The following is a 282,220-nucleotide window of genomic DNA, read 5'->3' as shown; positions in this document are numbered from 1 at the left end:
TCAAAGCCATAGAGTTTGCTCTGCAGCAAGGTTTGATTTTTACCCATGTGGAAAACCGTGGCCATTGGTATTGCGGTGGACAGAAACCCTACTGCAGGCCAGCCCTAAGCTTGTGGTCCTCCCACTTGTCTCGGTGCTGGGATTACAGGCACTTATCACCATGGTCAGCTACACACGTATTTATCAAAGATCTAGATTGTAGAGTCCTGGTGGTACATACCGCTAATCCCAGTACTCTTGTGGCAAACACCAGCCTGGGCTACATTGCAAGATGGCCAGCCAATCTTCAGTTTATTCATGCCCATACCTAAAATGAAATGTTGAAGTGACCGGTCTATAAGAGCCCTACATGTTAAGTTTCTTTTGGTTTGTTTGGCTCTTAAAGACAAAGCCTTACAGTAGCCCTGGCTGACTTGGAACTCATTATGTAGATGAGTTTGATCTTGAATTTGTGGCCATCCTTCAGCCTTTGGCTCCCAGGTGCTTGTACCATGACATCTGATGCTCTGGTAAGTTTCTTGAGAGGCTTAAAGTGCTTTTGAGGCCTCTTAATACTTCTTGCTCATACTAACATTTGGAATTTGTTCCTTTGTGGCTCTTCTTAATAGTTAACTTTTATATTTATTTTATGTGCATGAATGTTTTGCCTGCCTGAATGTCTTGTATCACATGCATGCAGTGTCCAAAGAGACCAAAAAAGGTGTTTGATCTTCTGGAACTGGAGTTAACAGTAGATGGTTGTGAGCTACCATGTGGATGCTGGGAACAAAACCTGGTTGCCGTGGAAGAGCAACCAGTGCTCTTAACTGCTGCACCTCTTAGTACTTTTTAAGACATATTTTTCATACATATATGTTTGTGTATGTGTGTGTCTGTATGAGTGTATGCTAGTTGTGTGGGTGCCCTAGGGAGCCAGAGGGGGTACCAGATCCCCTCAGAGCTAGAATCACAGGCATTTGTGAGCTGCTAGCTTTGGTCATTTGGAATGAAACTTGAGTCTTCTGGACACAAAACAAATGCTCTTAACTATTAAACTATCTCTCTGTCCCCCTTAGTACTGTTTTAGCATTGTAGAATCGGTAGATCTAGTTTTGCAGCTGTAAGCAAGTACATGAGAATTACCTGGCCTGTTGGTTGGAAATGTAGATTCCAGAACTGACTGTGGCGAAATATAACCTCTAATTCTAGCGCTTGGGAAGCTGAAGCATGCCTACTACAAGTTTGAGGCCGTCCTGGGCTATCTTGCCAGATTCTTACCTCAGAAAATAAAACAGGCCCCCTTTCCCACTTACACCCAGGCTTGCCGAGGGATGGGCCTATAGCTCTGAGCTAGAGTGCCTCAGGCACAAGGACCATGGGTACTATGCCAACACCATGACAAATTCCCACGTTTCACTTTGGAAATTGATTCATAGGTTGATCTCGGAAATCTGAACCTTGTAAAGAGACCTAGGTTATGTGAGAGATGTGGTTGTTTACCTTGAAACCCTGGATTTAGGGCATTTGCTTATTTTCCATGGAAACCTGGGATGACGGACTCATTCTTGGCAATAGTAGTGAGTATGGACAGTGTGGTGATGACCACAGGAAGCGTTTGTTCCCAAGGACGTGCAGAGGCTGAGTCCTAGTACGTCTCCGTCCTGCAAATCATCCAGGTAATAATTCCCAGACTGCCCAGGGCAGGCTGGCCCTGAATACGGTGCCCTTTAAGGCAGAAAGAGTGTCCTGGATTATAAATTAAGGAACTACTGTCTACAGAAGGGTACTTCAACTAGAGAGCAGTGGCCACAGAGGTCAGGTCTGAAAAGGAACCATTCCAGAGATAGGGCCTAGTTCAAGAAAACAAACATGAAAGAAATAAGATACTGCCTGGAGCAAACTTCTTTTCATAGAACAGGCTTCTTAACTTTCCTGCCATGTAACTCTTCCTTAAAACAGCTCTTCAGCTATTCCAACAAGGATTTCTGACAGACAGAAAGAAAGCTGGAGAAACAAGGTAGATAATTGCCATTGAGAACTACTGGGGTCTGTTTGCATTGTGACAGTTTTGAGTTTTTATTTTGTGTAGTGTACAGTGCCCAGGGCCAGCGAGCCACAGTGAACTTTGCCGAGGGCTTCACCCTTGCAGCTGTGACTGTAGAAATCTCAAGCATTTTTATGAGCCTGTGACAAGTGGTCTCTTTCTAGTTCTTGAGAGTACTCTGCTTGTCTGTATTTCTGGTTTGGATGCAGCCAAGGCCAGCCACTTGCACCTTTGAAGACACAAAAGCTCTGTCTTGCTGCCATTCCTGGGTATCTCTAGTGCTACTGGACAAGAGTCCAAATGCTGTGATGTGCCTGAGGGAAAGGGGGGAGGGAAGGTAGGACCCTCACCATGTTCCAGTCACTGCCTGTGCACTTCCTTTCTTCATCTTTTGTTGTTGTTATAACATTTTCAAACAAAAATTGTTTTGTTGATGGTCTCACCTATCTTTGCTGTCCCTTTGACCCTCCTTGTCTTCATCTTAATCCTTTTAGGATTGCTGTTGCTCTTTTTTTTGCTATTCAGGCGTTTGAAGTATGGTGAATTAGATTCCCTGAGACTCCTTTGAGCAGAGGGAAGTAGCATGCTAGATAAACATTAAAAAAAAAAAATACTCACCCCTGACTTGTTAGGATTGAATTCTGGGCTTCACATGTTAAGCAAACACTCTTAACACCGAGCTACATCTAGCTGTGTATTTAAAAAACAAAACTTTTAACACATTGCTGAAGAGGCACAAAAGAAAGCTGATCTTCAAAACAAAGCTAAGACTGGGATCCTTGCAAATATCTGATAAAACCATCTTTACTCAGTTATTGCCAAGCACAGCATACTTTAAACTTCTAAGGAATGTGGGAAAGTGGATAAGAAGGATTCCACTAAAGCTGAATACCCTTAGCACAGAGATGAATAAATACTCATGATCATATGGTTTGCTATGCAAACCTTGTAACCTGAATTCAATGTCTGGAACCCATATAAATGTGGAAGGAGAAAACTGACCCCACAAAGTATATGCACACCTATTACACAGCAGCAAATAACCCATGAGGGAGACAACAAATAGTGTGTCCTGATCTTGATAATAGGACGGTTTGCAGTCCAAAGTTAGGCTACCTCTATGACTTTCAAGTGGTACCTCATTGACCATAATTCTAAATGGTTTCCAGAAGTCTGTATGTTTCCTTCAGGTTCAGAAACAACTTTCACAGACTTCAGCCAGGTGCTCAAAAGCTACATATAGCAGTAAAGAGCAGTGGAAATGGGGAAGCAAGATGAATAAGCCAGCCCTCCAATACTTACAGGCTTCTCTGGCACTGCCATGGGCTATAACAAGGCATGGATTAGGGCCCATGAGTTCTGGTGCAATGCAGATCCAAGAGGATACAGTGTTTAAAACCCTGGAAAATGATGTAAATGTAAGCTTTACATAAAGGTGGCATGTAATTAGGAACCGGACAGAATGATAGCAGTGCTGGGCAATGCCATATATGTTGAAGAAGGGCTAGAGCAGAATTCTCGGATTCTTGTATTTGGGAGAAAAGTAAAGATACTGATCGAAACTTTTATGAAACTAAGTGTCCATATAAGCTTTAGTTGTTGAAAGAATAGAGATAGAACATATAACTTCCAAAGAAAAGCAAAAGGGCTGAGACAGTTAAAGTTGGTACCTCAGCTGATGGGATGAGCTAGGCTGAAAAGCAAAGCTGCAGCAATAGGGGAAATATATGTGTGTCATCCCATGCTGGGGTTGCCATGCAACAGGTGAGTAGATATGTGCCATGCAACAGGTGAGTAGGGTGGAGAGCAAGTGTGGAGACAGGGAAGACGTCTGAACATTTCCAGAAAGGCAAAGTTACCTGAAGTTTCAATAGCTGCCATGTGAGTTGATCATATAAACTCAAAGACAAGAGCAGGACAAAAGACTTCATTCAAGTCTTGCTGCCTCATTTTTCTAAACTGCTGACAGTACAATAATCTAGCTTTCCAAATTCTAAGAGGGCTCAGCTTAACTAAGACTGTAGGCTGCCTTTGACAGCATGAAGTTGTACTTCTTAAAACTTTGCTTGTGCTTATGTGTGTGCTATATGTGCACACAAGGAGGCCAGAGGTCAACTCCTGGTGGTTTCTTCTATTGCTCTCTACCTTTTTGGGGGGACAGTCTCTCACTGGCTGGCAGATGAGCTCCTGGGATGTACCCACCAACATTCCCTTTTGCTGGGGAGATACATAACTGGATGTCACATGGGTGTGAGAGTCTGGACTCCTGTCCTTATGTTTGCATAGCCAGCACTTTCCCTCGGCCATGCGATGTATCTTCTCTCAGAGACTACTGGCTTTTAGGCAGGAGAACCAATGAAGAGATTTTGTTCATCATTTCCTAGACTCCATGGTCTTTCTTGGGCCATTAGTTTAAATTTTGGAATACTGGTGCTCCATCATGAGACACATTTGTAATAGACACCATCCCTCTTAGAACCTATCCGCAGTGCTTAGCTTAGGTTCTACTTGGCTCAAGTTGTGCCTATTCAAATGCTGGTTGTTTAATCCTCTTTCTTTTGTCTTTGTTGAGGCTAGTGTCTTGAGATCTAGCTCATGGACTTTAGAGATCATCCAGAGTGATAAAGTATATAGAACTACTCAGCACCTGAGGCTTCCTGAGTTCAAATTCTCACTGTCATAGCTGTACAATCTCTTGTGTGTTTCTTTGTTTCTTATACTTAGTCCTAGGAATTGAACCCAGAGCCTTGCATGTGCCAGGCAGTCACACTTACCAAGCAGCCACATGCCCAACCCCCTTCGGTAGATTTCTTAATCTCTTGTGCCTCTCATCATGGAGCTGAATAGTATGTATGATGAAAATAAAATGAGATTATGAGTGAAATTGCACTTGGTACAGACCAAGAATGCTATTATTATTACTATTGTGATACAGTCTCTCTAGCCTAGTCTGGTCTTGAACTCACAATAATTCTCTTATCTCAGCGTCTTTACTGCTGTGACCACCATACCTGGCATATCACTTTATTATACCTCTTACTAGATCGTTTGCATTTACATATATCTGTACTTGCATATGTATTTGTTTATATTAGTTAGATGATTATTTTGCTAAGTTATGTCCAGCTACGCAAATGATGATTTCACGAGTAACCCACAATGACAAGTAGTGTACATGTTCAGCCCCTGGTTTAGGATAATATGACAATTATTTGATGGATAGTTTTACTCCTTTTTAAAATTAGATTTTTATATTATTTTTTTTAAGCAATCTTATTTTGCATGCCAATCCCAGTTCCTCCTCCTGCTTCCCCCATCTCTTTCCCACCTCACTTCCCTCCACTCCTTGGAGAGAGTAAGGCATTTCATGGGGGAGTCAACAAAGTCTGTCACATCACTTGAGGCAGGACCAAGGCCCCCCCCTCTATATCTAGGTGGAGCAAGGTATCTCTCCATAAGGAATGGACTCCAAAAAGCCAGTTCATGCATTAGGAATAAATACTGGTTCTACTGCCAGTGGTCTCACAAACTGCCCAAGCCACACAACTGTCACCCACATTCAGAGGGCCTAGTTTGGTCTTGTTTAGGTTCCCCAGCCGTCAGTCTGGAGTCCATGAGGTCCCACTAGCTCTTTCTGTGCATTTCCCCATCATGGTCTTGACCCTTTTGTTCATATTATCGCTTCTCCCTCTCTACGGCTGGACTCCAAGAGCTTAGCCCAGTGTTTGGCTGTGGATCTCTGCATCTGCTTCCATCAGTTACTAGATGAAGGCTCTATGATGACAATTAAGGTATAGTCATCAAACTGATTGCAGGGGAAGAGCAGTTAAGGCACCCTCTCCACTACTGCTTAGATTCTTAGCTGGGGTCATGCTTGTGGACTCCAGGTTTCTCACTAACCCCATAATGACTCTCTCTGTCAAGATATCTCTTTCCTTGCTCTCCCTCTTTGACCTTCCCCCAACTTGACCTTCCTGATCTCTCATGTTCTCCTCCCCCTCCCCTTCTCTCCCCACTTCCCCACTGTCCTTACACCCTCCACTCCACCCTCCACGCTCCCAATTTACTCAGAGATCATGTCTGTTTCCCCTTCCCAGGGTGATCCATGAGTTATCCTCCTTCCATTCAGGTCCCATTCTAAATATTCATTAGAAATAATCTGTGCAGAAATTAAAGTTAAGGTTTAGAGATTACTTTGTGGCAAGGCATCTTGCCACAGGTGGAAGCATCTATTAAGTTGTAGTACTTTTGATAATAAGTTTTTTGAACAGGCTAGAAAAAGATGTGTTTCTTTCTTCTTCTTTTTTTAAGAGACCAAAGATTTTTTGGATGTCTGAATCCTTAGGAGGTAACCCGAATGCAGAGCCCATGAGTGCTATGAAAAGATTTAGTTGCATGAAGTCACATAAAATGCTGCATATATTTGTGAAGTACATTGCTATATGCTAAAACTCATTCAAGTTATTTATTGTTATTTATAACAATAAAGGTTGACATGAACACAGACCCTCTTCCTTAAAACACCTTGAAGAAGAATTTGAGACAGTAATGCTTCTCTGATCACTGTTACAGAGAAGAGTAGTGTGGGAAAGCTTGTGTGATCAACTACAGGAAGCTGTATAATTTGGTCAAGAAGTAATGATAGGTTAGACCACTGGGGCATATCATTACAAAAAGATTACCAATTCAAGGTGTATGCAATAATGATAGTAATAGCTAATGTTCCCCCACTTTTCTCCTTCCCTCTCTGTCTCTGTCTGCCTCTCCTTTCCTCTCTCCCTCTGGACTTGAATTTGAGGCTTTTGAGTGATCTAGACAACCTCCGGACCCCTGAGTTGTATCCATTTTTACTTTTGAGATGAAGTATCACTAAGTTGCAGGCTGGCCTTGCAGCTGTGATCTTCCTACTGAGTCCTGCCCCGTATCTGGGCTACAGACCTGCACCCACACACCTTGCTGGTTCTTTCTGCGTAAGACACTGTTTGAAATCCTTTGTATATAGAAGGCAATGACATGAACATGCAATACGAAATACTCCTAAGTCTAGGCTTTGTATTACAGGCTTTGTTCCTGCTCAGTATTCACTGCTGCTTGATTATCCGTGTTTTAGAGATAAGTGAGATTTGAAGTGGTTAGCTCACTTGCGTGAGGTCACATTTTCACTGGGCCTCATGTGCCCCAGACATTCCTTGGACTTACCATGTACCTGAAGCTGAGTCATCACCTCTGAGAAATGGGATTATAAGTGTGCACTATCATGACTGACTTGGGGTGCTAGGAATTGGATAAGAGGGCTTCATGCCTGCTAGGCAAGTGCCCTACCAACAGAGCCACATCTTAGTACCATGCTTGGTCTCTTTTGAGTGAGGATCTTGCTGCCCTGCATCTTGGTTTAGACCTTGAATTTGAGGTGTGTAGTAAGGAGCTGCGGGCAGGCCTGCTTTTCGCCTCACCCGGCTCCCGCACGGCTAGCTTAGTCCCAGAAATAACAACACACAAATTGTATTCATTTAAGCACTGCCTGGCCCATTATCTCTAGAGAGTTAGTTACTGACTAACTCTCATATCTTGATATTAACCCATTTCTAATAATCTGTAGCACCACGAGGTGGTGGCTTACTGGAAAAGATTCAGCATGTCTGACCTGGTGGCTGGCTCCATGGCTTCTGGCTCATAGCCCTCTTCCCAGCATTTTGTTCTGTTTACTCCGCCTACCTAATTTTCTGTCCTATCAAGGGGCCAAGGCAGTCTCTTTATTGACCAATGAAAATAACACAATAGACAGATAACCCTCCTCCATCAGAGGTGTAGTTCTCATTCTTCTATCTAACGAATTCTAGGAACCACCATGTCTCGTACTAAATCCTTTGTTTTTTTAAAACTACCATTGCTTGAGATCTTTAAAAGGCAAATTAATGGAACACAAGGCAAGACACTGAGGATGCGTTAAGGATGGTGTTCACCATGAACTGAAATTGGAAATGGTGTTGTGTACAGGTGACTAGAAAAGGTTTGCGTGCAAGTGGAGTGTGACGCTTAGTGTGTACATCTCTTTTGAGGCCAGCCTGTGCTACCTAGCAAAATCTCATCACCAACCAACCAATAAATAAATAAATAAATAAATAAATAAATAAATAAATAGTTGGAGGTGTCCAAGACACTGAGGTGAGAGTGTGCAGTTAGTTGGGTATGTGTAGCGTCTGAGAAGGCTGGATCTAGACAGATTTGCCGGGCAGCCTTTTGTGGTGCTATAAGAGTTCCCTAAGAGCAGAGAGTTTAGATTTAAACTCTGGTTCTGTCTATATTCAAGTGGATGATATCCTGAAAATGGGAGCTAGTCTTCAACCTGCAGAACAGTGAGGTTCAAGCTTCGGAATGATGATCTGGTTCACCGTCATCTGAATGTGATGCCTTCGCCTAGTCTTGTTCTACTATATTGGTCCTGGTCTGTGGTCTAAAATCCCAGAGGGAATGATTTCAATCTCTGTTTAAGTCTCTTTCCCTTGGGTATAAACTGGGGTTTAGAATTCTGAAAGACGAAAATGGGGACAGCCATCGTACCATGAGATCCAGTGTCCTGGACGGTCCTGTCTCTTCCTGTTCTCTCTCGCTTCTCTATGATCCCCACCTATCTTTGCATTTCTCTCCCACTTTCTCGCCAGTGGAAGGCTGGTGGAGACTCTGACCTCTGCTTCATCTGAATCCCAGCAGACTTACTGCCACAGTTCAAACGTACAGGGCTCAAATGGGACCAATGTAACTGTAGCTGTGCCCTAACCATGTAGCTCTCCACTGCAACACCTCACACAACATGGGATAGCTCTAAACATGGCAGCACCTGGTAACCACCAGTGATGGCTGAGACAACATAAGGGTGTCCTCTGAGACACCATCTGAGCTCAGTCCTGGCCTCCTGCTGAAAGGCATGTATCTTCAGAACTGTCATTCCAAGTCCACACTACATATATCGATTATTTTTGCAGAATTTTGGCTTAGGAGCTAATGCAGTTTTGTGTTATAGAGCAAAAGCCTCTCTATCACACATAGTCTCTTGAGTCTAAACTCCAGGTCAGACACAAACTCTTTCTTGTAAGGATTTACAGAAGTTAACATGGCAGATGGTAGAGTTAAATTTTTCCTTCTGTGCCATTCTTGTCCTTTTGCTGTCTGCTTTCAGGCACCTCTCTCAGTGTTCTCACGGCGTAGACCTGCTTAGAGCAGGGGCTGCACATACTCTACACATCCCGTAGTCTGTTGTTCTCATAAAATATACCGTGGACATCTGCACGTGTGATCGCATGTGCTCTCCATATTCCGTTAGTCTGTGTCACACTTATGTAAGCCTGTTATCCTCCTGCTTCTGAAGCACCTTTTGTGGAGCCTATGGAAACTATAGGCTGCACCCTCAGGAGACTGTTCTCCATCAGTCTGGGACCCATGCTCCTCTGGCTAGGATGAGCTGGTTGTGACCATTCTTGCTCATCTCTTTACGGTCCACCTTGTTAGCCCTTTTCCTTCCCCGCCCAGAAGATTGGAGAGGAAACCTACTTCTGATCTTCGTCCCCAGCCAGAGATATTAAGCATCCTTCCTTCCCTTCTTTCAGAACATACCAAAGGGAAATTTTTTCTTTTAAATGTTTATTTTTATGTGTATGGGTGTTTTATTTGCATGTATATGTCTGTACCACAGAATCCAGAAGAGACTTTGGATCAGTTAAAACTGTAGTTATCCCTTTTAAGCTGCCACATGGGAATCGAACTCAGGTTCCCTCAAGAGTGGCATAACCGCTGAGCCATCTTTCCAGTCCTGAGAGGTGATTTAGTTGTTTTAAGCCCTAGTTTCATTGAAAATGAACATCCTCAGCCGTAACATGTCTGGCACTGTATGAGCACAAAGATAAATGAATGTCATCATTGTGGAGTCCCCAATAGCTGGATCTTTAGGCATTGAACATCAATGGTCTGTATCACAAAATGAGATACCACCCATGAAGTTTAAAAAAATCAGAGGATGTGGCTTGGTGGTGGAGTTCTTGCATCACATATATGGGGTCCTTTGTTCAATACCCAAGCACAGCAAAGAAAAACTCTCTCCTGAGTCTGATCAAGCCTCTAGGTCTATTTAACCAGAGATAAGATAAGGAAAATACTAAACTCTGTTGTCAAGATGACCCAATTTCTTTATTTAATTACAATAAGAAAAGAGTGTAAGGAGATCAAAGATTGTCAGATTGCTGTCTCAATGAATGCTTATAAACCCAGCACTTGGGAGAAAGGGACGAGGGTCAGGAATTCACAGGTATTCTCAGCAACAAATCAAGTTCAAGGCCATTTTAGGCTACACGACACCTTATTTTAACCATGCCCTCCCATCAAAAGAGGACAATTTATGAGATAACCGAACATTTACACATAAAGTGCTTGTTTCAAAGGGGTGATTGTTATTCTTTAAGTGTGAATTTGTAGATTATAATCCCCCCCCTTGGTATTTTCTGCTTTTTGAGACAGTATTGTTTGCTGTTTTGGTTTTTTGTTTGTTTGTTTTTTATTTCTTTTCTCTTCTATTCTTGTTTGTTCTTTGAGACAGTGTTTCTCTGTGTAACAGTCCTACCTGTCCTGGAACTAGCTCTGTAGACCAAGCTGGCCTCGAAAAAGAGAGATCTGTCTGCCTCTGCTTCCTGTGTGCTGGAATTAAATACAACTTTTTAAATGATTTATTTTTATTTTATTTTATGCGCATTGGCATTTTCCTGGCATGTGCATCTGTGAGGTTGTCAGGTCCCCTGGAGCTAAAGTTGCAGACAGGTGTGAGCTCCCACGTGGGTGCTGGGAATTGAACCTGGCTCCTCTGGAAGAGTAGCCAGTGCTCTTGTTTTTAACCACTAAAGCCACCTCTCCAGCCCCTGTCTTATTGATTTTGAGATACAGGATTATAAAACTTCAAAACAAAAACAACCCATACTGATCTTGCTCTTGCTCTGTAGCTGAGGATAACTTTGAACTCTTGATGCTCTTGCCTCTAAACATAAGAATTGGGATTATAGGCATAAGCCACTATTGAGATGAAGTCCCAGGCTGGCCCTGAACTCAAGAACCTCCTGTCTCTGCCCGTCAAGTGCTGGGATTAGATATGTGTGCCACCACACCTGTCTAATTGCATCTTTGCAGTTCCATGGGTGAAAAGCCATGATGGGGAAATTCGTTTGTAAGTACAGTGGTGGAGGAGTGGATGGGGTAGAAATGAAGTGTGACTGACTATGAGCTCATCATTAAAGCTGTTGTACATATGTGGAAGTGGGTTTTTAAAGAATATATATAATATTTCATTTGCTCTGTATGTGGATTTGACTGCTAGGGTCTCCATGCAAACATGAAACAGGGTCAAAACAGGCAGCAACAGCAAAAGTGGGTTTTGTTTCTTTTCCTGCCAACTGCAGGCAGAGGGTAGGTTTCAGATTTCCATGGGATTGAAGGTCTGGGGTCAGAAATTCTGAACGCTGTAAGAATGGAGGAGAGGCAGAACCAAGGAGACTCCCTGTCACATTTGAACAAGAACAGCCCTGCTTCTAAGTTTTGTTAAATTTGGCTTGTTGGTAACATTTCATTTATAAGCATGACTGTAGAAGACTTAAAAAATGTCTTTATGGCTGTTGATGGATCATTTGAATATTTTAAAGACTGTTGCTTGAGCTATATACTGCTGAAAATTATAATACAGAATAGACAAAGTAGGAAAACTGGTCACAAGACTATTACAGTCTAACAAATGAATGAGAAGTTTGTCTTGAGGGAGAATTTAGCTAGTCAAGGCTTGGCCCAGGAGGTAAATTTGTACCTAGTAATTTGTTTCTGGAAGGGTGAGGGAGGTGTGAAAATGTGCTGAAGTCTCCAAACACCACACTCTGAGCAGCCCCCTCCTGCTGTTGATAGAGCTCGTGGACTCAGACCGTTTTCTGTGTCTCAGAGTCTGAGTCAGTAATCTTGAAGATGGATTTCAGGTTGGAAGGTAGGGAATGATGCCTGGTGAGCAGGCTCGCAGCAACTTCCTCCACCATAATTGCTCCTCTTCCAGCCGTGACTGCTCATCCACACCACACCTTCTTAATAGCACTGTACCTTTAAAAAAAAGTAATCCTCTGCCGATTTCCGTACACAGTACAGTGCATCTTGTAACATTCACCTCCACACCTCCCCAAACCCACTATGTATTATAGTTGCTTACATTCCAGACTCTAAGACTCCAGCAGGTGACCATCTTTTCCTTTTCTTCAAACTTGAAATCTTTCCATCTTGGAAAAGCCATGGTCTTGTTAATCTTCCCTGTCACAAAAGTCTCTTTGATCTCTGTGCCTTTTTTAAAGTGCATGGGTACACACTCATGTGACATGCTGCCCGCGTCTAGTGAGAATAAGCTGTCAGCATTGTAGGCTAGGCTCTATTCCACTCTGTCCCGTAACTGTGTGTATATTTTAATCTTTCCTTTCCCTCCAACTCGATCATTGAGGAAGGGTCCCTCAGTTCTGAACTTCTGAGCTCGTTAAGACAGTTCTTATCATTCTCGAGTTATGGAACACCTTGAGAATCTGATGGTAGTTCTGCAACTTCTCTAGAAAAATGTAGACACAGTGTTTTACCTACAATTTGAGGTTTAAATCTGTGTTTCATGCATCAGGAAAACCTGGGGGCTTTGGGGTTTCTTGGTTAAAATACAGTATTCCCTTTTAAATATATTTTTATTTGTTCTTTGAGAATTTCTTAATTTATACAATATATTTTGATTGTATCTTGTCTTCCCCTCCCAGCTACTTAACCCTAGCTGCAGAAGTTTAGTGTCTGAAGTCTTGGTCCTTTTCTGAAGGGAATATTTCCTTTAAGGCTAGAGTATGAAGTGTCTTCTTGAGGAAGCCTTTGAGTCTGACAGTGGTTCTGCAGCTACACAGTTTTAAATCTGGGAGCTGAGCCCTGTCCTGGATTGCTTCACTCAGTCTGCTACTTATCGTGGACTCTGTACAGGCATCTTTTCCCCATCCCTACTGGTTCCTGCCCAAGCAGGATGTCTTGTGCTTCTGCACTTTTGACGCAGTTGTATTTTTCTTGTGTGATAACCAATTAGAGGACCTGGTAAATGGGATTAGAAGGGTGCAATAAAAGATTTTGCAGAAGCTGGGTATAGCATCATACCCCTGTAATCCCAGCACTTGGGAAGTGGAGGCATGAGGATTACCATCCTTGGATCCATGGTGAGTTGGACACCAAACTAGGTCACATGAAACCTGATCTCAAAACAAGCTTTTTTTTTTTTTGCAGTTTGCCTAATCTTTTTTTACATTAATTTCTTAAAAACAATCTTTTCTCATTTTACATACCTATCCCAGTTCCCAATCCTTCCTTTCCTCCTCGCCTCCCCGCTTCCATCGACTCCTCAAAGAGAGTAAGACTTCCCATGGGGAGTCAGCAAAGTCTAGCACATGACTTGAGGCAGGACCAAGTCCCGGCCCCCAATATTTAGGCTGAGTAAGGTTTCCCTTCAAAAAGGCTAGGCTCCAAGAAGCCAGTCAAGCACTAGGGATAAATCCTGGTCCCACTGCCGGTGACCCCAAGACTGCCCAAGCCACCAACAGTCACCCACATTCAGAGGGCTACTTTGGTCCCATACAGGTTCCCTTGCTCTCAGTCCATAGTCAGTGAGCTCCCGCTAGTTCAGGGCAGCTGTTCCTGTGGGTTTCCCCATCATGGTCTTGACCCCTTTGCTCATATCGTTGCCTCTCGTTCTCTTGGTCTTCGGAAGCTCAGCCCAGTGCTTAGCTATGGATCTCGGCATCTGCTTCCATCAGTTGCTGGATGAAGGTTCTATGATGACAAGGTGAAAGTCTGATTACAGGAGAAGGGCAATTAAGGCACCCTCTCCTCTATTGCTTAGGATTTTAGCTAAGGGGTCATCCTTGTGGATTCCTCGGAATTTCCCTGGTGCCAGGTTTCACGTTAGCCCCATAATGAGTTTGCCTAAATCTTAACAGATCATGCTTCTTCTGAGATTTGGAACTGAAAACAGCAGAGAAAGTTGCACTGGTTCACTGTCTCCTAGTGGTTTTACTGGATGTCCAATTTGAAAATCGTAATTGGAGGTAGTTTACAGAGTATCCAAGGGTGCGGGGTTTTTAAATCTTCATTTTTGTTTTTTTCCTCCTTAGCACAGGATAGGTACTTATATTCTTGGATCTCTGAATCCAAGAAGCAACTGCTACTAACATTCTGATGTTCTTTCATTTGGTTTTTTTCCCATTTAAAAGTAATAAAGATTATGCAATACAGGTGATACAATTACCTGCTTTTCCTGTCCAGTATTGTTTTAGACACTGTTTATAAATTAATTTTTCAGAACCCATTATTTTCATGACTGCATGAATATACCATTTTTATTTAATTTTTGTTCAGTTGTTGGATCCTTAAGTATTATAACTATGTATAATGTTATAAATATGCTACAATAAACTTATTTCTGTCTCGATCTTTGTTTTCCGGATTATTGTCTTAAAAGAGAAATTACTAGGTCAAAAATTGTAGACTATTTTAAAAGCTCTGCTTATGTATTACCAAGCTGTTTTCCAGAAAGCTTACCTCAGTGGAAATGTCCATCTTGCCAAGGTTTGGAAGCTGAACTACATATGAGAAATGCCCTACAGGGGGCTGCATAGGTAAGGCCTCAGGAGGAGGGGTGGAGGTTGGGTAGAAAGCTTTCGCTTTGAAGAGGACGTCTGATTCGTTTGTGTTGGCAGCCCAGCGCTGTCCTGGGCCGTGTTCCCTCAGAGGCCACTCAGGCTGGAGGGATTAGACAGGATTCTGGACTCCTCACCCAAAGTCAACTTGTCATCCATGTTCCAAATTCTCTGAGATCTGCTCCCTTGTCCGTGACTGCTTTGGTTATTTTCTCATTGCTGTTATCTTTTCCCTTCCCCCCAACTCCTCCCAGATTCTCTCCAACACCTCATCCACCCAATCCCAAGCGCCCTCTCTCTTTAAAAAACAAATAACAATGAAAAGGAGAAGTACACAAACTCCACATAACACAAAAATGGAAACCAAACTAGACAAGCAAAAGACTGGAAAGACAAAAAATGATCAAACAGTGTGATATGACACAAAAAGTGTACAGAAATGCCATGGGGTTTGTTTTGTGGTGGCTGGCTACTCCTGGGTGTGGTGCCTACCTGAATTGTGATTAATACTCTCAGTGAGACGCCATTGGAGAAAATAAATTTCCCCATCGCAAGCAAGTATCAGTGCAGATAGTTTGTTGGTTAGGGTTGAGAGCCCATGCCCACTTTCTCCTCTCAGTGTTGGGTGCCCATCTGGTTTGAACCTGCGCAGGCCTGGGGGTTGGGTGCTACCACAGTCTCGGTGAGTTCATGTGTGCATCAATCTTACTGTGTTGGGAAGACATTGTTTCCTTGGAGTCATGCATCCCACCTGACTCTTAGACTCTTTCTACCTCCTCTTCCCCATAGTTCCCTGAGGGGAGGGCTTTGATAATGACATCCATTTAGGAATGGGTGCTTCAAAGTCTCATACTCTGCACATTGTCTAGTTGCGGGTAACTCTGTTTGTCCCTATTTACTGCAAGAAGATGCTTCTCTAATGATGACCGAGTCAGGCTCTCATCTATGGGTATCACAGAATGTCATTAGGAGTCATTTTATTGCTATGTTCTTTTAGCAGGACAATAGTGTTGGTTTTCCCCTAGGCCCATGACCTATCCAGTCTTTCTTAGGTTCTTGGCCACCTAAACAATGTCAGACATAGGTTCTATCTAGTAGACTAAGCCTTAAATCCAATCAGATAGTGTTTGGTTCCTTCCACCGCGTTTATGCCACTATCACACCAGCGTGTCTTGCAGGCAGATCACTGCTGTATGTTGAGGGTTTGTAGCAGGATTGGTGGTTACCTTTCTCCTCAGGTGGTGTGTGAAGTGCCTTCCAGTACAATGAATGCTAGCTAGTTAGTCGAAGCCTCTGTTTAAGCACCAGTTTGACTTCTCTGTGTTCAGTGAGATATGTAAATGTTGTCTTCAGCAACAGGGTGTTAGTATCAGTTTGTGGAGAACAACCAGCCTTGGTAATAGATAATAGATGTTTGGGGCTTCCCGTGGGGCTCCTTTGGCCAACATTAACTCAACTAGATGTGACTTTTTGCAGCTTTGTCTCCCCCATTATTTGGTAATTCCATTTAAATTTCTTTCATATATGTATAAATTTGGAAGCTATTACTGTAGTAGATTTCCATATGATCTTCAAATGGTGTTAGCTGTCCCTTCCCTCATTCATTTCTTTATCCCCCTCTTTCATTGTCCTCTCTATTTAGTCTGCTCCAGTCTCTCCCCATCTCTCCATAACTGTATATTCTATTTTTTTGGAGGACTTCCCCTCAGTTCCTTACTCTATAAGTAGTAATCTCTGTGGTTATATGAATTCTTAAATGCCTATCAAAGTCTTGAAAGCTAATATTCACAAATGAGAGAAAGCATACAATATTTGCCTTTTGGGGTCTAGGTTACCTCACTCAGGATGATTTTATTTTTCTAGTTCTATCCATTTACCTGCAAATTTCGTGATTTCTTTCTTGTTTAATTTCTTAAAATTAATTTATTTTTTAAGATTTATTTTTATTTTATGTGCCCTGGTGTTGGTGTCTCACCTGCATGTGTGTCTAAGCGAGTGTGTCAAATCTGTAACTAGAGTTATCGACAGTTGCAAACAGCCACATGGGTGCTGGGAACCAAACGCAGATCCTCTGGAAGAGCAGCCAGTGCTCTAAACTGCTGAGCCACCTCCTTTTCTTTTCTCTTCTTTTCTTTTCTTTTCTTTTCTTTTCTTTCCTTTTCTTTCCTTTTCTTTTCTCTTCTTTTCTTTTCTTTCCTTTCCTTTTCTGTTTTTCTTTTTTTGAGACATGGTTTCTCTGTGTAGTTCTGATTGTCTTGAAACTTGTTCTGTAGACCAGGCTGGTGTGGATCCCCCCCCCCTTTACTCTTTGGGGGCCTGCCACTCAGCTCCCAAATAAATACACAGAAACTTATTCTTACTTTGAATACCCAGCCTTAGCTTGACTTAGTTCTAGCCAGCTTATCTTAACTTAAGTTGTTCTCTCTACCTTTCGCCTCTGGGCTTGTACCTTTGTCTGTTCTATATACCTTTCTTTCCTTCTTGCTCTGTGGCTGGCTGTGTGGCTGTGTGCCTGGCCACTGGGGTCCTCTCTTTTCTCTCCTCTCTCTTCTCCTATTTATTCTCTCTTTCTGCCAGCCCCACCTATCCGCTCTCTCCTGCCTAGCTATTGGCCATTAAGCTCTTTATTAGACCAATCAGGTGTCTTAGGCAAATTAACACAGTTTTATAGAGTCAAACAAATGCAACATAAAATAATGCACCAAATCATTGCATCATTGAGCAAATATTCCACAACATAAACAAATGTAACACGTCTTAAATATGTTCCACAATAAGCTGGCCCCCAACCCAAAGAGTTACGACTGCTTCTGCTTTCTGAATGCTGGGATTAAAGGGGTGCACCACCACTACTTGGCATGATTTCATCTTTTTAACAACTGAATAATATTTTATTGTGTATGTGTACCACTTTTTCAGTTCCCATTTATCAGTGGATGGATATCTAGGCTGTTTCCAATTCTGGTTATTATGAATAGAGCAGCAATGAACGTGGTTGAGCAATTACCTCTGTAGTAGGATGCAGTCTTTTGGGTATATGCCCAAGAGTAGTTATAGATCTTTAGGCAGATCTATTCTCAGCTTCCTGGGGACCAGTCACAGTGGTTGTACAAGTTTGCAGTCCCCTCAGCAATGGATGAGTGTTCCCCTCCCCGCATCCTCGTCAGTGTGCGCTGTCATTTGCTTTGTTGATTCTGGCAATTCTTACTGGTATAAGATGGAATCTTAAAGTAGGAGCCTCGAGAGATGGCACAGCAGTTAAAAGCACAGAGGACCCGATTCAATTCCCAGAACCCACATGGCCGCTCACAACTGTCTATAACTCCAGTTCCAGGGGATCTGACAATGTCACATAGACATACATGCAGGCAAAATGCCAATGCATAGAAAAATAAGTGAAGATTTAAAAGAAAAAAGAAATCTCAAAGTAGTTTTAATTTCTAAGCCATTTGTGTTTGTCATTTGAGAACTCTTTGCTTAGTTCTGTACCTCATTTTCAAATTGAGTTATTTTCTTGATGTCCACTTTTGGTTTTTAGTCCTTTCTATATTTTAGATATTAACCCTCCATCTAATTGGCAAAGATATTTTCCCAATATCTGCCTGATGATCCATCACACGGCCTTATCAATCCATGCCCTGGTGATTTTAGACAGTCCAGACTACTCCTGAACTCATAACCCTTCTGTATCAGCCTCCAGAGTTTGGAATTAAGGAGTGTGTCATCGGCACAGCTAGCCCCACAGTTTTCTTAATTTCTGCTTCAGGCTGATCATGGCAAATGTGGAGAAATACAGTTGATTTCCAGACCCTTTAAGATGCAGCGCACATTTCCAGTAAGATCAGGAACAAGACAAGGTTGTCCATTGTCCATACCTATCCAATACAGTCTGAGCTAGAGCAATGAGATAACAGGTGGATAGCAAGGGAATATAAATTGCAAAAGAAGAAGTCAAAGTATCTCTATTTGCAGGTGATATGATTTTATATATAAATGAGCCTAAAACTCTACCAGGAAATGTCTCCAGCTGATAAATATATTCAGCATAGCAGCAGGGTGCAAAATTAATACACAAACATCAATACCCTTCCAATATCCAAATGAAAAATGGACAGAGAAACAAAGCCTTTCACAAGAGCCTCAAAAAATACCTGATAACTCTAACCAAGTGAGCGAAAGACCTATATAATAAAAACTTTCAGACACTGAGGAAAGATGGAAGAAGGTATCAGAAGGCAGAAAGACCTCCCTCACTCATGGATCAGGAGATTAATATTGTGAAAATGTCCATTGTATTACAAAGGAATCTAGATTCAATGCAATCCCCATCAGTTCTTCACAGGAATTAGAAAAGACAATTTTCAGCGTCATATGGAAACACACACACACACATACAAACTAGGAAAGCTAAAACAGTCCTGAATAACAAAAGAACTGCAGGAGGCACCACCATCTCAGATTTCAAGTTGTGCTAAATTGTCATGGTAATAAAAACAGCATGGTATTGGCACACACACACACACACACACACACACACACACACACACACGGTTGCAGTGATCAATAGGATTAAACTGAAGGCCCAGACACAAGTACACACACCTATGAAACCTGATTTTTGACAAAGAAGCTAAAAATACACACTGGAAAAACATAAGGTCTTTAACAAATGGTGCTGAGAAAACTGGAAACCTGTATGCAGAAGAATGCAAATAGACCCATACTTACCCTGTACAAAACTCAGTGCAAAAAAGACCTCAGCACTGAGACCAGAGACACTGAACCTGATAGAAGAGAACATGGGGAATAATCTTGAGCTCACTGGCACAGGAAAAGACTTTCTGAACAGAATACCAACAATGCTGGCACTAAGAAAAGCAATCAGTAAATGGGACTTCACTAAGCTAAAAAGCTTAGTGAGTATAAAAGTATAGCAAAGAACACTATCATTCAGGCCAAGGAAGCAGGCTACACTTGCTATGCAGGCCTGTGGGCTAGAGTTGATTCCTAGAACTCATGTAAAGATGCAAGGAGATAACTGACTCCACAAAGTTATCCTCTGACCTCCGCAAATGTTCCATGGCACATATGTGCATGCACATGTGGGCACACACACACACACACACACACAGCAATAGTAAATTACCTATGTGTGTGAATGCAATTCCCTTTATAGCAGCATTAAAAATAATAAAGTAGGTTGGGCAGTGGTGGCACACTCCTTTAATCCCAGCACTCAGGAGGCAGAGGCAGGCGGATCTCTGAGTTTGAGGTCAGCCTGGTCTGCATAATAAGCTCTTGGACAGTTAGGACTACATAAAGAAACCTTGTCTCAAATAAAATAAAATAGGAATAAAATTAACAAAGTATGCAAAATGTAGTCACTGAAAGTTATTCAGCATTTGAAATAAGAGGAGCTACGTAAATCATTCCTAAGTCAATATGCTTGTTTTGAAGGGGCAAGTTGATCTCTATTCAGCACGTTCCTTATCAAAATCCAGTCTGGCAGAAGTTGAGAAAGTGGTCTTAAAATTCATAGGGACATTCAAAGAAACCTGCATGATCTCGAAAAACAATAGCAAGGTTGAAGTGGTTTTCATCTTAAAACTTTCTACAAAGCCACAATGACAAACATAGAATGGAGCTGACGTATACATAAACGTAGAGATAAATGAAGTAGAATCGAGAGCCTGAAGTTATACTCATCTGCAGTTAGCTGACCTTTCTACTCCCAATGCCCCCACCCTGTGACCTCATCTAAGACCAATGCTCTTCCAAAGGTTCCATATGGTTTTCTGCAGCAGGAAGAGAATAAACATTTAGTCCACAACAATCAATAAATCAGATTTCCCCAAAATTAAAGTGTTTGGGGGCTGGACTAGTGATTCAATGGCTACCCATGCTTGCTGCTTTCCCAGACAACCTAAGTTTAGTTCCCTCACCCATATGGTGACTCACAATTATCTTTAACTCCTGTTTCAGGGGATCTGAAGCCCTCTTCTGGCCTCTGTGGAATCTGCATGCATGTGGTACACATACACACCTGCAGGCAAACACTCATACACATACAAATAAACTTCAAAAAAATTGTTACATTATATTTAAGGATTATTAGGATGAGTGAGAGGTGAACAAAATACAGAGAATCATTAACATCTCCGTAACTAGTGTTTTCAGTTACGCACCAGACACAAGCCTCTCCCTTTGGAGACAGGGCCTTCTGTGATCCATGCTGATGTTGAGCTGACTCTATTCATAGCTAGGATATCCCTGACCATCCTCGTTCTCCTCCCTTCGCCTCCCGAGTGCTGGATCTACAGGCGTGCACCATGTTTGCATCAAACCCTTCTAAGCCTCTGTATTGAATTTTGACTTTCCCCGTTGTAAACCAACAGCTGTATCAAGTTCCCTCGTGATGTGCCACCTGCCAACCCTTGGCTTTCTTCAAGCAGCTTTGCCATCTAAATATGGCAATGTTTTGCAATTGCTTGGCATTTTGTAACATAGTTGCCCTTAGTTATAAAAGTTCGTGGAAGATGGAAAAATAAAGTGCTGATGTCAATGATCTTACAACTGATGTGTTTACTCTGCCAAGACAGTGAATTTGATCCTTTCTGAATTTAAGTGAGCCTAACAACTGCTTTCAATTACAGAGGGAAACAACCCAACCTGAAGCACATGTACAAAATGTTGTCAGAGCTGGTGGCCTGTAAGGAAGGTGTGACGGTAGCGCAAGTGTGTGGATCTTGACAGTCCACTTTACTGGGCAGTGGCATACTGTAAGGCCCTGATTTTATCCCTGAAAAAAATATGTGTCTTCTCGATGTTCCTTCCTCATTCAAACCTGACCTCCTGGAGACAGGCCCTAGGGTGCAGTTGTAGCATAGTGCAGATACCAAGAAAGTCAATCTCTGGCCTTTGAGGTTTCAACTATGTTTTGGAAACTAAAGGCAGAGATAAAACCTTTGTGATTAAGGGCTTTTGAACTTCAAATGCTCGAACTATCAATAACCCAGGGCAGAAAGTCATGGGTTAACCACAAGTATATAAGAATATATGATCAGTCAGGGCCAGTTCCCCAGTGCCTGTCTTTGTCTCAGAGCCTTACTGAAAAACTTCTCTAAGATTGGAAAGCAAAGAAAGTCAAAGAAGCGAGCTTCACTTCTGGCAAATCTCCAGGAAAAACCTGGACAAGAAATGGCTGTGGGGTAGGGTCAGACAGATAGATACAGCCTGAGACAGCCCCTGAGAACCAGAGTAGCACCATGGAGTAGTGAGTGGACACATCCAAATTCTCTGTGTGGGACCAAGGAGTAGCTGAGCACCTCCAGAGGTTTTGTTTGGAATGAGAAGCAGTTTTTGTTTGTGTGTGTGTGTGTGTTTATAGTTGTAGCTTTGAGTGGTCTTGAACTTATATATAGGTGAGGACGACTTTGAACTCTTGATCTTTCTGTCTCTACCTCCCAAACACTGAGATTACCGTTGTATGCTGATCTGACGCCGATGTGGTGCTATGACTATGATCTTTATCATTTGTCCAGTGGGGACCAAACAGGAAGAAGGCTGTTGTGACGGATGCCAACAGAGGCTGGCAACCAAGCAGGATTCCAGTGTTCCAGTCTTATGCCTTGGCATTGCACAAAGGGAGACAGATTCAGAAAAGGTTGGGGTTTTGTTTGTTTGTTTGTTTGCTTTTGTTGTTGTTTTTTATTGGTTTTCTGAGACAGGGTTTCTCTGTAGCTTTGAAGCCTAGAACTCACTCTGTAGACCAGACTGGTCTTGAACTCACAGAGATCCTCCTGTCTCTGCCTCCTGAGTGCTGGGGTTAAATGCATGTGCCACCACCATCCTCAGAATAGGTTCTTAAAGCAATTCTTCAGGGTCTTGGCTATTTTGACATTGGAGGCCACAGGCTGAGATAGTAGCATTGCAAGGTGAAAGGAGTCAAACACCACCATGGTGACCAGAAGTTTCCCTGGAGAGATATCTGATGTATCTCAAATTACCTTTAGTCGTGGTTTAAATGAGAATGGCTTATATGTTTGAATGTTGCCCCCTCGTTAGCAGAACTGGTTGGAGAGGATTAGGAGGTGTGACACTGGGGGTACACTCAAAGGTTTCAAAGACATGTGCCATTCCCAGTTTCTCTCTCTGTCTCTCTGATTTATACCTTCAGATCAGGATTTGGGCTTTCAGGCCACTACGTCTTTGCTCTGCCAACATGGACTCTAACCCTCTGAAACTGTAGGCTGATTAAACCCTTTCTTTTATAAGTTTCCTTGTACGTGGTGTTTTATCGCATCAACAGAACAAGAAGACGCCACTGGGGAAAATTTTCCTGGTAGATTACTGACATGTGAGGGTCACTACTATAGTTCAGATGGTCTACCTAAAGCATCTGACCGCTGGTCCACATAGCACTGACACATTGTCTCTCACCCAATCAACACGTGCATATTTTTCTAGAACCATGAATATGACTAACTTTACTAAATCTCTTCATTACAATGTTCCCGTCCTGACTCCTGCTGCAGGTACATAATAAAATATGTAGTTCTATCAAATCACCGATACCACCTTTTCTAAGGCTCAGGCAACATTGCAGAAGAGGGAGCAGAAAGTATCCGAGAGCTGGAGGATGGGGTGAAGTGATGTGGAGTGCGGTCCTTAGGCTTGCCTCCACCGCGGTGCAGGAGTGCGGTCCTTAGGCTTGCCTCCACTATCGAAGCCATTAGCTCCTGTCAACTGAGGCTACTTCTGATCTATCGACTCTTGATAGACTCTAGGAGAGAAGGAATCACTGTTTTTGACTCTCTGCCCCACCAGGCTCAAGCAGATAGCTTTAAATCCATGGCTCGGCAGATGGCCCTGGGTAATCTTGGTGGGTCACAGAATAAAACTATTTGACGTGAACAGGAGTGATTTGTGGGGAGGGAGCTGGGTGGTAGGGAAGGAGAGAGGGGGAGAGTGGTCTGTATGTAAGGCACACATGCACATGTAAAACTGTCTCTTAAAAACACAGTTTATAAGTTAAAGGAATGTGAAACATACCAGGAACTGATTGTTTGCTGATGAGAAAAGATAAAAAAGAGAACTGTGGGGTCAGTGGTTAAATGTGCTGATTGTTCTTCTATAGGACCTGGGTACAGTTCCTCGTACTGACATGGCACCTAAAATCAGCTGTAACTCCAGTTCTAGGGAATCTGATGCCTCTTCTGGTCTCCACAGGCTTCTGTGTGCCTAGAGCCCCCTCTATTTAGAATAATTTCTATTAGATCTGGAAAGACGATTAACAATAATCCAAACCTGCAGACTGTAGCTATCTCAGTTCAAGTTAGACTTTGGGCAGACTTGGGAACCTGTCTCTGTTGTTTTGCTTCTTGAGACAGCCTCTCGCTATATAGCCCTGGCTGTCCTGAAACTCACTCTGTAGACCAGGCTGGCCTCATACACAGAGAGATGCACCTGCTTCTGCCTCCCGGGTCCTGGGATGATTAAAGCCGTGTGTCACTAGGAGCGTGCCTTTTATCCCGTGCTCAGCACCCAGCTAGATCTTTGAATTCAACTTGAGTGATTCTCTAAAACACAAATGCTTACCCATTATTTATATAAAACGCTGACACCAAATATTTAAAAAGGCTTTGAGTCATCTTCCAAAGCCCAGTATCTTACATAATGCTGTCACTGCCCAAGCACACTATTCACACACCACCTACGCAAGCCCCACATCCCACACCCCTGGCAACTGTGAGACACGTACAGACATCTCGCCAGAAAAGAGAAATGCAAGATAAAGTCTCTTAATACTGAAGTTTATTTATTTATTTATTGTGGTGTTAGAAGTTGAACGGAGAGCTTCTTCTGTGCTCTAGGCAGGCAACGCCACTGAGCCACACCCTGGGTGAAGTCCTTTAGTTCTCTAGGGAAACAAACCCAGCGATGCAGGAACCTGAGGATGATGTGGCTTGGGTGGGTCAGGTTCTCACCCCGACTGCTTTTTTGTTATTTGTATCAATTTCCAGTCATCCCAAAAAATGCTCCTTGGGACTTACTGCTCAGTCCCAGTGAGAGATGACTGCACCCACTTGTGATGCCATTCACCTGACTGCACCCATTTGTGGTAACGCCAGTTCTGGTGGGAGCCAGCTGGCAAGACGAATCCAGGAGCACCTTGGTTTCTGCAACCGGATGGCCCCCAGGTTCTAGTAAGATTTTTCAACAGAATACAGCTGCAACAAGATGTAAAAATACCTTTCTCCTGCCATTCTTCTGAGCGGCCCGTTGCTCCCTCCTCCTTCCCTAAGATGGTGGTGAATTAGCAATGAAGGTAGTAGGGTCCCCTGTCTGAAGTTTCCTGGGAGTTATGATGGAAAGGCAATAAGGACTTAAAATGAGATAGGACAACTCAAGCTAGAAGGACACTTTGGTCTCCAAAACAAAGCAAGACGAAACAGTATCAACACATGACTCAATGTAGTTGTGGTGTAACTGAAAACCCCTTGCTTGGCCGTGGAATGCATGATGCTGAGCACACACCCTTTAGCATATAAATATGCATCTTGCTCCTATATTATTTTTATTTATGAGCTTGTACGCAGGGCATGGCACATGAATGATCAAAAGACAACTTTCCATAGTTGGTTCTCCCCTTCACCCATGTGGGACCCAGAGATTAAATTTAGGTCGTAACGTTTAGCAGCAAGTACCTGAACTCCCTAAGTCATCTTGCCAGTCCAAATACCCTCTTAATGAATTTAACTAATTTACTTATTTTCCCAGTTATGTATTTTTTATTTGTAAAATGTGATTATTGTAGCAATAGCTGCTAGTTAATACGGTGGCCACAGTTCAATATGATACTGGGTAAGAACATGCTTCATGAATTAAATATGTGGTGTTTGCTGTCCTCCTTACTGCCAAATGCATGGGAAGCAGCCACCAGCTGGAGACAGGTCTCTTTAGTCATGATAGAATCATGACAAAGGGGCCAACAAATGGCAGAGAAATGGTCACGGGCCATGGAGGGCCTCAGGAAGCCCTCAGCAGTCACATGCCCCACAAAGATGGTGAGCTAGACCACATGGGCCTCAAAGACATGCACTTGTGCAAGGCCAGGGGGCTCACCAAGAACTTGGATGTCACCACAGCAGAGTAACAAATATCAAGAAAATGGAGGACTCCGAGGGAGAAAGACATGGGGCTGTGGAGTCGGTGAAGATGCGTGTCATCATCCCTAAATCGCCAGCCACTGTGTGACGTAAGTACACAGACAGATCCCAAAGAGGAGCTCCTGGAGAGCTGGGTAAGTGGGGAACCCCAGCAAGATGAGCTTGGTAACTGGGGTGTGGTTACCACTGTAAGACCTAGTTCTTCATGGGTCATCTGCGGAGGTGACAATTGATGACCACACGGATATGATTTTTAAATTGTTTATCTTTGAGTTTATGTGTGCTGTGTGTGTGTACTTGTTTGTGTCCCGTATGCCTACAGTGCTTGAGGAGGCCAAGGAGTGCTCCAGATGTGCCTGGGATTGAAGCTTCAGACAGTTATGAGGCGTCTAATGTGAGTGCTGGGAACTGTAAGAACAGCATGGGGTGTGGTTACCACCGCCACTGCTGGGCCATCAGATGGCTTTTTTCTGAGTGTTTTCACTGCTGTGGACGGCACAGTGAGGGAGAACGCCCAAAAAGTACTCAATTTTGTTCATGCGAAGCTAATGGAAACCATCATGCTGGGGTGGAAAATACAAGGCCTGTGAAGCCAAAGAGTCTTGGCCCTGTGTCTATATATAGACCCACGATCTCAGAACTAGATATGCAACTTAGCTATTAATGTGCTTGCTTAGAAGGCACAACACACTGGATCTGAGCCCGAATACACAAGACCCTGTCTCTAAAAGCAGAACAAAACCAAAAACCATGTGTCCCAGGCTGGTCCGGAAGTCATTAGGTTGCTGAGGCTGGCATCTATCTGTGATCCTCCTGCCTCAGCCTTCCAGGTACTAGGATTAAAGGCATGTGTCCCCATGCACGGGAGACTCGGTTTCTAATTGTGCTGTGGCATTAACTAGTTATGTACTCTCGGCTAAACTATACCCTTAAGCCTTGGTTTCTTCTCTGTGAAATGAAGAGAATATGCCTAGTTCTTAGGGTTGCTCTGTACCCTGGGTAAGAAAAGAAGATGTGAAAGAATCACATGTCTAGGGTACGGCAGGAAAGCAAGAAATATCAGGTGTCTTCCCCAGTTTCCCGCCCCTGTGTACACACATTCAGAGATCATTTTGACAACTATTCCATCCCATTTTTAATAAAGATATAATTCATATACCGCTAAATTCATGATTTTAAAGTATTTAATTCAGTGGTTGTTAATATATTCACAAAGTCTGGCGAACATCCTATTTCATTCCAAAACTGTTTTCTCACCCTCCCCACCGCAAAATAAAATCCACCCCTGTTAGCCGTCATTCACTCTGCCCTTTCTTCGATTCCCTATTAGCCATTAATCTGTTTTTGTCTTTATGGACTTGTCTATTCTGGAAATATCACACCAATGGATTCATATAACACGCGATCTTTTGTGTCTGGCTTCTTTCCGTTTACGGCAATGTCTTCAGGTCTCCTCTGTGTTGTCATGTACACCAGAAGGCCGTCTGTCGTATGTTCAGACATTCTCCAGGTAACATCATTTCCCCCTTGTCCTTCAACAGAAACTTGCTTGACACGAAGGAGCAGACTTGTAAGGGTTTCCTGTGACAATTCAAGGGTACGGCCACAATCGTTCAAGAGGAAGTTGTGAAGGGTGAGCAGAGGGTGGAAAGGGTGGGGAGAAGGGTCGTGAGTTAGCACCAGGCAAGCCCTGAAGGACATTTCCAAAGGAATGGCCTCACGGAGGATGCGCAGATGAGGAGGGCATGCCCTGGAGAATGTCTGAACATACGACAGAAGTTCTTCTTTTACGTGTTGCCGTGACCTGGTAGTTAATGTCTATCATTCAGATGCACTTCATACATACAGGGCTTGGTCAATATTTCTTAAGTCTTCCTTTTTTTTCCCACCACTGTGTTTTATACTTCCTTTTCACAGCACAACTTTTAAAGAGGTTGTTTCAAGTTTTATACCAAGCACTCAGCAAGTTATTGAACAACTATTGTTACTCAAAAGAATTTGAACAGTGTCAGACGTTGTAAGGTATTTAAACAACCACCATCCAAAATAGCCTAAGACACAGCTGTGATGACTTGGTATATTGAAAGTTTTGTGGGGAGATAAACTTGTTCCCATAAATCAAGTGGAGTGGTACCCACTCTGCAGTGGGGACCCATAGATGAGGGATGATGGAGGCTAGGAGTGATCTGGGAAAGTTCGGAACTAGGAAGCATGTGGACTGGAATTAGAAGATTGAACATCTGAGAAGGTGGTGAAGAAGAAAAGGGCCATTACCTTGAAGTGGGAGTTGATCACCTTAGTAAACATCGACAGGCAGAGAATTCTTTGAGGGCTAGCAATGTAGTTCAATGCTTCCCTAGCACATACAAAGCTCTAGGTTTGATCCACGGCACCACAGAGAATGTGTATGGTGAACACACCTGTAATCCCAGTGCCAGTAGACGCAGAACTTTCCTGCCCTCATTGCCCAGTCCCAAATAATCACACTAAAGCTTATATTAATTACAAATTGGTTGGCCTATAGCTCAGGCTTATTACTAACTAGCTCTTATAACTTAAATTAGCCCATTTCTATTTTTCTACATTTTGCCACATGGCTTCTTGGCTTTACCTGTTCTCTAGCATCTTGCTTCTCTAGCAACTGGGTCTCATCTCCCTCGACTCCACCCTTCTCCTCTCTGTATTTTTAGTTTGACTTTCCTGCCTAGCCTTATTTTGCCTTGCTATAGGCCAAAGTAGCTTCTTTATTAACCAATGAGAGAAATGTATATTCACAGCATATGGAAGAATTATCCCACAGCATCCCAGTTCGTGGGAGGTGGAGGCAAGAGGATCAGAAATTCAAGATCACTCTTGGCTACTAAATGAGTTGCTGACCAGTCTGGATTATGTAAGACCCTATCTTAAAAATAAAACAAACAAACAAACAAACAAAAAACAAAAAAAGGTGCATCAGAAAGTCATGGATCTTTGTGATATTATTCAACTTCTCTGAGCCTCAGTTTCCTCGGCTTCTGCAAAAACTGAAAGAATGTGTTAAAATAATGAACCCATTTCTGGATGTGAGAAGACCCTTGATATATATTAACTTCTATTTTGCTGAACACATAGTGAGTGGTGAGCTGGAAAGGATGTTGATCCCTGAATGAATGCCACAAGATCCCAGGAAAGACTGATAAGAGGGTAGGATTAGGTGGAGCAGGTGTGGACTTCTTGGAAAGAGAAGAGAAAAAGAACAGGCAACCTGGGATTTGACTTCCTTCTCTCTCTCTCTCTCTCTCTCTCTCTCTCTCTCTCTCTCTCTCGTTTTTGTTTTTGTTTTGTTTTGTTTTTCGAGACAGTTTCTCTGTAGCTTTGAAGCCTGTCCTGGAACTCTCTCTGTAGACCAGGCTGACCTCAAACTCACAGAGATCTGCCTGCCTCTGCCTCCTGAGTGCTGGGATTAAAGGCATGTGCCACCACTGCCCAGTGGATTTGATTTCTTCCAGGGGACCTGGGTTCAATTCCCAGCACTCACATGGCAGTTCATCACCACCTGTAACCTGTAATTCAGGGGATCTGACTCTTTCACACAGAATACATACAGGCAAAATATAAATGCAATATGAAATAAAAATAAGTAAATTATATATATATATGTATATATTCATGAGATATATTTATTTTTATTTTATGTGTGTAAATGTTTTGCCTGCGTGTGTGTTTGTGCACCGTGAGTACCTGGTGCCTGTGGAGGTCAGAAAAGGATGTTGGACCCACTGACACTGGAGTTACAGATGGTATGTGACTCTAACTTGTGGGGATAGGGTCCTGAATGGTGAGTTGTCAAGGGGAAGGGCCAGAGATGAGGACCAAGGAAGACTCCTTTGAGGCACAGGCTCTGCCCTCCCCACAGCAGTCCCCTGGACAAGGACACAGAAGTAGCATTCCTACTGTCTGTCCAACAGGGTCTCTGAGGGGCTCACATCTCTGCAGGACAGAAGCTCTGTTCAGTTGGCTTTCTACTTTTTGCCTCTAATTCCGCCAGAGGTGCCATCCTGTAGAATGCCACCACACACACGTAGGGTAGGTCGTCTCCTCTCAACTAACCCTCTCTGGAAACACTCATACACATACACATAAAGGTATGCTTAACTAATGGTCTATTCATTAAAAACTATATTCAAGTTGTTGGAGACAGTGTGAAGCTTTGAATGGATTCAATAATGTCTGTGACTCCTAGAATCTGTAAAGTTGGGTTGGAAAATCTTTATAGGAAATGTTTGTTGAGCCATTTGTGATGTAGTACTTAGAATATGCACATTAGTAGAATGTTTGTTATCTAGTGAGATCCCAAAGGGCAACACCTCATATGGACTGTGGATTGTAACTTAAGTTGACTAAAATTGCAGGATCTAGCTTTGTTCTTTGAAGCAAAGACAAAAGAGAAGTTGATTTGAACAGTACATTATTGTTGGGTTGCTGAAAGCCAATATCTCCAGGGAGGATTTGAGCAGCCGGTGAAGATTGGCAGATGGATGTAGAGATGGCAAGAAGGGAAAGGGATGAGTCTGAGCAACAGCTGGAACATTCTATAGCCTGCAGATTCAGAGGGGCCAAAGGATAGAGAGACCCTCAAGGGAATGCTGTCCACAGAAGGCAGTGCTGAATGCCACAAAAGTCGTAGGCGTCCAGTCGCTACTGATTCTGTCCACCGGTTCTGTCTCTGGTCGATTCTGCCTCAGGCCCACCTCTCCTTCTCCTTGATGCTTGAATCTGTCACTTCAGCCTTCCACTTACATCTGCCTTTCTCACTCGAGCCTCCACACCCTACCTCATCTCTCCTCCAGCTGCCCGACTCTCTGACCTTAGCCAATGATGGTGCTGAGCAGCGGAGTACAAGACTTTGGGGTCTGATGACGTCATATCATATTTCCCTTTAGTCATAAATATACCCAGCCTCTAAGACTGAAGATGCAGAAGTTTTTAAAAGATTTACTTATTTGTGCTCTGCCTGCATGTGTGCCTGGAGCACCAGATCTCATTACAGATGGTTGTGCGCTACCATATGGTTTCTGGGAATTGAACTCAGGACCTTCGGAAGAGCAGCCAGTGTTCTTAACCTCTGAGCCATCTCTTCAGCCCTCAGAAACTTTTTTAAAAATTGTGTTTGAAATCCTTCAGCTGGATCTTCACGGACTGGGCATGGATTGTCCCTGGGCTCATGACAGGCAGACTCTTGCATGGCAGAATCTCTTTTGGTTTCTGTTTTTATTCCTCAAACCCACAATTTTTTTACAATCATCCTTTATTATTACCAGATTTAAATTTTTGACTAAAATTCCCCTCCTCCTGTCTACCCCAACTGAAAGGGTTATTTCTTTCTTCTAAAATACTACAAGACTTTATCTTAGGTATGCCACTTAATTCTTGGTTAAAAACACACTTTGAAAACAATCCAATGGCAATTGCAAGGTTAGGAGTGGGTAAGTTTTTGGAAATACTGCCCATCTAAACATCTAAACATCTAAAGTATAGCCTGATGCAGTAATTTTCAAAAGTTGGTCATGATTTTTGCCAAATTTACAGGCTACTAGTAATATTTAGTGTTAAGAACCCATTTAAGGCTGGGCATGGTGGCACATGCCTTTAATCCCAGCAGAGTCAGGACTATCTCTGAGAATTTAAGGCTAACCTGGTCTACATAGTGAGTTCCAGGACAGCCAGGGCTCTGTAGGGGACCTGCCTCAAAAACTAAACCAAACCAAACAACAACAACAACAACAAAAACCCAACAAACAAAAACAAAAAGAACTCATCTAAAGGTAAAATAAATCTAGTTTCACCTTTCGAAGTGCTGTTCCTAAAGTGAATGGATTCAGCACAAGAGCTGTGTTTTCAACGCATGTTGAAAGAAACCTGTAACTTTTAAAATGAACTTGACTCCTTGGGATCCTCCCAGGATCCTGTGGTTGATCATGTTAGTGATCAGCCAAACTGTAGGCACCTTGAAGGAGGGACCAGAGTGTTTTCATGATCTGTGTTTGATATATTTCCAAACAGAGAGTGGGAAGCTAATGGTTTTCCAAATGTATTTATTGATTGAATACCACAAGGAAATGACTTTGGGGAAATGGAGCGGCCAAAAAGCAAACTGAAAATTGCTCAAAGGTATCTCAGGGCAGACCCCAGAACAAAGACTTTAACGAACCTTTTCTACTTTAGGCACAAAAGTATCTTTGAGAATCTGAGATAGGAAGAACGACCTAACGGATTGGAGCTGGTACAGAATAGGAAGCAAGATGACCTCAAATACAGACTAATGTGAGAAAGTCTAAAACCCGAGTTTCAGGGAATTCAATTCAATTTCATTTAATTAAGCTTTCATGGGCCTGGAAAGAATATTGAAAGTCACCCCCAAAAGGCATTTTTTTTTTTTCCTGGATCTGGGCACAGTGAGTAATCCCAGAATTTGGAAGGCTAAGGCAGGAGGGTTCTGACTTTGAGGTCAGCCTGGACTATGTAATGAGACCCCATCTCAAACAACTCCACTACCACAAAATTAAAATAAAAACAAAGATTTCTTCTGGGATGCCTGTGGTACTAGCCGCTTCACTGGGTAGAAAAGAGTTCAGATGGAAAAGTTTCCCTTCGTCAGCTAAACGTCTTGTAGTCTGATACATACGTGGCACCAGGTAAGACGTCAGGGAGACTCAGGCGATATACAATTCTCTATCTCTGGGGTTTAGGAGGCTGTGGGGGAGTCCCCAGCAACCTTGTGGAGGTGTCTGCTTTTCTACTCTCATCTTTCCACTATGAATATTATCTGTAATTTTATTTTTTCTTTATCATTGCATGTTGTCGCCATGATTTGGTTTTCCTAAGTGTTCCCCTTCTGAGGTTCATTTCTTGAAGATACTAGTGGCAACGGAAATTATCGCTCTCTGCACCAGAAATGTATGCGGAACCTAGGAGAGCCCTCCAAGTCGGTCTCCAGTTCCACCGTGTGTTGGGAAATACAAGGGACCGCAGCAGGGAGCTGCCTCACCCGTGAGCAAAGGGAGAGGGTAGCAAGAGTGACTCACTTCTCAGCTCCAGGAGGTGTTCCCGATGACCCGCACCTAAGTATGCAAACCAAAAGAACTGTATAATTTGAGTCGGTGTGGATGGAATTTACATCCCATTTACATACACCCACGCCACCCGACCCCCAGCGGCGTCTTCACAGTTTCGGCTCAAGTGAGAATATACCATTGCTCCTCCTGCTGTCATTTTTAGTTTTCCATTTTCTCTCCCTTTTCACCCACTCACAGTCCTTGGCCCAGATCTTCTGCAGCCCGAGAGGGGGAAAAGTATTCTCAGAATGTTAAAATTAAGCTCCAGACAACTGTGTCTCTGATCATATGCTTCCTGCTAAACCCGTCACTCCTCAAAGACAGGACCTCTTCGCTTCCATACGGCAGGCATCTAGTGCCTGGAAAAGCAGGCAGCCCCGCAGGAAAGCGAGGCTCTGGTTGGAGAGGCAGATGGGGACAGGCAGAACTACCATTAATTCGAGAAAACAACAACAAAATTACGTCTTGGGACAATCAGTGTTGATGCAAGACTGTACATTTCTCGAGGGCTGGGGCTTTCTTATTCACCATGCTGCTTCTGGAATACCAGGTGCCTAGCAGGTTCTTCTCCAAGCCTTCTTGCTGAATGATCCGTCTATGCAGTTACAAGGAAGCTTTAGCTTCACTTAAGCGTAGAAAATCAAATCCTCAGTATCTGCTGAACGCCAATCTTCTCAAGGGCAAACCCTGGGATTCCACACACATGCAAACTGGTAACTGCCCTCACAGTTTGCCTCCACAGCAGCTTCTGGAGCAAGTATACAATGGGAAGCTGCTGAATAGCGTACAAGGGAAATGAGCTGCTAATTCAGACACTTAATGACCCTCCCTCCCTCTCTTCGTTCCTTCTTCCTTTTTCCTTTTCTCCCTCCTTTCTTTCTTCTCTCTCTCTCTCTCTCTCTCTCTCTCTCTCTCTCTCTCTCTCTCTCTCTCTTTATTGATTTGAGACAGGGTCTTGTGCTAAACTGCTAATTTTATAAGTGCACCATGTCCAGATTGAATGAATCATTTCTTGTTTTTTTTTTGTTTGTTTGTTTTGTTTTGTTTTTCAAGACAGGATTTCTCTGTAACTTTGGAGCCTGTCCTGGAACTAACTCTTGTAGACCAGGCTAGTTTTGAGACAGGGTTTTCCTATGTAGCTTTGGCTGAAACTCACTATGTAGACCAGGATAACCCTGAACTGACAGAGAACTGGAGTGTGCAACCACATCTGGCTTGAACGAATGGTTTCTTAAACTAACATTGCCAGTCCTATAAAACATTCCTGGCAGGAAGAGTCTCCCCACCATTCTCACACACACACATACGTACACACACACACAGTTGTTTTTGTTTGTTCTGAGACAGGGTCTCATGTAGCTCAGGTTGTCCAGGAACTCACTGTATAGCTAAGGCTGGTCTTGAACACCTGATTCTCCTACTTTTACCTCCCAGATGCTGGGATTACAGGCATGTGCCACAAGGTTCATCTTAAATATATTTTAAATAAAAATCTTTGGGCACAAAACTCAGGAGTCAAGTTGAAAACAGCTTAAACAGAGGAGAATTCATTGTAAACTTTCAGAGGGAACTCTGGCTCTGGTGGTGCTCTTAAACCACGGCCACAAATTCTCTCATGCTCTCCCTTTCAAGAGATGGCTCCTCACTCTCTCTCTTTCCTTGAGCATGGGTGGATTTAATGACTTACTGCAGTATACAAGGGTGTGATGCTGTGGTACTTTGGGGACTCGGTTGCTATGGCTCCTGTCGAGCCTCTGCCTGGGCAGCTCAGTCACAGTGGGTACTCTTCTCCAACGCTGGGGCTGGAGATGTGAGGCCAGGGGTCTGCAAGCTTGGTTTCCTCCGAGGGAAGAAAGAGAATCCGTGCTGTGCCGCTTCCTTGACTTGGACCTTTTCCGGGCAGCTGTGGGTCTTCTTTGAAGAGGCATCACTTAGAGCTCTGCCTTCATCTTTGTACAGTGTCCCTGTGTGTCTGTGTCCCGATTCCCCTTTGCAGGAGGATGTAAGTCTAAGATTAGAATCAACCAACCTAGTCCTATCACCAGGAAGCTTGCACACCAGGCTGTGTTCTTTAGACACTAAACTGAGGCAAATGGGAACTCACTGATGGACTTGGAACAGAGACCTGGTTATGAATTCACTAATTCATTAATTTTTGAGACTAGGTTTTGCTCTCTTGCCCAGGGTGGTCTTGAACTCCTGGATTCCAGTGATCCTCCTGCCTCAGTTTCCTAAGTGCTGGGACTACAGAAGAACACCGTGATACCTGACTAGGAGCAAGGCATTTAGATCAGTAAATTTATATTAGCACGTCAGTCTGACAATTTCAGTCAGTGGAAGACGTAGCAGAAATAGGGACTCATTCCGGCCTCAAACTCAGAAGTGCAGGAAAAGGTTAAGAAAATATTTTGAAAGACATGACTGACTCCAACGCTAAATAAAGAAATCCCCAAGATCTAGACCAGAAGAAAATTCTAAAAGCTGTCAAATTAAGTGGATCCTGAGGCAGCGCTTCCAACAGGAAGGGACCCAGGCTGTATTTCTTCCTTCATAGTCAGGTTTTAGTAGCTGTTCCGGGAGGGGAGACCTCACTACAGGAATGGGCACAGGCAGAAGGCTGGGGCTAACTTCCTGGGCCATAAATCTGGCTGTCCAAACAGCTCTCGGTGGACCCAAGGTTAGGGCCTGGGGAGCTGCGGATAAAAGGTCCATTCTTCCCCAACTTCAAACGTGGAGACCTTTCAAAGACTTCCTCCCACCCCATGTCTAGTCTGTCTTTGCCATTACCAACCAACTCACACACATGTTTATTGGGTTATTATTGTGTGTCAGGCATCATGGACTGGGTGTAAGGATTTAATTATGTGTATGTAGTGTGTGTGTGTTTCTGTGTGTCTGCGCATGAAGATGCGGAGGGCAAAGGACAACCTCAGGTAATCCAGGCTGGCTGGCCAAGAGCCCCTGTCTCCACCTACCCAGCTCCGAGATTACAAGTATGCTCTCCCTAACGCCCGGAGATTCTGGGGATCAAACCCAAGTCCCTGTGCTTGAGAGACCTTGCCTCAGAAGGGAAGGGGAAAAAAGGTATTTAACTCAACTCAAGTGAGCACCTTAGTTGTCAGTCAGAGATGGGCGAAAGGTTGGGGGAACTGATGCTGGCGCAGGAGTCGGGGACCCCAGGGCTAGGTGGATCCACCACCTTGTGTTAGACAGGCTGTTAGCAAGGCTGACTTCAGGGAATGGAGCAGGGTGTGAAGGGCTGGCCCGAGGCACGAGGCAAGTCACTCCCAGGAGACAGGTGTTAACATAGGTAGGGCTAGAAGCTTCCTTCCTGGGGATTTGAAGCTACCTCCTTGAAAGGGATCAGAGAAGAGAACCTGCAGGTGATCTCGTTATTCTGCTCAGTAGAGGACTCTGCTTTGAACGGGACAGAAGTCTCTTGAAATGGATTGTTTTCTGAGTTATAAATACAACCAGCTTTTTGGACCCATGGGTTTTACTACCACAGATTTAACCAATTGTGACCGGAAAATACTGAGACGAAAAATTGCCTGTGTCCTGAGAGTGGTCAGGGACACTTTCCCCTGTCCTTATTCCCTAAGCAGTAGAGTAGTGACAGCTCTTTCCACGGCATTTGCAGCATTTGCATGGGAGGCTGTGGGTAGGTCCTATGCAAATACTAAGCCGCTGCATAGAAGAAAAGCAGATTTTGTGATTCATGTGGGTCCTGGAACCAATACCCTGGAATATGAAGGGACAGATTGGATGCAGTTGACAGCATAGCTTCACTGGGTGGCTTCGCTCTGGAAGCCCCTGGTGTTGGGTGGGGGCAGGGGTGACCTTCAGTCTGAGAGGAGATTTTCATCCTTATATTGTCCGTCTTTATTAGTTACCGGCTCCATGAGGCTGCAGAGCACAGGAAGCGTGTCTAGCCTAAATTGCCATAAATTGTAAATAAAAGGTGCATTAGAGCTGAAGGCTTGGTACTGATTTTAAAAAAAAGAAGAAGAAAGAAAGAAAAGAACGCAACAGTTTAAGAAAAGAGGCCATAAGTTTTAGAGAGAGTAAAGGGGGTTGAAGTGTGGGGGGGTGTTGAAGGACGGACAAGGAAGGGAGAATGATGTAATTATGCTATAATTTCAAAAACTAAAATGCATATATATATATGCATTATATATATAATATAAATATATATATAAATACTGGATTACTGAATTTAAGCTGTTGATTATATGCTATAATGGTTAGCCTCTACTGCCAACTTCATTGGATTTATTATCACCATAGAAACATGCCCCTGGATGTTCCCAGAAAGGCTTAGTGAGGTGGGAAGATCGATTCTGAATGTAGGTGGCCATCTCCTGGGCTAGGACCTTGGCCTGAAGAAAGAGGCACAGCTCCGCAGAAGAATGTCGCCTCTTTTCTCCCTTCCCCTCCTCCTTCTTCTCCCAAGGGCTTCTGTGGCATCGCTTGGCCTTGAATGCCGAGCGTCTTGCTTCTGGCTCCAGAGAACAGAGAAGACCTGTACATACGCCACCATGTTTGGCTCCTTTTTAATTTTTAAGAATGTAACCACGAGGGTCTGGAAATGTAGCTTAGTTGGTAAAATGCTTTCCTGGTGTGCAGGAAGTCCCTAGAACCGCATAAACCAGACGGTGCCTGCCTGGATTCCCTGCACCTCCCCTGGAGGCGGAGGCGAGAGGATCAAACATGTGAAGTCTTCTGGCTACACCGCAAGCTTGATTCTAGCCTGGGATGTGAGACAAAAAGGAGGTACTAGAAAAAGAAGCGAACATATGTGGCCTGTGCGAGAAGCATCTTTAGCCACCCCAACTGAGTGGGGGTTCCATCAGAATCTTAAGTAGAGCCTTGTGTGTTGTCCAGCATCCTGCAGCATACAGAAAGGCTTCCATAGCACGGAGGTGCTCAGTCCTTGATGCCAGCCTGTCAATGCTGTCCCAAGCCTACAAAGGACCTCGGGAGGGAGGCTCAGGATGCTGACACCTATTCCCCTCTTCTACCCAGGATTTATCATCAGTGACTCACGGCCCTTCCCCTAGACTCCGTCTGTTTGTTTGAATGCATCACAGTGGAGAAAATAAAAGCCCATCATCCCCAGCTGTGAGTCACACACCTGTTACCCCGGGTGTGGCCCTGTGTCTGCTGGAGATAGACCTTCGTCTGGGGAAGTCTTCGGTGGAGACTGATGGGTAGTCGTTCTCTTCCACTTTTACCTTGACCAGCTACTTTTTTCTGGCTCTGGTACTATGTGAAACTGTCTGCGTTCTTCTGAGGCTGCTGATCTCACCCACCCCGCCAGAACGGCTCCCTGCAGGAGGAGGCGGGTGGAAGGAAGCTGGTAGGCTTTTCCCAGAGAGAATAACAGCTAAGCCCTCACTTCTGAATTTCATGCAAAGCTCCAGGTCACTAGTGAGTAGCATAAAGGATGTCTGTGCAGATTTGTTAAGTCCCCCAAGTGGCTTTCACTAACAGCTAATTATAAACTCCATCTCTGGAAGGCAAACTCCCCACAGAATCCTTGCACTTAAACCCATTATGGATAGGCTTTAAGAAGGACTTGGTGGTGGCACAGACTTTAAAAAGCAGACAGTCAGGACTCAGAGGATGACCAGGGGGTCTCCAGAGCAGGAGAAAGAACCCATGCCCTCAGTCCCATGGCCTTTGTCCTTATCCAAATGTCTCTGTAGCACAGCTGCTCAGACTTCCGCTAAATGAACGCAACAATTGTTGACAGAGGATTCTCTCCCACCTGCTCTGCAGCTGTTAGTCCCAAAGAAACACACAGAGGCCTACATTAATTATAAACTGGTTGGCCTATTATCTCAGGCTTCTTATTAACTAACTCTTACATCTTATATTAACCCGTAATTCTTGTCCATGTTTAGCCACATGGCTTGGTACCTTTTATCAGTGGGGCATTCTCATCTTGCTTTCTCTGTGTCTGGGTGACTGCAGACTGAGTCTTTCCTCTTCCCAGAATTCTCCTATTCTGGTCGCCTGCCTATACTTCCTTCCTGGCTACTGGCCAATCAGTGTTTTATTAAATCAATATAAGTGGCAAATCTTTACAGGGTACAAGACTATTGTCCCACAGTAAACGATAAAATGCACAACCAGTGATACTCAGAACTGCTGTCCACTCCCTCTGAGGGGATGTGGTTGTATGGAGCCAGTCCCAAGGACTGATGGGTACGAAAGGGTGGGTGTTTCCAGATGGCTGGCTGCATGGGAAAAAAGGCTTATGAGTACAACGTGGTGGTTAGGAGGTGTATCAGTTCCTTATGGAATCCTTTTCAGTCCTGTAACTTTGTGGCAGTTTATTGGGCTTTATCTAGAAGCAGCCTCCTTGTTCCCAAGAGAAAAATTCCAGCCTACTAGGTGGATGGATGCTTTGTTCTTGTGCTGGGGACCAAACCTAGGGCCTTTCCTGCCTAGGCCAGCATCCTACTGAGCTAGCCCTAGAACTTCACTATTTGGTTGTAATTTGCCTAGCCTCTATTCTGTGACAAATTCTCCAGTAGGCACTTTGTAATATTATTTCATTTAAGTCACATGGCTTACACTAGTCTCAGTTGTCCATACTGGGGCCAGCGGTGGAGAGACCGAGATAGATCAGTGAAAACACACACACACACACACACACACACACACACACACACACACGCACGCGCGCGCGCACACACACACACAGCCACATGGGAAACCAGAACGCTGGTTCTGTGTGGCTGGTGCTGGTCTGTGGAGTGAGGAAGTAGCCTGCCTCGCCTCCTGGTCTGCTCTCCGGGGGCACACTGAAGATGAGCTGACTCCATGCTGACTTTATGGTGCCCACAGGACCTTGAGCCAGGAACACATGGAAGACCACCCAAATCTACGGGAAATTTGATTAAAACACAATGCTGGCAGCCAGGAGCACCCAGGGATGTTGCCGTCCTAACTCAGGAAGGAGACAGTTTACCAGCTGCTGCTTTAGAAAACAAACTCATTTCTCCTCCTGCTTCCTTAGATCCAAAGCTTTCCTAGACTCTGTGGGGCTCCCTGCCTAGAAGTGACAAAAAAGATGCACCCCCATCTTTGATTTCTGATCATTTTTCTTTCCTTCCTCCCTCCCTCCCTTCCTTCTTCCTACCCTTCTCCCCCCCTTCCCTTCCTCCCTCCCTTCCAGGCTTCCTGAGTCCCAGGCTAGCCTCAGATTTTCTGTGTAGCTGAGGACGACCTGTTCTTTTGATCCTCCAGCCATTACCTCCCAAGTACTGGGAGTACAGTCACATGCCACCATGTCCTGTTTTTACGGCGTTGGGGACAGAAGCCAGGCAAGCATTCTACCAACCTAAACAATCCCAGTCCTACATTATTTTCTTTAACAGGGGAAAACAAGAGCCCAGTGGAAGGAGAGTTTCTATCTGTGGAGTTAGAAATCTCCCACAAGAGGTGATATTTATGCTGGGGTTAGAATGAGCACACAGCTTGTCAGCTGACTGAGAGATGGGAGAAACACATTCCAGCCCCGGGGAGGGATGACTAACTTCCTGACTACGTGAGAATGCTCATCAGTCCACCTCACCGCTCCGGGGACACACTGACTGCCCTAAGGGCAGACGACGGTTGGAAGTGTGCAGGGGTCCTTGGAAAGCTAGATTAGGACGTCTCTCGTAAAATAATGTTAAAAAGTCTAGAATCTTCTCCCCAGGGCCCAAAAGCTCACAAAGTAAAATCGCACAAAAATCACTCCTGTACTTTAATTGTTATACATTTGGGGAGGCGGTGGCCAAGGGTACAGTCATTGCAAAGAGGTCCTGAGAGCCATTCTGTGAGGCTGTCCAAGTGAAGCCCAAGTCGCAGTGGAGGCGCCGGGACCGTGGGAATGGTCACCAAGGAAAGCTGTGGATTGCGGTCTGCGGGTGCCAGGGATGGAGGACTCGGATGGCCCGAGTCGTTTGGAGCCCAGTTGATTACGAGCGCCAGTTCCCAACAGGCAGCTGCAGGATGCTGTCCTCTGCTGGACGTTTGTTTTGGGGTTGATCACTCCTGGCTATGCCCCGAAATATTCCACTTTGAGATGGGAGGTGTCTATTCTTTGTCACTGTGTGGTGGAACTTCTTGATTTTTATGGAAGCTCACAGTTAAGAGACTTTGAACTCACCTGGGCAGTGGCGGCGCACGCCTTTAATCCCAGCACTCTGGAGGCAGAGGCAGGCCGATTTTAGAGATTGAGGCCAGCCTGAAACAAAACTAAACGGTTTTATCGAAACTTTGTTTTATCAAAGAGAGAGAGAGAGAGACAGAGAGAGAGACAGAGACTTTTATTATTATTTATTGGGTTTTGTTTTTGTTTTTTATGAGACAGGATTTTTCTGTAGCTTTGGAGCTTGTCCTGGAACCTACTTTGTAGACCAGGCTGGCCTCAAACTCACTAAGATTTGTCTAATTCTGCCGTTCAAGGCGTGTGCCACCACTGCCTGGCCTATTTATCATGTTTTGTTTTGTTTTGTTTTTGAGACAGAGATTCTCTGTGTAGTCCTGGATGTCCTGGAACTGATCTGTAGACCAGATTGGCCTCTAACTCAGAGATCCATCTGCCTCTGCCTCCCAGGTGTTGGGATAAAAGGTGTGTGCCTGAGGTTTTGGACTTTTAAAGTGATGGAATTTTTAAAGATGTTGGTAATATTCCTTAAAAAAGTGCTGCTGGTGTGCCCAGCCGCACGGCCTGTCCAAGGTACCCAGGCAGCGGACTCACAGAGCAGCGGTGAGTCAGGCAGAGGCTGCCAGAGCAGTGCGGATTCCCTGTGGCCAGCGGCAGAGCTGGCTGTGGGCAGGCAGGCAGGAGACAGAGACATGGACATGTAAAATGAGATTAAAATATTTATTCGGGGTTATGGAGGAAAAGGGGAGGGGGCAGAGACAGAAAGGGATAGGGAGAAGGAGAAGGAGAGAAAGAAAGACAGAAACAGAGAAAAGGAGAGAGAGAAAAGACAGAAAACACTTGTGTACACGCCAAGAGAGAGAGAAAGAGGCCAAGATGGCGACTAGAAGTCAAAAGTCGCTGGGAGTGGGTGTGACTTGCCACTTAAAGGGACCAGAGATCAGAAGGAATAACAGTTGGGAACTTTAAAAACTGGATTACACTTTACATTATCAACTAAACAGGAGACTTTAGGACAAAGGGCAGGAAGTAATGGCTTAAAAGTGGTATGTTCGTGTGTCAGGTGGTTGTGGTGGTGTTGTGGTGGTTAGCTTTAATTTTCAAAAGAAAAGTAAATGAACAAAAATATAGCAAACAAACAAGACAACAGCAAAACTACATCAGCAGTTCTTTGGGGGAGCTGTGACCCGTTCTTTGGGGAGCTGTGACCCAGTTGTTTGAGGGAGCTGTGACCCAGTTCTTTGGGGAGCTGTGACCTGGATTGGGTTTTGGAGGCATGTCATATGACAGAACCCTTGTCTGTTGGCCTAGAGAGAAAATTAGGTAAAGGATAAATTTGGACCACATTTAGGAGCAAAAAGTCCAACACTGAGTGTCCCTGAGGTCAGGGACACCGGAAGCCAGACGCCTCATGCCAACAGAACACAAGATGACTCAACAGAGCCATCACTTTCTCACTGCTGTGAACGTGTTTCCCTGAGGCACCTATGACAGTGAGCTTATCTGCAAACAGGGTCTGTGCCGGCAGAATCGAGCAAAGATGATAGTATTTGCAGTGAAGATGGAGGCTATTCCACTATGGTTGATGTTCTTATAGGAAAATAAACAGATCTAGGGAGGAGACTTCCAGTTAAAACCACGGATTCGGAAAGAAGACACAGACTCGGGAGGAAGATGGGTAAATAAACATGGAGACAGAGACAGGAGCCTGGGGCTTCCAGAAGTTAGAGGAATTCAGGAAGGGCTCACCACAGGAAGCTGAGGAGTGGAGAAGGCCCAGCCAGCATATTGACATTATATTTTCAGCCTCAGGAGCTGTCAGACAATAATTTTCTCTTATTTTAAGTCAACAGTTTGTGGTGCTTTATTACGTAGCCATAGGGAATGAGGATATACAATTATAACTCTGCTATTGTGGTACATAAACAGAGGTTTCTCTGTTCCACAGTTATTTCTAAATAATCATTCAGAGGCTTAATATGAATTACAGAATGTTTGGCCTATAGTTTAGACTTATTACTAACTAGCTCTTACATTTAAAGTTACTCATTTCTTTTCTGTCTTTCTTTTTTTTTTTTTTTTTTTTGGTTTTTCAAGATAGAGTTTCTCTGTAACTTTGGAGCCTGTCCTGGAACTACCGCCTGGCTTAAATTAACCCATTTCTATTAATCTATATATTGCCACATGGCCTGTCTGCTGGCATCTTGCTTCTTGGGTGGTTGACTGTGTCTCAACTCCAACCCTCCTCGTATGAGTTCTCAGATTGATTGTTCCATCTAACCTTATCTTGCCTGGCTATTGGTCAAACAGCTTTTTATTATTAATCAATGAGAGAATACATAGTCACAGCGTATAGAAAGATCATTCCACAGTCACGGTAGCCTCCTGAGCAGTCCCAGGAACTATCTGGAGGATGAGTGTGAGCGTTCATGGGAGCCCAGAATTTTGAGGGTAGCTTGGGAAACATAGAATGATACCAATTAATCACTTATTGGATTCAGCTGGTTAAAAATAAACAATCAGCCATAAAGTTGGGAGAGGAGATTGTGGTGGGGTGGGCAGGAAGGTGTTGGAGAAGGGAAAGGGGTGGGTATAACAATCAAAAGACACTGAATACATGGTGTAGGAGGTCCTTCTGTTTGTGTGTTGCTTTCATTGGTTAATGAATAAAGAAACTGCCTTGGCCTAGTTGATAGGGTAGAACTTAGGCAGGTAGAGAAGACGGAACTGAATGCTGGGAGGAAGAAAGGCGGAGTAGGGGAGAGACTCTATGGAGCCGCTGCCAGAATCAGACATGCTGGAACTTTAGCTGGTAAGCCACTGCTATGTGGCAATACACAGATTAATAGAAATGGGTTAAACTAATATGTAAGAATTAGCCAATAAGAAGCTAGAAGTAATGGGACCAGCAGTGATTTAATTAATACAGTTTCTGTGTGGTTATTTCAGGGCTAAGCTAGCCGGGCAGCCAGGACGAATAAGCAGTCCCTCCCTGCAACAGATACATGTATGAAATTCTCAAAAAATAAATTAAAAAATAGTGATAAGGAGCCAATGACGTGGCTCAGCGGCAAGGATGCCAGCAAGCCTGGTGACTTGAGGTCAAGCCCTGGGACCCATGTGGAAGAAGGGGAGAACTGACTCCTTCCTGTAAGCTGTCCTCTGCCTCCCACATGCACACAGTGGCCCTCTCCTCCGGGCACACATGTGTGAGTGCACACGCAGAACATGGTATACAGCAAATAGGGAAATGCAAAGAGGAAGATGATTTTTAGAGCTCTGTCTTTTAAAATATCTCTCTGGGATGCTAGGCACTTCAGCAAATATGATGGCCTCGGTGTGACAAAGAGCTAGAGGCTTGTTCAGCTATCAACATAGGAAGTAATATCATGTGCCAGTCTGGGGTCTTGGGGTCCAGTGAAGTACCTCAGTCTCTAGACAGGACTGGAGATAAATTCTGACCAGAGAACAGAAGCTGAAGAATCAACATGGTTACCTTCAGAGTCTCTGTACGAGGGCTTTCAAATCCATGACTTTTTTTTTTTTCACATGTATCATTATCCCGACACTTCAGTTCCCAGTACCCTCATCATCTAGGTTTGCAGACAATCAAGGAGAGGGTAAAGTTTTTCAGAGCACAGCTGCCAGGATCTGTTCAGACCGGTCAAGCATTTGTTTAGATCGTTCAGGCTTCCGCTGTGATGAGCTGGTGACCGTGGCATACCAACGGTTAAATGTTTGGGATTCCATATGCTTTGAACAAGGCAGAGCCTATTCAGAGCCCCTCAATGTGCTAGACATAAATAGTGTCCTAACCTCAGGGTCTTAGAGACAACTTCTGGCCTCTTGAAATAGAGTGTGCGGAATTCCTGGCCGTGGAGCTCTCTGTGATGTTTCCCTCCCTGTGGAGGGGTATTTATGGTGTGACTCCCTGTCCCTCTTCTCTTGGAGGAAGACTGATTTCTGTGACCAGCGGATGCAGGATAAAGGGTTGGATGTGTTTAGTTCCGCCTTTACTCACTGGGTGTGTGGGCTCTGCTAGACTCTGTTTCTCTGTAGTGTGGACCTTAAAATTGGGTTGTTAAGTCTGTCTAATTCTGGGGCTCAGTTTAACTTTTTTACATTTATTTATTTATTGTGGGTGTGTCTATGTGTGTGCACTTGTGCGTTCTCCAGTGCTCAAACTGATATTTAGGGTGTGTGTATGGAGAGGTCAGAGGACAAGAAGGAGCTCTCTTCTACAGGGGGAGTCCTGGGATTGAATTTAGGTTTTCAGACTTGGCCGCTGGTACCTTCACCTACCGAGTAGTCTCACTGCCCTCTGGTGTTCAGTTTTAAGACCACTTACCCGCAGGTCTGAAGCACGGGCAGCATTTCCAGGTATTGCCAGTGATGCAGGCCATATTGCCATCCCTCTCTCCCTTGCTTTGACATCTTCTCTCTTAAGTAGTTCAGAATTTGTGTTGTGAAGAAGGATACAATTTGTTGTGGTCCTTCAAGACCTCAACAGAAAGAAGAAAGGCACTGGTAAGGCACTGGTAATTATTGGCCTTTTGTTTGTTTGGTTTTTAGTTTTTTGTTTTTCCAGATAGAGTTTCTCTGTGTAGCCTTGGCTGTCTTGGAACTTGCTCTATAGATCAGGCTGGCCTCAAACTCACAGAGATCTGACCACCTCTACCCCCCCCCCCCAGCTTTATTTGGTCTTTTCTTCTGTGACTGTGAGCTGGGATTACAGTTTTCTAGCAAACTGATATATCTGGGTCAGGGATGAGGTGACTGAACACAACCGTTGGAATGGTGTAGACTTGGAGAACACTGAGTTGAGAAGAGAAGGGTTTCCCCTGGTTCCCAGGCTGCCAGAACGGTGAAAATGTGCTTGAATTGAATGTTAAAGTTCACAAGATTTTTGCTCTCAGAGAGCAGACGCATGGAGAGATGAAAGAAGTACGTAGGAAATAGGTCTGCCAGGTGTTTACCAAGCGGGCTTGTGGGCAAAGTCATCAGGAATGGCTTCCCGACGACTGTTTGGACAGGAGAGTGGCAATGTCAGACTCCAGTGCTGCCCTCTCTCACGCATGGGGGGTGGGGACGAGGGCCAGAAGACAGGAGGTTCACAAAGTGGAGGCCTGTCGGAGAAGGGAAAGTCCTAAGATTCTCCAAAGACACCCCACCCGCCCTGTTTGTTTCCTGGCTGCCCAGACTCCGGAAATAACCACACAGAAATTGTATTAATTAAATCACTGCTTGGCCTATTAGCTCTAACTTCTTATTGGCTAGCTTTTGAATCTTAATTTAACCCATTTCCAGTATTTTATTTTTTACTATGAGGCCTGTGGCTTACTGGATAAAGTTCTGGCATCTGTCTCCAGTGGGGCTCCATGACTTCTCTCTGACTCTGCCTCCTTTCTCCCAGCATTCAGTTTAGTTTTCCCCACCTAGCTCTCCTCTACCCTATCACAGGCTCGAGACAGTTTCTTTATTCATTAATGGTAATCACAGCATACAGAGGGGAATCCCACATCACCCTTCTGTATGCTTTAGGTCACCTCCAGATAACTTATAAGACCCGGTACAGTATAATTATTATAGAAATAGTTGTCATGGTATATTGTTTAGGGAAAAATGACAAAAAATGTCTGCACATTATTCAGAACAGGCGCATCTTTCCCCCTAACATTTCTGATTCTCGGTTACTAGAATATATGGATGTGGGACACACAGATACACAGTGCTGAGCGTACACACACACACGCACACACATACCACACACACACACACAATCGCCTAACACTATTTGAAAATACATCTTTGGTTCTCAAAAAAGCAATATTTCTATCTTTTCTCAAGTGTCTTTATTATCTTTATAAAAACAGCACAGGCTGGCTGGAATTAAGCAACACAGGATTAAAAAAAAAACCCACAAAGAAAATATGCCATCTGAAGTCCCTACTGCAGAGATGGGAGTTGACGGTGACTGTTCTGTTTTATATAAATCTCTCCGTGTGATCGTGACTGCAAACTTCCATAGTCCTACCACACAAGTGATTCTGTTGCTTACATTCTTGCTCAAAGAATGTGACATTTTCCAAAACTATTAGTCTGTATCGTATTTAATGTCTCTGCATATGGTAATGATGGTGGTACTGGTGGCACGGTGTGCATGTGTGCATGTGTGTGCACATGTTCATGTGTGTGCTTGTGTGCTGTCATCTACTTAACCCAACTTTATTGATCGACGCTAAGGTATTTCTGCCTTCCTTTTCACTTTTATGAACAACTCGCTGACCGAGAGGTGAGGCATGGGCCTGGAGCCCTGAGGAAGTGGTGTTGACAGCCTGTTTCCCCCAGGCAGACAGGAAGGACTTGCTCCCTCCTTGGGGTGTCTGGCTGGCTACTGCCTTGAGTTTTCACCATTTTAAGGAAATCACCATCTACAACTAAGAACCTTATTAGGCGTGTGACTTGTTTGTGTAAAAGAATTTCAGTCTGGAAGCTACCCAACCTGAAGGAAGTTTCACTACAAGAGGGACTGCATTGCTCAGGTTTCCTGGGGGTGGGACTGCCAAAGCGTGTATTTTGGGAAGGCCCCCAGGTAATCTAACTACAGAGAGAAAACCGGGTATGACTTTCCCCATTGCATTCCAACCTGCACAGGTAGCCTGGTGCATCACTCTGGAAATATGTCCCTTCAGTGTGTCACTGTGTTTGTAGTGACGATCTGCAGCTTCTTTTGTCAAACCTTTCGTCAAACCAGATTGTTAGGTGATCTGCTACGGTGAAGAAAGTCTTGGGTCCAATTCTCCCCACCTTTCAAGTCCTGCCTAGTGAACTTTCCTCTTAGCAAGTAAGCAGAGGCGTGGACACATTCGTCTGTATCACGGTGTCGTTCTCACAATCAGCCATGCATGCCCTTTATCATTGTTACATTTACATAGTAATGGTACCATGTCAAAGAAGCCAGGCAGCGCTAATTGGCCTCAGTGAGTTATTAAACACATTTAAAATGTGGGGTTGGGAGGAGATGTGTTGTACATGGGGCAGCAGAGTTGGGGGCAGATGGGGTGGATATAATCAAAATAGGTTACATACATGTATAAAATTCTCAAAGAATGAATAAATACATTAAAAACGAATCTCACAGAGTTTCGGTCAAAGACTCTTGGGGAATATCTAACTCGAAAGATTTGAGAGGAGGTAGGGGCCCAAAGAAAGGAGGCTGTTTAGTGAATGGACCATACAGCTAGGGAAATGGAGGGCCAGAGGATTGATCTTTCTCAAAACCCTAAAATTACCTATGCTGCACAGCTTTCATTGGCTGTTTCTGGTTCTCCTGGATGTTCTGAGTCCCCTTGGGAGACTGTTGATGACACATTAACCATCCAGGATGGAGACAGTCCCTGCATAGGCAGAGAATGCTTCTTCTCTCAGGGAGATGGTCTCCCAGCTGTCTCCAAGATGGAGACAGTCTGCATAGGCAGAGAACTCTCCTTCTCTCACGGAAATGATTTCCCAGCTGTCTCCTTACAGAGGTGGGAGGAAAAAAGTACAGTTTGATAGCCCAAGCATAGTGTCATTGGTGGGAGGAAGTGAAGTTCTGTTTCCATGGGAACAGTATAGAGTCCTCGAGTGGATTTAAAAAAATAGTAAATCGAATGTGAGAACTGAGACCATTGGTATCCTCATGGCTTAAGCCCTGGGGGTTAATCTGGTTTCACTAATCATTGCAGGAAATTCAGGCCAAGTGAGAGGGCTGTAAAACTAGAAGCAGGTTCAGGATTACTTCATGGACCCTATGCAAGCTACTTCCCTGAGCAAACTGTTGTCTCCTCTGGGCCTGCAGGCCCGTCCCTCCCTGTGCCAGTGCTGAATCTCAGACTTTGTATGACCCTGCCTGACTGTGTCCTACCTTAAAAACAATCTACCATAAGCCTCTGAGTCTAGACCTCCAAATCCTGGGATGCCTGTCATCGACTGCCTCCTTTTGAGACGCTGAAAAGGCTATTAAGGTAGTATTCTTGAAGAACTTACAGAATAAAAATTTATTACTGTTGTTATTACTACTGCTATTATTGTTGTTACTGTTGTTGTTGTGTGTGCGAGGAGGCACACATTCTTGTCATAGTGCACATACGGACATTGGAGGATGACTTCAGGGAGCCAGATTTTCTTCCACTGTGGACTCCATGGCTGAGCACAGGTTCGCAGCTTATATCCCAAGTACTTTTATCCATTAACATTAAGCCCTCTCTCTCTCTCTCTCTCTCTCTCTCTCTCTCTCTCTCTCTCTCTCTCTTTGCTAGAGTAGGCTAGATAAGTTCAGCATGATTTGAACTTTTTGAAGTATTTATTGATAATAGTTATTGGAAGATATTTTGTGTTGCCCTTCTCTCTGTCTCTCTCTGTCTCTCTCTCTCTCTCTCTCTCTCTCTGTGTGTGTCTGTCTGTCTGTCTTTGTGTACATGTGGCTTTTTTTTTTTTCCGAGACAGGGATTCTCTGTAGCTTTGGAGCCTGTTCTGGAACTAGCTCTTGTAGACCAGGCTGGCCTCAAACTCACAGAGATCAACCTGTCCCTCCTTCCTGAGTGCTGGGATTAAAGGCATGCGCCACCACCACCCAGCTTTATTTTTCCTCTTATTGAAAAAATATTTTTTTTCTCACATAATACTTCTTTATTACGGCTTCCCCTTCGCACTAGTCCCCCAGTTCCTCCCCTCCCATCTGGATCCACTCCACTTCCTTCTGTCATTAGAAAACAAACAGGCTTCTAAGCGATAATAATAAAATAACAAGATAAAACAAAAAGGGCTGGAGAGATGGATCAGCAGTTAAGAGCACTGGCTGCTCTTCCAGGGGACCCAGGTTCAATTCCCAGCACCCACATGGCAGCTCACAACTGCCTGTAACTCCATTTCCAGGGGATCTGACACCTGACAAGCACTAATGCACTTTAAATAAGAATAAATTATTTAAAAAATATAAAACAAAAACTAACGTACTTAAATCGGACAAAACAAACCAACAGAAGGAAAAGCGCCTAAGAGAAGGCATAAGGAATAGAGACCCACTTGTTCGAACACTCACGAATCCCATACAAACGCTAAACTGGAAGCCATAATAGATACCCAGAGGACCTGGTGCAGACCATGAAGGCCATGTAACACTGTTTCGGTGTCTGTGAGTTCATATGAGCTTTGATGATGTTGATTTACAGGGCCTTGTTTTCTTGAAGTCCTCCATCTCCATCCCCTCTGGTTTTTATACTGTTTCTGCCCCCCCCCCCCCCCCGAGTTCTGAAGAGAGGGATTTGATGGATACATCTCTTTTAGGGCTGATTGTTTATAGGGTGGATTACACCAATCAATTTACATAGCCATTCCTGCAAATTTGGGATGAAGTCTACTTGATCATGGTGAGTGAGCTTTCTGATGTTTCTTGGACTCAGTTGGCAAGTATGTGGCTTGGGTATCAGCATATCTGTGACCTCATCAAACTAACTAGGCAATGTTCATTTTGTTTCTACTTTGTGAAATAATTTGAGGAGTATTGAGGTTGACATTTTTTTTTTCACAGAGAAGGAATTTTTATTGAAAGAATTTCATCCAGTAGAGAATTTCAATTATGAATCATGTTATTAAACTTATGTTACCTCTTTTCTCCCTTCTATTGAAAATAGATTTTCCCCCGTCACATAATATGCCTCGATGACAGTTTCCTCTGCTTTTGTTTGTCTCAGTTCCTTCCCACTTCCCCTGCATTAAGTCTTCTGAAGGGACTTTATTTTCTGGTCCAGTCTATCTGGTTTCTTGTGCCTTGACAGATAGCTCCTTCTTTAGGTTAGGAAATTTTCTTTTTGACTGTTTTGAAACTATTTTCTGTGCCTTTGATCTGGTGGTCCCCCGCCCCCATCTTCTCTTCCTGTTATTTTTAGATTTGGTCTTTTCGTAGTGTCCCAGATTTCCTGAATGTTTTTCTGTGTCAGGATTTTTTTAGACTTAGTATTTTCTTTGACTGAAGAATCCATTTCTTCTTCTCTGGTGTCTTCAAAGCTTGAGGTTCTTTCTTCCATCGCTTGGATTCTATGGGTGAGGGCTGCTTCTGGGGTTCCTGTTTGAGTTCCTAAATTTTTTATTTCCAGATTTCCCTCAGTTTGGGTTTTCTTTACTGATTCCATTTCCACTTTCTAGTCTTGAACTGTTCAATTCATTCCCTTCCATCGTGTGCTCATTTCTTTAAGGGCTTTATTCATTTCCCCTTTATCATATCTCTATGACCTCTATCATACCTCTAGCATATCTGTAAGGCCTATTTAAATTTTCTTTTCTTCAGCTTTGTTGCAGTACCCAGGGTCGGTTGTGGTAGGGTTATGAGCGCTACGGGAAATTTTTTTTATCCTGGCTGTTATAGATGATGTTTTTTATGTGGGGTCTAGGCATCTGGGTTTGGGAAGATTGTAATTTTAGGTGCTGATCGCTGGTCTTGTCTTTGTTGGGTGGGTGTTTTTTCCTTTGGTTTCTGTGGCCCTCTCTGGATCTTAGGAGCATGTGGGGGCTCTTTGTTGCCTGGTAGGAAATCCTTCTGGGATCTTGCAGGTGTGGTTACGGGGTGGGGGAGGGGTGTTTGCCAGTCAAACGTGTTTCTAGGTGCTGGACGCTCTGACACTTAGGATTGCAGATGAGCAAGGACCCTGGAGGGAGGTCCACAGAAGGGGAAGGCGGGGTGCATCACTGGATCTGCTTAGTTCCCTGAGAATAGGGCGGAGAGTGAGGAGGGCCACAGCAGAGGGTCTACTGAAGAGCTGGGGCTGGCACTGGAGGACTGATTGGCAGGGCAGGAGTGGGAGGTGATCTGCAGTTAGGTTACTTGCGTCTCTGGCTGGCGTGTCCTGTAGGTTCCCAGGGAATGCCTGCTGGGGTTAGGAGCTGGGATAAAGCAATGAGTAGTGGGAAGGAAGTTTGGAGGGGAAGGATCCGTGGGCTCCAGGGGAGATGGTGTGGGGGCGAGACGGGGACCGGTGGAGAGGCCACAGCAGCTGGTTGGTCTTCTTTAGAGCTTGGAATGAGACTGGGGGATCTGGTCTGGAAAGAACTGAGTATTGTTTTAATTTCGGCAGTGACTGCGCCTTAATCTACTGCTCTCTCAGCCAGCAATTGCAACTCTGCAGTTACCAGCCTGCTTCTCTAGCAGCGAGTTGGCCCCTTGGGCTGCAGCCTGGTGGGAATTCTGCTCCCTCAGTCACCAGCCCTGTTGTTGGCACTAAAGGTACCTTCAACTAAATCTCTATCATTCTAATTATAAATAAGACTTGAGATTCAAAGGCTGCGGTGAAAACCTGGGAGTTCCGCGAGGTTGAAGAGCAACTAACTTTCTCTCCTTGCTGGCGTCCATGGAAGACCCAGGCTTCTACTTTGCCAAACCACAAAACGCTTGTGACATTCCAGACTGCACCCTACCACTTCCTGTTTCTCTCTATTTCTTCCAATGCCCTCTGGTGCTCTATGATTACGTTCTCCCAATTAGCGGCTATTGCAGCCTCCTGACCCAAGGTTAGTTTTATTTAATTAATGCAAAAGCAAACCCAAGTTCATAGCATGATCGAATATTCCCCCACAGCCTAGAGACAGGTGAAGATCTGCAGGTACTCTACCTGCTCCCCTGACTGGAGTGGTTTTTGTCCAGGACCAGCCTTGGCAAAAATACCACTTGCAAGGGTAAGGGCATGGGGATCAGAAATATAAGGAAAGAGTACAAGACGTTAATAAACTAATAAAACAAAAAAACATAGAATATTATTGGGAGGGAGTTCTAGTGAATACTGAACTCGCCCACGTTTAATTTCCAATTGCTTAGAATACCCTGACTCCAAGATAAAAGATATCACTCTGAGACATCAAGTCCTTAGCATTCTGTAGTCTAGGTAACTGAGGTGCCCTAAGTCACACACTCGTAGGTATGCGAAGACCGCCCTCCCTAGGTGACCTCATAGTTAAAAGAAAGGAGCAGAAGTACATTTGCATATCCTGACCACCCATCAGGATGGTGTTGGGCTATCTTAATTTCAAAAGAACCAAGCAATCGCCTCCTGAGTTCGGATGTGCAACTATGCTTGTCAAATCTCCAAACTCTCTGACCATCAGACAAGGTGGAAATGGGCCTGCATTTTTTAGCCTCCACACAGTGGCCGTCAAGAATCCTGAAAATGAATCAATTGTTACATGAACATATCTTAATTTGCCAAACTCTGCAATAGAAATAACATTCACTTGCCATAAATGATTAGGAAGTAGTCCTTGGGGATTTACCCCCAGAAGAGGTACAGGTAAATATTGGGGGCATATATCACATTGCTTAACAATTTGGTGAGCTGCATCTCTTGTTAATTTAAATTACTTTCTTAAACATATTCTATTTTGATGATGAAGAACATGTGATCACTGAGCAAGCTCAATGTGAGACAAAACAATTATTTTTGTGATCTTATCAGCTAAAGCATTACCTTCAACTAAAGGACTGGCAAGGTGTGCCCTAAAAGCACGGCAACCTTCTTTGTTGTAAGACATTTTTGAAGATTTATTTATTATTTATTTATTATGTATATATGTACAACATTTTGCCTCCATGTATGCCCGCACGCCAGAAGAGGGTGCCAGATCTCATTACAGATGATTGTGAGCCACCATGTGGTGTTTGGGAATTGAACTCAGGACTTCTGGAAAAGCAGTCAGTGCTCTTAACCGCTGAGTCATCTCTCCAGCCCCCTGTAAGGCATTTTGCATTTGCTGGACAGCATCTTAACTTGCTTATTGCTAGCCCCAATACATGAGATGGTTTCTAGGACTTGAAGAGCATTAAATATATATTGACGGTCAGTATGTAGATTAAACGGCTTATTTGCAAAAAGCTGAAACACTGTTGTAATGGTTTAAGTAAAATGCTGCAGGCAGTAGGCAGCAGGTCCTGAGACCATGGCAGGCCACCAAAGGCAGTCCTAGGCAGGAAGCCGTGTGGCGGGTGAGAGACCAAGATGGACAGGCATGCCATACAGAGTGAAGTTGGATATTTATTTAGTGGGTTATGGAAGGGAAGGAGAGAAGAGGGAAGAACAGAGAGAGAGAGAGGGGTGGGAAGGGGAGAAGTGGGGAGAAGGGAGAGACAGAAGCTGCCCCTTTGAGAGAGACAGAAAGGAAAGGACTCAGGCTGGAAGCTGAAGATGAGCTTGCCTCAGAGAATAGGGGAGGGAGTGGGTGTGGCTTGTCTCTTAAAGGGACAGGACTGACCATTACAACTATAGCAATAGCTCACAGCTCAACTACTTGAGCTGAAGATGGTTCTGTTTGCACAACATGTCCTTCACCACTAACCACATAGGCTGCTCTTCCATTGGAAGAATCATCTGTAAAAATTAGCATAGCATCTTTTAAGGGATCTTTTGCAACAGCTTTAAGAAAAATAAAGGAATATAGTTATACCAATTGTAGCAATGATTAACTGGGAAAAATTATTAATCTGGCCTTCAAATTGAGCAAATGCAATTGCCTAAGAATGATGATGAATCAATCTGTTGCTCAGTATAAGCAACATTGATCACAGCCGGTTTTCTGACAAAATATCTCCTAGATTTCGTCCTGTTCTTCTGTGCTAAGCAAGCTACTGCTTCAAAATAAGGATTTAACATCTTAACTGGTGAAATGGGAAGGTGTAGCCAAAAAGTGGGCCGTTTTGCTGTAAAACTGCTGTAGGAGTAAGTTTAATACACATGCTTGCCAAGACTGATCATAATTAATATAATGTACTTGCTGTTTCTGTATTGCATCCTCTACCTGGGTGAGTTCCTGTCTGGCAGCTTCTGTAAGTTGTCTGGTGGAACTCAGATCACAGCTCCCTTTAAGAATTTCACTTAGAGGCACAAAGCCTCCTATAGGATATCGTTTTATTAAAAGTTTGTAAGATATATTTCTAATCCTAGTTTCAAGTCTGCCGAGCTGACAAGCTTGTCTTGTTCATTTACATTTTCCACAGATCCCTGGCTAGGCTTGGAGCTGCAGTTCCCTGAGGCTAGTTTTTACAGTGTGGCCGCCAGGCTGGAAGCTAGAATCTGGGCTTGAAGCTGGACCGTGCGGCGGGGTGCAGACCATGCTCCCTCCACCACTAGGCCGCTCTACCTGGGTACTTGGTACCAGGCAGCCGGACCCTCATTGCCTGCTCTGCCAGGGCAGGGCACAGGCCACGTTCAGCAGTCCTGCCATAGACCAGCATTAGAGATGGCTGACAAATTTAGCTCAGGTTCTCAGGTGTCTGCCATTGCAGCGGCTTTGAGACTGCTGTGTCCACAATCTTAGGCAGGTATAGCCACACCGATTCTTACTATCCTTGTATTTTTATTTTAAATCTGTAATCATAAAATTAGGAGAATTCCTGGATCTTCTCTTCTGTTTAAAAAGCCATAGATTTATCCATATAGGCTCCCTGGCTCATGGGTCAATTAGTCTCTAGGCATTTCCGTTGACTGACTCAGGACACTGACTGTGGGGGGTATGGCCCTTTAAATGGTTTTGTCTCCTGCCTTTCCTGGCTCCACAGCTCAGCAGAAGTCAGACTCAGCAGGCTATGCCACAGTCTCAGCGGTAACCCAGGCCGTTGCTGGGCGGTGCACCATACTCCCATCATCCTTCCCACCCACTCAGCAGCCACAGAGGCTGCGACTAGGTGACCATGGCACTGTTGCTTGCAGAGGTGAAGGCGAGGCCACACTTCAGCCTCTCCAGGTCCCGGAGCAGCCCGAAGGCGGTGGCATATATGGCATCAGCGTGAGAGGAGGAATATATTTACAGACTCTAAAGGTTTCTGTATTAACAGCCGGGCGGTGGTGGCGCACGCCTTTAATCCCAGCACTCGGGAGGCAGAGGCAGGTGAATCCTTGTGAGTTCGAGGCCAGCCTGGCCTACAAGAGCTAGTTCCAGGACAGGCACCAAAAACAACAGAGAAACCCTGTCTCGAAAAATAAAAAAAAAAAAACCAAAAAAGCAAAAATAAAGGTTTCTGTATTAGTTTCTGCTGCACTTCAGCTCCCCTTAAGTATTAAAATATATTCAAGCAACTGTACTAGTTGGATACTATTTCCTTGTCCCATATTTAAAGATATTTACAGTTTTACTCCTGATTTTTTGCCCCACTTTTTTTCCTTTTATCTATTATTTATTTCCAAGTGCTCATTACTCACCTCTACACCCGTGGTGTAGTTTTCTTTATGTGGGGTCCCCTCGCGTATTCCCTTGTACACCTGACCACACTTCTGTAGATTTTGGGGTTCACTGGTCAGACCCACATTGTGGCACCATGTGATGGGGACCAGCCTTGACAAAAATACTACTCGCCAGGGTAGGGGCATGGGGACTAGAAGAGTAAGAGTGGAAGACACGAAAATAATAAAACAGAAAATATAGAATAGCACTGGGAGGGAGTTCCTGTGAATACTGAAATCACTCATGTTTAATTTCCAATTGCTTAAAATATCCTGACCCCCAAGGAAAAAAACTGCATTAACATGATACAAGGAAGTGAACAGACTAGTTGAAGGTCAAAGGCTACCATAGTTAAATATTCTGTTGGTAGAACAAAATAAGTCATGATCACACCCTAAACCAAAACATTCTGTAGGCAAACCACTCCCTGGGTGGAATCCAATGTTATCTTCTTAAGGGAACTGGAACCTTAGTTGGCTCCTTAGCCTTTTGTTTGAAGTAGGAACAGATCTACTTTTCTATTCCTGAAATACAAGGTCTAGATATTGGCCACACCTGTTGACAATAACCTTGAGAGAGCAGAACTCTCTGAGCTAAATTTAGGTGGTACCTTTGTTTGAGGTGGAAACACAATAACCTTGAAGGCATAGAGGTAAGTTACAATTCTCTGCCCTTTGGTCATGGTGGGTGGAAATAGGATCACATTTTGGGGCCTCCACAGGTTATGGGCGTTTCCTAAATAGGATCCTGCTGTGTGTGTGTGTGTGTGTGTGTGTGTGTGTTTGTGATATTAATATTGCTAACTTGGCAGCATCTAGAATCACCAAGAAGGCAAAACTCTGGGCAAGTATGTATGCCTATTTCTGGATTGAGTAAAGTGATGTTGGGACCTTAAATGCGCGAACACCATCCCATGGCTTGAGTGAGAAAGTGGAGCACTTCACCCTAGCAACAGCTGCATTGCCATCAACAGATGTACCGCCATCAACAGCTGCACTGCCATCACAGCTGCACTGCCATCACAGCTGCACCGCCATCAACAGCTGCACTGCCATCACAGCTGCACCACCATCACAGCTGCTCTGCCATCACAGCTGCACCACCATCAACAGCTGCACTGCCATCACAGCTGCACCACCATCAACAGCTGCACTGCCATCACAGCTGCACTGCCATCACAGCTGCACCGCCATCAACAGCTGCACTGCCATCACAGCTGCACCACCATCAACAGCTGCACTGCCATCACAGCTGCACCGCCATCAACAGCTGCACTGCCATCACAGCTGCACCACCATCACAGCTGCACTGCCATCACAGCTGCACCACTATCAACAGCTGCACTGCCATCACAGCTGCACCACCATCAACAGCTGCACTGCCATCACAGCTGCACCACCATCAACAGCTGCACCGCCATCAACAGCTGCACCTCCATCACAGCTGCACTGCCAATGGCTCCACTTTCCCTGCTGGGAGCTGTATCTCCTTGAGCTGTGAGCCAAAACCAGTCCTCTGTCCTTAAGTTGCTTTTGGTCTCTAGTTGATCACAGCCATGAAAAAAGTAGCTAATATACCATCTAACCCAGGCTGACCTCAGACTTAATATGCAACTTAGGTGCCCAGAAGACCTTTAACTTACGGTCTGATTGCCTCTGCCTCTGAAAGGAGGGCACAGTAGGCATCCGACACCAAGCTTCCTCCTCAGCGTCCTGTTTGAATCACCATTATTTCTCTGATCATTAAATAGAGAAGTAGGGATGACACAAGCCTGGAGAGAAGGAGTTTACCTCATCGGTAGGCAGGGGCTACTTAGGTACAGCCAAGGGTTCTTGTCAAGGTGAGTGTCAGGAAGACCCTGATATATAGATTTTTGTTTGTTTGTTAGTTTTTTTTTTTAAATAAATATCCTCCTTGCTAGGCTGTGGTAGTGTATGCCTCGGGAGGCAGAGACAGTTGGATCTCTGTGAGTTCAAGGACATCCTGGTCTATAGAGTGAGTTCCAGGACAAGCTTCAAAGGTACACAGAGAAACCCTGTCTCCAAAACCAAACCAAACCAAACCAAACCAAACCAAACCAAAACAACAACAAAAAACCCTCCTTTTAAGGACAATTTGAGGTTTTAAGAGAATAGATCATTTTGTGATTTGGGGGAGAGACACTAAATTTGTCTTCTTTGAGGAATATCACCTTTCCTTGCCCTGAATTTTTTTTAATTTAGTCAACAACCACTGTTTGTCTGAAACATCTTTTCTTTTGAGTCAGGGTCGTTTTTCCTCTCTTGATCAGAGCTGAAAGGACAAGGCTTTTCCCATGCACTGGATTGAGGCAGGATCTTGCTATCTACCCTAGGCTGACTTCAAATTGCAAATCCTCTGGCTACAGCTTCCTGAGAGCTGGGATTACAGTTGCATGTCTTGAAGCCTGACTTTATTTCTCTTGGAAGGAGAAACGTCTCATTATTTGTTGCTGTTCATGAAGAAAATTCCACGTTAGTACAAGGGATGTAACTCAGTTTGCTAGGCATGCAGAAAAACCTGGGTTTGATTCCCTGCCTATGGCATCCCATGCTTGTGATCCTAGCATTTGGGAGATAGAGGAAGGAGGGTAAGAAGGTCAAAGACATCATCTGCCACAGCCTGACTCTAAGGTCGTTTGGGCTACACGAAACCTTGTCTCAAAAGGTAAAACAAATAAAAAAATGCCTAACCCCCCACAAAAAACCCTCAAAACTCCACAAACAAGTGAACAAATAAACCTGAAGCCTCCCCACCCCAGGCTAACATGGAGAATCCAGGAAGATGTTAACAGAGAGGTACGTGGCTTAGGGAATTGAAACTTATTTGCTGGCAGGAGAGCTGGGATAAGGCAGTGGCCCCAGGATCCCTTTCATTTTCTGACTTTTTCAGATTTTTCTCTCCTGATTCCTTTTTCTTGTTCCAAGTTGTCCATCAGATGCTCTGCAGAAACTGGAAAATTCCCGGAGGGAGTTAATGCTTTTTGGTGTTAGCAGAAATCTGAACCACAGGGAAAACAAGCTCTTTGGATGTTTTTGGAGACAGTTCTAAAACTAAACTTGTTACATAATTCTCTAGATGGTTTTAGGCCCCTTGGTACAGCCTAGGCCGTGTCATGAGCTGAAATTCTGGCTTGATCAGTTATGCACCATGTAAGATCTCAGATAAGCTAATTTCTTACCTTCTCATCTGTGCAACAGGCATTGTGTACTCAAAGAACTGTGTGCACACTAGGATTCACAGGATACCCAGCAAATAACATATTCGGTAACATTAGCCAGTAGTTGTTGTTACTCCTTTCCTTGGGGAGCAGCCATGTTTAAATCCTAAGTCTTGCAGAAGCAACACACACAGTTGGTATTCCTTTTATCAGCTGCTACCTGCAGTCTGAAATTGAAGGAAGCAGTGAACTTTGTGTAAACAAACATTCCTGAATCCTTCCCTGGAAAACTCAGCACTAGGCAAGGTCTAGCTGAGGTTTGATTCCTGCCTACAGGCTTGTTGGGAAATGAGATACACCTCCCCAGTAACAGGGATGGGCAGAGCCTAAAGAATGTGACCCCGAAGGAACAGTTCAGCGCTTCCCAGGGACTAGTATGCTGGCTGGAGACTATCTGAGTTCCTCAGAGAGGAGGACTCATAAAAACCAGCATGGGGTGAGGGAGCAGTGTTGGGCAATAGTGTATGCTTCACTCTCAGAAGTGAAGCCCTGTCTCTTATTGGGTGTCCCAATAATACAGATGTGGCTCCCTGGGCAGTGTGAGGCACTAGAATGTGAACGTGATGATCAGAAGAATGGCTGTGTGCACAAGTAGAGCACGGAAGGCCCCGCTTGCCTCCCTTGCATTCCTCACCCGCCAGCTTGGAGCTGAGGTCTTGGGGGGAAATAGCGCACCATCTGTGCGGCTTCCCGGCACCTCCCCTTGGTCTCATTTTATGCTTGATCCCAACTTCAGTAGCAGCTCCTTTTAAATACAACCAATTTAAATAATATATTTATTAAATTTTATGTGTGTGTGTCTGTGCCTAAGAGTATGTAGGCGTAGCATGTGTGTGTAGGAGCCTGAGGAGGTCAGAGAGAGGGGTCAGATCCTAACTTTGGAATTGAAGTTACGGATGATTGTGAGTGCCTTGGGGGTGCTGGGAACTGAGCCCGGCGGGGCCTCTGCAAGAACAGTGGGTTCTCTTAATTGTTGCAGCTAATTTTACTGTCTTAAGTTTTAGAGTAGTCTGTCTTTTCTGGGTATTTGACCCTTGGCTCGTCTTTGGTTTAAGGTTATGGTCTGCGTCCTAGGATATGAGAACATGTTCCTTTCTCTTCTCTGACGCAGACCCCAGTGTCTGTCCAGCCCCTCAAGACCAGAAGAGCACAACAGTGCCATGGAAGAGGGAAATGGCAGTAAGACGAGGCATGGCCTTGGTGGAAGGACCTTTGTCGAGACTTGCGTGACAGAACTGATCCACCAGGGAGTGTCTGGAAGACACGGATGATCAAATAGAGCAAAGGTGGCTTGCTCATGCTAACAGAGACATGTTGCGTCATGGAGAGAGGGCAGAAGGTCACAGGAGTTGTGACTAATGATGCTGGGGACACAGGAAGACCAAAGTGCAGATGAAACCAATAGAACTCTGTCACTGATTCTGGGAGCTACCTCAACACACTTTACATTTTTTATTTTTTAGGCTAATCTATTAAGTAACGGTTCTACCATGGGATCCTCATAAGTACTTGATATTTGTTAAGCCTTTCCCCACTTTCTGTGTCTCCAGATCCTCTGCCCACCCTTTGCTTGTTCCCCCTACCACCAGCTTCTCTTCCACGCCCTGGTGGTTTTCGTTAGCATGCCCCCTCCTTTTCCTTTCAATAGCATCTTCCCTCAAGCACGTGACGTAGCTTAGGATGACTTTGAACTTTTGATGCTCCTGCTTCAGGTTCCATGTGTTAGGATTACAGGCCAGGTGGCCAAGCCTGATTTATGCGGTGCTGATGATCAAACTCAGGGCTTTGTGCAGGTGAGGCAGGCATTCTGCTACCAGGACTATATCCCCAGCCCTTAGTTTCTTTAAGACATTTTTCCCTTCTTATGGTCCCCTTCCTAGTTTCATGGCCTTCACACAGACAGACAGACAGACACACACACACACATACACATACACACACACTAAAATAAAGGGTCCACATGAGGAAAAAAAAGATGTGGTATTTGTCTTCCTGGGTCTCTGATTCTTGTGTAAGGTAAGAATTTCTGTTTCCATACATTACCTATACATTCTCTCTCTTTCATTTATCTCTGTGTGTGCACTCATTTGTCATGGTGTGAATACATGTGTGTGTGTGCACTCATTGTACAGTGTGAATACATGTGTGTGAGAACTCATTTGTCATGGTGTGAATACATGTGTGTGTGTGCCCTCATTGTCATGATGTGAATACATGTGTGTGTGTGTGTACTCATTGTCATGGTGTGAATACATATGTGTGTGTGCGCGCTCATTTGTCATGGTGTGAATACATGTGTGTGTGTGCACTCATTGTCACAGTATGGATACAGAGGTTAGAGGACCTGGTTTTCTTCTTCTACCCTGTCAGTCCCAGGGGTGGAACTCAGACCACCAGTCTGGATAGCAAGGCTTTTACCCACTAAACCCTCTCACCAGCCCTGGTTTCATTTTTCTTTATGGCTGAATAAAATTCCACCTTGTTTCATTTTCAGCATACAGTCATCTGCTGATGTGTAACTCTGCTGGTTCTGTTTCCCGGTTTCCTAGCTATTGGGAACAGTATAGCAACAAACAGGGTGTGCAATTATCTTTCAGTAGGACCTGGAGTCCTTTAGTTGAATTGCCAAGAATGGCCTAGCTAGGTCAAATGATACTTCTAATTTTAGTTTTTTGAGAATAGCCGTACTAATTCCTTGTGGCTGTATAGATTTGCAATTACATCAGAAATTAATAAAACCTTTTCTCTTTTCCTGTGTCCTGGCCAGCATTCATTATTATTTATTTTCTTGATGGGCATTCTGACTGGGGTGTGATGGAATCTTAAAACAGTATTAATTTACATTTTCCCGATGGCTAAGGATGTTGGACGCTTTTTCAAGTATGCCCTACCCATTATAATTCTTTCTTTTGAGAACTGCTTGCTCATTCATGGGCCCATTTATTGATTGGAAAAATTTTGCAGCGTATGCATTATAGATACTAACCCATCGCCTGAGGTATAGCTGGCAACGATTCTTTTCTGTAGCCTGCCCATTCACTCTGCTGATGGCTTCCCTTAATACCCAGCATCTTTTTTTGTCCGCGAATGGCTAACATTTGGGAAGTGGGAGTCTGGTATAAAATGAACATCTGGTGTGAATCAGGCTATATCCCACAGACTGGTTTTGTTGTTGTTTAGTTAAAAAAAAGTCTCTTTTGATCCCTGTGATGGTGAAATATACCTTTAATCCAGACACTTGGGAAGCAGAGGCAGGTAGATCTGTAAGTTCCAGGCCAACCTGATCTACAGAGCGAGTTCCAGGATAGCCTGGGTTATACAAAGAAACCTTGCCCCCCACCCCGAAAAAAGACCTAACTAAATAACTAACTAAATAAAAATCTGTGTGTATGGGTATTTTTGACTGTGTGTATGTCTGAATGTCTGTGTACCACATGTGTGCCTATTGTCAGAAGAAGGTGTCAGATCCCCTGTAAATGGAGTTTATAGTAGATTGTGAACCACCAAGTAGGGACTGGGAATTGAACCCTGGTCCTCTTGAAGAGCAGCCAGTGTTCTGCTGAGCCATCTCTCCAGCACTACCAAATAAGTTTTAGCCATAGAAGGGCTTAATCTTTCTGACATTTTCCTGTTTTCAAATTATGCCAAGTTTATATGTTAATCTAAAACCACATTTAGATTCCGGGGACTGTCTGATTCCATAGCCAACATAATTTCTGATTTGTGTCTTTTTTTTTTTTTCTGTCCCAGCATTCTGAAAGAGAAATAGAAGCTTGGGGAGCGTAAAGAGGGGCCTGTGCAGATGGTGTGGTTGCACAGTGGCCCGGACTGCGTTCAGACACGTGTGATCTCTCAGGGACTGCTGGGCGTTAGAGGTAAAAGCAAGACAGAGCCTGGGACGGAAGTCAAGATACCTCCGCATTTCTCCAGGCTTGCAAATCTTTCCCCATGGAGAACATCAGTTCTTTGAGACTTTACCCATCTTTGCTATCACGGCTTCGCAGACACTTCTCTGCTGGATAAAATAATTATACACGTTGGAAAAATCCTCAGTGTGGGCTGAGCACTCAGTAAAGTCCTGTGACAAGTACGCTGTTAAGTCCTTGTTGACATTAAACCTCTAATCCCCACACGCTTCCCCAGAAGATAAGTAATACCGACTTTCGTTTACAGATAAGGAGACCAAGCTTGTTCAGCTGCACGCGGCAGAGCAGAGCGAGCCCTGATCTAAGCCTGGCTGTCTCCAAATCCCACGTTCTGAACTGCAAAGTTATAGTGCCTCCTTAAGGACAAATGAACCCACTGACACCGGACAGCCTGACCAGATCACAGCAGCCATGTTCCTCGGAGACACCACTGAGGACCTTGCAAAGTTTAGAGCCTAAACCCAAGACGACCACTTACTGGTTATTTTGGTTGTCTCTTGGTACATGAGAAATCTCCCTACATGTTATTTAAAGACTACAGTAATTGTTTCTCACAGTTCTGTGGACTGAGAATTTATGCAGGGCTGAGGTTGTTCCATTTTACGTGGTGTAGAGCTTGGTAGTCCTTGGTGTTGCTGCGTGTTGCCCATGCCAAGGTTGTCCTGTTACTTAGTGGTTCTCTGTGGTCCTTTCACGTGGTTGGTGGGTGCTCTTCACAGTTTGGTGGTTGATTCCCGGATGGAGATGGAAGTTGACCACATACACCTCTGAGGATTGAAACTAGGGCTTTATGCATGCTGTTGACCGTTTTGCAACTGATATGGTATTGTTTCTTTAAGTTAGAAGTGGAGTTACCCAATAAAACACACGATGACTAGTCACGTTTGCATTTTATATGAGCAGTAAGTAAGTTAGGGTATAAGTGGGTCTCATATTTGGGGTGTATTTATGATAAATATGTTACTTTAAGAAATGAAACTGAAAATGACCAGGATATTCTGTAAATTCCCTTGCTATCTCTAGTCACAAGAACAATCTGGCCTTGGGACAAAGGAAACAGACTTCCTCTGGTAGGCAGGAGCAGCGTGTGTCAGAGAGGCCCTCTCTGGTATTCCACCTTGCCATAAAGAAGAATGAAATGTTCAAAATGCACGATATGCGTATATGAAAGGTGACAACGAGCCTCCTGCTTTGGCTAACTAAAAGATAATAAATATGAAAAAGATCCGTTGTTCTTTACGCAGAAATGCTAGCGAAGATCAGGTTCTGGTCTTACCTGGCCAGAGAGCAGAGAAAAAAGAGCCCCTTGTTCCCACCCTTGCAGGCCCCTCGGGAGACCACAGCCAAGGTGGGACCATTTTAAAACATTGCCCCTGTTTGGCAGAGTGGGCCAGTTGTACGTTGGCATTTTCTTCAGTGTGACCTTGGAGACAAGGCGAACGCACGTATTTGATGTATTTTCATTTGGAAATCCCCTCTCAAGAAGCAAACTGTGAGCTCAGCTTTATTACGTTCACAAGGTCATAATCATCCCGGGACCTGGTATCTGAGATTAATATAGCACAGAGACCAGGGCTTCAGGAAGGAAGAGGAGGCAAGAATGCAAAGTTCTCCATGGAGTAAATACTGGGCTGAAGTTGAGGCAGAGAATTCCAGGCCTGAGGGACAACGGCTTGTGAGTCCTCCTGGCCTGAGCTTGCTGTGCAGTGCCCTGCTCTTTAGGGTTCTTCACCAGAGGGATTTGCTTCCTGTTTTTATGTTTGCTGGTCTTCTGTGTCTCCATGGCCTTTGGGGGAGTTTATTATCTTAAGGAAGGGTCTTTGTTAAGGAAACTGCCTCCTTTTAGTGAAAAAATTCCTACATCTGGGCAAAGGGTCGAGGTGGTGATGGCCCGATTGCTAAATCCCTACGTCTGCGTAGCGTGTCGAGGTGGTGATGGCAGTAGAGGTTTTCTGGAACCTGGGGTGATTGTTGAGAAAGATTACCCCAAACCTATAAGTCAGGAGATAATTCCTGGGTCACCCTGAGGCATTGATCGGCATGTTTTCCTGGTTCATTTTGTCACGTATCTGTGGTGAAGCAGTTAGACTCTGACGTCAATAATCCTGTGGAGGTGGAAGTTTTGTCTGAAAGACGTCCAAGTTCAGCCAAACCATTCAACCCACCCTGCCCCATCCTCCCTTTTAAACTGGCACCACAATTCACGACGGTAGAGTTTTGCTTTTCCTCCCTTTTCTGTTTGTATTGTCTGCGTTCTTAGCCCTGGGCTTCTCTTCTTGACGAGGGATTCATAATCTGATCAGCTCAGGTCAGGGTCTCTGGAAACCGGAATTGTAGCTACTCAGGTAAAGCACAAGCAGTGTCTACTCCTCCACCCGCTGTGGCTCTGTCCACTTTCGGTTGCTGAAACCGAGTGCCGGAGACCGGGCACCTTATAAGGAAAGAGGCTTATGTCTGTGCAGCTCCATCAGTCCAGTCTCTGGTGCGGGCTCCCTCGACTACAGGATAATATGGCGGGTGACATGTGAAAGCAAGATCGCAAGGCAAGACAAGAGTCTAGAAACGAGGGGGGGGCTGGTCTTCACCTTTATCACAGCCTGCTCTGTGGCAACCAAGCAGATTTTCAGGAAAGCTGCACTAATCTCTTGAACCACTGTGTAAAGATGAGGCTTCCAGCTACTGTAGACCACGGTATAGTCCCTGGTTATTTTTCATAGTGATTTCAGTGCTGAGATTTCATTCTCTTCTACAAAATTCACTCCCACTCTCCCTCCCTCCCTCTCTTTTTCCTTCATCCCTTCCTCCTTCCCTTCTTCCCTCCCCCCTCCCTTCCTCCCTCCCTCTCTCCCTATTTCTCTCCCTTCCTTCCCTTTCACTCTGTCTCTCTTTTTCTTTCTTTCTCACACCCACTTCTGATTGTGACAAATGCTCCCTTCATGTGACCCTAGCTGTGAGCTCTGAGCCAGTATGAGTCACTCACTGGGGGCACCTGCTTGACCTTGTAGGCTCCCAGACTTGTGAGCTAAGCAAACCTCACTTCTTTACGGCTAATCCCGTTTCTGGTATTCTGTTCTAACAACACAGGTGCAGAAACCCCTGGCAGGAGCAGTAATAGAATTGGTCTATTTGGAAACAGTTGGCAAGGGTGTTCCCTTGGTTTATGTTAATATCAACCTCTGAGGTCTGCCGAGAAAACTCATGGTCTCTATATTGTGGAGGGGAGACCGTGAGTGTCAAGGTGGTGACATCATTATTCTGACATCATGTCTGGTCAGTGGCACAGTTTGGATAAAATCAAGAGCATCTAACTTTGATGCTTGCTCTTCTGGCTTACAGCACACGGACACTCACCATTCTATTCTGTGCTGTGGAATCTTGAAGTGATCTCATTTAGACTCCTGCTCTGCCGTTTAGCAGCTGAATCTGACCACATGGTACCTAGTCCTGGAGGAATGGGATCCTGCCTTCAAAATGACTCCAGCCTTCTGTTGAATCTCAAATGAACCCGTACCCGATTCTCCCTCTTTTGTTCTTCTGTCTCTGTGTTTGTTTGTTTTTCATCTATCTGTAGCCCAGCACATTCCACAACTTCAGAGGACCCCAGATGAGCTGCTTGCCTGGCTGGTGCCACCTCTTGGGACACACTGCTGATACAACCGGGACGTACCGCTATGACAGGCTTTGAATGCTTTTCTGTGTGGCAATCTCTTTCCCCAAAGTGGCTGCTCCCACCTCTATGCCCTGGCATCTACAATGTCTTCTTCCTTTCAGTGAATCACTCTGGCTTAGGTCCATAACTTTCTATTTGGTCACAGGCATCCGAGTCAGGCCAACGTGTTCCTGAAATGTGGTAGAGCTTTTTGCGTCTTAAGAATCAGGACGAAAGCCTTTCTGTCAGAAAGACTTACAGTTATTTGCGTTCTGTAAGAATAATGCTCCCATCCAGGCATAGAGGCGCATGCGTTGCAAAGGTAGAGGAATCCAGAGTTCCATTCTTCACGAGACGGAGCCTCAGTCAAACAAGCCGCCAACAAAACTTCCTAGAAAACAGGCATAGAAACTAAGTGCACAGTCAAAGAGCTTAGGACAAAGAATTAGAGAGCACGGGACAAATATTTATAGGAAGTTCAGAAGTGACACAAAAGTACCATGTATCTATGAGGCACACAACACGCTATGTCCACATCAGTACTTGGTATCCATGGCATCTCACACAGACTAAGGTTCTTGGGTCCATGTGTCACTGTCTAAGCTGGTCATATAAAGCTTGTGACTGCTCACAACTCTCTGGTAAGCAGGCGATATTGGTCAGGCATGCTTGTACACGTGTTCCCGCGACTCTCTGATGGAGCATCTGTTGGTTCCAGGCACCTTCCGTTAACACTTCATTATCTTCAGCTCAAGGTTCTCATGTTATCAGACAAGCCGAGGGGGAGGGGGGTTTAGTGCGGGCTTGAGACTGTGCTTTTCTCATGTGCACTGCTGTCTAGATTTGTCTCTTTCCCTCACCTCTCTGCTTCTCTTTCTGTTATCACCTTGGCAAGCATTTGATTTATGCATCTGAACTTGATTCACAATCCTTCTTGATCAGTAACCTCCTTGAAGTCAAACAGGGAGCCTATTTCGTACCCCGTTGTCCATCCGATATACGTAGCATCAGGTCTTACCCCAGCTGTGTTTTTGGGGGTGCTTGAATGAGACATCTGGGTTCCTGAGTCACTGGGAGCCGCTCACCCCCTCTTCCACCATGTTCCCTGAGCCTTAGCACACGAGTTGTCTGTACCATTTTTAATGTCACCATTTTGTCGTGGGTGCCCAGGTGTTTGGGGTGCTCTCTGGCTGGATTCCACTTCACTATTTCCACCTACTTCTGGCCTAGTGCCAGCTTCCCACACTTGTCTTTCTCTGCCTCCTGGGTTCTTGGGTTCCTTAGGGAAAGATGTGAAGAGGGGCCGATAGAACAAGAAACTTGGGGCTAAAGAATTGCCTCAGCTGGGGCTGGAGAGATGGCTCAGTGGTTAAGAGTACTGACTGCTCTTGCAGAGGACCCGGGTTCAATTCCCAGCACCCACATGGCAGCTCACAACTGTCTGAAGATCCAGTTTCAGGGGATCTGACACCTTCACACCAATGCACATAAAATAAAGTTAAATAAACCATAAAAAATATTAAAAAAAAAAGAATTGCCTCAGCTATTAAGAGCCCTTGAGGCTCTCTCAAGAGGTCGCAGAGATTCAGTTCTCAGCATCCACATGGTAGCTCACAATTGTCTGTAGGGACAGTTCCATAGCAGCCAGCCTCCTCTTCTGGTCTTTGTAGGCACTAGACAAATGCATAGTAAGCATGCATACATGCAAGGAACATACGCACATACACTAAAAACAGAGAGAGAGAGAAGAACTGACGGCTTCAGGAAGAAAAGGGAGGAGGCTGGCTCCTCTTTAGCCTTCTAACCCGTGAGAAATTATGGTGTGAAAACCAAAGACTAACCCTTTGGTAAGAAGGGAGACCTATCTGAGGAAACACCCTCTTTAGACTTCTGACTCTGGGGTGGATCTCTGGTATGGAGAGATCTGTAGAGCGTTTCGAGAGGACAGAGGACACACCATGGTCAGATCCACCTGCTGGTTCTGAAGGGCTGACCAGTCCACCTAGATTCTGACGCCATATTTCTCTTTCTCAGTGACCCCATTAACTGCACATTATAAGGCCCAGCGGTGTACTGGGTGTGAGTGTTTATCGTCAACCTGACTGGCCTTGGCACCCCTTCACTCTCCCTCCACACATACCAAGATGTCAACCAAAGGTTATCCTGGCCCGGTGAACTAGGGTAAGGCTTTCCCTTTCATCCTTGTTTTGTGTGAATAAACTCTTTTCAGTGGTCATGCATGTACTCTGCCAAGTTTCCACTCTGCTCTCAGCGCCCAAGAGTCCACAATGACCCACCTGCCTCAGGGGAGGGACGCACGGTGACTGCCGAACCACGGAGCAAATGCCGGCAAGGACTGGCCCGGCCCAGACAGATCCCAGAAGCAGGGGCCGACTGAAGCAAAGACTGCCGAATGCAGGCCTAGAGGGAGAAAGCAAACGTCTGTATTTACGGTGGGGGCAGTCTCTAAGGGGAAGGCGCGTCTGTACTTTTCACTTTCCCGGAGTTCAAATCAGTAACTGAGTTGGTATAAACACAACGTTGCTCATGGGGAAAGCGGCAAAGAGATGCTGCTGCGGCCGCTGGGGCTGCCGGGAAAGCAGGGACCTGCAGATGATTAAAGCAGGACTCTCCAAATGGGGTTCTTTTAAGATTCTAAGTGGCGGATTTGAGAGCCTTAACTTTTATGTTTTCTTCCTGAAGGTGAAGCTAATCAGGTAGAGCGTCTGGAGAGCGAACAGCAGTGAGTCACTGCGAAACACAGGCAGGTTTCAGGGACAATTAGACCTTTCAAGGGAAGGAACGAGACACATTGTGCCAAACAGAGAGTTATTTTCAATGGGTGTGTGAGTTCTGAACTAGTTTTCGTATTCAAGCTTGGTTATTTGTACAAAGGATGAATTTACCTTTCAATGGGCTGTTGTCTTCCTTTGGTCTCCACTCGCCAACTGGGAATTCATTTATTTCTAAAGCAGTACAGGGCCTTTTGGTTTCAACTACAAGAAGTGAATGGGCCTCTGTCTTTCAAGGTTGCACATTTTTCTGTGTCGTTTAGGAGAGATAAGGACTCCAGTGCTGCCAAATACAATAGGCTATTCTGGTCCCTCGGAGGTAGCTGAGCACCGTGAGGAATCTCTGGTCTTGACCCTACACCCACCTTGAAGCAGAACCTTTGTTATCACAGCCCCCAAACAAATCCACTGCACAAAGGATTAATGAATAATGACAATGTTACTGACCGTTTCTTGGGGAGACAGAAAAGATCTATGTATCCTCTAGAGGTAGTTTTGATTTGTAGAAAAGCCTAAAAAAAATTTCATGAGATACATGTGCTTCCCCCACTCAAAGGGGAAAGGGTCACACTCTTTGGGTCTCTCTTTTTATTTTGGCATTCTTAAGCAAAAATAATCTAATCCTCTCAGCTATCCCTCCGCCTGACCAGTGAAGAAGGACTTTGCTTTAGGAGGACCAGAGGGTCTAGGATTTGGGGGAAGGATCAAGAAATTGCTAATTAACCTGAAATCTGCCAATAATTCATGATAAGCAGAGACGAGGAATGACCCCCCACCTTGTGGCATCCTCTGATCTTGCCAATATTGGGTTTCCTTTGGGCATGGGAGCCTTTTCTTATTCAATATTTTAAATTTATTCTTTGGCAATTTCATAAGGGTATGCAATTTATTTTTTATCATATTGATCCCCCACTTTCCCCTCCATCTATGGATCCCCCCACCCACTCATCCCTCCCTCCTTCCCTCCCTCCCTTCCCTCCCTCCCTCCCTCCCTCCCTCCCTCCCTCCCTCCCTCCCTCCCTCTATTCATCCCTCCATCCAATGTTGTAGATCAACCACTATAATCAAGGGAATGTTAAAAACAGAGATGAGCAAAACTGACAAGATTTACATGCTCTTGTAACAAGAGAGCTGAGTGGCTATCACTGACTACATAAGAGTATCTGTGGGCGACAAATTCTTTGAAAGCAATTCTGATATCAGGTGAATAACAAAGGTCTTATTAATGACATATGCTGACCTAAACTTTTAGGGCTTACAAAGCAAAACTATAATCGACCTTTCCCCCACCTCTCAAAATTGAACTTTTGGGGTCAGTGTACTGAAGTATGTTGTTCAACTCCTACAGGATAAACAGGAATCTAATGCAAAAGGGCAAAATTTCTTCTACAAAGGGACAGACAATACTGATTGTGGGCTTTGTAGGTTATATGGGCTCTGTCATACTACAGACCTCTGCTGTTTATCACAGAGGGGTCTCTGTGTTCATATATGTCTTTACAGAACGAGGACAGCTTGCGTTGGACCTGTTAGCTGCAGTTTGCTACCTCTGAACTAGGTTGCACTTTCTCAAAATTTCTTCCAAGTGATACCAACAGTCAATGGACAGAGCCTCCTTCTGTATATAATCTTTTGTTTTATTATCTTTTTTTTTTTTAAAGACAATTCAAATTGCAGTCTTCTAATCTGGAAAGTTTTATATAGTCCATATGATGAGTAGGGTTTTAAAAAAATATTTATTTATTTATTTATTTATTATGTATACAATATTCTTTTTGTGTGTATGCCTGCAGGCCAGAAGAGGGCACCAGATCTCATTACAGATAGCTGTGAGCCACCATGTGGTTGCTGGGAATTGAACTCAGGACTTTTGGAAGAGCAGGCAATTCTTTTAACCACTGAGCCATCTCTCCAGCCCCCGATGGGTAGTTTTGATTGTCAGATTGACCCCACATAGAATAACCTGGGAAGAAAGTGTCCATGAGGGACTGTTTAGACTGGCTTGCCTTTGAGGGCAAGTCTGTGGGGGGTTGTCTTGATTGCATTGATTGAGGTGGGAGGCTCTGCCCACTGGGGATGGCATCATTCCTTGGGCAAGGGATCCTGGGCTTTATGGGAGTAGAGGGGGTAAGCTGAGCATATGCATGCAAGTCTTATTTTCTCTTGTTCCTGACTAGGAAGGTGATGTGGTTGGCTGTCTCAAGCTCCTACCTACCACTCTGACTTTCCCTAAGGATTGTAACTTAGAATCCTGAAGTAGAACTAACCTTTGGCTCCCTAAGTTGCCTTTGGTAGGGTGTTTCACCATGGCAACGGGAAGCGAGACTGTGGTGGTTTGAATGAGAATAGTTTCCGGAGGCTCATGCATTTGAACACTTGGTCCTCAGTGGTGAAACTGTTTGGGAAGGATTAAGAGAGAAGGCCTTCTTAGAGAAGGTGTGTCACGGAGAGTGGGCTTTGACAGTTCAGAAGCCTGTGCATTCCCAGAAAGTGCTCTCTCTCTCTCTCTCTCTGATGGAGGAAGGTCTTCTGTTTATTTGTTACTTTCATTGGTTAATTAATAAAGAAACTGCCTGGCCTGATAGGTCAGAACATAGGTAGGTGGGGAAGACAGAACTGAATGCTAGGAGGAAGAAGGCAGTGAGGCAGACGCCATAGCTCTCCTCTCTGAGATGGATGCCGGTTAGATTCGTCCTGGAAAGCCACAGCCAAGTGGCAATATACATTAATAGAAATGGGTTGAATCAATATGTAAGAGCTAGCCAATAAGAGGTTATAACTAATGGGCCAGGCAGTATTTAAATGAATACAGTTTCCATGTAATTATTTTGGGTAAAGCTAACCGGGCGGGCAGCGAGAAGTGGCCCGCCATTCCTACTACATCTCTCTCTCTCTCTCTCTCTCTCTCTCTCTCTCTCTCTCTCTCTCTCCTTAGAGATAAGGATGTAAGCTCTCAGCTACTTCTCCAGTGCCGTGCCTGTCTGCTGCCATGCTTCCCACCATGCTGGTCATGGACTCACCCTCTGAATCTAAGTAAGTCCATTGTAAGCCCCAAGGAACTCTTTCTTCTGTGAGTTAGTTGCCTTGGTTGTGGTGTTCTGTATAGCAATAGAAAAGTAACTAAGACAGAAATCACGACAGGAATTGGTTCTCTATTCCTTTGCTGTAGCAAACTTGTGGCTTTAAACCTTGTGGCTTTTTAAAGCGTTGGAACGGCTTTGGGACTGGAAGGCAGAAGGGTTTGGAACTCTAGTTAGGGACCCTTGGATTCTGGAAGCCAAGCTTAATTGGGTCATGCCAGTGTGAACTTGGAAGAGAAAACTGCACAGAGAAATGCAGGCAGTGTGGGGTGGAGGCAGCTTATGTGATTTCAGAGGAAAACATGGTACTTTACCAGGGTCTGAACTATTTATGTAATGCTTTGGTAAAGTGTCTGGATTCATTCTGTGCATGTCCTGAGATCCTTAGTGAACTTGAATTGGAAGACAATGGACTCATTCGTTTGGCCTAGGACGTTTTGGGATGAGAGGGCATTCGGGCTGCTGCTGAAGAAGCTGCTGGAATGGGCAGAGAGCATCATGGTAGAGGAGCTTCCTGTAGAGCATCGAGACAAGAGGAGAATGTTTCCACAGGGTCAGCACACAGCTGATACAGCTGCTGTCGGTAAGATTGAACTCACTTGCAACTGGCAGCAGGGACGAGTGTTGTAAGCATTGTTCACATGGTACTGACTAAGTGGGTCATAGAGACCAGCTGAACCTAGGTACTGTGTGTCAAGCTCCTGAGAGAACCGCTCGTGAAGTCGTCCGTGAAGTTGCAGTGGGGACTCCAGGACATTGGAGATTCCACCAAGGAGAGCTTCAGATATGGAATGGAGCAAGTCTAACCCAGAGAGAAGCTGCGTAGGCCACAGATGGTGAAACTGGAGGCGGGCTCCCCAAGCCCTCCGGAGAGTGGTTGGTTACTTTATGAATCTCAATGCTGGACTCAGGATTGCTGGACTTTGGTTTTCTTTGGTGTGGTTGTTTTGTTCCTTGTTTTTCCTATTTTAGGGTAAGAATGCTTACTCTGTGCCACTATTTGTTGGAATTATATAACTTTTCTTTATTTTCACACCAGCTGGGCGGTGGTGGCACATGCCTTTGATCCCAGCACTTGGGAGACAGAGGCAGGAGGATCCTTGTGAGTTTGAGGCCAGCCTCGTCTATAGAGTGAGTTCTAGGATAGGCAAGGCTACACAGAAAAACCCTGTCTCAAAAATCCAAACAAATAAAAAAAGCAAGCAAACAAATAAATAAGAGACTTTGCACCTTTTTTTTGGTTTGTTTGTGTTTTGTTCTTATTTTGTTTTTCTTTTCTGTTGCTTGTTTGTTTGCTTTTCTTTGTTTACTGAGACAGGATTTCTTTGTGTGGCCCTGGTTATCCTGGAACTAAAAGATTGGCTTTGAACTTAAAGATCCGCCTGCCTCTGCCTCCCCAGTACTGGGATTAAAGATGTGCTCCACCACTGCCCACCCAAGACTTTGCACTTTTAAAGCATTGGGATTTTAAAAGCCTAAAGGGACTTTTAAAGTTAGCCTGTGTCTTACATTATGAGGTAAACATAAGGCTTTGGGGGCAAGGAGTGAGAAGGTGTGGCTTAAAGTTCTGTGTGTCAAGTTGACAAGGGGTGGGTTTGTGGTCATGTCTGTCAGTTTGTCACAGTGGAATCACTGGGAAGGGAGACTCAATGAAGGATTATGTAGATTAGGCGGCCTGTGAGAGTTTCTTTACTGGGTGAATTGAACTGGTAAGACACACCTTGGATGTGGGCAATGCTATTGCATGGACTGAACCCTGGACTGAATGAGAAAGAGATGAGGAATGATGCCTTTGCAAGTTAGTATATATCATTTCTTCTGCTCTTGACTGTAAACAGAGGTTGTTCTTTTGTTTCCCAACCACCCAGACCCAAATAATTACACAGAAACAATATTAATTACAACACTGCTTGGCCAATAGCTTAAGCATATTCCTAGCTAGCTCTTACTTCTTAAATCAACCCATTTCTATTAATCTATGTATCACCACAAGGCTGTGGCCTACTGGTAAGGTTCCGGCATCTTTCTCCTTTGGCAGCTATGTGGTGTCTCCTTGACTCTGCCTACTCTCTGTTTGTATTTCCAGCCTTGCTATAGTCTGCCCTGCCATAGGCCAAAGCAGTTTCTTTATTAACCAATGGTGATGAAACATATTCACAGGACTTCCAGAGGGAAGTCCTGCATTACTTGCCTGTGAGCGTGACTTGCTGCTTCAAGTTCTTGGCTTAATGTCCTCTCAGGGATGGACTCTGTCCCTCCTGGAACTGAAAGTCAAAAGAACCCTTTCTCCCTTAAGTTCCTTTTATTATTATTATTATTATTTAACCACCACAACAGGGAATGAAATTAATGTAGTCTATAAGAAAACAACATGAAAAGATGTGAATCTTATCCCATTCCCTTAATTATTCTCTGAGAGCTGGACATCGTGGTACATACCTGTAACACTGCATGAGAAGGGCTGAGGCAGGGGACATTCTATGAGTTGAAAGTCAGCAAATCCCTGCCTAAAATAAATTAAACAACCTCCCCAATGTCCTTCAAGATTAATCACTATTTACAATTTGAGATTTATCTATTTTGTGTGTATATGACTGTGATAAAATTTATTTTATTATCTCTCTCTCTCTCTCTCTCTCTCTCTCTCTCTCTCTCTCTCTCTCTCTGTTCAGGAGAGAAGTGTTCATTTCCTTTCTTAACTTTCTTTTCTTCTCTTCCCCCATCTTCTCTCCTGCTTCTGTCTCTCTCTTTATCCCTCCCTTCCTCCCCTCCTCTCTCTCTCTCTCTCTCTCTCTCTCTCTCTCTCTTTCTCTCTCTCTCTGTGTGTGTGTGTGTTCGGGGGAGAAGTGTTCATTTCCTTTCCTAACTTTTCTCTTCCCCCATTTTCTCTCCTGCTTCTGTCTCTCCCTTAATCCCTTCTTCCCTTCCTCCTCCTCCTTCTCTCTCTCTCTCTTAGGAAGACCATTTCACAGTGTTCACTTCCACCTTCAGTTACGCCATCATACCCCTCTTTGATCTGAGAGGCCCGCCTTCCACAGTTGGTGTACTGTTGCTGCCAGCTGACGTGACGTCAATTGGTTTAATCACATCCACCCACTACTTCCCCTCCTCCAATTTTCCCCAAACCACCCCCACATGTCTTCCTCCTTATGTCATAGACCATTCTTTTCCTTTTTAGTTCACCCACCGAGTCTAATCAGCGCACCTCTATGCCCACGCATTGGGAACCTACCAGAGGCCACACTCCAAAGAATGACTCACCAACTGCTGATGGTCCTCAGGGAGGGTGGGGCCTCCTGAGGTGCTGGCCTGTTCCTGCGGGAGTTTTCAGTGCTTGGTCTTATGCAGGTAACCACAGCTGGTGTGTTACTGAGTGTAACGACCGTGTCATATGTGTAAGATGTTATCTCATGACATTCTACCCATCTTCCGGCTCTTACATTCTTTCTTTTGTTCTTCCATGATCCCTGAGCCTTGGGGGATGGAGGTGGGGATTTGATATAGATGTTTCATTTATGAGCGAGAATTCATAGTCAGTCACTTGTTCTCAGCCTTTTGAACCGTTGTGAGCCTGTGCTGACTGCTATCTATTGCAAAAGGAAGATCCTTGGACTAAGGTTGAGAGTGGTACCAATTTATGTATATAAATATAATTAAAAAAATACACTCTGACAACATGACCACATAACAAAGCAATAGTGATAAGTCCCCCTAGGGACCTGATCTCTCAGGCATAGACTTTAAGCCCAGGTTTACAGTACCAGGCATGAATCCTCTACTGCGGAGCAGCTCTCAAGTCAAACCATCTGTAAAGTGGTTGAGTATCCCATAATAATCATGCCATCGTTGTACTCATGGACACATTTTGCCCGGAAAGTTGATATATCAGATTTTGAAATCTGCATATCTGTAGATAGATGTTGGAGTCTTTGTGTTTGTATTTTGTTCCAAAGTAAGCTGAAGCCTTAGAAAGCCTTACTGCTAAATACTGATGAATAAGACATTCTTTTACATTGCCATAGCTATACAATCAGTCCCAAGAAATTTAACTTTGAAATATTGTCATTGATATATTGTCTATATTAACATGAAACTCACCCAATAATGCCCTTTATACGCATTAATTTAACATCTATGGCCTTTCCTCCTCCCGCTCCTCTTCCTTCTCCACGTTTCTGTGCTGGGGATCAGATTTGAGGGTCCCACAAATAGGGAGTTAAATCTCTAATCATGATCTCTATTGCAGCCTTATACGGCTCTGTATTTGCTCTACTTTAATTAAATTTTTTTATTGATTTGTTTTTATTTTATGTGCATTGGTGTCTCACCTGCGTGTATGTCTGTGTTAGGGTGTCTAATTCTTCAGCACTGGAGATGCAAACAGTTGTGAGCGACCATGTGCATGCTGGGAGTTGAACCCAGGTCCTTTGGAAGAGCAGCCAGTGCTCTAACTGTGGAGCCAGCTCTCCAGCCCCATACTCTACTTTAATTTTTCAAAAAAATATTTCTTTTTTCCTTTTAGACAAAGAAAGTTTTAAATAATCCAGATCAGTGGATTTACATAATGCATGATTTATGTTTTTCTAGTTATGTATATATGTATTTATCTAATTATGATTAGGTCCAGGAAAAATATTTTTTGGCAAAAATTCCAAATAATTATCTTTCTCACCCATGAGACCCCAAATGTCAGTTTGCCCCATTCCCGGTTCTATTTGTTAGGTTGGTGTCTGTCAGTTTCATCATTATTAGCTATTTATTTCTCTTTGCAATTAAATAAGCAATCATGGATGATATTCTGAGCCTGGATCCCTGTTACCTACACCTTTCACTCAGGGACCTCGCCCTCATCACCGGTTATCCCAGACTGGATCAGTCACTACCACGGCAGCTCTCATAAATCACATCTTTTAAACACTAGCATCTCCAAATAAAGCTGTTTCTAATTTTTCTTACGTAATTACAGTCTTAAGGGAATAAAAAAGTTGGTTTATTCACACATACTACACTCCTTATCCCAATGGAGGTCTTGGTAAATCCATGGGAATAAAATTTAGAATCTAGTTGACCTATTTACTGGGTGATCTGAGAGCCGTCAGGCTTGACTAGTGCTGGGCTGGAAGGAAAGCTCCCCAGGGGCAGAGGCTTCACAGCCTGCTAGTCTAGGATCTTTAGAACTCAGTAGGTGTCTTAAAAGACCTGAGGCAGTTTGGTTTGCAACAATTTTGGAAGAAAATCTTGTCTCTTTCAACAGAAACTTTTATGATGTTTAAATGAAGTACCCTGACTTGCATTTAGACGGTTACAGTCTGAATGTCTGTGCCTCTGTCTCCCCCTGTTTATATGATGAAGTCCTAAACCCCAAGGTCAAGGTGGTACCTTTCTGAGCTGGATAAGTAATAAGGACTGATTCCTCACAAATAAGGTTATTGCCCTTATAAAAGAGACCCCAGAGAGCTGGCTTGTCCCTTCTATCATGAAGGACCCAATGACAAATGAATATTCTGTTACCCAAAGGGGGACCTTGCATGCTTGCATGTGATCCTTAATTTTCTAGTTTAAATGCATTCTATTGTAATAGTCCAAATGGACTAACACAGGCTCTGATAGCCATGGAAGATAAAAAATAAATTGGAGAGGAGGCTTGAAATAATAACACTCACTTTTACTTAGCAACTAAGACTGACTTGCTGAGTGGGTTGTCACCAGTGGTGACCAAGTAGCCATGAGTTTGGAAAGTTCAGATAACTGATCAGTTACCCAGAGGCAAGTTATTTGTATTAGATTCTTTCATCATGGAGGAGGTAATTAGTTTCTTTTCCCCCAAATTAATTGTTCCAGATTTGAGTTGGGTTTCTCAACTCAAATTGCATAGCATATACCTCATATATTGCATAGCATATACCTCAACCATATAATTTCTCAACCAAGGGAAAAAATTTTATCTTAGGTTATTGTCTTAGTTAGGTTTTCTATTGCTGTGAAGAGACAGCATGACCACAACTTTTAAAAAGAAAAAAGCATTTAGTTGGGGTGGCCCACGGTTCAGAGGTTTAGTCCATCATCCTTTTGGAGGTTTCTGGTATGTGATTCTGGGCTTGAGTCTGAAGCAGGTAATTAGGAATTAAGCTTGTGTAGCCCAGTTGTATTAGATTATGTAATACATGTAATAGATTATGGTCCTATAACATCTCTGAGATCTGCTGCATATGACGTTTAAATTTTTTTTCTGCAGTGAACCATGGCCATTTCTTATGGTGATCTGTGAAGTCTCCAAAAGGATGATGAGACCCCACAGTGATGAATTTACCTGGATTGTGGTAACACCACTAAACTAACAAACACCATCAGCTTTGGACTACAAACTACTCAGAACAACTTCAAAACATTTAACCAAGAGGATCCTACTGTGAAATATTAGTTGAAGATGTCCTATGTTTGTTTATGCTATGGAACATTTGTTTAATGATGCAAAGATGTGTTGCCTTCTTTTATGTTGCATTTGTTTAACTCTGTGAAACTGTTACCTTGCCTGCCTAAAACACCTGATTGGTCTACCTAATGAAGAGCTGAATGGCTAATAGCTAGGTAGGAGAGAGATAAGTGAGGTTGGCAGGCAGAGAGAATAAATAGAAGGAAAAATCTGAGAAGAAAAGATTGAGGAGCGAGAAAAGGAGAAGAGGAGGACATCAGGGGCCAGCCACCCAACTACAAGACAGTCATGGAGTAAGAAGTAAAGAAAGGTATAGAGAAAGAGAAAGATAAAGGCCCAGAGGCAAGAAGTAGTTGGGGAAATTAAGGAAAACTGACTAAAACGTAAGCCAAACTAAGACCAGACATTTGTAAGTAAGAATAAGACTCTGTGATTATTTGGGTGGCAGGTCTCCTAAAGAGCAAAGAGCCAAAAGAGAAAAAAAACCCCAAAACCAACCAAACAAACAAACAAAAAACCCCAACAACAACAACAAAAACCCAAAACCCATCCCCCCAAAACATGGTTCAGTTTCAGAGACTGCTCAAGTTAGGACATCAGATAAATACTGAACTTTGGACATCAGATAGTTCTTCCAGGACTTGATCTTTATCTCAATTTTTTTCAGGGTTCCTTAGAGATGCCATCATCCCCAGATAACAGGAAATAATTTTAAGAACATGATGCCTACATTCTCAAGAGTTTTGGTGGGTGGTTATCTTGGTCATTCCGTGGATGTTTGTCATTATTTAGTGTGATCAGTTATAAGTTGTTATTGGTCATGGTCAGAAGGAAACTAAGCAAAGGAAATTAGATTCAGGAATCTTGTTTTGTTCAGGAGGCAGAGGCAGGTGGATCTCAGTGAGTTCGAGGCCTGCCTGGTCTACAGAGGGAGTTCCAGGACAGCCAAGGTTACGCTGAGAAACTCTGTCTTGAAAAAAAAAGGGAAAAAGGTAGCTTATGAATCTACTCTCAAACTAAAAAAAAAAAAAAAAAAAAAGCAACCACCAGTCTCAAATTTTTTACATTGGTATAGATTTTCTTATAGTTGATATAAATTTAAGGCTATTTTGTTATACTGTATTATATTTCTCTATTTATTGTTTACAGTATTGTACTTACGCAGCTAATTTTAAAAATGTAATGTTAAATTTTAGTCCTTGTAAGCTATTTAGGGATAATAAAGAAGGACAGGTGATTAGTTAGTCATCTATAGCAATCAAATTTAGAGTCATGCTAGGTATGTTTTCATGGTTAAATAGGGATAATTTTAGATAGATGGTCTTCAAATACTTCAGAGACCTACTTCAGAATGCATATAAAATGTTTTACTAATGTAAGGCTTTTCATGACGGTGAGATACATCTGCTCCTGGAAGTATCAAGTTACTTCAAAAAGGTATGATGGGCACTGAAGAACCTCAATATGGAGTTTGCTTTCATTGTGGCAAAGCTAGCCACTGGGCAAGAAATTGTCCTTGCCTTGAGTGCTGACAGTATGCTGTCCAAATTGGACAGACAGGACACAAAATAAGGTGACTGACAAACTTGGCCAAGACAAGAACAGCCCTTCACCATTTCCTGTTGCACAAAAACTTCTGTCAGATATTCTAGACCTGTAGGTCAAAGATAGATGCCCCAACATTGCAGAAGAATCTTGGGTGACTGTCCAGGCAGCCAACTGTTTCTGTTGATTCTATAGTTTTGGAAGTTGCTTGCTTGGCACTTCCTGTTTTTTTTTTTTTATATCTCTCTCAGGTCTCTGATGGGGTTGAGGACTGGATAGTTATAGATACAGTTTTCCGTAGTTATGATAGAAAGTAAATTAGGTACAAAACTTTGGACACATCAAGAGAGAATAAATAATGGAGTTTTTTTCTCTGAATTTGTCAAATATAAATGGACTGGTCATTACGAATGTAATTTTTACCTGATAATTGTTCTTATTTTATATAGTTTCATTTTGTTAAAGTTAATATCTTTCCTTTTTATTTATACAATACCTGATAATTGTTCTTATTGTATATAGTTTTGCTATGTTAGAGTTAAAAACCCTTCCTTTTTATTTGGACAAAAGGAGGGAAATGTTGCAAGAGATTTATGTTGCTGCGCTGAGACTGCCAATAAAATTGGATCTTAGTTCGGAGGGTGGAGTCCACACTAAACTGTCCAGAGTGGACTGTAGAGTTTTCTGGTGAACTCAGAGGAAGCTAGAGGGATACAGAGGGGGATTAAGGAAAGGCCTAAGGAGATGGGCAGCTGTTTTGATTGGGAAGGTGGAGAAGAGAGCAGGTGATTGTTTCTCAATTGCTTTGTGGATCTCTTAGGTTTATTCCCTAATGAGTTTTATGTTTTAATAAGACAATAAAAGAAGTTGCAATAATTTGCATAATCTTTTCAGGCGTGAACAGAGGTTAAAGAATTTCTTCCAGATCTCGTCAAGTTGACAATTAAAAGAAAACATAACAATTTAGAATGTTTGGACACAAACTTTTTTATTTTATGGTGTAGATAGTGCTCTGGAATCTTTCTGAAGACACATCAGAGTAGGTTAATATTGTCTTCTCAAATCTTGCTCTCTGAGACTATAAAATAGAAATAATAACACCAGTTTGCTGGCCAAGTAGTCTAGCTGAATCAGAGAGGGGAGTGACATGTTCAGTGAGAATCTGGTCTTAAGAAAAAGGTGAACGAAGACACCTGACATTGATCACTAGCCTATATGCATGTGTGCACACGTGTGCATGAACATTGGCGTGTACCCATATACATATGTACAACACACACATGCTCACAAGAAAGAGAGAGAGAGAGAGAGAGAGAGAGAGAGAGAGAAAGAGGGAAAGAGAGGAAGAGAGAGAAAAAGAGAGAGGGAAAGAGAGAGGAAGAGAGAGACAGAGAGAGGGAGAGAGAGGGAGAGAGAGGGAGAGAGTTGGGGGGGAGCCGTGAGGGCTTGGACTTTATGAAGGGTTTGGAGCATGCTCAGAGTGGTGACAGTGGAAACTGGTTCACACTGGCCTGTAGAGGACTGGAAGACGGGCTGGGGGATGGGGAGCACCTAGTTCTGGAATGTGGGCAGTCCTAACACACTGAGTGGAGACACAAGTGACCACAGAATCATCCATCACAAGGCACTTGGTGGTAATGTTTCAGATGACAAGGGATAATAACCAGTAGAACAGCCGTAGGGGAGACGAAACCACAACAAGATGACTGTGAATGACCTTGTACTTCTCACTATTAGCACTGGCAGTGAGCATGCAATAGAGCACGCTCTCTATGCGCAGCAGAACTACGAAACTCATGTGGCTTAAATATAATGGTTGAGAGGAATGATGCCACCTGTCTGGACAGGGCCGCTGCACCCATGAACCTGCACAGGATTAAGTCAGTCAAAATTCCAGCATGGAACATGGAGAGGTGTGTGAGCCCCACCCTTAGCTGAGGTGCTAGCCGCAATTGATGGTTTCTGGGGAAGGAGAGTCAGATTTCTTTAAGGGTGTGGCCCCTGGTAGGTCTTCCATGTTCTGGTGGATGGCCCCATGCTGTGGTCTGTAGTAAACACAAATTAGACCCTGTAGGTCTCTCTCTCTCTTTCTCTCTCTCTAGCTCTCTCTTTCTCTGGATATTAAGTTGGTATGTGAGTAGGGGTAGATCTGAGAGGAATTAGGAGTTGGAGACTGAATATAAGTAAAATATACTGCATGCATACATGAACTTCCCAAAAATTAATAAAAATATGGCATTAAAGGAGAATGTTGTGAAAGTACTTGGTCCCTTTTGGACATTCTGTCTCAGAACACTGCAGAGAAAGTGGAAACAGTCAAGAAGTAAAGTATGAAAGAGAAAGATCTTAGCTATAACAGCGGGGATTCAAAGTGGAGGAAGGAAAAGGAATTCTCCTCCTGAGAGCCAGGGAGAGAGCCCAATCCCGAGGGAGAAGAGTAGTGGACCCAGTGGGTGTGCAGCTGACAGATAACACTGAGTGAGGGGCAACTTGTGTGAAGATTGTTGTCTCTGTTTTGTTTGCTTGTTTGTTTGAGGCAGGGTTTCTCTGTGTAACAGCTCTGACTGTCCTGGCACTTGCTTTGTAGACCGGGCTGTTCTCAAACTCACAGATATCTGCCTGCCTTTGCCTCCGAATGCTGGGGTTAAAAGTGTGCACCACCACTGGGCAAAGAGGGAATTTTTAATTCTGTTTGGAGATAGTTTATGCACTAATTGCAGGTACATACAGAGCTAAGCAAATGTGAACCAAGGCAATTGAGTAAAAAATTCAAAATAGATATATGATTATAACATACCATGCTGTAAATCACATTTTTATAGCTAGCAATATGGCATTAAATATTAACCAATATTTTGGCTATGACTTTGTTGAGAGGCTAGAGAGGGATCCATTGATAATGGTCTCATTTGTGAATTAATACAGATTAATACAGCCGGATCTTTGTTCTTCTGAAGTCAAGAGTTAAAGTCTTGAGAAACTGCTTAGAAAGCCTGTGAGCATATGACCTAGAAATAGGGCAAGCAAGCAAGAGGAGAAACCAATGGCAGATCTGAAAGTGACTGAGGTTTCCTCAGTGTTTGAGGTGTTTGAGGGAGGGGTGCTCGGGAGAGGCTGCTTGCTTTAAACCTCATGGCGCTGTTAAGCTCTTCAAACTGCATAATGAAGTCTTTGACAATAAAAATGAACTAAATATAAACCAGTATGGTAATGAGGTGGTGATCAGTGGGTCTCATGGTACAGTGTTCGCAGGGAATGGCTTAGAGGCTGCAGGCAGCATTTGCGGTTTGGTCTTTGAAGTAGTCACAAGCTTATCATGTTCTTTCTGACGGAACAGAAGGTCTGGGAACCAAGAGTCTCTCCCTGCTCATTTGGGTGTCAACAAATATGCGAACACTGCACACATATTGGGTATTTCTCTCACTGGAAACACACACACACACACACACACACACACACACACACACACACAGAGACAATGTCTGAAATGGGGGAAAAGAATAAAAGATGTTGTGTGTGCACAAGGAGATCAGAAGACAAACTTTTAGTATTGTTATTCAGGTGCTGTACACCTTTTTATATTCTATTTATGCCGTGTGTGTGTGTGTGTGTGTATGTGTGTGTGTGTGTGTGTAGAATCACATACACACGCATATGCATGCCCCATGGTATGCAACTGTTCTTCCACTATGTGGGTCCTAGGGTTTGAACTTAGGTTGTCTTTGCAGCAAGTCTCGAACTCAGGTCCTCGCGCTTGCGACAGAGCCACTCACATTTACTTGTAGTCACACCTCTCTGGGGCTGTGTGCGCTCTCTGTTCCTGGTTCTTTCCCTTCCAGTCTCTCTGGACCTACTCCAATAAGCTTCCGGTCCTACCACCCTATCAAACCCACATCTTTCCACTGTGCATCCAAGAGCACATTTTCCTACTTTTCCCCTTAAATTCACTGCTCCTTCTGTCTCCCTTGTGAACTTCTTCTGATCTCTCATCTCAACGCAGAAGGGATCAGAGGGCAGTTATTGTCCAGGATTGCTTTTCCGTCTGATTTCTCATCCCAGGCACCCATAGATCATCTTGCAGCCTTAAATATAATCAATAAACTGACTCTGAGAGAAACTAAGCTTCTCTCTTCATTTTAGAGTTTTCTGAGAACTTCAGGTCCATGGATCTTGATCTTCTACTTAGATGTGTCCCAAAGGAAATTTCAGATCTATAATTAAACTGTTGCTTTGCCTGACAAAACAGCTCTTCTGGAGACTTTTCCCATATGAGTGTCTGGCTATTCCATCCCCTTAATGGTTCAGGTCAGAGTTAGATATTTTTCTCATCTCTCTTCTTTCTGGACCCTCACATTCCGTAGTCAGTTAAGAAATTCTGTCGTCTGTCCTCTGTGATGGTAGGACCCTGTCGCGAAGACGTCGATCGCACATTGTGCACACGGCACAGAAAAACCAAGCTGTAACTGAACTGGAGACCTCCTCCCAGCTGGAGAGCTTTCCTAGCGCTGCAAACGGCTGTTCTGGTTATGAGGGTAACGAATGACTTTCTGTCCAATCTGAGGCCTGCTCCGTCAGCGGGAATCTACGGCTTCTTCCGCCAACCTGGTTAACAGCCTGGTGCTGTCAGCCTGGTTAAGGCTGGGAGGTCATGTGCCCTAGACGGGATCTAACTACTAGTCTTTGTTACCCAAACATATTAGACAGCCCTTCGAATATTCGTGTTCGCAACAGTAGATTAGTGTTTCTCCTAACCATCATCAGAGAGCTTCTTAGAGCTACAGGCAGAGGCTGACGCAGAGGCTCATAACCGGTCAAAGTGCCAAGAATAAGTATGGTGCCATGATTGACTCTAAATGGGACATCTACATCGCCCTCACCCAGGCTCCAGGAACACACACAAAGAGGGATGGGAACAATGCAAGAGCCAGAGGAAACGGTGCTGTGCTGCAGAATGCTGTCTCCGGGCATGAAATGGCCATTGCGTTCAGGGACTCACTGCGGCTGCGCATTGGAGTACATTGCTGGCTGGCTAGAAGCCATAGTCTTCCATAGCCTGGCGGGGTTCTCTAGAAACTCCCTCTCTCCCAGCCAGGCTTCCTGCTCTCTACCTGGCCTCATCTGGAGGATGTCTCTGGGCCTGGAGGACTGATCTTATCGGAAAGCTGTCCCTAAACCAGATGCCTGACTTATCTTTAGCTTGAACCCCGACATAGATTCCTGCTAGAAGGCTCCCTTGCTGCCCATACGGTAACTGACTTGTGCTAGGAGCCTTATGGTAGGAGTGTGCTATCTAATTGAAATTAGGGTTTGTCCTCAGGCTCCCCAATTCTATATATTCCTTATGCTCTGGAATAAAATTGAGTTGGTTCACTGAAATCTGTCTCCCAGGGTGCTGTCTCTGTGCTCATGGGCTGCGTACAAAGCTTCCTGTTGCCCCTTCTGCCTCTTCCTCTCTCGAACTGATGGCCGTCAGAACCCCTACGGCTGTGCAACCCTGCATAAGATCTGCCTGTGGTTGGGCCTGTCAATATTTCAGCATGGTTGGGGAGAAGCTCATGAGGCCCTGTCTGTTCCAGAGGAAGTTAGTCCTGTGGTTGATAAGAAGAAACGGGTGACATTTTCTTAGTGGTGTACCCATTGAAAAGTAGCCCGGTTCCAGGAAATATCATCTTGCCATGCTTATGTAGACAGATATCACGAAATCCAGGGGTGTCACACATACATTAAAAGACATAGAGGTTAAAGGGGGCCTCTTGTGAGGAAGGGCTCCAGCTGAAGAGGGAGGGGGTGTGAGAGAGGGTAATGGAAGCGAAAATGAGTAAAAAAATACTATATAGATGAAAGACACTTTCAAAGAGTAAATAAAAAATATAAAAGAAATTTATATGTTTTCATTTTTCTGCTCAAACTCTTTGACTTCCCGTGTGGTTGTTGATTTTTCCTTATCTTTTCTTGCGTGTGTATGTACATGTGTGTGCATGGGTGGATGGATGGATGTGCAAGCAAGCATGTGGAAGCCACACTCAACCTTTGGTGGTATTCTTCAATTTTTTTTTGAGACAGAATCTCTCTCTGGCCTGGGGCTTACCAAGTACACTAGGTGGTCTGAGCAGCGAGCCCCAGGGAGCTTCCTGTCTTTACCTCTGCAGTACTGGGATTTCAAGCCGGGGCTACCATGTTTGAATTTTTTTAAACATGTTTTCCCAGCATTGAACTCAGCTCTGCATGCTGATGTGGCTGGCGTTTTGCTGACGGAGTCATCTCTCTTATTTCTTTAACAGATTTTCTTTATGAAATTTCGAATCCATTGGTTTAAATTCATAAGATGTCTCGATGCCTCATTTTGACGGAGTGGACCTTTAGTGAGCATAAAATGATACTGTAAAATTTAATATCCTCTTTGGGCTATAAATCCTATCACATTAGATTATCATCATCAAACGTGCTTTCTTTTTCATTTCTTTCCTGTATTGAGATAGTTTCTGCTGTGCTGTAATAACACAGGGACCTTTGATCTCTCTTCACACAGCAAAGTTCTATTTCTTTTTATTCATGCACCCATGGAGGGATTTGGACTAACAAACGTTCTGCAGAGGACAAGGGCAGAAGCTGAAGGATCACCTAGGCCCTAGGTGGTTCTCAACCTTTCTAATTGTCTACCCTTTAACACGGTTCCTCAGGTTGTGGTGACCCCAACCATAACATTACTTTGTTGCTACTTCCTAACTGTAATTTTGCTCCTGTTAGGAATTGTAATGTGAATATCTGACGTGCAGGGCGTCTGATAGATGACCCCAAGGGGTTACATGGCTCACAGATGGAGAGCCATTGGCCTAGGGATCTTTTTCAGAGCTTCAGGCTGGAGAGACATCTGTCTCTCACACTCTGAGAGTTAGTTAGCCTTCCCTGTACAGAAGAAACAGAAAATGAACAGGATCTAACGAATAAATGCCTGGGCCTGGACCCATGTTTCAGGTTGCACTGTTTGAAGTCAAAGAGAGAGAAAAAACCACACCATCACAAAATCGTATCCTTATTTTGGTCCTAAGAGATGGTTTATTATTTAAACCAATCTTATTTGTGTAACTCCCCAATCATCTCTCCTGTCTTCCTGCTTCGGAGTAAGGGTTTATTTGGTTTTCACTTCTGCCCTTAGGTAACACTGCTGCAGAACTCAGCAATTCTTCTAATTGAAAAAAAATTACATCTTTACAACAGACTTGCGAGCTAGGTTTGAGCATCCTCATTCTGGAGACTGGGGACCAGAGACTAGAGAGGTGAGGTGTCTTGTCTAGGTCACAAAGCAAACAAGTAGGAGGCCAGGGCTGGTCTCCTGGGGACACTGATCCTAAGTTGGTTTTAGATACCCCCGTTCAGCGTTCTAAAGGATGAAGACTTTTCTTTTCCATGATCTCTAGAGTCCCTTTCTCCCCAAAGCTCTTTGCTGCCCTCTCTCTACTGCTTTCTGGAGTTGCGACCATGAGAAAAGTCAACTCACACTTTCTGCTTTAAGGGTTTAAAACTCTATGTTTTAAGATTCAAAGTGAGTCCACACTTGTTGGTGTTTTACAGACTCACTGGGCACATAGTGGGAACTAGAAAACATTCCTGTGGATTAACATGTGTGAGTAACAGCTCTGATGGGAACCTTTTAGTCTAAGCGACCGCTGAAGCAGGCCCCTCCGCCCCTCTGTGTGTCTCTGGAATCCCACAGAGGCCCAGAACAGCTCCTGGGAAAATGCTGCCACAACTCTCTCACTGTTAGGAGACTTGAAGCGCAGACGCTTTCCTGATCCACATTCTGTGAAGACTCATTCCAGGCAAACACTATGCTAGATGCTGAGGCGGAGTTCACTAAGGTCTACATTTAACAGGAGGATGAGTCTCCGAGCTTGTCATTATTTTTTCTTTAAAAAATTTTCATAACATTTAAGAAAATTTGGGTGCATTTGAGTTCGTGTGTGTGTGTGTGTGTGTGTGTGTGAGAGAGAGAGAGAGAGAGAGAGAGAGAGAGAGAGAACGTGAAGGGCAGAGAACAGCTTACAGGAGCTGGCTCTCTCCTATCACCTTGGCTTTTAAGAAAACCACATTGCACAGTGCTTGCCTTCCTCTGACATTCCGGTCACTGCTTTGCTGAAGAAGTTCTTCCTGGTTCTGCCTTCCTCCCTCCCCTTTCAGACATTAAAGAACAATCAAAGTCTTGGTTTCTGGAAGCCTCTACAGTTACAACAGCAAAATTGGGTGCTCTGGCTTGTGATAGTTTCCTGCGAGACTACCCTTCCCGATTTTGCCTGTGGACTGCAGAAATCACTTCCTCCTGGGGTCTCTGCAAACATCATGGCTGGCAGGAAAACTGTAGGATTAAAAGCCAGTTCAGTACTATTTAGCAGGTGCTACATAAAATGACTTTGTGATTTATTTCTCTTACACATTTAAACATAGTCAAACTTTAGAAAAAAGTCTCTGTGTGGCAGTTATCACAATGGAGTTCTGGGGACGGCTACTCCAAAACTCCCTTGCAAAGCACATTTTTATAGCAAAGCACCTACGACTTTACAAAAAGAATGAGCTCTGTTTCTGGGTGTGCTGGCACATGTTCTTAATTCTCAGCATTTGAGAGGCAGAGGCAGGCAGAGCTCTGTGAGTTCGAGACCTGCCTAGTCTATAGAGCAGGTTCTAGGACACTTAGGACTACACAGAGAAACCCTGTCTTGAAAAACCGAAAAGTAAAAATAAAAAAGTAAAAATAAAAAAGAACTCTATTGATTGATGAACAGTGCTCAAGGTAAGAGTCAAGGGAGGAAGGATTTGTAATAAACTTAGGGTTCTATTGATAGAAGAGGAAAATACATGGGCCCTCTTTTGTAATGATGAGTCCTAGTCACTGAAAGACAAAACTCAGGATAAGGACCTAAGCAATGCTCATAATTTTGGGGGATTCAGGTAAAGGCTGACTCCATAGAATAGCAAAACATCGCCAGGTTGTTAGACAAAATCCACTCCAGCCTGCCGGGCAACATGCATCAATCATTTCTTTCCTTTGAAAAAATCTCAACTCTGGAATTCTCTAATGCTTTCTGTAAGCTGTGCCTTCTACAGTTTCCTCCCTGTAAGATGCTGCATCTCATCTTCTGCAGGCATTTTGGCCATCAGCACAGAGCAGAAGGGTGACAAAAAGCACCCCCATCACCCCCGTCTCCCCCCTCTTCCCATCCCTACTCCCACCCCTGCGCCATGAATAAACATGAATAAACATGGTTCCCCTAAGGTCAGATCAATCTTTTCTTTCTTTCTTTCTTTCTTTCTTTCTTTCTTTCTTTCTTTCTTTCTTGCTTGCTTGCTTGCTTGCTTGCTTGCTTGCCTGCCTGCCTGCCTGCCTGCCTGCCTGCCTGCCTTCCTTCCTTCCTTCTTTCCTTCCTTCCTTCCTTCCTTCCATCTCTCCACAACTGTCTCAGATGGTCTAACAATAATGATGTCAAAACACGGAATGGGAAATCTGAGCCCACTAGAGGCTCACACTCACCCGTGGACAGACCTCTCTGCGTCTCTTATAGCCCTCTTGTCTCTCTCAGGACCACCCGTTCTCTCAGGCAACCTTTTATTTTCACTCCATTTCTGTCCTTTCTCTCTCACCGTACTGTCCCACCCTGACGCGGTCAGATCTAGGCGGGAGACCAGGCAGCGACGGAACATACGAGCAACATAGCAAGGTGCCGGGACAAGGTAACCATGCACCTACTCAGAGGGTCCAAGATCTGCAGCATCAAAGGCTGCAAACTTTTCCCACTGGTAGCGAGAAAGTTTGACTGAGAATTCTAATTCTGTGAATTCTCTATTACCCTACCTTTTGATCAGCTGAAAGCCCTGAGAACCTTCCTCTAGTTCCGTGGTTTCTTAGCCCTGGAATTGTAGAGGCTGCGGGATGCTCCCTTACTTTCTGGGTGCATTTGGTTGATTCAAGATTTAGAGGATGTCTAAGCAGCTCTACATTGACTCCCGTTTCACCTTGATCCTGGACCCTGCTATGGGTTCTGAAATCTCAATTCCAAGGAACACACACCCTCAGTCTTGCTACAGGCTCATCTACAAAGGTCTGTTAGTTACACCTCATACCTAGTTAATTTCTTCAACTCTTAATTCAAACGTGGTCTCACGATACATGGGATAAATGACCATTGTTGGCCTAGAGTCTCTTAATTTCTAATACCTGAAACAATTTAAATAATTCCACAAGACAGAATGCTATCATGGTTCAAGGCCCCTCCCCCGATATAACACACAGTTCTCTGTAAGCTTTCTCAGGCCCTGGCTTACAATCACACTCAAGGCCAGAATGTCCTCCACCTTGGCTGATGACCTAGGCTCACCTTGGAGTAAATAACCACCATCTGGCTTGTGGCCACCTTGGCTGGTGATCTAGCAACTATGTGGCTTGCTGCCATGTTGGCTGTTGAAGGTAACTGTTAAAGATAACTAAGATATATAAGTTAATCATCAGCCATGCTGAGTACAAATGCAATTCATATGAAAGGAAGCTTGGAGGCACACATTAGAGCAACACCGTCCAGGAAATTGTTGACAACTAAGATTATACTTGATCAACAAATAGTCCACGGTAGCTCTATTTTGTAAAATAAACTGTGGCTCTCACTTGACCATCTCTTGACTAATTTCTGCTGCAATAATAGTGGTTTTAGTAAACAGAGGAGCCATTTTTGAGACCTCTCTCTGTAGTTCAGTAATCATTCCTGGAACTGGTAATATGAAAGCATAAAAAACAGTCTTCAGCATGGCAAGGATTGTCTTTATGGCGATGTCTCCTACTCCAGGTGTGTCTTGTATACCTGCTCCACCTCCAACCAAAGGCATTTGGATTCCGCATTAGTGAGCTGAGGATTAACATGTAATGCAGTCAGTAAGCTTAGTATCATTTTGGGTCAGCAAGCTAGGACCTTGCTGCCTCCTCAAGTCACTGACTTTTTCTTCCTTGGACATCTGCTCTTGATTGGCTTGTCAGCTATCTTCAGACGCTTTAGTTGACCAGAGGTCTCCAGGATGCTGTCCTGGTCAGATGTGTCAGAGTGGGAGCCATCTGGGACGTTGTTCATATCCTGGGAAGACACAGAACACCTGGCACTCTCCATTGGTTAATTTCTAGATTTTTCCATTCAACATATACTTTAGGCTGTGACTCCATAGGGCAACAGAAAAAGCATTATCTTTTATTTATTTATTTTTTATTTTTCCATTCAATTATTTACACTTCCTCCCCTCCTCCCAATCCCCTCCCACTCCCCCCCATACCCTCCTCCTTCTCCCACCCTGTGTGAGAGAGCAGGGAACCCTGCCCTGTGGGAAGTCCAAGGCCTCCCCCCCCCCACATCCAGGCCTAGGGAGCTGTGCATCCAAATAGACTAGGTTACCAAAAAGCCAGAATATGCCGTAAAAACAAGTCCCAGTGCCTTTATCATTGGCTTCTCAGTCAGCCCCCATTGTCAGCCACAGAGAATCCGGTTTGATCACAAAAGCATTATCTTTTATAGGCAGAAAGCTTAAGATTAGAATAACTAAATAGCATAGTATGTGGGGATTTAGGTAGGTGTGTATGTCCCCTTTCTATTTAAAAAATTGCCATTTAAATGTTTGATGGTGTTGTTCCATGATAGCATGGCCCTGTAGATCGTAAGGGGTTCCTGTGACATGACTGGTATTTTCTGTGTTGTAAAATTCCTTAAAGCGTTTGCTAGTATACGCAGGACCCCTATCAGATTTTAGTTGTAATGAGCGTCCTAGAAAGAAGGAGGTACATGATAAATGATTCATGACATCCGAGGGTGATTCACCCCTGCGAACAGAAGCAACAAATGGTCAGAAAAAGCACCAACCATTACATGGACATATTTGAATAGCCAAACTCTGAGCGATACCCATTTGCCAAATGGCGATAGACTTTAACGCGCAAGAATTAATTAAGGAATTCCACCAGCAGGTGGCAGTGGTGTAAAAGGAGAGCTAGCTGGCGAGGCGTGTTGAGATCTTAGAGTAGCCCCAAAAGAGAGCATGAGGAGCAAGAAGGAGGCCAGCTCATCTCTTCGGCTTGATCACTGGCTGATAGGAATGATCACGAATATGGGCTATACAGAAAGATCGGGCTCATTGTCGGACAGACGTCACTAGCCATGAAATGACGTCAGTAGTGGGGTTTAAGTCTTGCGGTTTCTAAAAGAGGAGCAGTTTGAACACAACTTGCAGAGTCAGTTGAAATATTCGGTGGCTGAGAGACATCTGATAAGCGCTGATTGATCACGAGGAGTTCAGACTGTTGCGTGGACAACCGGTGGTGGGTACAATCTTTTTTTGTGGCTGAGGTGGCATTTGTATATAAGACATACGTTCCTAGTTCTTTGAAGAACGATCTGTAAAAGCACTAATAAGCATTGTCTATGGGATTTTTAGATGTATGACTCCTGGTAATGTGCATGGGATATCTCCAAAAAAATCTTCAGAAGTAATCTTTGGGATAATGATTATCTATAGGTCCCGAGTAACATGCTCATGCGAACTGACAATTATTATCAGTGTGAAACAAATAATAAACCTGCATCTTATTTAACAGCACAATAATTTCTATAGGCTCTTTACCAGCAAGTTATTTAAGATGTGTCCATCGTTATCAGTTTCTTATAAATAAGGAGTTACGGACCGATGTGGAGAATTAAGACATCAATAAATTTCTATACTGTTGATGTGTAATCCCAGTGGGTGGTGAGGAGGAGGAAGGAAGGCCGAGTCACCGATCAGGAAGTAAGGGGTTAGTTCTCCATGCTACTGCGTTAGCAGCGGCACTGTTTAATAGACTAATAATTGCTCTGTTTCAGGTGTTAGTTACATTAGCTGACTTCTGTTACAGGGCTCCCAGGTGTTTGCCTCCCTGGGCAGGAGTCTGATGTAACAAATGACTGATTAGGGTTACCTTACCCTTCCACGATCTGGCGCATGGTCCATCCACTTGTACCATTGCATTTAACCAGATGTCAACGTTGTTTTTAACCTTGCATCAATTCGTGTTAATCTTGATGTAAAAGTTCTCCTTGTGTAACTAACTTTGTCTAAATGTTCCCCATAAACTTGCGCCATTGTTACTTCCTGGATGTTCTGGGTCTTTGCTAATGGTTAACTTTTAGTATAACCGCTGGGATGGACCCTCTTCTGAGACATACTAACTGCTGTGGCCCTCTTCACCCTCCTGTCAACCTAGAAGCAGTTACTGAGATGCAGATGCCCCAAACCCTAAAAACAGGCTAAGGGACCAGGGGTCATCCAACTCATCCCTCCTCTTGCCACACTGAACATTGTTTTGGGGACTCAGAACTAAAGCAGCTGAAGTGAAGCCTATTTTGCATGCATCAGCTAATCCCTGTCTCAGATTTGGTTAGCGTCCCTCAGGACCAGCTCAGCTCCTTGACTGCTGCCGTACTCCACAATTACAAAGGACCTGATCTGACCGCTGGGATGGGATCTGTGCTCTCTGTGAGCAGGCTGCTTCCAGGCTAACACATCCTAACTGGTTGGAGACGGGGCCTAGAGACAGGGACAATTCAACCACAAGCCTCTTGTGTATGGCTTCTGGTTCGCTCTGCTCTGGCTCTCCCCTGGATAACTGCTTCCCTCTTCATTATCCTCACACTTACATTTGCACCCTGCCTTTACAATGTTTTGCTCACTGAACTTTACCCTCTACTTAAACAGAACGTCCCATCTAGCTCCCCCAGGACCCTCACCCTGTACACAGAACAGTTTCATTTATTCCCGATACATCTGCAAAGAGACCCTGTAAATGCTGTGTAGAAACTCTGGCTAAAAGTGAATCTTTATCCCTGTCCTCCCATGTCAGATACAATTCTTTACATCAGTCTTCTATTTTCTCCTCTTCTCCTCCTTGGATGCTCTGTAGCTCCCTGCTAGTTCTGCTAGCTCATTCGGGTGCAACAGTGCTGGCAATAGGACCAGTCACTGTTACCCCGAGTCAACCGTCCATCACTTTCTCTCACTGGCCCACTCTGTTTCTCCTTGCTCTGCTCCCTCCTCAACCTCCCCAGAAAACCTCTCAGTTTTACTCTGTAAACAAAACAAACTGTTTACAACCTTCTAATAATAATTAATAATACCTTTTCAAGTCTCTTCAGTAATGCAGGATGACAGTTTCACGGTCCATTGCAGCTGATCAAATTAAGGCTCTCCCCTTGCCGTGTGACCAGAAGACACCCCCTTTTCAGTGGACCTGGAACCACCCACTCCAACAAAGACCTTCCTCAGCAGACACCCCTGCTCTACACTTTTAAACATCCTCTCAGAGTTAGGAATGATAGTTTCCTGCTCAAAGACTACACTTCCCAGCTTCCCTTGTGGACTACGGAAGTCATTTCCGCCCCTATAAGGGGCCCGCATCCCATCTTCTTCTGGTCATTTTGGTCATCTGCACACGTGAGTGATAAAGAGCTTCCTCGCTGTGAATAAACATGGTCCCACCTAAGGTCAGACTGAACCTCTCTTTCTTTCCTCCGCCTGTCTCTCTACAGCTGCCTTCCACAATCTAACACCATCTAACAGCTTGCATGCGCTTTGAGCATTGAGTTCTGAGCATGTTTTCAAAGGTACATGGCTTTAATTCTCGTATACGAGGGGATGCAGTGGAGCAACTGCTGGCGGGATGGCTCCGTGATACGGTTAAGCTTTTTTATCGTAGACAATGAGAGTGAGAACAGCTAGAGACCTCTGGAGGAGTCCAGAGCACAGAGAAAAAGATGTAGACCGACCATGGCCAGCAGACTGGATGTGGCCAGGGTCAGGGAAGCGGGAGAGGAGGAGAGAAGAGTGGAGATAGTGAGAGAGAGAGAGAGAGAGAGAGAGAGAGAGAGAGAGAGAGAGCAAGCGAGCGAGCATAGTGGGGGTATAGGAATAAGAGCTAGTCAGCAGATAACCAGAAAGAGAATAGTAAGGAGGGTGGGTAGCTGGGAAGGGAGGCCAGGAGACTGGTGTGGGGCCTTTGAAATGTATAACAAGTACTTATGAGCAGGGATTGAGAAAGCCCAGCGGCTGGCATGGCTTTGATATGCAGCCACGTATGGCTCAATGGAGCCATATGTCCCTTCTGCCAGAGGAAAGGGAAAAGACAGCTTCTGGCAGATGGGAACTGGTTTCCCAAGTTCCTGAGAAACGCTGTCTTTTATCTAGTCTCCAGAAATCCTCCTCAAGTCCAGCTTGAGCTCATTTCTGTCTATTTGGACAGCTGTGAGAACTCGTGGTCCAGCCTTTTGTTGATGATAAGGGGTGATGTAGTGTCTCTCTTCTGTAGCTGCTTCTTAGCTGGGGAGGGTTGCCGTGGCAGTCCAGGAAGGCCGGAATTTGAGTCAAAGGCCAGGATGGGGTGGGGGTGGGGTGGCGGCAGGATCTGGTTGAGCTGAGGGAGCCTGAAGAGAGAGATACAGGGAGCAATCACATTGGTTTAACAATGAATGGCAAGGGATCCCAGAGTACGGTGACCTATCACAGACGACCCTCTGAAGGTTACGTGAATTGTTCTAAGCTTACAAAGAGATAAGAGCTTTAGCTATTAGCAGGACCACTCTCTGTAATCTACGGTGAAGTGCTGCACTGTGGGGAAAGCAGTTAACGGACATAGTGGTGGGAATAGACGCACATCTCTGGACCATGGCAAAACAAACTTGAAAAGTGACCAGCATAATGGAAGCATGAACATTTATTTATTTGTAATAAGACAGATAGTTCTTGGCAGGGAATGAGAAGCACTTTTAAGACTATGTTTAGGAAACAACCACAGGAAATTTAAAATTTAGGGATGAGAGAGCGTTACCTGCTACCAGGACACTGGCTTTGTTGGTTGTCAGTGCTTGGCAGCCACACAGGGCAGTGTTAAGTCTTTAGTTGCCACCCAGGGAAATGTCACAGCAGCCTTCAGCCACCAGATCCAGAAGGTCAAAGAGATTTTCCCCGTGGAGGAGTGACTTGGAAAAACTACCTTGTCGAGGCAGAGAGGGCAGTCAACCCAACAGCTGCCATAGTTTAGGCAGGGCCTTGGCGGCAGGGGAGGCAGGGGGCAAGTCTTTGCTACACTTGCAGCAACCTCTAGGTGCAGGGTGTTGCTGCCTTTCTCCACTCCTTAACCAGAAGCTGGTACTTTTGTCTGTCAGGGTGAGAGATCAGGAATTAACTTCCCGGTAGGAAGACAGATTGGGAGAAGAGCCACGATCAGGTCAGAAAGGTGGCCAGCTTCTTTCTCAGCCTCCTAGCTGGAGCCTCAAACCTCAAGCTGCGAATCCCTGCCTAGGAACTGGACCAACAAGTTCAAGGCCTGAGGAGGACAGGCCACACATATTTTCAGACCAATCAGCCACCTATCTGTCTTCAAACTCACCAGCCCTGAGGTGCGGGAGGAAGTCTCTTCTGAGCCTTTAAAACCCCGGGCCTTCAGAGGAGATCGGGTTTTCCGCTGCCGCGGGTTTCCGGCAGCCGGAGTGGTCCCTCTGCTTAGCAGAGGCTCTTTTTCTCGGCGTGGCTGCTGCGTGTGTGTTTCCTCAGCCTCACAGACGCCTTCCTTCAACTGCCGAGTCTGTCAAAAAAAACCCCAATCTGTTGCATTTCAGATTTTTTTTTTTCTGCCTTTTATTTCTTTAACTGGCAGGAAAACTGAACCCAATCAAGACCCCCTAAGCCGTGTTATTTCTAGACTGTGTCATTTTGGGGGCTGACCTCCGGATTTCTTCTGAAGACGGTATAATTTTGAAACCTCATCCCTGGCTCTCTTTTGAGGATCATCGACTCACCAAGGTAAGGAATCCAGGAGGGGGATGCGCGCTGGTCAAGCGTCCAGGTGCCTTTCATAGTCTCTGCGTCGTCGCGCTCTCTAACGCCCCTAGGCAACGCTCGCTGGTTTCAGAGACCACGGAAACAGGAACCAGTCCTCTGCTTTGGCATTCCTGGCCTCTAGCAAGCACGTTCTCAGAACAGCCGATTTACCGGCCCAGCCTCACTGGTTCCTAGACCTTGTTCTCAGCGCAACCGCAGAGAGAGAAGAAAGGCCAGACGCGGTGGTACACCTCTGATTCTAGTCCCCGAGAAACAGACCGGAAGATCGCTGCCAGGTGATAACAGCAGCAGTTAGGAACTGATGCTGTGACTCAGAGAGCTGCCCGCCCCCCACATTGTTTCCAAGTTTTCGTTTATTTATAAAATAGGCCGACTATTTCAGATAACTTATGAGTTCTTTCCTCTCTGGCAGCACGTATTGAATAACCTTACCTTCATTGAAGTTTTTAATCTTCTTAATGATCTTCGTTTGTCCATGCTATTTTGTCATAACATTAGAATATTCTTTTCCTGCCTGCTATTGTTATTCCTTTCCCATGAGATTATTTCTAGTTTTCCTTATTTTGGGGCAGGGGTTGAGACAGGGTTTCTCTGTGTAGACCTGAATGTCCTGGAACTCAACTCTGTAGACCAGGCTGTCCACAAACTCAGAGATCTGCCTGCCTCTGCCTCTTGAGTGCTGGGATTAAAGGTGTGCGCCACCACCGACTGGGTCATTTTTGCTCTTAATATTATGAAAAAGAAGTTAGAGTCATACAGTCTAAAGATTTTAGCATCTTTATTTCAAGAGAAATTTTTGTTTTATGCAACCATTTGTGTCAACTACTTTTGTACTTAAAAGAAAAGCATATAAATGTCAGTGAAGTGATCACAGTTTCAAATATGGATCTATTACATCATTAGGAGGTTTTATATTGAGCAATTTCCCGGAAAATTACAGCTCCCTGTAACTAGAGTCAAATCCAAAAGGAGTTGCGCTATTGGATTGGCCAATCTTTCAGTAAATTGATTACTCAGAGCCAGGAACTACCTTGGGAGGGTTGTGTGTGTGTGTGTGTGTGTGTGTGTGTGTGTGTATTCGTGTGTTCTCATTTCTGTTTGTTTTAAATCACTCCATCTTCTAACATTCACTCTTCAGGTCCAAAATGGTTTGTTTCATTACGCCCCATATTTAATTTTTGGTCTGGGGAATCTTTAAAAATGTGATCGACTTATGGCGTTAGTGTCTCCTCCCACCTTTGCATAAGTGCAGAGATAGAACTAGATCGCAATGGCTGCGCGACAAGAGCCTGTACCTTCTGTGCCACCTCCCTGGCTCGAACACAGCAAAAGGAAACAGGATGCTCTCCGGGCTTTGAGAACTATATGGTATTAATTGTCTCCTCACCTTAAATATCTTCCGACTAAAATAGCTCGTTCGTGACACACAAGCAGCGGTGGCCAGGTTATATTGTGTTCCCCAAAGGAAAACAACTGTACTAGACATGAGCTGAAGTTCGTGAGGCTAGCGATTAGCCCTTACTTAGTGCCTCAAACACAGAGGTGGGGTATTTCAGGAGCGGCCACCTCTGGAAGGAATTCAGGCTCCTTCCAGAGCATTCCCACCATTCACAGCAAATCAGTATAGGTAGAGCCCTCTTCATCTCTTAGGACAGCTGTGGAGTCACATGTGCGCCATCTGTGGAACAAGGCAAAGGTGACTTCGGCTGGACCTTCCCAGACAGTGCACTTAGAGGACGAGTAATTTTAAAAAAGCACCCAAGTCCTCAACCCAACAAGATAAAACACATACTCATAGATCCCACCCCCAACCAGGGGTTCTCAGCCTGTGTGGGTCGAGACCCCTTGGGGGGGTCGCAGATCAGATTTTTACATTACGATTTATAACAGGAACAAAATTACAGTTATGAAGTAGCAATGAAATAGTTTTCTGGTTGGAGGTCACTGAAGCAGGAGGAGCTGCATTAAAGGGTGGCAGCGTCAGGTAGGTTGAGGAGCCCCGCCCTAGACAGAGAGTATCGTGGGCTGACATCTAAATCCATCACAGATTACCATGATGAGTCCAGATTAAAGATTTGCTCTTTAGTTAGACATAAGCTAGCTATCTGTTGGGTGATCTTCATAGGATGTAGCATTTAGTGAGTAGAAGGGGTCGCTGTATTTAATAATGGTTACAGTCTTGAAAATCAACATGGCTTAATTACATGAATGTATATTTAGATGTTTTTGTAACATTTAGTTTTTTGTATAATTTTGGTATTTTGAAGAGTTGTAGGTATTTCTGAACAATAAACCTTCACGTGTAGGATAATGTATGATTTGGTAATTACGTCATAAGCCATCTATGTGTTTTCTCCTACCCAACACTTCCCAAAGGCCTGCCTCTTTTTGTCTTGAATCTCTACTCAGTTGAAAAATTCAGCTGTGAGTCTAATTCAAGTGGCCAATGGGAAGGATGACTGAAATTTAAAGGTGAACATTACCACGAACTGTTTGGCTGGGTTCACAACAGCCCAGAAACCATTTAAAGAGGAGTTGTTAAAGCCTTATCTTAAGAAGAGAAAACATCAGACCTTCACAGTTTTAAAAGTTCAGGACTACTTACTCGCCAGTTTGAAAAGTCAACTCTCATCTCCTCCACCCTTCCTCTTTCTTTTCTAGAGACAAAATGGTAACACAAATTTTTGTAGTTTCATACAAGTATATAATGTTTTTTCCTTTCCTTTCCTTTCCTTTCCTTTCCTTTCCTTTCCTTTCCTTTCCTTTCCTTTCCTTTCCTTTCCTTTTCTCTCTGTCTCCCTCTCTCTCTTTTATCAAATCGATTCCCCCTCTCTTCTATAAACCTTCGCATAAATCACTGAGTCTAGTTAGGGTTGCCAGTATGCACAAGGATGTTCCTCTACTAGAAGTTGGGCATCCTACTGTGGGTCTATCACAGTCTGACTCAAGTTTTTTTTTTGTGTGTGTGTGTGTTTTTTTTTTTATTGTAAAAAGATACTGGTTAAGACCAAACCAAAGAGAGTTCTCTAGGTAAGGCCCCAACTAAGGAGTATAAGAATTATAAAGGCAAAACCCACAAAGTTATAATTTTGGGGAGCCAAATTAACTCAGATCCTGCCTGGTGCAGGCAAGTCCAGCAGGCACCTCAGTCATTCCAGTAAACAAGGGTTTCAAACAAAACCAGAACGTAGCAGTCAGTCTGTCTCATCATGTGACCCATTACCTTGTAGGAACAGCTGAGGCAGTGAGATATTTCACAATAATCAGCAATTTTTTAAGAATAGCCCAACTACAACAGGAAGTGACCCATCTTGGGCCAGCTGATGGTACATTCAAGGTAAAAGCAACTTCCTTATGGCTTATACAAGCTAAAAACGATTTTCTGTTTACAAACTGAGCACAGGAAATTTATCCTCTAAACATAAAGGTCACCACCACGCTACCATGAGCCATACTCAACAAAAGAGATTTTTCCCATCTCCAGCAACCGTCAGTTATCAATACCTTTCAAGTGGGGCCTCCTGAGTCCCGTTCTCACCCAGGCCAGAATGTCGACTTGCTTGGTCTTGTACAGGTCTTGTGCGCGCAGTCACAGTGGCTCTCAGTTTTGAGAGCCAAGGCCAGAAGACAGTATTTTCCAGCACTCTTCCTCTGGTTTTACTATCTTTCCACCCCACCTTGTTTAGTACTGTCTGAGCGTGGGGGAACGTTGTGATATAGACGTCTCATCTAAGGATGAATACTCCATAGTCAATTATTTCCTGTACTTTACCAGTTGGGGCTCTTCCTAATAGCAGCACAAAGAAACTGCTCTGTTAGGTTTGGGGGTGAAAGCTGCAAGGATAATCTGTGTTTGTAAGAATAAGTATTAAAAGGTGGCTTGATACTTAGCAAAACAATAGTAGTGGGTTCTCCCCAGAGCCTATGACCTCCTCAGCCATGTGTTCTGGGAAAGAATTATAGTACCAGGCCTGAGTTTCTTCTTGTGGAGTGAGCCTTAAAACATCCAATTAGAAAGCTGTTGATCACTCCCATAACTCGTGCCTCTGTTTGTACAAATAGGCACACATTGCCCAGCTGGTCACTGTTGCGTCTCACAAAGCAGCTGGGTAAGGACAGAAGTGCTAGTTCAGCAGGCAGAGCACTTGCCACATAAGCAAAAAGAAGTTCGAATCTCCTATACCCTTCTAAAAGCTGGGTGGTCATGGAGCTCTTCCTGTCATAAAACCCTGTAGGAGGGATCAGGAAATCGGCAAGCTGGTGAGGCAAACCAGTTCAACAGTGAGTTCTGGGTGCAGTGAAGACCCTACCTGGACCCCAAAGGTGGAGAGTGGTTGAGCAAACATCCAATGTTAACCTCAGGCTTCTACACACATGGCATTATAACCCCCCACATGGGCGCACGCACGTGCACACACACACACACACACACACACACACACACACACACACACACACAAGAGAAACATATAGATATACAGGTGGAGCCATTTGTCCACATATATAGATACACATGTGTTCAAAACTACTCTCAGAAGGCAACAATTGAAGAGAAGTTTGGCCATGAAGCTCTATCTCTACTGTGTTCATGAGATTAAGTCGGAACTGGATTCCAGGAGTACTGAGGTCATAAGACCCTGGCAGGGGAAATTGTTCAAAAGTTCTTTTTAATTTTTAGTTGGAAATATCTTTTTAGGAGACACATATGCATATACTAAAGAGAAAGAGAAGGAACAGGGAGATGAAATGGGATGAGAATATGGGCAAACTAGAGAAGGATTATACCATTTATACCTATGATTTCTACATCTTAGTAGTCACGTGATAAACTTTGGTTGCATAGTGCAGGAACAACCAGAACTTGGAGATTTGTAGCTGTGGAAAAAGAACTTGTTTGAGAAAAGTAGACTCTGTGACTGGTGATGGTGATCGTAGGTCAGGGGCCCTCACTTCTGACACAGATCCCTGCTATAGACTGACCTATACTCTCCCCAGAACTGCAAGTGGGAGCCTGGCCTCAAGTGTGAGGATATTTGAGGAGATGTGTTTTAGGAGGTAATTAAAACTCAATAGAAGGCAGGTTGTGTTTCTCATCCGTTGGGTTTGATGGCTGTGTGGTAAGATGAAGACGTAAGAGGGCAGCCATTTGCAAGCCAGAGAGAGCCCTCTCCAGGAACCAGCCTGACCAGCATTAGTCCAGGACACAGCAGTCTACAGGGTGAAACTTCCCTGCTGTGTAAGCTGCTCACCATGTGGCACTGTCTTATGACAGCCTAGTGTACTGGACAGCATCTGTGTCTTCAGCCATAGAACCGCTTTGTTGTTACCTGTGAAGATGAGTCTCAAGCTATGTCATCTGGTCTGGAACGACAGCAAAGGAAAGCCACCCTCAACTAGTCCAGTTCTCATTCTTCCCAGACTAAACCATCCGAGTTGCCTACCTGCAGTTGTACCTTCTCATCGGGACTACCAGCCTGCAAATTAACGACTTTCCTTCTCTTCTTAGATTTTTATTTCACACTTTCACTAAAACAAATCCAATAATTTGCGAACATACCTACAAGAATATTCAAAATCTCCTACACTGTTAGATTCAAGAAAAACTTTGACAATCCATTCCCTTATTTGGAACCAGGATTTGTTTCCTGTATAAAACAGCGATGAGATAATTTTCTTTTTCCTTACCAAGAGGGCAGGATACAAATGAGAAAGTCAAGGGGACGCTGAATGCTCAGTAACGAGAGCTGCTGTTTGCGTCACCGCTGTCCTGATTTAATTGGCACACTGTGGCTCCCGCAGCTCATGGTAGAGGAGAGCATCTCCAGGTTCCTTCGAAACAAGCTCAACACAACACGGTAAACCAGACAAACCAAAAGCTGATAATGGGGAAGGACTTAAAAGAGGCTCTTTCCGTTTTTCTTTTCCTTAGCTGATTCTTTAATGTGTGAATCTGCGGTTTCTGTCCCCCCCGAAGTTTAGGGAACAGGGAATTACCAGATACGTGGCACACTCTCAAAGACATTCTTTTTATCTGGCTTAGTCTCATCTGTTTATTTGGGTTTTATCATTGGGCAAACTTCTACAGCATTTCTACATGGGAGATGCAGATTTCAGATTTCTATCTTTCTTTTTTTTATTAATATGGTTAGTTTAGAACTGGGCTGAAACTTGAATTTCTGTGTATATGTGGATAGAGTAATGGGAAATACTTTTCATTAATAAATATAATTGCTAATAAAATAGAGCTTAAATGAGAAGAATAAAACATTTGAGCAATATTCAGTATTAAAAATGATGACAATAACCACTATATAATTTATGTAATTTAATAAATTTTACTTATAGGATTAGCAGAGCAGAGAAAGCTGGCTTTATCCTGTTGTAGCAGAGACTGCCTAAGTCTTTTTTGCAAGAGGCAGTTAATAGAATTCAATAGAGATGCAAATAATGCATTTGTTAGTTTTCTGTTTTCCTGTTAAAATTTGATGCCTATTCCATACATGTTAGTTCTTTTAAGAGTGTTGCAGGCAAATGCGGCGGCAAATGCTGCCCAGGACCCCCTCTGCTTCTGTCACTTCCTAGTCATCTAGGCGTTAGATATTAGAATGTAAATGATGGATAGCAAGCATAATTTCAGTAAGCCTGCCCAGGTGGTTGCACAGCGTAATCGTCAAGATACAACAACCTCGCAGGTAGGAAATCTCTCTGAAAACATCATATCACTACAAAAATGTACAATCTTTTATAGTTACATGTCTTTGTGCTTCTAATACCATTTTTGAAATTAACGTTTACCCATATCTTATATCCAGAGTCCTATTCTAGCTTCATTTAAATTTTAGTCGTAAAGGAGCCCGGTACTCACATCTTGCTTACAGCCATGACCCTGTGCCGGAGGAATGTGGCTCCCAGGAAAGTTAGCAAGGAGATAAGCGAGGGCTGTGTGGACGCACGGGTCTGTGGAATGCTGCAAACGTGCGGCTTCTCAGCCATGCTTTCCCCGGGAGATTCACCCAAACATTTGCATTCCCACGATATATGTTTTCAGAAAACACTCTTTTCCTGAGACTGCAAATCTGGTTCACAGACTTCTTCCTGAGACCGAGACGTTCCTCCTCCAGAGAATGTGACCTGATAGTCTCACCAAAAATGCTTTAGACAACAGTTCATTCCAGCACCTAGTTATTATAGGCGTGTTAGAATTTCCGGTTGAAAATACTGCTTATATACAGTTAAATTCAAAACACGGAAAAGACTGGCCAAGCGAGCCTTCTCCAACCACAGCAGCAGCAACAACAGAAGACAAAACCAAAACCCCCAAATCCTGAAAATATAGAAAAAAAATGAACCAGTTATGAGAACGGCTTTGTAACTTCTCTCTCTCTCTCTCTCTCTCTCTCTCTCTCTCTCTCTCTCTCTCTCTCTCTTTCTCTCTCTCCACGGTGTAGTTTTATACTTTTTTTTCCTGTCTTCATTTTCCGTGGCTTTAGGGTGCTGCTAACTCACCCAAATCAAGACACTGCAAAGAAAAAGGCACGTGGCTTGAGAAAGTAGCCTGCCATGGTTTACCAGGCATGACCCCTGGGCTCCCCGAATTGTGCAGACAGACACACAGAGGGGAAACAGCATTAGCTGCGCTGCTAAGAGAGCCTTGCAGGAAGGCGGACGACGTTTCTTCAGAATGTTTTGCCTTCCTAGCGGTTAAGTTTACCCCTCATGCCTTCACTGGTGGACCATAAATAAAGAATCAGCCGAAGTAAAATTTCTGTCTTTTCAGACATAGGAAAGTGTTCACTAGATTATATATTCATCATAAAACTTTTTTTGTTTGTTTGTTTGAGCAGGCTTTTACTGTGCAACTCACTATGTAGACCAGGCTGGCTGTAGAGATCTGCCTGCCTCTGCCTCTACCTCTGTTAGGATGAAAGACATGCTCCACCATGTCTGTCTACCCCATAAAACTTCCTAAAAGATCAAAAAAATGGGAGAAAGGTAAAGAAAATCTGCACCAGGAAGCTCCAAGTTACTAGCATCAAACTTGTAATACATGTGCATTTTTTTTTTTTTTTGAGATAGGGTTCCTCTCTGTGTAACAGTCCTGGATGTCCTGGAACACGCTTTGTAGACCAGGCCGGTCTCAAACTCACATAGATCCCCCTGCCTTTGCCTATCTCTGCCTCCTGGGTCCTGGGGTTAAAGACATGCACCACCATGCCTGGCTCATGTGCAAAATTAATAATGAGTTTCTTGGATAATTTACACCTGACAAAATAATGTGTTCACTGCAGAAAGGCTGGACTAGACCATGAATGTCTACCTGTCGTAGCTGCCTCTTCATGTGTGTGCACAGCAGAAGGGCCGGACTAGACCATGAATGTCTACCAGTCGTAGCTGCCTTTTCATGTGTGTGCACTGCAGAAGGGCTGGACTAGACCATGAATGTCTACCAGTTGTAGCTTCCTTTTCATGAATATTATATTAGAAAGCTAGTATTCTTCAAATTTCCCCTCCCACTTCCTTAGTCTTATGGGGAAGGGTCACGATCCAGCTATCTCATTTAGAGCTATTCTTATTCTCCATACCAGTTATGGGTGCCTGTTTCAATCACCATCTTCTGAAAAAAGAAGCTCCTCTGATGAGGACTGAGAGATGCTCGGATCCCTAGATACAGTGATAAGTCATTAGGAGTTGGTTTAATATTATGTCCATTTAGCAGAATGTCATTATTAGCTTCACCTCCAAGGCCTATGACCTTGCTGGGGTTTTGGGCTCAGCTAACAGTATCAGGCAAATAAATAAATAAATAAATAAATAAATAAATAAATAAAATTAAAAAAAAAATACCATGTCCTGTAAGCTAGCCAAAACCCCATCATGAATGGGGAAAGGGCACATGAAAATTCCATTGGCTAGTTGTAAGTCCTGTGTCAGAAAAATAAATAAAATTAAAAAAAATACCATGTCCTGTAAGCTAGCCAAAACCCCATCATGAATGGGGAAAGGGCACATGAAAATTCCATTGGCTAGTTGTAAGTCCTGTATCAGATAAATGGCAAGTATTTCCTATTACTCTGTAGGCTTTTGTATTTTTCTTCCCTGACTGTTTTGTAGGATATGCTGCTAGTGGTAACTGAATGCAATTTATTTTCGTCTTATTTGTTGTTTTTGCTTTCGCTGTCATTTCTAAGAGATTTTTGCCTAATCTAAGACCCCAAAGTTTTCATCATATTGCCAAGCAGATTACAAGGTTCAGTTCTCCCACTTAGGCCGTTGGCCTGTTTTTAGTGTAATTTTGTTTATGATGCAAAGGGAAGGGTCTAGTCTCATTGTTTTGAAATGTGGCTATCCATACATGCCAGCATCGTTAGGTGAAAAGATAAATATTTCCCTACTGAATGGTCTTAAAACGCTTGACATTCTCAGTTGATTGTAGACATTGATCTGTTTAATGATTCTCAGTTCTCCACCAATCTTTATGACTGCCAAAATACATTGATTACTATAGCTTTGAGTTGTTTTCAGTTTCTGCATATGATTGGTTCACACTAAGTGTACAAATGAGTGGAATTTCCTGTGTCATTTTCATATACACATGTCACAATTCACTATCCAAATTCACCTTTGTTAATCCTTCTGCTTTCAGACTACGTTGTTATTTTCTCTTCATTCGTTTGGCTCTGTGGACTTAGCATGACGGTTTTCGTTTGTACCCAGTTTTTTGGGACTAACTTGATTTTGTCCTTCTTTGTGGACACATGCTTACAGCTCCATTATGCATATGTCACACTCTTTCTTTGTTCGAATGACAAAGGCACCCACCTGTATCACAAAGTGTGAGTCCTCCAGTCTTGTTCTGTTATGTGGTTGCTTTAGTTATGGTAGTAGCCAGAGTCTCCACATTAATTTTAGGATTTCCCTGTCAGTGATGACAAAAGAAAATCCTGCTGGGGAGTGCACAGAAGTTCCAGGAAATATGTAGATTACATCAAGTAATATTGTGATGACAATATTAACAGTAAATATTAATAGTAAATCTTTCCTTCTGGGAAAGATGGGTATATTTTAACCAATTTAGGTCTTAAATTTCTATATATTTTTACTAGATTAAATATACATCCTGTATAATAAATAAGATACCTGCCGGTATCCCTCTTCATTTAACCCTGCTGTCTGATAAGATGAATATAGATGGGAGGATGTTGATAATACAGAGGAATATGAACACTCAAAAGAATTTTAACCATCCTATGTTTTTAGAATTCCTTATTATGCATTATAATCAGGGAGGTTGGTTTTGTGATGATTCCTGAGTAGCTCTCATATAACTTTCATTATGTTATAATAAGTTGTTATAATATTAGGTTATCAATTTTCTTCAATGAAACATAACATTTAAAAATTTATACACAAGACACATCGTATTTACGTGCGCAGAGCATAAAAATCCATGCATATGTAACAGCATACACAAGCTCTAGATGAAAGCACACTGATTTGTTCCAGTGGTAGTTTATTGTGGGAGAGGACGAGTCAATGGGATGAAGAAGGAAGAGGTTAGGGCTCTACTTGCATTTTTCTATAAAAGTGTTTTCATGTACATCTGTTAAAATTTTAAATATTCGTAATAATAATTATGGCTATAGCTTCAGAGAGATAGTTTTGTCAGCGTCTGTTACAACAAGACTAAATAACATACTGAACTTGAGATCAAGGGTGACGTTGAGCCGCTGGTTGAGGTTGCTCACAGTGAGGAACATTAGTCAATAGTAGGTCATTGAAATGTTTCTGGGGGGGGGGGGGCTGTAGAAATGGCTCAGTGGTTAAGAGCACTGACTGCTCTTCCAGAGGACCCGGGTTCAATTCCCAGCACCCACATGACAACTCACAACTGTCTGAAAATCCAGTTCCAGGGGATCTGACACCTTCACATCAATGCACATAAAGTAAAGATTAAAAAATTAAAAAAAGAAAAGAAAAAAATGTTTCTAGGGGCTGGAGATACGGTTCAGCAGTTAACAGCACTGGCTGTTCTTCCTAGGTACAAGTCCCGGCACCCACATGACAGCTCACAACTGTCTGTAACTTTAGTTCCAGTGGATCCAACACCCTCACACAGACATAAATGCAGACGAAACACCAAAGCACATAAAATAAAAATAAATAGTTTAAAAATGTTTCTAAATGGAAGGCATCCTACACTTGCAGTCAGGTACAGACCACTCTCGGCCCACTGTCTAGTGGTGGTGGGGTTGTAGAACGGTAGGCAGTGGTAGAGGACAAGGGACTGAGCTCAGATTCACAGGAGAGTGCTCAAACTAATTTACTAGCAAGGCTATCCTGTGTTGGAAATGACATACATGGCCACTGTTTGCAGAGGACGATAGAATAAGAGTTATAAATAAGCTGATAATAGTTAAAATTAATATTGCTTCAAAAATTCCATTGAGAATGCCTTTAATCCCAGCATTCAGGTCCAGAGGCAGGAAGATCTCTGTGAGACTGGGACTAACCTGTTACATACTGAGTTCCAGGCCATTCAGGGTTCCATAGTGAGACCCTGTCTCTCAAAACAAACACACAAACAAAAAACTCCGGAACCTCCCACAACACTGAGTACAAATATATAAGGTTCTGGAAATTTACAGCAGGAAGATTGGTCATCCAATGCAGTAGATAACTACCTTTTGTAGTTAATTTTTATATATTGTATATTTTTAATTACTTTTACTTTTTGAGCAATTATGTAATTACATAATTTCCCCTTTCCCCTTTCTGCCTTCAGACCCTCGCATATACTGCTGCCTCCTCGTCTCTTTCAAAGTCGTGATCTCTTTATTAATTGTTACATGCATAAATGTACATGTGTATGTATGTATGTATGTATATACATATATATATATCCCTCAATCCAGCCTACTCACTTTGCATAATGTTACTTGTACGTACATTTTCAGGGCTGACCATTTGGTATTGGATAACCAGTTGGTGCGCTTATCCCTTGGGAAGACTGACTCTTTGACTTTCAGCATCCCTTAGTTGCTTGTAGTTTGTATAGAGTTGAAACCATGTTTGTTTTGGGCTATAGAGATGACTCAGCTGTTAAGAGCCATTAATGTTCTTTCAGAGGATCAGAGTTTGGTCCCAGCACCCATATCAGGGTGCTGACAACCACCTGTAACTCAGGTCTAGGAGGTCCAACACTTCTTCTGCCACTCTGTCCCTTCCTTGCCACTACAGACATAGATGCATATGTGCGCCACAGACATAGATGCACATGTGCACCACAGACATATAGATGCATATGTGCACCACAGATATATAGATGCATATGTGCACCACAGACATATAGATGCATATGTGCACTACAGACATATAGATGCATATGTGCACCACAGACATATAGATGCATATGTGCACCACAGACATATAGATGCACATGTGCACCACAGACATATAGATGCACATGTGCACTACAGGCATATAGATGCACATGTGCACTACAGACATATAGATGCATATGTGCACTACAGGCATATAGATGTATATGTGGACTACAGACATATAGATACACATGTGCACCACAGACATATAGATGCATATGTGCACTACAGACATATAGATGTATATGTGGACTACAGACATATAGATGTATATGTGCACTACAGACATATAGATGCATATGTGCACTACAGACATATAGATGCACATGTGCACTACAGGCATATAGATGCATATGTGCACTACAGACATATAGATACATATGTGCACTACAGACATATAGATGCACATGTGCACTACAGACATATAGATGCATATGTGCACTACAGGCATATAGATGCATATGTGCACTACAGGCATATAGATGCATATGTGCACTACAGACATATAGATGCACATGTGCACTACAGACATATAGATGCATATGTGCACTACAGACATATAGATGCACATGTGGACTACAGACATATAGATGCATATGTGCACTACAGGCATATAGATGCACATGCGCACTACAGGCATATAGATGCACATGTGCACTACAGACATATAGATGCACATGTGCACTACAGACATATAGATGCATATGTGCACTACAGACATATAGATGCATATGTGCACTACAGACATATAGATGCACATGTGCAGTACAAACATATAGATGCATATGTGCACTACAGACATATAGATACATATGTGCACTAAGACATAGATGCATATGTGCACTACAGACATATAGATGCATATGTGCACATAAAAAAGATCAGTCATGCTGTATATTGCCTTGCTCACTCCAGATCCCTTCTAGCTTTGGCATCTTTTGAATCAAGTTTGGGGAATTCGTAATCCATTTGGGTTCTCCGAATGCTCCATCTTAAAGGCCCTACTCTGAAAGGTTCCTCTTTTCACAAACTGGAATTGTCAGGGTTATTTTCTACCTGTTTGGACCTGGTATGTAAAGAAACTTTATGGTGCAGCATCCAGGAAAGATGAGGACCACATTCCATGCTGGGGATGGGGCAGGGACTGAGAGGAGCTGGACTGAGACAGAGAATAAAGCAATTAGAGACTCCTGATGGTGCTCAGTTCTCTGGCTCGAGTCGTCTCTGAGATGAACTTAAACTGGCCCTTCTAGGCTTAGGTAGTTCTACATTTTCTGGAATGTGGCTAATGACATTTTGACCTAATTCATCTAAGTTCTTAGTTTTGGCTACTTGAAACTGAACCAAGACTAAGTGACTAAATATAAGCAATGTTTTAAGCTGCAGCTTTGAAATAAGACATGATAGATTGAGAGTCTCTATCCTTGAGTTCTTAGCAGGCGTTCAACTGAGCCTGTACTCTGAGCCACCTAGACAAAAGGTCTGCTTCATGTTACATTCAAAATACAGCTGCCTTGGACTTTTCATGGAATCAAATGGAATTTAAGAGTCTCTGAAAGGACCCTGGTGGTGGTGGTGCACGCCTTTAGTCCTGGCTCTCTGGAGGCAGAGGCAGGTGGATCTCTGTGAGTTCCAGGCCAGCCTGGCTGTTATACAGAGAAACCCCATCTTGAAAAAAAGAAAAGCCTTTGATAGTGTTTGAAAAGTAAACGAAAACCTAGAAGTTTGGCAGAAATGCTCTCTATAATCACATGTGTGTATCAGAATCTCATAACGACGTGCGGTCTGTTCCATGAGGTACAAATATCTAACATTGCTGCCGACTGAAATTCAGACATGCTTTAGCATTTCTAGTGTGTCGTGAGGAACAAGACTAGTTTGCCAGTGATTTTAGTGATGCAGAAGTAAAATGGTACTTATTACTTTACTTCTCACATATTCCAAGGCCAACCATGTAATTTTATTTATTTTTTTTCTACTTAGCAGTATCCTGATTTGGCATTTTCCAAACTCCAGAGTTATGACAGAAATCTCTAGACCTTAAAAATTATTCAGTCTTAGGCATCCTTCTGTAGAAGTAGAAGTTGACAAAAGCAATTTTGTATACAGTAAAAACCGTGATGAAGGTGTATCTCTAGGTCATGTGTTTGCTCCTGACGCTAAAGCTTCAACATCCTGTGTTCTTTGTTTCCTTTCACCTTTGAGGGCAAAGGGGAAGTCATTTTTTTTTTTTTTTAAGCTACGTGTTTTTCAACTTCTTTTCCTTTTTAGATCTAGATCTTTAAATCAGTTTGAAACAGGAAATGTCTCACTTCCTGCAGGAATTCATTCCCCTCAGGGTGCAAAAGTGTCGGCTCATTGCTTCTCCACAAACTGGGGAAAGGTGAACCGAGGGGTTGAAGAAGGGAGTGGCTGGGATGAAAGGCACATCTGTTGTGTGCAGTTACTTCATGCTTACCTCACAGAAAACCTGGTTTAAACGTGGGCTATAAAACAAAAACCACAAGAACCAAGAGGGAGAACTGTGAAAATGCTTCTTTTCCCAAAGAGGGACCAAAGCAGACGGGAAGGGTAATAAAAAATGGGAAGTTGTCTGAAGAGTGTTAACCAAAGAAAATGCTGGAAGAATTAACACACAATTAGTTCTGACAAAGAAAGAAAAGCAGCTGAGTGGTGAGGAAAATGTAACTTGTTTAGACTGAAATCACGTTTTTATTAATTCATCTTAGGTTGCATTTAAAACACTGCCCCATTATTCTGCCGTGTCCTCCCTGACCTGTATGTAAATCTAGATTACACACGTGAGAGATGGCACCAATCCACATTAACTCGCACCTAAACATCTCTCTCCTCATTTCCCCCTTCGCTTGTATTTTCAAGGCTAAAAGATGGCTTCCAGTCAAATATTAGTAAATGCACACACACAGAAGTGACTGTCTCTCTAAATAGTTCAAGGACGTGTTTCAGAGGTGAACTTCAGAATGTGTGGTCAACACCTGAACACGTATTCAGTTCCCTCGGAGCAGTGTGCTAGAGTTCTACCGGCCCACAGACACATCCACACGGGTTCCTTAGTAAGCATGTTTGTGTTTTGTGTTTCAGAAATGACTTATATGATGAAGAAAGAACGTGCCTTCTGGGCATCCGTGTGTCTGTTGCTTAGCGTCACCCCTGAGCTTCTCAATGCTCTGCCTGAGAAAGCTGATGAACAATCAGAAACCACAGGTAAATGTTGCAAAGTTGATCTGCTGGGGTTTTTTGTTTGTTTGCCAAAACTCTCAGTTTAGTATAAAGTTCATATTTTTCATTATGTTGGGAATTTTAATCTCTTAATTTTTGTTTTACTACTTTATGTGTATGTGTGTTTTGCCTGTTTGTGTGTATGTGGACCGTGTGTGCAGTGTCCTCAAAAAACCAGAAGACAGCATTAGATCTCTTGGACCTGGAGTTAGAGACAGTTGTAAGCTACCATGGGTGTGCTGGGAATCAAACTCTCATCTTCTGGAAGAGCAGCAGGTGCTCTTAACTGCTGAGCCATCATTCCAGCTCCCTTAGAATTTTTTTTTGTAAAACAAAGTAGTATTTTCCTTAAGATAATTCTTGTATTATTAAGTGGGTTACGTTTTAGACTATACAAAACCAAGTCACTTCAGCAAGAGAGACTTTTGTTTGTTTCTTGGAGTCAGGGTTTCTCCCTGTAGCTCTGGTTGTCCTGGAACTCCCTCTGTAGACCAGGCTGGCCTCGAACTCACGGAGATCCACCTGCCTCTGCCTCCCGAGTGCTGGGATCATAGGCGTGTGCCAGCACAGCCTGGCTCTGAAGAAGATTCTTACCGACATGATTTTAACTTTGAGCTAGGAAAAAGAACTGTGTCTACAAGCTTCAGTCATCCTCTCCGTCTTACTAGTATTTTCAAAATAAGAGTGCCTGAGATGAAACTCACATTGGAGTCTTACTTGAGCTGCGCATCAAAGAAACTAGTGTGGAAGTGAGGTTCAACTCCACAAACTGTGTCAAAAATAAAAACTCAAACAGGTGTCATAGAAATTTATATATTTCTCCCAAAGTAACATTTTGTATAAAATTATTGCCAGAGCTCAGGTTACTGGTAATGGAAAATCTTAGCAACGTGATAGTCTCCAAATTTATCTTATTTCTGACATATATATATATATATATATATATATATATATATATATATATATATATATATATATATATATATATAGTTCCATATATACATTCTCATCTCTAGTGAATTGGTTTCGTGAATTCCCCTTAACAAAGGTTGGGTAAGTATATTTTCTGAGCCCAAAACTGTAGCTGATGGTGAGTGAAAGTCTTAAATTCTCACAGCTTCATAGAGTGTTCTCACTGCGTAGCTCAGGTTGACCTTACACTTACAAGCTTTTGCTTCTCCACACAGGGCTAGGATTGCAGGCAGGGGTCCCGCACCTAGCAATAGCTTGACTTTATAGTAGATATGACATAGTGGCATTTCATTTGTATTTTAATAAAGAAAGCTTACCTAAAGACCAGAAAAGTAAAACAGCCACACTGGCCAGCATTATAGACCAGGCAACAATGACACACACCTTCAACCCTAGAAGCTTGCCATAGAAACCAGGCAGTGGTGGTGGTACACACCGTTAATCCCAGAACTAGACAGGATTATAAAATGGGAGGAGACAGCACTCAGTCACTGTCTCATTCTGAGGTTTCCTGGAGGCAGGATCACAGTTTTCAGACTGAGACTGAGATAAGAGCCAGTGGCTGACTGCTTTATTTTCCTGGTCTTCAGGTTGAACCTCAATAATTGTCTCTGAGTTTTTATTAACCGTACTTCAACTTGAAGCTCTCTTGATCAATGAATCGCACAGTCTTATCTAGGTTTGTTTTGTTTCCATTTGGTCTTTAGTTATTTTTGCAATACCCAGAGTCACGAGCATGTGGACCTTAGACAGTAAGCAACCTGCAGGCTCTAAATTCACAAACAATCTCCAGGAAAGTAAAATCCTAGCATCAGGGCGACCCGTAACCTTGAGTGCCCCATAGTCTATTGAGACTTTTTTTTCTTGACATCCAAAGACACAGGAAAGGGAACTAAGATTCAGTACCAGATTTTCATAGGAAAATGATTTGCAACTTTATAAACCAAAGTCTTAGAATGCTATTGATTGGAAATCGCATTATTAAATCTAATTGTTTACCCAAATGCCAGAGAGGGCATTTCGGTCATACAGGTTTGTGACAATATTTTTCTTATTAAGATTGTGTAGTATACCTGTTATAACATGTGACGGGCAAGTCTATCATTTTCTGGTATAAATAAGAGCAACTTACTTAATTTCTGCAGTTTTTTTTTTTTTTGGTTGTAAGGTGACGATAACACTCACATGACAAAATGGTGATCATTAGATAATTTTATAACAAAGTTCTGGGAAATTAATTACTCAGAAAAAAAAATCCCGGTATTACTATAACTACATAAACAACTTTGAAACCACAAAGAAGCTCTTTTGTGGTACTCTCTCACCCTCTAGTGGCAGAACTGTTAAACAATGGGCCGCACTTGGGCTCTGTTTTCCTGAACACACACACACACACACACACACACACACACACACACACACACACACGAGATCTCAGTTAACAAGAGCTTATATAAATCAGTAAAGGAGACCTTACATAGTCTAGTCCCAGCCTGGAGAGTGGGAGTCAAGTACAGAATCCTCCTAGTCCGTTAATCTAATCAGTATCGCTCCACCCATACCTCAGACCTGCTCAGAAGCCATCTCTGGGAGACTCGATTCTGCAAGTTGATAATTAACTCCAACTATCACAGTCTTAAGTGTAATTTTATTATTCCTATAAATGTCTGGGCTGGGGAGATTATAATGTGTTTGTCTTGCAAGACCAGGACCCGAGTTTTATTCTAGAATCTACTTAAAAAATGCTGGACTTTGCTGGTGCATGTGTGTAAGCCTGGTGGTGGGAAGCCCAGAAAGGCAGATTCCTGGAGACCACTGTCCAGACAGCAAGCCAGCCAGCCTCGCCTACCTGTTGGGTTCCTGGCTAGTGAGAGATGGAGAATAGTTGAAGAAAGAGAGTCAGGGTGCATGTGTATCCTCCATATATATGCACACAAATAAACGAGTACACACATAAACAGATAAATAAATGAGAACAGACTAATTTCTGTGTTAGAATCTTAATATTGTTCAAAAATGGCTAGAAAAAGATATTAGTTTAATACCTATAACTATAATAATAAAATACAAATGGAAGAAGATACTTGGAAGTCACCTAAATCAAATTTATATGAACCCTTTCCAAAAGTTTGTTTTAAAATTGCAAGGAATTTGAAAGATGGATTTATCACTAGAGTAGCATTGCTCTACAAATTTATGCTTTGCTTTAAAATATTTCTATATGAAAACATTGAAGTGATGTCCACTCATGTTTTATAAGTTTATAGGTCGGGAGCTGTGCGGATGGATTTTACTCTAGCAGAGCACGGCTGCCCTCTAGAGGACTAATTAGCTCATGGCGTTTAAAGTTTCAAGCACCTTCTTTAAGGATTGTGAACAAATTATGAAAGCCGTGGAACATATGTGCACACTTGGCTGGCAACTGTCACGGAACTCACAATAATTTTACTTTTTCTGTTCTAACTTCCTTATTTAAAAATCGAGAGTGAAAACTATGTATTTGACAAGATGACAACAAGGACATTGTCATGGTGTTGGCAGAGACTTAAAGAGAATTAAACGTGATATTCTTATTCCTACCCTGTAGATTCTGCGCTGCCACTAATGAAACCGAAGCAAACATTTTGCGCAATGAAGGTTGACGATGGGCCGTGCAAGGCCATGATCAGGAGTTATTTTTTCAATATTCTTACTCAACAATGTGAAGAATTTATATACGGGGGATGCAGAGGAAACGAGAATCGATTTGAGACCCTGGAAGAGTGTAAGAAAACATGCATACCAGGTAGGTTTCCAGGAAACTTTTGACACAAAAGCCTGCGTGGTTACCAGGCCTAAATGCAAATTTAGCAATGCTAGAAAAACAGTACCATTTCCCAAGAAATCCCATTGTTTTCTGTAGTTGGAATTTTCTTTGGGCCACCAACCAGCTCCAAAATAGAGACACAGAGACTTATTATTAATTATGAATCCTTGGCTTTAGCTTAGGCCTGTCCCACTAGCTCTTTTAACCAGTTGTAACCTGTTTTCTATTCATCTACATTTTGTCTCCAGGCCTCTACTGTTTCCTTCATTCAGTATGACCTACTTCCTGCTTCCTCTGTATGTTGTTGGTTGGCCCCTGGTGTCTCTCTGTGGTCTCTGTTTCTTTCTTTCCCAGAGCCTAAATTCCTCCTCCAACTTCCTCTCTCTACCCGGAATTCTTGCCTCTACCTCTCCCCTTGCTATTGGCCATTCAGCTTTTGATTAGAACAATCAGGTGCCGACAGGCAAGGTAAAACAGCAGCACCTCTTTACATAGTTAAACAAATGCAGCACATCTCTGCACAGTTAGACAAATACTCTGCGGCAGTTTACATTTCTAGATTTTCCAGTCAGCTGTTGTTTTTGAGCTTTTTCTTTTCAGTTATCATAAAATAATGATGCCTCATTTATCATCTTGGAGTCTACTCTACAGTGGAAAGGGAAGGGACCCTGAAGTTTACAAAGAATTTCATAGGTTCCATGACATGAGTGCAGCCAACTTACCTGCGAGCTGGGTTGGCAGGAAAAGCATTGTTTTTCATACAGACTTGGCTGCACCTGTTTTATAAACAGGATACTCGGACAAGCACTCTTCTTGGAAGATAATGAGTCAGAGACTGTTAGGCTCAGAAGATAAATACATTAACATGTACAAATTTCTGCCACGTGAGTCAGTTTAGCACTTCTAGGTCTGAGATTGAATTAGAAACATCTCCTCCTCCTTTTCCTCCTCCTCCTCCTTTTTTCTCTTTTTGGTTTTTCAAGACAGAGTTTCTCTGTAGCTTTGAAGTCTGTCCTGGAAACTAGCTCTGTAGACCAGGCTGGCCTTGAACTCACAGAGATCCACCTGCCTCTGCTCCCAAGTGCTGGGATCAAAGGTGTGCACCACTATCGCCTGGATGAAATGTGTTATTCTTATTGGAATTTTAATACTACAAAAAAATCCAAATTTCGTGTATGCTGTGCAAACTTGACCAAACCTAGCTTTGGTGTTGATTTTACTGATGTAGGTCTATAAAGCACATGATAATGTATTATCAAATGGAAGATTTTTACTTTGTAGTTGCATCATAATTTCATAACATTTTAAACAATGTTTACAAATTTTATCATTGGTAGTTTTGCCTGATCCTGATGCATAGCAGGGGAGCTACAGGCAGCAAGATATTACACCTTCCAAAAGCTGCATGGAAGAGTTTAAAAGGTTTCAATAAAAAGAATTGATATATATTTGAGGGGATAGACATGTTTAGCCTCACCTCAACATTACTTAATATACCCAGGTATTGAAATGTGACATAACACCTTATCACTATGTAGAAGTCTATATTTTTATCCATCAGTTAAAATCATTTCTAAAAGAGGACGTGTGAGCTGGAGGTTCAATCCAGTGGTAGAGTTCTTGCATAGCATTCATAAAATGCTGCATTTGATAGACACTACGACAAGAAATAACAACGGTACTAAAGCAAACAAACACAAATGACTGGCTGTAGGCAGCAGTGGTGGTGGGGGAGACCTGTCCTGTCCCGGCCTGTCCGAGCACTGTCCCTACAGTGTGGGGCGGAGGAGAAGCCTCTGGCCGTCAGTTCCCCAAAGACTAAGGTGAGGAGGAGGAGAAGGAGAAGGAGGCAGCGGTGGGTGGCTGTGGTGGGGAAAAAATGACTATAATCATCTATAAATAAAAATAAACGAGTCATTAAGACATTCTGTGTGAGGATAATATTAATGGGGTTATGTAATTGTTCTCGTTTAAGGTCAAGCTCATAATATTGTCTTCTAAGTGATGGCCTCTAATTGACGTACTTTCTTTACAGGTTATAAAAAGACGCCTGTGAAGACAACATCCACAGCAGGTACACTTTCGCTTTCATGAAAATTAGTAGCATTTATCTAAGACAGCTGGATATTGCGTTTTTATAGACCGCTGTTGTGTGTTGACTTTGAATCTATGCGGCTTCAGAAACAATGTTTCCTCTGGTGGATACAGTGAAAACTTAGAAATTGCAGACACTGTTCAGTAGGGAGGCTTCACCTGCGTGAGTTTGGCGTCAGGGGCTCTCTAGACCATTTGTTCTCAACCCACAGGTGGGGACTCTCTTGTGGGTGGTTGAACAACCCTTTCACAGGGGCGGATATTGGATATCCTGCGCATCAGATGTCTGCAGTACAATTCGTAACAATAGCAAAATTGCAGTTGCAATGTAATTGTAATGACGTAACAACAAAATAATTTTATGGTTGGGGGTCACCACAACGGGTGGAGCTGTATTAAAGGGTCGCAGCAGGAAGATTGAGAGCCACACAGGTTGTTTTAACAACATGCAGACAGTGAGTTAGCTCTTGATTGCTTCATTTTAGTTCTTGAGTCCACTGGGAATTTTTTTTTTTTTTTTTTTGAGACAGGGTTTCTCTGTGTAGCTTGGAGCCTGTCGTGGAACTTGCTCTGTAGAACAGGGTGTTCTTTCAAGATGGAGATCCATCTGTCTTGAAAGAACAAAACAAACAAGCAAACAAATGAAATAAACTCAGTCACAATTTGTTTAACAAGTAAAAGTGATTATTTATAATTTAAAAACATATCCCTTCAAATATTGAATTGATATTGGTAACAATGTTCAGTACTCCAGTTAAGTAAGGTTGTAGTTATTGTTAGCACTTAAGAAAACAGTATATTTATAAATGAGTTTGTCTACAAGTGAAAGAAGATTTAAATTTTTAATTTTTTTTATATTTTACATACCAACCCCAGTTTCCCTTCCCTCCCTTTCTCCCACCCCCTCCTTTCGCTCCCCCCATCCACTCCTCAGACTGGGTAAGGCCTCCCTTGGGGAGTCAACAAAGTCTGAAATATCAAGTTGAGGTAGCAAGGCTCTACCCCCTATATCAGGGCTGAGCAAAGTATCTCACCATAGGGAATGGGCTCTAAAAAGCCAGTTCATGTACCTGGGAAAAGTGCTGACTCCACTGCCAGCCCCACCCCCTACAAGATCAAGTCACACAACTGTCACCCACATTCAGAGGGCCTAGTTTAGTCCCATGCGGGTTCCTCAGCTGTCAGTCCAGAGTCTGTGAGCTTCCACTAGCTCGGGTCAGCTGTCTCTGTGGTTTTCCCCACCATGATCTTGACCCCCGTGTTCATATGATCTCTCCTCCCTCTCTTCAGCTGGACTCCAGAAGCTCAGCCCAATGCTTGGCTGTGGGTCTCCGCATCTGCTTCCATCAGTTACGGGATGTAGGTTCCATGATGACAGTTAGTCACTAATCTGAGTACGGGGGAAGGCCAGTTCAGGCACCCTCTCCACTATTGCTAGGAGCCTTAGCTGGGGTCGTCTGTGTGAATTCCGAGGAATTTCCCTAGCACCAAGTTTCTCCCTAACCCCATGATGGTTCCCTCTATCGAGGAGATATCTGATTGAAGATTTTTGTTTTTTGTGAACAGAAGTAGCAACGTTGAAATACTAAGATTTCTTTTAAAACATAGAATTAGAGAAAAATTAAATGCCAGGAAATATTTACTGTACGAGTAGAATGTAAAAGTAGATTTTGGAATCGAAGAAACAATCACTTTAAGTATTAAATATGAAAAAGATTAACGCTGTGAACATACGAGTGTTAGAAGTGTTTTGTTGCTATAGTTACTCTCTAGTAAAAGTTCCATCAAACTGAAGTCGATATGCTTCCTAACATTGAAACAGGACAAATCAATTCCCAGGTTTAATGATAATGACACTATTACAAGATATCAAAAGAAAATCAAAAGACGATGAAGATTCAGGCCATTACCTCAGGAGGAAAGCTTAGTCTTAAGCAATCCATGGTGTGTGGGCGTGCAGAGAACTTGGCATTCTATCCCTGTGGCTAGGAAAGAAGCTGCATGGCTTGTGGCAATATTCTTACTCAGCCGTAACCGAGAACCGCTTACCAAAGAGTGTATGTAGTTCCAGGAGGATGACACTTTCAGGAATATGGAGAATTACCTTATTTATAATCCTGTTCTATGTTTAATTTTATTTTGTAGACCTTATTTTAAGATAATGTAGGCATTATTTTACACGTGTATATTCTCAACTTTCTCCTAAAATTAATTCATGTAATTTGATGGGGGTCTCAGAAAAAAAGCTTCCATATAGAATTTATTAATAATGATCATTAGCATAAATTATATTATATTTTTTTGCAGTATGTCTCATTCATTAATTCATTTTATGCGTAAAATATGTATATTTAAGATTACTTTAAATTTCAGGAAAAGTTATATCCTAAAATTAATCAAAATGGAGATTGAATGTATGTGGTCTTCCTTTTAACACATTAAAATTTATAAAAACCGTTTTTCCTGTTTTGTGTACATGACACAAATACATATCACAGCGAGGACAGGAATATGATAGGAAATGATTACACAACACTAACCCTCAAAGAAACAAATCCAAACTCAAATGGGCCGTCATTTCCTTGTCATTAAATCCAAACAGCAACCAGGGAAAACAGTACGGATGTCCCTCATCACAATTTTAAGTTAGGGATAGAGATACGGTTTCGTCTAGCGATCAGCCCCACCACTCAGCACACATCAAGGAGAAGGGACTCAAAGGTTGCCCATCCCATTCACTGAAGTTGTATTCTGCAAGAATTATATGGAATGAACTGAAGTTCAGTCTGCAGATAAAGGGACAGAAAATGTGTCATATTCCACACGATGTGAAATTATTTGGCTATGGATAAGAAGGAAATCTTGGATCTTGCAACAATGTGGCTGGACTTGGTGAGCATCGTGCTGAAGGCAATACACAGCATGGAGTCTTGGAAGGGTGGTCTAAGAGTAGGCGTGGCTTTGTTGATACCAAGACTGTGTGTAGGAGAGGTGACCACACAGAGTCATTAACATTTAAAGAATCTACCATATAGCATGAACTATAGTTATCAGTCATGTATTTAACTCTTGTGACAGCTGAGAGAGTGGATGTCCCTTGTGTTCTCAGTCTAAACATGTTACGGTCATGTGGAGGGATCCATTAATTATCCAGATTTAATCACTCCATAATGTATATGCTTGAAGCTATCATCCCTTAAAAAATTTACTTAAATTTGAAAAAGGAAACAACATAAGAATTTATTTTTTATTGTTTTTATTGAGCTATACATTTTTCTTCGCTCCCCTCTCTTTCTCCCCTTTCCCCTTCTGCCCTCTCCCATGAGCCCCACACTCCCATTTACTTAGGAGATCTTGCCTTTTTTCTCCTTCCTAAGTACATCCATGTATGTCTGTCTTAATATCCTCTTTGTTGTCTAGGTTCTCTGGGGTTGAGGACTGTAGGTTGGTTTGATGTGGGATGTCCTTTATATGTGTTGTTTTTATTGGATAATGAATAAAGCTGTTTGGCCAATGGCTTAGCAGAGTAAAGTTAGGTGGGAAATCCTAACAGATATATATATATATATATATATATATATAGATAGATAGATAGATAGATAGATAGATAGAGAGAGAGAGAGAGTAGGCAAAGTTAAGGAGATGCCGTGTAGCTGCCAAAGGAGGCAGATGCCATGTAGTTGCCCAAGAAGTAAGAGGTAACAAACCACGAGTCTCATAGTAAAATGTAGAACAATAGAAATGGGTTAATTTAAGATATAAGAGCTAGGTAGGAATATGCCTAAGCTGGCATCCAGTGTTGTAATTAATATAGTTTCTGCATGATTATTTGGGTCTAGGTGACCAGGAGATGAACAATCAGTCTCCGTTTATACTGGCTTTCTTTGCTTTATATCTAAAAGCCACTTATGAGTGAGTACATATTATATTTATCTTTCTGGGTCTGGGCTACCTCACTCAATATGTTTATTTTTCTAGATTTATTCATTTACCTGGAAATTTCAAGATGTTATTATTATTATTTTTTTTACTGCTGAGTAGTACTCCGTTGTATAAATGTACCACATTTTCTTGTCCATTGTTTGGTTGAGAGACATCCAGGTTGTTTCCAGGTTCCGGCTATGACAAATAATGCTGCTATGAACAAGGCTGAGCACATGTCCTTGTGGTATCATTGAACATCTTTTGGGTATATACCCGAAAGTGGTATTGCTGGGTTTTGAGGTAGATTGTTTCCTAATTTTCTGAGGAATTGCATACTGATATCCAAAGCGGTTTGCACTCCCACCAGCAATGCAGGAGTCTTCCCTTTACCCCACATCCTCTCCAGCATAAACTATCATCAGTGTTTTTGATCTTGGCCATTCTTACATGTGTAAGATGGAATCTCAGAGTTGTTTTGATTTGCATTTCTCTGATAGCTGAGGATGTTAACCATTTCCTTAAGTGTCTTTCAACCATTTGAAATTCGACCCCTTTTATTGAATTATTTGTTCTTTAGTTGTTAAGTTTCTTGAGTTCTTTGTCTGTTTTGGAGATCAGACCTCTGTCTGATGTGGGGTTGGTGAAGATCTTTTCCCAATCTATAGGCTGTCATTTTGTCTTGTTGACAGTGTCCTTTGCTTTACAGAAACTTCTCAGTTTCAGGAAGTACCATTTATTAATTGTTTCTCTCAGTGTTTGTGCTGCTGGGGTTATATTTAGGAAGTGGTCTCCTGTGCCAATGTGTTCAAGTGTACTTCCCACTTTCTCTTCTACGAGGTTCATACAACATAAGAATTTCACCGACATTTACTTTAAGAGACAACAAGAAACAAAGTTAACTTCCCATTTACATGTTGAGAAGTTATAGAAAACAGGTTTTTATTCTTTACTAAAATGATATTTTAATAAGGACTTTTAAATTGTGGATTCCTCTTCAGCTCTGCCACTGCTGTGGCTCTTCCTAACATTAATGAGATGCTCTTGTTTCATTTCTTCTATTTACTGAGATTATAATATAACCACACCTTTTCCTCCTTCCAAACCTTCCTATATATACTTCCTTGGTCTGCCTCAAATTCATGGCTGTTATTTTCGTTAATTGCTGATATATACATATCATGTTGGTGAGACTTTGAGTATAGCCTTCTGACCTTCCTATGAGGCACAATCTCATAACAAACATATGATATGTGTTTCAAAATACATAATATATAGTCATAAGTGCATAAGTACAATCTGATCAATTTGTATAATGTAACACACATATGTATGTACTTATATACATATGTATACACGTTTATGTTTCTGTATGTTTCCAGGGCCTGCCATTTGGCACTGGATAACTAAACGGTGTGCTCTTTCATGGAGTCTGTTTCTCACACAGCTGTTGTTCACTGTCAAGATATGTATGCCTCGATTGCAGTCTTAGGGTCATTGTGTCATCCCGGTCATTTTTGTTTATAGGTGTTATAGCTGGGGAGGACTGTTGGTCACCTCTCTCCCTTGAAGCTTGAATGGTGCCTTCTGGTACTCTGAGAACTATCCCTCAGGGAGGAGACTTTCAGGCCACTTCCAGCTTAGGGGACTCTGGGCTCTGTGCCTGAAGTACATGGAATACACACTCTTTAGATAGTAGAGCACTTGTGAGCACCGACTTCCTGATATAAAAAAAAGAAGTTGCTTTAAGACATGGAAGGGTATCATAGTTCATTCTATTACCACAGAAATATATTTATAGGAGAAATTGGAGGAACTGGAACCTTGTCCAAAATATTCAAGCACAGTAAGACTTTTGAGCATAAATACATTTGAAAACTAACTCGATTCTCTTCACAGTATGCATGTAGATAGAGACTGTAATGTAGGTCACAATATTGCAGCTTTTGTGACAGCTGTGTCTAGCCTGTTTTGGAGCGTGATCAAAGGAAGGCTGTTAGGCTTTGCAAAAGTCCTTCTAATCCCTGAACATGTATTTCCTTTCTGCCTCTACATTGTTGGTCCAGCCCAATGCTTGGAAGAAGAAGAAAAGAGAGGGTGGGGAGGGAGGGAGAGACCCAACAGCGGAGGGTGACATACTGAGCACAGATATTAATTCCAGCATAAGAATTCAGGAACTTCCAAGAATAGCCAGGCCAACTTCTGTAGCCCTAAGATCCTTTCTAAGGTTTAAAGCCTCTCTAGCAGTCTTAAAGAACTAACACAGTACTCCATCCCCAGATCCCCAACACTTCAGTCGACTTTTCTTTAATATCAGTGCATTAAACTTAATAGAAATTATTAAAGCAAAACTTACCACAGTATTTTGTACTTCTAAAGCAAGGTCAGCATGTATCAACCCACCATCCTTTATTTTATTGGTTCATGAAAATGTTGATAATAATTCCCTGTAATCTCATAAAAGAAATTTAGAACTGAAATACCAGATAAATAATATAAAGAAATAGTTTCATCTTCCTTATTCCAAGTACCCAAAGGGTTAGATAATGGTTCAGTTTTAAATTGAGCCATTTTATTTATTTTTAATGAGATAACCATTACCTTCTGGTTTAACCTTTAACCTTTTAAAATTGGTTTTAAATTTATCTTCTAAATATGTTGATTATAAATTTCATTAAAATAGCTAAATGATAATAACAAAAGAAGGGTATTTCTTCCTGATGTATTTTGTCGCTTTTAGGGAAGCCAAATTTCTGCTTCTTGGAAGAGGATCCTGGAATCTGCCGAGGCCTCATTACTAGGTATTTTTACAACAACCAGTCAAAGCAGTGCGAACAATTCAAGTACGGTGGGTGCTTAGGCAACCAGAACAACTTTGAGACCTTGGACGCTTGCCGGAGCACCTGTGAGGACCCAGGTGAGCTCGCTTCTCGTCTTGGCTGGGGCGGTCTACAGGGGTCATCTGAGATGAGGACTCCGTGAGCGTGTACCCGAATTCTGGCTAAGCTGCACAAACAGAAACTAGGTCTAAAAGAGATTCCCAACTGTGTTAAAAAAATAAATACAGATAATTAAGGCATCTCTACAGTTCCCCTAAACCCCATAACGTTCTCAGACATGGTGGCTCACTGTCTCTCCTCAGAGGACTGCGGTCTACACACAGCACAATGGCAGGACTACTGAGATCTCTTATTCTTATGAAATATGAGGTTAATAATTACTCATAAAATAATAAAGGGCAACCGTATACATGGACTGTTGCAGGATTTTGGTCACTAGCTACAAATTTACTAGTGGAAATCTTAACTTGCGTATGTGTTTAAAACTCCTCGTTTGCTAATTTAGAATTGCAGGGGGACCAGATTCCAACAAGTCTACTGTTCTTTTTATTTAAGTTTTTAAAAAAGAGAACAAACCATCTTTTTTCATTTTACATACCAATCCCAGTTCCCAATCCCTCCCTCCTGCCATTCCCTCCACTTGTCCCTCCTCACCCCCCATCCACTCCTCAGAGAGGGTAAGGCACATTGCTTTGGGGAAGGTCCAAGGCCCTCCCCACTGTATCCAGGCTGAGCAAGGTATCCATCTACAGAATGGGTTCCCAAAAGTCAGTACATGCAGTAGGGATAAATCCTGGTGCCACTGCCAGTGGCCCCACAGTCTGCTCCAGCCATACAACTGTCACTCACATTCAGAGGGACTAGTTTGGTCATATTCTGGTTCCTTCCCTGTCAGGCTGGAGTTGGTGAGCTCCCATTAGCTCAGGTAGACTGTTTCAGTGGGTGTCCCCATCATGGTCTTGACCTCTTTGCTCACATTGTTATTCCTTCCACTCTTCAGCTGGACTTTGGGAGCTCAGCCCAGTGCTCCGCCGTGGGTCCCTGCCTCTGTTTCCATCAGTTGCTGGATGAAGGTTCTATGATGACATTTAAGATATTTATCAATCTGACTACAGGGAAAGCCATTTTGGGCACCTTCTCCTGGCACTAGAGACATTCCCAGAAATCCATAAGGATGATCCCAGCTAAGACCCTAAGCAATAGAAGTCTGCTGTTCTTAAGCCAACAGTTGCATTTGCTGGTACATAAAGATACGAAATTCTGTTTTCAGATTGTAATTGCTTGTGTTGTTGTTTTTTTTCTCAGTGAATGAGTTACCGATGGGCAACTATGTACCCGAACAAAATATTGTAAATAACACTTTGATTCCCCAAACTACCGAAGCATCCATCCGTTGGGGTAAGAATATTATTATCATTACTATTGTTATTATTTTTGGTTTTTTGAGACAGGGTTTCTCTGTGTAACAGTCCTCACTGTTCTGGAATTCACTTTGTAGACTAGGCTGGCCTTGAACTCACTGAGATTCGCCTCCCTTTGCCTCCTGAGTGCTGGGATTAAAGGTGTGTGCCACCACTGCCCTGCTTTTATTATTATTTTATGAGTATATTATGCTAACAATAGAAGTGGATGCATGTTAGCATTATCTTTTAAAAAATAATGATTTTATTATTTGAGAGTATGGTAAAACATAGATATTTGATGAATTTAAGGCACTTAAATGTCATAAAGGTAATCATTTCCTTAATCTCTTTTAAAATGTGCTTTGAAGTCGGGCTTCTGTGTATTAATGTGTAAAAATGTGTGTATGATGCAGTCTTCGCTTGTTTTAGCTTGGCCTCATTACTTCATTTGAATTTGTCAGCATTTTCTGTTAGCTTTTTGCCTATCCTAGATTTTTAACAAACTGGCTTTTAAATACAAGACCTTCTGCCCATTGTGATTACTCTCCATCACAAGTGTCTGTGTTCATTCCGCGGAACAGTCTATGTATTTTTTTCCCAACCGATATTCACTGGCCCGCTTGTCTTCTTGTCTATGGACGCACTACTGGATAGAAGCCTCCTTCCTCTGCTTTGACTCTGGCCACCCAGTCTGATTCATTCAGCATGTCTGTCACTTGATGTGCTTGCTCTGCTCAAGTTACTATGCTACAAGGTTTTGAGTACGGTCATTGATCAGGTGCCTCCATTCCAGCATTTGCCCCAGTGGTGAGCATATGATAGGCGACTTACATGTTTCATTTATTAATTTTATGATCCACAGTTACAAAAGAAGGAACCAATGGTGGTTGGAAGAACGCTGATTGTACTTACCGAGTCTTTCTGAACATCTTCTGCCTTCACGTACTCACATTTCTTAGTTTTAGGGTTAGAGAGCATTTTCTGTATATTCTATTATGCGTTGCCTTTGGGTTTACGTAATATTTAGAGAGTATACTTGATGTTTTTATACTCGTAATTAATAAATTTTTGATATTAGCATTCACAACGTAGTCTTTTTACTATGTCTAGCTTTAAACTTCTAACTAGGAAAGAAAGACTAATCATATTGGTTCTGGGTCTTTGGGGGTAGACTTGGCTGTTCTTGGAAAAAAAATTATTTTCCAAATTCTCACAGCCCACTTTGCCTCTGTACATCATCTCTTAACAGTGGCCTTGGGACTCCACCACCTTTATGATATTTTGAAAAAACTCATCTTTGGGTAGACTTCAAAAGCCTACTGCTAATCAATCTCCAGCATTTGATCTCTGAATGAGAAAGCAAGCACCCAAGTACTAATCCAGGGCTATACTGCTTCATGCCAGCCTCCAGGTCAAGGGAGAATTATTAGATGTAATAAAGAAGACCCTGTGGCCACGTGAAACTCTCTCCTGACTCTATCTAACATATAACCTGGGGTCAAGCTCCACATACATAGAAAATGGTGGAAAAGAAATAAATACATATGTAATTATATATACATGCACGTACATATGTGTATATATATATCATTGTCATTGGCCTTCTGGAAGAGGAATAATGTTGACAGAGAAGCTATTCGATATTCAGAGTGTCACTGCTGACGTGTTTATGTTAGAGATCCGCAATAGAATATTTTCACTTCTTTGTTCTCTTGGAAGATAGTGATCTCACACAGAGGAATATTGCAGTCATGTGAAATTTCTGGGAAAACATCCCCCTACCAACTAGAGAATTACACATTTAAATGCATACCCCATGAGTGCATACATCATGAACTCTGTGGACAGCGCTGTAAGCTTCATTTCATCAACAAGCACACACGGTCGGAAGCAAGTGTGGTGGCCTTCAAATGGACACTCACCGAGAAGCCTGGAGTGTATCTCATCCTACGTATTCCCGCATAGTAAATCTGGTGGTGTGTGCAGACACCCTGGCGAGCTGGCTTTCCAGAAATAGACAGCATTAGCTGAGCTCACACCGGGCCTTCTTCTTCCTGGCAGGAGCGCTGGCACGGAGCAAGAATGTGGCGCTTCCTCTGCCAGGGTCACAGCTGTCACCCTGCCTACCTGGCAGATCTCGTCACAGGCAATCTGAGTCTAATCAAAGACCACGGCTGCCCCAGACAGAGCCCTCCAGAGAGGTGTTTCTCAAATGTCAGCAGATACTCTTACTAGAGACGAAATGGACAGCATCACTGGGTCAACCCAATTCGTTTAAATGACATCTGTACCGAATAAAATCATAGAAATTTAAGTTTGTGACAATTATAGGGCTACACCAAAAACCTAGTTGCATATTAATACCGACCAGACTACTAACCAGCGCTACTAATTTGTTAAGATTTTTTGTTCTTAAAACAGTAGGAAAATCCATATTGGAATACGAATTTTGTATGGACAGCCAAAAGATAGACGAGGATTAAGAACTAGTTTAGAAAAATCTGCGCTACTCCGTCTTAATTCTCCGAGCGTCGCCTTTCTCTGTAAAGATTGGATGAACTCTGCAGAAGTGAAGTGAGAAGCACCCGTGAAAGAGCCCCAGGTCTACCTTTTGCAACTCCATGGGGCTCTGCTCCCAGTTATGTGAACACCAGGAGCTTGCTCACTGGTATGCATCTGATTACGGAGACATAAAGGCCTGGCTGTGTTCAGTGATTTCCAGAATGAGGCCAGTGGAACATGCCAACCTAATGATTCCTGCCTTCAGGTGCTGGAGAGCTATTTGGCTCAGCACTGCTGCCCAGGGCCATTTTCCAGTCGCCTTATTAGGGCTTTCTGTTTTAGTTCGGCACCTTTCCCCTGTTCAGACTTGATGAACACCAATTCACACACGTGACAGTGCATCAACACATTTGGGGTCTCTTTGTTTGGCAATTGATGAGAAGAAGGGATTTAGGGGTTAGAAATAATGAAGCTACACCAACTTTATCTGATCACATTACTGAAATATTTGCTCAGTAAGTCTAGAAGTATTTTCTACTTAGCTTTAGAGTGCTGTCTCAGGATGGGCAAGGACACGGACTTTCTGAGTGGAATTTGAGTTTAATTTTAGTTCTGTAATTTCCCGACTTGTTTTGCATGTCGGAAAAAAAAAAAGCAGGCAGCTTCTCGAAGCCTCCAGTTCTTTCTTAGCTACGTGTGGAATGCAGTAAGTCATAAAGTATTTAAAATCCTGCAGTATTTGTAAAACTCTTCATCCTGTGTTGTCATTAACAAGAATATTGATTTTTAAGACTATCTTGGTGATGACAACACTGATCCATATTCACCTAAGAGATATAAGAAGTAGCCCAAAGATACCTGTTAGTGCATCTTTTATTATAGTTTTAGTTCAACTCAGGTTGTAACCTTGAACTGAAGAGTCTTACTTCATTATAGTTATCTGAATTAATACACAGTGCTCATAAAATCAAAGCGTACTTAACCAAATAAAATTTCATCTTTTGTGTCTCTGGATTTGATTTGCGATCACTGGAGGCATTAAATACCTGTCTGCCCACCCTTATGACCCAAGGTACAGATTTGCGTATTTTCTAGTTTAAGTGAAATTTGTAAATTCGACTGCCTGGCTGATGGGAATTGTAATAGAACCTGGAAACGGAAGAATGAAAACATGATGGCGGTTTTGTTCTTTGGAGATGTAACTGGCAGGTAGGGGAAGGGCTTCAGTGAGGAGATCTTACAGACTGTCAGGAGAGGCTGAAATTTAAACCACGGGTACGGTGACATATTTCACAGGGTAAACACGCTTGCTGCCGAGACCTCCCTGGGGAAGACCTCCTTCTCATTTCCAGACCTCTTCAGTTGCCTGTAGTTCTCTGTGCATTTCCTAAATCCGCTTTTCCAGTTTTACTCTCTATCATCCTCTTTGTTGTGTTCTGTTCTTTAGTTATTCTAGACTTTCTAGAATACTCTTCCAGATAGACTAGAAATATTCTGATTTGTGTGCTCTCACCCATATTCTACTGTTTCTCTGATTGCTAAAATCCCATTCTTCTATTAAAGCTAACCAGCGTACTGAAATACAGAGGATAATAAACCATCAGCTGCACAGACAAAGGTCTATGACACGTTTTGGGTCTGCGATCATGATCTATACCTTTTCCTATACAGGGTTCTCAATGTAATGTTTTAAAATTTATTCTTATTGTGTGTGTATGGGAGTTTTGAATGTATGCATGCATGTCTTTGTATCTCATGTGTGCATTGTCTGAGGCATCCAGTATCAGTTTCTAGACTGGAAGCGTAGACAAATGGCCAAGTAGGTCCTCTGTAAGAGCTGCAGGTGCTCTTAACTGCTGAGCCATCTCTGCAGCCCCTCTCAAAACATTTTAAGATGAAAATACTAACCCTTGTATGGTAGTACTGATTGTAAGTACATTTTCTCCAAGCATACATGAATTGAATACTTAATTGAAATACTTAATTGAAAAAACGTGTTCCTGAAAATTTTCTAATTGTCATTGTCTAAAGCCTTTTTTGCTTTCTGGATTGCTAGACAAAATTCTTGAGTATAGATACCTTAATGAACTTCGAGTATGGATTAGCCAACCTCTGGATGAAAGCAAACAAATACCTATTTAGTTTCTCTCTTTCCTTTTTAATCTGTATAGGCTTTCCTGTCCAGGAAAGATTCCTTCCAGTCTGTTCCTATGACCTTTCAGTCTCAAGTTTCCTGACTGCACAACCTCTACAGTTCACCCTCTATGACAGGCACACAGGGAAAGGAAAATAATCCTCAAGGGAGTAGCTCAGCAGCCCTTGCGTGTTTTCCAAGGTTGACGGAAGTATCAGTTTCTGCTGGTCCAGTGACTGCCTGTCTGGTGAAGGGCTGTGTGTTTTCTTCAAGACAGAGAAGATGGTGGCCATACTGCCCATCGCCAGCCAGAGCAGGTTCCAGTCTGTAGTCTTTTTTTTTTTACCCCTGAGGGAACTGAATGAACTCTAGTCGACTATTTTTATTGTGTAACTTGAGCATTACAATTAAGGAATATTAAACACTGAAAACAGAGCAACAACAAAAGTTGGCCATAGTCCTATCATACAGGAAAAAATTCCCTGTCAACTTATCAATAAATATTATTTAACTTGTAAAAAAAAATCATCATGGAGCAAATGACTAAAAGATTGTAAGTATCTGCTGGAAGAGTCCAGAAAAATATAATAACGTTAACACAAACTTTTCTCTGTAGAACGTTAGCTTAGCAAACTTCTGTGTTTACATCCCCATAAAACTATTTATATAATCTCTTCTCACATATAGTACTTTGCCCAATAAATAATATATATAATTTTCATTTTTATTTATGTGATTGTATATATATGTATGCATGCATGAATTTGGGTTCTTGGCATGTAATACAAATTAGCATATTTTACTCATTTTAAGTTACACATTTTTCAACATCTTAACATGATTGTAATTATGATGAAGCCTATCACTGATAGTAAACAGTAATAGAGTCAAGTTTTCCTTATTAGTAGTACATAAAATAGTGCATTTGAAAGTCAAAGACATATTAGATTCTATGCAAGTGATGTTTAGTAGAATAGATGCACTATTATGCATACATTTAAAAGGATATATAATGCTATAAAATATAAATATGTTCACAAGTTACTCAGGATAGTAATACTATGTAGCATATGAATATATATTTGTATATACAAATGGTTTTGGAAAAAGCATTTACCAAATCATTGATAGTAATTTAATTGGGGGAGGGCATTATGCAGATGTTTTATTTCATATTTTTATGTTTTGCTATCATTTAAATTTTCATAAACATTGTAATAAAATTGTTTCTCTTTACTACAACTTATAGGGAAAAAAGAGTGACTTATTATTCAAACCCCTACCCCCGAAATCTCAGAAGAAAACCAGTTCATATGTTATGAAGTAGTTCACAAATACTAGTTTGCTTAATGCAATGAGAACCTACATAGGAAAGTATTGTGGGAATAAGCCATTTCAATAACGTTCCCATGCATTAAGTTCAAAGTTCACTCTATGAATTTCAAAGTAAATTTACATAAAACATTTTTCTTGAAAAACGGACCTTGGGCCGCCACCTTGTTCTTTGGCAGTCCCACTGGTAATAACAAGAGAGAAAAGGGAGATGGGTGTGCTGCAAAACCTTTCAGCAAGTCCTTGAGACGAAATCCACTCAACTTGCTATTGATGGCGGGATCAAGACAGAATGAACGCATCTGGCTACTAATGTCCCTTTGGAACATGAGCAGAAACCAGCCAGGTCAGTGTCTTTTTATCCTATCGTAAATTTCTGTCTCCAATCATAATCTAGACAAAAGAAATCACATTGTGCAACTACTTCGAAATGTATCTTCTTTTATTGTAGATCTCAGTGTCTGGAATTTAAATAGGCGAGTGTCTACCTATTGTCTAGAATATGTTTGTTAATTGAGCATAGGTAAACTTCTTTTTTCATGAGGCACAAAAATATTTCATTTTCCCACTTCTGGAAGTTTAATTAGATGCCAGTCGAGGACTCCAAACGTTCTGCAGAAACTGTCTGCTTTATGTTACCCATGATTTATGATAAAGCAAATGGTAGTCAGCATTGACATAATCTTAAAAACAATGAGTTCACTTCAATAGTGTCTGCAACTTGTGTTCTGGGAAAACAAGAACCTTATATTAAAAAAAAATCCCAAAATGAAAAGTGTTTTGATTTTTTTAATACTTCACTATGTATATATACAAAGTACTCAGAGATGAATTTCAAATTGTACTCCTGTCTGAAAATAGCATTCTTTTAGGGTTAGGAACATGCTTGCTGCTGTGGTCAAAGGTCGATTGTTTTGGATCTGTCTAGACAGGGTCTGGTATCAGGACTAATAAAATGAGATAAGTAAATAGTGGCCACTGTTCATTCTTGGGCAGATGCCTTCGAGTGGAGCGAGCGTGTGATAGCAGAGGTGTGTGGTGTGCATCTGCAAGCTGACCTCAGCTCCCAGAGCTGTGCTAGACACTTAACGCAGACGTCACTGTGCACAGGCAGCAGAAATGCGAAGTCTTGCATGGTTAAATCAGCAATGATGCTTTTTCTGGTGCACCCGTGCTCCTAACTGCCTGCTTTCGTACGACCTTAGCCTTCTGCTGCATTAAACCTGTTTCCACTGGTTTCTGAGTTCGTTGGCCATTAGTAAATATTTTTGGATTATTCGATGTTCAAAGGCAGAGAGAGGCTAGAGCCCACGTGCCCATTATACCATTATACCTGTGTTATATACACTATGATTTGTGTTCCTCTAGAAATGCCTGCTCTGGTTCTAGTTTTCACCTGGGACGCAGGGCTTTTGGTTTCTGGTAACATTCTTCCTTCTTACCTCCAGTCTAGGGGCAATAGTCAAATTAGTTTTTCATCACCTTGAAATATGTTTGATTTTGATTATGACACTAAACTTTCATCAGGACATACACTAAGTGGAGAAGGAGTTACTCTCAGAGAATGACAATTTCTCTCTGTCCTGACATAAGGGGCATTATGCCCCTTAGAGTGGGCATTGCTATTAAAACACAGTAATTAACATTTGTAAAGAAAGGTACAGTTAGAGATATGGGTACATTAACATGCATTATTGCAACTTACCGTGGACTGACATATCTTGTAGAGAACACACCAAAGTGAAAGTAATTTATGCTTCACATATCCTCTCTATATAATTTGTTATAAAAGTAGGTGGTGCGTTCTGGGAAAAACCATAAAACAAGTAGCAAATTCCTGTTTCTCAATTTCATTCAATTGCTTCCAGTCTGCCACTGTTTCTGAGCCTGGTTGGTGGCTTTGGAAGTTAAGGAGACAAAGGAGGTGCAGTTGCTGACTGTTCACATCTAAACCTGGGAGTAATGAAACAATACAGGAGACCCATTGGACTTAGTGGGCAACAGGAGGACCCCACTGCAACGGGTCTCTCCCACCTTTAGAATCACTGTCTTAAACAGAAAGTGCTAGCGTGCGATGGAAACTTTACAACCCATTCCTGGCACATGATCTTAGCTCTGGTTTATCATGGGGCACACTCACGTTCAAAGATGCAGATATAACATATCAGATAATAGTTCAGACACTGTATGAACGCTACTTTAAAGATGCTAAAGGTTTTTTTCAAAAGCAGTGTTTATGTATTTAGTCAAAGACCGAAATGAAACTAAGTATTTTTTATGTGAGTGTAAATCTTACATTTTGCACGCTACCTTTGTAAATTCTTCCTTACTTATTATTCCATCACCCCTAGTGCCTCTCTCATTTCCCAGGTCCTTACTCAGTATGCCAGTGATGTCCAGACATTCTGATTTCCACTCATGTCTAGAAGGCAGGAGATGATAAAAATGTGTTTCTCGAATGAAGCTGTTTCTGATGGGTTGCTTCACTTCAGCTGTCTTCTTTCCCGAACTTTCCCGATCTTTCCATCCAGGGTTTGTGTGCCAAAAGATGGCTGCTTGCTTTCCGCACAGCCTGCTTGCCTCTGTCGGCCCCTGGACTCCTCACAGCCGCATCTTCTGCCCACAAACATTTATCAAGTTTTCCTCTGTATGTGCTGTATGACACCCGCCATCTGCCGAAGCCACTCGAGTTCCCCTCCACATCCCATCGCCATCCAACACCTCGCTTGCAGCCTTCGCTTACGACTGCCCGACATGGCTGGACAGTTGAGAAGTACCAGCTTGCCCTACTCGAAAGAAATCACCAAAGGAATTTAAAAAATCTTACTAGGCTCCAATTATTTTTCACATTAGAGTTATTGTTATCACTCTTATTGTCATTTTTACCCGAGTTGCCTGTTCTTGGTTTTTGAATGTTTGCCGGTCCTATTGACAGACGATAAGTATCTACTCCAAACCAGTGACTGACTTTACTATGTAAATATGGAAAAGTTATTTGATGTGTACTAATTTAAATGCATTTGTAAATATATAGCTAAGGTTTCAGAAGGTAAATCGTTGAGTAGAACTTGTTTTGATTGTGTATGAGTAATTTGTTCATGTAAACACTAACCGTAAGCCTTCATTTTTTCAAATGCGCTCTGTTTTGTTCATTGGAGAAAGACCATGGGACTATGGAAATCTCCATTTGTTTAAGCATATTCCTGTCATTGAAACTCTTGGGCTTTGCTGTGTATTCATCTTTGATTGATGATTCATCTTTGTGTTGGATCCTACTTTATTCAGAAGACATGCCGTAAAACTGATCTGCAAGGGATACTTAATAAGAAGGCCCAGATTCACTATGCAGAGAGCTTACCAAATTTTCTTGATTCTTAAAATTTCAATTTTAAGATTTAAATTTAAAATTAAACGTTCAATTATTCATTCATTCATCCATTCACTTATTTATCTATCCTTCTATCCATCTATTTATTTCTAGAATATCATGGCCCTTCATGGTGTCTTAGTCCAGCAGACAGTGGACTGTGTCAATCCAGTGAGAAGAGATTCTACTACAATCCAGTCATTGGGAAATGTCGCCAATTTAAGTACACTGGATGCGGGGGAAATAACAATAATTTTACTACCAAGAAAGACTGTGTGAAGGCCTGTAAAAAAGGTATGAAAGACATTCTTCCCATTAAATCACCAGTATTTGGAATGATAATTATGCTGAAATTACGAAATACTTATGAAATAACAAATATTTCCTTATAAGGAGTAATATAATTTCTTAGTCAATATTTGCCCTCCTACCAACTAAACTTAGATAATCCTAGTAGGTATGGTAGCTATAATTGTTCTCCATATGTATTACAGGACAATTATCAACTTAAAATAGATTGAAAATTTTAAGTTTTTATTTTTAAAAGATTTATATATATATATGTGTGTGTGTGTGTGTGTGTGTGTGTGTGTGTGTGTGTGTCCATCTGGATATGGGAATGCCGTGTGTGCGCGCAGATGTTTGCAGGGTCTAAATAGGACGTGGGATTCTGAGAACTAGAGATGTGGGTGTCTAAAGTAGTGTTGGGAACTGAAGCCAGTCCCATGCAAGAGCAGGGCACACTCTTAATGTCGAAGCCACCTCTCAGCCCGACTTTCTTTCGTAAATATTTAAGAGCTAAGCATGTATTTTTTAAAGAAATATGTTAAAATTCTTGCAAGCTCTCTTTTAATACACCAAGCTTTTAACATTTTGATTACTTTTCCCTTGAATATAATGATACAATACAAAGAACACAAAGAACTTATGAAAAACATAGAAATTAAATAAAATAATGTGTTAGTCTAATAACCATATATTTACCACGTATCTACCTTTTAATAAAAATAAGCATGTATTTTCAAATGAATTGTAGCATACTTACCCAGTTTTGGTGACTCTCACATGCAAAATGACTTTCTTCGAATTAGATCATTTTGCAAAAATACGGAGGCAAATGAAAGACTTTGAGGAGATTTGAGATAAGGTCATGTGTGTTCTCTTTTCACTATTATCACTTACTGTTCTTATTGCAGGTTTCATCAAAAGAATATCAAAAGAAGGAAAAGTTAAAACCCCAAGAAGAAAGGAGCCTTCAGTGAAAATAGTGTATGCAGCCATTGACTAGTGTTAAGATATAAACACACTGTTGTTACTTTAATTATACTAAATGTTTCCACGAAGGATTTGTACTATGACGTCTATTCTTCTACTCTAATAATTTTGATGAATATATAAAAGTTAATTTCCCAGGCTACTGCGTCTGTTAAGGATGTGTCTCCCTTAGCCTTTCTGTTCTAATCTAGGCACCGGACTTTTGTAAAGCAGTAGCTTATAAACCGGTTACTGTGAATTTCATCTTGCTCCCTTTTAAACCACTTCCTGTTTAATTACAAGGTCTCCTAGTGCTAAGCACACGAACCAGTTTTCTCTTTTCCGTCGTGACCATCCACTGGAAGAGATACTTTCACTTGTTATGATCATGAACATTATGTATCCTTGATAGTCTAAGCCTTTCCAAATGACTTCAATTTTAGCAGTGTAAGAAGTAAAATACTATACCTTGAACAATCAACTTGACTGTTACACACTGGTGTTTACTAAAGAACTTCTCGTTACTTCTCATAAAGATACAGAGCTGTAAAACCGAATAAAAATCATTGTCCCTGCTTCACTCTGCATGTGCTTTCTTCTTAGGAACTTGATAATCTCTTTCAGTTATTAAAGTGCAGCCACACATTATGATTTCTTATTTGTCAAAGAAGAGAGCACACAGTGCTTCAAGGATCCATGGAAGGGAAGAACAGATGAATGAGTAGCTAGGAGTAGGCACTGCTCTCCTACAAGACATGAACTCATTTCCCAGCAATTTTGTTGGATAGATGGCTACCAACCACCTGCACCTCCAGCCCCAGGTGCTCTGATGTCTTCTGATCTCCACAGGCATCACACACAGATGTGTCACACACACACACACACACACACACACAGATACATGCTTACACATAAATTGGAAAAAACTTTAAAAAATTCACGTAAACTTTTTATGTTTGTATTTCCATCAATCATCACATCAATTATTGCATAAAACTAAACATTCTTAAATAAAAGCTATATAACTATACATTATATAAATCTTCCAGTTCAAACTATTTCAACACACTGGGTTCACCCCACATCGGAAGAAAGAAGAAAGCATTGCACGATTCGTCAGTCATTCAGAGGGCTTTGATTTCTCTGCCAGCAGTTCTTACTTTATATTATTTGAACACAGTGACCATAATTATGCTTTTTGACATTCTCTGTGCAACGTAAAACTCCCCCACTCTCTCAATCCCTCAGGTCCAGCCTTGAATGACTCCAGCCACACCGTTAGTTTCTTAGAGAACGTTACTCAGAACATTGGAAAAAGAGGGCTGAGCAGGGTGGGTCTCAGGAATTTATCATACAAAAGGGGAGTAGGGAGGAGAGGGGGAGATGGACAAGAAGGTGAGAGAAAAGGGAGGAGGGAGGATTTTCACCAAATAATAGTTCACATTTGATTATTACGTTGTATAGTGAAAAAATAAAAACAAAAATGAAGTTCAGCATCAGTTTCAATAAATGAATGGATTTTTATGAAACTCAACATTTTTCCCCTGAATAACCTGCAGCAAAATAGAGATCAGATAATCTGATGATAACATGTACCAAAATTGTCAGTAACATGAAGCTTGTGGTCAAGTTTTGGAAACATTCTATTAAAGTAATCAATAGGGCCTAAATGCTCCCAGTTGCTTCTTCTACTTGACATATACGAACAGCCTTACAGTAAATAAATTTACAGTAAAGTAAATTTACAGTAAATATAAAAAGATAAGATACAGAAATTAGCTGGGGATAGTATACTATGTCGAATTCTTTACATATGTTTATCATAATTAAATTAAAAAAAATCCAAGAAAGGTCCATGGTCCAGGAAGAATGTTTATTAAACCTGGAAACTCTGATCTCCAGTACACATGACTACAATGTTCTATTTTCTCACATTTTTGAGTCATTTTGTTTCCTGGAGAAATAGAAGCACTGTAATGCTCTTTGAAAGATGACCAGTTATTGACCATAGGAGAAAACCTTAGGAAGATGATGACTAGATACTGAAATAGTTTTTCAATATTCCCTCAGACTTTTTGTATATATTGGCCTCAAAAGCTCACACACCAGGGAAAAACGTTGCCATTCCCCTTGGCCTGACCTGGGAACGGCTTTGCGTGTCCAGTGAGTTTGAAGCACAGGGGTCCTGGACCTGGTCATGTCTAGGTCAACAATCATCTTTACATACATCCAACATCTCACCTACCTCTTGTCCAAAAGCTCGGGAATCACATCATCAATGAAGGGGGGTGGAAAAATGTAGTAAATCAGATGCTGGAGAAGCCCCATGAAATGCTGTCCTCGGCTCACAGCATCCGTGGTCACCTGTGCGGGCTCAAGTCAGTCACACGTGACAGCATTGAGGAGGAAGAAGACCCCAACCTCTACTCTGAGTCACTGCTGACAGCTGCGGGAAGAGAGAGAGTCACTGTCTTTACAGTGAAGACACTGAGGAATTCTCACAGTCCAGAGGATGTCCTTACACACGTGTGTGAATGAAGACACTGATAAATTCCCACAGCCCAGAGGATGTTCTTACACATATGTGTGCATGAGGACACCGATGAATTCCCACAGTCCAGAGGATGTCCTTACACACATGTATGCATGAGGACATTGATAAATTCCCACAGCCCAGAGGATGTTCTTACACACGTGTGTGCATGAGCAGCACTAACTAGACCTAGTGAGTTATTAAAAGAGAGAGAAGAAAAGGGGGAGCCAGGAAGTAATGAGGGTTGAGATGTGTTGGGGGCCTCAATTTGGACGAATGGAGTAGGGTGGATATGATCCAATTTAAATTGTATATATGTCTAAAAATTTCAAAGGTTTCAAACAATAAAAATGTTCACTGCAAACTCTCAAGAACAGAGAATGCCCTATTGGCAAATTTTGTATTCTAGTTGCTATCTGGATGTTTAATATGGCAAACTTATTTGTGCTCGATGCATGACTTCTCAGAGGCTTCCTTCTGGTGATCAAAAGGTTAAAGAGCTAGATCTTGAAGATAATGAATATACACAAAGTATGGCTTTTATGAAAGGTCAGCCAAATTTTAGGTTGGACCAATTTTATAACCTATTAGTGATTAAGATTTTGGCCAGATAGTTTTGAACAAATACTTTCCAGACTTAAGCTTGCTTATCAAATGTTAGGAGTGGTAGAAAGTTTGATTTACACTTCTGATCAGCTGTTTAGGAGTCCATCTACATTAACACATTCATAGACTTCAGAGCATTGTGTGTGTGTGTGTGTGTGTGTGTGTGTGTGTGTGTGTGTGTGTGAGAGAGAGAGAGAGAGAGAGAGAGAGAGAGAGAAAACATCATATCTTTTCTAGTTGTTGAGATTTGTTTCATAAGTGCAAAGAAATAGGATTTTGCTTTACTCCTGCCAAGAAGCCACATTTTATAGTCTGAGAACACTAGGAGGCAGGATGAGACCGCAGATCCCCAGTTCCTCAGCTCTCAGACATCCACTGCTTTTTACAGTTCTCCAGAGTTCCTACTAAAGGTATGCCGTGCTACTCTTTAACTTCTGCTTTATGTGTATTACAAAGCCCTTGACACTTATAAATACTTATATTCTAGAGAACACGATTGTGTGAAAATACTTTGATGAATGAAAATTGAAAAAATAGAATAAATTACAAATTGCTAAAAACTTTCACAAGTTATACTAATGACAATAGTTGAGTAATAATGTCTTCTATACAGGAAAACTTTAAAACTATCTGTCGTCTTTGAATTTAACGATTAGTTTGTTTGCAACTATAAAGTTGGCCATTTAAAAAATGAACTATGGGTCAAGATGTCAATTACAAATTTAAATAAAACTTTCATTTCCCACACTGAAGATCAGTGTTCAAAAATGTGAAGCATTTCACAGCACGTCCGGCATAAATTGATACCATGAGATGAGAAAGCATCATTTTCCCTGTGATCTGACTCTGCTCCGGAAATAGAATGAATTATTTTAAACCTTTCTGGGAAAGGAGATTTTTGGGCCTCCAATGAACTGCTCGCACATCAACTCTTTACTTACTGCTTGTCCATACAGACAGAGCCATGGAACGAGAGTGACTACATATAATTTCTCACCCAGACGGGGAAACTCCTGAGCCTGGAAGGGGTACTGCCCTTGGAACTGAGAAATAAGACACTCAACCCAAGACTGCGCGCAGCCAGAGAGCTCACTTCACCTTACTTAAAACAGGAATGTACTTGTTCTATCTCACGCCGCATCTGCCTGTACTCTTCTTCTTCTAGAAGACTCTCACGAACACCACCAATCAACAATACTAAGTACTGCAGACGTTCAAATCCACCAAGGCATATCAAGGATGAGGCTTTTTGAATAGGTAAAAATCCGGTTGATTCCGATGTAAGTGGACTTTCTTGTGAAATGCGTCATGAAATGTTGTAAGAAATATTACAGGCTCGTGAAATTGCTGTTGTTATGTGGACGACATGCATGGATTGCTCACTTTAAATTCAGCTTTTGCACTTGTGAAAATTTTATGCACAGGAAGCCTTATCAAAGCATTATCACTTACCTTTAATACATAATTTGTACAAACATGATAAAATCGGTTCTTTGGTTTTGGCCTTAGTGTACTCACTCTCTGTGGACGTGGTGTTGGGTGGAAACTGTTTTACCAAATGCAATTAATTATCCTTTGCTTTCGAAAATGTCTTAACAGTAGCTGCTAGGTAAAGTAGTACACTCTGAAGCCAACTTGTTATCTTAATACATTTTCTTTTGATACAAGTGCGTAAGACTTATGAGTTTCTCAAATGGTGAATTCTTCTAAGGGATGAAACAATTAATCTTTTAATTACATCAATGATTTAAAGATAAATAATGAAATTTGCATGATTAAAAACACAAAGCATTGCTAATTTAGAATATAATATCCGACAGCATCCACAAACTTATTTTTAAATGCTTTCTTTGACCGCCCTTGAATGCTCTCTGGGAATGGTCTATCTATAGCATGCTCCATGTAAAAGGGTTTTGTTTTAGTTGTTCTTAAAGAACCATGTTTCAAGGCAGCAGCTACAGAAACTTAAGCAGGCTATTAAGTCAGCAGAACCCTAAGTTTGTCACCCACGATTTTCGTTCTAACTTGTTTAACTTGTGGATATAAGAGTTTGTTTTGGATCCTTCTGATTAATTGCCTTGTGAGGCAATGGCCATTTTGTAGGGGAGCCATTTGCCTTATTTAGAGACGTTGGTACTTCTGAGCCCCATAAAGGACGAAAATGGAGGGCGCAAGTCCTGCAGTAAAATTTGGAAGTGGACAAACATGGCCGTTCCTCAAAATGCCTTTCATTTGTGTAGCGTTCTTCGCTGGACAGAAAAGTGGACTGGAAGCCCTCTGCGTGCTGCTATCTGCTAACCATCATCTGCTAACGACAGATAATGTGATTTCTTTATTATGGAGACAGCGTTCTGTTTGCATGCTGCCTGCAGGCCAGAAGAGGGCACCCGATCTCATTCCAGCGGTCGTGAGCCACCATGTGGTTGCTGGAGTTGAACTCAGGACCTCTGGAAGAGCAGCCAGAGTTCTTAGCCTCGGAGCCATCTCTCCAGCCCCCGGGAATATGGTTTCTTGCATGCTTTTCACTGTCTTTTACATGACAAAACAGAAGACACTTCTTAGTTGTTCTTTATTTCCTAAAGCAGAGTTATTTTGAGTGCTTATCTGAAACCACAAACTTGATCACTACTAATCAAATGATTAAGCAGCTTCACTGTGCTCTGGGAAAGGTCACAAATGAGACACACGTGGGCTCTATATGGGTTGATGGCTGTACTAACAGTACCCCGCTGGCTCAGAACTGCCTCACTGATTTCTGGAAATGGTATAATTTTGTTTTACTGTAGATATCCAAACATTTGTTGTCATACTAAAGCATACATGTGAGAGGTTTCACTCAATCTTTTCACTTGTCCCTACATATCTCAGATCCTCTAGCTTCCCAGAAGCCCTTATAGCATCTATTAATATAGCATGTGTTAATACAGCATGTGGTCATCTGATCATTGGAATGTATGCTTACTACTCTAAGAAGGACACATATATGATACTAGCAAGAATTATCCGGAATCTCTATGCCACAACCATAAACCTATGTGCCCAGCCAATACTTATTCTAAACACTACAAGTTGTATTAAATTCTCCATTTGTAGCAGCTCCTTGTGCATCTAGCCTACAGGAGAATGGTCACTGGGTTATGATTCTCCAGGAATGATCTTAGAGAAAGAATTCCTTTACTTGCAAAGACTCTGCTTTGTTTGAGCAAATCCAATGAACGAATCAAAAAAAATGTTAATGCTTTATCATTTACGGAAATGTGTGTAGCTTTCTACACGCCAGTCTGTCTGGCCAAACATTCTTAGAATGAGATACATGGGCATGGACTGCGATCATTTGGAAGTTAAAATCTAGTGTTTATTTTACTCTGGGATTTACGTTGTAAACATCCTACCTAGAAGTTCTGTCAGGATCACCCCAGCAAGCGTAGGACTGCATGGATCGTAGCCACTCTATTTCTCCACTCCTTGTTCCCTGTGCGCTTGGGACTTCACATCAGAGCTCTGTGCTAGGCACCCAGGAACATCTTTGTTGGTCTTCTGATTAATGGGTTATTATTTAAGGAGGCAGCAGTGATTCACAGAGTTGCTTTTTCTTCTTAAGAGCGGAAGGAAACAGCATAACAAAAATGTAATACAGCAGTTCCCTAAAGCAAGCAAAACTAAAATTCTACACAAAGTAACTTCCCAATGGACCTCATCTGCTTATTCCGGCTCCTAAGGTTACCTTGTGTCATTTCAGCCTTTTATATAGCTTTCGCTTTATGGGTAATTGATTGAGGTTGCCAGTTATGTCTCTTACTTTTATATGTGTATATCCTATTATATATACGTACATAAAATTAAAGATTCTGTAATGAATTTCTTCTACAGATCGAGATTGCAAAAGTTTAAAAAGAGCACAGTCACATGCTATTCTTAGATTCTGTAGCCTCTGTCTTTACTTCCGTTACTAATCTGCAGGGACTCTGGGCTCCTCAGTTTGATACTAGTCTGTGCCTTTGAGCTCAGTTCTGTGAGATTTCCTTGCTCAGAAGAGTAGCTTACCACTTTCTAAACGTTATAAAATACGTTGATCCAAAGTTTAAAAGATGTAAAGAATTCTGGATATTACTTCATTCTTTGTTTCCGGTTTGCAGGTGAGAAATTCGGTGCCAAGGTCATGTGGCTTTTAGTACTGTCTAGCTTCAGGAGTTAAGATTATTGCCATATCTCATAATTTATCATATTAGGCAAAGCTAACTAACAATATATCCCTACTTATATTCAGTGTTTTCTTAAAATACTTTTGATACAATTTAGAGATAAAATGTTTAGAAAAAAGTTAAAGTTTTTACTGTATAAAATGATTGCGGTGTATCATGTTACAAAAGAAAACATGCGTTTTCTTTGAGTTTATTTTGAGATAAATATAATGCAGTGACATAATTACATAAAAATTTTAAAAGTATGTACAATGATTTTACACTCTGTACCCAAATTGGTTTTATAATACACACACATATGCTTATGTCATGAATGAGTAAAAGAAATTTTTAGAAAGAGCAGGCCAAAGCTGCTTCATCTCCTCGTGCAGAATTGATTGTGGAGCTGAATCACATATCAGTGCTCTGAATTATTGAGTCTGAAGTAATTCTGATGCTCACAACTCCATGCACATTTAAGAGAAAGATGTGACAGATAGCACTGGCCCCGTGTGTTCCGGGAACTCTAATTCGACACACACACCCCTACACTTAGATTGCCTTCGAATCACAGTCAACAAGTCCCAACAACTCAGCCTAGGTGAAAGCCAGCCAGCTTTGGCTGGTAACAATGTGTTCATACAGCAAAGGATCTCTGTCTGTTCAGGCTGCTTCTTGCTCGTGTCAGAGGGAGAAGCTAGCTGTAGCTGCTTTCCTGGGGTAAGCTATTTGAGAAAGAAAGTAACCTAACACTAACTGCAGGCGGGGCGGGGTGATGTAACAGGAAGCGGTGATGTTTCCCTTCTGTGACTGATCACTTACAATCTGACAACACTCCCCATCTCCTCAGAGCAAGCCCTCTCTCTCCAGCGGCGCAGTCCTGCCTTGACTCAGGCTCCGCTGCCTGGAGCTTGCCCGCCTGCAGGACCACATTGCAAGACTGAGACTCTCCCGCACCTCGTTGGCGGCGGGGAACTCTCTCCTGCGGAATCTCAGAAAATCATATCCCTCCTGTGACAATTACACACAGAAGTTCCTTAGAAGCTGTGCTTGGTAAGTGTATTACTCAAAATATGTATTCTTAGCAAAATTCTCAGGTAGTTTGGCAATGTTTCTAGCAAGAACTTAGTAAGTGGCATTGAAATAATGTTGAGACCACCTTTCTTTTATTCTACACAGGGAAACTAGAGAGTGTTACTCCAGAGTGCATACCAGATCTATTACTAGTGTATAAGAGTGTTTACAGCGGTGTTTAGAAAATAAAATTACCAACTAATAACATCGTGAATGGGCTGAAAGGCAAATTTCTAGACAAATATTTGAATCCGGAAACAATGCCGTTTGAAACTCGTTCTGCTATTAGCTAAATTCAGCTCTGACAGCTGGAAACATCTGCCTCTCAGGAAGGGTCTTTAAATTTTCCACATAATCAGTATTCTAAGGAAGGGGCAGCAGAGGACTCACGGGTCCAAGGGTCTTCCCGTGTGACCCAACACAAAGCGGGATGGAAAGAAAGTCACCCACTTGGACTCTGTTCGCCTTTCACTTCTGTTCACACTAAGAAGTACCGAATCAAGGGAATTTTCATTGTTCTTTGTTGCCTGATCCGTGCAAATACCTTTGCTTTTGTTTTGCTTTGTTCTTTGCTGTTGCTTGTTTGTTTTTTTTGGTGGGGATGTTCCTGAACTGTTGCCACTGTATTTAGATCATGTTTTACAAGTAAGGTAAGGAAAAACAAAAAACCAAAACCAAAAACAAAAACCACCTAACTTAAACAGAACAAAACAAAAAACCCGAACTGCCCAGTGTTAAAAAAAATGTAGTGATCTCTGCATTACTTCATGGTTTTTAAACTTTGACACCTAAGAGCTGTGTTACTCCAACTGTCCTTCTGCAAACTTTCAGGGAGGAATATGATAGGAGCTCTCTATAGATAGAAAAACACGGTGCTGTGACAAGCGAGTACATTAACTCCTTAAACCGAGGAATTCAGTTAGGTATTCAGAGAAGCATCGTTGGAACGACTGAGATGAACCATCTGCAGCCCTCTCTCCCACAGTGCAGACCGTCCTGAGAACTTCAGAAACTAGTGTCCAGTTAGCAAGTGGTTGCTATGGGAGCATTGCAAATTATCGCCAGGGAATGTCAGATATCAGATTTGGATTCAAATGGTGTTTATTAGCATAGTTATTGAATTCTATGTTTTCTTGCTTAAATGAAGTTGTACACTGCGAGATGCCTTTCTATGCTAGCTGCCCTTCTGACCACAGCTACCAGTGGTCTGGCAAACAGTGTCTTATAAATTCATCCTGAGTGAATTTGTAAATGATTCTTGGCTCTGTGTACATACATGTTTTTCAATGTAATGGAAACATTAATTCATACACTTGCAATTTTTAAAAACATTGCAGCTGATTTATCTTTTCAGGTTTATTATTATTATAATACCACTGGGTTCTCAGATGTGCAGACATGGACAAGGTGTTTTTAAGATATGACTTTTTATAAATGCTCATTAAATAATTGGAGAAAAAAATCAACACATTAAATAATCTAATGCCATATAGTAACAGAAATTGAAAAGCTTTATTCTAAGATGGATTATTCTCTGAAATTAGGTATTATACTAATAAGATATTGTAAATTAGTAACTTCACAAACTCCTCTGATTTTTGTTGAATTAATGCTCCAAAACACAATCATCTTGTATAATTTATTTAAACATCCTCACCTTATTAGATGAGCATTATTTAGAACAATCTTTATTACCAAAAACCATAACAGAAAAATGCAGGCAGTGAATACTGATGGTCATTAGGCATAGACATTACTTGAGTTAATAACCAGGAGATTAAAATAAGAATTCATATCATTCTAGAATAAATGTGGCTTTTAAAATAAGTAAAAAATGTCTGAGACTGAAGCTATGTTTTTTTTTTAATCTATGTTAGTTTAACTTTACAGGAGATATGCCTTTTAGCATCCTGAAATCAATGCCTATAGTCTGAGACAAGTCCTAAACATGTCAAATAAAATACAGAATTCAGAAGCGTCACGTCTCTTGTGATCTGAACTAGGTTTTTCCTAGATTGTTCTATTTGTAGCGCAGTGTGTTTAGATGGCTGTTTGTAGCCGGTCCAGCAGCAGCAATAGTGCTACCAGTTTATCTCTGCTTACATTTTGATAGCCACTATTTATTTAAAGTTGTTTTTAAATTTTGTAGATAAATTAATGCAATTACCCTTAATGAATTGAAATAGGTATTCACTAAGCAAAATGTTTTTCATGCTTCACACATGACTTTGATTGAACCTAGTAAGGCTAATTCTGCTTCTAGAGGTACAACGATGTCACCTTTCCAGAATTCAGATCAAGTCCAAGCATCCAATTCCCTGTTTTGGTTTGGGATTTAGGAAAGCTTCTAAAGCACTCATGTAAGTTGTACCTTACGGCAGTCTTAATGGAAGACAGGGGTCACGTCTCAAATCAAGCTGTGGTACAGCTCAGCTCCTGACTCATTCAGAGTTCACACACAATGAGGGTGAGTGACCAGCTCACAAGCGGTGAGAGAACACACATTTCTCTGGGCCCAGTTGTGAGGACCAGTTTGTGGGTGAACTCTAAACATGTATTGTTTATTGTTGAGTGTGTAATCTTTTTCTACAAAGAACTATACTACAATATTAAATTATTTTAAAAATCTCATTTAATATGTAAGAGTATCCCAGGGCAATTGCGTAGAGACACAACTTTGCAAAACTCCAAATAAGATCTGCTTCCTAACCAGGCATGCCAGTCTTCCCTTTGCTTGTACGGAAATTCTCTTCCTGCCCCGAGAGTTCGCTAATGGCAGCTTCACAAACTCCAAGTTTCTGAAGTTTACCCACTTTAATTTTTAGGTGACTGGAGAAAGAAGTAGAAACAACACATTAAATAACTCAGTGTTTTTATTGCTTTTAAATTCGTGTGTGAGTTTGAATTGGATCATAGTTGAATATTAAGTCGTAGAAATATTCAATTTCTAGAATAGGTAGGTAGAAAACAATTACTTGCAAAATTTGAAGAATACATATGAAATGATCATGCTTAAGGAAAAATGAAAAACCAGAGAATTATATGCCATAATCATATTATAATATTTACTTGACAAAAAGAAATACATTTTAATATTCTGTTGCAATTCTCTGGAAAGCAGAAATTCCTCAATAAATCCAGGTGATTATTTTTTCATGTGCAATTAGTATTATAATATTTGTTAGTCAATTAGTTTAAGACAACTAATCTCAAAACTTTTTAAATTAATTCAGATTTTAAGTTAATACGTTATTTTAGAAAAAAGAAAAAAGTTTAATTTTTATAGACACATTAAATGTTTTATTCCCAGCCAGGCAGTGGTGACACACGCCTTTAATCCCAGCACTAGGGAGGCAGAGACAGGTGGATCTCTGAGTTCGAGGCCAGTTTGGTTTACATAGAGAGTTCCAGGACAGCCAGGCTGTACAGAGAAATCCTGTCTCAAAGAACCAAAACCAAACCAAACTAAAACAAACAAACAAACAAACAAAACCCCAAGCACCACCACCACCACCAACCCTCCCCCAAACAATAACAACAAAATCATTTTACTCTCTAATATTATTAAATAAATTTACTGTTGGCCGTGAACTGAACTAGGGTCTCTTAGTTTGGTAGAATTATTATACATGTTAAATTTTATTTTTACAGAACACATTCCTTTTATTTTTTTCTTTAGTTAGCTTCTTTATGTAACACTATATTATGTAACATAAACACATTAATGTACTGTTTGCAGATATGGTCAAAATAGGGTATTAAGGTTTTTAAATGTAAAGGAGTTTAATCCATACATGGTTTTAATAAATATGTGACATTTTTCTGCCTTCTAGTCAGTTAAAAGGACAAAATATCAAGTTCACCCAAAGCAACATGAGTCAAAGAAATGGAACAACAAGTAACCAATTACTTAATAATCCTATGATATTTGAGTTATAATTTTCTATTTTATTACTGTCTTTGGGTAGAACCTGTTTTTAAGAGAACTCTCGCTGCCTTTAGCACTATGCCATGGTGTTTTTAAACCGCCTTTGTAGAGCACACACTGTTGTAAACACGTTGTCATTATCGCTCTCTTCAAGCTTAACCTGAGTTACTTGTGTTTAACCTGAGTGCAGTTAGAATAGCAGCAGGTTGGTTTCCCAGAGTGTTCTTCTCACACCCCAGATCCCTGGAAAACCCTTCATGTGCTCTCGAGTAGATATGACTGGCTTTAACAATGAGAACTAGTATAAATTTGTCTTACAGCCAAACACTAACCTGAGACTGGTAATTATGCGGTTATCTTCTGTATATCTAACTCAGTTTGGCCTACTAAGTAGAATTGGAAGGGAAAATTCTGACTTTGGTCAGAGTGTCGGGGAAGAATGAACACATTACATTTTTTAACAACATATGTATTTATTTATTGTGTATACAATATTCTGTCTGTGTGTCTGCCTGCAGGCCAGAAGAGGGCACCAGACCCCATTACAAATGGTTGTGAGCCACCATGTGGTTGCTGGGAATTGAACTCAGGACCTTTGGAAGAGCAGGCAATGCTCTTAACCTCTGAGCCATCTCTCCAGTCCAATGCATTACATTTTTAATGAAATGATAGAGCTGTGGAAAAATAATTTCATCAGTACAAAGCTGTTATTAAGAATTCTGCAGTTATTTTTCATTATGAGAGTCCAAAGAGAGACCTGCTTCGTAAATGGAAACCTAATATTAGAATAACAGGTTTAGTATTTTATGGAATAGGCTGCCTATGTGTGCTCCTTCAAGAACTTAATTTCAGTAAAGTTATATTTTAAAGATCTTTGTAAGAACATTCCGATAGGCTTTATTGGCTAAGGAAAACAACTTATATAATTTGCCTCAGACATTTAGATATTATGTCCACACACGTGGCCTAGTAGACTCCAGCCCTACAACACCCACTCGCTAGCCCCAAGCTCACCCCTTGTCAGTCTTCCTCCATCATTTCTAAGCTGCGAGTGAGACTCATGGCTTTGTAAGGTCTAGTGTGAAGTATGCGAGGGAATACATGAGACGCGTTTAGCAGAACATTTGCGTCTGAGTAGATGCTCAATATATCTCACAGCCCCTCAGATCTTTCTGGAATGCAGCTGGAGCTGTAATGTGTATCTGTACAAAGGTTTGCTTTTAAAACCTGCATTTAGACCATGAAAACAGTCTACTTATGTGATGGGGCCCGAGCAAGTGTAACTTACAACTTTAGAATTCAAAGGGACTGTACTTCTGTCCCCAGGTAGCATGTGGGCTTGTATGTGTAATCCCAGTCCTTACAAGACAGAGGCAGGAGGATTACCCCAGTGTAGAGGCCGGCCTAGGCTACTAATAAGCCCCAGCATTGCATGGGTTGCAGAGTGAGAAGCTGTCTGAAGTAAGTAAATATACAAATAGCTGTCAAGAGTGTCAGGAAAATTTTAGTGATGAATGCTATAACATCCACAGAAGCTTAAAACAAAAGGGATATCGAGAATGACCCAACAAACTCAATTTATGTGATTGAAAGTCTTCTCGGTTATTTGGATTTTTAGACTATCTTGTAGTAGATATTTCTAATTACTTTCTAATGGTAAACGCATGTTTTCTTATATATTAAAATCTCTCAAGAATACCCGTATAAGAAGATGGGAAAACACCTTTAGTTTATGAAAGGGTTGAAGGCAATTTAATGTAAGAGTTTGCTTTTGAGTATTTGTGGATTATGACCTTCTTGAGAATGTAGCAAAAACGGGAAACACGTTCTGTGGAGACAACCAGCATGCAAATAAGCTTCATTCACAGAGAGACACTGTAACGTCATTGCACAGATTCACAGGACTTCCTGTCTGGTGGAGCTTGCTTTCCCGACTCTCATCCACAGAGGGGTTTCACATTTGCTTTGTCCAGACTACTCTGCTGCCGTGGTGGTGGTGGTGGACTCTGAGAAAGAAATCGTTCTTTCTGTTTTTCGCATCATGGTTTAATCCCACAGGGAAGACCTCTATTACAGCTCAGTTGACTACATAATTCTTTCTATTAAGAAACTACTAATGCATAAGAACTGCATGGGATTAAAGGCAGAGGGATTAAAGGAAAAGAATTTTCACTGCTAAAGTGTGAAAGGTCAAAGCTGTTTTAGAATCCCCCAACAGGGATGCCTTTGTGTGAACGGCGTACAATTCATTAGCTCACTCTTTATTTCAGAGTGATTGGCTTCTAATCCACAACCCACAGTTGTCTACATTAACGTATGGATGCAGAAAATATCTGACTTACCAAGCTCTGATACTTTAGACCACACGTAAACAACTGACCACTGTTCTTGGGGAAAATGAAGAAAGTAGACTACTAACAACACCACATTGAGTTCACAACTCTACCTGAGCTACTTGACTGCCGCCCAGAACAGAGGCTCTGTTCCATGTGTCTTTAAAAACCCATATAGGGGGCTGGAGGGATGGCTCAGTGGGTAAGGGCACCAGCTGCTCTTCCAGAGGACCTGAGTTCAGTTCCCTGCACCCACATGGCAGTTCATAAATGTCTGTAACTTCAGTTCCAGGGGATCTGACATCCTCGCATCAATGCACATACAATAAAATTAATTATTAAACAAACAAACAAACACACAAAAGCCCTAATATAGGGTTTTCCATGTGATGAGGGCTTGTTAAGTCAAAAACAATGTTGACAACTCTTTGTTAGCTTTGATATATTTTATTGGGATGGAATTTTGCTCTTTAAAGACTAAAATGTACCAACTATGATTAAACAGTGTGTCACTGTATTATGATCATTTTGAGACTTAAAACATGGAATATCACATAGGAAAATCATTTGGAAAATGTATAGGTAGGGAAAATAATATGAAAAATTGAATTAACTAAAAATGAGACAAACATTAAGATAATTAAGGTTTCAACACTGTCAACTGGGTTGTTGAGATCTTACTATTTGATTAGATTTCATTTGAAAGTCTTCCTCTTCAAATTACTGAAGTCAGTTTTCAAAGTTTTATTCTTAAGAAATTTGTTCTTAAAAATAAAACTCATATTTTCCCAACCTAGTTCAGAACTATATGCATTAGTTCACAATGTATATAATAAAATTAGCAGGGTTTATATATGAGTTTGATGAATTTTTAGGAATACTCACTATGGTTACAGTTTTCAGAATGGCAGTAAAAGTCACATGTGTTTACTAAGTTCTGAATGTCAACCTTTGAAGGACCCTTTTACATGAATCTTCTGAAGTTGCAGACCTGAACACATTTTAAAAACCTACTTTAATGGACTCTTCCTAATTCAGAGATAGGAAACAGCCCCCAATGTTGCGTGTCCTTGAGGACTTTGTTAATCTAGAGATAGTCTGTGCTTTGAGGAAGAGAAGCTAGCCTGTACCCTCAGACAACAGTCAGCTCCCCCTGGTTTGACTTCAAGCATTGTTCCACATCACAGTCTTAGAAGGGGAAAAATACTTTTTAAAAGTGTAACAGAGCTTATCTATCTGGGCATAGGTCACAATGTATCCATTCCAAATTAAAAAGCTATTTGAAATAAAATTAAATTTGTATAAACACCAAAAATCATCTTGTACAACATTATTGGTGGAGCCGGTGAGGGCGGTCTTGCTGGAGTAACACCGGAGGGCAAGGCCCTTTGCTGTGGGTCACAGACATCGCTGCGGCCTCTGACTGAAACCTGATCCCACTCCTCACCATTCACGGGTCCAGGGTTCTTAGGAAACAGGGCTCAGAGTGTCCCCTTGCCTTTGCAGACGTCTTTAGCTCTAGAAAACGGGCTTCATGATGGTGCTTCTAATATAAACCAGCACACATTAAAGGGAGATAAATATGCCATCTAACTTTCTGTATGTTTTCTGTATGTTTCTAATGTTCTCTTAGACACCAGCAGCCAAAGTTGCTCTCTTCCTTCTGTTGTGACTCAATATAGCCATTTGTGTGAGCTCTCCCCAATTCACTACTTAAAGCCAACCATTCCTGTCCTCTTCTACTTTTTACCTATGTAGTACGGCGCGTGTTCTTCCTATACTATTAAGCATCTTGCAACAAACATTCTACTGTAATTTATGTACTTGTTATATATTTTTTATATTTTGTCTATTCCTCTAACATGTTCCTTTCTCATGTACGAAGATATTTTACCAACTTTCTAAGATTTCCTAGGAGTGTCTGAATGTCACAGGTCCTTAAAGTTACTGAATAAAAGGTTAAATGAATGGATTTTATGTACTGGTCTCTACAACACAGAAAGCTGCCCATCGACCTGGTGGCTTTAGATGCTGGAGCTTCAGTTCTGAGGGTGTTAGAATCTCCACACACGTTCAAAGAGGAGATGTCCAGAAACCAATGACTATTTTATTATTCTCGGGTTAATCTAACGTTTATTCCTAACTGCCTTGTGAGGGGAAATGAACTGGAAGAGGCTTTCTGTGATGAGCCTGGTGTTCAGGTTTCACTGAGCTCCAAGCAATGACCCGTCCAGCTAGTGTAAACAAGAATAGAGCCCAGGATCTTGACACCAAGTGTTGAAGCCTTTCCACAAGAGGCCCAACAATGGCCGAAACTGGCAGAATTATTGTTGAAACTGGCAAATTTGCCAACCGTTGGCTCCTGACAGAGTCTTACTCCATTGCTTGCTGCCTTTCTGGACAATGGAGCTAGGTCGTCTGCAAGAGCAAACCGCTGGGCAGTGGAGATGAAGGAAAGCAAGTCAAATATTTAAAAAGATCGCCCGTGGGGGACGCAGATTTGGCTCCACAGAGGGGAGAAAGAGTTTAGGAAACATTGAGTTACATCCCCGTCCTCTGTGAGACATTAAACTTGCTAATGCCAATCAACAAGTATTTAATAAAGACTCCAAAAGAGAATGCTCTCAATGTCCTTCATGTGAGTACAGTTTCATAGGTTTATTAAACTTAAAGCGAAATCAGTATTTTATAAACTCATAATATGTATATATATTATACAGAAACAGATTCTGATAACACACACACACACACACAGTGAGTCGTGATTAAGTAAAATCTTGATCTGTCACAATGCTCAATGCTCCATGTTTGACTTCCACCAAATGTATCTTTTTGAGTTGCTGTAATTCACAAGTTATAAAAATAACAACCAATCTCTTGTAACGTGGATTCCCCATTTGCTTGAGAATCATGAGCCAACCATTCATTCATGAATACCACAGAGACATTCACTCTGAGCCCAGATATTTATATAATTCAGAAATATAATTTTGGGAAGGATAAAGAGTGGTATCCAATATATTTGGATATATACAGTATGTGTTCAGACATAATGAATGAAATATGCATCATAGTTCCTATGTTACCTTATTTTCTAGTAGTGAGATGATGAAATTTTTAGACCATAAGCTGCAGACTGCATTGTACTCATTCCGCTCTACGCGGCTGAAGCGCTGCTAAAAACCAAAATTCAAAGGATTTCTTTTCTATCTTTTAATTCTCAAACTTTCTGTCTTCATTTGAAGTGGTCATCATTAGGTACTGATTTATGGTGAGATTACCATAAGGCATAGAGAGAGTCATGCCCTAACTTTTAAAATTGAATCCTCATTTAGTATATTCCTAGAATGCAGAGATTTCCGCTAGATTTTATTTTGTAGGTTTTATAAATAATGTATTCCAAGAACATGCATGCTGAAATGTATGATAAGTAAGATAATGTGATACTGTGCAGTGTGTTTCCTGCAATCCAGGTAGCATACACCAGGAAATAAAAAGCAATGTGGCACCAATAACATTTTAAAAAGACAAAATCGCAATAATATCTAACAAACGAATTTGATTAAATTGTGCAAAAGGCACTTAAAATAAATCACCCATAGGAAAATAAATACTTTAATGAAATTTCAAGTCAAGTGCTTTTGGGTGCAAAAATGATTAATTTTTCAATTTGCAGAGTAACTTCACTTTCTCAAGCTAGCACTGATCTCTACAGCAACAAATGAGTTTCCCACGTATTCTTCAGAAAAACAAGAATAATTGTGCCCAAATAATTACTCTTTTTCATCTAGATTCAGCAGAGGAAACAAATACTTTTGAGAGCCTCTAACAGAATACTTAAGAGGTTGAATATAGTCTATTTAAATATTTAATGCTAAATTACATCTGTGAAATTTGCTGTGCATTTTGAATAGTTCAATAATTACTGCAATTTACTCTTCATTGCAGAGAGAAATCTTGGTACCGCATAGGGTGGATGGTAAATCGTATGATACTGCATGTTTTGACTCTTCTGTGTGCTGGTATCCCTTTACTCTGTGAAGCATTTCCCTGCAAGCAATTAGCACCAGTGACTAAATAACCTAGAAAGTGAATTAGTGTCTGAATCGATGTAATTTATGATGTCACCTATATACAATATTAGTTATCATGTTTGATAAGAGTCATTTCTACTAACTTCTGTTGAGAATTACTCACTTCAGAAAGTTTAGAAAAGCATTTGTTTGTTTTGTTTTCTGAGACAGGGTTTCTCTGTATAGCTTTGGCTGTCCAGGAACTCACTCTGTAGACCAGGTTGGCCTCGAACTCATAGAGACCCATCTGTCTCTTTCTCTCTAGTGCTGGGATTGAAGGTGTGCACCACCACTGCCCAGATTAGAAAAGCAATTGTATGCATCATAGTTTGGTCAAATATTTTAAAACATTTAACACAACCTAAAGTGTTTTATTTTATTTTTTTTTTGGTTTCTCAGGACAGGGTTTTTCTGTAGCTTTGGAGCCTGTCCTGGAACTAGCTCTTGTACACCAGGCTGGCCTCAAACTCACAGAGATCCGCCTGCCTCTGCCTCCCGAGTGCTGGGATTAAAGGTGTTTACCACCACCGCCCAGCAAGAGTCTCACTTTTGAGGGAATCCGGTATATCACACTTGCTACATGTAGCAAAATGAAAGAAAAGCTTGGAGACCTGTGTAGAAGTTGATGAAATAGCAATGAAAGAAACAAAATTAAAGAAGGAGGCACGAATCAGAACATCTCACCTAAATTAACAATAATTATTAATGACTACTGTTAAAATAACAGTAATTATTAAGTGAAAAGTCTGATATAAAATCAAGTCAGAAATGAAATTTGAATTTTGAAAGTAAAAGGAACTGTGAAAGACAAAGAAACACTAAATAAACTCAGCAGGCTGAATTTATATATTTAAATGTATTGTGTGTGTGTGTGTGTGTAACAATACTAACCAAAGAATGAGAAGAAGAGAATTTGAGAGTGAATGGAGGGAAGTGTGGAAGGAGCTATAGGGATAAAAAAAGAGGGGGAACTCATATATGAAATTCTCAAAAACTAAATAAATTCATTTAAAAAAGGAAGATAGAATGAAATGAGAATAAGCAAAATAACAGGATAAAATAACAGGCTAGACCAGAAGATAATTGGCTCAGTAAGACATATTTTGTTTGCCACAACAGTAATAAAATAAAAGTCCAACCTCAAAGCATGTCATTTAGGATGGGGAAACACTAGGATCATGACCATGGGTGATGTATACTACAAAGTGTACTTTTTTAGTTAATAAGTAAATCTAAAGTTGTCTTGAGAAGTAAAAACTTACTCTGTTTTTGGGGACTTGGGGTTAATGGTTAACCTAAGAGTTACTACCTAAGATAAGCTCTGAGAAGTGTCTCTTAATTTGTGAAAAGCAAATAGATTTACTGTCTTCTTGGAACTCAACTGGTCAAGACAATGGGGCCACTTCTCAGTGATGGTATCTTAGAGTCTAAACTGTTGACACATTGCAGTTTCTCAGGAACAGCTTCTGAACAGACAGTCATCACATGCCTAGTTGGTGAAATTTAAGTGCTTTTTTACCAAACCTATCAGACAGTATGAGGTGGTTCAGCACAGCCGTGAGTAATAGAAGTAATGCCTAAGTTTCCCATTGTGCTCAGATGTTCTGAAAGTGATCTCTTTACCGCCCTGTAGATCGTGAGATTAGGTTCAAACTTCCAACAATAGCACAAGAGGGCAAACAAGCCACATGATTAAATGAAGTGACCATCTTCTTCAGAAACTACCAAACTCTAAGAATTCACACTGACATACCAACCCCCCGTCACAAAAAATATATTTGTAAAACTTTTTGTTTTGAGCCTTAGCCCCGAATAAGCAGCAATGATAACAATTTTATTCAGAGGCACATTTCCCTCTGTGGATCACTATAACTTACAAGTATCAGAAACTTGTTATTGATTCAAATTACAACTTTTCTGCTTCCATTGGACTCAGGAGTAAATATTAATACACACATACACAGGTGAGCACACACAGAGACTTACACACAATAGGACACACACATGTGCATGCACACATACACATGTGCATGTGCATACACACACATAAACACAGTTGAAAGCATATATTAACTCAAGGGTTTTTTTTTTGTCATTTTACAAAACAAAAACTAAGTTAAAACAAAAATAATCACATCAAGATTGGACAAATCAACATAACTAAAAAGCCCAAGAGAAGGCACAAGAGTCAGAGACCCCCCTCTCTCATACTCAGGAGTCCCATAAAAACAGTAGACTGAAAGCTATAACATGTATGCAGAGAACTGGCTGCAGACGTGTGTCGGCCCTGTGCTTGCTGCTTCAGTCATTGAGTTCATCTGAGCCTTGCTTAGTTGATGTAATGCACCTTGTTCTCCAGGTTTCCTCCATCCCCTCTGGCTCTTACATTCTTTCTGCTTCCTCTTCTGCAAGATTCCCTGAGCTCTGAGGGGAGGGATTTGATGCAGACATCCCATTTAGAACTGTGTGTTCCAAGGTGTCTCTCTCTCTCTCTCTCTCTCTCTCTCTCTCTCTCTCTCTCTCTCTCTCTGGAACGTCTGGCTGTGGGTCTCGGTATTTGTTCCCGTCTGCTGCAGGAGGAAGCGTCTCTGATGATGCCTAAATAAGGCACTGATCTATGAGTGCAGCAGAATGTCATTAGGAGTCATTTTATTGTTACTTTTTTGGGACCAGCAGCATTTGGTTTTACCCTAGGTCGCTGGGATTTCTTGTCTTTGGTTCTTTGTGTCATCAAGAAGTTTTTGGTATGGGTTCCATCTTGTGCAGTGGTCTTAAGTCAAACAGGGGGTAATCAGACACTGGTCAGTTAGATTGAAGGATTTTTCATCGTTGGTTACCTGAAAGTCCATCACTAATTTCCTAGAAGGTTGATAAAAGTGTATGATGTACATTTTAAAAAACAAAATCAGATGGCTGGAATTCAGACAAATGAATCACACTCATTAAACTTCAAGTACATAACATTTTCATATAACAATACTTGTGAACTCTCATGAATATTCTAATATTTTGACTGTAAAAGGATGAAAAAAATTTCAAATTGGATTATACTATGAGAGTCAAAGCTATTCCCCTCTATTCTCATCATACACTGGACATCTATGTTTTGACTTAAAGATTCAAAATGCACAGTTCTTGGCAGTCATACTGGGTTAATGCTCTGCAAAGTGTACTCTCTAAGATTTGTGTCTTACTTGCAGGTTTTGTCTGCTATTAATATCCAATCTAAGTAAACCTTACTAGAACCTGGTTTGTCTGAGCTTCAAGACCTTGCGTAATGATCCATGCATACATCTCCACCAGTAAACTGTTACCCCGTGCTAGGTTCTGGATATCTGCAGATCACTTTCCCCGGTATGATATTATTTAGCCTTAATGTTTTGATTTTTACCTTATGAAACTGCAATCACATTTTCTGAGGCAGTTGCCTCTTTCACGTAGCATTGCACCTTTTGAGGTCCATCACTCCTAGAGGTTGTTGTGTGATATATTATTTAACCCTACTGCAGTGTTCATTGCACGAATGTGTCAGAATGCATCCACCCTTTCTCCTGCTGAGGAATGCAAGAATTGCTTCCACTATTTGACCTTTGCAAGCAAGGAAGTCGAAAACAGTTCCCCTATGTAACCCCCCACACCTGTCTGTATGAACTTCTCTAGGGAAAAGTTTTATAAGACCTGTTTCCAAGCAATTCGTAATGCTGACCCAATTTAAATTCCCAATAGTAAATGAGATTTTTTATTGCACCATAGACTTTCCAAAACTCAATTGTTTTCAAACTTTCTAATTTTGCCAGTCTGGAGGGTGTAATGCAATATCACATTGTGGTTTTGATTTACATCTCTCTGGTCATGAATCACGGTGAATTTGCATGTAAAAAGAATAAAAATTTCCCTTTCAAACATTTGGTTCAAATTAGGTAATTGAAGTAATTGATTTGGAGGAACTGTGACTAATTCACTTTTTGTGGATCATCTGTCTATTCATACTTCTGTCTGTCTATCTATCTATCTATCTATCTATCTATCTATCTATCTATCTGCCTTTCTGTTTGTCTGTCTTTCATCTATCAATCATCTTTCTACTATCTGTGTATCATTTGTCAATCATTAGCCTGTATATCATCTATCCTCTCTATACATTTAAATTTTATTAAATATTGAAAATAAGTTATGGAGCTTACAAGTTATCTGAATATGATGTGTCCCTTTCCCTACTGCTGTAATATTAATATAATGTTAAACATTATGGAAGGCACTGGAGTTTGTGTCTTTCACATAAGTCATAATTTAGCCAACTACATAATTGTCTTTATAACCATCGATTGAATTCATCTTATTTATTTCTTCATGACTTTCATTTCCACTTAATATAGTTAGGTGTGGGTTTATTTCTCTTTGGCTTAATTATTGACTATGGCAACATTTCATGAAGAATGTTTATTTGTTTATGTGCATATGCTCTATTTCTTTTCAATGTTCTCAAGATTTAGTTCATTTAAATGTCATTGTCCAGTCAATTTAGACATTTTGCTACTGAACAAAACTAGTTGTTTCTTTCATTTTTGTCTAGATATCTTATATTTCCATGAAGTTTGTGTAATTTTTATGCTTCATATTGGATATTCATCTACTTTTACCACATTATTTGATACTATATGTATTAATGTCTGTCTTATAAAATGAAAGTACATGGCAACTCATACACTACAATTTTGTTAATATATGCAAGGTTTTTATCAACCAAAATTAACTTCATATTTAATTTTGTGACAGCCGGTTAATTGGTTTCACGACCTAATTACCCAAAAGTTTAAAATATTCTCTCATGGTTTCTTTGACTGGGATAAAAAAAAATGAAAAGTTTTGAATTATACTGAGTAAGAACACTGATGTCCCTCAGCTGTTTCTATTTCTAGTGGTATTTTCTAACAAGTTGGGAAAATACTCAAAATAAACTTCAACTTTGAACCTGCAGAATTCCATATGGGTGCCAATAAAGTTTGAGGCTGAAGAGATTTTATTTTTTCCAAAAGCATTTTTAGAAAAATCCCAATTCTAGATTTAGACAGCTTTGATTCACATCTAAATAAATCTATTTAAAATAACCAGACCTGATTCTAATAATAGCAATATTAGATTACAATTATATGTAGAAATTATGGAAACATAATAAATTTTTAATTATAGAATAATATTATGAGGTAATTAAAATAAGTTTTGGTTCACAAAATACTTTATTGCTTTTAAAAATAGTTTTTTAAAAATATGTTTGAGTGCTCACATAAGCCTTTGTCTTGACTTTGTAGAAATCCTTAACAATGATTTAGATGATCATTAAGGCATAGCAGTAGATCAATAGATCATGAGGACAAAATCAGCAAAAGTTTCTTAGATCACAGTGGCCAAATCTGACTTCTCTGAAGTTCAGTCCATCTTAACACAGTGTGAATGCAAAGCAATGATGTCTGTATTATGACTTCTTCTTCCTTTCAGCGTTCATTCAACCTGGAAAGATGTATACAGGCCATTCATGTAGTTTATTCAGTAGTAGTACATTACTAGGTCTCTGTAAAAAGAGTTCAACTTCATTTTTGACCCGATAAGTCTCTGGGTTCTTCCTTGACCTTGTCTATGACTCCCCCTTGCTTTTCCTATTTCCACCCTGACAGCACTAACCCTCTACCCATCCCTGGAACCAGCCAACTTATTCCCGTTCCAGAACTGTGGTTGATCAAACCATCATTCTAGGACCGCCCTTCCCCTAGGGCGGTCACAGCAGCCTCTCCTCCCCCCCTTACAAAGTCACTGCTTCCTAGCAGCTCCCCAGAGACTTCTCACGGCTGTCTCAATCTTCTCCTTAGCTTTCCTTGATCAGCTGTGTTTTTCTCTGTCGCTCTTACTAGCGCTGGACTTTTGCATGTCTATTTATCGGTAAGCTTTCTCCTTATTAGCTCCAGAAGGCCAGGAACTATGGTATCCTCATGTTACAGAGCAAAGCTATACTTCCATAGACTCCGCCTCCTCTAGTGCTGAGATCTCATGCAATAGAAAGCTCTGTCTTCATGTTTAGTCTCTCGACACCCCTGTTATAAAGGGATGTTGCCATGCTACAAAGCAAGCTTTTTTTTTACTTCCAAGCTAGCTTAATGATAACCTAAATGTCATGGACACATCTCCTCCAAACTTCCCTTTTGAACACACCATTTAAAATTGTAATTTTAGCAGCGACACACACAAGTCTATGCTTTTAAATTAAGTTCTGTAAAATCTCCTCAGACTGCTGCCAAATTGACAGGAAGTCCTTTTTGTCATCCAGGGCCCTATGATGATACACCAACATCTTGTACTACCAACTCTCAAAACATTGGATTGGCTATCACTCAGGTATTGCATATATTTCAACAAGATATTCAAAGTAACACCTTGGATTGCCAATAAAGTCAAAGCTATTAAGAATGTATTATTTATAGGAACTTCGCAGAATAGTGTATAGCTAACCTTTAAATAAAAAGAATCCTTCAGTGGCAACCCAATAAGTTACTAATAGAGGTAGAATTATGCATATATATCAATTCAAAATTATTTTCTCAAGACATTGAGGAGTAGAATTAACCCTATAATTGTGTTTCTTTTGGCCAGATGGATAGGGATAGTAAGGTAATTTTGAAGGTGTCCTATCATGTAGTTTATTCTAGTGATTTAATGAGGTAAGCCATGCATATACATGTATATCACACTACTCTAGAGGTGGTTTTTAACTGTCATGATACGGCCAGGTGGTTATTCATTTGAACTAACTGTCTTTTCTGGTTTTTTTTAACCATACAATCACTGTTACATTTTAAGCCTGTCAGTAGGGTGAGATAAACGTTTCTTACAGTTAGAAAGTAGAGGGTACCTCATTTATAAATAAAAGAACAAGAATATAGTGGAATGATTGTTTCTATATTTTGCATGATTCCAGATGCTATTTTTAGGAAATAGCATCCTAGGAAAGAGTGTGAATGTTATTCTGTCAAAGAACAGCAGGGTGCTTTGGTGCTTCTCAAAGGGCAGATGTGTTCAGTCTATGTTATAGTGCTAGGGCATGTGAAACAATTATGCGTCCGTTGATAAGTGTGACAGCCCCTCCCCATAGTATCTCATTAGATTTCCTTACCCTAACTTATGTTTGGGTCGAAAGAGTTTTAATAATTGAATAATGATTTTCCTGCTAAGGTATAGTGACTCTAATGAAAATGAACTGTACTAAGCTGCATTCTCTTGAATTCAAAGCTTCGTGAGAAGGTTCCTTTTGTCTGCTGTGGGTTTTTTAAAAGACTCCCCAAGTTACGCCATTAGACCCCAAAATAGACTATCAGTAATAGCTCTTTGTCCTAGTGCCTGTCTTCGGGAACTCGTCATTGTTCCGTCCTTTTATGTGTCAGCTTCCTCTGCACACTTCGTTTCGGTGACTCATGGCTCCTCGTGGGGAGGCTTTGCTACTCCAAATGCCTACATATATGTGACAGCTGCCTTGTCTTCCTGGCGTCTTCCAAGTGAGGCTCTGCCAGATCACGTCTTAGATCCCTCTACTTCGCTTCATATAGATGGGGAGGGAAGAAGCTATAACAAAGGAATATTTTTAATAGGAAAGAACTGACTTTGGCTTGTCAATGTGAGAGCATCCATCTAATTTGATACTGAAGAAGATTATATAATATTTTAGAATATCATTCCAATGTGCAAATTATAGTGTATATTTAGTTTGGAGGAGCTGCAATGAAAGGGTCGGATTTAAACTGCTGTCTCTTTAGTTGTTTCATTTCATAAGACTTATTGAGTGTGCATCAGACTGACTCTCTCTCTCTCTCTCTCTCTCTCTCTCTCTCTCTCTCTGTCTTGTGTGAGGCTAATTGTGCCTTTGTAGTTATTTTTATTTCTAACAGTTAAGTTTAAAGTGCAAATCCATTTAAATTCCAGTAAGAAATAAATTCTCAAAATCTTTCCCGTGGAGATGAAATATATACCTAGAAGTAGCAATAGCCTTCCATTACATCCATTTGAATCAGTAGTGCTTTAGTTTTGGCCCTAATAAAATAGCCTAGAGTTGAGACCAAGGAGAGACGATGCCTGTTCTCAGCTCAGAGTCGCTGTTACGGACCATATCCCAATTCTCTAACTCCTCCTGGCTCCTGTGTTCTAAGTTCTAAGTGAGCAGTTTCTGCTGTAAGGTTTTCAAGTCTACTCCAGCTCTGAGAGCCTGGAGTATCTGATTGAAATACTTTGACCTAGAGAGGACCTGAAAATCCCCACTGTATGTGTATGGTTCTAACTAATAAGAAGACTGAATGTCATGGTTTAGGTTTTCTAACTTCAGGCCTTTGGAATGGTTAATTTGCACAATATACTCTGAAACTTGACTGACAGGTAGGAGAGAAGGAAGGGCAAGGTCTCTGACTGACGGCTCTCTGAGAAGGATCAAACTCATCACTGATCTTTAGTCAGCTTGCTTAAAACCTTCTGACTCCACAGTCGTAAAGACACCAACTTTCTACTAGGTTTCTAAGTAACTCCTACGCACAGCTCACAGTTAAATCTTTATGCAGCTTGAATTGAATCCAAGGTGTTGTTTCATGCACAAGACTTTGGTTAGTTTATCCTGACCACCTTGACTCAAGATTCAGCTCAATAATGACCGCTAAACTAAGTAATCCAGGTTGTTTGGATTCTAGGTTCCATTTGATTTTTTTTTAACTTGAAGACTAGAATTATTTGTTAATTCCACTGTAATTAATGCTATTTTGAAGATAAATAGCATTTTAATTAGTCTTGTCCTGACATATGAGTATAAATATTGGTTCATAATAAATCATTATTGTTTTATTTTCTATCTTGACTTAATTAACCTTTCTGTCAAAGCAGGTTAGATATCTCCTACCAATTACATTAATTTTGATGAAACATTTTCTTCTAAAATTTCTGTACTAGAGTGAACACAATAAAATATAGTTTGGCTCTATTTATTTGTTTATGTTCACACTGGGTGTTAAACTGAGGACCTCGCTAGGAACAGGCTATACAAGGGCTGTACACCTGCCTGTCCACAATTCACGGAGGTCCATCAGAGCTACATCTCAGCTTTTCTTCACTTTTAGTCAGTTTACTCGGTAGAGCCATCTTTGGGTGTTCAAAGATGATCTCATTTTTCCCTGCTTTCTTTCTTCAGTTGTAGATGCCTCTGGCATGTTGCATTAACGTGTAAAGTCCTACTTATATGTTTAGAAATATTGCTTCTATTTCTGCTGGTCAGTAAAGACACACTTGCACTCTGTGTTTCTATTCAAATGGACAAGCCTCTACTTTAAACATTCGAGAAATGTCTAGAACCTGTGAAGAAACAAAGGGAGTGTTTATAAAGGGGCAGAGCGCTTGACTATGGCTCTGCAGGAAGTTCCTGCTGTGGCCAAAGGCTCTTTACTTTCTCAGACTACTATAGATATCTCACAAAGGAAAACCAAGCACAAATATTTACAGCTTTTTATGTGCTGGATCCAAAACCTTCCTGCCAGTGAGAAACAGACCTCGGATGTAAAGAAAAGTAAAGCTGTGGTCCCATCAGTCTGTGATGGAACTGCCAGACCCTCGCTCCTGGTTTGCATTCCTAAAGGTTGTTTGGAAAGATCCATTTCTTTGCAATCAGAGCGTTTTTATATTTGATTCTATTATCATCATCTGGTCTTCTACCCCCTTTCCCTTTTTTCTCTTTGTTTCTGTTTTTGGTTATTTAGAGACTGGGTTTCTGTGTAGCTTTGGAACCTATCCTGGAACTTGCTCTGTCGGGCAGCCTGGTCTTGAACTCACAGAGATCTGCCCCCGTCTGCCTCCTCAGTGCTGGGATTAAAGGCCTGCACTACCACTGCCCATTTGAATGCGGTTCCTTAAGAGGCCTTGATCTTGTTTTATGAGACACAGGATCTTTCATTAGCCTGAAGTTACCTCCCAAGGGTGATGATTAGCTGGCCAGTGAACCCCCTTCCCTAGCATTCCAGGCCTCTCTTTCTCATATAGGCTCTGGGGATCAAATTCAGGTTATCCTGCTTTGAAGACATGCACTGTACATGTCTACCTGAGCTATCTCCTGGCCCCCAAATGGGTCTCGTATAAGAAAAAAAAATAGATATCATCTTTACTCAAGATATGTTTAGATAGATCAGAATTTGTCAAGTCAAGTTAGCAGGCTGAAGGACAGATCATAATCTCTTCATATGGAGACTATTATGGCCAATAGCAGGTCTTTATCAATGCATAAATGAAATTTAATAGAAAATTGATACATTTCAAAATGTTCTTGAAGATTTCTTGGAGAATAATAGCTCTTAAGCCCCAGTGGTTGATTAGTTATCTTCCTATGGACGGTACATTGGGAAACTTGGCCTGCTAGAAACATCAGAATCAAAAAGTTAGACCAGCCCTAAAGAATAATGGCTTTCATTTATGACTTTTTTTTTCATTTGTGGCTTTCAGCCACACTCATAGCTCCTCTTCACACTTCAACACTTTAGTTTCTGATGGCCTCCCTTTCATATGTCATTATAATGGTGCTAACTAGATTTAATCAGGAAGAATTAGGCTCTCCTATGTTTAACTGAGTTTATTACTAAGACACTATGCAAATGAGAAATTCAGAGTCACGTCTGGTGGTCCAGGCCTATAATCTTAGTTGCTCTACTTGGGAGGATGAGGCAGGAGACTTGCAGGCTTAAGGCCCATGTGACTTATCATGGCTCTGTCTCAGAATAAAGAAGGAGGAAAAACTGGAGATGGAATTCTATGGGAAGACTCTTGCCCAGCACACACAGAGCCTTCGGTTTATCCCTAGTAAAACCATACAAATATTAGAAACTAGGAGACACTCTCTGCCTTTTATGTGGTATAGCAGCTCTACATCATTCTAAATCTATAGACATTTGTAATCAGAAATGATTAAGATGGAAATGCTTCACATAGCCATTATTTATAAGCTAACCATCATTAAATTTTATATTGCTGCTATTTTGTCAATTGACATATATGATTGTTTGCATTTGTCATGTACACTGTGATATCTTGAAGCACATATGTATGGCACAGGACAGCTAAATCAAGTCAATTAGCACATGAATCCCTTTACAAAGTACCATTTTGTTTATTTTTTTGGTGGGATCCCTGCTGGCATTTCTCTAGGATTCCTTTTAGTGCCGTTAACTGCGCTCACCATGCTGCACAAGCAGTGCATCTTTTGAACTTACTCCTCATGTGTAACTGACTTGGTGCACTTTGACCAATATCTCCGCAATCACCAACTCCATCATCTCCATAAAATCTTTGGGGACCACAATGTACTGTCCAGGTGTGTAAGATCTTGAGGTCATGTGGTGTTTCTCATCCTGGGCCTGGCTTATTTCTCTCAGTATAATGTCCTCTGAGTTTGTGTTTTTTTGTTTTTCAAAAATGTGAGTTCCTTCTTCTTTTATGCCTGAGTGATGCACCACGGGTACATAGTACATTTCCTCAGGCACTCGCCAGATGAAGATGCTTAACTTGGTTCCATATCCTGGTTATAGACACCGTTGCAAACTTCATGTTCCTAAGATATGTGTAGTAGTGCTATAGCTGGATTACAGAACAGTTCTATTCTTATTGTTTTAAAGGAATCCTATTTTTTATAACATCTACGTTAGTTATATATTCTCACCCAAAATGGGAAGGTGTTTCTTTTTCTCCATCTTTCATGAATTTCATCATCACTGTTCTAACAAGTGGGAGGTGATATCATGGGGGCAGGATCAGAGAAACGCTGATTAAAGGATAAAAAAATGACATGTAGCTAGGGCATGGTCACAGTATGGGCATTAGTCGATGACATTATATTTTTCTTGACATAACAGCCATTCAAATGTTTTCAGCCAATATCTTATTAAAAATAACACTTTAAACTTTGTGTCTGAATGAAAAAATGTCAAAGGCAGAAGATTTCCTGCCATAAACACCACTAGATCCTGATCCAGCACGCAAGGTGTCTCTGTGCACTTCAGATCTGTATTTTTTTCAATCAGTTTATCAAGAAGGGTTTGTTTCCCTTCTGTTTCTCAACATTTTCAAGGAATTCTGCTTTTGTTGCTGTTGTTATTTTATTTTGTTTGATCCTCATAGTCACAGTAATGACTGTAACAGTGTTACATTTGCTGACCCAGGACACACTTTTAAGAATTGACTTGGGGCATGCCTGCTGTTCTCTAGGGTACCACTGAAACCCCCTTTGTGTGAAAAGTTTAATGGCATACGTGTAAGATTAAGCCCTCAGTCAATGTCCCAACGTTTAGAAGACATGCATTTATATCTGTGTGGAGTGGAACTCTTTCTCTCCTGCACCCCATATTCCATCAGTTAAGGAGTTCACACTCTGGTGATGCAATGCACCAGAACCTCTTCTTCATGTGCTGCCTTTAGGACTTTCACAACGTCATCCATTGCCCCAGGCCTGTGGTTTGTGGCACCAACATAAGAATATCTCAACACCATCATTTTCTGTTTATGGCTAAATCAACCAGTTAATCAATACACTAAATGAACACTTGGCAATTCATGTTTTCTAGGAGGTTCAGTTACTGAATGGATGGGGACAAAAATATGAAGGGAAGAGATTGCCTTGTCGACTGCAGGCAGGGGTCATCTTTTGCCAGTTTTGTACATGTGCTTTGACTTAGAGTATTTTATATTGATAAAAAGATAGTTTTATCATCCTCTTCTAAGGTAGGTTGCTGATAACTATGGACTTTTTCAATACAGAATAGATTTCAAATGAGTCCCTTTCGAGTTGGCTGTGCTTTATGTAAAGAAATTAGCAGTAGGCTTAAAATGTGACCATATTTGTAATTCTTGTAATTTAAATTTACTACTATGTAAAACAGTTGACTAATATTGAGAAATTCAGGAAACTTTGTGAGTAAAAATATATTAATTGACTTTTGTAAGCAACTATAATTAATTACACAGCTTTTCCATACTCAAAGCATGGTGGGAAAATTCCTTCTTGATAAGCCCCAGAGGTCCAGACACATAGGTAGCATGATATGCTGGACAAAAGGTTGGTCAGCATCCCGAGATGGATGGAGCAGGACCATGCAAAGTCCATCATGGACTTAGAACACTGAACAAGTTAAAATGTTAATTTTTCTTTGTCATGTTCCATATCTTGGCTGTAGATAACAGGAACCATGGAAACGGAAAGCAACGGGAAGAAGGGACTACTGTTTCTTAGTTGGTGATAAAAAGATAGATTATAGCAAAATTTGCATATAAGTTATATAAATTAACCCTTGTAACACTATTCTCTTTAGATATAACACTTTCCATCCTTCCTGCTGAATTGAAGCAACTAATTATATCCAGTATTAAATTTTCATTGCGGTAATAGCATTCACAGAGTGCAGATTCATTGCTAGAAAATATTTTCAGCTCACTACATGCTGACCCTTCATTTGTGAACATTCAATGCTGTATAGATTGCATCGTTACTCATGTTTTATTTATGTAAGCACTGAGTTCAGAAGAACTAAATAGCTTTTCCAAGTTACAAAGATATGTACCTGAGTTTAGATGATTCATCAATATAACCCAACCTCAGGCATTATCTATATTGTATTTGGTGCAAATTTCCAGTCTTGGCAAGTAACTGGCTCCAACTTCCTTCAAATTGATGTGCTGGCAAAGCAGTTCTGTATTATCCCCACTGGAATTGCATAGCTACTCAAACACAAATCACGGTTTTCTCTGTGTGTGTGTGTCCATTCTGCCACCATCAATACACAAACTTGGAGCCTGAATGAAAGGAGCATTGAAAGATGAGGCCGTTAGCAATTAAGAACTGCTGATGGTATAGTAATTTATATTATCCGGAGTGTTCCAAACCCTCTCTTATCTTCTTACTACGTTATTAAGAATGATTTAGATATTATTAGTGTCTCATAGCATCCTCTTGCTTCCCCCCTATTTAAGAATGGGCAAATGCCGTCAGACTAACTGGGAAAAGAATAACAACCACCGCAGAGCAGTGGCCAGATAAGCGCTGCAGCTCCCTTGCAGGTAGAAAACACAACACACTAACCATGGTAACAAGGCGACATGCCTTGCTCCTGTCTTTTGCCTTTGCTCATTTTCTTTCTCCTCTTTAGAATCTATTCTCTTTCCTTATTTTCCCATCCTCTACTCTGCCTCCCCAGTGCTGGGATTAAAGGCACGTGAGCTTCTATTGACCTCTAACAAACATGAGTGAAGAAGAGTCAACTTCATAGTTATAACAATGTTTTTATTTCTCCTTCCTTTCTTCTTTCTCCTACCCTCCCGCTGCCCCTCCCTCCACCCCAACCCTTCTTTCCTTCCTCCTTCTTTCTTTCTCAATCTCTCTCCCTCTCTCTCTCTCATATGTGTGTGTAAACATGGTAGTGTTAGGATTGAAATCCTTCTTGCATGCTGAACATGTGTTCCTCCATATTACCCACATCCCTTTATATACATGCTTTATTTAGTTTTGTATGGATATTATATAATACCAAACTATTGTGGCTGAGTTTGTCTCAGTTGTATTAAGAGTACCCATGCTGGAGCTTGGGGAGATAGCTCTCACTGGGTAGGAACACTTGATGTCCAAGCAAAAGATCTGCTTTCTAATCCCCAGCACCCATATAAAAAGCTACGTATGTTACCTGGGTATTAACCAGCCTTTTGTCCAGCATATCATGTTACATATGTGTCTGGACCACTGGGACCCATGAAGAAGGAAATTTTCCCACCATGCTTTGAGCATGGCAAAGTTGTATAGTTACAGTTGCTTACTGAAGTCAATTAATATATTTTTCTGGAATTCTTCATTAGTTTTACATAACACACACTTTAAATCACAAGAATTGTAATGTTCTTCTCTCAGTCAGGAAACTTTATAATCTTAGCTAAAACTTGGTATTTGCCTCTGCGAGGGCCTTTCTTGGTTTAGTCAAACCTTTATCCGACGTCTCCACGTCTTCCAACACCCCTGTGCTTCCCTTGAATTCCATCAGCTCCTTCTCTTCCTTTTCAATAACACAAAAGGAGGGAGCAGATGGGACATTATTGCTTGTTTCTCTACAACAAAGCTCCCCAGGACTGCTATCCTGCCCTGCTCTGTCCCAGTTTTAAAAGCTGGCCAGCTAGGTCCTTCCCAGTGCTGCTTGGCATCCCGTTTTCTCCAGTCTTCGGAGAAATTGAAATGTCTTTTGTCTGGTCAAACTTTCTCATCCAAATACATCCTTGTTGTTGCTGTAAAGGGTTGATGTCAGCTTTATCTAAAAATAAAGCTGCACTCCACAGGTCTTCCCACACCTACCGCTAAGCTTCTCCTTTTCAGAAGCCACCTCGCCCGAAGACTTCTTCATTCTTGTCTTCATTCTTCTTTCCATCCCTCACACAGGGCTCCGCTGCATCTGACTTTTGATGAGCTCCCTAAACCCAACCGTTTCTCCTTACCGGAAACAGATGTCTGCAGGTGTTGCAGAACATAGACCATTGTCTTTGGCAAGTTACCGAAATCTGAGCTCAGTGTGTTCTTTGGGGCTCTGCCTGCCTTCACAGGCCATCTCGCAGGTCCTCTCCTTTGCCCGCTGCCCCATCCCCCTTCTGATAGACGCTATTTGCTTATGTGTTGCTCAACTGCCCTCCAACTACAGATGTCTAGTGAAATACCACTTCCTCCAGGAAATCATCCCTCGAGCCACCGTATGAGGTCATCTCCTTCCTTTGTAGGACTGATCTTCATCTGCGACTTTAAATGTGTGCAAATGTTTATCTCCTGTCTTGGCAGAATAACTTAGAAGAAGTTTCAGCTCTCTTTACTCATACCCAGTCCTCTCTCAGGTGCCCACTGGTACTTGTTGTGTGAATATACTGACCATCAGCGGATATAGAGCCTCATGCGATAGCGTGTGCATTCTACCCTGGAACATTGCTGTGTTGCTGTCCGCACTGTGACGACAGTCACTCAAATTGTGTGACTTTAAGGTCAAATATTGCTGCCAAATCTCTTTGGCTTAAAGTTACTTAAGCTTCTTAGTACTTGTGAAGGAAAATGTCAAAAAATATGTATTTCTTCACAGATGCTAGATCCCAGCATCTCCTTCATTGGCCCAGAGAGACAACTTGACTCTTCACTGAAGGTTGTTTCCTAGTCAAAACAAGCAAGCCTTGGAAGCTCCCTCAAAGGAGGGAGGAAAAGAGTACTTGTTTTGGAAACACTTTCCCAGGGAGATCAAGGCAATTACCCATCATTATTTGACAAACAGGGTCAGTTAAAGGCATTCACATGTAAAATTTCTCTTCATGAAATCACTCACAGCCTGGTCACAGCCTGGGGAGAAAGAAAGCCCTGTGAGGAAGAGAAAAGACTTTGGACCTTTGAGCAGGAAGAATTGCCGGCCTTTTCTGTGCTCTAAATCATTTACTTATAAATCCTGTAAACGAGATCGCCACTTCTCTATAACAGATAAATTCAATACTTCCACAAAACGGCCTTAATCACTATCTAGACTAGAGAAGAGAGAATGGGATAAAAAACGATAAGAGAAAAAGTGCTGTGTTGTTTTCCTTGGTCTTTGGAGTCTTCAGCTATTACAAGGATGTAATTACCTCCTTCAACTGTGTGGTGATTACATTACTTCATTTCTTTTTCTAAAAGGTTACTGGTTGCTTTCTAAATGGCAAAAATTTATTTATGCATGTCAATAACATAACAAAAAATCTGGATTATCCCAAGGGTTCAAACGAAAACTGTTGTAGAAAGTAGCTTGCCTTGTTTCTCTGTACAGAAGTCGACTGTAGCTCCAGGGATATTCACTGCCCATGTTTATCACTGTGGTGAAAGTATTGTCTTCAGTGGGGATTTTGGTGAGTGAGGGTAATGCTCTCTCTCTCTCTCTATTTCTCTCTCCCTTTCTGTTGCATTTTTGATACATGGTCTTTCACTGTAAACCATTCTGGCATGGATTCATTGTGCTGTGAAGCTCACCTTGTATTTGAGGCTGACCTCCTGCCTTGGTCTCTGAAGTCCTGCTCACCTTTAGTTTTTAAATGGAAAAAATATGCACAGATAGTAGAAAATGCAGTTTGGGTCTAGGCTGTAGTTCAGTGGCGGAGCCCTCGCCTAGCACCCACAAAGCCTTGAACTTAATACCAAACCTCACAAAGTAATAGCAATGAAACCGTCAAGAGTATTGTATTGAGCGTCTTTGAGCTTTATTGCTAGTCTCTGTTTCTTAAGAGTGCTCTAAGTAATCTTAAAATATAATGTTAATCTTCAGAGCATTTATTACGGCACTGGGAAGATAAAATTCATGGTAGCTATAAAACAAAATAAAAAAATCAGTTATATATATATCTATATATCAACAAGAAAAGGATGTTATATATTAAATTGTAATTTCTGTCTCCTATAAACTTCAATGTAAATTAACAGTTAAAATGTTGTTTTCGGTTTGAACTTTAATACTTAATGTATTTGCATATACATACACTTTTCTTATAATAATATGAACACATTAGCAGATTTTTACTTAGAACAATAGATTCGAGAAAGGTTAATGAACTTTAACAATCTGGTATGAAAATGGAGTCCACCAGGTGAAAGATGGTGCCACATACTGACTGTACAAATGTTTACACACTGACTACACAGTTGTCTACACACACTGACTACACAGTTGTCAACACACACTGACTACACAGTTGTCTACACACACCGACTACACAGTTGTCTACACACACCGACTGTACAGTTGTCTACACACACCGACTACACAGTTGTCTACACACACCGACTACACAGTTGTCTACACACACCGACTGTACAGTTGTCTACACACACCGACTACACAGTTGTCTACACACACCGACTACACAGTTGTCTACATACAGTGACTACACAGTTGACTACACACTGACTGTATAGATGTCTACACACACTGACCGTACAGATGTCTACACACACTGACCACACAGTTGTCTACACACTGACTGTACAGATGTCTACACACACTGACCACACAGTTGTCTACACACTGACTGTACAGATGTCTACACACACTGACTACACAGTTGTCAACACACTGACTGTACAGATGTCTACACACACTGACCACACAGTTGTCTACACACTGACTACACAGTTGTCTACAAACCGACTGTACAGTTGTCTACACACTGACTACACAGTTGTCTACTCACCGACTACACAGTTGTCTACACACAATGACTACACAGTTGACTACACACTAACTACACAGTTGTCTACACATACTGTCTATACTGTTGTCTATACATATAATGTTTTTGTCTGGTAACAGAAACTAAGACAACACACAAAGATAGGATCTTTAGGAAATCATTTGTACCCTTCTCAAAAAGTCTTAGAACCACATCTCTCATCTGTTCTAGACGCCATTCTGTCTCCAGTGTAATCCCTGGGTTTGGTTAAAATCAGAACCTGGGTTTCTTCATATGCAATTTAATGTTTGTTTTTAATTTTTTTTGCTCACAACTTTTATGCTAACTTTTATGTATTTATGCTAACTACAGCTGTAATGTCAAAGCCCCACATATTTATTCTAGACTTTATTTCAGATCTCAGTTCTTACTTGGTGCCCAATGATTAATTTTCTATTTTTATTTTAAAATTGTATTTTCTGCTATAATATGAAGGTCGATATCAGTACAAGTGATAGTGAAAATGTACTACTAAAATCTGAATGTGCACTACAGGTGAATTAATAGAGATCACTCATTAAAATTTTCATTTGATATCCATGATTTATTTTTTATTTTTCTTTGTATTGAAAATAGATTTTCTTGCATAATATATGGTTTCTCTTCCCTCTACCCCTCCCAGTTCCTCCCCACCTCCTTTCGCATTTAAATCCACTCAGGAAACAAACATGTTTCCATGATTTATATGTCTATTAAGTTTTTATGTTCTTCAAAATTATGAGAAAATTTCTTTAGCAAGTTTATTGGTTTTTTTATTTTAAAACCTAACAAAGTAAAACATTTTGGTAAGTCATATATGTGTGTAAACACACAGCAAATGCACCATAAAAGTCAGCAAAGCGCATCCCTTTTTAAACAGTGACGTTTTCAGTTCCAGTGGTAGCATGGCAATAGTTACAGATTTGAAAACAGTAGATTGAAAACCGATAAATTAACCGTGAATAAAGCTGAGGTTCCCAGTGCTTCTCCGTGCTTCAGAGCTCTGCTTCTTCCTTCTCCTTGGTGGTTCCTTACATCTTCCAAAATCAGAACCTACAAGATTTTTCTTGACAGGACGTTCCCACAGATAATGTGTTTGAAACATGAACTGATTATTGTTTTATTACGTTTTCCTACACACAATTTTTATAGGTTAATCAAACATGCACTATATATAATATTATAGAACAAGAAAGTATCTGAAACATTCTGGGACTTAAAAAGACATTTAAAAGGACAGATAAAGAAAGGGATGGATTTTACTCTCATCAGGTGCCCTCTGCCCTGAACGTTAGTGGAGTCTGCTGGTAAGTTTTGATGAGACACAAATGAGGTGATTACTCTCTGCTTCACAGCCACTCAATGGCACTAATTTATAGGAGCACATAGAGCATCAGAATATCTCAAATGATAAAAGCATGCACACACACACATTCACACACACACCACATGCTACACACACATACACGTTTCCCTGTGTACAGATACATATAGATCTTAAATAGTACAAGTAAGAATATAAAAACCAAAATATTAAGTTATTCCCAAATTCTCAACCTCAAAGGGCATTCTTTTACACATAAGTGTTACAGCTCCCCCCCCCCCCCCAACCTTGCGTCCACCTTGGGTCTCTTTCCGCCAGTCCCTCTGGAACTAAGACCCCCACTTTGTTTGCAGACCACCACATCTGACACCGCCCCGCCCACTGGTTCTCCTCTTTAACTAGGAACTCATGAAACTAACAAAAACAAGAGTTGATAGCGCAGACTCAGAGGCCCCTGTGGCAAAGCGTGGAAGATGCCCTCTCCTTAGTAATACTATCCTCAGGCAGAAAGAGAGAGACAGAGACAGAGACAGAGACGAACACATGGCATTGTTGTTCATTACTGCTCTTAAAGGAGAGGGCTAACACGTGACCAAGTCAGAAGCAGCTGGGTTATGCACACACGGTGAAGTCATTTGATTAGAAGCAAATGACGGAGACGCAGTTCTCTTTCTCATTCATTCTTGAACGCCTTAAATCCCAGCAGCATCAGTGGGCCGCAGAGTTTACTTTACAAAAAGCTGGGAGAGTGAACACTGTTAAATATTCATGTATAATTTGACTCAACATCACAAGTTTTGTAACTGTAACCAGTTACATAGTGATCCCAGTCGCGTCGTTTCTGCTCTGGGGAGAGACCACCACTGCGCAGGCAGCGTTTCCCCGGGCACTGTGCTCAGTTGGTGATTGGGGAGCTTAGCATGTGCGATCGCACATGGGCCTTAGGAAGCACATGCTATTCCCATCTTACAACTGCAGACGCCTGGAGGAAGGCGCAGGCCTGGCGGCTGCAGGTGTCCAGAACACTAGGCCTTCTACGTGCAATCAGTACCCTCTGCCGAGCTGCGGCTCACTCCTAGGGTTTGCCTCCTGTGCCCCCCCCCCAAACTTCTAGTGCTATTTTTAAGTGTTTTTTTAAATGCCGAATTGCCATGCCGTTTGGATAATCATTTTGGCTCCTGCCCCCAAACACCTCATCGAGTTTTCCAGCCACGGGCACCATTAAAATATCGGTTAGATAGTGTTTATCTTTTGGTCCTTTTCATCTATTTCCTTTTGAGATTGCCATTGTTTTGTGGCGCAGACAGACTCTTGTCAAGGAAGCCGTGTGCGAGGAAGACAGACACGTAGCTGGTGACTCGGACCGCACTGCAGTTAGAGAAACGTGTCAACTGAGGCAGCAGGGTCATTTCGAAACTGCCGAGGCAGATTCACTGTATCGTGGCTGTTTACTTGCTTTTCAGAAACAAGAGACATTTAAAAAGGGTAAAGTGAAGGGGAGCCTTATCAGGTATGTCCAGAAGCACTCCGCACCTCAAAACCAATTCCATAGATTTAGCGAAGACATGTTTTCCAGATGGCTCTTTACCTCCTGAGTGTAAGAGTTCTGCCCGCTCAGCCTCAAGGTACTGACTTTATAATGAGGGGCATCCTTTTCTTTCTCTTTTAGGATATTTAATGTTTACAAGCAAGTTTTATTTTCTGTTCTGATATTTTTTTCCTCTTGGAAAACTCTGCCTGGGTGTGCAGACTTTCCCCCAGATGGCTTGTCTGAAAGTGTCAGGAAGGTGCGCCCCTTTCTTCGGACAGTTTTTATTCTGATTAGAAGGCACCAAGAGAAGAATCCCAGGGTGGGGGTTGGGGGGGGCTGTGAGGTTAGGAAACATTTCGCTGTTGTTAAGGCCTATTAAAACCTGTCAAGCATGACAGGGCGCTTTTTTTTTTTTCCTTTAACACATCCTGGTCCACTTAGAGCTGAGAGTCAGAAAAAGTGCTTGGCACAACGATTTAGCAGGAAAGAAAGCTATTTTAAAAGTCTTTTGGGAACATGTTTGTGCAACAGGAAAAAACATACAATTGGGTTGATAATAGCAGCGCGTAAAGGTTAGAGCCGCTGGAATGGGTTTGCCATCTTTTTCACAGGGAACGCGTTGTTCTTCGGCGGCTCTCACTTAAGTAGAGCTTAATTCAGCAAGGAGCCCCTTCCTGCAGACTTCTTTTACACTGGAAAGTCTATTTTTAAATCACAACCCAGACATAGTCCCAAGAGTTGATAATTAAATTAAGCGGTGTTTGGGATGTGCGAGATTACAGCTGCTGGCAGGGAAAGCCTGTCCACCGAGGCCTGACCGTCACATGGAGGTGTCCGCTGGTGAATTCCCCTGAGCCGCTCAAGTTCCTCACCGTCATGGGCTGGCTCACTCCTGCACACTTGCCTTTGTGTTTCTAGGTCTTCATCCCTAGAAAGCTGGCCTCTTCATCCTCCGCTCATACACATCCTTGCTGACTTGAAATTCATTCGACACTAATGTATGCTGTTTAGGGGGGACAGGGAGGTTGGTTTTTCGAGACAGGGTTTCTCTCTGTAGCTTTGGAGCCTGTCCTGGTACTCACTCTGTAAACCAGGCTGGGCTCGAACTCACAGAGATCCGCTTACCTCTGCCTCCTGAGTGCTGGGATTAAAGGTGTGAGCCACCACCGCCTAGATACTAATGCCTGCAAAAGTGATCGAAACTAATTTGCACACACATTTATCATAGTATATAGTTTTGTTCCTTCATACTAAAGGCAGCCCTTTCCAGACCAAATGTCTAGGGCATGATGGCGGGTGAGAACTGCCCGTTTCAAGGCTTTCTTTTTCTGCTCTCTATAATCATAAGGTCAAGGCTCCTGGAGTCATGAAATGTCTGAGCTGGGCTCAGGATCCCCCACCCCCCAAACCACCACTTCTCTTAGGTGTCTCTGAATCAGCCATTGATTCCTATTCCAATACCCAATATCCAATTCTGAGAATGACCTATACTTCTAAGTTACTAAGTTCTCAGACCACCCAAAATGAAAGTTTTCTAATATCACAGACATTTAAATACGTTTTTCTGTGTCTTGGTCACAGTGAGCTATTGAAACCAATCAACATGGGCTGAGTTCTAGAAGTCATGAAACGGGAACCTAGCTCCCTGTCTGGGTTACTAACGGAGATTTCCTCTCTGGTTATTCTCATGCGGTGTCATTGATGGCACACAGAGTTCCAAATGTTAATGTACATACACACATACATGTACACACAATGCACACCCTCCTCCTCTTCCTCTTTGTGTAAGCCAATCCCTCAGTGAGACTCTTCTCTCACGGCTCCATCTAAACTCACCACCTCCAAATGCTCCATTTCCAAACACGACCGCATTGAAAATTAGCAAATGTTGGGGTGGAGAGAGGCATAAACCTTTTACCTGGAGTCTCGTCTGTTTCCAATCCCATCTTCTTGTTTGCTCACATGATAGTTTACTCAGCTCCCTTGCTTAGAGTGCTTTGCTGTAGACTTCCAGTATAACTTAGTCTCTTCAACAGCGTGCTTTTTTCTCTTTGAATTAATCTTTCTGATTTCCAAAAGGAAATTTTGTCATGCATATTTAAATTTTTTTTTGAGAATTTCATATGTAAGTGCCATATTGGCACCATTTCCAGCCCCTCATTTCTCACCAACACTTCCCTATGGCCACCCCTCAAATTTATGACCTCTTCTTTACTTTTGCTAAATGCATCCCCTTCCCCCACACCACTGATCCCATTTAGTGTTGCTTGTCTGGACATGGTTTTAAGACTGAACTCTTAGGACTAGATAATCCAGCAGAGGGATCATTCTTGGAGGAAAGTGATTGATTCTCTCTCTCTCTCTCTCTCTCTCTCTAGTCATTGATTGCTCTTCATCTAGGACTGGGCCTAGATGAACACCCCCTTATCAAACATGTGAGTTGCATGTTTGATAAATCTCTGCTTTGGGTTGCCTTTTCCTTTTATTTCCTTTTCTCTTCCTTTATGTGTATATGTGTGCATGCATGCACATGTGTGCATGTGTTCATGTGTGTCAGTGTGTGTATACACTGAATCTAGGACCTTGTTCCTTTTGGGTCAATGTTCTACCACCGACATACCTTCAGCCTCTCACTTCCATAATGGCATCATTTGTACCTAAGCATGTATAACTTTGATGTGATCCAACCCATGTTTTGTTAGTAACTTGCACTTTTGATGTCATGTCTATAAAAGTGTTTTCTAAAGTAGGGTGACAAACAGTCTTGCATACTTTCTCCTGAGAGTTAGCTTTATGTTTTGAGGTGGGTGTAAACATATTCCACAGGTACACTTTAAGTATTGATCATCTGAGAACATATACCACCCACTAACCATCACTTTTTAGATCCATTGAGTTTAAGTGTTAGCTATGTGACCCAAGCTAGTGGGAGCTCACTGACTCCAGACTGTCAGCTGGGGAACCTGTATGTAACCGAACTAGGCCCTCTGAATGTGGGTGACAGTTGTGTGGCTTGGGCAGTTTGCGGGATCCAGTATTTATTCCTAGTGAATGAACTGGCTCTTTGGAGCCCATTCCCTTGCTTGGCCTAGCTACAGTGGGGAGGGCCTTGGTTTTGCCTCAAGTGATAGTGACAGACTTTGTTCACACTCCGTGGGAGGCCTCACCCTCTCTGAGGAGTGGGTGGGGGATGGGGTGGAGGGGAGGTGAGGGGAGTAGGAGGAGGGAAGGGAGAGGGAACTGGGATTGGTATGTAAAATAAAAAAGATTGATAAAAAAATAAAAGTGTTAGCTATGAATTACTAGCAGGGCATAGAATATACTAGGCAGGGGATGATAAATCCTTAAATCATTTTTTTTTTTGTAGAAAATATTTAGTTTTACTTTGGTAAAAGAAATCCTTAAGTATCTAGGTCATGTGATGGGAAGACATGTTTTGTGTCATCTTGTAGGTATTTTGTGCTATTTTAACCACAGGGTGAAGAGTGAAGCTTGCTTAGTCTAAAATTAGTGAACTTTCCCTCTACAACAACTTTTCTCAAAACATTAACAAACCAAACCAAACCAAAATTTAAAGTCAAAAGTGTGTGGTCACACTGATGAGGAATTTCAGAACTGTAACTGACGTTAAATATGGCCAGAGTCAAAGGCTCTGATGATGTCTTCGGCTTTTCAACAGCATGGTGTGCTTTGCTGACTGTCTTGGCTCTGGTAGGTTACACATGGTAAAAGGATGCATAAGAATACCCTGATATGGTGCCCTGCCTGCCCTTCAGCTACAGTTTGAAGATGTGCTCTTCCGACAACCCTTCCAGAAGGGAGGATCCTGACTGTATCTCCATGGCTCATCCAGCCTAAATCAGAGGGTTCGTTAGACTGATCAGAGCTGAGTCACATCTTACTTCAACTAATTCTTTCCATATTAGATGTAGAGAGTTTGCTGCATTTTTTTTTTAAATGGCTCCCTCCCACCTTTTACTAATTGGGCTGATATTGGCCACTTGCCTTTTCAAATAAAAAGAGTGTGACCAAAATGACCGGAAAATGGCTAATTATGCCCACAATGGGGAAATTATTCCCATGAGTAAATACTCCAAAGTATAAAATGAAATCCCAAACGCGATCACAAAGGAATCTCTCTTAATAGTTATTCAGCCATCCAGCCGGAATACTCATTAGATCAGCAAGTCAGCAGAGCCGCTGAGCTCCTTTGGCGTGTATCCTACACAATGTTAGTGAAGGCTCTTCCAACCCGCCTTGAAGTCAGATTAGAAGGCTTCATGTAGCCATCTTTAAAAAAAAAACTTACAATGTTATTTTTTTTTATGATGCCATTATGTACAAAAATTTTGCTAGAGCTTTTGTTTCTACAAGCTCACTATTATTCAGCCAAATGGTTCATTTTCATTGTCAGATTCAAACTAAAACTCTTAGACTATGAGTAATTGGAGACCCAAGTAAAATATTCCTAAAACATTAAAAACAAATAGACCAGAAAGAGTGTCAGGAGATTGGTTTTAAGATGTTAGGGATATAGGTCTTTAAAATGGTTTATTTATTTATCTTCTATTTATTTGCATGTATGTATGTCTGTTTGAGTGTATGTTTGGCACATGCATTCAGATGCCTGAGGAGGCGAGAGGACCTTAGATACCCATGAACTGGAGTAGCAGGTGATTGTGCGCTGCCCGATGTGGGTGCTGGTTTGATTTCTAGCACCCACATCAGGCAGCTCACAATCTCTGCAAGAACAGAAAGTGTTCCTTTTGGAAATAATATTATTTATTTTTGATTAACACAATGTATTTTGATCACATTCAGCTCTCTTCTTCCATCTCTTTTCAGATCCATCCCTGTCTCCCTACCCATCCAACTTCATTTTCTCTGTCTCCCTCCCCCTCTCTCTGATCCCTTCTCTTCCTCTCTCTCTCTCTCTCTCTCTCTCCCCCTTCCTACCTACCTATTGAGTCCAATTGGTGTTTCTCAAATACTCTGGTATGAGGCCAACCCTTGGAGTGAGGTCAGCCTAACAAAGTCACACCTTTAAAGAAGGTGTGTCAATTGCCAACAGCTGCAGAGATAGAGGTGGGGCTTCTCAGTCAACATCTCAACTCCATTCTGGGATTTTGTTAGCTGGAGCTTGTGTAGGTCTTGTCCATGCTGCCCAATTGCTGTGGGTTCATGGGGCTAACTGCCCTCTTTCCTGGTAGTCATCCACCTCTTCTGACTCTATTTCTGCTATTTCTTGACCCCCCCCCCCAACTATACAATTATTTTATTGCTACTTCATAATTGTAATTTTGGTACTGTTATCAATTGTAATGTAAGTATCTGATATATGACCTTAAAGGGGTTGTGGCCCACAGGTTGAGAATCACTAGTATAGATTCACAATCAAAAACCTTCTAAAATAAGAAATAGGAATCGCTATTTATGATCCAATTTCATGATGCCAACGTTGACATTCTAAAGCATTTTACCAGGTCATCTGCTTATGTATTTAGTAAATGGTTATGAGCTTCCATTCAGGAAAGTGCGTTGACCACTCAGACCATACTAGCAAATGAAATAGAAAATTTAAAGGAATAATACATTGTAATAAGATATAATTAAAAAGGTCAAACTTTATATCAGAGGACTTTTTGCAAATCTAGTTGCATTTTAAATTTTTGTAAATCAAAAATTCAGTTGTATTATTCAATGTTCCAACTATCCTAGACAAATGAAAACTCATGTTTGAAAATATAATACAAATGAATATGAAACATTATTCTATGCTTAACTAGAATTTATTTTTCAACGTTTCTGATATTGCAGATAATCAATGCAAATTCAAGTGTAAATAATGTATAGCTCTAGACATGTGAGGCCAGAACATAGATACTTGTGTTGATGTGACCCTAGTGGCTTGTATGTATCATGCATGTGTGCATGAATATGCACAAGTAGCGATAAAATTGGTAAGCCTTCCAAACAAATTTTCTACAATATGACTCTATACCAAAAGACAAACTACAGATATCAGAGAATTAATTGAAAAAATTATGAGGAAATATATTTATGAAGGGTAGCCAATCATTGAAAGTTAGCTCATTAGAGGCAAAACCTTTGACTAATTATGCATTTAGCTTTGTAACCTTTGATTTAGTGTTTTGTATTCATTTATTAATGTTTTGTGCTTATGTGGTGGAGGAAAGCCCTTGCTTGGCATAACTGTGGTGTCAGATGATTATTAGCAGCAGTTTATTCTTGCTTTCCTTCCTGGGGGTCTTCAGGCCATGTGGCTACTCAGGCTGGCAGACTTGGTGGCAAGCACCTTTTCCTTCTGAGCCATGTTTCTGGCTCTTTTATTATTATTTTTTTTTAAGGAAAAGTTTATTTAATACTTAATTACATCAGATACTATGTAACCGCCAAAAACAGAGGTTGCAAATAGAAATTTTACTGTTTTAGATATTAAACACAAAATGAATTTCTTTTCCGTGGTTGGAATAATAAAATGCTTCAAGATTAATCATTATTAACAATATGGTACTTGAAAAGGGTAAGAGTAAGATATATCCACAGAAGTGTAGAGATATCAGTGATTGTATGAACAGAACCTGTGAAGTTGTGTTCACAGTAATTTAACGAATCAATATGTACGTCTTTGCGTCTTTGTGACGTCAGCAGTGCAGCGTGGCTGAAAGCAGGGTGTAAGTCAGAGCTGCCAGGCTCTATGGCTCATCAACTCACCAATCCCAGGAAACGCGAGGTGCTCGCCAGCCGCAGATGAAATGTGTTACTTAGTGATGAATTTCACTTTGCTATCATTTTACATTCCTTAACCAGGCATCTTAATACGTTATTATCGCTGTGCTAAGAGCTTAGAAAAGTACACGGATATGTGCCTCTCTTTAATAAAATACATGTGTCCTTCTCAACCCCTGAGCCCCAAAATTGCTTTTTTCTGTTTTTTTAAAATTGATTCTGGATGATAAAGTTTCAGAAAACCATACCCATTATTTTAAAATAGAATGATCAAAAGTACTTCTAAATCACATAAAAATATAAATACATATAGAAAAATCTACTAAAGTTACAAATACCTTAGGAAAATACGTTAACAAACCAATAAAGAAAGAAAAATGTGAGTGCTAATATTCAAAATCATTTTGTTTGTTTGTTTATTTGTTTTTATGAGACAGGGTCTCTCTGTATAGCTCTAGCCTGGATTCAAATTCTCCATGCTACCGTGGCTGGCCTTGAACTCACAGAAACCTGCCTGCCTCTGCCTCCAGAGTCCTGGGATTAAGAGTGTGTGCCATCAGGCCTGGCAACATTTTGCTTGAAAATATAACCACTTTGAAAATTATTTGCTTGCAGAAAATACGTACATTTCTAGGCCAATTGTGTTCTTATTATATAATCTAATGTTTATATTGAAAATTACATTCAGTGACTAAATTGTCTCATGGTAACTCAAACATAAGCAAAGAAGCTAAATATCAGGATAAAGACTCCTTCCCAGTATCATTTCTGTAGTTCATTAAAATTAGAATAGCTTAGGAATATATAATTTTAGTAGAGGTATTACTTAGAAAATATGTTATGGAAATGATTTTGTTTTGTTAGCATCATTACATTATTTTAAATCAATCCATATTGTAGGTCATGACCCTTGTAATTAAGAAGTTATTGAAGACAATGTCGAGTGTGGGCCAGGAGAAAATGTGATTAGAGTCTGGAGACGACCGTGCATGTGAGTATCTGGAAACGAGGCTTTCCCGAACTGAAATAGCAACGCGCTAATTACTAAACTGCAGAAACCTGGATTCGTATTTACAATCTAGCGCCCGGTATTTTAAGGCGTGAGAATCACACAGTCCTTTCAGATTGTCCAGGGTAGCTGATTGATAGGATAGAAGCAATATTCAGCAGATTGCTGATGATCAAAAAAGAGCAGCCACAGCTGGCTAGGTGAGTCAGCAGGGCAGACAGTGGAGCAAACTCAACCTGACAGCTGATGGAGTCTCAATCATGTCATAAAAAACCCCACACAACATGGCGTCATGTGGAAAAGGGATTCTAATTTTATTCTGAAAATGGTTATAGAATGAACATCATGCCTTGTTTTCTAACAGAATTTAATCTAAAATCCAAGTTCATTGTTCAATGGCAAATACTACTGAATATTTTTTTTTTTTTTTTTTGAGACAGGGTTTTTCTCAGTAGCCTGGGAGCCTGCCCTGGAACTCACTGTGTAGACCAGGCTGGCCTCGAACTCACAGAGATTCACCTGTCTCTACCTCCCAAGTGCTGGAATTAAAGTTGTGTGCTACCACTGCTGGGCAGTTTTTTTTTTTTTTTAATTTTCTGCAAGAAATCAGTGCTACATTTAAGTGTGTATTGTGTCTGGTGGCTGTCTCACGATACCCAGATGTTTAAGATTAGTCTGTTAGAGTATATTACTAGGACATCAGCTTTAGGAACTTCAGCCCAGCAGAGGCTGTCTCAGTATGCAGCTGGCAGATGTTGTGTGAGAGGCCCTTTCACCAGCACAGAATGTGATCCAGCATTAGAAATACACTAATATTATTAATAATCTTCACCTCATAGCCTTATTTCAATGATATCAATGACTTTGAGAATATTCTTATATTCCTGACTTAAAAGAATTAATCGCTGTGTTTACTACTTTTCTTATCATTTTAACAAAATACCCATCAGGAAACAATATCAAAGGAAGAAGGTTAATTTTTGCCCATAATTGGAAGATTTAGTCTATTTTGTCAAAGAAGCAATGGCAGTAGGGGTTTGAACTCTGGTCACGTTGTGTCTGCAGTCAGGAAGCACACCGCAATGGATGCTCCCATTTGGCCTGCTTTGTCTTTTCTTATTGAGTTCATGATCCCAGGCCACAGAATTCTGCTCCCTACAGTTATTAACCCATCCACTAGTTCCTCACAGTCGCACCCAGAGGCTAACTTAAAACAGTTATTTATTTATTCTGTGTCCAGGCTGCAGTTTCCCCTCCTTCCTCTCTTCCCAGTCCTTCCCCCATCCCCTCTCTGCTTTCACCCCCAATCTCCTTCATTCCCAGTTAGGAAAGGGCAGCTCTCCCATGGGTATCAACAGAATACGGCACATCAAGTTGCAGTAAGACTAAGCACCTCTCTAAGTATTAAGGCTGGGCAAGGAGACCCAGTATGAGGAGTATGGTCCCAAAAGCCTGTATATGAGTCAGAGAAGGCCCCTGTTCCCACTGTTAGGTGTCCATCAGAGGACCAACGCACAAACTGTTGTAACATATATGCAGAGTGCCTAGGTCAGTCCCTAGTTGTGCTTCAGTCCTCAGAGGCCAATTTAATGTAGATAATTCCTCATAGGTGTCTTCCTACTGATTCAAAACTTGTCCTTTGATAATTAGTATTAACATAAATTTAATCATAATTTCTACAGTGAAGAATTAAGAATTGAAATTTCTTCCTTCCTTCCTTTCTTCTTCTCCTTCTTCTTCTCCTTCTCCTCCTTCCTCCTCCTCCTCCTCCTCCTCCTCTTTCTGATAGAGTTTCTCTGTGTAACAGTCCTGGCCATCCTGGAACTCACTCTGTATACCAGTCTGGCCTTGAACTCACAGAGATCTACCTGCCTCTGCGTCCTGAGTGAACCTCTTGGCTTGAAACTTCATTTTTATGTTGTTTGAATGTCAATTCTCAAGAAATTGGCCTGGAAATAATTTCCTTACTTAATTTGAAGTCAGGAAACTACAGATAATGATGTATATATAATAAAATATAAAAGATAATTATGTAAAACTGATTCTGTTTGTAGTTAAATAATTTTGTTCAAATTTTAATAAAGGCAAAGAAAGCAAGATACTTTCTAATCACACAAAAATATTTATACAAAATGTTTTCTTATTTGTAAATCAAATTAAACTAGAATATATTTCACTAAACTCTGTTACACTTTAAGCCATAATGTTCTCACTACTTGTATGACTACTAATCAAATCCTTAGGATTACTGTAGAATTATAACAGATATTTTCTTTTGAAGTACTTATTGATTTCATGAGTATTGAATTTTATTTCTTTTATTTTTGTTACAGTTTGAACATACAGCACATTTCATTTGGACTCTAAGGATGGAGAAAAAGCATATACTATACTTTGTGTTTCTCTTGCCTGTTAGTATGGTAAGCATTCATCCCCACATATTTATCTTATTAGCTATGATTAGGTTTTATTTACACTATAGCTCCAAATGATAAAAGTTAATAAAACAAGTTAAAGCAGTTATTAGATGAGTACTGATTTCATTTTTGTATTCAAGTAATACAGCAATATTCTACTTCTTCTTAGTATTTTTATACTGTGAATTTTTATGACTAATATGAACTTTGGGGTCTTTGGAAGATTAGTGGACTCCTGTTAAACTCCTGTTAAAGTGACAAAGTTAGGAAACACTGGGATGACATTTCATAATAGTACAGTTACACACAGCACATAAAATACAGTTAGAGAGACGCATGGGTTCTGTTATTTGTTGGAAGAGAACCCACATTCTAGTCTTTAATTTTTTTTTTTTGTTCCACCAATTGGTTGTCATCTAGGAGACATGTGCTGTATTTCGTATTTGTTTACTCGTTCATTCATGAAGTCATTCATTCAAATAGATCTTGATGCTGAATTTGGGGCGAGTGTGTCTCCGTGTGTATGTGCACATCCATGTGCATCTCTACATATGTGTGTTAGAGCCGTGAAGCCAGAAGAGGATCAGCAAAGCCAAAAGAACTGCATGTCTCCCGGTTTCACTTTTTATTGGTGTGTCTCTTCATCTTGCCCTCTGCATCCAATTAAAGCAAGCTGTGTTGCTCTTCTTTATGTGAGCAAAAACCCAGAGACCCATATAATCTCATCGGATTCTGTTACAGCAAAAAATTTTCCTCTGGGGGGGGGAACGGGGAAAAAAAAATTTTCCTCTGGTGTTTCCAAGCGAAACCCTCAAAAGTGTTCAAACAAAGGAATTAAAAAAAAAAAGTACTGAAAACTTCAATGAGCACACAAAGCAGTATTACATTTCTGTGAGTCCGCGCATTGGAAAATATCCTCAAGTCTAGAAGTAGTCTAGTGTCTGCACTTATGAGATGTTATCTTGGGTGGCTGACTAGACTTCAAAGGACAGAACTGTTTCTTCAGTTAACACCCCCAGTTAAGTGTGCCAGCAAGCTACATGGGCCAACTTGAGTTGCCTGCAGGCCACACTGTAGATATCACCAATCACCTTACTGTAATATAAGGAACTCTGATCCTTTCCCACGGACAGTGTGTAAATATACTTGAAATTATTATTACTTTTCTTGATTTCTACAAATGTTTTCAGAGAAAGGGTTTCATGTGTTTTGTTTTTTTAATTCTGAGTTGGAATAGGATGTAGTTCAATCTACAGTGCTTGCTTAGCTTACACGAGATGCTAGGTTCAACCCCCAACACTGAAAAATAATTGTTAACATTAGTGCTAATCAGGCAATATGATGCCATCCAGTGAAAAAATTATTACTTTGACATTACAAGTGCACACATTTGATGATTTTCCATGTGATCGGTCCTCCCTGATATCTGGCTGCTATTTTCTACTGTTTTACAATATGAAAGAGAGTCTTGGTAGTAGTGATGGATACCTTACCAACATTCACAGAGCAAGTAACAACTATAAATACAGTTGTTGGCATTTCAGAACAAGTGTTTAGGCTGTGCTATAGTCAGCCAGCTACCATAGACGTGGGCGAGTCAATGGTGCTTCTCAGTGCTGGTGTTGGCATCGCCCCGAAGGCTGTTAGAACTGGAAACAAAAAGAGTTTAGACTACAGAAACTGGCGAACGCTACACACTGGGGGCTTTCCTCTTGAGAGTCATTTAGTGATCAGGCACCTCTCTGTTCTTACTGTTTTCCACCAGGTCTCTAATAAAGATTTCCACCATTCTAAAGCCACTGTTGTTTTCCTTCCCTAGACTCTCGTCATGGCACAGGCAGAAGAAGAAGGCTTTAACCAAACCGAGCTGGGAGTCACTAGAAACAAGATCATGACAGCTCAATATGAATGCTACCAAAAGATTATGCAAGATCCTATTCAACAGGGAGAAGGTAGCTGCTACTAGTTCTAGATGCACTTAACACATATTTAAAAGAACTAGCTATGTGGGCTCTTTTCATCCATTAATTAAAAGTTAACTACTTACTTATTTTCTAGTCTATGTACAAATTTCTTGATGCATCTGTGAAGTGTGTTTTATGACATGATCCAGCTCACTCCTTAGTAATATTCAACAAAGTGCTTCTTACACAGAATTTTCCAGAATTATCCTTTCGAAGGTGTAAAAATATTAGTAGATATTAATATTAAAACAAGACAAGTCAATAACCATTAACCTTCAGTTCATGTAATTTATAAATTTATTTTTTAAAAAACACCTTGCTTGATAGAACTTGAGGTATAGGAGGCCTTTCTGTCTATGTGTTGCTTTTATTGGTTAATAAAGAAACTGCCTTGGTCTGTTGATAGGGCAGAACTTAGGTAGGCGAGGAAAACTAAACTGAATATTGGGAGGAAGAAGGACGAAGTCAGGAAAAGCCATGGATCCTTCACCTGAGACAGACACCAGTTAGAATCTTTGCCAGTAAGCCATTGCCATGTGGCGATATACAAATTAATAGAAATGAGTTAACCAATAAGAAGCTATAGCTAATGGGCCAAGCAATGTTTTAATAAACACAATTTCTGTGTGATTGTTTTGGTTCTGGGCGGCTGGTAAGAACAAGCAGGCCCTCCGCCTTCAAACTTGTACATGGGTGTTTTTTTATAGTACACTTATGTTCATAGTAAATTTGGTAGCAAAACTACCTAAGTCTAAACGCTCTGTTTTCCTTAGGAATATTCTTTGCCACTAGCACCATTTGTGGGGGACTTTCCAAACACCAGACCTCTGCCTTGATTCAGGACATACAAGATGAATAGCCAAAGTACAGTTTCTATACATATCTAAACCCTAAAGAACTCCCTGGCTTAATCTTGGATCCCAAGGGAGGGTTAATTCCAAAGATAGGGGACAAGAAAGAGTGAATCAAAGCAAAATGTGGACCCTTTAGACAAGTCTCATTTTTAAACTCTCAGAAGAAAGGTTTCAAAATATTTAGAAAAAACTCCTTCATTTATAATATACTTGTATGTAAATCAAATAAGAAAGTAAAATTGAGTATCTGTAATTAAAAATCAATTTGCTGTTAAAAATTAGAAAAAAAACCTCTTTTTCACATTTAGCACCTTTACTTTAATTTAAGTGAACATTGATTTCCTAATATTTCAAGAACTACCTATGCACTGGAACTACACCAGTGGTTTTGTAGCAGTCAGAAAAGTAAGGTTTGAAATTTGCCAAATAATGACAAATTATCTGATTTAGGACACCAATAAGAATAAATTAAAAGGTAATTAAAACATTCGTATACCAATTCTATGTCAGCTGTCATTTTCTTCCATATCATTGCTTTAAAACTGTTGAACTAACGCCTTGCAAATGACCTAAGGATTTAAGTACTAAAAGTTAATGGTGAACATTAGGAAAATCTTTTTTGATTTCATAATAAAACAATGCTGTGATGAAATAGTTCACAGTCACTACTTATTTTATCTCACGATGCATTTTGAAATTTGAAAAGATACACTAAAAATAGCCGAGCAGTGGTGGCACAGGCCTTTAATCCCAGCACTCAGGAGGCAGTGACAGAGGCAGGGGACTCTCGAGGAGTTTGAGGCCAACCTGGTGGTCTGAGTTCCAGGACAGTCTGGGTTGTTACACAGAGAAATACTGTCTTGGCGGGGAGTGGTGGGGGTAAGAATGCATTTTCTAAAACGTAATATACTTCACTTTTCCCTTTAAAAAATTTAAGTACAGGGACACTAATGAATAACTGTCTCGCGGTTAGAATAGTTAAAGATAGCCTGATTTATAGAACAACAACTGCCTGGAAGAAATTGAATTGGCCCTAATATTCATGCAGGGTCATTAGAAACCTTCCTTAAGTTTGCTTTTACGGTCAGCTGCTGAGCCTTAGTGTCCTTTGTTTCCGTTTCCCCTGGAAGGCCTTTACTGCAACAGAACCTGGGATGGCTGGCTGTGCTGGAATGACGTCGCTGCGGGAACCGAGTCGATGCAGTATTGCCCTGACTACTTTCAGGACTTCGATCCTTCAGGTGGATGCTGGAATTTAATCGCACATCTTACTGAAATCTGTCCAGTGAACATTGTGTTTATTAAATGCATTTGGAGCCTATCACCAAAGTAGTTCTAGAAAGATTTGTAGTCTATAATTATCATGATTTTAGCTTTCTATTTCTGAATTTATTAACCAAAGAAAAAATTGGAGTAGAAACTGTAGCTTTATTAAACTCTTTTTAATTTTTTTTCTTTTTTGTTATTAAAGAAAAGGTTACAAAGATCTGTGACCAAGACGGAAACTGGTTTAGACATCCATATAGTAACCGAACATGGACAAATTACACTCTGTGTAACAACAGCACGCATGAAAAAGTAAAGGTATGTAGCAGTTGTGAGCTGAAGTCTGCTTTAGACTTTAAAACAGCTCAATAAGTACTGGGGAAAGTAGTTAATGTTCCATTCCACACTAAAACTATTTCCTGGTATCATTTGAGAAGAACAATGGAAAAATCTGTGGAAAAGCTGCTTTTAATTCTGTCATTGTACAGGGGAAATAGTTTTATTATGTAACTGTGTATTTACAAGTCAATGTCTCAGTATAGGGTTCAGATTTTCCAAAGAAAATATAACTTAAAAGAGTAATATAAGGGGAAACTTTAATTTCTAGTGGAATTCTAGAATTATCCCCCAAACTATCCATAGGCAAACAGGATAAGCTTAGTGGATTTGAAACCTCCACCTGCCCCTCAGTAGAAGGCACCCATCCTAACTGGCTGTGCAAGACACTTTCATTCTTGTTCCTGCTATGAAATTTAGAATTAAAGTCATAGTTAAGGACATTACTCACAGAGTAAAGCTTGATTGAAATCCTTTCATGTAGTTTCAGTTTGTGGGTGTATGATTAAAAGTGTATTTTTTTTTTACTTTGATATGTGCCTCCTGTTTTGGCACTTTGGCCGATGGCCGTGGCATGACACCCCTGGTGTGCTCACCAAGCAAGATGAGTGTACTTTCTTCCAGTGGTTCTCAGAAGGCCATTATGGTGTAATCACTCAATAACTGCATGGTATCACTGTATTTATGTATTACGTATGCTCTGCCTATTCAGAGATGTTTAAGTTAACAAATCCAAACCCAAACCCAAGCCAGCTGACCATCCACCCACCTCCACCAAATCAACCACCCACCTACCCACCCACCCAACCAGCCAGCCAGCTGACCAACCAACCAACCAACCAAACAACCAACCAACCAACCAACCAACCAACCAACCAACTAACCAACCAATCAACCAACAAGCCAAATAACCAACCACACACCTACCCCCTCATCAAACCAACCAATCAACCAACCAACCAATCAACCAACCAACCAACCAACCAGTCAACTAACCAACCAATCAACCAACAAGCCAAATAACCAACCACACACCTACCCACTCATCAAACCAACCAATCAACCAACCAACCAATCAACCAACCAACCAACCAACCAGTCAACCAACCAACCAACCAACCAACCAACCCACCCACCCTCCCACCAACCAATCAACCAACCAACCAACCAACCAGCCAACTAACCAAACCTCTATAAATATTAAAAGTAAATTGAAAAACAAAGAAAATAAAAACTGAGAATGATAAAACCCATTTCTATAGATCAAAGGATCTTTTAACTTTCCATATTAAGATGTCTCTGAGCCTCAGATTCATGAGAAGAAACAGACACACTCAATAGGTAAAGAAAACCTTATCAGACATATAATACTGCACAAACTAAACCTTGAGTATCATTTAATTTTTAAATATAAAATGCAGATTTTGTGTACAGTATAAACTAGATCAATAAATGCATTACCTCAAAGATTTAATATGTGACTTCTGATTTCTTATAAATGAGCATGACTCATAAGTATTTGATAACTCACTTGGTATAAATTTAAATAGATGTACTTTATTTACATGTTTTCAAGTATTTGTTGATTTTTCAAGCAAGTGATTATAAATCTGTCAACATGCTTTTTAAAAATAAAATTTATTAAATTGTATCTTATCTAATACACAAGTAGCTTTTAGATAAAGAATTAATTCTATTTTTTTAAATCACACAATTGTAGACTGCACTGAATTTATTCTACCTAACTATAATTGGACATGGATTATCTATTGCATCCCTGCTCATCTCTCTCATCATATTTTTTTATTTCAAGTAAGTATATTTAATTTTTTAAAAATTTCAAAACTAATAAATTGAGATTATGTAAATAATTAAAATTATGTGTGTATTGAACTCATATGCTGACAAAATAAAGGTAACAATATTAAGTTTGATATTTAAAGTAGACTACAATATTTTTATTGTATTTTAGTTTCATGAAATAGGCAAGTAATTAATGAAATATCTTATTCTTAATTTTATGAGTTAGTAGGCATATAAAAATAAAAAATATGCTTTGATCATGTTGGTTTGTAGGACCAGTCTTGCTTGCTTGGTACATTCTCTCTGGCTTATATCTTTCTGCCTCCTCTTCCCTAGGATTTCTTGAGTTCTGAGGGTAGGAATTTAATGAAGACATCCCATTTAGGGCTGAGTGTTCTAAGGTCTCTCACTCTCTCCATAATGTCTGGCTGTAGGTCTCTGTGTTTGTTCCCATCTGCTGCAGGTAGGAGCTTCTCTGATGATGGCTGAGCAAGGCAATGATCTATGAGTATATCAGAATGTCATTAGAAGTCATTTTATTGCTATTTTTTGAACAGTAGCACTTGATTTTGCCCTAGGTTCCTGGGCTATCTCGTCTTAGGTTCTTAGTCACCCAAGTAATATCAGGCATGGGTTTCATTTCATGGAGTGGGCCTTAAGTCAAATCAGATAATGACTGGTTACTCCCAAAATCTTTGTGCCACCACTGACCTAGAATACTGTGGAGTCAGGGACACCATTGTAGATCATATGTATGGGTTGATGTTTACATTTCTCTTTTGATAGCAGGCAGAGTGCTTTCTTGTACCAAAGATGCAGGAACATAGGGATAAAGATTCTATGTAGGCACTAGCTTGATTTGTCTATTGTTCAATGAGTTGTGTAGGTGATGTCTTCAGCAATGGGGCCTTGCTGTCAGTTTGTGGGGAACAGTCCATAGTCTTGGCAACATCCTGGGTTGTCTGGGGTTCCAATGGGACTCCTTCAGCCAACAACTCAATTAGATGTAATCCAATTCTGTCACTGGAAGCTTCATTTGTTTCCCCCATTATTTGGCAATTTGATTTGGATTGTCTTCATATATGTATATATTTTAGGAAGTTTCTACTCTGTTAGGTTTCCTTACTACTTCATATTTCCTTCCTATTCCCTCTCATCCTCCACTTCCCCCTTTTCCCTCCTCCCTCCCCACTTGATCATCCCATTCCAGCCTCAGCCCCTCAATTTGGTCATAACTGTCTCTTTTGTTTCTTTCTTAATTAGTTTTATATTCTGTATAGTATATATATTCTGTATAATACGTATATATAATATATATTATATTCTGTACTTAATCTCTGTTGTTCTATGGATTGTTGTTTGGTTATCATTGACTTAATAGCTAATATCCATTTATAAATGATTATATACTATATCTTTCTGGGTCTGGGATACCTCACTCAGTATGTTTTTTTCTAGTTCCATACATTTACCTGCAAATTTCATGGTTTCATTTTTTTCAGCAATTGAATTTTGTAGTTCTACCACATTTTCTTTATCTATTCTGTTGAAAAAAAACTAGGCTTTTTCCAATTTCTGGCTATCATCAATTCAGAAGCAATGAGCATGTCTGGGCAAGTGTCTCTGTAGTAAGATGAAGCATCTTTTAGGTATATGACCAAGAGTGGTATAACTGAATCTTGAGGTGGATCAGTTCTCATAACCACCCTGATTTCCATAGTGGCTGAAGTTTTCATATATATATGTGCTGTGTACCATGGGCATGTATGGTATGTATAGGAGTCACAAGAGGCACTGTATCTCCACAAACTAGAGTCGCAGACACTTGTAAGCCAGTATGTGGGTCTGGTTATTTAACCTGGGTCTTCTGCAAGAGTAATCAATGCTCTTTGCCACTGATCTATCACTCTATACACACACACACACACACACACACACACACACACACACACACACGTATATATGAGCTATATATTTTTCTCCTTTCCCCTTCCTCCCTCTTCCTTCCTCTTCTACCCTCTTCCATGATCCTCATGCTCGCAACTTACTTAGGAGATCTTATCTTTTTCTACTTCCCATGTAGATTAGATCCATGCATGTCTCTCTTAGGGTTCTTTTTGTTGTCTAGGTTCTCTGGAATTGTGAATTGTAGGCTGCTTTTTTTTGTTTTATGTCTAAAAGCCACTTATGAGTGAGGTTTTTTTTTTTTTTTACTGTACAGGATTGCTTTGGCTATCCTGGGTTATTGCTTTTACATATGAAGGTGAGTATTGTTATTCTGAGGTCTGAGAAGAATTTTGCTGGGATTTTGATGGGCATTGCATTGTATCTGTAGATTGTTTTGGTAAGACTACCATTTTTACTATGTTAATTCTACCTACCCAAGAGCATGGGAGAGCTTTCCATTTTCTGGTGTCTTCAATTTCTTTCTTCAAAGATTTAAAATTCTTGTGATACAGGTCTTCCACTTGTTTGTTTAGAGTTACTCCAAGATATTTTATATTGTTTGTGGCTATTGTGAAGGTTGGTGTTTCTCTGATTGCTTTCTCAGCCCATTTATCATCTATGTAAAGGAGGGCTACTAATTTTTCCGAGTTAATCTTATATCCTGCTACATTACTAAAAGTGTTTTTGAGTTGTAGGGGTTCCTTGGTAGAATTTGTGAGATCACTTATGTAAACTATAATATCAGCAGCAAACAGTGAGAGTTTGACTTCTTTTCCAATTTGTATCCCCTTGATCTCCTTTTGTCCTATTGCTCTAGCCAGAACCTCAAGCGCTATACTGAATAGATATGGAGAGAGTGGACAACCTTGTCTTGTTTCTGATTTTGGTGGAATCACTTCGCGTTTCTCTCCATTTAGTTTGATGTTGGTTATTGGTTTGATATATATTGCCTTAATTATATTTAGGTATGTTCCTTACATCTTTTTTCTCTACAAGAACTTTTCCATGAAGAGATGTTGTATTTTGTTGAAGGCTTTTTCAACATCTAACGAGATGATCATGTGGCTTTTTTTTTTTCAGTTTGTTTATAAGGTGGATTCTATTGACAGATTTTTGTATGTTCGACCATCCCTGCATCTCTGGAATATAGCTTACCTGGTCATGGTGGATGACTTTTCTGATGTGTTCTTGAATTCATTTTCCAAGCATTTTATTGAGTATTTTTGCATCAATGTCCACGAGGAAGATTGATCTGTAATTTTCTTTCTTAGTAATGTCTTTCTATGGTTTGAGTATCAGGGTAATTGTTGCCTCATAAAAAGAGTTTGGCAATGTTCTTTCTGTTTCTATTGTGTGGAACAATTTGAAGAATATTGGTATTAGTTCTTCCTTGAAAATCTTCTAGAATTCTGTGCTGAAAACATCTGGTCCTGGGCTTGCTTTTTTTTTTTTTTTTCTGGGAGACTTTTGATGACTGTTTCTATTTCTTTAGCAGTTATGGGTCTATTTAATTTGCTTGTCTGATCTTGATTTAATTTTGGTGATATTTATCCAGAAAATTGTCTATTTCCTTTAAGTTTTCCAATTTTGCGGAGTGCGACTTTTTAAAGTATGACCTGATAATTCTCTGGATTTCCTCTGTGTCTGTTGTTATGTCCTCCTTTTCTTTTCTGATTTTGTTAATTTGTATAGTCTCTCTCTGCCTTCTGGTTAGTTTGGATAAAGGTTTGTAGTCGGAGACTGCTCATTCATTTCCAAGTTGCCCAGACCCAAATAATCACACAGAAACTATATTAATTACAACACTGTTTGGTCAATTGCTTAGGCTTCTTATGAACTAACTCTTATATCTTGAATTAACCCAATAATTCTTGTCTGTGTTAGCCATGTGGCTTGGTAATTTTTATCAGTGAGGCATTCTCATCTTGCTTCTTCTGTGTCTGGGTGATGACGGCAGACTGAGTCTTTCCTCTTCCCAGAATTCTCCTAGTCTGGTCACCCTGTCTATACTTCCTGCGTGGCTACTGGCCAGTCAACATTTTATTAAACCAATACAAGTGATAAATCTTATGGGGTACAAGAACATTGTCTCTGTTAACTCAATGTGGGATTTCCCCAGCTTTTTTATGTAGGCATTTAGTGCTATGAACTTTCCTCTTATCACTGCTTTCATTGTGTCCCATAAATTTGGGTATGTTGTGTGGTCAGTTTCATTGAATTTTAGGAAGTCTTTAATTTCTTCCTTTATTTTTCCTTGGCCCATTGATGATTCAGGTGAGCATTGTTTAATTTCAATGTGTTTATGGGCTTTCTGAAATTAGTATTACTATTGAATTCTAATTTTAAGTCATGGTGATCTAATAAGATACATGGGGTTATTTCAATTTTTGAATCTGTTGAGGTTTGCTTTCTTACCTAGTATGTGGTTCATTTTTTGAGAAGGTTTCATGAGGTGCTGAGAAGATGGCATATTCTTTTAAGTTTGAATGAAATGTTGCATAGCTGTCTGTAAAGTTCTTTAGGGCTTAACATCCGTGAGTTCCCTTACTTCTCTGTTAATTTTCTGTTTGACAGACCTGTCCAGTTGTGAAAGTTGGGTGTTGAAGTCTCCCATTATTAGTGTGTGTGTTTAATGTATGATTTAAGCTTTAGAAGTGTTTCTTTATATATGAGAGTGCCCTTGTATTTGGGGCATAGATGTTCAGTATTGAGATTTCCTCTTGATGAATTTTTTCCTGTGACTAATATGAAATGTCCTTCTTTGTCTCTTTTGATTGATTTTAGTTTGAAGTCTAGTTTGTTTCTTAGGTCCATTTGACTAGGATAGCTACACCAACTTGTTTCTTAGGTCCATTTGATTAGAAAGGTTTTCCCAACCCTTTACTCTGAGGCAATGTCTGTCTTTGAGGTTGAAGTGTGTTTCTTGTATGCAACAGAAGGATGGATTCTGTTTTCATATCCAATCTGGAAGTCTGTGTCTTTTTATAGGTGAATTGAGTCTATTTATATTAAGGGATATTAATGACCAGTGATTGCTAGTTCCAGTTAATTTAGTTTTCAATGTTGGTTATGTTTTTGTGTTTGTGTTTCCCTTCTATGGGATTTGATGCTCTGAGATCACCTATTGTCTGTGTTTTTGTGGATGTAAGTAACTTCCTTGGGTTGGGGTTTTCCTTCTAATACTTTGTGTAGAGCTGGGTTAGCTAGGTAATGGTTCTGTCATGAAATATCTTGTTTTGTCTTTCTATGGTGATTGAAGGTTTTGCTGGGTATAGTAGTCTGGACTGGTCTCTTAATGTCTGCATAATGCTTGACCAAGACCTTCTGGTTATTATTGATTCCATTGAGAAGTCAGGTGTAATTCTGATAGGTCTGCCTTTATATGTTACTTGACTTTTTTCCTTTGCAGCTCTTAATAGTCTTTATTTTGTATATTTAGTGTTTTGATTATTATGTGGTGAGAGAACTTTTTTTTCATGCACTCTATTTGGTGTTCTGTAAGCTTCTTGTATCTTCATATGCGTATCTTTCTTTAGGTTGGGAAAGTTTTCTTCTATGATTTTGTTGAAAATATTTTCTGTGCTTTTGAGTTGAACTTCTTTTCCTTCCATCCTTATCATTCTTAGGTTTGGTCTTTTCATGATGTCCCATATTTTCTGGATATTTTTTTGTTAAGCTTTTATTAGATTTAATGTTTTCTTTGACCAATAAAACTATTTACTCTATTGTATCTTCAGCGCTTGAGATTCTCTCTTCCATATCTTGTATTCTGCTGTTTATGCTTGCATTTGTGGTTTCTGATCATTTTCCCGAATTTTTCATTTCCAGAATTCCATTGGTTTGTGTTTTCTTTATTTTCTCTATTCGGTTTTCAACTCTTGAATCATTTCTTTCATCTGTTTGATTGGTTTTTCTTGGTTTTCTTTAAGGGATTTGGTGATTTCTTTCAATTTTTCTTTGTATTTTTCTCCATTTCTTTGAGGAAAATCTTTATTTCCTCTTTAAAGGCCTCAAATATTCTCTTAAAGTTATTTTTTAGGTCATTTTCTTCTACTTCATCTATAGTGGGGTGTTCAAGTCTGACTGTTGTCGAGCCGCTAGTTTTTGTTGGCGTCCTGTTATTTGTGGTGTTGAGTATGTTCTTACCTTGTCTACCCATCTTTTCCTCTGACTGGTGTAGTTGGGGCTGTGTTTCTGGTGATCAATCTTCCAGGTGCCAATGGATCCAAGGCTCAGATGGTTCCTTCTTATGGTACAGTTGGGGCCACATTTCTAGTCACCCTGGAGGTCACTGAATGTTCCCGGAGGTCACTTGGCACTCCTGGGGATTGTTTGGGCCTCCTCCCATGGAGATCGCTTGCTTGGGATGCTCCTGCTGAGGTCACTGGCTTGGGCATGGTCCTGTGGAGGTGACTGGCTCGGGCCTGCTCCTGTGTAGGTGTCTGACTTGGGTCTGCTCCCTTGGTGGTTGCTCCCTTGTATCTGCTCCTGTGAAGGTTGCTGCCTTGGTCCTGCTCTGGAGGAGGTTGCTGGCTCAGGTCTGTTCCCACGAATGTCCATTTCTCCGACCTGCTTCTCTAGAGGTCCCTGGCTTGGGCCTGCTCTGGTAGAAGTTGCTGGCTTGGGCCTGCTCCCATGAATATCCTCTTTTTTTTTTTTTTGAAGACAGGATCTTTCCCTAAACCTAGAACTTACTTGTTTAGGTTGACTGGCTGGCTGGTCAGCAAGCTCTAGAGATCCTCCTGTCTCTGCCTCCTTTATAATTTATTTTTAATCTTATTATGCAAATATTTTATATTTTTCAAAACATTGCCATTTCTTTGTCAAAGCATGTTTTTGTTCTTCTTGAATTGTATCAATCCAGAGTCTCCCACAAGCAACATTTTTAGAATGAAAATATGACATCTATCACTCCCAAACTTAAGCAGGTTTCTCACAGAGTGATCCTCACTCAAGGTATCACCAGACACTCAGTTTAATTCATCAGAAATGTCGTAGTGGTTTGCGAGTCCATTCTCTTTTTCATTCCTCCTCATTACCCTTTTTCTGTCCTTACCAAATCCAGTTTGCATCATCCCTTTTCAGCAGGGACTCACTGTGTAGCCATTGCTGGCCTGAACCTGTGGATGCAGACTAGACTACTTTCAAACTCACGGAGATCTGTCTACTCTGCCTCCCAAGTGCTGGCATTAAAGGTGTGTGCCACCACCGCCTAGCTGCTATTCTAGCAGTTTTAGGATCAGCTTTCTTTATTTGCCTGCAGATAATCTTTAAAAATTTATATCAAGTACAAGGCCCCATCTGTCATTCTCTGCTTAAAAATTTAAATTGCTTTTGGCTGCACCTCACGTAAACACAACACTATGAATGATCCCTGCCTATCATCTTCCCTGCCTCCCTCGCTTGATTAAATGTTTCATATGTGGGAACTACACTTGATCATTTCTTCAGGAGACTTTCTCTGAATTCCTTACTGGAGCTGTAACCTATTTACAGTGGACACAATGTAAAAATTCGAAAGCATTTGAGAGACAATAATCTCTTTAAATTAAAAATCATCCCAGCTGAGACTCTTCAGATGAAACTGTCTGTTTTTTCATGTAATATGCCAAAACATCCCAGGACATTAGATTTCTGAAGGCGATAAAGTTAATAGCAATTACATTGCGTTCCAAAACCAGCAGTAAGAAAGAAAACAATGGTCTCCTGGCATTCTAGGTCATATGCCTTCATGCAATTCTGATTTAGCAAAGATGTCAGTAAAATATCCACCAAGTGAGAATCAAAATTAATACTACTTCCTCATGTGAAAAAATCTAAGAGCTGATAAAATGCTCACTGGGCTTATGAGGCAAGTGGGGTTGCCAAGGCAAACAATACTGAAGCCAAACTGAACCAGGAAAAATAGAGCATTGGTCTAAATCTCTGTCAGACTGCTCATTCATTCAGTTCTCAAAGGAGAAAACACTTTCATAATAAACGGGTTATCAAGGAGGTTGAGAAGTTAAAGCAAACAATATCTATTTTGATTATATCATAAAAGTACAAAGAACGTTAAGTCATAAAGGATTAAGATTCATAGCAATAGAAGCAAAATGACCTCATTAGTATAAACAGCTATAATTAGGAATAGAGTTTGTACAGTAACAAAGAGGAGAGACTATATGGCTTAATTTAAAAACCTCTTGGTAGCTGAACAAAATGTAGTGAACATCTCTGGTTATCAATAGATCTCATTGTCACTTAAGGTTTTCAAAGAGAAATTTTACACTAATCTATCAAGAATGTTGACATGGTTGGTCAGAGAATTGGTTCAGTTGGTAAAGTGCTCTGTCTGGAAGCATGAGGACTTGAGTTTGAATCTTCAGCATCCATGCACTAAGCTGGGAGCAGAAAACTGCTGTCTGTAATTCCAGTGCTGGGAAGGTAGAGAAAGAAGGACCCTATGGTCCTGCTGGTCAGCCAGCCTAGCCAACTTGGCCAACTCCAGGTTCAGCGGATCATACTATTTAAAAAAATAATTGAAAGAGTGGTTTAGGAAGATGTCTGTCTGGTGTCAACTGGTGGCCTCCACATGCATACACACTTGTGCATGTTTCCACACGTGTACAACCAGCTGAACACACTCATGCACACAAAAGAATATTAGATAGTCAGTTGTTCCTATTTTGGGTTTATATCTGGTTTCAAGACTTATAATGTTCTATCAAAGCCTAAGAATCTATGAATGAAGAAGTAGTTTGAATTAGAATGAGTTATCGTTAGGTTAAAATATGTAACATCAAAGAAACTGGTACTTGTGAAAGTATTTTGCATGCAAAAGAAATTCATGTAGGTAAATAATCATCGACACAAATTTCTGGCTTAGAGTTTTGATGTCTCTACTTACGTATATTTTACTCTAAAAACAAAAGTCATTTGATGTGGGAAGTCCTTTTGTATATGTGTCACTTTTATTGGTTAATAAATAAAGAATCTGCCTCAGTCTTTGATAGGGTAGAATAGAGCTAGGCGGGGAAAACTAAACTGAATGCTGGGAGAAAGAAGGTTGAGTCAGGGAGACATTATGTAGCTCTGCCAGAGACAGATGCCAGATGAAATCTTGCTGGTAAGCCACAGCCACATGGTGATACACAAATGAATAGAAATGGGCTAAATTAATACATAAGAGGTAACCAATAAGAAGCTAGAACTAATAGGCCAAGCAGTGATTTAAATAATGTAGTTTCTGTGTGATTATTTCAGTAGCCTGGGAGGCTGGGAAAGGAACAAGCAGGCTCATACAACAGTCATTCAACCAATATTCAAAGGTTAAGACTTAAAGCCTCCAAACTATTTATCCATGGAAATCACTTTTTCAAAGATGAACTCATATATTTATTTGAAATACATTAGTTTCAAAGATACAATAGACAGATCCAAACCTCATTCTCCCAAAAGTCAGAAATTTCACTTTGTCACAAATACTTCCATATCTCACACCTGGGCAGCAACATCAGCTGGGTCCTACCCAGTTTATTCGTCCATGCTTGGAGGGAAGTGTGAGGATTAAAAAATGACAGCTAAAAAAGTCAGAGATAAAAAAGAAAAGACAGACACAGGATTGAATCGGGAAGGCAACTAGTGTAACTGAGGTTTGCCCTTGTTGATTTCTCATAGGTTTTATACACCCAACCCAAAGAGGAGGGGGAAGGCAAGAGGCATTTTTACTAAGATGCAAAGAGCAAAGCAATCACCTTTCTCAATAGCCAAAGCATCAAGTAGCCACACCCTAGGTCAAAATATTCTCATAGCCACACCTTGGGTCAAACCTCCCTTCATATAACCTTGAAGGAGCAAAACCAGGTCTGAACTCTCTGACCTTTCGTCCGTGTGAAATGGATTTGCTTCTGTGGGCTCTCATAGATACTTTATATATAAACAGCCCATTATGCTATGTCATAAAAGATCAAGATATACAGTGTTATAAATATGACCCCTCGAGTCCAAATAACTAGGAATAGAGTTTGAATAATAAGAAAGGAGAAGAAGCTAGCAGTAGGTGGCACATGCCTTTTATCTCATGGGGGCAGATGTAGAACTTCTGAGTTTGAGGCCAGCCTAGTCTACAGAGAGAGTTCCAGGACAGCCAGGACTACACAGAGGAAACCCTCTCATGGAAAAAATGATAAGAAATTACGTGGCTTAATTAAAAAATTCTAGGAAAAAGAAATTAAAGAGCAATATATAATAAATACAAATATTTGTTATTTCCTAACATTTTTACTCTTAAAAATAATCATAGAGTGCCACACAAATGAAATCTTAAATTAGATGAATTGTTTACCAATTTAAGAAATTTGGCTCTTGGCCTCTACAAAAAATATTAAAAGACTGAAAATAATTTCCTTGCATATACCTAATGTTTATACTAAAATTACAATGAGCTGTTTATTATACTGAACTTTATAAAAGAAAGTATCACACATCCTTTAATTGTGAGTTAGTATGACAGGCACACATTTGGATCTGGACATAATTTTAACAAATGGGGCATATTTTAATCTTGATACCAATACTTATTCATAGTGTGTACTTCACCTAATTATGGTTGTAAGCAAGCTCAATGTTTTCCTTTTCTAAAGTGAGCCGTCATGTTTTCAGTGGACTGTGGTATAATCTGACACACATCTCCTCATCCTGGATTGGGATCCTTGACAGACAAAGTACAGATACCACTAGAGTCCAACTTGCTGAGACAATGAGTCTTTTTTGGAGTTACCTAGATGAAAATGGGTGGGGAGAAACTGGAGCAGCAGTGATCCCTAGAGAGCGGCATCGCCAAGGCCCACCCAAGCTGGGACCCTGTAACACTTGGCACAGCCTGCAAGTATTTTCCTTTCCAGGGGCCTCATTTGGTCTAAACATCCTCTGCATTATTTGGGCTGGTTTCTGCTTTTCCCCGGCATCTGGGGGGCTCTCAGAGTCTTCTTTTCTGCTCCTCCTCTCTGTAGTTCGGTGTCAACTAGTCTGAGAGAAGCTCTGGATGTTTATTGCTTCCTCAGTCATGGAGAGGCTTAGTGAATGTGGTCAGTTTCAGGCACTTCCTACGGCGGTTTTGAGTTGCTTATCTTTCTTCTTCAGGAGCTTCCCTCAGGAGGGAATGTTTCAAGTCTTGCTGGAAACTTTTGCACATCATACACTCACACAGTATCTAGCATTTATGAAGTTCTCAGAAAATGATGAGTTACCGGTTCACTTGGGAACATTGGCTAGCTACATTTGTGTAGCTACCCAGCATTATTCCCATGACAAAGCCAAACAGTTTTTTTTTTTTAAAAGTATTAGTGTAGATCTATAAAAAATGGTAGGGACACAAAGGAAGACACATCTGACCCACGAGTCAGAGATTTGTGGTATGATCGTGTAACTGCAAAGGGTTTTTTTATTTTTTGATGAACAGAAGAATTTCACCAGAAATTGTAAACAAGAAGTCGTAAAGATACAATCTGGGCTAACTTTTAAACTTTCCTTATTTCCCAGTAAAGAGCTAACTTTCCCAAATCCTTCTCAATCTATAATCTTTCTGTTTGACTTAGCTCTTTTCTTCAACTTGAATATTCTTGAATTATAGATAGCTTGAACAGAAAGAAACAAAACTACAAACCATTCCTTTGTTATTAAACAGGCCTGAAGTGAAATACAGCAGATGCTCAAATCAGAACTCAGGGCATTTCAAATACCATTTTTGTTTTTGTTTTGTTTTGGAGACAGGGTTTCTCTGTGTAACAGCCCTGACTGTTCTAGGCCTTGCTCTGTAGACCAGGCTGGTCTCAAACTCACTGAGATCCTCCTGCTTCTGCCTCTTGAGTGCTGGGATTAAAGGCGTGTGCCACTACCGCCTGGCTCTCAAATACCTTTTATATATGCAGTCATCATTACAAGAGAGATGTATCAGAGCATGGTGCAATCTCTCTTGTTTCTCTGATGCCGTTTCTCATGCTTGGCGTGCAGATGACATTACCACCTACACAACCGTTTTGTGATTATGGCTGTTAGAGTATCAGTCTTGCCACTGAGATGCAGTGCTGAGCAGTATCTTCTTAAAATCAAATGTTCCCAGCTGTGGGCGTTGCTATCACCATTTCCATTAAAAGTCCATTGAAAGTCCCCAGTTTCGCTACTTTGAGTAAATATACTATAAGGTCCTTAGCGTAAAACTTAAAAAACAAAACTTTTAGTTTTATATGTACCATGTTTAGAAGGAAAATGACATAATGCCCATGTAAATGAAAATGAATATGGAATGAATAGTTTGGTGAATGGGATTAATGCTATAATTATTTCAGAAAAAGTCTATGGATAGAATTGTGCTGAAACATGAGAAAGCATCCCCCCAAATAAATAATGTCTAGTAAAAATAATATAAAAACATCAAAAAACAAGTGTCAGGAGAGTAAAAACCATTTCTGTTTTGTTTCTTCACACATTGTAGGCCTAAGAATAGCATCTTGTATGAGATTAGCTCTCAATGAGCGTTTGAAGAATGAGTAAGTCCATAAAGACCATGTAGTTTCCATGCAGACCTGACTTGTCACAGTGTGCCTCTAACCTCAACAAATTCCTTGAGGCTTCCCAGGCTTTATTGTCTCCATCAAGAAAGCGAGCAGATAGGTCGGGACTCTGAATTCTGACCACAGAAACATCCAAGTAAAATAAGATGGCAGACCGCAGCTAAATTAAGGAAAGTCAGGCACCTCAGAAATCCCCAGATTTAAATGCTGCATGAGGCGTGCACACAGACCGTCAGGGGTGATAGCAATGACAAATTTCATGCCAAGTAACCTGGAAACAATTTCTAGAGGAGCTGATACTTCAGATAAAATCTCTCTGTGTGGAAAATCCATCCACGTGTTCCTTCTGTTTCTTAACCCCGCTCCTCATGTGGCGACTTCTTCAGTTAGTCTTTGGTAGAGGAAACTCTTTTCTCCCCACTTTGGTCATCGAGGGTCACTGGTCCGCCCTCCCCAAAACCAAGAACTACACAACATGTTGATTCAGGGGACTGTTTGTTATTTTTTGCTTAGCAAGGGAAGACAATGGTCTACGACTCATCCATGCTTTAAATTAGAAGCAGAGAACATGAAATGCTGCTCACCAGATAGATTTGTTTTATATTAGAGCCAATTAAAGTAAGCAATCAGAGCAGGGGATTAAAAGAAAGAGCAGAAAGGGAGAGGAGAGACAGAGCCATAACTTTGGGGTTTGCCAAGCCCTCAGAGGCAATGCCTTACTCATAATAATCCTTGGAAAAACAAAGCAGAACCCTTTAGATAAAAAATAAATAAACTTTACTGGGATTAGTTACAAATTATGTTTTAATTACTGTGCAAAACTGAAAGTGTAGCAGACGTGCATCTTATTTTCAACTCAGATAAAAGGCTTCATCTGCTTGCACATAAAAGGGAACACGCAGCATTTATCAGACTTGTCAGCGAAAAACATGGTTCATTTTCTTTTATATATATATATATATATATATATATATATATATATGTATCTCAATTTGTTTTGATTTCTTGAAAGGACGTCTCTGCTGAAACTTTAGATGCTACTCCCAACTTCTTTTAAAGCAAGTTGCATATTTTTGAGCATGTAGAAATTTTCTTTCTAGGTTATTGACATGAGTTTCTAATAAAATGCTGCAAGAAAAAGAGTCCATTGGTGAGTCAAGTATTCTCAGCTTAGTGAGCTAACCTTGTAGTTTGTATGCATGTACTTTGTACTTACTCGTTTCAAGACAAATGACCCAAACACTCACCTTGTTCCCAGCTCAGATCTGAATATTTTTAATTATTGTTAGGAACATATGTTTTATTTATTTTCACGTTTCTCTTTAATTAAAGCAGGTCTATGTTTTCCTTATAGCTCTTATTTTCTTCAGAAATTATATATAATTTAGCCATTAAGGTAGCTGAGAATCAAAAGAATGCTACCTTGAGTCTTGTTCTACAACTCTGTCTGATAAACTTGTCTGGGAAACCAGGACAATCACTGAAAAGTGACTTGTTCAAACCCGGCTTTTGATCTTTCAAGGAGTTTGACAAGGGCTGAATTCTCAGTCAGCTAGAGTTGCCCAATGTCTGTCAAGATGCACCCACCACACCCTTGCTTTCCAAACTCTTGGGATCCATTTGTTTTTTTCAAGTTTTATCTGCTTAGGTCCTGAAGTATATTGTGTTGTATGCATGTGCCCCAGGCTTTCTCAGTTTAACACAGTATATTGTTTACCTAAATATGCCTTTCTTAGTCTCGTTTATCAAATCATACTCAGATTATCTCCAAGTTGTACTTTAATCAGTGTATTGAAAAATCACTGATTTAATCAGTATATTTAATCAGTATGTGCTTCTCATACTGAAGTCGTGTGAGTGAAAATCATTTCCATTACATAATATGAGTCGTAGTTGGAAAAAAATCTTAAAAGTGTATACTGACTTATGTAATAAAATTGCATTTCCACATTAGAGTATCAGATTTGGGTAAGAGCAGCATAGGGCAAGAAGTAATAGATTTTGCTCAGTAAAAATCATATCTACTCTAAGATAACCGTTGTTAGTGGCTTATTGAGGAGAGTCTCAGATATGGAAACAAAATAAATAACCCACTGCAAAATTGGGATTCTTTTAAAAAATAATTGCATAATTTGAAGCTACATATATATGTTAAAGATAAACGTTTACTGATGTTTTATAGATTTTAACTTCTTTATAGGTAGATTTTATGTAGTTTCTTGAAAAAACTTAAACGAAAAGTGCTACTTAAATGTGTCTAAATTAAAATGATATAAAACAACACAAAATTACTTTTGCTGAGCTAGCAAACCATTGTTTGGCATAAAACTATACAGTTATTTAATTGCATAAAAACATGTGATACAGTAAGAGTAATTTTCCTCTGGAGGGGAATGTATTTTGTAATCTCAAGACTTTGCAGACATATATAATTTCTTGATCCACACACGCAGATGTGGCTATATATGAGAAACTCAAGGTAAATGCCTCTCAGAATTGTGCAGTTCAGCAGTTAGGGAATGCGAAGCTATTGAGTGACTAGAAACTGTACTGTTACACTTGATGGGGAGCATTCAGATGTTAAAAACTGAGATCCTAACGAAGAGGAGGAGAATTAGACAAGTACATAACACACATATGTATATATGTACAATATATTTATATATTTTCCATATATAGATAAAATATATATAATAAAAAAGCAGAAAAATAAACATGACAGTTGGCTGCAATCCCACAGAATGAAGAAAATATCTTGCAAATTAATCTCTTTAATTCATTTTCTCTGCCTGTAGAAAGGTGCAATGTCACCTTATGCTGTCACCTCTGGTCTTGTTCCCTCTCAAGACACCAAGTTCATCACTTTAACTAAGGGCATCTTCTCTACCTAAAATCCATGTCCCCGTTATCCCTTCCGGACTGAGTCTGTCCTGAGTATGACTTCTACTCTGACCATAGCCTTTGAATTTTTTCAAAAAGAGCACAAGTATTAAGAAGGACATCAATTCATGTGTCTGTTTGCTGTCCACTGTGATAAAAATAATTATTAGGATCTTGCTCTGAGCAGTTCACGACGCTTCCCCCAGAATTTAGAAACAGTGCCAGCAGATAACTCCAAACAACAATTAGGAACTAACCGAGCAGTAAACGAAACCCCCCATTACTTCTTCAGGACCTTTCAATTCAGTAAGTCATCTGTTGGATGTATGACCTTGAATGACCTTTAGTTTTATTAAGAGATAATGATATAAGGGGTTGTTAAGGTAATGACTCTAGCTTGCTTATGTTAGTGCCTGGTAAATATTAAAGACTCAATAAATGGGGGCTGCCCTCATTACTGATTTTACCTCTGAAAGGGTTTTGTTTGTTTTCGGAGTGCAAGAAATGCAAACATCCAAAAGATTGTTTTCTCTTCTGATGGTTTCCTGCCCATTAGGAGACAAGGGAAAGCCCTTGTATGATGTAGCTCACAGATAGAAAGTGCTCAGCAGCCTTGTCTCACCTGTGGTCTTGAAGAGGCAAGGATGGGGAGGAAGGGACTTGATGGAAGAGGGCCACTTCCAGGCAGGGATTTCTATGAAGCATTCTATGGAAATAAACACAAATCTTTTAATGTGTCTAGATAATAACAAGTGTTCTCAAAAAGAGTTATCACCAGAGATTTTTTTAAATATTCCTGTCACAAATAATCAGATGTTCTTATTAGCACAAATCAGTTCAATAGACAAATGATCAAAATTTAGATCCTCCTTTGCTTGTATTAATTGTTTTCCGCCTGTTATTTCTGCTAGCACTCAGATTGGCATGAGGTGTCCTTTGAAATACACGGCCAGTGACTTAGTGGGAAGTGATCTGAGCACTTAGTCATTAAATTAGAAAAACCAGAATGAGAAAGTAGTCCTCTATAGACAGGGGTTCAGTTGTGCTCCATTCTTCTCTACTCTCTGTTGCTTGTCACTAATGCCGAGAGAAGTAGCTTAAACATTTCTTTTCACAAGTAAACCCAAATGGAAAATTAAGGTAAGATCCTTGACCACATTATCAGCTGAATTTTGAAGATGCAGCAGCAGAATCTGGTCTTTGTGATAGTAAAGACAGTGGTTTGGAGATTTGTGTAGACAGAATATGGTCTTTGTGATAGTAAAGACAGTGGTTTGGAGATTTGTGTAGACAGAATATGGTCTTTGTGATAGTAAAGACAGTGGTTTGGAGATTTGTGTAGACAGAATAGAATTCCTTGGGAAAGTAATTTAGGCTGTTTGATCAACTGAAAATTCACTGTCCTGAAATTATCTTCTGAATGTTGAATTCCTGTGATTGTAACAAAAACATGATAGGCTTTTAATTCCTTTGTTGAGTTACATAAACCATGGTTATTTCACTACGGAAGCAGTTTAAAACCATTGAGATAAAACCATTGATGCCATCTTACTATTGTGTCAGAAAACTGTTGTCTGTGTAATTAAAATTAACTCTATGCTAAGGATGCTAAAGGTAATAATTAGCATTGATAAGTGTTCCCCATAGGTTGCACTAAACACATGTTAAGTGTTCCCCATGTCATGTTTTATCATACTCAACCTTCCAGGCAGCCATGTAATCATCCCTCTAGTGTAGACAAGGACTCTGAGGACTAGAGATGTTAGGAACGTGTTCAAACGCATGCTGTAAGGAAGGGTTCAACTTCAGAAGTGCAGTCAGGACCGTGTGTGCTGACTTGATGCTGTCTGCTATAAAACTGTTCCAGAAGACAGTGGAAGTGGGCCATCTTGGAATGGTGTCGTTGGCATACTTGTACCAACTGCCTCTATAACTCTGCTTACCAGAAAGTGCCTCTTGAAATGATTTTCCAAAATAATTATCAGAAAAGACTATGAAATGGAAACAATACAGACTCTTTAGCCACATTTTTTTTTATTCTGTGGCTATGCTAAAATAGAAAGGGTAGTGATTTAAAAAAAAACAGCAAGTTTTTTTTTTGAAAAATATTTTCAAGGATGATAATTGCTTGTAGTACTCAAGGAAAGTAATAATTTGGAGTAGGTAAAAAAATGGGATTAATAGATTAACAATTGAAAAATATCCCTAACTAGGCATGTCTAGATATGCACCACCATGAATGTCTTCTTTTCTTTCTCTTTTTCTTTATTCTTCTCTCATAAAATATATCCTGATCACAGCCTCCTCTCCCTTCTCTGCTTCCTCCCCTTTCCCCAGATCCACTGCTTCATTTCCTTTCAGAAAAGGGTAGGCCTCCTTGTGATATCAATCAGATAACTAATTCCAGCACTTTAGAGGCAGAGGTAGAGGCATGTGGGTATCTGTGAGTATGAGGCTACCCTGAGCTACATAGCAAGATTGAAGCCAGCGAGGACTACAAAGGGAGCCCTGGTCTCAAAGAAAAAAAAAAAAAGTTATTCGCTGTGGAAGAGAATTTGACCAGCATGTACAAAACATGAGTTGCAGTCCCCAGGACAAACTTTCTACGTATTTACCTCAACATTTTTAGCATGTTTCAAGTAAATCATTTGTTTAATAATCAGATTTAAAAATGTCACAAGTTGATTTCTATCTGCACCAATCTTCTCACATGTGTTAATGAGCTCGTTTAGAAGGCAACAACAGGAATCACTACAGTCCGACTCTGCGACCTTTCTATCAGGAGACCTTGATGGAAGCCATATGTCAGATTGCATCTGTCTACTTTGTTTAATCGGTGCAGCGCCTGGAGGCAGATGTGGAGGAAACTAAAGCAACAGGCCGCTGTTTTAGACAGTGGGGTGTGTTTTCACAACACAGAGGGATCTGATTTGGCAGCGATGTAGTTTATTCTAACAGTCTTGACAGCTCAGCTGAATATCAGGATTGCTGCAGCACAGAGCAGTGGCTGGAGTTAAGTAGGCTGATACTCAGTTACATCTTCAGAAGACAGTATGTAGCGGCTGCCCATCCCTAGGTTTTCACCATTTAAGACAGATGGGAAAAGGGGCAATCATAGGAAAAGGAAGTTGCTAAGAAGATCAGATAGGTAGGCTAGTATAAGAAAGGGCAGGATGGTCACACGTACAAAGAGTGGTCTAAAAACTTTTAACTGTGTCTAACACTTTAATTTCTTCCAATCTTTTCCCATGAGCATATCATTAATACCAACAGTTTTTAATCTTTTGAGATCATATTTTTGTTTATATTTGAATTTTATGCATGCATGCCATGTTATCATAAATGTTGATATTATATCCTCCTGATTCTATCTTTCAACTTTCATCTGCTATTGCATCCAAGTATTACCATATTTAATTTAATTTGAGTTAGCTAATCAGTCGGCAGTACTGGAGACTGAGCCCTATGGCTGTGTGAATGTTAGGTGGATGCTCTTTTTCCTAGCACAGTGATTTTTTAAATTTTATTTGAGATAGAATCTCACTAAGCTTTTAAGCCTGGTCTGGAACCTTCCGTAGCCCAGGCAGCCTTGAACTATTAATCCTCCTACCTTGACCTCCCAAATAGTTACGATTTCAGGCTTCTGTCACCAGGTCTGGCATGTAGTGCTCTTTTTATAAAGGACTTTAATGCTTGCTATCAATTACCTTAAAATACTTCAAATTTGTCCTTTAAGCAAAGTTTTCTAATCTTTAATCATAATTGTAAAATTATATGTATTTTAAAAAATGGGCATAGGTTTTATCCAATGACTTAGATCAGAGAGATGTTCAGCAGAAAATGGCAAACCAATCACATTAAGGGAAATATTTTGTTGCTGACAGCGTATTTACTTAAATTTGTCGCCCAAAGAAGTAAGTATGTGCGTTACTAAGTAGTTGCTCCCCAAACAATGCTTGGCACTCTGTAGACAGAGTGGAAGCCCCCAGCAGACAGTTGGCGGTTAGGACTTACATCGCAGGAGAGTGATACGAAGAAAAACCGCACGTTCTACTGGTTCCTGTCGGAAGAGCGTCTTCGTGTGGTCCCTCCCCTCTTCATCTGCTGTCTCCCTGGTCACTGCTGTGTCGTTTGTTGAAAACAGGCTGTCCTTCAGGGCTGAATTTCTTTAAATGACAAGAACCGTGCTGCTCCTCAAGGTTCTCGAAAATTCCTGTCTGCTGTAGAATATTTTCAACACTCTGGAGATCAGACTTTATTTGAGCTGTTCTCTCATTGCTGCTGTGAAACCCAGTCAAGTTCACCAACTCTAGTATGAAGCCAGGTGCCGCAATTCTTTCTGTTCTGATGGACTGCACATGGTCTCAAGCACCTGCTGTCCAATGGCCGTCTTGGCTACACTTAGTGGTTATTTAAAAACTGTCTCAAGCTTTTCTAAAGCTTTTCTGATAGCATCCAGCATGTATTGGCAACCTGTAAATATTAGTTTGGGTTAATTTAGTTTGACTTCCTCATTCTTGGACATAGTAGAGCTATGTATGTAGACCCACAGAGCCACACACATTTTGGAAGGAAAATAACCTAAACTTTGTAGTTTCAAATGTGGAAAACATTGGTACCCATTCTAATTCTGAAGTTTGGTGTATTCTGTTTTTTAATGTAAAGGAAGGTGGCAAAATGATACTAATTCTTTAATTTTCAAAGTAGAAATCTCGGAATTATGGAGGGTGGTTTCTCAAGAGAGACTATCTGAATTAGTTTTAGTAAAATCCATATGAGGTTTTACTTTCTGCAAAGAAATGGTCATCATGCATTCGTTCACATGTGCTTAGCTGTGTCAGCCGAGCAGTTAGCTTCATGTAGGTTTCATTTTATTATTACCTGGAGCCCCAAATAAAACTGTTCAATTTCTTCATGAGGAATTTGTGTAGGAATTTTCCCTTGAACGTGGGCCAACTAGTCATGTGCAAAAAAGAAAAAAATAAATCCAAGATTGACTGTGGATTACATCTAAAAAGCTGCTTTCCTCAACTGTAGTGACACCTTTTCTAAAATCTACCCTGTAAGAACATCACAGGACCAGTTCTTCTTGGTGTTATACAAATGATAAAAGGTCAACTTCTTTTTGTATCTTGAGGATACCTGGGTCAACCAGAGAAATAATCAGCAAAACTGAGCACTCTTCCATAATTCCTAGTTTCCATGGATACAGCTAGTCTAAATACAAGTATATTTCCCATGACTGGTCAGTATAAAAATAGGTCTCACCACCCCAAGGAATCATACGTGTCTATGAACACGGGACCGTGCAGTGTAGCCAGAGGCGTTGTATCTGTTGAGAGTCTCAGATAAAGTGAAGGATTCCAGTTCATTACCAGCATGGCTTTGAGTATGTAACTTCACTGAATCTCAATTTCTGCTTTTGCAGAGTGAATTAAAATATTAATTGCATTTGAATTAAACAGAAGAAATTAATGCAGAGGCTTTGTACAGACAAGTTCCCTACCCTCACATATGGGCTCCTCTACCAAGGCAACTCATTTCCATCTGGGCTTTTCCTCAGTTAAAACTTTTATCAAGTGAAAATTATGGATAAACAAAATATTTTTTTTCAAATTTAGAGTAATCTATCAATTGAAAGTGTACTTTATTTGAGTTACATCTAATTAAAATTGTAGAAACATTTCATGATATCAACACAGTGTTTTTTATTTTTATTTATTTATTGATTTTTGCCTTGTAGGAGCTTAAGCTGCCAGCGGATCACCTTGCATAAAAACCTGTTCTTTTCATTTGTGTGTAATTCAATTGTGACAATCATTCACCTTACTGCGGTGGCCAACAACCAGGCCTTGGTGGCCACAAATCCTGTAAGTAAAACCCTTTGAGAACTAGTGGGAAGAGACATGGGATGGGGTGGTTTCTGGTATGGAAAATGTAATGGGGTGGTTTCTGGTATGGAAAATGTATGTCCTTGAATAAATACATACGTGAACTTTGGGTTTGACATGCTGGTTTCTTTCAGCAATATTACCATCATAAATTACGTCAGCATAAATTCCCTGAGTATTTCCACAGCCTCAGTTCATGTCCTGGCTATGAAGTCCTGAGGCTGCTGACCCATAAGACTATAATGATAGAACAAAGCAACTGAGTTGTTACACGAAAGAAAAAACAATATGTAATGGGAACTTTAAATTATATTTTGGCATTAGGCTTACATTAAAAATTCATAAAACCAGGAAGATAAGGATTTACATACTTTGCATGTAGAATAAAGCTAAAATCCATTAAAATAAAATGTTCCAATGCTCTACCAATCATTGTCTCAATAGACACTGATAACATTTTCTTCCTAAAGCCATATTTAAAAATGTATGCTAAAATTTATATGCATATAAATTCTCTATAATATTTATATGTAAGGTATACTTGGATTCAAATATATGTGTATATAGCAGAAGTAATCACACTTTTGGAAACGTCTAGTTTAACATCGCTGTAGAACTCTAATTTTGGATATGGATTTGTGTGTGTGTGTGTGTGTGTGTGTGTGTGTGTATGTTTGTGTGGTGTCTGTGCGTTTGTATGATGTGTGTGCTGCGTGTGTTTGTGTAGTGTGCATATATGTGTTGTGTGTGCGTGTGTGGTGTGTGTGATGTGCATGTGTGGTGTGTATGTGTGTTTGTGTGCGCATATGTGGTATGTGTATGTGGTGTGCATGTGTGGTGTGTGTGTGTGTGTGTGTGTTTGGCATATTTATATGCTGTGGGTTTGTGTGTGCGTGTGTGTGGCATATGTATGTGGTATGTTTGTGTGTGTGGTGTGCATGTGTGGGGTGTGTGTATGTGTGGCATATGTATGTGTGGTGTGTGTGTGTGCTCTTGGGAGCATCAAACTGTGTTTTATGGATTATATTATCTAGTTACTGAAATCAGAGAAGGGAAGGAGTTTGAAACAAATGGGTCAATAATAACACTCACGTGTTTTATGTGTGTTTTTAGGGTAATTTACACAGCTCTGAAGTTTTGCCCATGGTTTGCACATGTACAACTGGGTGATTTAATCTTTGTTGTGTTTCTCTCTAAAGTCACTGGGGCAGGAAACAGATCAGGATATAATTAGCAATATAAAACACTAGCTGACATTCTGCTATTTCAAAATGAGTTTCTCTACAAATGAGAGGATTTATTGTGTAACTCAATGGGAGTTTCTAAATCCTACAATTGTGTACAAGGGTATATATTTAATAAACAAAGTATAAGTCAAAGTACAGTGAATTTATTATTTAGAAAAGCATATTTTTGATTATATTATCAGTAGTCTTCATAGAAATATTTTTTGAAGTATAGTCTAAATGCTTTCTCCCATTATAATTTATATTAATTTTGTTTAAATTTTTTTGTTTTGTTTTTTGTTTTCTGTGTGATTCTGATTGTCCTGGAACTTGCTCTATTGACCAGGCTGGCCTCAAACTCAGATATCTGCCTGCCTCTGCCTCCCAAGTGCTGGGATTAAAGTGACATCAGAATCAAATGCATTAGAAAAGAATGTAATACCTATATAACTATTGAAGGTTAAATACATCATAAATATACTCAAATTGTACAGTTAAAATTAATTTGTCTTTAAGAGACTTGGTTGTCATCTTGTAAAGCACATACCACATTACTTAAAATTTTGTAAATGAATTTCCACACAGATGAGGAAGTGACATTACAAATATCCTTTAGGAAGGTGCTACTACATGTAATAATGAAAGTGAAATTATAGACTTTTGTGTAGAATGCAGACCTGATTAATATCATATGAATATTTGAAAATTATCTCACTTTTCGGCTGCTAGCTTTTTGTCTGTACAATGTGTGGCCATTTTAAGCGCATGCCTCACAGAAATATCCAAAAATTTGGTAACTATGTATAAATGGTAATTGTCCAGAGCCATTAGGATGACATTCATGCCCTCGCTGTTTGCTCTAATCCATGATAGCTCTAAATGTCCTTCCCTGTGCTTTAGCTTCATTAGAGAATTTCTCAGTAAGTTTTATTTATTCCTGCAAAATGAGGGTTACAAAATTTTCCAAGTATTTGGATATGTTTAATTAAGTGTAGATAAGGCTATCAAAGTTTTTCTAAGCAAAAGCCACAGCCACAATCAAAGAGATGGGCAACTGTGGACGGGTGGACAGTTTGTGTGCCTTGTGCAATAATCGGAACACATCAGAAAAACAGACACCCTCAAGCAAAGGGAGATTTTGGACTTTGCAGAACTGTTTGGAACACCACATGGTTCTTATGAACTTTGGAGCCATCACGGGGTGGTGTTCAGAAGAGCACTGTGCGATCCAGACACCCTCGTGCGCACAGTTGTGTGGCGGGGAATGAAGAATCCCATGTGGATTTCGTAGACTAAGAACCTCCTTTTCCCTTGTCACAGGTGAGCTGCAAAGTGTCTCAGTTCATCCATCTCTACCTGATGGGCTGTAACTACTTCTGGATGCTCTGTGAAGGCATTTACCTGCACACCCTCATCGTGGTGGCTGTGTTTGCAGAGAAGCAACACTTGATGTGGTATTACTTTCTTGGCTGGGGTAGGTGCCACTGTCGTGACCTTTGTAACGAACTGATTGAGAAGGCTTTCAGCTCTCAGGCAGTGTGACTTATTATCAATTGCTCTTAACATGTGAGCTGAGGCTTTCCTCACTGTGATGGATTGAACTATGGAAAGCAAAGTGTCACAAACTCATGGTTTCTTTAGCTCATTTTGACTAATAATACACTTTTTAAACATTTGATTTTCCAGCGACAAGCTTATCTTAGCTGAATGACTAAAACAATAGAATTAAAATTATGAATTAAGGATTTGGTCTATGCACTCTTTTGAATTTCTTTTGTCGTGTGTAAAAAGAAGTCATTGGTGTTTTAAACTCCACCAAGGAACCTTTGAGATTGCTTTTCCTCCTTCCCTCCCTCCCTCCCTCCCTCCTTCCCTGCCTCCCTATTTCTCTCTCTCTCTGCCTTCCTTCCTTCCCTCTCCCTTCCTCCTCCCTCCCTATTTCTCTCTCTGTTTTCCTCCTTCCCTCCCTCCCTCCCTCCCTCCTTCCTTGCCTCCCTCCCTCCTTCCCAACTTCCTTTTCTCCCTCCCTCCCTTCCATTTCTCTCTTTCTCTTTCTTTTTTTTATATTTTTATTTTTCCATTCAAAATTTCCACTTCCTCCCTTCCTCCCATTCTCCTCCTGCTCCCCCACTCCCTCCTCCCTTTCCCTCCAGTCTTAAGAGAGGGTGGGGTATCCTGCCCTGTGGGAAGTCCAAGGCACCTCCCCCCTCCATTCAGGCCTAGCCTGTCTGTCTGTCTGTCTGTCTGTCTTCCTTCCTTCCTTCCTTCCTCTCTCTCTCTCTCTCTTTCTTTCTTTCTCCCTCATCCCTTCCTATTCTTTCCTTCCTTTCTTCCTTTCTTCCTTCCTTTCTTTCTCTCTTCCCCCTCTCTTTCTCTTTCCTTCCTTCCATCTTTCCTTCCTTTCTTTGTCTGTCTATTTGTCTTTGAGACTGGATCTTTTCGGCTTAGAACTTGCTATGTAGATTAAGAAGGCTTTGAACTCACAGAGAGTCATCTGAGTGCCCTGTAGAGATCTTCATAGACTGTCATTTTATAAACTAGGGGTGTCGATAATTGAAGTATGTAAAAGATCTACTTCTTCCACATAATCTCCTGGCGCTGTGTGCCAATCAAAACTAACGGGGACCTACTGCTGTGCTTCTTAAGGTGTACGGACATAACATGTAGGAAATTGATTCACGTAGGACTAGTTTTCAGAGATAAAGCAAACATTTTATTCTTTAATTATCTACCAGATGGAGGCGTAGATACTGAGGTAGATTTAAAGACATATGCCTGTTCACATACCCAATTGTTAGCACATTCTAATTGTCTCTATCAAACATTTCTTCACTTCAGTTTTTTCAAGAGCTTAGTTAGAAGCTTCTTCAAAACACGCAGAAATCTTGGTATAAGAAACATATCTTGGGGCTGGAGAGATGACTCAGAGGTTAAGAGCATTGCCTGCTCTTCCAAAGGACCTGAGTTCAATTCCCAGCAACCACATGGTGGCTCACAACCATCTGTAATGGGGTCTGGTGCCCTCTTCTGGCCTTCAGGCATACACACAGACAGAATATTGTATACATAATAAATAAATAAATATTTTAAAAAAGAAACATATCTTTTCTTTTTTTTTCTGCAAAACATGGCTTACTGTGAAGCCTGTCTTTTATAATAGAAATGATTGTCAGTCTCAAATTTTCCCAACGTTTGATATTACATGTCCGCCAAGTTCATCCCACAGAAATTATATGAATACAGAAATTTTTTTAAAAATTGTGACTTAGCAGCATGCTATGGTTCTAATCTCTGGAATCTTAATGGTTTAGAATAATGTATGATAGTCTAGCCTGACAGTTTGTCACATTTACTGCTTGGCTATATGTTTGCCATCACACAGCAGACATAGGTGACTCATTATTTTTTGCTCCTGAAGTGTCTGCAGATGTCATGTTTGTGCCTTTCTTTGAGAAGCCTCACCTGTAGGGAAAAACATCCATTCATCTGCGTCTGCTTCGTCTGCAGGGTTTCCACTGCTACCCGCCTGCATCCATGCCATGGCCAGAAGCATGTATTACAACGACAAGTAAGACGGCTTCCATTTGTGACTCCTATTAGAACTAAGCAAAATGAAAACCTTCTGTTTATACATTATTGTCTTTACTTTATCCCCTAGTTGCTGGATCAGCTCAGATACCCATCTCCTCTACATCATCCATGGACCGATTTGTGCTGCTCTACTGGTGTGTAACGAAAACCCTCTGTTTCTCACTGCTGCTCCTATGTCCTGAATCTCCTCTCCACCCTCATTAGTCAGAGTCGATGCACTGTTTAACTGATGGGGCTCAATGAAGGTGTCATACGTATGAAATGAGCAAGAAAAGTAAATGGCTAATTTGCAAGTGATGGAGAAGTGTTGGGGACCAAGTGTAGGAAGTTGCTTTTGCAGCCTAACTTGAAGTGAGGTCGAAGCGGTTCTAAAGGGGTTAGAGAAATCATCAGAGCGATGCAGCAAGCACTCTGGCTTGGGCTTGTGGGAAATAGCTGGTAACCGGACCACAGCCAGGCAGGGAAGAAGAAGCAGAAACAAATACTCGGACTTTTCTCTCTTCCTGTCTCTGATTTCTTAGTTCCTCTCACTAGCCAAATACAGTGAATGTCAGAGCGTCAGAGAGCGTGGGTGATGATACCATGAGTCCTGCCTTCCGAGGCAAGTCGCAGAACAGAGGATGGCTCTGACAGGAAACCATGACACAGCTGCGCAAGAGTAACAGGCCAATGAAGAAAGCGCTGCTTGATGTACTCTGTAATTACAATACCCATCACTAAATATGTGTTAGCAGCTGGATTGCTGAGTGTGGCTATGTTACCAGATAATTTGTAGAGCTCTATCGCAATTTTGATTTCCTCTTTTGGGTTCTTAGTCTCCTTATTTAAATTTAGAAACATATGCACATAATGTGCATGTACACACACACACACACACACACACACACACACACACACACACCCAAGGGACAATGTTATTGCAGTTTAAGAGAAAACAACAGAGTAGTCAATCTGTAAATCTTCCCAGCTGGAGAAAGGAAGAGAAGGAAGAGAGAAAGGCATGACGTTTGTAAGCAGCCACATGGCAGAAGACAGGCGGGAGCTTCAGAGAAAGAGGGAGACATCCCAGGGCATCAGGAAAAGCACGCTAAGTTTTAGAAGAAGAGATAGAAAGCACAACAAGAAAAATTTACACTGCTCTGGGCAACTCAGATAAATAGGCGTTCTCCTCAGGGTTATGTGAGGAAACTCTGCAAGCGTTTGCTGCTGCTTCCTCCTCCTCCTCCTCCTCCTCCTCCTCCTCCTTTTCTTCTTCTTCTTCTTCTTCTTCTTCTTCTTCTTCTTCCTCTTCTTCTTCTTCTTTTTTTAGAATAAGCAGATTACCACATTGATGTGATAATTATTCCTCCCACCTCCTTAGCATGGCTTAAGATGAATCAGTTTTCTGTGGGGTGCCCAGGTGGTGGACAGGTCCAGCTAGACTAGCTCTTAAGGTACATTATGTCTCTATGTAGGGACAGAGGAAGATTCAATTCTGTCCTGGAGGAAATAGCTCTCCCTGATAAACCAGACGAGAGCCCTAATACCAATCTTCAATGGCTTCCAAGACTACTACAACATTCCCAAGAAGAGTCTCTAGAATCATTTAGGAAATAGGCTGAAACTGAGGGATAGATACAATCTATTTCACCATGAAAATCTAGAGATCCATTTCCAAAGCTGTTTGTCAGAAAGGATTAATGTCTGGACTTGATTCTGGGTCACATGGCCATGTATAGTCTTGAGGCAAGGGTGCTAACTTAGGAAGAGTTAAAAAGCCAGAGCTTCTTTCTGGCATTCCTAACCATAATTCCAGGAACATACTCCTCTTCTGGCCAGGGATGAGAATGGAACTGTGCATTTTGGGGGTCCTTGCCCCTAAGATGCCTGTGCAGTTTCATCTTCTGCACTTTTTCAGATATAAGGCGGCAGAGGCCACATGTTGTGCATTCATTATGTTACTTCAATGAGCAATAAATGAATAGATGCTGGCGCAGCGTGTGAGAGATCCTAAGGCATTTGCATTCCCTAAGAGTGATATTTTGCCGTTGGCATTAAGTTTTATAAAAAAAGAAAAAGATGTGTATTTCCTAGAACAGGTTAAACACCTCTCACTCTTGCTTTCAGATTCTTTTTACACAAAAATTCTATTATTTGCCAATTTTTCAGCTTTCATTTAGTTTGCATGATTGCCTTAGAACATTGTTGATGTAGTTTGCAAGATCATTGTCCAGGTAGTCTCAAAAATACATCATAACTGAGACTACTGGTAACCGATTGCTGCCTGTATTTAGATCTTATTTCTATTTCATATTGCACAACAGGTAGACCTGCTAGTCACTTCATACCTTAAGATTCATATTTGTAAAATATAACTCAATAATGGTCACTGTTATACCAACAGCAAATTGACAGTAAAAATTTAAAAGATAATGCTGTTTGCACCATCCATACACAGAGACAAAAATATCTACTCATAAATTTAACTAACTAAAAAAATAAATTTAAGGAAATTAAAGATCTCAACAATGAAATTTATAAAAAAATAAAGGAAATAGTAGTAGATATACACATAAATGGAAAGATGTCCTATGGATTGAAAATATTAATACTATTAAAATGTCTAATGTATTGTCTCAAACAATCAACAGATTTGTACACAACACCTATCAAAATGTTAATGCCATTCTATACAGAGTTGGGAAAACAATTGCAAAGTCATATGGACTCAAAAGATATAGAATTTACAAAATAGTTCTAAGCAAAAATAACAAGAAGGCATCACAATGCTAAATTCAAAACATAGTCTAAATCTATGGTCATAAGAACAACATGACAGGTGTGAACGAGACACCAGTAACCCGTGGAGCAGCATAGAACACAGATACCAACCCACATGCTCATAGCCAAGCAATTTGAAACCCAGATGCTGAAAATATCAACTGGCTACAAACAGTCACTATGGGGAACTGGTGCTTGGGCTCATTTCATTTTTAACCTTTGCGTGACTTTGCTTTCTCTTCTGTAATAACAGAATTCCGCAAAGAGTAGGAATTCCCCACAAAATTCTTTTCAGGAGTAAATGACCTTGTCCTGGCATGTGATTGACAGAATGCCTAGATTACGATAAAAATGCACAAAAGAGTTCTTTGAACAATTCTTCACCTGTAGTTTCCGCATGACACCATGATTCAGTTTGGAACAGAGCTCAAAGAAATCAAGACATGCTGTGCGGGCTACCTGTGACAAGCCCAGGTCAATATTTTATTGCCTACTTTCAGAGTGTGTAGTGGTATTTGTGATTCAGACTCTTCAAACCAGAGATATTGATGAAGCAAAAGCACTGCCAAACGGAAAATGTAATGACAGCTAACTCAATCTCCAGAAAAGCCTGTCTATACCAACTTTGGGAGAAAGGAGCAGAGATGGATTCTCAATAAAAATGACACATAGCTCATCACACTGCTTGACTCTGACTGAGTGCCCTAGAAGACTCTTTCTTCACCTATTGAATAGTTCTGTCCTTGTTTTCACTTCAGAGTCCCTGATTGGCCGTTTAAATCCCAAGAGTCTAGGTGGGGCTCTGTTTCATGTGTCTTTGAACAATTTTAATAAAGAAGTCATTTAAGCCACAATCCTTCTTTCTCACTCAGACCTCCTTCACACTCCCCTACCCGAGCTGGCACTGGCACAACCACCACACTTTTATACACTGTTGAGAAAGGGTGCATTTAATTTGAGATCTTGGAGATGTTTAGGTCACTTGAGGGCATAGGTGAGAAACCATTGCCCATCCTTGGGTGAAAGTCTTCAACACTGCTCCTGTAGTTGCTTTACTGACTCTCTGCTTCCTCCTGTGGCCCTGGGCACGATGGTGATGTGACGATGCCTTGTGGCTTTTACCAGCTATTGAACATCACAGATGTCCTAGCAATAACAGGTTTCTGAGCTTGCGCTAATACCTGTACTTCTTCATCTCCCCCAGAGGTGGACACCATAACCAGCTAACTGAGTGTTCAGCCCTGGGCACATGGAAACATACAAACAACACTTACAGAGATACCTACATATTTATATGAATGTCTAAACACACAGACATGTACCAATAATAAAGAAAAAGAGGCCATGAATTTGAGAGGGTGTGGGGTGGGGGGTTTATCTGAAGGGGTTTCAGGAAAGAAGAGGAGAGTGGGGGAATGATGAAAATGAAGTGCTCATGTACAAAATTTTCAAAAACATAGATAAAAAAATCAGGAATCTTATTTATCATCTCTCTCTCTCTCTCTCTCTCTCTCTCTCTCTCTCTCTCTCATCCATCCATCCATCCATCTATCTTCCTCATTCCCCCACTCCACCCCCATCCACTCCTCAGCGAGGGTAAGGCTTTCCATGGGGAGTCAACAAAGTCTGGCACATCACTTTGAGGTAGGACCAAGGCCCTCCCCCCCTATATCTAGGCTGAGCGAGGTGTTCCTCCAAAGAGAATAGGCTCCAAAAATCCAGTTCAAGCAGCAGGGATAAATCCTGGTCTCATTGCCAATGGCCCCAAGACTGCCACAGCCAAGCAACTGTCACCCACATTCAGAGGGCCTAGTTTGGTGCTATGCAAGCTCCCCCACTGTCATTTTGAAGTCAGTGAGCTCCCACTAGCTCAGGTTAGCCGTTTCTGTGAGTATCTCCATCATGGTCTTGACTCCTTTGCTCATATTATTGCTCCTCTCTCTCTTCAAATGGACTCTGGGAACTCAGCCCAGTGCTTAGCTGCGGGTCTCTGCCTCTGCTTCCATCAGTTGCTGGATGAAGGTTCTAGGATGACAATTAAGGTAGTCATCAATCTGATTACATGGAAAGGCCAGTTCAGGCATCCTCTCCACTACTGCTTAGGGTCTTAGCTGGGGTCATCTTTGTGGATTTCTGGGGATTTCCCTAGTGCCAGGTTTCTTGCTAGCCCCATAATGGCTATCTCAATCAAATATTTTTTTTCCTTGTTCTCCCTCTCTGTCTGACAGAGAACGTGGATGAAAGGGATGGGAGGGTATAGATGAATTGAAATTAATGCTTCATAAGACAGGTTCTTAACTACTGAGTCAAATTCCATTTTCAGATTTCTATGGACCTTTTCAAAGACAATGCAATTCCTTTGGGAAAGTTGCTACAGGACAATAAATAGTAAATTGTAGCTGTGAAAAGTCATTTACAATTATAGCAAGTCAAAATTTCATCATATAGATTGAATGTCAGCTGGTTCAGTTGTATGATCATCTCTTCATAAGCAAAAAAAATACAGTCTTATTTCAGGTACTTGTTATAGAAACATTTATATAAAAAGACGCTGTGATGATTATTACAAAAAGGAAGAGAAACCAAATATATGCAAAGAGTTATGAGGCACAGTATATGCTTGGAGAGTCTACAGTACGGGCACCGGTGGGAAGGCAATTCTTTAAAATTTAACGTTTGTTGAGGCTGGAGAGTTGGCTTCGTAGAGAAGAACTCTTGCTGCTCTTCCAGAGGACCTGTGTTCAGTTCCCAGCTGCATATTGGGCAGCTCGCCTGTATTTCTAGTTCCAGGGTTCTGACTTCTTTCTCTGGCCTCCATGGGTACACACACACACACACACACACACACACACACACACACACACGAATAAATTCTTAAAACCTAACATTTCTTAAGAACAATTCCTTTTTCTAAAAGTGTTTATGATCTTGACTTGGAATTGTAGACAAGCCTTAATATTATATAGAAAATGAACGAAGAAAATGACTCAAATATTTCCTGAATGAATGTGCTCCATAGTGATTCTACCATAATTTTCTTTTTCTTTTTTTTCAAAGTTTATTAAATTATGAAAGTTTCCATTTCCGCCCCTCCTCCCCACACCCTCCCCCTCCCTCCTCCCCCTCCTCCTCCCTCTCCATCCCTAAGAGCATAATTTTATTTTTCTAAAAGTTAATTTCACCAAAATTCATGGACCTGTAAACTGAGCAGCATTACTCGAGAAATATACACTAATAATACATGTATTATTATGCAAAATGTGTCTTCAGTCCTTATACATGAAATGGTCCAAGTTTTATAGAATTGCAATGCTCATAAAACATCTTAGCACTAAACACGAACTGACTTTTAGATGCTCTTTTATTTTTTTTCAGGTAAATCTCTTTTTCCTATTAAATATTGTACGCGTTCTCATCACCAAGTTGAAAGTTACTCACCAAGCGGAGTCCAATCTTTACATGAAAGCCGTGAGAGCTACCCTCATCTTGGTCCCGCTCCTTGGCATTGAATTTGTGCTCTTTCCCTGGAGACCTGAAGGAAGGGTTGCCGAGGAGGTGTATGACTATGTCATGCACATCCTGATGCACTATCAGGTAAGGAATTCCTGCCAATCAAGAGAGCAGTGTGGCAAGTTTTGTATTGAGTTTGCATGGAGCCCTGGGTTTCCTCCTGGCGGCTTCTGTAACAAGTGGACCATAGATACAGGAAGCCTTTCTGGTGCTTGTGCCTCCTCTTGGACTCTTCCTCCTGTTGGTTGGTCTTGTCTAACTTTGGTGTGATAGTGTTTGTTTTACTATATTTTACTTTATTATATTTTCAATGAATGAGTGAATGGGTGATAACCCAACCACAGAAGTAAAAACTGACAGCTGAACTGTCAGGTATACCAGCTGGGAGGGTGAAAAATAAGTTTCCTTTAATGGAATGACACTGGGTATATCAACCACTCTAGACAGGTCCAGGAGTCCTGCCAACTTATAATAGTCTCCCCCAGGCTTTGTGTGTGTGTGTGTGTGTGTGTGTGTGTGTGTGTGCACGCTTTTGTTTGGTTACAGCTTGGTGTTTTTGGTTTTTTTTTTCCTTTTTGGTTTTATTTTTTTTCATTATTTGTTTATTTTTCCTTTCTGGTTTTATTTATTTATTTATTTATTTGACTTTAGGGGCTTTTGTTTTTGTACTGAGTATTTGTTTTTTGAGAGAGCTTAAAGTTGGGTGGGGAAGGAGAGGGAGAAGGGAGGATCTGGAAGGACTTGGAGGCGGGAAAGAATCTGACCATAATATTTTAAATTTAAAATTGTTTTAAATAATAAAGAATATAGTAAAAATAGATCCAGATAATTCTGTTTTTTTTTTTAAACAGGGTCTTCTGGTGTCTACAATTTTCTGCTTTTTTAATGGAGAGGTATGATTATTCATTTTAATACTTTTATAATTTAAACATTTTTTTTCTTTTAAAACAAGATGGAATTATAAACTCCTCCCAAAACAACTATTTTTCCCCCCAATGACCAGTTTTCTCTGCATAGCTCTGGCTATTCTTGAACTTGCTCTGTAGACCAGGCTGGCATCAAACTCAGACCTGCCTACCTCTGCTGCCTAAGTGCTGGGATTAAAGGTGTAGGCTACCATCACCCAAGCCCAAAACAACTATTTCAAGCACTACTTTTATCACAGAAAATAAATAACACAAAATTATTTTTTGTAGTCCCCAATTTTCATCTCAAAATTCAGATAATATTAGAGTTGAGAAACAGGAAGAAGTTAGGCTTACTTCAAAATACTCCAATGACGAGCGAGCCCTTTGATCTATCACTAGAATGTACTATGTCTGGATGCTGCTTTGGGGACCGTGCTGGGCAATCTTTAACTTCCTAGAGCCTACATTGAGAAAGAACCTACTCATTTCCCCTTTGTCCTCTTCTATAGACTCAATTATGTAACGCTTTGAAAGGTTTTACCATAGATACGAAAGATTAAAATAAATTGACATTGGAGATTTATGGGTTCTTACCTGAGGGATTCCTGCTTGAGAGGTTTCAGTAGTCTAATTGGGAGCATACTTCTGTCCATATGGATATTGTTTCTGCTTAGTGCTTTGAACATTATTGACTTTGCATTTTATTTGCTTCTGGTCTACTTGGCCAATTTTTCATCTGGAGCAAGCTGGCAAAACTGAGCACAGAAATTGAGACAACAGCTCAGCGAGAAATAGGCGCTGGATAACTGAGAAACTCCTCAGGAAACCTCAGATGGGGAGCACGTGAACCAGATGGCATAATTTATGAGGCTATTTCCTATAAAACAAACCACTGGAAATTATACACATCTTACAAAGAACTATAAAGTCCTTTGTCCTTGTATTAGTAAATTTCTACTTTTCCTCTTTGGATGTAATCAGACAAGTTGTTTGAAGTCAAAGTTAACATGTATGTAACTGAATCTATAGCCATTACATGATATGATTTAGAACACCGTGTCTAACAATGGGGGCAGTACAGCGCACTGTCAAATGTGGCTATCGAGTTTTTGTCAGTGCCGTGACTCTTCTACGTCATACATGACAGTGGCCATTTCTCTCTAGAGAATGCAACAAGAAAGAACCCATAAACCATTTGTTTTGACAGGGAAACCCGACAGCCTTTATTATGAGTGTCTACAGACACACCGACTTAGGCCATCCTGAATGTTGCTGATGTCGACTATACCAATCAAATATTCATGAGAATGATATGAACACATGCCAAAGAGTATGTATGAAATAGGGAAGATGTGCTTTTTATCTGTAGACGCAGATTAGTGTGCTTTTAAATATTTAAATCGTAGTCACTAGTAAAGTAGGTGATGCCGTAGTGGACTAGGGTCGGAGGCGCCAGAGGACGAACATGGTGGTACCTTCCAACTCTGAAGAGGCTCCGTCTTCCTAGCAGTCATAGTTTAGGAAATATTTGGAACCAAGGAAAGCATATTTGTCCTTAAAAAAATGGAAATAAAATCAGGTTATTTACACTAGTGCTGAAGAGGTGAACGTAAACAGAGGAATGCAAGGAGTTCATACAATGCCTCAACCTCATCACATCCTTAGAATAGCATAGCTCCATCGCTCTGTTGCTCAGATAACTCATTGTTTTAATGAAAAACCACATAGAATTGAGAAATCTAATTTTCAAATTGGCACTCTCCTTCTAAAAGAGTGTCCAGGGAATATTGAAGTTAGTGCTTTGTATTTCTGTTGTCCTTTATCTGTATAAACAAAAGAGGCACAGTACCTTGTTCTTCTGCCATGCCTTAAATTGAGAAAATTTGGCCTTGAAAAACTTTAATAAGAAGAAAACCTTTGAACGAGGTTGTTGCCAGATCCCTCAGTTCATGACAACATCTGTAATCTCTGTCCTCTTTCCTTCTGCTTGGGGGACACAGTCCCTGTTTGAGCATGATTCATCCCTCGTCTGAAGAAATCTCCCTTTCTGTCTCTTTGCCTCTTAGTTTCTTCCCACTCTTGTAGCATGAAGAAATAGCTGCCAGAATAAGTCTGTGTGGTTCCAAGTATGTCATGTTTTTGTTAAAGTCAGTTGCTTGGCTTTCGTTTCCTTCTTGCCCTTCTCGTTAGGTCAAGTGACTTGCTTTTGCCTAATTTCTGCACTTCGCTTGACTCTCACTGCTGGCTTTTCGCATCTGTTGTCCTCTTAGCATTTCTTGCTCGTTAACTGTAGTTTGACAAGTGGCCAGGCCATTTCAGTACCATTCCACTCAAATAAAACTATGTCCTGGTAACATAAACAGGAGTTGTGGTCATCAGAAGGCATGGGAGACAACAGTGTATTATATGTATTTTCATCAACTAAACAAAAGAATTTGTTTAGAAGCCTTAACATTCTACAAAGAAAACTGCATAGTTTTTCTTTATAACCTCTCTCATATTCTTCAAAAATTGATTTAGATTAAGGAGTATTATCATTGATTCTTTTTGTGTGTTAATGAGCATATATTGTGCTGAGCATTTGATTTAGCTGCCTGTATAAAGCTCACACACAAACCACTGAAACCATATCCATATCTTTAATAGAACTCAGCCATTTTTCATTTTTTCCCTTTTAAACTTGTTGACTGTCTAATTTACTACTCTGTTAAGTAAGCATGATCTTGTATTAGAGAAAGCAGTTAAAAATGTAACATTCCTTTTTAAAATTTATTTTATTTAATTAACATTTAAGTTTATCTTACATACTGAGCACAGTTTCCCCTTTTCCTTCCTTCTGTTCCCTCCTGCTGACTTCCATCTACCCCCTCCCCATCCACTCTTCCTCCATCTCCAAAATGCACCATTCTTATCACACAAGTTCGCAAAGACCCTGGGTCTTTATTATATTTTTTAAAAAAACTTTGATAAATAATAACCCACAATTCAGGATACTGTCCTTTCATGATTTTTCTTTCTGATGATTTAGGCATCAAGAAGAAATAAGTTGTTGGTCATAGTCATAGATTCTTCGAGGACAAGCATCTAACTGTCAAACTCATTCTGACTGCTGGGATTTGGTTAGCTTTTCCTTGAAAACTATCCATCCTAGGACCTCAAGATGGTATCTTCTTGTTGAGGTCTTTGTAACATTAGTGTGGAATATTTTATCTGAAGCTACATCCCATGCCCATTTAACTTGAAACTATGCAGTTTCAGCATCTAATTTGTCTAACATCCATAACAAATGTGAAAAGTATCTATAAACATGAGAACAAAATAACTCCCACCCAAAATAGTTACAAAATTGTTCAAAAATACTGTTCACGTCTCTGAATATTTACATAACACCTGCCATTTAAAGTCACATAGATGTCACTTGCTTGCATTTTTGAAGCTATTACATACATAAATATTACTGCTACTTTAAATATCTTATTTGTTGATTTAGAATTAGTAAACCACATCTTCATAGTGTATGGGATTATCCCAGAGCACATAAAAACAAAAATCAGTTACATCTTGGGAAAACTGTCCAAGCAGTGAGGACGCAGGCAAGCATAGGTCACGCCAGAGCGGCAGGGTGAATGCCTGTCCACGCAGTGAGGACGCAGGCAAGCATAGGTCACGCCAGAGCGGCAGGGTGAATGCCTGTCCACGCAGTGAGGACGCAGGCAAGCATAGGTCACGCCAGAGCGGCAGGGTGAATGCCTGTCCACGCAGTGAGGACGCAGGCAAGCATAGGTCACGCCAGAGCGGCAGGGTGAATGCTTGTCCACGCAGTGAGGACGCAGGCAAGCATAGGTCACGCCAGAGCGGCAGGGTGAATGCTTGTCCACGCAGTGAGGACGCAGGCAAGCATAGGTCACGCCAGAGCGGCAGGGTGAATGCCTGTCCACGCAGTGAGGACGCAGGCAAGCATAGGTCACGCCAGAGCGGCAGGGTGAATGCCTGTCCACGCAGTGAGGACGCAGGCAAGCATAGGTCACGCCAGAGCGGCAGGGTGAATGCCTGTCCACGCAGTGAGGACGCAGGCAAGCATAGGTCACGCCAGAGCGGCAGGGTGAATGCCTGTCCAAGCAGTGAGGACGTAGGTAAGCATAGGTCACGCCAGAGCGGCAGGGTGAATGCCTGTCCACGCAGTGAGGACGTAGGTAAGCATAGGTCACGCCAGAGCGGCAGGGTGAATGCCTGTCCACGCAGTGAGGACGTAGGTAAGCATAGGTCACGCCAGAGCGGCAGGGTGAATGCCTGTCCACGCAGTGAGGACGTAGGTAAGCATAGGTCACGCCAGAGCGGCAGGGTGAATGCTTCATGATCCGAGAGTGGTCAGTCTCTAGTCTGCGCTTTTCAGACCTGAGAGCCGAAAGGCGATGGCTGGCATCTGAGATGGAGCTGAGCATTCTTCTTTGTGTTTAGTGACTCGGTATGAAGAAAGTCTTTCTAGGGCTCTCAGTTCAGTCAGAATCAGTGCCATTGTATCTGACATACTACTCAGATTTCTAATTTCACTCAGGAAAAAAGGCATTAAAGTTCACGTTGTTTTAAGAAAGATGCAGGAGAAGGACTAGGAGTTAAGAGCCCTTGCTGCTCATGCAGAGGACCAGGTTCCTTTCTCAGTATCCACACGATGTCTCAGAAACATCTGGAACTACAAATCTGGGTCCCCAATACCCTCTTCTGGCCTCACTGAGCACCAGGCACTCATGCACAGAACGCAGTTACAAACATTCAGACAAAACATTTGTAACATAAAGCAAAAGTAATAAATTAATTGAAAATATTAAAAGGAAAGCGGCAAATTAGGAAGAAGCAGAGAAACGACATTCTTAGACATTTTCCACCGTAACTCTTGTCCAATCCAGTGCCTTACATGATTTCAGGAAGTGAGATCCGTGAGGACAAAGGCTCTGGCGTTTTCAGAAAGTGGAACATTTTTAGTGATTGTTCAATAAAAGCTACTGTTAGTGATGATGGTAGCGTGATTTTTCCTGTGCCCTGTGTTATTTTTATCTGCATCTTTCCCCAATTCGTATACACTCTCATTTCATTAAAATATTGACATAAAATTCATATATACTTATTATGTTGGATATGAAAGGTGTGGATGAATTGTGTTTGACAAGGATACACATAGCCCATTTGGATTATTATAGCTATAAAGACTAGACACAGAATAAAAATATTAAAATATTAATTAAATAAAACATACAGATTAATTGTAATCTGTTCCCCAGTATAAAAGTGTTTTACTTAAAATTTGTGTGTTATGTGTACTGGAGACTGAATTTAGGGCGTCAAACAGGCCAAGCAAAGAGCTTATCCAGGAGCTAAATCTCTCTCTCGCCTTTACTTTAGGCTTTGACACAAAGATATTCAGGCTGGCCTGCACTTACTCAACACTAGCATGCAGATATTGATCATGTGGTCTTAATGTGGAGGTTTCCTTAGTCGCTTAAAGTATAGGCTAGGATCACTTGGTCTTCCTCTTGAATTTAAAAATTAAACCCTTTCTGCAAAAACACTCCTGCTGTGTTTCAAATAAGACACTTTCATCTCAACTAACGGGTTGTTCTTGCTGTTTCTGCTTCTTGCTGATTGATAGGTTCAAGCAATTCTGCGAAGAAATTGGAACCAATATAAAATTCAATTTGGAAACAGCTTTTCCCACTCCGATGCTCTCCGCAGTGCATCCTACACGGTGTCTACCATCAGTGACGTCCCAGGGTACAGTCACGACTGTCCCACTGAACACTTAAATGGAAAAAGCATCCAGGAGTTTGAAAATGTTGCCTTAAAGCCAGAAAAAATGTATGATCTAGTCATGTGAAAGTAGAGAGCTCTCACTTGTTTTCTGCCACTCAAACCTATGCTTTTATAGCCAGAAGATTTAACAGTCAATGGATTTCTTGAATGCCACAAAGCAAGCCCTCAAATGAAATGAGACTTGTGCTGATAAGTGTCTAACCCTCTCTCTATGGGTGAAGAGCCTCAACTGATAGTGTTGGCCAGTAAATGCTCCCACTGGGCTGGTTTCGAGTTACCAACCTGTTAATTGTGGAACTGGAAAGATAACCCAATCACCTCTTGGGAGCTGCCAGACTTTGGAACCCGCACAACACTGTGCGCACGCACAAATGGGTGACTGCACCTTCACACCGGCGCTGACCAGAGAGCTTTGTGTTTCTCGCCCGAGGAGACCTCGCTCCATTTTACAGACATGAAAAGACATTGTGATTTGTGTTGGTTATAAAACTCTCTGACCTATGGTCAACTGTTGGAAGTGAATGGTTTTCCTGGAAGAGACTCCAGCCATCTTTATGACGTCTCCAATGGACTAGACGGAGTTCGTTATCTCTGTCATCTCAAGCTCTGTTCTTTAAGGAAAGCAACTGTGCAGACTGCCTATGGGTTTCTCAGTTGCTGCTACAAACAGTTGTATCCTGTGCCATATCCAATGTGACTCTTGGGGAGCAAACTCTAGAATTTGCAGTCTTTTTCGGAATCACTAGGGAGACATATTGGTGGAAGCTGCAAACCCCTTGTCAGCTACTTTCAAAAAACCTTAGTGCAGGCCTCGGAGGAGATCAGTTTCCTGAATCTGTACATAGAAACTTTGGCCTTTCCATTTCTACTGTGTAGACAAGTGATCACTCATTTTATGTGAAGGGAATCAATGAAGGATTTCTTTTTATCTTCTAAATCTGAGGGGGAGAGAGAGAGAGAGAGAGAGAGAGAGAGAGAGAGGAGAGAGAGAGATATTTTGTGCAAAGGAACCTGTAAATACTCTGTCATTTTATTTTATTGTTTCAGTTCTAAACAGAACCTCGATAACTTCGAAAGCAATTAGATAATGCAGCATTATATGCAACTTAGTATCTGATGCTCTATCTGGGCTGATTTTATGGTAGAGTCCTGAAGTCTATATTTGGTAAATATTTTAAGGACAACCAGATACCAGCATCAGAAGTCTGAGAACTAATAACAAACCCCAGAAATACCAGTGATTAAATATGAAATATTTATTTAACAATGCAAAGTCATAACTTTACAAACACATTGTCTTTGGTGTGCTGACATATTTCTTCAATTTTGATGACGACTCACTGAAATCAGGAAATTTTTAACAGCTACAGCAAGAAAAACTAGTCTGCTACACGTGTGGGCTTTAATTCACTAAAATATGCTTTACTGACTTTTACTAAATGAAGCTATCTAGTTTTGAAAAAGACCCAGGTTATTTTTTAAACGAACCATAGAGGAATTTTATCTATATAATATACACTGTTTCAATATTTCAGTAGACTACTATGGGTGATACAAGCCAGGGAAAGCCTTGACCTTACCATGGAGGAGGAACTGTCAGGTGTTTAATAATTAAATTAAAGCAAAAGAAAGCCTTGTTCCTGAGGTAAAGAGATATCTAAATGGATTCAGTTATTCTAATATTGTTTTGTTCTGGACTTTCTGAAGGGCAGTATTTATTTCAATTAGTAAAAGTCGGTTTGGGGAAAGTCATGTATGTGCTTTTTGAAGTATGTCGGTCAGGTTACAATGGATGAATCAGAAATAGTGTCTTATGCTGCAATAGTTGTTCAAAATTGTCAAGGAAAGTAATTCAGATTGTCAAGTACTGGCATATTAGATGATCTGGGATAAAATTTATCTATACAGGCAACGGAGTTACTAAGGTGGTTTCAATTTTGTGGATTTCATAGCAAGCCATCATTAAAAGGGAATGTAGACTGTTCTGAATTTTCACTTGCCAAAACTGTACAAAACTTCCTTTTGCTACTCTCAGATTTTAGCTATTTATTATTCAGAGGTCTAGAGTCTTATCCTCGCTGACAGTGTTCACGTAGCTCTGCATTCTTCCCAACTGTCAAGTATTAGCCATAAATGATAGTACAGAATGCTGAGTTACCAGAGAGCATGTTTAAAAGATAGTATACTTTTCAGTTTTGTTATTCTTTTACCGTATTGAGCGTAGCTGAGATTTCTTTACTTCCAACATTGTCTGCGGCGTAATCCTCAGCCACGCTGGTCTGAGGGTCGTCAGTTTTAGTTTTGTGATGATATTTGAAACTAGACTTCTAACGCTGAAGCGCCGATGAAAACTTTCTGCATTGCTTGTAGAAAACAAAAACCTGACAGTTTTGAAGGAAAACTTTTCTGGTGCCTAAAAACTAATTCAGAGCATTTCTGGTCTTTTAAAAGTTAGATCTATCGTTTTTCTACAGCTGTTTCTTATAGTCATGGCTGACCTTTTTAGAAGCGACTTTGTATTTTTTTTATTGATAAGCCATTCATCCTGGAGTTTAGCGTTTGTTCGAATCTAGCAAACTGTTTAGAATCTAGCAGAACTCGCAGTGTTCTCACTGCTTAGATAGTTTAATGTGAATATTTTAATTTCCTTCGTGTTTTAATTTACTCACAGAAACATTACCTGTAAAACATATCCAAGATGTTCCAGTCACTGAAAAGAATGTGTGTTTTATCTATTTAAAATCTGTTTAGACTTTATGAGAATATTAAAACTAACGTTGACGCTCACTCATCTCCCCTGGAGTACAGAGTAACTGAACCTCTCACAGAGTTCTTGCCACAATTGAGATATTTTGCAAAATAAAAGATGATGTCTTTAGCCTTTTCTTTAAAGACTTCAATAAACTAGTAAGTGAATTTAATAAATTAATTAAAAAGATATGAATTTGTTTTCATGCTAAAACTATCACATGCACAGGTTCTTACCCTGTAAGAAAAGGAAGATCCTTTCACAGAGGAACACGCTTAGGGAATCTTCCTCCTTTCTGCACTCTATTTCAAAGTGTGGGTTTCTGTTAAATATTAGAAATAAAAAGAGCGAAAGTTTTTCTCAAAAGAAAACATAGTCATAACCTCATACAAATAAAAACTTAAATGTGTCAAAGATTTTTGTTTAACACAGTAACTAATGTTGGAACCAGTAATATGCCAAAGGAGAATTTAAAATACAATATATGCTTGAGAATATAAAATACAAGTAAATATACAAAATATTGCATTTAAGAATACTAATCAAATATACATATTGATAAATGTAAGCAAAATAGTCAATACAATTAGACTACAAGCCCAGAAGAGATAGACCTTAAAGCAGTGTACTAATACTATACAGAGTTAAAAATAACGTAAGGCTCACATAAGAACAAAGTGATTACAGTTAGCAGAACTATTCCCTATAGTATTCTGAACTATTCAGTGGCGAAAGGCTAAAATACAATAGAGGCAACTAGACAGATCATATACTGCTCAATCCATTTTGAAACTATTACCTCTGAAATTAATCATCCGTAAACAATAAGGCTCTGAGTGAGATTCTAATAACAAATGCTAATACACACGGAAAGTAGAGTCAGCATTGTTACAGCTGAGGTTATGTTATTACATTATGAAACGAACCTACATCTGCCAAGTGTTCCAAGTATATACTAGTCCAGAAGCACAGTGGGGCTAGTATAGTATGGAATGGAATTTCTCCAGATAGTGTTTACCATTGACACGGTATCTGACAATCTGTTCCAGCTTACTTTTTAACTAAAGGATGTCACGAGCACACACAATGATACATACAGCTGAATTCTCCTCTTCATACTCTTACCCACGTTCCTGCCCCCCCCTCCCTGTGCCCTTTCACCCCCCTTCTGCATGTCACACTGGTGTTATTGTCACCCTTCCTGGGCATTTTTTCTCCTCTCCCGACCTCTTTGTTGAGTTTGTAATTTACAGACTTACACCCACGCCCACCTCTGTTTATACACACACACATGTAGGCATTAAAAGCTAAGATGTGTATAGGAGAGATTATGGTGGTTTTGTCAAGGAATCTTGGTTACCGACTCAGTGTAATGCGTCTAGGTCCGTCAGTCTCCCTTCAGTTATTTCTGGGTTCATCAACCTCCTTTCGTTATTTTGCTTTTCTTTATAGCAGAATAAAATTCAGTTGTGCATATATACTGCATTCTTTTTTATTCATTTGTCTATTGATGAACGTCAAGGTTGATTTTATTTCCTTGCTGGTACAAACAATGCCTTAAGAAACACAGATGCACGAGTACCTCTGTAATAAGACACAGAGCCCTTTGGCTGTGTATCAGGAGCAGTATAGCTGGATCACATGGACGTTCGGTCTTTCGTGTTTGGAGAATGTTCCATCCTGATTCTCACAGTGCCGTATTATGACAGTGCACTCTCACAATGGCAGGAGTTCCTGTAAACGCGAGAATCTTTGCATAATGCTGCTTTGTTTTGAATCTATGAAAACTGCAATTCAAACGTTGCAAATAAATTTACAACATAGTTTACAGCAGATGCAACTATTTAAAAAAGTTGTTGAACTAAATCCGGGTTCATCTCTCTTAAAATTACAGAATGAAATGGTTTATGCTCCAACTGGGGACCATTTCAAAAATGTCTCAGTTGACCCTAAAATAACACTTCCCTTGAATCAAAATTGACATGCTAGTCTCTAAAAGTTCTGTAAACATTTACCTCGGCTTACAGCATGCAGGAGCAAGGGATGAAAACACAGCTTACAGCATGCAGGAGCAAGGGATGAAAACACAGTTTACAGCATGCAGGAGCAAAGGGTGGAAGCACAGCTTACAGCATACAGGAGCAAGGGATGAAAACACAGTTTACAGCATGCAGGAGAAAGGATGGAAACACAGCTTACAGCATGCAGGAGCAAGGGATGAAAACACAGTTTACAGCATGCAGGAGCAAGGGATGGAAACACAGCTTACAGCATGCAGGAGAAAGGATGAAAACACAGCTTACAGCATGCAGGAGAAAGGATGGAAACACAGCTTACAGCATGCAGGAGCAAGCGATGAAAACACAGTTTACAGCATGCAGGAGCAAGGGATGGAAACACAGCTTACAGCATGCAGGAGAAAGGATGGAAACACAGCACAGCTTGCAGCATGCAGGAGCAAAGGATAAAAACATAACACAAGTCAAAATGCATAGTCATTTCTGTCTCATTGTGTCCCATATGGAGCATGTGCACTACATGTGTATGTGTGGTCCCGAGCCTCCTCCTGCTAAGTGCCAAGAGTGTCACAAGCTGCATGCTTCTGACTGCATGTCCAGGTTCCAAAAGAAGCCTACATTCCTGAACAAAGGATTCATTGCAGCCCAGGAACCCAGAGATGGTCTTTTTTCTTTGCTTCATTTTTGTTTTTCTTTATGCTTATTATTATTGTTGTTGTTGTTACAACATGAAGTGCCTGATGGTCCAGGTCTTACACGCTCAGGTCAGCTTTGTAGACTGCAGTTCATGTGTGGTCCGTAATTACCACGTGCTCCCTGAATCCAGGCTAGCCATACATTCCAGTTTGTGTAAGAATTTCAATGTGTTTTCTCTCAGTTCTGGCATCGATCCTGGTTCGGCATTTGTAGTTCTAGAGTTAGATCCATGGGAAGAAAAATGGAAAGAGGCCTTGGCCTCTGTTTCTTCACTTACTGTTCTGAGCTTTGGGCTTGCTTTGCCTTGGTATTTCTTCCTGTGCTGACAAGTGATCAGAATCAAGGAAATGGGTCTCCCTAGAATGTAAGTCTGAGCTTGTGAGCATACCCTAGACTACAGTGTACCGTAGACCACAGCGTACCCTAGACCACAGCGTACCCTAGACCACAGCGTATCCTAGACCACAGCGTATCCTAGATCACAGCGTATCCTAGACCACAGCGTACCCTAGACCACCAGTGTATCCTAGATCACAGCGTACCCTAGACCACAGCGTACCCTAGACCACAGCGTACCCTAGAACACAGCGTACCCTAGACCACAGCGTATCCTAGATCACCAGTGTATCCTAGATCACAGCGTACCCTAGACCACCAGTGTATCCTAGATCACAGCGTACCCTAGACCACAGCGTACCCTAGAACACAGCGTACCCTAGAACACAGCGTACCCTAGACCACAGTGTACCTCAGATCACAGCGTACCCTAGACCAACGGTGTACCCTAGATCACAGTGTACCCCAGACCACCAGTGTATCCTAGATCACAGCGTATCCTAGACCACAGCGTACCCTAGACCACAGCGTATCCTAGACCACAGCGTACCCTAGACCACAGCGTACCCTAGATCACAGCGTACCCCAGACCACCAGTGTATCCTAGATCACCAGTGTATCCTAGACCACCAGCGTATCCTAGATCACCAGTGTATCCTAGACCACAGCGTACCCTAGATCACCAGCGTATCCTAGATCATAGCGTACCCTAGACCACCAGCGTATCCTAGTCCAACCTGGTGGCCTTTGCTCATGGAGGTTCCATGTGAAATTTTAGCTGCATTTTCCTTCCTGGTCTGGGTTGTACATCTTCTGTGACTGCCCTTAGGTTTCAGGAATGATCTGGGAATGAGCAAAGGGACTTTCCAAAGGGCAGAGAGGGTAGTTTATTCCAGAACTAGCATATTTATGTGCAAATCTCCAGGGATTTTGGGTTTCCTAAGAAGCCTAAATTTGAAACTAATTTTCTAGATTGTTAAAATTATTTGCAAAAGGGAAGTAGAAACTTATTGAATTGCCTTGTAGTTTTATTTATATACTTGACATGTATCAAATATGTAGGCTTAATATTAGACTCTTGCCTTAGATGTCAATATGAGGGAAGAGCCTGAATACATATGTCAGACAATAGCACCTTGGTTTTCATAAAGCAGATGTATTCCCACACGTGCATCTACAAATCCTTTCTTGTCCCAAGTGGAAAAGAATATCAAATAGTTAAATATTCTTTTATTTAAATCACAGATTTTTTTATTAAAAAATTTCTGCCTCCTTCCTACCTCCCATTTCCTTCCCACTCCTCCCTCCCCTCCCCCTCCCTCCCCAGTCTAAAGAGCAGTCAGGGTTCCCTGCCCTGTGGCAAGTCCAAGGTCCCCCGCCCCCCTCCATCCAGGTCCAGGGAGGTGCGCAACCAAACAGACTAGGCTCCCACAAAGCCAGTACATGCAGTAGGATCAAAACCCAGTGCTATTGTCCTTGGCTTCTCAGTCAACCCTCATTGCCAGCCACGTTCAGAGAGTCCAGTTTGATCCCATGCTTTTTCAGTCCCAGTCCAGTTGACCTTGGTGAGCTCCCATTAGACCAGTCCCACCGTCTCAGTGGGTGGGTGCACCCCTCGCGGTCCTGACTTCCTTGCTCATGTTCTCCCTCCCCCTTCCCCCTATTTGGACCTTGGGAGCTCAGTCCAGTGCTCCAATGTGGGTCTCTGTCTCTATCTCCATCCATCGCCAGATGAAGGTTCTATGGTGATATGCAAGATATTCATCAGTATGTCTATAGGATAGGGCCACTTCAGGCTCCCTCTCCTTAGCTGCCCAAGGAACTAGCTGGGGACATCTCCATGGACACCTGGGAACCCCTCTAGAGTCAAGTCTCTTGCCAATTCAAAGATGGCTCCCTTAATTAAGATATCTTCTTCCCTGCTCCCATATCCACCCTTCCTCCATCCCAACCATCCCATAGATTTTTCAATGCCTCTAATACATATTATAGTACATATGATAGTAATCATAAGAAAAAATATTTATTATATTGGTTATAGTAATATATTAAACCTCACACATGTTGTTTTCAACAGGTCAAACATAATAATTCTTAGTGACGATATCAAACCAGCTACTAATTTACTGTATTATCATTCCACTGTTCAAATATTATACCTGTGAATCTCTGTGAAGTTTTTAATTGATTCCAGGTGACCAGTTAAAATAAATTACAAGAGAGTCCCTGCAGAAATCATGAGCTTCTTTCACGGTCGTGTTTTAAAGTCTAGCTACACTGCTCTTTCAAAGGTCATTTCATATTCTTTTCTCACATTAAAACAATAAATATATGTTCCATTCTTAAATTAAACGTCAGAGTTTACATGTCCTATTTTTTATTTAATTACTCGGAGGAAGATTAGGCTTACCAGAGTGTAACAATCCTTCCCTCTCCTGTCCGGTAATGATGTATGAGATCTGCTCTCTGCCTTTGTACTCCGAGCCAGAGGTGGGTATCACATATGACTTACAAAAGCAGACGTAAATTTCCACACCTCTTCCCCTTTCTTCTATAATAATGCATTCAGGTTTGTTACACATTAGACAGATTGCTTTGACTTCCATCTTTCTCAAATTGTCCATCACCTATCTGCCTCCGGCAGCAAACTCGGATGGAAAGCTCTCAGCATACTATGTAATGAAATACAAATGAGTTAGTTGTTTCCTGCTAGAACTGATTTTGCGGACACTCAAAAGGTTTTCTGAGGTTGGTCTCTCTGTAGCACAGTCTGGTTGCTGTACACCTCATCATGGTTGGTTTCCGTCTCCTTTCCAGCCAGCTGCATCATCTTCAAATGCCTGCTCTCCTTTTCTGAATCCTCACCGTTCGGTCCCAGTGTTACCTTCCTCCTTGGCTTACCCTGCTTGTCCCATCTGATGAGAACTTCACATATAGTAGGCCCTCAATACATAACTGTTATTTTTTCCCATCTAGCAAAACTGTATCTGATCTGTAGAGGAAATGCAATCCTTCCGTGGTAACCGAGAGTGAGTTTTTGAAAGCTTTAGCTCGTGTTACGTTGTTACCAGATTATTAAGAGGAGCTAGTGCCCATGTCTGGTTCTAATAGGTGCATACAGACAAGAGACAAGCTAGAAATAACAAAGTGCTCTCAAGGGCTTCTTACTGTCTCCCTAATAATCAATTTGAAGGAACTATCTGAAAAACAAGATCGGGAAGAATAAAATCGTGGTTTTAAAATAGTTTCTGGAAGGAGTTAACAAAAGCGGAAAAAGCCCCGCTACTGTACAAAGCCACGGAGGATAGGCACATCCTTTCCTCATTGCCTTTGTTTTTGTATGGAAAGCAATTCGTCCCTTTCGGCTCTGTTATTTCCTGTTGGAAGCGTCTGTCCACGGTAACTGCAATGGAAAGAAACCCTTTTCATTCATCTGACATCGCCATTGAGCTATCACACATGGCAGTCGGGTCTGCTTGGCTTCTTGCCTCTTTGGAGCCATAGCCAGCAAGGCCAGCAGCGCATAGAACCAGGATCTGGAACAGGGTGGAAGTGACGATGGCCCTGAGCTGCCCTCCGACCTTCGCTTGTTTTTGTGGTCTTCAACTATCCATTTCCTCAGATGGGGGTGGGTCGCAGCAACAAAAAGGAATGTCCTGAAAAAACGCCGGTTCTGAGAGGTTCTAAGGGTTTCAGAGGTGTTGGCGGGAACACACAAATCAACAAGCAAAGATTTTTTTTTATATTTTTTCCTTATTTCTTTATTTATTTAAAGAATTTCCACTTCCTCCCCTCCTCCCAATACCCTCCCGCTCCCCCCACTCCCTCTCTTCCTCCCTCACCATTCCCAAGAGCAGTCAGGGTTTCCTGCCCTGTGGGAAATCCAAGTTCCTCCCCCCTCCCTCCAGGTCCAGTAAGGTGAGCATCCAAACAGACCAGGATCCCAAAAAGCCAGTACATGCAGACGAAACAAGATCCAGTGCCATTGTCAACGGCTTCTCAGTCAGCCCCCATGTCAGCCACATTCAGAGAATCCGGTTTGATCACATGCTCGTTCAGTCCCAGTCCAGCTGGCCTTGGTGAGCTCTCATTCGGTCAGTCCCCTTGTATCAGTGGGTGAACGCACCCTTCGCGGTCCTGACTTCCTTCTTCATGTTCTCCTTCCTTCTGCTCCTCATTTGGACTTTGGGGGCTCAGTCCAGTGCTCCAATGTGGGTCTCTGTCTCTATCTCCATCCTTCGCCGTATGAAGGTTATGTGGTGACATGCAAAATATTCATCAGTATGGTTATGGGCCAAGGCTAGTACAGGCACCCTCTCCTCTGCTGTCCAGGAAACAATCTGGGGACCTCTCCTTGGGTCTGGGAAGCCCTCCAGAATCAAGTCTATTGCAAACCCTAAAATGGCTCCCTTAGTTGAGATATAAACTTCCCTGCTCCCATAACCATCCTTCCTCCCTCCCCCATCCCATTCCCCCAAGCTATCCCCAATCCTCCCCCTCTCCCTAACCATCTCCCCTTACTTCCACCTCCCAACCTCCCCCCCCCCCCGTGCACCCAAGTTTGCCTGGCAATCTTGTCTACTTCTAATATCCAGGAGGATAACTATATGATTTTCTTCAGGTTCACCTTCTTATTTAGCTTCTCTAGGATCACGAATTATAGACTCAAAGACCTTTAATTATGGCTAGAATCCACTTATGAGTGAGTACATACCATATTCCTCTTTTTGGGTCTGGGTTACCTCACTCAGTAAAGCGTTTTCTATTTCCATCCATTTGCATGTAAAATTCAAAATGTCATTGTTTGTTACCGCTGAGTAAAACTCTAATGTGTATATGTTCCACATCTTTATTAACCATTCTTCTATTGAGGGGCACCAAGGTTGTTTCCATGTTCTGGCTATTACAAATAGTGCTGCTATGAACATAGTTGAACAAATACTTTTGTAGTATGATAGGGCATCTCTTGGGTATATTCCCAAGAGTGAAATTGCTGGGTCCTGAGGGAGGTTGACTCCCAGTTTCCTGAGAAACCGCCACACTGATTTCCACAGTGGCTGCACAAGTTTGCATTCCCACCAACAATGGATGAGTGTTCCCCTCACTCCACATCCTCTCCAGCATAGGCTATCATTGGTGTTTTTGAGTTTAGCTATTATGACAGGTGTAAGATGGTACCTCAAAGTGGTTTTGATTTGCATTTCCCTGATCACTAAGGAGGTTGAGCATGACCTTAAGTGTCTTTTGGTCATTCGAAGTTCATCTGTTGTGAATTCTCTGTTAAGTTCAGTACCCCATTTTTTAATTGGGTTAATTAGAGTTTTAGTGTCTAGTTTCTTGAGTTCTTTGTATATTTTTGAGATCAGACCTTTGTCTGATGAGGGGTTGGTGAAGATCTTCTCCCAGTCAGAAGGCAGCCTTTTTGTCCTACTGACAGTGTCCTTTGCTTTACAGAAGCTTCACAGTTTCAGTAGGTCCCATTTATTCATTGATTCTCTTATTGTCTGTGCTACTAGGGTTCTACTTAAGAAGTGGTCTCCTGTGCCTATATCTTGTAGACTACTTCCCACTTTCTCTTCTATCAGGTTCAAAGTGGACAGATTAATGTTGATGTCTTTAATCCATTTGGACTTGAGTTTTGTACATGGTGATAGATATGGATCTACTTTCATTCTTCTACAAGTTGACATCCAGTTATGCCAGCACCATTTGTTAAAGATGCTTTCCTTCTTCCATTGTATACCTTTAGCTCCCTTGTCGAAAATTAGGTGTTCATAGGTTTATGGGTTAATATCCGGGTCTTCTATTCGATTCCATAGGTCGATTTCTCTGTTCTTATGCCAATACCAAGCTGTTTTCAATACTGTAGCTCTGTAATAGAGTTTGAAGTCAGGGATGGTAATGCCTCCAGAAGTTCCTTTATTGTATAAGATTGTTTTGGCTCTCCTGGGTTTTTTGTTTTGCCATATAAACTTGATTATTTTTCTCTCAAGGTCTGTGAAGAAGTTTGATGGGATTTTGATGGGGATTGCATTGAATCTATAGATTGCTTTTGGTAGAATTGCCATTTTTACTATGTTGATTCTCCCAATCCAAGAGCAGGGGAGGTCTTTCCATTTTCTGGTATCCTCCTCAATTTCTTTCTTCAAAGACTTAAAGTTCTTGTCAAATAGGTCTTTCACTTCCTTGGTTAGAGTTACCCCAAGATATTTTATGCTATTTGTGGCTATCGTGAAAGGTGATGCTTCTCTGATTTCCCTCTCTGCTTCTTTATCCTTTGTGTATAGGAGGGCAACTGATTTTTTGGAGTTGATCTTGTATCCTGCCACATTACTAAAGGTGTTTATCAGCTGTAGGAGTTCTTTGGTAGAGTTTTTGGGGTCGCTTATGTACACTATCATATCGTCTGCAAATAACGAAAGTTTAACTTCATCCTTTCCAATTCGAATCGCCTTGATCCCCTTATGTTGTCTTATTGCTCTTGCTAGAACTTCAAGCACTATATTGAAGAGGTATGGAGAGAGTGGACAGCCTTGTCGCGTTCCTGATTTTAGTGGAAAGGCTTTGAGTTTCTCTCCATTCAATTTGATGTTAGCTGTCAGATTGCTGTATATTGCTTTTATTATATTTAGTTATGATCCTTGTATCCCCAGTCTCTCCAACACCTTTATCATAAATGGGTGTTGAATTTTGTCAAATGCTTTTTCAGCATCCAATGAAATGATTATATGGTTTTTTTCTTTCAGTTTATTTATATGATGGATTACATTGATAGATTTGTGTATGTTGAACTAGCCCTGCATCTCTGGGATGAAGCCTACTTGATCATAATGGATAATTTTTCTAATGTTGATGTGGGAGAATTGTCTGTATTCTGTCAATCATATTTTAATAAAATGCTGATTGGTCAGGCAGGCAGTATAGGCGGGAAAACCAGACAGGAAGTAGAGGTGATGCAATGAGAACAAGAGAATTCTGGGAAACAGAAAGCTCCCTCCGCGACTCCTGCTCAGACCACCGAAGAGGCAGCATGTGAAGCTGACAGCTGGAAAAGGTACCAAGCCATATGGCTAACATAGATCAGAATAATGGATTAATATAAGTTACAAGGGCTAATAAGAAGCCTGACCTAATGGGCCAATCAGTTTATAATCTTATGGAGTCTTGTGTGTGATTTTTCTTTGGGGCTTGCTGGTTGTGGGGTACTGGGCGGGACAGATACCCCAACAAGCTGGCCCCTCATGCTACATATGGCACCCAGACGTGGATAACTGAATCCACAGAAAGCCTGAGAAAGCTTGGTAAAGAAAAGAGTAAAGCATATTTTCTTGGTAGCAGCAATTTCTCGAGTCTGCTCTGCTTGCTAGAGGCAAGCAAGCACTCTCATCTAAGAGAGGCTTCCTGACTCAGCTTTAGCTGCAAAACCTTGCAGCTCTTTTAAGAGGTCTTGCCGTGAAGCACTTAAACGGTGTTAATGAAAAGCTGAACACATGCTTTTCGGGTTTTCAGCAGTAGCAGGAAAAAAGCTGCGCTGTTTTAAAATGCCGGCTTTCTGGGCCGTCCTGCCAGGGCAAACTCTGACTCTTTCAGGCAGGCAGTCCTACTGAGTATGGTCTGTGAGCAGAATGCTGCAACTTACTTGTTGGCAGGGACCTTGAAACACTGTAGAGCTGTGATGATAAAAATGGCTCTGGCGGGTACCTCTGCCATGAGGCTGGAAAGCTAAGGAATGACCTAATTCCAGCCGTAAAAGCCACAGTTTTAGTCCTCTCCTTAAAGACTCATGTGGTCAGAAAAAGAGAGATATACAGTAAAGAGAGATTCAAAGACGAAGAAAACCTCTAAATGGTTTATAGTGTGTTAAAAATATATGCAGGATAAAAGTTAAAGTTCTTTTTTTTTTTAAGTAAATTTTATTAAATTATAAAAGTTTCCATTTCCGCCCCCCCTCCAACACCCTCCCACTCCCCCCACTCCCCCTCCTCCTCCCTCTTCGTCCCCCAGGGCAGTCAGGGTTTCCTGCCCTGTGGGAAGTTCCAGTTCCTTCCCCCTCCCTCCAGATCCAGGAAGGTGAGTGTCCAAACAGACTGGATCCCCAAAATCCAGTATATGTAGAGGAAACAGGTCCCAGTGTCATAGTCAATGGCTTTTCAGAAAGACTTCGGGCCAGCCACAGTCATAGAATCCGGCCAAATTCCGAGAATCTGGTTAGATCACGTCCTCGTTCAGTCCCAGTCCAACTGGCCTTGGTAAACTCTCATCAGATCCGTTCCCTTGTATCAGTGGGTGATAGCATCCCTCGCAGTACTGATTTCGTTTTTCATGTTCTTCCTCCTTCTGCTCCTCATTTGGACCTCGGGGGGCTCAGTCCAGTGCTCCAATGTGGGTCTCCGACTGTATCGCTGTCCTTCGCCAGATGAAGGATCTATGGTGATAAGCAAAATATACATCAGTATGGTCATGGGCCACAGCCGATTCAGGCACCCTCTCCTCTGTCCAGAGAGAAATCTGGGGGATCTCTCCTTGGACCTGGGATCCCATATATAATCAAGTCTCCTGTAAACCCTAAAATGGCTCCCTTAGTTGAAATATATTCTTCCCTGATCCCATATTCATCCTTCCTCCCCCCCCATCCCAGGCCACCAAGCTTTCCCCGTTCCTCCCCTACTCCCTTCTCTCTAACCCTCTCCCCTTCCATCGACCCTCCCACCCCCCCATGCACCCGAGTTTACCTGGGACTCTTGTCTACTTCCTACCTCCTGGTGGATAGCTAAATAATCTTCATCAGGTTCATCTTCTTAGCTTCTCTAGGATCACGAATAATAGGCTCAAAGACCTTTAATTATGGTTAGAATCCACTTATGAGTGAATACATACCGTGTTCCTCTTTTTGGGTCTGGCTTACCTCACTCAGTAAAGCGTTTTCTATTTCCATCCATTTGCATGCAAAATTCAAGATGTCATTGTTTTTTACCGCTGAGTAAAACTCTAATGTGTATATGTTCCACACCTTTTTTAACCATTCTTCTATTGAGGGGCACCTAGGCTGTTTCCAGGTTCTGGCTATTACAAATAGTGCTGCTATGAACATAGTTGAACAAATGCTTTTGTAGTATGTTAGGGAATCTCTAGGGTATATTCCCAAGAGTGGAATTGCTGGGTCCTGAGGGAGGTTGACTCCCAGTTTCCAGAGAAACCACCACACTGATTTCCACAGTGGCTGCACAAGTTTGCATTCCCACCAACAATGGATGAGTGTTCCCCTCACCCCACATCCTCTCCAGCATAGGCTATCGTTGGTGTTTTTGACTTTAGCTATTCTGACAGGTGTAAGATGGTATCTCAAAGTGGTTTTGATTTGCATTTCCCTGATCGCTAAGGAGGTTGAGCATGACCTTAAGTGTCTTCTGGCCATTCGAAGTTCATCTGTTGTGAATTCTCTGTTAAGTTCAGTACCCCATTTTTTAATTGGGTTAATTAGAGTTTTAGAGCCTAGTTTCTTGAGTTCTTTGTATATTTTTGAGATCAGACCTTTGTCTGATGAGGGGTTGGTGAAGATCTTCTCCCAGTCAGAAGGCAGCTTTTTTGTCCTACTGACAGTGTCCTTTGCTTTACAGAAGCTTCCCAGTTTCAGTAGATCCCATTTATTCATTGATTCTCTTATTGTCTGTGCTGCTGGGGTCCTACTTAGGAAGAGGCCTCCTGTGCCTAAATCTTGTAGACTACTTCCCACTTTCTCTTCTATCAGGTTCAAAGTGGACAGATTAATGTTGATGTCTTTAATCCATTTGGACTTGAGTTTTGTGCATGGTGATAGATATGGATCTACTTTCATTTTTTTATGCCATCACCATTTGTTAAAGATGCTTTCCTTCTTCCATTGTATACCTTTAGCTCCCTTGTTGAAAATTAGGTGTTCATAAGTTTGTGGGTTAATATCTGGGTCTTCTATTCGATTCCATAGGTCGACTTCTCTGTTCTTATGCCAATACCAAGCTGTTTTCAATACTGTAGCTCTATAATAGAGTTTGAAGTCAGGGATGGTAATGCCTCCAGAAGTTCTTTTATTGTATAAGATTGTTTTGGCTCTCCTGGGTTTTTTGTTTTGCCATATAAACTTGATTATTGTTCTCTCAAGGTCTGTGAAGAAGTTTGATGGGATTTTGATGGGGATTGCATTGAATCTATAGATTGCTTTTGGTAGAATTGCCATTTTTACTATGTTGATTCTCCCAATCCAAGAGCAGGGGAGGTCTTTCCATTTTCTGGTATCCTCCTCAATTTCTTTCTTCAAAGACTTAAAGTTTTTGTCAAATAGGTCTTTCACTTCCTTGGTTAGAGTTACCCCAAGATATTTTATGCTATTTGTGGCTATCATGAAAGGTGATGCTTCTCTGATTTCCCTCTCTGCTTCTTTATCCTTTGTGTATAGGAGGGCCACTGATTTTTTGGAGTTGATCTTGTATCCTGCCACATTACTGAAGGTGTTTATCAGCTGTAGGAGTTCTTTGGTAGAGTTTTTGGGGTCACTTATGTAAACTATCATATCGTCAGAAAATAACGAAAGTTTAACTTCATCCTTTCCAATACGAATCCCCTTGATCTGCTTATGTTGTCTTATTGCTATTGCTAGAACTTCAAGCACTATATTGAAGAGGTATGGAGAGAGTGGACAGCCTTGTCGCGTTCCTGATTTTAGTGGAAAGGCTTTGAGTTTCTCTCCATTCAGTTTGATGTTAGCTGTCGGCTTGCTGTATATTGCTTTTATTATATTTAGGTATGATCCTTGTATCCCCAGTCTCTCCAACACCTTTATCATAAATGGGTGTTGAATTTTGTCAAATGCTTTTTCAGCATCTAGTGAGATGATCATATGGTTTTTTTCTTTCAGTTTATTTATATGATGGATTACATTGATAGATTTGCGTATGTTGAACCAGCCCTGCATCTCTGGAATGAAGCTGACTTGATCATAATGGATAATTTTTCTAATGTGCTCTTGGATTCGGTTTGCCAGTATTTTATTGAGAATTTTCGCGTCGATGTTCATAAGTGAGATTGGCCTGTAATTCTCTTTCTTGGTTGTGTCTTTGTGTGGTTTTGGTATTAGGGTAACTGTAGCTTCATAAAAGGAGTTAGGCAATGACTCTTCTGTTTCTATATTGTGGAATACATTAAGGAGTATAGGTATTAGCTCTTCCTGGAAGTTCTGGTAGAATTCTGCATTGAAACCATCTGGTCCTGGGCTTTTTTTGGTAGGGAGATTTTTGATAACAGCTTCTAATTCTTCGCGACTAACAGGTCTATTTAGATTGTTCACCTGTTCTTGGTTCAACTTTGGTATATGGTACTTATCTAAAAAACTTTGTGGCATATAAACTTTCGTAGTAAGATCTAATGATTCTCTGAATTTCCTCTGTGTCTGTGATTATGTCCCCCTTTTCATTTCTGATCTTATTAATTTGCACGTTCTCTCTCTGCTGTTTGATTAGTTTGGATAGGGGTTTGTCGATCTTGTTGATTTTCTCCAAGAACCAGCTTTTTGTTTCATTGATTCTTTGGATTGTTTTCTGTGTTTCTATTTTGTTGATTTCAGCCCTCAGTTTGATTATTTCCAGTCTTCTACTCCTCCTGTGTGAATCAGCTTCTTTTTTTCTAGAGCTTTCAAGTGTGCTGTTAAGTCTCCCATGTGTGCTTTCTCCGTTTTCTTTAATTGGGCACTTAGTGCTATGAACTTTCCTCTTAGCACTGCTTTTATAGTGTCCCATAGGTTTGAGTATGTTGTATCTTTATTTTCATTAAATTCAAGGAAGACTTTAATTTCTCTCTTTATTTCTTCTTTGACCCAGGGGTGATTTAGTAGTTGACTGTTCAGCTTCCATGAGTTTGTTGGCTTCCTGGGAGTAGCATTGTTGTTGAATTCTAACTTTAATCCATGGTGGTCTGACAAGACACAGGTGATTACTAATATTTTTTTGTATCTGTGGAAGTTTGCTTTGTTACCGAGTATGTGGTCAATTTTCGAGAAGGTTCCATGAGCTGCAGAGAAGAAGGTATATTCTTTCCTATTTGGGTGGAGTGTTCTATAGATGTCTGTTAAGTCCATTTGATTCAATACCTCCAATAATTCTCTTATTTCTCTGTTAGGTTTCTGTCTGATTAACCTGTCCATTGGTGAGAGAGGTGTGTTGAAGTCTCCTACTATTAGCGTGTGTGGTTTGATGACTGCCTTGAGTTCTAGGAGAGTTTCTTTTACATATGTGGGTGCCTTTATATTAGGGGCATAGATATTCAGGATTGAGAGTTCTTCCTGATGAATTGTTCCTGTTATGAGTATGAAATGTCCATCTCCATCTCTTCTGATTGATTTTAGTTTGAAGTCGATTTTGTTAGATATTAGAATGGCCACACCCGCTTGGTTCTTAGGTCCATTTGCTTGGAAAACCTTTTCCCAATCCTTTACTCTGAGTAGGTGTCTGTCTTTGTGGTTGAGGTGTGTTTCTTGTAAACAGCAGAATGTTGGATCCTGTTTTCATATCCAATCTCTAAGTCTGTGCCTTTTTATAGGTGAATTGAATCCACTGATATTAAGTGATATTAATGACCAGTGGTTGTTGACTCCGGTCATTTTTGGGGGGGGGGTAATAGAGTGTATGTGTTTTCCTTCTTTGAGTTGTGCTTGTGAAGGGTCACTAGATATTTGAGTTATTGTAGGCAGTGTTGGGAATGTTGGATTCCTTGGGTTGTGATTTTCCTTCTAATATTCTCTGTAAGGCTGGATTTGAAACTACGTATTGGTTAAATTTATTTTTATCCTGGAATATTTTGTTTTCTCCGTTGATAGTGAACAATAGCTTGGCTGGGTATAGTAGTCTGGGCTTGCATCCATGGTCTCTTAGTTTCTGCAGTACCTCTATCCAGGACCTTCTGGCTTTCATGGTTTCCATAGAGAAGTCTGGTGTAAGTCTGATAGGTTTACCTTTATAAGTTACTTGACCTTTTTCCTTTGCAGCTTTTAATATCCTTTCTTTAATCTGAATGCTTTGTGTTTTGATTATTATATGGCGAGGGGATATTTTTTTCTGATCCAGTCTATTTGGTGTTCTGTATGCTTCTTGAACCTTCATAGGAATATCGTTCCTTAGGTTGGGAAAGTTTTCTTCTATAATTTTGTTGAATATATTTTCTGGGTCTTTGATCTGCAATTCTCCTTCTTCTACCCCTATTATTCCTAGATTTGGTTTTTTTTATTATGTCCCAGATTTCCTGAATGTTTTGTGATGAGAATTTGTTGGATTTGCTGTTTTCTTTGGACAGAGCGTTTATTTTCTCTATGGTGTCTTCATAATATGAGATTCGTTCTTCTCTCTCTTGTATTCTATTGGTTATGTTTGTTCCTGAAGTCTCTGTTTTTTTACCTAGATTTTCCAGCCGGCCCAAGGTTTGTGTTTTCTTCATTGCCTCCATTTCAGTTTTCAATTCTTGAACTGATTCCATTACCTGTTTAATTGTTTTTTCTTGGTTTCCCAGGGTATTGTTTATGAATTTACTCATTTCTTCAAACTTTTTGTTATATTTCTCTTCCATTTCTTTACTCATTTCTTCAATCTTTTTGTTATATTTCTCTTCTATTTCTTTAAGTGAGTTATTCATACCCTGTTTAAGAGACTCTATTGCTTTCATAATGTCGCTGTTTTCCACTTCTTCCAGAATAGGGTGTTCAAGTCCTTCTGTCGTAAGATCGCTGGGATCTGGTGTTTTCATGTTGTTTTTCAGATTGTTGGAGGAATTCTTGCCTTGGCGCCTGCCCATCTCTTCCTTCAGATACTCTCTAATGACTCTTCCCTCCGCTGGGTCTTCTGCTACAGGATCAGTGTCCCTTGCTGGCCAGGAATCACTTTGCCTGCAGTCCTACCTTGCTGCAGTCAGGCTATTAAAACAAAGGAACTCCCTCCTGTTTCCACTCACCGCCCCTTCCCGGCGGCGCCCACACTGGCTGAGTTGGAGGATTTTATGCCCCGAAAAAGGGAGAGAGGAAGGGAAGGGGTTCCTGGTTGAAAGCGGGAATGGGGTAGGAGGAGAGAGGGTTTAGCTGGGTGAAGCCTCCCCTTCTGATGGAGGAGGGTTATCTGTCTATTGTGTTATTTTCATTGGTCAATAAAGAGACTGCCTTGGCCCCTTGATAGGACAGAAAATTAGGTAGGCGGAGTAAACAGAACAAAATGCTGGGAAGAGGGCTATGAGCCAGATGCCATGGAGCCAGCCACCAGGTCAGACATGCTGAATCTTTCCCGGCAAGCCACACCTCGTGGTGCTACACAGATTAGATTATTAGAAATGGGTTAATCAAGATGTGAGAGTTAGTCAGTAACTAACTCTCTAGAGATAATGGGCCAGGCAGTGTTTAAATGAATACAATTTGTGTGTTGTTATTTCTGGGACTAAGCTAGCCGTGCAGGAGCCGGGTGAGGCGAAAAGCAGGCCTGCCCGCAGCCCCTCACTACACCCTTCGGAATACCCAGGGAGATAAGAATGGTGGGAAAATTGTGTGTTCCCTTACCGGGCTTTTGTGGTGGGTCAGGAACACACTTACCCCTCCATTGTATCTTCTGCTACAGGATCAGTGCCACTTGCTGGTCAGAAATCTCCCTGCCTGCGGTCTTACCTTGCTGCAGGCAGGCTATTAAAACCCAAGCAAAGATTTGCAAAGCATGTAGAAGGGGAGTTAAAAGTGGAGCGAGTAAGACTGCATGCAGAGGCGGGAAACTGGTGGCCTCCTAGTGATCTCCAAGGAAGTGCTTATCAGCTGTGACGTGACAGTTGCGGGTGTCCCCCAGTGAGGTAGGTGCCCCACACCGAGGATGGTGTTCGACAGCCAGGTATATGCCCCCCCCTAGTGAGTTAGGTCCCTCCCAGTGAGGTAGGTGTCCCCCAAGTGAGGTAGGTGTCCCCTAGTGAGTTAGGTCCCTCCCAGTGAGGTAGGTGCCCCCCAGTGAGTTAGGTGCCCCCGCAGTGAGTCAGGTACCCCCCAGTGAGGTAGGTGCCTCATACTGAGGATGGTGCCCCCCAGCCAGATAGATGCCCCACACTGAGATAGGTACTCCACAGTGAGGTAGGTGTCCTGTTGCCAGGTAGGCGACCCAGGTCAGGGAGAACAGTTTATTCTGTCTTCCAGAAAGCACTTGATTCACAACTTGTCTCTTCTGTTGTATCATAGTGAGCCACATTTATCATTTATCAGATTGCAAGGGAAACTTTTTATTTTATTTTCATTTTCTTATTATTTATTTATTTATTTATTTTATTTTGGTTGTCTGAGACAGGATTGCTCTGTAGCTTTGGAGCCTGTCCTGGAACTAGCTCTTGTAGACCAGACTGGTCTTAAACTCACGAGATCCGCCTACCTCTTCAAACCTTCAAACCTGCTGGGATTGAAGGTGTGCGCCGCCACTGCCCACGGGTAGCCCTACCCCTTAGGGACTAATAGATGGAAACCAGAGTCCATGAACTTGGATGCAAAGAAAAGATCGTTGTTTTTCTTAACTGGCTAAAATTTAGGTTTCCTTCCCACTGATATAAACTAATCAGCTTCAGATCTGTCTGTATCGGTTGATTCATCATTTGTACAAAACACCCATGTGGTGCTGACAGAGTGGTCTCGGACCTCCATCCGGAAAAACTTCAGACCAATCAGCATTTCGAAACGATGGCGGTAATTAAACTGGTCCCTGTGTTAACTGTGCTACAAAAGAGCAGGGATGGTGTTGTATTGCAACTTTGTTCCTGATATTTCAATATAACTTATTTCCTATTTTCGTCATATAAAAATGGATCCTGATCAAAGTGCCTGGGCTTCGCCACGCTGCCAAAGAGGAGGGGTCAAGACACCGAAACAATGAAGAGCCTCGGTTCAGAAGAGCAACGGTTGGCCAGCAGAAGCGTGCCTCGGAGTTTCCTAGACAGCTTGGTGGGAAACTCACTGCTGATTTTGTCAGCCTAGGTGAGCCTGAGACCTTGGAGTCAGGACGTTCCCAGACGCTGCTGGTGTGCCTGATCCAGGTGCATCCTGAACGCTGTTGCCGCAGCATCGCTCAAAAGGTTATTGTCGCATAATCAAGGGTTAATGTGGCAAGATTTGGAGATGGTTCATCTACAGGGATGCTGGAATTGTTTACCACTGAGGCCCGGAGCTGTTTAGCGGTTATTGTCGTGCAACCAAGGGTTAATGCGGCAAGATTGGGATCGCGAATATACAGGAATGCTGGAATTGCTTGCGTTTTCTAAAGTTGGGTTAGATATTTGGTGAGGGGTCCATGCCTTGAAAGGCTGGTCTCTTCTCATGATAACAGTATAAACAAATAGAAATAGTAGCAAATTTATCAAGAATAAACAAATTTTACATGTATCCAGGAGAGAAATACAGGAGTTAGGAAACTGCATAAAGGACTCAATCCAGAGTAAATGCATCACTGTCTATACGTGTACTGTGAAGTCTCCCGTCTGACTGATGGGCGATCCATTGTGACATCAGAGGTCCATTCTGTTCGGACACTGTAGAAATCTAGCTAAGAAAAATCTTGAGTTCTATTATGTAAATATTAATGTAAACTGATGAACAGGGAAGTTATCTTTGCATCTATGTTCGATTTAAACTTCAAAGCTTGTTTTCCCACTCATAGTTCAGTTAGTTCTGCTTCAAATTAGATTAGTCATCTTTTTTTTTTTTTTTTTTTTTTTTTTTTTTTTTTTTTTTTTTTTTTTTTTTGCTTCTAGGGCTTATCTACTTTTTCCCGTCCAAAGTACAAAGTATATGAGAACATCTTGTGGTGAGAAACTCTTGTCTCACTGTCTTTCTTCCCTCCAGTGACTGCAGTTTTCATTATCATTAGCTCCGGAATTAGGGTTCTGAATGTTAGTGTATTCGATTCTAAAATTATCAATATTTTCTAGGAAAAAGGAAGAAACAAACCAGGTGAAAGTAAAATAATCGGTGTGATAGGGAATCACCATATATGATATTTTCTACTTAATAATAATTGGTGTGATAGGGAATCACCATATATATTATTCTCTACTTAATAATAATTGGTGTGACAGGATATCACCGTGTGTGATAATTCTCCACTGAAGCTCTAGAAGTTCATGGTTGGGGGAGGCCGTTTGCTCATTTCCTGGCCACCCAGACTTCCAAAATAATTATACAAAACTGTATTAATTAAAACACTGCTTGACCAACAGCTTAAGCATATTGCTAGCTAGCTCTTATATTTTAAATTAACCCATTTCTATTATTTTATATTTCACCACGAGACCTGTGACCTACCGGCAAGTTTCCGTCTGGCAGCTTGCGTCTTTCTCCTCTGGTGGCTACATGGCTTCTCCCTGACTCTGCCTACTCTCTCTATATATCTCTTCCAGCCTGGCTGTACTCTGCTAAGCCATTGGCTGAAAGTAGCTTCTTTATTAACCAATAAAAGCAACACATATGCAGAAGGACTTCCCACATCAGTTCATGTCGTGCTGAGAATTCTAGCATCTTTATGTTCTTTCCGATCAGTGTGCACTGTTTTATGTAGCCATGCTGTTTACTGAGGAAGAAGCCAAGTGTGGTGGTGGAGATCTACAACCTAAGCACTCCGGAGGTCCACAAATTCAAGTCCAACCAAAGTACTGTAGACCACATCTCAAAAGGGGACTATTTGTCTGAATATAGAGAGCCTTAAAATAAGGAAAATGCGAGGAGAAAGTTAATAATATTTTCAGGACACCAGACAGCTACTAGAACAGAGGTTCTCAACCTTCCTAATGCTGTGACCCTTTAATACAGCACCTCATGTTGTGATGACCCTTAACCATAAATTAATTTTGTTGCTACTCCATAACTGTATTATAATTCAAATCACACTGTAAATAGCTGTTTTCTGATGGCTTTAGGCAACCTCTGTGAAAGGACCATTCATCCACAAAGGGATTGCAACCCACGGGTTGAGAACCACTGTGCAAGAGGTCACCATACAGCTACAGTCATTACCATATATTATAGGAAAATCAGCAATCAAAATAGATTTAGAAAATTAGGTAAGTCCTGCCAAACTTAACTACGGACATTTAGAATCTGAGAATCTTGAATACAAAACCACTTTGATTTCTCAAAGAAAAATGCCTAAGCCCTCTCATGTTAAGCCCGTTACTTGATTTACTCGTGCATTTCTGAAGCAACAAAAACAGGAATAGGGAAACATTGAAGTGCAGTTCAGCTTGATGGTAAACTATGAAAAGGAAACGACGTTTTAATTTTTCTTGTGTTGAAATAAATAAAAGCTTTTTATTAACTTCCAAGCTCTCCAAGACTTATTCTCCAAGATTTATTCTTGTACAGCCAAAAAAAAAAAAATCTGGAAACTATTGGTGGAAGTTTTTCATCTCTGCTCTATTCACAAATCCATGGGAGGGTATCAGCTACTAAGTGGTAAATGATAGCACGCATCACTTTGTTCTTTTGATATCGCTCTGTTTCTTGTGAAAGGCCAGTATAGTTCTGAAATCAACTTTACAATCAGTTAGTTATCACAGGTTTACCTCCAATTTCCTGTCTTTTGGATTCACGTTTGGGAGTGATTGTGTTCAGTTTTGGATAAAAGAAATCTCAGCGTTTATCTGTCAGGAATGGGAAAAGCCTTTACTGAATATACCAGGTTATAACAAAGCTAATACAAATTACGGAGAGCCCTGGGGAAGTCACAGGCTAGCATAGTACAGACCTCTTGGTGAAGCGGAGTAACAGGTTCAAAGATAACAGGTTCTGCAAGCAAGCCTCTACTGAAGGAGTTCTCGAGAATCAATTTGCTTATCTGGGGCCTGATAACAATGGGGAATACAAAATACAGAGGACAAAAAGAAGGGATGGGCTGTGTGAATCATGCAGGGTTCAGTTGTGCAGGGTTCTGAGGCGGAAAGTCTAGCAGTGTGGCCACAGAATCATGGAGAAGGAGAAACAACATCCCAAGTGATGAATTTGACAGAACTGACCTAGGGCTCTGGGGAAAGAGGACGGGTCAGACAGACATAAGTTGAGGGCAGACTTTATTTAAGGTCAGATTTCAGGAATCCTTTCATCCACCCCTTTCCCTACTGCGGTCAATGGTGTATCTACTAAATGCTGAATGGAGAGACCATTGGGAAAGAAACAGCTGTATTTAGACATATCGACAGAAGATGATATTGGGATACCAGCTCAACTATCCTAACCTCTCTTTGTGTCTGTTCTTTGCCTATCCTCTCTGTTCTCCCCCCTTTTTTCCCCTCTCTCCTTCCTTTTCTTCGTTCTCTTTTTACCTACCAACCCCTTATTCTTTGCTGATTCAATAAAGGTTTGGTAGATGAGGCCTGTGAGACTGACGGGAACTGTTTGGTGATAGTAGAGGGTTTTGTAGGGGGGGGGCAGTATTTGAGGGATTCGAGAGAGTGGTCATGGTCATGCGGCCAATAACTTGAATTTGAGGACAGTTGAGAGTGAAAACTCATATAAGTTGAAAGAAAACAATGATCTCTGAAGTAGAAGTGGAAAAAAAATGCCATGAAGTTTCAGGAAGTAAGGAGGAGAGCTTAAAGTCAAGCTAAACTTTGCAAGCCTGCAGATGCTGAAAAGCAGGAAAACGTTGGTAACTGTGGGAGGAGGCATAGACGGGCAAGACTGGATGAGTCTATTCATTTATTTCTTAATTCTCTGCTAGGCACTATAAACACCTAGATTAATCCAAAATTTGGTTTAATTTTAATCCAAAAGTTTAATCCAAATTTAATCCAAAAGTTTGGTGTGATGGTTTATGCTCCAGTGTTTTAGACACACTATCCTGGTCACTATTGCAAGAAACAGTGATTAAAAAAACCAGAAGAAACCCTAATAAATTGTTACTACTGATTAAATGATGAAAAAACAAATGAATTGAAACTCAACATTTTAGGAAAATTGGCTAAGGCAGAAAATTTCACAACCAAAATTTGCCTTTTAGTTTTCTAATGAATTATATTTTACATACTAAATCTATACATTTATTTAGCCATAATTTATACATTTCTGGTGCTTCCTAAAAATCTGTCTTATCTTCTTTTTTTTTTTTTCTAAAGTGTTTTGTTTCCATAGGCATTGTGTTTAGTTCTTAAGAATTTCACTTTTGGCTAGTGGAGCACTCTTTGCTTCCTGTGCCTGTGACCTTAAGTTCTGCTGACCTAGAAGTTTTGTTTCCCGAGATGGTGGTGGTGTGGGGTTCAAGCCAGGAGAAGCAACAAACATTCCATTGAACTGGGAGCTCAGACTTCTACCTGGCCACTTTGGGCTTCTGACGCCCTTGAGCCAACAGGCTAAGAAAGGAATAATAGTGTTAGGGGCTGATCGATCCAGGTTACTGAGGGGAAATTGGATTGCTTCTTCACACGGAGGTAAGTAAGATTATGTCTGGAGCACAGGAGATCCTCCAGGGCGTCTCTGGTGCTGCCATGTCCTGTGAGAAAAGTCAGTGAGAAACTTACAGCCTATTCCACGCAGATGACAAAGGGCACAGACCTGTCAGGAATGAAGGTGTGGATTTCTCCTCCTGTCGAGTCCAGACCTGCTGAAGGTAGAGGAAACACAGAACGGCGGTGGAGGAAGGTAGTTCTAAATACCTTCTGATTCAATATGCTCTGATCCATACATATAATTTGGGCGATGATCAATTCAGGCCAGTTAGCCTATTATCAGCTTAATCTTTAACTATTTCTGGCGAGTACATTCAGCATATTTTCTTCTAGCTATTTTGATATGTACAATGCATTCTTTTGCTTACTGTGAGGTGGTCAAATACCAGACTTCCTCCTTCTTGCTCATTTCAACCTTAGACCTGTGGATCAAACATCATCTCTAGCAGAACAGGCTACCTTTTATTCATATGATCTTTCTGTTGAGTTTTGTGTGGCCTGAAATTGTAATTTGTATTCTGTTTATCTGTTGCACTTACTATTGAGAGAAAATTAAGTTTGAAATCACACAATACATACATACACACACACACACACACACACACACACACACTCATGAGCCCACACATAGGCAAACACATTCACATATGCGCTCTTTCACATAAGGTATCGGATAAAGAGAAATTTGAAAGTGTTTCAAAAACGTGAAGAAATTATGTATCAGATTCACTCCTGTCATCACCATCTTATTTTCATAAATCACTGGAAACAGTAATAGTCAATATAATTAACACTTATATAAAATATTTTGAAAGTGTAGCTTTTTAATGGAGACCACGTACCCAGGTTTTGTGAGTTTATTTAATAAATGAATTGCAGCTCCTTCTTACTGAAGTCACTTCCTGGTAAACAGCCAACATGAAAGAATAAATAAATATAAGGCAGTCTCTGACTTCCAGGCTTCTTGGCCGGTCGCAGCTGCCATGTTGGGGTCTTGGCTTGGTGACAATAGTTATAATTACCTTTTGCTAAGTGTGTGAACTCAGTCCAGCTGGGCACGTCACAGGTCTGTAGTTCTGTTGGGGTAAAAACTAAGACCAGCGTTGAAGATGGAGCCAAGAGCAAATGCATTCTCCAGCCCCTCCTCTCTCTCGGTTTCTTGTTTCATTTGATTGGAATTACTCCCAACTTTAAAGAAATCGCAGAATGAATTGCCCCTTTCCAGCCACTGTTTGTCCAGCAAGTCAAACACACACACATCTGCAGCTATAAAATATCTTGCCATGGGTATGTGTGGTCTTTTTTTTGTGTACTGAAACAGTGTGATGTTTTTGTGTGTGAACACTATGATGTTTACGTCATTATAAATCTACACACACAAGCTAGTGAGCACTTTCTGAGACGTGCTTAAATCTTGTGATATTGATTATGTACTTTGAATTAGAAATTTTCCAGAAATCAAATTGATTTTTGTAACACTTTCTTTCAGAAAAACATTAATTGAAATCTATAAATTAAACTACAATAAATGATATTGCTGATGTAAGTGGCTGATAATCTATTTACTGAATTTATAAGGACTGATGTCCAAAGGAGAGTGTGCAACGATGAAGAGAGAAGATGAGTGAGAAGCTGAGAAATTTGAGGCTCTCAACAATGAATTTCAAATTTCAAATACAAGAGAATCTGGAGATTGAGCAGAGGACGTTTTTGCTTCAATTGATGGGTGGGAAAAAAAAAAACCACTTCGATAATGTGACTAATGCCCTCACCAGGGACTCGGCTTCAATAGGACAGATAAGAGAAGACAAATGAAATCAATTTTCCTTCAAGAAAATATGTTGCAAGAGTTTGATTATGAAAAGACTGAGAAAGGGAGGTGATGAGAAAGAATAGAATTTCATGCCCAAGGGCCTGGAAAGAAGATGGTTGAAGTCATACAAAAAAAAGGGACAGTCAGAGAACATTTAAAGGAAAACAGATGGCTGAAGTCTGCGCATTGATAACACTCACAAAAGAGGACTTAGAATGCTCACTTAAAATAAAACACACACGCATATGTATTTACAGTACACCGTGTGCCAGTGACGTTTCCACAAGCAGGTGTCTGTCTGTGACTTCACCTGGAAGAGGAGTGGCCACTTAAGAGCAAGGAGAAAGCTGAAGTCAAACAGCGACCAATATATTGTTGAACAGTTAGGGACTGATGAGTACATTATTGTCACTCATTTAGTGTTACTTATAGTCGAGATACAGTATTACGTTTTTTTAAAAGTATGTTTTTTAATCTTCTTCACACAATTTTAGATACGCATAATGCTTCCCTCTTGCAAACCAGAGAACTGAGACTCGCAGAACTTTTGTAACTCAGCCAAGTTCGTGACGCTGAGAAAAAGTAGAATTAGTATTTGTCTCAGCTGTGACCCAGTGGGGCCACTAAGATGTTCTTGTCAATAAAAGCTGAGGGACCGTTCTGCTTTAGTGGCAAAATTAGAATTTCTTTTTAGTTACATTTTAAAAAATCTTAATTAAAATCATAGTCCATCAATTTATCCTGCTCATTTTTCCCTTACTCTCATATACCCTCACTTTCTTTCAGACTAAAGGCCTCCTCTTCTTTGGTGTGTGTGTGTGTGCACGCACGCACGCACGCACGCACGTGTGATGCCACCAGGCTGACAATGCTTCCCCAAAGAGCCATGAACTGTTTAATGTAAAAGGAACCGGCTAGCTTTACCTGGAATAATTACACGGAAACTGTATTCTTTTAAACACTGCTTAGCCCATTAGTTTCAGCCTCTTATTGGCTAACTCTCACATCTTGATTAACCATTTCTAATAATCTGTGTGGCTCCACGAGGTGGTGGCTTACCGGGAAGGATCTTAACCTGTGTCCATCTTGGAGAGGAGAGCTATAGCGTCTGCCTCATTGCCTTCTTCCTCCCATCATTCTGTTCTGTCTACTCCACCAACCTGTGTTCTGACCTATCAGGCCAAGCAGTTTCTTTATTAATTAACCAATGAAAGAGAAGACTCTCCTCCATCAGTTTAATAACAAAAGAAAAATATTTCTGTAGCAGGCATGAGAAACCACCAACCTAATTTTTGGCTAGGATAGACCAAGTGACTCCAAAACAATAGAGGTGATTGCTGATGCCTTTGATTGCCCCTCAGAGGTGGAAGGTAAGTTTCTGTTGCTTCAGAGGCTACACACTTTGAATGCAGGACTCAGGAGATTCAAGCTGAAGTTAAGAAGGAAGCCTCCTTCCTGGGGGCTAACTTTGGTAGTACTGGAAGATGTCAAGCTGCCAAGGGAGGAAAACAATTAATAGTTCTATCAACCCTTGACTCCTATGAACCACACAATGGGAAGCATGGCACAATATCCCCAAGCAGAAAATAATGGTCCTCATCTTGGAGGTACCTCAAAACTGCCTAATTCTATGGAAGGCCCACTCACCAGTGGGGAAATAACGCCTGGGACTAGAAACCTAGCCAACTACCTGGGGCGAGGGAGGTCATAGATCTTAGTAGAGAACCTGCTACCACCATGGTATGAGGGCAGCAAAATTTCTAAGTACATTCCAAACACTGAAATTTTTTGGCAACTCATATCTTAGTGTTATGCTGGGTTAAAATTAAAATAAATTTATTTATGAATGAAAATTAATTAGTAAATTCTGTAGTATACAGCTACCACGCACTTCCCTGAAAACCGTTTTCAAGGCTTCTCTGAGAATACATTCAATATAGGCCTTGCCTTTATGTTAGCTAGAATTTCAAAATTTGGAGTTAGATAAAGTCCTGTATATTATTTTCTCTTCTGATGTAGCAGCACGACAATAGTAATACCTGCTATCGTGAGCGGCACGTCTGCACACCAGGACTGGTGTAAGTACCTTGCCCGTATGAGCTCGATCCATAATGACACCAGGATGATCGATCACTACATGACTTTTAAGTAGTTAATAATTTTCTTTACTATCATGGGGAAAAAGTCAAAGATTTTTCTATAGGCACTTCATTTGATTAACTAAGTCTCCATGACCAAGAAACTATTCCCTCTGTCTCTTAACCTTTGTCTAGAGCTTTGTCGTTAGTAGAAGGCAAATGAAACTAATGCTCAGTGTAACAATTACATCTTTCCCCCTTTTACCATTCTAAGACAACATTAGACAAACTGAAAATCAGAAATCCCCAAGTGTGCATATTCCTTTAAATATATGAGGGGAGACACTTAAAGATTTATGACATTTATTTTATATCATGACTTCTCAGTCCTTGCTAGGCTGACAGAGTTTGGGAAAATAAATGCCCCAAAATTTGTCTTTTGGTTTGGTGTTTGTGTTTGTGGTTGCATCTGTGATACCAGGAATGGGGGGTGGGGTGGGGGTGGGCGGAGTCTGAGAGGGCAAGGCAAGAGTGCAGGAACAGAGAGAGGCGAGTTCCCAGGATACAACAGCTTTTCTCCAGGGGAGCTCTCGGGTGGTTCTCAGGAAAGATGGAGGATTTTTTCTCACCTAATTTATTGACTAACTCACCATAATCTAGAACACATGTTATGCCTCAGGGCAATCTTTCAAGCACTCTTTTTCCTTCCCATCTTTTAACGTTTATCTAGATTCCTATCCACAACTAAAGGGAGATCAAATTAAAGATTATGATTATTTCTCTTTCCCAACACTCTCAGGTAAATTTCTGTAAAAGCATCAGAAAACCAAGGGTATTTTTAAATGCATGTATTCCTTTAAGACTTGTAGAACCTCATTTCCTTCCTGGAAATGCATTTGCTAGCTCCTTTCTTCATTTTTCATGATGCCCATAAATAGGACCCATTTTGCTTCATTTGGGTTTGGAGAGCTAAGACACCTAGCAAAGATTCCCAGCTGGCCCATTATTTTCCAGCTTCATGAATATCCATTACCATTTGAAAAGATACTATGGCAAGGGAAATGCTCAGTTCTAATAAACAGCAGCGCCTGTCCCACTCCTGACAATGGCTTTCCTGTTCTTAGACACTGATTCATCAGTAGGGAACTAAAGAGAGAGAAATCCCCTCCAAAGGAGAGCAGGACCGGAGGAGCCGGAAAGGGTCTGACTGAAGGGGTTAAGTCATCTAAAAACTTGACGCATGAAACCTGGGCCCTGAAGAATCACAGGTAACTTACAGCACAACCGGATGCTTTCAGACTGCCTTGCATGGCTCTTACCCCACCAAGGGAATTCGGAAGGAGACGAACACACCATCCACAGTGAAGGTCAGCACATGAAGACACTGGGCTAGTGCATCCCTAATTCTCGACACCGGGATGTTCCTTTTCCAGCACCTCCACTTCTGTGTTGTTATTGGCTCTGTTAAGTATTTGCTTCTGGTAATTTATGACTACTGGTATGAAATAGGAAGTTTTTTTAAACCCCCCATGCATATTTCACCTAACACTAGAAAAAGTTTCTGTTGTCTCTGTTGTTGAATTCAGAAAAAAAAAAAAAAGAAAAAGAAAAAAGAAAAAAAAAACTTTTAATGAAAACTGTTCCTGCCATGCCAACCTAGGCACAGAGTCAGGTAAACCAAAGCAAAGAAGCAAAACAAGCACCCAAAGCAGGCGCTCACAAGCATTTTGTTTGTTTGTTTGTTTTGCATTTAACTTTTTATTTGCTTGTTTGCCTTTCTTTTGGCAAATTCCCCTCTAGATCTTGGCACACTCAGTTCTAAATGGGATGTCTCCATCAAATCATCTCCTCAGGGCTCCTGGAACCCCATGATGGAGGAGGTGCAAAGACTGTCCCCTGCCAGGCTGGTGTTCCCATGGGATGGGTGAGCGTGCAAACAAGGTTGGTGTTCCTATGGGACGGGTGAGTGTGCAAACAAGAGTGTCTCTGGTTCTTGGGCTCCTCCCTTCTGTTTGCTTTAAACACTCCAGTGTGTTAGCTTTTGTTTTTCCTCATTGTACTTTATCTTCTTACAAATTATTTTGGCTAGAATGTAGGTTCACCTAAAATATACAAAGTGTAACGCATAGTAAAAAAACGAAGCATGAAATTTTAGGTTTACCAAAAACATTCATGCTAAGATGAATTACACACACAAGGAAAAAAAAAACATGCTTTGTTATTAATAGATACGGTTGTTGTTTAACTTGGAAAGCCATTATAGGTAAGAATCAATATTTTCTTTTATGTTCTTAACACATTTCTTCAAAGCAGAGTACACAATTATACAGTGGTTGTTTAGAGTCTATGGGGCTTCTGAATGCACACACACACACACACACACACACACACACACACACACTCAATGCACTTTTTAGACTTTCCTGAGTACTACAACAACAAACTATTTTTGTTCAGACACTTTATACTGGAGAGAGCTATTTTTACAGTGAATCACATCCTGGTCTCCAAAAACAATGGGATAAAACTGGGTCCTCAATCCAGGGGTGATATTTCCACTGTGAACAGGAAGTGTGCATGTGCGTGTGCGTGTGTGTGTGTGTATGTGTGTGCGCGTGCGTGTGTGTGCTCAACTTTGCTGAGTTCTTGTCTACAAAGCTCTCAAGAATTGATCGAGTTTACTAAGTATTTCTTGTGCATTTTATCACACGAATATTTTGCTTTCATTTTAAATTAAGTTTTTAATTGTTCTCAAACATTTATTTCTTTATTTTTTAAATTTATTTATTATGTATATAGTGTTCTGGACACAAGATCTCATTATAGATGGGTGTGAGCCATCATGTGATTGCTGGGAATCGAACTCAGGACCTCCGGAATAGCAGTTGGTTCTCTTAATCTCTGAGCCATCTCTCCAGCCCCGTTCTCAAACATTTATAAATTATTAATCTTTATTTGCTTTTTCTGGGTTCTTCAGTCAATAATCTATTCATGTTTGTATTTTTTTCTGAAATTTTAATCTTATTTTACCAATTTAAGAATTAGTACACTATTACAGTATTTTTACTCTTCCTTCTGATCTCCATAGCTCTTCAGAGGTTAGCTAAGCTAACCTCTTAGCTCTTCAGAGGTTAGCTAAGTGTGCTTTTACTGAATGGAAATGACCTTGGGAATCAAATAGTCCCGGGCAGCTTGCAGACAGATGGAGACGCCCGCTGCGTTTGAGATTTGGGCTCCAGAAGTGAGCCAACAGCAGCTCTTCATTTGTTTGTATTTTCTCTAAGTGGGATGGTGATGTCCAGGCACTTACTCTAAAGGGTTACCATTTAAAAAAATGTGAAGAAGTCTTGCCAGATCAAATCCTCAAAGGGGATACTGAGTGTAGTTGATGACTTACCTGCTTTAAACATCTGTAGGGTTTCTCTCTTCCCTTTATCACTAACAAAAACAATTAAAAATAACTATGAACATCGTCCATGGGAAGAAAATTTCCTCTAACTAATGCATTTACTTCCATTTAAATGCATCTTGAAGTGATAACTATATGTTTTGAATTTAAAAAATGTTTCAGTTATAGAAAAGCCTAGAAGTTAAGTTTAAAATATTTCCACCATAGCTAGACTTTTTTTTCAATATTTAGCTCCTAGAAGAAGAAACTGCAAATGACATATAGAATAAGCATGTTTACATTCACATATGGACGTGCACATATAGACACAGACACATACACACATATATCCTTGATTTACTAATTAAACGGCAGGAATTTAAATGTGAACTATTATTAAACTTGAAAATCTCTTTCTGAAATAAAAGACAATTTTTGTTTTGAATTGAAAACTTTAGGTACATGGGTATTTTCAAGATAATTTTGAAATGGACTAGCGATTTAGTTAAAATGAAAGTATCAGAAATAGATTTTGTTATGTAGTATTTATTCTTTTAACAATCTCAGGACTCTGTTTATAAAAGCCTCCCCAACCCCCACATCCCAACCCCTCACCAACAAAAGACATTATCTCCACAGGAACCCGATGCATCGTCTTGTTTCAGGATGCACTTTTGAAGTACAGATCTGGGACGAGACAATTGACTTCGAAGGTCTGCATTAGGTAGTTAATTACTTAACATGATATTTCTCAAGCCTTTCTACCATGACATGGCATATGGATCCTATTAGATCAAGTCACATGAACCAAGAACTGCAGGCAGCCTATCTTCAGTAATTAATTATCCTAATTGAGCCATATTAACGTCTGTCTTTGTACCAATAAGTTGTTCACACGTTGTTTTTTATGGTACAATATACAGCAGTTAAATTTAAGACAGGGAAATAGAATCATGTTAATAATAATTAGACAACATAGATTGTGACTCAGATAATAAAATAAATATCCAATATGTTTGCAACACAATTAGTTTGTGGTTAAGGGGAAAACACTTTCACAAGTAAAAAAAAAGAAAGCTTTTCATTTGGTAGAGGTTTTCCAATAAAAGAGGAAGGGAGGGGATACTTGAAATGTTACTTTGACTGTGGTCCATTCACTGTCAGCTTTTCTGACAGCCTAGGGGACAGAGGGAGCCTCTCAGCACCTACTTCCTCTAAGAATAAGACTCCAGCCCAGAAAACCTTTCTACCATTCAGGAGAAAAAGATTTGCATGAATTTGTCTATAATGACCGCTTTTGTCATAGTTGGCAGAGCACAGTTTGATAGCAGAGCTGTGATCTCTGGTAGAGCTTAAAGCACCCTGCACCTGCGCGGGGTAAGAGCTCACAGAGCAGTCCACAAAAAATTCTTGAGAGCCTACTGTACTGTCCTGAACCTACATTTAGGCGGGTCAGGCATGTTAAAGTGAGACAGGAACCAAAAGAACAGTGCAAGGTCTTCACATGCAAACACACCCGTGGGGAGAAGGATGAAGGTCAGAGATCACAGACCGCTGAGACCATTTTCAACTTTAAAAACTATGCTTGACTCTAGAGGGGTTCCCAGGTCCAAGGAGAGGTCCCCAGATTGTTCCTTGGGCAGCAGAGGAGAGGGTACCTGAACTGGCCTTGTCCCATAGCCACACTGATGAATATCTTGCATATCACCATAGAACCTTCATCTGGCGATGGATGGAGATAGAGACAGAGACCCACATTGGAGCACTGGACTGAGCTCCCAAGGTCCAAATGAGGAGCAGAAGGAGGGAGAACGAGCAAGGAAGTCAGGACCAAGAGGGATGTGTCCACCCTTTGAGATGGTGGGACTGATCTAATGGGAGCTCACCAAGGTCACCTGGACTGGGAGTGATGGAGCATGTGATCAAACCGGACTCTCTGAATGTGGCTGGCAATGAAGGCTGACTGAGAAACCAAGGACAATGGCACTGGGTTTTGATTCTACTGCATGGACTGACTTTGAGGGAGCCTGGTTTGTTTGAATGCTCACCTTTATAGACCTGGATGGAGGGGGGAGGACCTTGGACTTCCCACGGGGCAGGGAACCCTGACTGCTCCTAGGACTAGAGAGGGAGGGAGAGGTGGGGAGGGGAAGGGAAAAGGGAAAAGAGAGGCAGGGAGGAGGTGGAAATTTTTAATAAATAAATAAATAAAACCCCCACGCTTATGACCTTGAGCAGTAGAGACGTCAAAAGCTGTGTCCCAACAGGAGATTTCTCTAGCCGTTTGAGGTCTCACATTCCCATGAACACAGCCACCTTTAACTGGGAGGAAGGGTATGGATGTATCAGAATTAACCTCACAGTTCCTTCTAAAAGTGTGGTGCCTTTAGACTTGATCTGCCTTCCAGTTCTGGCCCCTGGTGCTCTCATTTTACCTCAGATTTGTCCTTGGTCTTTTTCTGCTAGGATGCAGTCTTTGTGGCTTGGCCTCTTGTCAATCTGAGTTCCTTGTGTTTGTCTAGGCCAGGATATCAATGAGAACTCTTAGCTCTGTTTTCTTTCTTCTTTTTTTCTAGTAGGTCCTTGGCTGGACAATATTCTTTTCAGGCAGAATCTAGTTGTGGGATAATGAGAACACACCATCATTCCTGCATTCTTTTATCTGACAGGTTGGCCGTAGCCACGGTACAAAGAAGATGGATGGGCATCTTCCAACCACATCTGTCTGTTGGTCCTGCAGTGCTCTGTCAATCAGACACTCTTCACTTTTAATCCAGTTCTCTAGCCCGAGCTACACTTTGCTGCCCTCTTCTGACCCACAGCTCCTTTGTTTTGTTTTGTTTCGCTAATCTACTTATTTAGTGTGTTGTGCATGTACGTGCTTGAATGTGCATAGCTCATGCGCATCCGTTTCTCTCTATGTGAATCCCAAAGGCGGGACTCAGTTTGCCAGCTTTGGCCGCAAGTACTTTTACTGACTGAGCCACAGAGATGGCCCTTCAAAAATGTTAACATTTATTTCATTAAAACTTCTTCCCTGTATTTTTCCCTTCTTTCAGTTCCTTCCCTGGAGAGGACAACTCATCATATTTTATTGTATAGATATTAAAAACTATACCAACAGCCACGGTTTGTCTTTGTGTGCTACAGACTACCATCAAGAGCAGGGAAACAGATCCTGCCCCCTCAAGTTTCATCCTGTTTAGGGGTTTGACATCTCAGCTCCACGGACCGTCTGGTTTATGTGCTGCCAAGTTGTTTGTATTTCTTTGCTTGTGTTGACACGAGGTCTGCATATGCCGTTCAGGCTGCCGTTGAACTCACCATCCTTCTGCCTTAGCCCCCAAGTATCAGATTGACATGCGTATGTCTCTACACCTGGCCTGGGAGGTGGATTACTGATTGTGGATGTTTACTCCCAGAGGCGTTCTAGTACTAACACTAGTTTATAACGTCACCCCACCTGCTGCTACCTCTAAGGGAAACGTCATTTGTTTTTTCTTATCTCTCCACTCTTTATGTTAATTGTTTTGGGCGAGCAGCAAGGAGACATGTGACTTCTTCTTTCACATCACTACTTAGTAATGAGCAGAAACATGATTTCATTGGAGAAAAGTCAAGAGTGGTTTCAAAGAAACCAGGATACCCCTCCCCCAAATGGTGTAATGCAATAGAACAGCCAGTCTCTGGGTACCTGATTCCTCTTCAGGTCCTAGATGCTGGCAGACACCACTGATTCTTAGATCCTAGATGCTGGCAGAGACCACGGCTTCTCAGGTCCTAGATGCTGGCAGAGACCACGGCTCCCCAGATCCTAGATGCTGGCAGAGACCAAGGCTCCTCAGGTCCTAGATGCAGGCAGAGACCACTCCTCCAAAGTTACAATACCAGGAGAAGAGTAAGGAGGAGGCTTTGGTATTTCATTATAGTTTTCATCTGGTATGAACCAATCAGCTTTCAGGACCTCTATGGAATTAACTCTTCTCAGGTTCCTGTTATTTCTATCATTCCTATTCTGGTCCATCAGTAATAATTGCTGTTTTGTGATGTTTAAGAAGGTAGAGTTATATTGAACATGGAGAAGTTGAGCTGGGACCTACCTAGATAGAGTCTTCACCTCTGCTCACTAGTGTTCACGGTACTAGAAGGTATTCTGCATGCTACCGCAGGAGAACGGTAAACACTGGTCCGACTACAGACTTCAGTCTACAGTGATGACCCGTCTGCAAGAGGTGCTACTGCAGTAGCGGCACAAAAGCTTGCGGGAGTGACCAGCTGATATCCAATTGGATTTAAGGCTCCCTCCCTGAGACAGAACACATCCCCTCCACTGCTCCGGTGGTCAAGAACTAGAAACCAGACAGGCCAGGGACCTAGCAGAAAACAGAAATATGACTACTCTGTTAAAGGAACATAACCATAAAATGACTCCTAATAACATTTTGCTATGCTCATAGATTAGGTTCTGCTCAGTTAAAATGCGATGGAGACCTGTGTATCTAACTAAATGAGATGGAGCTCCATATATATATAAAACTAAATGAGACAGAGATTCAAAATAAAAACACAGATGATTATGCTAATCCTAAAAATGCTTGTATTTATTATTTTGATGAGTTCACAAAAAATTTAAAATACTACAACTATGTTTACATAGTCATTAATTCAATAAGTATTTGTTTAGTCTATTAGTACCGTCTAATAAGTAGCAGAACGGATTACCATATTCATTTATGTTCATGGATGATTATTCCTATCTGGGCTATGGCAGTCACTGAGTCATCAAATTTATGGTTTGGTGGAACAGATACATGTGCCCTCAAGTCTATGCCCACTGATGTTTATCAGTGATTGGACAATATACATAAACATTTTAGAAGATGTGCCCCTGAAAGGCAGAATAAGAAAAGCCTCCTGAGTACTGTCATACATCAGCCAAGAAGAGTAGAGGATGGCAATAAATAAATAAATAAATAAATGACAGAAGCAAGCATTTAAGTGAGATAATGGTGAACTGAAATACAACATAGAAAAAAACCCACGATCACGTCACAGGAAAAAAAACTACTGACAAGGATGGAAAGTAGGTTAGAAAGTGTGAAACAGATAATGAAGGTGTTTAAGTTCCTGGGGACAGTCCTGTGTGCAAATCTATAAGCAATTTTGTGATGGGCAGTCACTAAATCACCTTCAGTGAAGTAAGAACGTGTTCAAAAGTGTCCTTCCATTTAACTCTCTAAGTCCTGCTGGACCAACGGACAGGAGGAGGATTTGCCAACAGTGACAGAAGTGCAGTGTAGAGGGCAAGGAATCGAGAGACTTAAAAAGTACTTTAAGATTCAAAATCAGAAAATGCTAACACAGTATAAAGACAAGAAAGCAAGACTACAGCTTGACTACAGCATCACAGAATTATGTAAAAACAAAATGTTGAGCCAAAGACTCAAATCTCTTGGAAATATCCCACATTCAAACACACCCACATCTTCCATATTCCTGAGAAACACACAATCAAATTTTCTTTCAAATCAAAACATTTCAAATATTAACACAATTCTAATAAAAAATTTGAAACCTAGCCGGGCGGTGGTGGCGCACGCTTTTAATCCCAGCACTTGGGAGGCAGAGGCAGGCGGGTCTCTGTGAGTTCGAGGCCAGCCTGGTCTACAAGAGCTAGTTCCAGAACAAGCTCTAAAGCCACATAGAAACCCTGTCTCAAAAAAAAATTTGAAAGCTATGCAATATGACTGTCAAGTAATTCAGGTCAAAGCCTCTCTCTCCTTGACCTGCTGAGAGGCAGGGCTGGGAGTCTAGGCTCCCTCTCTTTCTGCTTCTCTCTCATTATTCCTGACATTGCCTGTGTAGCCAGGGTGGTGTGATTTCCTCTTAAAATCAGTGTGTATGCTCGCTTTTCCCCTTCAATCTCCATTCAGTGAAGTTTGTAAGCTATCTTAGTTTTTGCTTTAATTCTTTAGTTATGCCTGTACATGCTCTATCCTTAGCAGCACATATACCTCATTTTCTTCTTTTCCAAACCCTTTATCTGCAGACTAAATTATATCTAAAGACACGGCTCAAAGAACCTGCTGGGGTTTTTTTTGTTTGTTTTGATTTTTCAAATCCACTTGAATTTCTTAGCATGCTTCTGTGCAAAGGAGTTCTCCAAAGCAACAACAAAATGAGGAAATGAACAGAGAAAAATGGAAAGAGACAAAGTTACTTTGTAATTCTAAATAATTCTGCAAAATAGCACAAAAGGTTTAATTAAGAAAGGCACGTCTTTATTGGCAGGTTGGCAGGGAAGGCCTCATTAGCTAACTACTTTCTGGCATATATGATCCCATATTTCATCTGGCTGCCTGAGCAGAGTGAATCGGATTCTCGTGAGTTACATAAGATCACCTTGGAAGCTGAAGCATCGGATCCTGTGCGCCTTATGAAAACAACTATTCATAAGACTCAACGAGAGCTCAGCTGGAAACTGATGCTTCTGCCCTGATGATCCGCCCCTGTGCCTTCTTTGTTGAATGAACACAGAAGCTTTCTCACAAGAGAACGAGGAAGCCCCAGGGGTCCTGTTGGGTTGATGTGCCATCCAGACCATGTTCTCCTGTGATACTCACTCTTGCATCGTTGAGCAGCACAAGGGCCAGAAGCTCTATATGCTATGCCACGTCTCACGCAGTCCACCTGAAGTGTGCAGGCATGGCTCTTTCTGCTCCCGTGGGGAGTCAGCAAAGTCTGTCACATCCCTGGAGGCAGGACCACAGCCCTCTCCCCTGTATCTAGGCTGAGCAAGGTATCCCTCCATAGGGAATGAGTTCCAAAAAGCCAGTTCATGCACTAGAGATAAGTCCTGGTCCCCTGCCAGTGGCCCCACAGTCTGCCCAAGCCACACAACTGTCACCCAGATTCAGAGAGCCCAGAAGAGCAAGCTACTGCTACTGTAAATTTCATGGCAAATGCTCTGGGCACATGACTCAAATCCAAGTGTTCTAGAGGCTGGAATCATAATTTTGAGTCTAACCTGGGCTACATAAAAAGTTTCAAGGTGACTGACTCTGCTACAAACAATAATAATAATAATAAAAAGTCCATTGGCTTGGAAGCCATACAGGCACTCTGGTTCCCAGAGCCTTGTTCTTAATCATTGTAATAATTAATTCCTTTAAGATTTTATTGTTCTGTGTGCTTGAAGCAATTTTCTTTTAAAATATAAAATACAAAAATCAGAAAGTAAATGCCAGATAAGCTAAAAAAATAAAAATTTTCTTATATATAAGTTTTGGGAAGTAGTGTTGATTTGAGAATACATTCCACAAAATCTTGGTAATAGGCATTATAATGACACTCATTCTTACAGTGTTGCTTAACAAATGCTTCACAGCCACTTTGATATGTAAGACATACATGTGTGCTATCTGTCATATATATTTCTAAGAAATCTTTGAGCTCTGATATTGCATATCTATTTTATCATCTTTGGATCCAGAATAACCCCAGGACATTTTCACTCCATGCTTCTGGTTTTAGGACAATGATTTGTCGGATTTTTTTCTCCAAAGAAAAGATAGAAATGAGGAATGTGATGTTTATGATGCTATGTGCTCTAATTCCAGATTATTATATTTTTCTGAAGTATTTTAAAATTTATTTGCTAATTTCCTGTGTGTCAGGTACCTGCAGAGGCCAGAAGATGGTATTGTGTCCTCCTGAACTGGACTGGAGTTAAAGGTATAGGTGCTAGGATCTGAACAGGTCCTCTAGGACCTTCCCAGCCCTCCTTTAGGAAGCATTGCAATGTGATTGAAGAGAAAAAAACATGTTCAAGTCAGGTTTTGCTGTGAATTTGGAGATAGTGAAAGGAATATCAGTATGATGACTTCTTACTTTCAGTACTGCATTTGACTGGAGGCTTCTCTTCTGCCAGCCAATTCCAGTATAGCCACTCTGACACTTAATATTAATTACAAACTGTTTGGCCTGTCATATCAAGCTTATTATTAACTAGCTCTTACAACTTAAATTAACTCATTTCTATTATTCTATATTTTACCACAAGGCTCATGGCTTGTTACCTCACATCTTGCTTCTCCAGAGGTTGCTGGTGTCTCCCAAACCCCGCCTTCATTCTTTTTCCCTTTATATTTGCTTGGATTTCTCGCCTGGCTCAATTCTGCCTAGCTGTTGGCCAGATCAGCTTCTTTATTAACCAATGGTAATAAAACATATTCACAGCATACACAAGGGCATGCCATATCAACTACTGTTGTTTTTCTACAAAATATTTTTTTCTTCTTCTATCCCATCAAATTCAGGCACCTTAGTAGCGACGAGTATCTAATATATATTTCCTCTATTCAGGAGGGCAGCTACTGTAGTGTTTTAACAGAGAACAACCCCATAGGCTCCTATATTTGAATGCTTAGTCACCAGCTAGTGGACTGTTTGAGATCGTTTGGAGGTTTGGTTTTGTTGCAAGAGGTCTGTCACTGGGAGTTTCAAAAGCCCACATCAGACCCAGAGTCTCTCTCTTTGCTTACTGCCTGCAGATTAGAATATGAAGCTCTCCAGAAGATGTTCCTCAACTGAGGAATGGATAACGAAAACATGGTACATTGACACAACAGAGCTTTACTCAGGAGTTAAAAACAAGGACATCAGGAATCTTGAAGGCAAATGGATGAAACCAGAAAAAAAAATATCCTGAGTGAGGTAACCCAGACCAAGAAAGACAACCATGGTGTGTAGCCATTCATAAGTGGATATTAGATGGAAAATAAATAACTATTCTACAATCCACAGACCTGGAGGGATGAGGTAAGGAGGAGGGCTCATGAGGGTGACCAGATCTCCCTGGCAGGGGGAAATAGGAGAGATTTAGTGGCTGAACTAAAAGCAGGGGGAATGGGAGCGTGAGCCGTTAGGTCTCGGAGGTTACTCCGAGATGTCATCCACTATGATATGGTATGGTGTGATATGGTAGGGACAATGTCTGAAGTGTAGGGAATAACACTCCAGATGACACACTATTCAAAAACACTGAAGTTATATGAGGGCAAGTCATACACCAACCAGACCATAGGAAGTGTTTTATTAACTATAGCAGATTAATCCCATTTTCCCTACACTGTAAATCTGTAATCGTTTCAGGCTGCTCATAAGAGTCCCTTTGTCTATGAAGGAGTGGGCTGAGTCATCCAGTCATCTGGCTCTTCCTAGCTCACTATTCCACAGAGAGATGACCTCTGTTGAAAACAGTCTACATGCATTACCGCACGCCCACTTACCCCTTGGCCTCTCCTCAGTGAACACACACAAGTCCTGGGATTCCCTCAAGAAAATATGGCATAAAGTCTCTTTTTCTGGTAAATGAACTTTTCTCCTTGGGAAAGTAGTCAAATGGGAAAACAGCTAAGAGTTACATATAGTCCACTGAGGATGATATGAATGTAGCATATAATCTGAGAAAGGAAATGTGTGTGTGTGTGTGTGTGTGTGTGTGTGTGTGTAAATATCTACATAAAAATAAGTTTTAAAAATTAACCATGTGAGAAAACACTTTGGTCATGTTAAAATGTGAGGAAGTTAGTCATAATTAAACTAAATAGCAGAGAAACAGACTCACTTCAGCTAGACTATAAAGAGAGGTCTCAGCAAACCAAATTCCTAAGTTCCTTCCTAGTGATATTCAGGAAGGTAGGAGATGGAATCGTGAGAATTAGAAAAAAAATAAGTACATATATATATATATATATATATATATATATATATATATATATCAACAAGACTGCATTTGCTCTGGTAGTGACAACTGGGTTTGGATATCACTTACAATTTCAATTTATTTGTGATAACTCATTTCAAGAGTCCTCCACCTTTTCCACAAGTCAAGTTGAGTGAACATGAGACACTTCATCTTTCAAGTTTTTAGGGATGACCATGATTTCTGGGCACATAGTCTTTCCGCTATTAGGGAAAGCACGTAATCTTTCCGCTATCTGGGAAAGCATGTAGCCTTTGATCTATTCATCACTCAAGGGTCATCATTTTGCTGTTTGTGTTTTACTTGCACTATGTGGCTTTCATTTCAGGACCAGGAAGTCCTGTGGGTGCTGTGTAGATGCTCTGTGCCTTTTAACAGCTAGTCACCAAAGGGAAGGTATCAACAAGTTGCATGCGTATGTCAACTGGCTCAACTGGGAGATGGACTTTATCAAGTCAAGCACTTCCCTCACACCATCAACCAATATTCTCTCTAACCTGAGCTCTGCAGCAGTTTAGATCCCCAACAATGAAGTCAAAGCCATTATTCTGTTAATCCTGTCTAATCCAGTGGTTCTCAACCTTCCTAATGCTGCAGTCCCTTAACACAGTTCCTCATGGTGTGGTGACCCCCAGCCATAAAATTATTTCTGTTGCTACTTCATAACTGTAATTCTACTACTATTATAAATCATATTATACATATTTGTGTTTTTCAACGGGCTTATGCGACTCCCTTGAAAGGGTCATTTGACCCTCAAAGGAGTCTTGACCCACAGGTTGAGAACTTTTGAACTAACACAGAGCAGTTCTACAATCTAACCACAGCTTTCTTTGAGAAAAGGTCATTAACTATTAATAGAACTTACTTGTGTGTCGGGACTCATCTTAAGATGACCATTCTAACCTGAATCCAAGGGTGTCTATGTCTCGGAAGGGGCACATGAATACAATTGCTATGTTCTTCAAGTTGAGCAAGAGACTATATCTAAATTAGTGACTCAACTCATATCCTATCTAGATATAAGATTTTAAAAGCCAATAATGCTTCAGTTCACCCACCATGAATTTTAATACTAGAAAGAGAATGATTATCCAGTGCTCTGGGAAAAATCGGTTTGATCGTCACACAATTTTTTCTTTACTTGTAGTAGTCATCCTCATCTCTTCTTAACAGAATAAAGTTCTTAAGCACTGCTGTGAGTACTGCCTAATCTCCATCTGCCCACCATCTCTATCACCAGCCTGAAGTTTTAAACTAGAACTTTTAAATCAAATTTTATAAAGAAATTTATGCAAAAACCTTTAAGATTTTTTTCATGTGTTACCAAAATGACATATTTATTTTGATACTCTCACTCTAAGCCTTTAGATGCTTTGTTTTGTGCATATATGTAAGCAATATATAAAATAATAAGTAAATGTATATATATAAATAAATAATTTTGAAATTATTCAAACTTTTTTGTTAAATTTTATACAAACATTGTGTTTTAATTTTTTGAGTCTAATATCCTTAGAAAATTTCTCACAAATATCTCCAATATTTATGCCAATAAAAACTAAGGATTTCTTTAATTGCAGAAATTGGTACCATTTTACCACTCATACAAAACTGGCCATCCTGTGAATGTGATTCATAACCTCTCATCTACATCACCAAGTTTTGGGACTTGATTTTACCTAAACACATGAGGTTACTAGAGAAAAATAACTCAATACAATTCTAGAAGCTCTGTCTGACAATCACTGAAATAAGGTCATTTCTTATCTGGATGTTTTACTTAATAATATGGTTCACTATATCAATGCAATCGCTGTAACTTTCTGCTTACCCACGTTCTAATCACTTACGATTGAGTGCAGCAGGCCTCTTGCTTCCTAGTTTGTTTGCTTCCCATTTCATACCAGGCGACGCGCTGTGCAGAGTAATTTGAAAGACTGCCTGTCCACTGCAGAAGTGTGATTACCAACCTCCAGCTTTCCCCTAGCGATGAGCCAATCACTGTGTCTAAATCCAATTAGCCCAAATTACAAGCCCAAGGTGGCAGTCTTTGTAGATGTTCCTTGTTTCCAGAGACCAGGCCTTCCATCTGGTGGTGCTTCTGAACGGCATAAGTTACACCAGGCAAGCCAAAGAGGGAAACAGCTTTCATCCAAAGAAGAAGCTGTTCCCACGTGAGAGCAGAGCTGCCGGAGAGCTGTGACTGCCCTGCTTCTCTCAGAGGACTATTAGCACGCTTCATCCTCTGAAGACATTAGGGACTCTCAGCAAGACATCTGTGTTGGAGGAGGGGCCAGCTTGTTGGTTCTGGCCGCCTGGCTAGTTTAGACCCAGAATAATCACACAGAAACTGTATTAATTAAATAACTGCTTGGTCCATTAGCTCTAGCTTCTTATTGGCTAACTCTTACATCTAAATTTAACCCATTCCTATTAATCTGTGTATCGTCACGTGACAGTGGATTACCGGCTAAAGTTTCCAGCGTCTGTCTCTGGCGGCTCCATGGCTTCTCTTTGAGTCTGCCCTCCTCCTCCCATGCTATAGGCCAAGCCAGTTTTTTATTCATTAACCAACAAAAGCAACACATAGGCAGAGGGACCTCCCACACCACATCTGGCCTCTGCACCCACTGCTGCTGCTGCTGGGAACACTGGGGCAGCTTCACCCATGAGCTAAGGCCCCAGACACTCAGTCATCGGCTCATGCTTCCAGAGTCTCCAGACACTGTAGTGGAAGTTGAAATGAAATAGTTCTTTCTGTCTCCTTCCACTCTCTAAGCCACCATCAATCACACACTAGTATGATGTAAGAGTCAGCTACGGGCATTATTTGGTCCTAATGACTGTAAAAGAAGGAGATGCAAGAGATGCAAGAGATGGCTCAGCTCACAAAGCAGGAATAACACCACAGCAGTATTTCTAATGCAGCTAATGTTGTCCATGAACCGATAAGAGTCTCTAGGATGGTTGCTTCCATATGGCTTTTCTTTATGTGATAGCATTTTGTTTGTTTGTTTGTTTGTTTTTGTCTTTGGATCTGACCAGAGGAGTAGTATTTTTCTCTATAAGGTAATTAAGCAACTTTACTTGTAACTGGAGGGAGGAAGAAGGTGGGAAGGAAATGGATCCCCAACTCCAGGCAAACCAAACTCAGACAGAGAGTCCAGTGTGGCTGTGTACATCTGTAACCCAAGCGCTGGGATGGGCGGTGGGTCCTGCTGGTCAACCAGTCTAGCCAAGATGGCAAGTTCTATGCTCAATGAGAATTCCTATGTCAAAGAAGGAAGAAAGTCAGTATCGACCCCTGGTCTCTACATATGTGCACACACATCCAGGTAAGCGTGGCATGCAATGGAACACGTGCATATCATCCCACTACAATAACAGAGAGAAATAGGGTTTTGAAAAGAGATAATGTTTCTTCATTTGTTTCTCTTTGTCCCAAGGTTTGGGTTATCTTAAGGAAGTGGCATGAAATTTTGAGCCTACTCAAGATATCAAGTTTTTTTTTCAAAAGAAAACTCTCTAAATTTGGTTAAAAACTGTAAGCTATGGCTTTTAGACAACATGTATTCACTGCTATAGGCAATGAACAGAAAACTTTCTGATTTTCTTCCTTCATAATCACTGTGTATCTTGTCCATCCCAAGTAATTTTAACCCGTAATTTGTTTTTTATCAGACAAAAAAGAAGACATATGACACATTTACTGGGCTCTGACTCATTTTATGTTAAAACAATGGAAATAGGATATAATAGACAGTACATGTCTAATTACACTATGGCCATCATCTAAATTTATAAGATATGTAGTTTTGTCCATGAACTCAGTTAATCAATATTTTGGGAAAAGTGGGAGACACAAGAAAGAGGAGTGAATGAGTCAAATTTGGGTGTGTTTAATGGTCACACCCATTCCTGTGAAAGTAGGTCAGTTTGAAACTGTTGCAAAAAAATTTCAGACCACCCAGATATCTGTGTGAAATTTTATCGAGTTGAACCAACAAGATGGTAAGAAAGAAGAGAGTATGGGACTTTAGTTACTGTGGGATCTCACGTCATCCAGAGAAAAGATATTTTATTTTGAAAAACAATAACTGGTGATATTGTAGCTTTTCCACCTTTGCTATTTATTTTAGAATGATAAAAATTTAGGTGCTAAAGTAGAAAACGTTCTCTTCGTACCAGGGCTTGCATATTGAGGTTATTGTTTTGGAATAGATCATCATTTTGTTTCTATGATTATCCTTTTTTTTTCACATTTACCTTTAAACACTGGAATCTCCTTATTCAGAAATTATCTATGTGAACCATTATTTTAGGTTCACCATTAATCTTTGGGCTTTCCTCCTTTAGAAAAATAATGTTGCAGACTATCAAGCGATTTCAGTAAGATGAGTTATTTGCACAGAATGGTGTTTTGCAGCATGGCTGAGAGACAAACATGGCTTTTTTTGAAGGTTAAGAGCCTCAACAGCATTTTGATTCTTAGGAGAACACATGAAGTTGGGAGAGAAAACTGCAGAGGGGGAAGAGGAATTGGGACTGAAGGGGAGAGAGTGGGGAATGGCTACGATCCACTCTCTATGTGTATGCAGCTCTCAAACGATGGAAGTGACAGTGTCTACTGCTCTACTTTCAGCCTCTGATTCAATTTCGATGGTGACATAATAATTAAAAAAAGAAACATGCTTACCTGTTCTCCCAATTGGGCAGATTAAAATATGTGCTCGTTCTCTTGGATGTCTAGAGGTGTGTGTAGGGTATTACTTAAAACACTCAACTAGCGTCCTGTTTGACTAAAGTCTTATGATGTTCTACTTTACATTATTTTGTTTTCTTCAAAAGGAACTGTTAATCTATCCTATTAATATTATTTAATGACAGATGTTAGCTATTATATTCATTTTGAAAGTTCGAAGGAACATCCTAGTGCTGCTGTACATGCATATCTATAGTGGAATGATTCTTTTCTTGTTTTTTATGTTTTTTAATTTTTTTTCTGAGAATTTCATACATGGGTATTGTACTCACAACATTCCCACTCCTTCTTTCTTCCTTCCAACTCTTCCTGTGTCCCTCCAACTCCCTCTCAAACTCATGACATCTTCTAAAACTAGGACTGTTACTTATATATGCTACCTACTGTGTACACTTACTGCTTCCCCTTTGTGTGTTTGTTTGGAGTTGACTGCTGCTGCGGAATATTTGTTTAACTATGCAAAGATGGGCTGCATTTGTTGTTTAATTATGTAAAGATGTGTTGCTGTTTTTCCTTGCCCACATAAGGCACCTGATTGGTCTAATAAAAAACTGAATGGCCAGGACTTCTGAGCAAAACTTCTGGGCAGGGAGAGCAAGTTGGAGGCAGA

General features: G+C 41.1%; 2 protein-coding genes and 1 long non-coding RNA gene across 11 annotated transcripts; 2 read left to right on the top strand and 1 right to left on the bottom strand.

The window, feature by feature from the left end:
* The first annotated feature begins 94,983 nt into the window (after positions 1-94,983).
* Positions 94,984-138,780, top strand: Tfpi (tissue factor pathway inhibitor). 6 transcript variants are annotated; one of them, XM_048425793.3, is made up of 9 exons: positions 95,213-95,602; positions 97,791-97,916; positions 113,438-113,560; positions 117,135-117,332; positions 119,389-119,427; positions 126,109-126,285; positions 127,514-127,606; positions 137,061-137,240; positions 138,143-138,780. In XM_048425793.3, the coding sequence occupies exons 3-9, from the start codon at positions 113,440-113,442 to the stop codon at positions 138,232-138,234; spliced, it is 900 nt and encodes a 299-aa protein (XP_048281750.2). In that variant the 5' UTR covers positions 95,213-95,602; positions 97,791-97,916; positions 113,438-113,439; the 3' UTR covers positions 138,235-138,780. The 6 variants fall into 6 exon arrangements, with proteins under 6 accessions (XP_048281753.3, XP_048281752.2, XP_048281750.2 ...); XM_048425791.3 differs by having other exon boundaries at positions 95,214-95,602; positions 97,771-97,916; XM_048425796.3 differs by lacking the exons at positions 137,061-137,240; positions 138,143-138,780 and adding an exon at positions 128,474-128,698 and having other exon boundaries at positions 94,984-95,602; positions 97,771-97,916.
* Positions 95,714-98,054, bottom strand: LOC125394752 (uncharacterized). 2 transcript variants are annotated; one of them, XR_007230314.3, is made up of 3 exons: positions 97,913-98,054; positions 97,504-97,698; positions 95,714-96,538 (listed from the first exon to the last, which is right to left on the bottom strand). It is a non-coding gene; the product is annotated as an uncharacterized LOC125394752 (long non-coding RNA). The 2 variants fall into 2 exon arrangements; XR_007230313.3 differs by lacking the exon at positions 95,714-96,538 and having other exon boundaries at positions 96,811-97,698.
* Positions 138,781-146,357: 7,577 nt separating the features above from the next.
* Calcrl (calcitonin receptor like receptor) lies at positions 146,358-237,771 on the top strand. Of its 3 annotated transcripts, XM_048425867.3 has the most exons (15): positions 146,358-146,573; positions 163,248-163,315; positions 185,725-185,815; positions 188,167-188,253; positions 190,070-190,202; positions 192,199-192,309; positions 192,540-192,652; positions 194,391-194,482; positions 215,597-215,723; positions 218,291-218,444; positions 220,478-220,538; positions 220,629-220,695; positions 226,697-226,915; positions 227,683-227,724; positions 233,384-237,771. In XM_048425867.3, the coding sequence occupies exons 4-15, from the start codon at positions 188,203-188,205 to the stop codon at positions 233,606-233,608; spliced, it is 1,395 nt and encodes a 464-aa protein (XP_048281824.1). In that variant the 5' UTR covers positions 146,358-146,573; positions 163,248-163,315; positions 185,725-185,815; positions 188,167-188,202; the 3' UTR covers positions 233,609-237,771. The 3 variants fall into 3 exon arrangements, with proteins under 3 accessions (XP_048281824.1, XP_048281823.1, XP_087756228.1); XM_048425866.3 differs by lacking the exon at positions 163,248-163,315; XM_087900102.1 differs by lacking the exons at positions 163,248-163,315; positions 233,384-237,771 and having other exon boundaries at positions 227,683-227,730.
* The last annotated feature ends 44,449 nt before the right edge of the window (positions 237,772-282,220 follow it).

The sequence above is a fragment of the Myodes glareolus genome, chromosome 21 (genome assembly GCF_982192425.1).
Source record: "Myodes glareolus chromosome 21, mMyoGla1.1, whole genome shotgun sequence".
NCBI classification, from domain to species: Eukaryota; Metazoa; Chordata; class Mammalia; order Rodentia; family Cricetidae; genus Myodes; species Myodes glareolus.
Note: the sequence above shows the minus strand (reverse complement) of the source record. Positions and strands in the feature narration are given on the sequence as shown.

What these genes read in the sequence shown, in the direction of transcription:
- Tfpi (XM_085680897.2), top strand. Translation starts at nt 113,416, where the DNA reads ATGTTTGTGTTTTGTGTTTCAGAAATGACTTATATGATGAAGAAAGAA. An exon ending in GAAGACAACATCCACAGCAG is followed by an intron (nt 119,428 to 126,108) that starts GTACACTTTCGC and finishes TGTCGCTTTTAG; the next exon opens with GGAAGCCAAATTTCTGCTTC. An exon ending in GAGCACCTGTGAGGACCCAG is followed by an intron (nt 126,286 to 127,513) that starts GTGAGCTCGCTT and finishes TTTTTTTCTCAG; the next exon opens with TGAATGAGTTACCGATGGGC.
- Calcrl (XM_048425866.3), top strand. Translation starts at nt 188,203, where the DNA reads ATGGAGAAAAAGCATATACTATACTTTGTGTTTCTCTTGCCTGTTAGT. An exon ending in TTCTCTTGCCTGTTAGTATG is followed by an intron (nt 188,254 to 190,069) that starts GTAAGCATTCAT and finishes TTCCTTCCCTAG; the next exon opens with ACTCTCGTCATGGCACAGGC. An exon ending in CCTTGGTGGCCACAAATCCT is followed by an intron (nt 215,724 to 218,290) that starts GTAAGTAAAACC and finishes CCCTTGTCACAG; the next exon opens with GTGAGCTGCAAAGTGTCTCA.